Source organism: Phocoena sinus, chromosome 1, assembly GCF_008692025.1.
Source record: "Phocoena sinus isolate mPhoSin1 chromosome 1, mPhoSin1.pri, whole genome shotgun sequence".
Lineage (NCBI taxonomy): Eukaryota > Metazoa > Chordata > Mammalia > Artiodactyla > Phocoenidae > Phocoena > Phocoena sinus.
This window is the reverse complement of record NC_045763.1, coordinates 140,878,763-141,167,120: the sequence shown is the minus strand read 5'-3', so window position 1 is coordinate 141,167,120 and position 288,358 is coordinate 140,878,763. Positions and strand designations below refer to the sequence as shown.

The 288,358-nt window shown below is 37.8% G+C and overlaps 4 protein-coding genes and 1 pseudogene across 13 annotated transcripts; 4 read left to right on the top strand and 1 right to left on the bottom strand.

The window, feature by feature from the left end:
* The first annotated feature begins 23,085 nt into the window (after nt 1–23,085).
* Nucleotides 23,086–25,470, top strand: LOC116765081 (annotated as a pseudogene).
* A 20,956-nt stretch (nt 25,471–46,426) lies between these two features.
* On the top strand, nt 46,427–46,851 carry LOC116758526 (60S ribosomal protein L34). The gene has a single exon (XM_032641410.1). The coding sequence runs from the start codon at nt 46,456–46,458 to the stop codon at nt 46,807–46,809; it is 354 nt and encodes a 117-aa protein (XP_032497301.1). The 5' UTR covers nt 46,427–46,455; the 3' UTR covers nt 46,810–46,851.
* A 68,258-nt stretch (nt 46,852–115,109) lies between these two features.
* IVNS1ABP (influenza virus NS1A binding protein) lies at nt 115,110–137,130 on the top strand. 5 transcript variants are annotated; one of them, XM_032615697.1, is made up of 15 exons: nt 115,110–117,087; nt 123,345–123,565; nt 124,508–124,635; nt 124,857–125,026; nt 125,155–125,230; nt 126,410–126,583; nt 126,932–127,057; nt 128,411–128,518; nt 132,437–132,566; nt 132,803–133,027; nt 133,501–133,622; nt 133,718–133,844; nt 133,928–134,059; nt 134,181–134,354; nt 135,670–137,130. In XM_032615697.1, the coding sequence occupies exons 3-15, from the start codon at nt 124,525–124,527 to the stop codon at nt 135,921–135,923; spliced, it is 1,929 nt and encodes a 642-aa protein (XP_032471588.1). In that variant the 5' UTR covers nt 115,110–117,087; nt 123,345–123,565; nt 124,508–124,524; the 3' UTR covers nt 135,924–137,130. The 5 variants fall into 5 exon arrangements, with proteins under 5 accessions (XP_032471588.1, XP_032471429.1, XP_032471668.1 ...); XM_032615538.1 differs by having other exon boundaries at nt 117,011–117,411; XM_032615777.1 differs by having other exon boundaries at nt 117,011–117,411; nt 124,508–124,646.
* A 5,266-nt stretch (nt 137,131–142,396) lies between these two features.
* On the bottom strand, nt 142,397–233,688 carry SWT1 (SWT1 RNA endoribonuclease homolog). 6 transcript variants are annotated; one of them, XM_032610606.1, is made up of 20 exons: nt 232,978–233,570; nt 232,015–232,134; nt 230,689–230,778; nt 229,119–229,202; nt 227,540–227,598; nt 221,893–222,631; nt 218,042–218,101; nt 216,344–216,473; nt 215,286–215,387; nt 214,693–214,881; nt 208,286–208,379; nt 201,540–201,685; nt 199,803–199,966; nt 198,297–198,435; nt 193,219–193,367; nt 189,376–189,563; nt 186,580–186,711; nt 160,900–160,966; nt 156,853–156,917; nt 142,397–143,366 (listed from the first exon to the last, which is right to left on the bottom strand). In XM_032610606.1, the coding sequence occupies exons 3-20, from the start codon at nt 230,767–230,769 to the stop codon at nt 143,237–143,239; spliced, it is 2,718 nt and encodes a 905-aa protein (XP_032466497.1). In that variant the 5' UTR covers nt 230,770–230,778; nt 232,015–232,134; nt 232,978–233,570; the 3' UTR covers nt 142,397–143,236. The 6 variants fall into 6 exon arrangements, 5 of the variants coding, with proteins under 5 accessions (XP_032466497.1, XP_032466484.1, XP_032466489.1 ...); XM_032610593.1 differs by lacking the exons at nt 232,015–232,134; nt 232,978–233,570 and adding an exon at nt 233,635–233,688; XM_032610598.1 differs by lacking the exon at nt 232,015–232,134.
* Nucleotides 233,689–233,975: 287 nt separating this feature from the next.
* On the top strand, nt 233,976–269,713 carry TRMT1L (tRNA methyltransferase 1 like). The gene is given in 17 exon segments (XM_032643624.1): nt 233,976–234,455; nt 235,886–236,023; nt 238,820–238,930; nt 240,270–240,383; nt 243,501–243,565; nt 245,185–245,314; nt 246,772–246,895; nt 247,381–247,460; nt 251,988–252,237; nt 252,638–252,850; nt 253,778–253,968; nt 263,552–263,630; nt 265,566–265,687; nt 265,690–265,731; nt 266,400–266,462; nt 268,816–268,942; nt 269,045–269,713. Coding segments are annotated over 17 exon segments (2,346 nt in total). The 5' UTR covers nt 233,976–234,211; the 3' UTR covers nt 269,298–269,713.
* The last annotated feature ends 18,645 nt before the right edge of the window (nt 269,714–288,358 follow it).

Below are 288,358 nucleotides of genomic sequence, written 5' to 3'. Positions count from 1 at the left end.
CTACACTCTAGAAATTTGATGATTTGTTTTCAAACGCCTTGCATGTTTGTTTTTTGTTGCACATTTTTCTCCTCAGAGCAGACTGCAAATGAACTCTGGTTAATAAATTATGGCAAATCAAGATGTGTTTTTTTCCCTGTGATCTCAGCCTTTGAGGGCTACAGTGCACATCATTTGCTGACTCTACAGCTGATTATGATACACACCAAATAATTACAGAAATTCATCATCTTGTTTCTGAAATAAACATATTACTAACCTCAACCATGTTATTCAAAATATAGATCAAAACAGCCTCTTTTGTGATAAGCCTGTACTTTTATAATCTTCTCTGCTATTTTCTCTCCAGCAACATTTTTCTGGACTGGCAGGACTGCTAACCAGATTTTCAAACCAAGGGTTATATACATCTTCCAGTACATTTCAGTGAAATTAATTTGAATTGTCCTCCTTTTCACCAGCTTCTCAATAAATCTTGCTGGCAGTCTAAATAGAAATATCATCAAGTCAGTCTAGCTTGTGGCAAAAATCACCACTGTTAAATGTTCTGCCCAGAGCTTGCATGGTCAAAGAAAAAAATAAAAAGGAAAAAATGAGGAGAGAACTTTTCAATAAATATGAATACAACAGAAAACATAAAAATATGTGAAATTTCACAGTATATGGAAAAGAACAAAATCCCAAAGGAACGTTGAAAACACACCGTGATAGTTTTCTAGGGCTACAAGGAAGTATCAGAGATCGGGTGACTTAAGCAACACAAATTTACTTCTAATTGCTCTGGAGGCTAGGAATCTCAGATCAGGGTGCAGGTTTGATTTCTTCTGAGGCCTCTCTCCTTGGCTTGTAGAGGGCCATCTTCATGTTCACATGGCACTCTTCCTCTATGTGTATATGTGTCCTAATCTTCTCTTTTTATAAGGACACCAGTCATATTGGATTGGGGCCCACCCTAATGACCTCATTTTTATTTAATTAATTCTCTAAAGCCCATCTCTCCAAACACAGTCATAGTCTGAGATATTGAATGGATGGTGGGGGCTGGGGGGAAGGGTACATAATTCAACACATGACACACACTATTTAGGAAAAGTGCATGGTATAAATCTGCTGTAACCTATTAACTATTTAATGAACCATGATTTTTGATTCTTTGAATGTGTTAAGCCCAGAATACAGCATTTGACATCCTCACTCCACATATGGAAAATGACCACTAAGTCTCCGTGTGACGTGCAAACTCATGACAGAGAAAATACTCAGAGGCACTAGCCCACTATCTGTTCAGCATCGGGCTCTGCTTTCAAGGGACAGCCATTAGCCAGGCTCAGTACATGTCTTATGAAGACTCTTATGAAGACTCTTTCTTTGCCAGGTGTCCTAACATTTTGTATGATTCATGAAGCCAGATAAAAAGAATTGTTTTGTGTTTTCTGAAAGACACCACAGAAAAAGACATCCCTTTGCTCTGTATTTTTTCCAGCCATATTTGTAACACTGCAGCTTCCCACTTGGACCAGGGAGATGGAGTCTAACCCAAATCAAGGCTAGTATTGGGTAGGTATCCATAGCGGCCATCGCTTCTTGCCTCTCATAAACCTGGCTTCAGAACCCTTCTCAACATAATGACTACCATGACTGTGACTGAGGTTGACATTTGAAATGAAACTTACTTAGCATCCCTGGCCCAAACAAAATGGGCTGCCAGAAGTTCCAACTTACCTCTTCCCACTAAGCAGCCCCTTCAGCCAGGGTTTATAATTACCAATGCAGTCTTAATTCTCGACTAGTCAAGCTAGGATTGGTCTCTGTGTTAGCAAGAACCGTTCTAAAAGAGCAGGAATGAAACCAGGCTTTGTGGAGCCTGAAGTTTATACAATGTGAGGGAAGGGAATTTCCTTTTTAAAAAAAAGAAGCATAAAATTATAGACAAAAATTTATAGAATCTCTCCCAGGGCCTTGGAAGAGTCTCATGCAAGTGAGAGGCTTGAAGCTTAAGCTTCATTCACTTCAAATCTGTCCCTGTCACAAGGAAGAAGCTGCCTCAAAATCAAAACCCTTCTATATTAAAAATTCACTCCCTCACTTCCCTTCCCCCATCCATCACTCATGCACTTCCCTCCTTCAGTTCCTGTATGTCTGTGTCTTGTTCTAAATGGTCTTTCCTGCTATTGCCTTTCTTTGACCTCCAGTCAGCTTTGGTTCATGGATGGTAACAGAATGAGGAAGTTAGGCCATACAAAACTGGGGCTGAGCTTGAGAAGTACCAGGCCACAGAGAGTACTGTCATCTCATTTAGAAAGGAGCATGTATTTGGTTACTCTCCTTCTGAGATTAAACAGAAATCACATTTTGAGTGAACTAAAGACCAAGCTCCAATATTTAACAGATGAGGGCAAGCCACCCCTCTCTTATACCATTGAGAAGTGGGTATGGAGGTTTCTGGAAATTACGTGTACAATTTATATAAAAAACCCAAAGCCTCCTAAGGAAAAGGAACTAAAATTACTAAGTATTTCCACAGAGATTTAAAGTTATAAAAGCTAATGGGACAGACTGCATTGGCTTTGTCCAAGGTGGGATGCCAAAAAGGCAATGAGACCCTTGAAGGAATAAGACACCATAACAGTTGACTGAGACTGAATCAGATGACTGGTCCCTGCCCTAAGACAATCAGATGGGACATTGGTTCTGGATCTACAAGGTGAATGACACCACCTAGACTCTATAGAGGCAACACTGGTACTCTCCCCAAAAAGCTATGAACAGTAGGCAGGGTGAGAGACCAGTGGAACTACAGAGCCGTAACATTGGAAACACAGACCTTCTTTACGGCAGAGTGTTCATAGCTGAACATAAAACTGATGATAGAGGACCATCTTTTACACTAGCCATCTTCCTCTTCCTAGCCATCTTCACACACATCAGTCAGTTTCCACAGCATTTCCTGGAGCACCCACGAGCCCTTGATTCCAGTTCTTCCCACCAGGGCAGTGACAGTGGCTTTGGCGGCAGTGGCATGTCTGGGATTCTGTTGCATTCCCAAGTATCTGGGAACCCTTTACAAGCCCTATATTAGGGAAGCTTTTTAGCATAGTGCAAAAGGTATGGATTTGGGAGTGAGAGAGACCTAAGTTTGAATTCTAGCTCCAACATATACGAGTTGTATGATCTTAAGTAAGTAGACTTATCTATGTAAACCTCAGTTCCTTCCTTTGTAAACTGAAGTTATTGTGAGTAATAATTGAATGGATTTGTCTAAAATACATAGCACCATATCTAGCACAGCATGTCCTCAGTAAATATTGGTTCTTTGCCTTTGTACTACCAAAGATTTCCCTGGCAATGTTTGGCCAATAGGAAGTTTTAATTTGGAGTATGGAATCAAATCGTGCTCAAAACAAGCCCTCTTGTTGTCACCTGTACATCACTATTGTAATCCCACGGGAAGCTGCAGTCAGACCAATGTAAGAATATATGGAGAATAAAAAGACTGATCATAAATTGGCCTTAAGTTTCAACACTATAAAAACAGTAGGAAACAAGATAAGAACATTAGGCATCAGTCAGCTTGGGTTGGATGATAAGCCCCCCAAAATGTAGATATGCTGATGATGTGGATAAAGAACAAAATGCATATGGAATCAAATGACTAGAACCTGAAATAACTTGCTTTAGAGCAAGTAGGAAAGAAAGTAAGCAAACTGGCTTCAAGAAACTTTCCTGGCAAACCCCGCCTCAAATGGATCACTTACTGTGAATTCTCTCCACCTTTAAGAATATGGGTTGGGCTTCCTCACCCTACACTTATCTCTATCCACAAATCATTTTATGTTTCAGGTTTTTGCCTCCTTAAATTTATTTCAATTCCACCTGGGATGAAACCATAGTCTCTGTTTCTTTGGTATACTCCTCTTGGGAAGGAACACAAGAAATAAAGAAAAAATCAATGAAAAAGAAGGGAGGAAGGAGGCAGCAAGGAAGGAAGGAGTAGGAAGAAAGCAGAAAGGAAGGCCAGCTTTGAAAGGAAGGCTGAACTTTGTGGTGAAATATCCCCACGCCAGGAACGCTGGCCATCTGCAAACTGTTTTCTCTTGGCTGTCCTATTGAACTTGAGGCGTCCACCTTCCTGTGATAGATGCTTGTTGGAGAATTCAGCATAAGGAACCATCTGCCATGCTTGACCTGAATCATCAACAAAGGCAAAGAACTCATTTATAGCCCATATTGGTCATTAGTGACTAATTAAATGTGGGAAGCAAATGCAATACTTTCCAGGACAGCTGTTCCACATAGAGATAAGGCAACAAAAATATTTGCACAACTGCTTTTACAAAGAGTTCTGGGTTCTTTGAACCCAAATCCAGGTGTTTTCTATGATGACAGTATGTAAAACATGAAATAAGTAGCACTGGCAGAAGAACTTGAAAATGAGTAGTACTGGAGTCCTCTTCAACCCCACCCGCGATGATGGAGAGGGGATCATTACACTTGCCCAAACATGCTACCTTCTAAAAGACCCTTCCCACCTCTCTGAATTCCCTTAGTGCTTTACAGGGCTCATGAGGCTCTTATGATGCATTGCATTGGATTATCATCCTTTGGATTCCTGTCTTTTTATTTCTACCACCTGTAGATTCCTTAAGGCAGTAACTTTGCCACATTCAACTCAAACCTGACATAAGACTAAACTTAGAGCCTTTTACTGAGTCTACAATGAAGAAACATTGCTATAAGTTAATAAAATTCTCATTGTCTTTTTGTTTGAAATTTGTTATCTATTTCTTCATTGGGTCTTAAGCCCCCAAATCCCATCTATGGACTTTGTTAAACAAACACAAGGCAGCATGATCTAATAGCAGAAACATGACTAGGAGATCGGGAGCTAGAGTCTAATTCTGGTGCTTTTCCTAAATATAAAAGTGAACTTTGGTAAGTCACATATCTTTCTTTATACCTCAATTACTTCATCTATAAAACAAGGGAAAAGAATATCCACCCTGCAGAGAAATAGGGGAGGGAAGGGAAAGGAAGGGAAAGGAAGGGGAGGGAAGGAAGGGAAGGGGAGGGGAGGGGAGGGGAGGGGAGGGAGGGGAGGGGAGGGGAGGGGAGGGGAGGGGAGGGGGGAGGGGAGGGGAGGGGAGGGGAGGGGAGGGGAGGGGAGGGGAGGGGAGGGGAGGGGGGAGGGGGAGGGGAGGGGAGGGGGAGGGGAGGGGAGGGGAGGGGGGAGGGGAGGGGAGGGGAGGGAAGGGGGGAGGGGAGGGGAGGGAGGGGAGGGGAGGGGAGGGAAGGGAGGGGAGGGGAGGGGAGGGAGGGAAGGGGAGAGGAGGGGAGAGGAGGGGAGGGGGGAGGGGAGGGGAGGGGAGGGGAGAGGAGGGGGAGGGGAGGGGAGGGGAGGGGAGGGGAGGGAGGGGACATTTATTGGTGCCTATTGTATGTCAGACACTGGGTTAAGTGCACATACATGAATCTCTCTATGCAAGTCTCATAACAACTTTGCATCAGTTTCCCAGCTTTACAGATGAAGAAACTGAGACTCAAGGAAAATAATTAGCAAAAAGTCAGTCAACTAGCAATTAGCAAAGTGAAAACACAGACTCAGAGAATGTAACTCCAAAGTCGTCAGGTCAAGCTATTTGACACCGTGGGAGTCACTGACCTGGCCCATGATTGTTGTCAAGGATACGGAGGTGAGCTAAACAGAAGGCTAAGTGTCTGGGAGAGGATGAAAGCACCTAAACAAATAAGTGTTCCAGAGCGTGCATGTAGGATTCCTTCGACCCACCCTGCTCCTTTCAATGAGGCTGTGAAAAGTAAATTATGTAGAAATCAAAAGGTGTATTCTTTAAGTGCTTGTGCCTAATACTGTAGTTCTTACATTAGGAAATATACTTTAAATAAATAATTCTTGGTCTCTGTCCTCAAGGAGCTTATAATCTCATTAAAGAAAATATCAGTGCTTCACTTACATAGAAAATTCACTCACATGGAACCATATATTCCATTAGAATAGCAGACAAAATTGATATTGCTAATTTTGCTTTTGAGCTTGACAACTACTGCAATGAAGACCAGTGTCTTTGCAATACAATGAACACAATGGTGTCATACGTCAGGGGCTTCAACTTTCTGAATGTTATGTCAGCTAATCATAATTACTGTGCTTTTCCTGGTAGCCTTCCATAACTGACTCCCTACCCTCAACATCCTCTTATGTCTTTAGTTGAGGATGGTATTTCAGGTGAGGGCTTCTATTTAAGGTGAGGGCTTTTCTGGGGTCTCTCCCATGTATACATGTTATTAAACTTTTGTTCGATATTCTCCTGATTAATAAATAAATAAACAGCCTTAAAAAAAAGAAAGAATGAATAAACAGAACCTCAGTAACCTGTGGAAGAATATAGGGATATGTAAAATATATGTTAATTGGAGTCCTAGAATAGAAGTAGAGAAAAAAATAATAATCCCCAGGTTTCAGTAGGTTTGTAAAAGTAAATATTCTACCATCCATATTCTGGCTTTGACCATATATTCCTCTGTAATTAAAGGCACTTTTTGATTAAACAATATTGTAAAATTTTAACAGTTCTTCTCACTTGAAACAGTAGTATTAACTTTTATTCATAAAATCTCCTCCTCATATACCCAAGAATTATGAATAATACACATGAAATCAAAACATAAAAAATACATAAAGGAAATTTCAAAAGAAAGTCAATCCAAACCCATGCACCTATGGTCACCTAATCTATGACAAAGGAGGCAAGAATATACAATGGGGGCTTCCCTGGTGGCACAGTGGTTGAGAATCCGCCTGCCGATGCAGGGGACACGGGTTCGTGCCCCGGTCCGGGAAGATCCCACGTGCCGCAGAGCAGCTGGGCCTGTGAGCCATGGCCGCTGAGCCTGTGTGTCCGGAGCCTGTGCTCCGCAACGGGAGAGACCACAACAGTGAGAGGCCCACGTACCGCAAAAAAACAACAACAACAAGAATACACAATGGAGAAAAGACAGCCTCTTCAATAAGTGGAGATAGGAAAACTGGACAGCTACATGTAAAAGAATGATATTAGAACATTCCCTAACACCATACGCAAAAATAAACCCCAAATGGATTAAAGATCTAAATGTAAGACCAGACACTATAAAACTCTCAGAGGAAAACATAGGCCAATCACTCTTTGACATAAATCTCAGAAATATCTTTTTTGATTGACCTCCTAGAGTAATGAGAATTAAAATAAAAATAAACAAATGGGACCTAATAAAACTTAGAAGCTTTTGCACAACAAAGGAAACCATAAGCAAGACGAAAAGACAACCCTCAGAATGGGAGAAAATACTTGCAAACAAAGCAACTGACAAAGGACTAATCTCCAAAATATACAAGCAGCTCATACAGGTCAATATCTAAAAAACAAACAGCCCAATCAAAAAATGGGCAGAAGACCTAAATAGACATTTCTCCAAAGAAGACATACCGATGGCCAACGAACACATGAAAAGATGCTCAACATCACTAATTATTAGAGAAATGCAAATCAAAACTACAATGAGGTATCACCTCACCCAGTCCAAATGGCCATTATCAAAAAAATCTACAAACAATAAATGCTGGACAGGGTGTGAAGAAAAGGTAACGCTCATACACTGTTGGTGGGAATGTAAATTGATACAGCCACTATGGAGAACAATATGGAGGTGCCTTAAAAATCTAAAAATAGAACTACTGTATGACCCAACCATCCCACTACTGGGCATATACCCAGAGAATACCATAATTCAAAAAGAAACATGCACCGCCATATTCACAGCAGCACTATTTACAATAGCCAGGACAGGGAAGCAACCTAAAGGTCCATCAACAGAGTAATAGATAAAGAAGATGTGGTACATACATACAATGGAATATTACTCAGCCATTAAAAGGAACAAAATTAGGCCATTTGTAGAAATGTGTATGGACCTAGAGACTGTCATACAGAGTGAAGTAAATCAGAAAGAGAAAAGCAAATATCATATAATAACGCATATATGTGGAATCTAGAAAAATTGTATAGATTATCTTATTTGCAAAGGAGAAATAGAGACATAGAATATACCAAGGGATACAACGGGGGAAAGGGGTAGGGAGGGAGGAATTGGGAGACTGGGATTGACACATATACATTATTGATACTATGTATAATATAGACAACTGATGGGAACATACTTTATAGCACAGGGAACTCTACCTAATGCACTGTGGTAACCTAAATGGGAGGGAAGTCCAAAAGGGAGGGGATATCTGTTTGTGTATGGCTGATTCATTTTGTTGTGCATGGAGGCTAACACAACATTGTAAAGCAACCATACTACAATAAAAATTAATTAAAAAATAAATAAAATTTCTTTTAACTCCCCCCCGAAAAAAGAAAGTCAATCCAAGAAATATGGGATCATTAACTAATAATTACAAAGTAAATGAGTGTGAAAGGATGTTTTATATTATTTTTCCTTCAGCAGCCCTCACTTTTGTATTATTATGGGTCTTTTACAAACAGAATTTTCTTGAACTTCTTACTTTATTGTTGAAATAGTGTTTAATGCACACATAACCCATAGGCTTAAAATCAGGGAATCATTGTCATTATATATTCATTGTGTTATAGCTAAAATGCATTTTCAAAATACTTCTCCCTATTGCATATCACAAAGGATTGACTTTTTTATCCTTCTATACACAATAATAGCTACTGATTATTTCTTTGTTCAAGCAAGCATTTGGAGAGAAAAGTCTCAAAACCCAATAGGTGGAAACATACCACCACCACTTTTTTAAAAAAGTGACTGAAACATATATACCTCCCTCTTTTGAACAGACAGAATTCCTATTGCTAGCACAGTGAATTCATATTTAATATTTCACAATTATCCTGTAAAGCAAATACTCTCTCTAGGACTGCCTTAAAATCTACTCAGATATCAATAAACCCCTAAGTTAAGAAGAATTTACTGTGAGATGAATACCCTCCTATTTTGGTAATCGTTTAGGAAAGTTCACTGCTTAGTGGAAGGAATCACAAAAGAATGGGGCTAAGTTTCTCAGGGACTAAGACAGGAAAGGTCAAACATTAGAGGACGTGAAGGCTCTAAGGCTCTTCATCTTTCCCCAGTAGAGCCATTTGCATTTGGGCCTCAGATGCTACCAGGTAGAGTTAGGTGCAGTCTCTCCTCCCACTTAATCCATTTTGCTCTAAATTATTGAGAGATGAGAAGTCTCATGGGAGTAAAAAGCCTAGGACCCATATTCACTCCGTTGAAAGTCACAGGACTTACCCCCAGGGATGTTAGGACATCAGTGTGAAGACAGAAAAACAGACATCCCATGTGGAAATTCACCATGGTGGTTGAGGGTTTCATAGTCCTTGGGCATAGTGGCATGGACACAGTATGCATCAGCTACCAGAACTTGTCAAAAGTTGTCCTCTATATCTTATATAGAGGAGAAAAGTGTCTCTGTATAAACTGAAAGAGCTGTTGTATTAAAGTGCTCATTTGGGGCCCCAATACCCTTGTTTGGGGATTCTTCTGACTGGGCCTAATATTGAAGGGGAATATGACCTTTTTCTCACCATGGACACATTAGGGTCAGAGGGAACCATGGAAGCAAATGAGGTTTCACGACCTGCAGGTGTGTCAGTTCACTAAGAAACATTCACTAATTTCCTTTCCCAACCCCAGCGGCAAGGTGGTAGCCAAGAAGCATTAAAAGCATTAATTCCTGGCCACGCTGTGCATCAAAGGGAACCTTACAAGTACTTAGAGCAGGTAATCTTCAAAAAAGAGGAAACACTCCTGCAAATAAGAAGGATTGGAGCCATGCTAATCTGTATAATAAACAGCAGCTAAGTATTATTGATCCCTTTCCATAAAGCAAGCATTGTGCTCCACACATATCATTTAATCCTCAGACCAAGCCTATGAAGTAGGTACATAATTACCTCCATCCAACAGCTGAGAAAAATTAGGCTGACCCAAGATCACACAGCTGGCAACAATCAGATTGCAGAAACCATGCTTTCAGTTTGTGCTGTCCACTACAGTAACCACTAGTCACGTGCGACCACTTAAATCTTAATAAAATTAAACGAAGTTAAAATTTTATTTTCCCAGTTGCACTAGCTACAGTTCAAATGTTCATTAGTCACACATGGTTAGTGACTACCGTATCAGGCAGTGCCAGTTGTATAGAACATACCCATCACTGCAGAAACATCTGACAGTGCTGTTTTAACGATTACACAAGTCTCAGGAAGGTTAAAGAAACAAAGTAATTGTGAGTGCACACACACACACACACACACACACACACACGCACTTTCCCCTCATGGCTCTCTAGTGTTTTTAGTGAGATGAGCATCATCACAGCCAGGGATGACAAGAGAGAAACAGAACAGAACAAGAGTCAACAGTATCACCATTGGGGATCATGGAGGAACTTGGAATGGTGGGAAATCACATAAAGCATTGAAAAGACTTCTGTGCGGATAACTCAAGAAATATGTAAGATCAAGCCTCCTACTTACTTTCACATGTTAAAGGAGGAGCCCTCGCGCTTCCCTGGTGGCGCAGTGGTTGAGAGTCCGCCTCCCGATGCAGGGGACACGGGTTCGTGCCCCGGTCCGCGAAGATCCCACATACCGCGGAGCGGCTGGGCCCGTGAGCCATGGCCGCTGAGCCTGCGCGTCTGGAGCCTGTGCTCCGCAGCGGGAGGGGCCACAACAGTGAGAGGCCCACGTAGAGCAAAAAAAAAAAAAAAAAAAAAAAAAAAAGTAGGAGGAGCCCTCTGTTGAAGAGAGGCATAGACATCCATGTTACAAATATAAATGTGACCCATTTTGCTCACAAACTGGGAAGGCTGGTATTCCATCAGTTACACAAGTAGCATAGACATCGTGTATTTGACCAGCAAAGTTCAAGAAGAGTCAGTGTTTCTAAAATTTTCTGAATGGTTCCAAAACTTCTCTTAGAATAATGATTGTGATAAGAAATCATAGTTAATGTAAGACATGGAATTTTTAAAGCATTTTTTTCTTAGTTGTGAAAAGAAATATATCAGACCGTTACAAATAAAATTCTAATACGCTTGCTCAGCATGGCTTCTCTCAATAGTAGGAGTGCCATATTCTGTTGCTGAACTGATGTTTCTTTAGAATTAATATTTATACCAAAAGACGATTATACAATACAGACCTAGTTTAAAAATCTATCACAAGTTTCAATAAGTGAAATTTTAATGCTGTTTATATTTTAGGGATAAAATTTACCAGCTAGCTACAGTTCTGGATCACAAACCCAAGTAGTTATGATTTCAGATAATATTATGAAACAGTCTCTAATTTGTATTTAAGAAAATAGCAAAATCCTTTTTGTTAAGTAGAATTTCACTTCTCTTCTCTCCCAGTAATTTTTATCATAAATTAATTTGATAGCAAACAGTATTCTTGTGTCACTAGAAAAGATAATTTTACTTTTTAAATCAACAAATTTGATCCTACCACTATCCCTCCCCAAATCATAAGATATGAACCTGGTAAATTCACACTGCATAAAAGGTTACATGGTGAAACATCTCCCTGAGTTGGCTGTCTAGCTGCCCTCTTCCCCAAAGCTAATCACGTTTTGCAGTTTCTGATATATCGTTCCCAAGATATTTTATGTAGACACAGGCGTAGGTGTGTACGTCACTTTTAAAAACACAAATGGAAACATCATAGTAACAATTGTTTCAGGCAAAAATCATTAATGGCTGCGCAAATTAGTAGACAAAAAGTATGATAACAGGATATTCACACAGTCTCAAATTAACTCCCCATAAGATACTTATTAATAAAAGAGGAAAATATAATAATTTGACCATGGAGAACTCTGGAAGACACCACCTTAACCAAGTGATCAAGTTGACATCTCCAGCAATGAGAGGTGTCTCCAGATATGAACAGTGAAGTACACAACACCACTTCTACAATATTCTGGCCAAAAAAAAATTGTAACCTGAGTCAAATCACAAGAAAACATTAGAAAGACCCATCTGAGGAACACTACCAAATATGTGATGGATGCTCTTCAAAAGGATCAAGGTCATGAAAGGCAAAGACTGATGAACTGGAGATGCTGCCCCAGGTCAAAGTACCCTAAAGGACAGTAGTGGAAGAAATGAAAAAAATTGCAAAAAGTCTGCAGATTCGTTAATAGAATTGCATCAATGATCATTTCCTAGTTTCGATCATTGTACCACAGTCATGTAAGGTGTTAACTTTGGGGTAAACTAGGTGAAGGATAAAAAGGAATTCTCATGCCATTTTTGCAACTGTTTGTAAATATAAAATTATTTCAAAATGAAAAGTAAATTTTTAATTAAAAACACAAATAGCAGTGTTCTGTATAGACTTTTCTCTTTCATTTCTCACTTAAAAATATGTCTTGAGGATTACACCACCTATATGTATAATATATATATATACACAGATACATATATACATATATATAGCTACTGCATTTTTAATGGAATGTTCCATTTTATAGATTTATATTATATTAACCAGTTCCTTACTAATGAGCACTTGGGCAATTTCCTAGCATTTGCAGGAAATAAACATCCTTTATAAAGGACGTAAAACATCCTTTTACGTAAAACGTTCTGTACACGTAATAAAGCCACTCTAAATGTACAGTAAATCTGTGGCTCCCTTCCTATAAGACAGAATTCATGTTAGGGGTGCTCATGCAGAGTAACAGATGTGGCCAAGTCATCTATCAAATCCAGATTTGAGAAAAATAAAGTGTTATTTGCTGATACTATAAATTCTCAATGTTGCTGTTAAAATGAACTGATTTTTAATATTGTCTCATATATCGAACACATCTCTTTGACTTTTCCTTCTCTTGTACATTCTTTAATTTGGGAGTACAGAAAAGCCAAATTATCACAAATTTTACCAATTAAGACATTTTAAACAAAACAAGATGAAATTATATCCTAAATTGGAAATTCAAATGAACCTATCTTCTCTAGGAATTAAGACCCTAACCAAATCATTGGTATTCAGATTAGCTGTTCCAAAGATCTGTATCCTAAAGCACGTCTAAGAGTTTAAGATAAGCTGGATAATTAAAGGATCTAAGTACACTCTAAATGTTGTAATAAAATGCTAAAAACGCATTGATCTGCAAAAAAAGATTGTACGATAATCAGAAAACTCTGAATGTCATAGAATAACCTTGCTTACTTTACATTTGCCACTTTAACTTACTTTAGCAAGTGGACAAGCAGGCCATTCTAATCCGAAACCCATTCTAATGAAAGAGGAGAGTTGTCTTTTTATTTTTTAACTTTTTATTCTCATAATTCGTTTCTCTTAAAGTCTTCTGTATTTTTTTAATGTGGTTTTTCTCATCTTTCAAAGGAGGTGGTTGAACTAAATATTTTTAAGACCTCTTCTAGCTCTAAATTCAGCTGTACAATAATCCAAGTGGGATCATAATGTACACTGATACATGCAAATCCTCAGGGAAAGAGGCTTAAGCAGAGTTGAGAAAAGGAGGGTGAGGAGAGGACTGGACCAGTTGCCACAAATTATATCATATTCCCAAGACTCCCTAGACCTCATGCCTGGAACCTGATTTAGGTCTCAGAGATGGCTGTCCCAGCCTTTCTGGAAAGTGGGGAGTGGAAAGAGGGGCTGGGGGGACCATTTTCCAAGGTGGAGTGAGTTGAAGTACCTGAGCTGTATCTGGGATACTGATTTGTGATCATTATTGAATGAGATTGAACGATTTAAGATTAAAAAACTGCATCATGTCATTGTTAAGCATACAGCTCTGCCCTTTACTAGCTCTGACCTTGGATAAGTCACTTAAATGCTTTGAACCTCAGTTTTCTCATCTACTTCCTTTATAGGTTATTGTGGTAAGTGACATAAAATAGTATAAAGCCCACTTTTACATTATCATTGTTGTTGTTATTATTGTTATTACCATTGGGTCACTGGCCTAAAAACTGATTCAAGGCATTTAATACAGAGAATTGTAATACTAAGTAAGCCATTAAGCTAAAAGAGCTGTAATAATTGATGAACAATAGAAGCCTTTCCATCAGCATAAGTAACAGAGCCAGGAATCAGTAGCAACAATAAGAAAAGAAAGAGACAGATGGCCTTTTCCAGGTATTGATTTGAAGGCCAAACATCATTCTTCTCATAATTCTTTCTCTTTTAAAGTCTTCTACATGTTCTTATCATTAAAACAGTGTCTATAGAGTATTATGTTGGCTATTTCACAAAGTGAATGAAAAATTCCCTTCCATTCTTTAGCTTATAACAAACTAAGAATAAATACAATACAACAAACCAATAAACATTTGAGTTTTCTCCTGAAGATCAAGTAAATAGAGCACTGGATGAGGTGTAGAATCGCTATTAGGATTCTTTATTGTTTCACAGAGGACTTAATGGAGATGATGAGATATTAGGAGTCATCTGAAGGAAAAGTTAGGATGCTGAATTAGTTTCCTGTGGTTGCTGTAACAAAACCACAAGCTTGGCAGTTTAAAACAACAGAAACAGTCTCTCACAGTTCTGGAGGCCAGAAGTCCAAAATTAGTATCACTTGAGCACAATCTTCCCTAGAGCCCTCCAGAGATTCTAGAGGAGAATCCGCTCTTGCCTGTCCAGCTCCCCATGGCTGCTGGCATTACTTGGCTTGTGGCTGCATCACTCCTGTCCATTTCTGTGTTCACACTACCCTCTCCTTCTCTGTGCCACATCTCCATCTCTCTTATAAGGACACTTCTGATTGGAGTTAAGGCCCACCTAGATAATACAGAATAATCTCACATTTCAAGATCTTTTATTTAATCACATCTTCAAAGACCCTTTTTCCATCTATGGTAACGTTTACAGGTTCCAGAGGTTAGGATCTGCTATCTTTGGGGGTCAATATTCTGCCTACTCACATAGTTCTTCCCTTTTAGGAAGAGCAGTGTTCAAGAAAGCTTGCAATCAAAGTAAGGCATGCAGAGTCTGTCACAGACACAGGAGCAAAGTGTTTGTGTTTTTGTTGCCCTTGTTGTTTGTCAGAGCATCAAACTGAGACCTTGAAGGAGAATGCACTTCCTGAGAGGTAAAATCCAATCAGTAGGGGATCTGGAAGAGAGAAAAAGTGTGGTCACAGGAAAGCCCAGGGATCATAGATCCCAGCCTCAGCAGGACACTGGGCTGGAAACCAACAGTACTTTCCAAAACCTACCTATGGGTTTTGAAGGGTCCACCCTGACACCAGCCAATCTTAGCCTCTCCACCAGGACCCCCCAGAGGCTCAAGCAGAGACAGTCACCACAACATGCCGATCCACCCCCATCTACAGTTCAGTTACTGGATTGCCCTTTCTGTTCACAGTTCTGTTGCATTTCCATCTCGTTCTACTCTTTCTACCAGATGGTCTGCTCTTTCTTATTATAGCTAAGAAAGATTTAGATTAAAATAAACCCTCTATAGTCATCACCTAAATTTTAACTTAGGCTTGATACCCATCTCAATATCAATTTTTACATTCGTGGTCTTAGTAAAATGTATCGAGGGGCAAACAGGATGACAAAGACAAACTGCTTGGTTTCCCTTGTACCCTTTGAATGAAACTAAGGGAACGAAGCAATTTTCCAGGGAGCCAATGAGTTTAAGTTCCTTTTATCACTATAACTTGGGTGTTGAATAATATCCTCCATGTGACAGCCTGAGAGCAGTCACCAATCCTAGTTAAAAGGGATTGATTGTTCTCTAGGAAATACAAGGGGCCTGTCCCAAGAGATGCTTCAGAGGAGAAACTATGTATGGCTTTAGTTTCTCTCCTACAATGCACTCCAGCATGGTATATAATCCCCGGGCCCTACATCAATCCTTGGGTTCAAACCCTTGCTCCAAGATTTGTCATTCGTGTGAATTGCTTCAGAGGAATTCTTTTGAGGGTTAAATCAGATAATACATGTTTTATCTATCAATTTAGCTGGGCTACAGTGTCCAGTTATTCAAGCAAACATTAATCTAAATGTTACTCTGAAGGTCATTTTGTAGATGTGATGAAAGTCCATAACCAAGTAATTTTAAGAAAGGGAGATTATCCTCGATAATCTGAATGGGCTGGATTTAATCAGTTGAAAGGCCTTACCAGCAGACCTGAGTCACCCCAGAGAAGGAGGAAATTCTGTTTGTGGAATGCAGCTTCAGCTCACACCCAAGAGTTCCAGCTTGTCTGTCCTTCCTAACAACCCAGCCTATGGACCCCCCATGATCGCATATGGCAATTCCTCAAAATAAATCTCTTAATATATATTATATCTCCTACTAGTTCTGTGTCTCTGGTTGAACTGTAACTGGTACAACATGTAAAGAAGAATAGAGACTGACACACAGTAAGGGCTCAGAAAATTGTTGTTACTATTTTTGGTGGTGGTGGTGGTGGTGGTGGTAGTGATGGTGGTGGAATTGTTACACAACATAAACTTCTGGAATTTCCCAACATGTCCACTTTCCAACATTATGTCCCATTGGTCCCAATAAGTACATTCTTTTTTTTGTCAGATCATGTGACTCAACTCTGGATTCAAAAATTACAGCTACTAAAATAATCCATTTACACTATTTTGTAATAACTGTAAATGGAGTGTAACCTTTAAAAATTGTATAAAAAATTACATAGTCCCACCCTATTTTTGTCAGTATTAAGTCTAATGAATTCCACACCCAGCCCCCAAAAGCAGGATAGATTTGGCCTTGGTTCAAAGGTAGCCTGTATCAGTGGACATGTTATTAGCTTGATTACAGTGATTATTTAGCGATGTACATGCATATTAAATCATCAAACTGTATGCTTTAAACATATACTTTTTTTTTTTTTTTTTTTGCGGTACGCGGGCCTCTCACTGTTGTGGCCTCTCCCGTTGCGGAGCACAGGCTCCGGACGCGCAGGCTCAGCCGCCATGGTTCACGGGCCCAGCCGCTCAGCGGCATGTGGGATCTTCCCGGACCGGGGCACGAACCCGTGTCCCCTGCATCGGCAGGCAGACTCTCAACCACTGCGCCACCAGGGAAGCCCACATATACTATTTTTAACTGTCAATTATATTTCAATTTTTAAAATGTAGTCTGTAAATATTTTTTTTTAAAAATACTCTGCTTAACAGACAAAGCAACATCACATTCCAAATCATTTCATGCAATTTCACAGACCAATAACTAATACGCTTCCCAATACAGATACATTTTTAGGCAACCATTAGCCTAGAGAGATTCTTCACTAACTTGTATTAGTACAAATTCTACCTTGGCATTTTTTAAAGTCTAGGAATTATATTATTTCTTTCAGTTAGCTTTCCTTGTATTTCCAATAGTCTTTAAATATATGAATTTTCACCTCCTCCTTTCTTCCTCTGTTATTTTCCATTTAACATGACAGGATTCCTTAAGCCTCTATTAATAGCTTTACTGTATCTGTAATTGCTTCAGGTTTGTAGCAAGAGGCATACAAACAACTCTTAGACCTAGTAAATTTGCATTTTCTACTTACCGAAATGTCCCATGCAAATTTGAAGTATCATACAAGGTATTTTTCACTTTTTCTTTCTAATAGTCTCTGTTACTTCAATACTGTTGTGTCCTCCAGAAGTATGCTTTACTGACTCAGTAAGTGACTACATTCGAAAGTCACTTACTGAGCATCTACTTGAGCAAAAAGAATGTATTGCATTTCCTATCTCATGGAGTTTTTGACAAGGATGAGAGATAAACACAAATAACTGTATTATTTGGAAGACTGATATCTGCCATTGGGATGGTTCAGACAGTGTTACGGTGATTCTGAGAACATAAAGCTCACAACTGGTTGAAATGGGTGATGAAACTGAGAAAAGCCTAACGGTAGAGATGGCTTCTGAGAGGATTCTTAAAGAACGGTTAGGATTTCAACAGCCTGGCAACAAAGTAAGGGCCATTTCAGAAAATGAAAACAGCACATGAGTCCTGGGAAGTGACTCACTTTGTACATGAATAAAGTGAGAGCCAGACAAGAACTTGCCCATGCAAAACTAGAGCATGCAGCTAGTTAGTAGTAATAACCCCAAGAAAGTCCAGAAACCCAAGGAAGTCTGTACAGTATCTTTTGTCCACAGTTCCCTGTTCCTTATAGTTATATTATGAGACAGATCTGAACTGCTGGGCCTTCCATTAAGAGGCCATCAAGACTAAACTCTCATGCCTTATATCCCTTTCTGTTCAACCACTCTCAGAACTCTAATGTCTTATCATTCATCCACCCATTGCCCTCCAGTCTGGATCCCACAGTCCTATGTCCACCCTCTCCATTCTTCTCTACCCTCTTCTTCACTGGGCCATATGGAACCCCCTGTCTGTCTTCCCTTTCTCTGAATGGTTCCTTCACCTTCTTTCTCTAATTGAAATCTTATTCTTCCTAAGGACAAAAGCAGAGTTTGCTTTTTTCTTTACAGCCCATGAACTTCAGATGCTGGTTGGTGTCCTCCTAGCTCCCAGTGCTACTTTCAAAGCTTTCATTTGCCCTTTTTTTCTTTAAAATACCCAGCTTGTTTGAAGCCCATACCATAGGCCTACAATTCGCCCACTTCCACTTCCTTAGAGAGCACATATATCAATGTCCTGATCACTCCCCCACTTACCAATGACTTTTTCCTCAGCTCATCACCCTTCATGTCCTCATTATCTTCCATGCCCAGAAAATCACTCTCCCCCGTCTCCCTCCTTCCTACTTGCCTGGAACATCAAATCTGCTTCAACTCAACTCTGGCCATATTCTAGAAACTGAAGTTTGATAGAGAAAACCATTTATGTGTATGGTGTTAGGGAGCGTTCTAATTTCATTCTTTTACATGTAGCTGTCCAGTTTTCCCAGCACCACTTTTTGAAGAGGCTATCTTTTCTCCATTGTATATTCTTGCCTCCTTTATCAAAAATAAGGTGACCATATGTGCATGGGTTTATCTCTGGGCTTTCTATCCTGTTCCATTGATCTATATTTCTGTTTTTGTGCCAGTACCAGACTATCTAGATTACTGTAGCTTTGTAGTATAGTCAGGGAGCCTGATTCCTCCAGCTCCGTTTTTCTTTCTCAAGATTGCTTTGGCTCTTTGGGGTCTTTTGTGTTTCCATACAAATTGTGAAATTTTTTGTTCTAGTTCTGTGAAAAATGCCATTGGAGAGGGTGTGGAGAAAAGGGAACCCTCTTGCACTGTTGGAGGGAATGTAAATTGATACAGCCACTATGGAGAACAGTATGGAGGTTCCTTAAAAAACTAAAAATAGAACTACCATACCACCCAGCAATCCCACTACTGGGCATATACCCTGAGAAAACCAGAATTCAAAAACAGTCATGTACCCCAATATTCATTGCAGCTCTATTTACAATAGCCAGGACATGGAAGCAACCTAAGTGTCCATCGACAGATGAATGGATAAAGAAGATGTGGCACATATATACAATGGAATATTACTCAGCCATAAAAAGAAATGAAATTGAGTTATTTGTAGTGAGGTGGATGGACCTAGAGTCTGTCATACAGAGTGAAGTAAGTCAGAAAGAGAGAAACAAATACCATATGCTAACACATATATATGGAATCTGAAAAAGAAAAAAAGGTTATGAAGAACCTAGGGGCAGGACAGGAATAAAGATGCAGATCTACTAGAGAATGGACTTGAGGACAGGGGGAGGGGGAAGGGTAAGCTGGGACAAAGTGAGAGAGTGGCATGGACATGTATACACTACCAAATGTAAAATCAATAGCTAGTGGGAAGCAGCTGCATAGCACAGGGAGATCAGCTCCATGCTTTGTGATCATCTAGAGAGGTGGGATAGGGAGGGTGGGAGGGAGGGAGATGCAAGAGATATGGGGATATATGTATAGGTATAGCTGATTCACTTTGTTATAAAGCAGAAACTAAGACACACAAAAAAAAAAAAAGAAAAGAAAACTATTTAATACCTCTAATTAGTTCCACAATAAATTCATGACTCAGAGTCACAAACGGGTACCTGATACTTCCCGACATGTACTCTATTTACACTTCCCCAGTACATTGCTTTCCAACTCTCGTAGACAGCTATTACATACTTCCTCCTCTCTCTTCAAACATCACCTTAGCCCTTGACCCTACCTCATATTTTCCTGAGAAATAAGAAGCAATTTAAATGGTGTTCCCTTGACTTTCTGTTTATCTACTTTCTTCTGTACCTATTCTTTCTACCTTCCTTCCTGACATTACTTAGTTGTGTCTATTCTTCTAAAAAAAAAAAAAAGCCCACCTGCTCCACTGGGATCTCCTGATCCACATCCTCTCATTACCTTGAAGTTTTGCCTTCTCTCTCCTGCATCATCCATTTTTTCCACTCTTCTGAATCCATCTCATCTGATCTAGTTTACCTGGTCTTAAAAATCACCCTCCCTTGACCCAAAGTACCCTCTAATTTTCACCACATTTCTTTCTTTCTCTATACAGCAAAAACCTCAAAAGAGTAACTATACCTCCTGTCTCCACTTTCTTACCTCCCAATCTCAGCTTGATCACTCCAGTCAAGCTTCTGATTCTTCCATTTTCTAGTCAGGTCACCGATAACCTGATGCTGCCAAACCTAATGGTTAAGCCTAAGCCTCCATCTTACTGAGACTTTTAGCAATATGTAGCTTTATTGACCAACTCCTACTTCCTGAAACACTTTCCTCTCTTGGCCTTAGTGTCACCCACTCTCCTAATTTTCTTCTTACCTCACTGGACTTTTTTTTTTTTCACTCTTGATCTCCTCTGTTTCTACTCAATCTCTGAACTTTGGATTTCAGGAGAAAACTTGGATTTTCTCCTTTTCTCAACCTACATTTATTTCCCAGGTGATGTCACCTGAGTCTGGTTCCAGTCACTTCCACCAGCAGAGTATAGATCCCTGACTGGCCTCATAGTCTTTAAAGAGACAAGCAAGGATGATTCCAGGAAGAAATTAGGTTGCACTTAACCAAGCATACTCCCCACCAAAACCAGACAGGGTTCCAAGGTCACATCCTCAGGTTCATTCACATGCCCAGTTCTCCCCAAGTAATAGTCTTTCCACAGGACAGGACATCACACAGCCTTGTCCAGAGCTGTCTTTCTGTTTAATGTTCACGGTCCCACTCTGAAGTTCCGGAAGTCCCCCTTCCTTCCTCTCCCAAGTCCATTTCCTGTCACAGAATATTTCAAAGTGAAATCCAACACAACCACCTCTCATTTACACAGATCTCCTGACTCTGAATCCAGGATTTTTTCCATTATGTCAGGCTGCCCCTCAGACTCTTATTGATAAGTAAATTTCATTTTATGCTACCCTATATATGTCTTTTGCATGAGATTCTTATCCTCCACCCATCACCCCCCAAAATAACTGACCAGCCATACATGGCTCTATAAAATACTAGCAGGCAATGCACTGTGGCACAGAGTTTATTTTTCCAAACAAGTAAAACAAATGCTTGGCTTAAAAATAATAAACACATTATACTCAGGCATATAAGCAATGTTTTAAAACAATATTTGTTTTCTCCTGCTTTCCTTTGCAACAATCTATTAGTATGTCAGATTTCAAAACAAAAGCTAGTTTCCACAGGAAGGGAAAACAGATTAAGGCAGACAAGGAAGAAAGGAATAATGTTTGCAACATTTAGATTTGAAATCTTACATAGCCTTCTCAGAAACACTGATGTTTGTTGGCACTTTACTACTTTTAATTCTGAGCATGAAATTCAAACGTCTATGGAGACAAAACTATATAACTATGAACAAAACAAACAACACACTGGTCCCTTCCTGGTGTGAACTTTGGATAAATATGGCAACTCTTTCCAGTTGTGAGTATGTATCTCTCCTTCTCTAGCCACTTTAAAATAGGTTGGATTCTAAACTGTCAGGAAGGATTCAAGTGACGACTAAATTAAATTAAGGTATGAAGAAAGGTCTCATTTCATATTTCTCATAGCATGTTCGTTCTACTGACAATGCATTGGGTAATGATGTTTATGATAAAGTCTGTACTTTTGTTTGGGTTATGAATCATTTATTTTTCACTTTTAACAGGAACCAGACATTGCCTCATCACTGTCTTGTCTAAGAAGTATGTCTTGCAATGAATTTTGGTAAGGTCAATTTTTTTCCCCATTAGAGTAGTATGTGTGTTAAAAATTAAAAGATTACTAGATGATCTAAGTCAGTGGTTCTGGAACTATAAATCTGTGGCTAGTAAGTATTAACTCCTTTTTATCAGAAATTCTGAGACTACATAAGAAAGAAGTACGGGAGTAGTCAGATTCCTGAGACTTACTGACCATCATTGAACTAGGTACAGAGGAAGGGACCACAAAATAACTATGCTCTAACTTTGGGTACCTCAGAGGACATAGACGTAGATTATTCAATACCACATCTATTTGCTACTTGATCTTGGCATTTAAGGTATATGCTTGAGCCAAGAGTTAAGTTGATTACTGGACTATGATAAAGGCAGGCATGATCCTCAGTGGCCTAAATGTTTTAAGAGCTCTATTTCAATGTCAGCTCCACCTTGTACCAGCTACGTGACTCTAGGCAAATTGATTAATCCCTTAGCTTCAATTTTTTCTTCTGAAAATCAGATTGCTAATATGTAACCTCAGCGAAACTGTAGTTTGGACTTAATTATGTAAATGTACGTACAGTATCTGGTTCCCAATAAATGTTAGTTCCTTTCCCTTGCATAATTTTATATCAGGAATCAGTGGCAGATTCCATCATATCACAATTGCTTACGGATTCACTTGGGTATTCACAACAGTATTCACTTATATGTTGCCTCTTTAGAGACAAAAAGATTTCTGGGGCTTTGGAGCTAATGACGAGCTACCTCCATCTGATACCCATCATGGATAGAATGCACAGCTTACAAACGCCGTGGAGGCGGGTGGTGGCTGCAGGGTCTGGGGCGGGGGCGTGGAGCCAGGCCTGCAAGGGGCCGGGCAAGATGGCGGCCATGGAGACCAGTCAGCACCCCCGACCCTGGAATCACTGCCCACCGATCCCCTGCTCCTCATCTTATCCTTCTTGGACTACCGAGACCTAATCAATTGTTGCTATGTCAGTTAAAGACTTAGTCAGCTATCAAGTCATGATTCGCTGTGGAGAAGACATTGCAAAAACTACTGGCTGATACCTGAGGAAGAGAAAACACAGAAGAACCAGTGTTGGAAATCCCTCTTCACAGATACTTTTCTGATATAGGAAGATATATTGACCATTATGCTACTATTACAAAGGCCTGGGATGATCTCAAGAAATATTTGTAACCCAGATGGTTTTCTCTCTGAAAGAGAGTGCTTAAGAGGAAGACCTAGATGCTGCAGAAGCTCAGATGGGCTTCAAACTTCCAGATGATTATCGATGTTAACTATCATATCCACAATGGGCAGAAGTTAGTGGTTCCTGGGTTGTTGGGAAGCATGGTGCTGTCTAATCCTATCTTTCTGAGGATTTGTTAGACATCTATACAGCTGCTGGAGGCTTCCAGCAGAGACAGGGACTGAAATATTTTCTCCCTTTAACTTTTGGCATACATACTGGTTTGAGTCGGTACATAGCAGTGGAAGGGCTGAAACAAAAATGAAGTTTTCTACCGATCTTGGAGAGAGAGCAATGAGTGGTCCTGAAGAGAGATCTTAGTTCTCTGCCCAGGAATTGAACGTGGGTCGCCTGAGTTGAAAACCAGGAATCCTAGCCGCTAGACCACCAGGCACTAGAGGCTAGCAGCAAAGTGGCCCTGGCTCTTTCCCCTGTTTGAAAGCAAGAACATTTCAAGGAGGCAAAAATTGTAAAAACAGGTACAAAGTTTATTATTAGAGATACAGCATAACATGTGGGTGAGCACACAGAGAAGCAGTTTGCTTTTTTAAGTCAGAAGCAAGGCAGAAATACACACCCAGAGAGAAAGAGTATGGGCATCCTAAATGAGTAGCACAATAAAGAGGTGATTTAAATCACTTATATGGGACAGTCCTTCCGGGTTTTTGTTTACCTTTGGCCAATTTTCTTATTTCTCTCTTCACACCTGACCTGCCCTAGGACCCTCCCCAACATGCATGCACAACTTTTTGCTAAGATGGATCCCACCCCAGAGGCCTGTGGGGGATATGTCCACACTTATTATGGGGTGGCATCCCCTCCCTTTTTGACCCCCAAGGAGGCTTCCTGCTCACGTGCAGACAGGGAAGTTTTCCTTGATCCCAGGAGTGGTCATCTTATCTCTTTACTTCAGCAGAGCTCAGCTTCTGCCACTAGCTTTGTCCTTGGAGCGTCTTGCGTGAGAACAAAGCTTCAGTTTTACTCCACTTGACAAACACCAGCTGTCCAGCCCAAGGGCCCATCTATCTCCTACCTCACTACCAGATGTCTGACCAAATGGCTCAGAGTCCAGCTACTACTGACGTGTTTATCATAGGTGCTACTTTTACTGACTGGTTTACTTCTTATGTCAACAATGTCGTATCAGGTGGCTTCCCTATCATCAGAGACCAAATTTTCAGATATGTTTATGATCCGGAGTGTGTAGCAATGACTGAGGATATTACAGTTTCAGTTTCCACATCGTTTCTGCAGGAACTCGGCTCTGTATACCCACCCCACTATTTCTTCACATACCAAATCAGGACTGAAATGTCAAAAGACGCACTTCCTGAGAAGGCTTGTCAGTTAGACAGTCGCTACCGGAGAATAACAAATGCTAAAGGTGATGTGAAGGGACTTTCCTGGCGGTCCAGTGGTTAAGACTTCGCCTTCCAGTGCAGGGGGTGCAGGTTCGAACCCCGGTCAGGGAGCTAAGATCCCACATGCCTTGCAGCCAAAAAACCAAAAACATAAAACAGAAGCAGTAGTGTAACAAATTCAATAAAGACTTTTAAAATGGCCCACATCAAAAAAATCTTTAAAAAAATTAAAAAATAAAGGTAATGAGGAAGAAGTTCAAGGACCTGGAGTTGTTGGTAAATTTCCAATCATCAGTCCAGGCTGGGTATATGAATACACAAGTTGTATATTCATATATAACATCATGCTATATGAAAGGATATTATATCTTCCTTTTTTTTTTTTTTTTTACTTTAAAGACAAGATCTTTAATGTCACCTTTCCCTGATTCCATATGGCATGTCCGACACTCAGGGTGTCTATAGCTCGATTGGAAATGGGTCCTAATAAACATGAAGAGATGCAAGAGAAAGAAGAGGAGGAGGAGGAAGTAGACGATTATGACCATTTGGCAGATATGGATGAATCTGATGAAGAATACTAGGAGGAGAGATGGAGGAGAGTCTTTGATGCTCCCATTCAAAGATGCCACTGCTCTCGCCTTTTTTAAAGCAAGCCTCTGCTGATGGAAGCCCTGGGAGGAATCCAGCCTGTTGAACAAATTTCTCAATAATGTAAATCATCAAATTGTTCTCAGCTTATAGCAGGAAAACTAGCATGAAATATCGTGCCAGGCCCTGGGTTCTATGAGATACTACTTTAGGAATTGGATTGTTTGGGTTTGCTTTGTATTTTTGAGGTAGAGGAGGAAATGGGAATCTTTTTTTTCTCTAGGGGGAAAATAGTTCTCTAGAAATGTCTAGAACAGACACTTCTTTGTTTAAAAATATTTTATACTTATACAAATATGGAAATGGGAGAGAATTGTTTTGAATAAGGATTTAAAATGAGGCAGAAATACCTACACAAGGATAGAAAATATGTGACAATGATTCTGTGAAAAGACTTATAAGTTATTTAGAAATGAACAGAATTTGTAATTAGGCTAATCCATTTAGTGATCCCTATATATTTTGTACTCACAGGGAACTAATTGACTAAATAGCTTGAATGCTAGTTGTTTGTCCTTTCTTAGACAATCTGTCCTTGAATTAAGAGTTTTCATCACAACAACCTTGAATTTAAAGTCTGTTAGTATGACTTTGACCTTGAATTTAGTCTTCAACTCTACCAACCTTGAATTTAAAGTCTTCAACACTATGACCTTTATCATATTGTTCACAGATGCATCATTTTTGAAGTGTAGTGTGTAAAATTATGTATTGTGTTGTTGACTAACAAAAGAGTCTCCACAATGTCTCATGTAGTCTAAATTTGTAAACACTGCTTCTGTTTTGTTTCCCCTTGAAATACTTGACTGTCTAACTTTGTGATAATGTTAAAATTAAGTATGTTTTCCTGAAACATGAATTTTTTTGTAATTATATAAATGAGAGCTTCGAATGAAATCCTCCAAGTCTCAATACTCACATTTTGAAAACAAATTTTGGTTCCAATCCTGTATTTTGTGTAATTGCCTATTTCCCATAAACTAATATTAATAAGCAAAAAAAAATGCTATTGAGCTAAAATAATAAAAATATTAAGGCCTTTATAATAGAAAGGAATGCCTGTGGGCCCAGCTAGAATTTTTAACTAGATTTAGCCAGTTTATAGCACCCATTGAGCTCACTAAAAGTGAACTTCAGAAAAAAGGGAAGGAAGTGGTTATCTCAACTGAAAAAAAAAACAATGATGATGAAAATGCAGAAGAAAATAAGATGAGATCAGAGCAAACACAAATTCTATCAGAATGTTCCTCTGGCTTCACTGATATGTACGCTGTGGATGCCACACTAGTTAGAACAATGGTATTTCCAACTCAGCCTCCTGGCCCTGAGCGTGACTGCTCTCACTGACATGAATGTGGAAGGACGGGAATAAGAAACCAATCCAGTGAGGTCTTGGCTTCAGTAATACACAAAAAATCAGTTCTGGAAGGTTTAAATATTTAATTATATCAATACAAAATTACTGGAAGATAATACCAAAGACAATTTTTTCAAGTTGTAGCTAGATTTGGCTACATACAATTTTAAATTGTACTTATACCAACAAAATCAAAATTAAAGACAAATGGCAAACTGAACAAAAGCTTGGTAACATGCATGACAGTCAAGGAGTCACTGACACTAAAATATAAAGCACACGTACAAATAAATAGGAAAAACTGATTACAGTAATGGAAAAGCAGACAAAGGAAATAAGTAGGAAATTCACAAAAGAGAAAATTTAAAGGGCCAATATTTATTTTTTAAAAGTCAAACCTCATTATTACTCAAATAAGTGCAAATTAAAGCACTTAGATAACTTTGTACCTATCAAAATCACTAAATAAAATGTTAATGTTAATGCCCAGAACAGACAACAGTATGATACAAACAGCAACAATATTTTGGGAGGGAGAGGGGAGTTTAGCAAATTTATTAAAAAGCTAAAAATGATGAATCTTTTGACTCAACAAATCTACTTTTTGTAATATATTCTAATAAAATAATCATGATTGTACACAAAATTTTATCCATAAAAATGTTCAAAATGACAATATTTATAATATAAAATATTGAAAACAAGTGCCCCAAAATAGAGGATTGCTAATTAAATTATGTTACCTTCATACAACAAAGCTGTATGCAACCATCAAAAATGATGCTGTGGAAGAATATTTAATAACATAGGAATATGTTAATAATTGACTGTTAAGTGAAAAAAAAGCTAAGAAACAGTAGGGATAGCATTTTTCCATAAAAGGAGGAAGGGAAGGGAAGGGAAGGGAAGGGAAGGGAAGGGAAGGGAAGAGGAAACACCATTATATTAATAGCAGTTTACTCGGGATAGTAGAAATTTGGGTGATTTTTTTCCCTAGCTTTATTGAAATATATTTGACATAGAACATCATGTAAGTTTAAGGTATACAAGGTGATGATCTTATACAAATATACATTGTAAAACTATTATCACAAAAAGGTTAGTTAACATACCCATCACCTCACATAGTTACGTGTGTGTGTGTGTGTGTGTGTGTGTGTGTGTGTGTTTTGAGAACATTTAAGCTCTACTCTCTTAACAACTTTCAAGTACACAATACAGTATTATTAACTATAGTCACCATGCTGTACATTACATCCTCAGGACTTATTCATCTTATAACTAAAAGTTTGTACCCTTTGACAAACATCTCCCTTTATCCTCCACCCCCCAGTCCCTGGCAACCACCAATCTTCTGTTTCTATAAGTTTGGTTTTATTAGATTCTACATATAAGTGAGATCGTACAGTATTTTTCTTTCTCTGTCTAACTTACTTCACTTAGCATAATACCCTCAAGGTTCATCCCTGTTGTCACAAATGGCAGGATTTCCTTCTTTTAATGGCTGAATAATATTCAAATATATATATATAATATTATATATTATTATAAGTATTATATATAATAATATTCCATTATATATAGTGATTTTTTAAAGTTTTGTTTTCCCTCTTAATATTATCTGTATTTATTACAATGCGTATGTATAACTATAGTAATTTTGAAGCTATTTTAAAGGAAAAATATACTGTCCAAATATTCTAATCAATTAAAAAAGAATAACTAGAAGAAAAAGGTTAGAGTCTGTAAAATATAGACCACTCCCTGACAAACATGTAGAGAAAAATCTTAAGCATGTTTTTGTGAAAAATTGGACTGTGATTAATAATAATTAATAGAAAATTGCAATGTGACTTTGTACCTCTTCCTTCCTTTCCCATTCCCTCTCTGCCGCATCAAGCGATGGAATCTTCACCCCCCGAAATTTTGCTGGATTTTCTTTGGCCAGGAGAATGCAACCAAAGTAACATCATGCCAGCTCTGAACCAGGTCTCACAAGGCCTTGTGTGCTGCCATTCTCCTCATCTTGGAACCCTGCTAGTCACCATATGAGCAAGTGTAGACCAGCTTGCTAGAAAATAAGAGACCATTTAAGTCATCACAGCTGAAGTCATTCTAGATCAGTCAACCTACTGAGTCCAGATATATAAGAGAGTCAAGCCAAGTTCAACCAACTCTCCCATAGTCTCTTGAGAAATAATATGTGGTTATTGTTTTAGACATTAAGTTTTGAGTGGTTTGTTAACATGGCAATAGTCATATGATACAGTATTATTTTTTCTTTTATAAATGCAAAAATTGAGGCTCAAAGAAGTATTTTACCCAAAAGCATCAAGTTTGTAAGTCAAACTGGGAAGTCAAACCCAACCTATTTCATTTCAAAGCCCAGCCTCCTAACACTCTACCATACATATAACATTCAGATATTAGAATAATCTTCTCACTGACCTCTGCAATAAACCGGCTACATGTGAAGTACAGTATTTAATTCTACACATACTTAAAATAAATCCAGAAGAAAGTAAAAATAATTTTATAGTGTCTATAAGAAAAACATGAGAAAGAAGAGTTTGCTTAGGTTGGAAAAGATAAAACTCATGAAGGACATAAAGAGAAGGGTAAATTATTTTCTCTTGCTCCTGTCTCATCTACTCTTATTCCTTTAGGCAACAAGCTCCCCACCACCATCCATGGAAAGATACATCTAGCCCCTCACGCCTATCATTGGATTTAGATGCTGAACTCTCAGTCCTCATGGTGTTTATCACGAGAGGGTCTTCTTGACCTTCACAGGCTCATAGGCTCACTTTGAGCTTCTAGATAGCCCTTCTCAAGACCATCTCTGCCTCTGACCACACTGTCTTCAGCTGGATTTTTTTTCTTAAATCCCTTTCCAGTTAACATGCTTACCACCTAGACTTGGCCTCTGAAACTTGCCTCTTCCCTCTACAATGATGGAATAAGGAAGCCCCTTCATATCACAAACACATGCACATTTTCTTACCTGGCCTTGCTACAGAAATAATGGCTAAAAAGACAATTTAATCGGATTTTATCTTAATAAAAGGGAGCTATGTCTAACAATTAGATTTGTCAAATAAAATCATTGGCCCTCCATGATACGATGAAGACCCAATCCCAGGAATCGTGGTATGTTGCATAAGAGAACCCTTATTGTGATAACTTGGGTAATACAAGTTGCTGAAGCAAATAAATACCAAACTTTTAGTAGCCTTGAACAATATAATATTATGTCTCACTCCTGTATTAATCAATGACAGTGTTTCTAGTCAACTGGTAGCTTTCCTTGAAGTGGTGATTCAAGGACCAAGTCCTGTCTTGTGCCTCTACCAACACCATCCTCAGAAACATACAGGGTTTTTTGTTTTGTATGTTTTTTTGTTTTTTGTTTTTGTAAATCCAGCCAGAGATGAGGGAGGAAAGAGAAGATGGGAAAAGCACCTGCTTCTTAACCACCTCAGCCAACAAGTTATGTGCGCCAGATTCCAACAGTGAAAGCTAGTCATATGTCTCCACTGAAATGTAAGAAGAATTGGGAAATGCAGTCCTTGGTCACTTCCAAGAAGCCACCGCCCAGTAACTACTCCTCACTCTGAAAGGGGAATGAAAATGTTCAAAAGAGCCGGTCATCGCTACTGTCATAGGATAATAAAATAAATGGGCTTTAAGTTCTGTTTTAACTCCACTTTTCAAGGCTCTCAACTTTCATAAAGGTTTAGCCCAAGAAACATCCACTTGCATTTAACTGCAAACTCTTCAAATTTCTAGTTTGAACACACTGATCACAAGCTTTTATACTAGACTCTAAGGACTTGGAGGGGAAGAATGGAGTCCTCTAAAATTTGTATGCCCAGAGCACTCTCTCCTACATACTGTAGCTGCCCAACGAATATTTGTTGAGTAAATGAATATTAGGTTATCCAGGTTTACCTATACAAAATGAACCTGAATTCATCCTTGAATTCAATGTCAGTGATGTTTGTTTCTCAAGATAAATTTCTACACCTATCTGCCCGTACCACATTAAGCTAGTGACGGTTCTGTGAGCATGTATTATTATGGTCCTTCATACACTTTCAGATACAGCTTCCATTGCCTAGATTACTCTATCCCCATATTCATCTGGAAAATGCCTTCCCTCCCTCAAGAGTTGGCTCAAGAATGACCACCTGTCCTCCACATCTTACCCAATTCTTCCAGCAGACTTAAGTAGTTCATCCCCAGTGCTTCCATTATACCAATTATAATTCTTTCTAATTTATTAGAGTTATCTATTTTCTGTCTCTCCATTAGATTATAAACCATTTAAAGGTAGAAATCATGGCTTTTCATCTTTATGTTACAAACATCTTGACCACTGTCTATCAGAGATGCTCAATTAATATTTGTTAAACAAATTATCATTGCTTTGATTTATTCCATGCCAAAATAAAAACCATAATGGCATTTGAAGAATGATATGCCTTCCCCTCTCACTCCCTTTCCCCCAGACACAAAGCGGTCTGATTTGTGGAAAGAAAGCAGAGTAGACATTGAGAGGAGAAAATCTTCAATATGATATTTAAGTCGAAAGCTTCTAATTCCATTCATATTACGATATGTACATCTCTAAACACAAGAATACATTCTCTGTTGCATTACATTATAGTTTCATGCTGACTTGGATCCCTAACTGGGTATTAACCAGTATTTTGTCTGTGTGACAATCACTTCAGCAGAAGTATTTTTAGTATTTTGTACTTGTGCTACAATAATTATAAGGCTGAAAGACTCATTTGCCTTCAAACTGAAGTCTTTAATTTTTCAGATATTATAAGAGGAGACAGGAAAAAGAAAAACTAACATTAACCAGAAGCCTGTGGGGTCCTTGATGCTTTACTTACTTTACTCATCAAAATCTTACATCAACCTAGTAAGAGATGAGCATTATTATCACCATTTAGACATTAGCAATCTAAGCTTTAGAAAGTTTAACATTGTTCAAGCCAGGATTCAAATTCAGATGCATCAGGCTCCGTGGTAGGCTGACTGGTGCCCTCTCCTCCACCCACCCCCACCTCCACCAAGATGTCCACGTCCAATTCCCCAGAGCATTATATGGCAAAAGCAACTTTGCAGATGTGATTAAGGATCATGAGATGGGGAGATTATTCCGGATTACCAGTGGGCCCTAAATGTAATCAGAGTCCTTGTAGTAGGAAGGCAGCGAGAATTTGTCTACAGTAGAGGAAAAGGCAGGGTAACCCTGAAAGCAGAGTTTGAAGTGATGCATCCAGGGACTGCTTGGGTACTCTAGAAGTGGAAGTGATAAGGAACAGATCCTCCCTGAAGCCTCCAGAAAGAAACAGGACTGCTAACACCTAGATTTTAGCCTCTTAAGACTTCTTTTGATCTTCTGAACTCTAGAACACCAGAAAATAAATTTTCAGAGTTTTACCTTTGTGGAATTTGTTGCTGCAGCAACAGGAAACGAACACAGGCTCCAAACTTTGAGAAAGCCTACATAAATCAATTCAGTGCATCTGACAGTACATTCTTAAGATGGAGTACTTAAACACCTCCCCATCAGGAAAAGCCAACCACTGGAGAAGTGTCAGACCAGATAGGGGCCTTCCAGATATGAACACCCTCCAAGAACACTAGAGCCATCACCATGACTATTCCACAGCAAAATGTGGAAATCTTTAGACAAGTACTCCAGCAGATCTTCCCAGCTTGGAGGAAGGAATAGTGCGACAGCCAGCCACTCAGGTAGCCAAGCCATAAAATCTTGTAGAGCTAAATCGAAACTCTGAACTGAACCCACAAGCCTGAGGTGGCCACACAAACCTCAGAAGAACTACTTGTACTTTTAGTAACAAAATATTTTTAAACAAGGGCCATAGTACATTTCCAGCTCTTGGGGCAAAACCTTGCATATATCCTATAGTAGCCCAAGGCTGGAATTTACCAGAGAATAAGTCAGAAAAAAAAAGCTTGCAAACTCTGTACTTAGCCCAGATGGAAAAACAAGCTACTGGCCTTGAGGCAGTACAAACTCCAGACCTCATGCCAGCAGTAGTCTCCTCCAGGATTACATTTGGCATAAGAATGGGAATTGTAGTAGTTTGAATTATGCATATTTTCCAATGAAAAATAAGTACTACCATGAAGTGAAAGAGAGTTTGTTTATCTCTTCTCTTGTTCATTGAGACCATTCTCACTGACTCTCAAGGCTGCTGTCCAGCGTCACCCTCTCAGGGGAAGTGTCCTGAGCAGGAAACGATCGGCAAGGCCAAGAGGGAATAGAACCTTCTGAATAAAATTAGCTTTTGTTTTCCTGCCCTGCTTTGATCTTGATAGATATTTCAGCATGAAAAATTTTCAGTATTAGTTTTCTGAAATATTCAAAAAGGTAAGGCTCAGAGGTAAAACAATAATAATAAGGTTGCCTGTTTGGTAAGGGAAGTTTCCCGGGTGAAAGTGGACAATAATCTGATTGAGGACAAAATATGAATATAATGAAAACGCTGATCAAAATCTACAGGGATTTTAACAGCAAAGATTGAAAGTAGTGCAAATATTTTCTAGAAATCCTTAACAAAAAAGCTATTCTCAAATTTTAAAATTCCATTTATTCCCTCATCAATCTCCCTGAATCTCTGACATTGTGGGTGTAAGAATTGTCAGAAGTCCCGTGAACCACACCTTAATGCCTTAAATGATCTTGACAATGGCGTTTATTTCAGATCAGCTATATCAGGAAATGTCTCCCTACCATTCATTAAAATCAAATCAATAGGTAGTAACTGACCACCAATATTTGTAAAATGCTGTGGGAGATACAACAGTCAAATCAGTGTCCTCTCAGGGTTTACAATCTATGAGAGAGAAAGGACAAACATATATAAGATGTTAAATAAATAACAAAGTTTTAGATATGGGTCAAAATAGAAACCCATCACAAAGTAGCACATGATCAGTCAACAAATGATTCTATAGGAATGGCCACCATGGGGGTTTAAAGCAGAAGATCATATTAAAACTGCAAGCCTAGAAGGAGACTAGGGAATTCCGTTGTTTCTATCATGTTACAGAGTGGCTAGAACCCAGTAAGTAACTGGTATGAAGGAGAGGGACGCAGGTACTAGAGTCATACAATCCAAATGTCAAACCCCAGTTCCACCACTTGCCAGGCATCAGATCTTGGAAATTATTTAAACAGTCCGAGCCTGCTTATCTTCCTCTGTAAAATATCAAACCTACCTCCCAAGATTGCACTGCGGGTAAAGTAAGAAATGTATGTAAAGTTCTCGGCAGAAGGTAGATGCTCAATAAGTATGAAAACCTTTCCTGTGGTAGTGATTATTTAGTCTTCAATAAAGTTTTTTCTGAGATTGTCATGACAGCCTCTTATTCTCCACAAACCTAAACATTCCTTTTATTTCAGAGGTCCCCTGCCCTGGCAGTGTCATAGTTTTCCTGTGACTGCCCAATAAGCTATGGGTTTCCAGTTTGATCCTCATGGATGCCATAGAGAAAGTGTCTCTCCCCTCAGAAACATTTTTTTAACTCCTGCCATTGCCACAGAACACAGAGAACCTACACATTTCCTCAATTCTGTCATGTGCATTTTATACGTATTAATTCTTCTGAAATAGGAATGTGGTTTATAACTGACATTCAAGGAAACTTGCCAGGAATAACTTTTTAATGAAATGTTGCTATTACTATAGTGGCTTGTTTTACAGTTAATGGCATCTTGGCATAAAGGAAACATAGTCATGGCATTGGAGAGAATGAAGCTTCCATAGAAAGGAAAGGTGGGCTCAAGTTAAGAGGCAAAAAGCCATGGACTAAATGCCACAGAACTGTACACTTAGAAATTGTTAAAATGGTAAATGTTATGGTATATGTATTTTACTAAAATAAAAAATTTAAGCCACAGAATATGTAACCATCTCCTGGATTAACAAGTCAGTATTGTGCAAGGGAACCAGTATTGTACCAGGTGTATTAGAAAACAAGCAAAGCCTTCCATAGAAACCAACTGATTCTCTGTCCTCCAAGCCTGTTCTTTGAAGAAGAGCATATGCATACCCTAAGACATTATTACAGTAGTCACCCATGCTCTATAGCAAGACGTGGTCATTCCTACAAGGCTGGATCTAGATAAGAGTGAACACAAACCCACACGAAATGATGGTAAAAACTCATCTCTTAGTCCTACCAGTCAAAGGTTGTCACCAGTTCACTTAGCGCAGAATACCTACAGAATGGTGTTGGAACCCACCATGGATTCTTCAGAGTGCTCTAGTGCTTTGAGCATGGCTCTCTGGAGCAGAGTTAATCAGGACAACAGATAAATCCTTGTAGAAAGCCAAGCCACCCCATTCACTCAGCCCTGATATTGTTTCCAAAAAGTGATACAGGTCCTGGTAGTTCAGTATTCCACGACTGGTGCTGCTAGGTCAGAAATGACCCAAACAGGTGGTTAATCCCTCCATGCCTCACTTAGCATATGGCACCATATGAAATGTTCCAGATTAGACACTGCTTAGAAAACCTGACACTCAAAGGGGCCAATGACCAAGTCAGTCTTTGTAAGGCGAAATTTTGTTGTTGCAGGTATTCACAGCCTCCAGCTCTTACTCTGACCTTGTTCACAAAACACTGGGCAAGCACAGGTATAGCTGGAGACGAGGTTGAGTGACATCCATAGAGCAGCTCACCATGTCCACCCTTTTATGGAGAGTCGCCTTTGGAGTAGATGCTCTTTGGATAGCATTCATGTGGGGCACAAGTTCAAGAGCATCATCCACCTGACTCTTCCTAAACCTCCTTGCCATCAGTCCTCAGGTCTTCTCTCCTTCCAGGCAAAATGGATCACAAGGTGGACTGCTCAAAGTGCTGCCCGTGGGGAGGATTTCCCACATCCAACCTCCAGGGCATGTGGCTCTGCTGGCACCTCAGCAGTCCATGTCCAGCTGGCGTCAGCAGAGCCATCTGTAAACTAGACTCATGCTTTTCCCCTTTACCTGAATGAAGCTAACACCCCATGAAGTCACAGGTGTGGGTGCTACAAGCATAATGGCAAAGACAATGAGGGCAACTGAAATGTCCAGAAATGGGGGTTGGTTAAATAAAGTATGGTATATAAAATGAAATAATATACATCCATTTTAAATAATGCTATAAATACTCAATGAGATAATTTTCTTTCTAATAGGTACAGGATTGGTTTTTTGTTTTTTGTTTTTGCTATAAGGTTGAGTGTGAATATACATGTTAGGAAACTAATTATTCATGGTATACAATTTAAAATATGCAAAAAAAAGACAAGTAACAGCTCATAATTTTACATCTTACACACAAAACTCTCATTAAGTATAGAGACTAACCTACTGGAGACTTTGGAATGGTCTCCTGCCTCACAAAATCTGCCCTAGTGGTCAGAAATTATATACTTAGAAATTCATTTTGCAGAGTCTTAAAGGCTTTTCTCAGTCTTCAGCAGTCTCATTAAAAAAGTAAATCCTTTTCCTTTAAACCTGCTAACATCCCGAGGGTGTGAGGATGGGCTGCACTGTTGGGGGGAAGATTTCAGGGAAGGAAGGAGAGAGAGTGTGGGTAGGAGCAGAAATCTTATTGAAGGACAAATTTAATCAAACTTCAAACACAAAAGCGTTTCCACAAACTACTGTTTACTGCTGTTGAAGTCTTCTTTGTGTTCATGTTTAAGGCAAAATGATGACAAATAAAAATATCAAAGTTATGAACTATACCACACTAGAATCAGAAGTAAGAACAAAAAGGGAAAAGTTAAACACTTTGGTGGAGGGCAGGAGGCAGGAATGTGTTCTGCTTTACTGAACTGGGGCCAGAGTGTTTTGTTTTGATTGTTCTCCATACTTCCTTCCTCAATTGTACCACATCCCTTACACTTAAAGCAGAAATTTCTGATAAAAATGTTGCAGCATCTACAAGGTCAAAAGAAGGTTCTTGAAGGACAGCCATCTCAACCATTGACCATGAAGCAATCACCACAGCCTTGTGCCCCCAGCCCAGAGAGCCTCACTATCCTGGAATGAGGTACCAAGGAAGAAACAAAACTCCACCGTTCTTTCTGTAAACCCAGTCAGAAGGGTTAGCTCTGGGCAGAGCTGGGAGGGAAAGGACTTGATGATCTGTGCCTTTGCATCTTCTCCTTCACTACCCCTTTCCTGGAACCCTTCTCCAAAATCCACATCCCACATCCATAGTCTATCAATAGTATCCCAGTGATCTATTGCATTTTTATTTTATCATGAGCTTGTTGAACTAAAAAAAAAAGGCTTCAAGACTTGCCTGACCCTGGGACTTCCCTGGTGTTGCAGTGGTTAAGAATCTGCCTGCCAATGCAGGGGATACAGGTTTGAGCCCTGGTCCAGGAAGATCCCATAAGCTGCGGAGCAACTAAGCCCATGTGTCACAACTACTGAGCCTGTGGTCTAGAGCCTGCAAGCCACAAATACTGAGTCCACATGCCACAACTACTGAAGCCTGAGTGCTCTACGGCCCACATGCCGCAACTACTGAGCCCGTGTGCTGTAACTACTGAAGCCCATGCGCCTAGAGCCCGTGCTCTGCAACAAGAAAAGCCACCTCAATGAGAAGCCTGTGCACCACAACGAAGAGTAGCCCCCACTTGCCACAACTAGAGAAAGCCTGCGTGCAGCAACAAAGACCCAATGCAGCCAAAAAAAAAAAAGACTTGCCTGACGCTGGGACAAAGACGCCTGGCCCCAGGACTGCATGCCAGCCATGAGGCAATGCGAGTTTTTAGATCTGCTTGCCTTACTAGTTCTTTCCTTTTGTAAATGTAATTCTTTTTTCCCCCCAGATTTATTGAATTATAATTGACAAATAAAATTTTAAGATATTAAAAAAGAGACTTCCATACAAATTGTTAATGATATAAATTCAGACCTGTGGAGAAAGATATTTAAGATGGAAGACCCTCTCAAGAGGGTGACTTCAAAGTTCCCAGCACTCTTATCCCTCCACTGCCCCTCACAAACTGAGACCCTCAGTGACCTGTCAGTGAAGGCTCTTCCTCTAACTCAGGCTTCACCAGAGAGTACTTGAGGCAGTATATCCTGCTTCAGGACCACCTGAAGACCATCCTACCTGTATTCATCTGCCAGAGCCGTATTGCAGAACACCACAGCCTGGGTGACTTACACAGAAATTAATTCTCTCACAGTTCTGGGAGCTGGAAGTCCAACACTTGGCAGGTTTGTTTTCTTGAGATCTTGGCTTCCAGATAGTCACCTTCTCATTGTGTCCTCACATGGTCATCTCTCCATCCTAACTTCCTCTTATAAAAACACCAGTCATATTGCATTAGGGCTCACTCATATGACTTCATTTTGCCTTAATTACCTCTTTAAAGGCTCTTTATCCAAATACAGTTACATTTTGAGGTTAGGGCTTCAATATATGAATTTTGAAAGCACACAGTTCAACCCGTCACACTCTCCTCCCATCTTCAGAAAGAAATTTCAAAAAGCCACAGAATGTTCTTCGATTTAGCTAGGAATGTTAAATCAGGCTTCCTTTAAAGGGAAAAGCCCAGCAGCTCAGGGATGGAAGAGATGTTTCTAAAAGGAGAAACCTGTTGGAGAGTTCCCTGCTGGCTCAGCTCCAGGAGGAGGACCTGAGATAAAAAAGAAAAGAAAAAGAAACTATCCTGACCATGAACTTGCCATGCACTACCCAAAGGGAGCTGAGGCATCTCCTTCGTTGTCACCAGATGGTGCAGGATGGGAGCGAGCACCATCCAGTCAGATGCATTAGGGGACTTTGGACAGTAAACCATGAGTGAGACAGGCTGGGATCACCCAGGCTTGACGAGTCAACAGAGTGAGCTGTCTGCTGCTCTCCCACATCCAGCAAGAACATACGGCACTACTTTGGGGCTGTTTGTCATCAAAGGCAACCACACCATTCTTTTTTCCTTCTGTTTACTTTCAGTAACAGTAACAATACCCCATATTGAACTCTTACTGAATAGCAGGCATTGGGTTAATTGCTTTGTATACATTTTCCCACTTAACCCTTACGTTATTTTCTCTATTTTAAATAGGAAGAAACTATCCAAGGTCACACAGCTAGTAAGAGGAAGAGATGGTAGTTGAACTAAGAACTCTGACACCAGAGCCCTTAGCTACTTCTCTTCATCAAGCCACCTTCAGGAGGCAATAGGATTTGGGTAGAATAGCATAGTTGGAAGGAAACACAAGGAACAGTCACAAAAGCCAGTGTTCAAATCCTAGTTCAATGACCATCGGCAAGCTATTTAATCTCTCTATACTCAGTTGTCTCCTATACAACCTGGGGATAATTTACAAAAAAGTCCAATCAAAGTAACTCATAAGTAGCACCTATCATTATTATCATTATATTATTATTATTTTCTCCCTCAGCTCTATTGCTACATTGTTTTACATGATCAAACATGTAAAAATATGAACCAATGAAATTGCACTAGTACTTAAAAATAGTAATGACTTCCATTGCAAGTTTACATTAATCAGTACTACTAATTTGAAGTTATCCTTTTAGCTCATTTTTCAGCAAAGGTGAAATTTAGATGGACCCTTCTTTTTCAGCCCCTTTTAAAATCTACTTCTGATTGCTTATTAGCATTGCATTTTCATTATCCCTACAGCATCTCAATCCCTTAGGAAGACTCAGTGAATCATTTAAAATTCATGTTTAATTTATTATACATGCCTATAGCAACTTTTTCATGGAGTGATCCTTGTTAAAGTTCCCAAGGCCTAGAGGCACAGGTGACTCCATTAAAAATGTATTTCTCCATTTTCTTGAGGGATTCTTTTTAAAAGTGCTGGAATGGGCATATTCATAGTTAATTGACAGGAGATGACATGCTATTCTACTCACCACATTTGAAGAAACATTCCTTTTTATCTGATAATTAGCTGTGTGCCAATACTTTCCATTTCCTGCTTTTTGGATTGTAATTAAAGCATATGATATAAAACAGTGTAACTGATTCAACTATTTTCTGGGAAATGGTTTAAAGAAGCATTACAAAGGTGAATCAGGAGTGGGAGAAAGAGACGAGGAGTGGTGGATATATGCTTCCAAGTAGAGCCTCGGAAAGTTAAATGATAGTGAAATAGAGCGCAGAGGCCAGGATCTTTCTTGTTCCTTCTCTAGATGCTCTGAATGAAATAATCAGGATGATGTGGAACACTTTTCTCTGGCTGTGACCTCCAGTTTGGGACCAAGATCCATCCACAACTAGGTACTACGCCCTTTCCTGGAACAGAAATGAAGCCAGAACGTTGCCTATTTTTCTGCTGAACCTAGTTCCATAATCTATCAAATGGTTTATGTTTCACTGACATTAAGCTTGAGTTTGAAGTCTTCTAAAACCTCAGTTGAGCCCCTTTATATGTGACTATGATGCTTTCTATCTATTGAGTCAATAAGGTTATTCATTTGTAGATATGTGAAAAACATGAATACAACCAAGGATAAATTCCAAATAAAATGGTCTGGGAGGCATTAATTTGACTCAGATTAGTACAGATGATTTTTTTTAATGTACCTGTGGTTAAAGATCTCCCTTACTATATGTTGTACCACCAAAACTATGAGGGGTCCAACCAGCCTCTATTCCCTTCTAGAAGCTGTTCTCTCCCCATATGATGCCCTACAATAAGTTAAATATGGCCACAAATTCTTTACAGCAACTCCCATCAAAACTTAATAGTGGAAACTATTTCCCCACTGCCTTGAATCTGAGCTGACTTTGTGACTTGCTCTGACCAATAGTTTGCGGCACAAGTGAAATCCTATGACTTCCAAGCCTTGGCTTCTAGAAGCCCTGAAGCCTCTGCTTTCATGCTCTTTGGACACTGCTGCCATGTGAACAAGACCATCTGTGAGGATGAAAAAGACCACATGGGGAAAGAGGCCCAGCAGTCCAGCCATTACAGGATCATTTACCCAGGCCCCAGACTGTGAGCTGAGAATGAGGCTCTCCATGACCAACTAAACCACCAACAGGTGCCAACAGATAGAGCTGAGCGGTCCCAGCTGGGCTCTGCCCAGATTGCCAATCCAAAGAACAGTGATAAATAAATGGGTGTTGTTTTAGGCATTTAGGTTTTGGGGGAGTTGGTAATGCAGCAGTAGATCACTAACACATACCTTTATATTCCTTTCTTCCTAATATGTCCTCCATCTACTCGTAGAGTGAGCTCCAAAGTCACTCCTCCAAGAAGTTTCCCCTGGTGGAAACTTCCCCTGCAAAGCCAGCCTCACTCAGGTTCAAGTTAATGTCCTGCCTTGTGCAATTCTGAGGGCAGTGAGACCCATCTGCCTCCCCTAAATATCTTCCCCATCCACCGGCTGATGACTGGGATCTCACCATTAAAGTTTAACTACTTACATAAGAGCATAAATGCCTGTTAACTTTTACGAGTCCCTGGAAGGGATAACAAGTTTGTGCTCTTGATTTTTCTCTTATTAAAAAGTATATAGGAATAGAAAGTGACCCTAACATAAGGTCACTTTCCCAAAGAGAAAAAAAAATGTTTAATGGTTTTGACTAACTTGAATATAAGCCTTTAGGGATATAGATGAAATAGTTATATATCTAATTTCAATATTCAACTTATTAATATAATTAAGTGTACATATTTAAAATCATATTATATAAAATAACATTCAATTTAGAAGTATTTTTTCTCCTACTCTTTCATCCATTAAGGTATTTGATTCAAAGTTGCTATATGTGTCTTTAGAGGCAAGTGTCCTCCATATCATGAGAGACACTTGCGAGTCATCTGACAGTTTTCCAGACATAATCTTCTCTTTCATCTAATCTGTTGTGTGTGTGTGTGTGTATTTGTTTTGTTTTGTTTTGCGGTACGTGGGCCTCTCACTGTTGCGGCCTCTCCCGTTGCGGTGCACAGGCTCCGGACGCGCAGGCTCAGCGGCCATGGCTCATGGGCCCAGCCGCTCTGCGGCATGTGGGATCTTCCCGGACCGGGGCACAAACCCGCGTCCCCTGCATCGGCAGGCGTACTCTCAACCTCTGCTCCACCAGGGAAGCCCGTGTGTGTGTTTTTTAACTATGATACTGCCATTGGAATTTTTATATCAAGCCACAAGTACCTATTCACAAAATACTGACAGTTGTTTTTCCATTTATCCTTCAAGTGTATATTCATAATCTTAACAGTGTAATCACTTACATTATTGCTTTGTAAAGGGACCTCCAGAAAGCTGACTTACAGTGACATCTAAGGCTTGCAATTTAGGGATCTTATCCCTAGGGAAGAATTCATTAAATTCATGTTAAGTGTCTTTGCTCTCTTTTTTTTTATTTAGAAGGTCACCATAATCATCTAAAATTTTATGATTTCTTGAGGTCATTTAAAACTAATGTGTCTTCCCCAGATAGTACTTTGTGGGTCAAAAAATGTCAGAGAGAGCATTCCATAATGCAAAGGACACTGGAAGGACTAGAATGTAAGGAGACTCCCTGTTTCCTGAGAGATATTTGCAGGGGGAGACCAAATTTCCTTATCTCACATATATTAATACATACTTATTCTAGAAACTTCAGATAACACATAAAATTAGAGAGGTGAAAATAAAATCATAAACAATGCTACCCATTAGCGACTATGATTTCAACATTTTGGTTCATTTCCTTCCAGATCTTCCTCCTACGCATTATTTTACATGACATTCAATTCAATTGGCTCTATTATTACTGAATATTATAACATAAGCATTTCCCTTATTAGGGATTCTTTGTAAGAAAGATATGCCATCATTCAGCTCACCAGCCTCCTGTGGCAGTACACTGATACCGTCTGGGGGAAGGGGCAATGTCTCAAGCAGACACCAGCCCATGGCACCTTTGTGTGCATGGCTTTAGATTCCTTTTTCCCCTTTTCCTTTATTTACCCAAGTAAAATATACCGAAAGTGAATAAATGGCAGTCCCTGCCCTCAAAAGAGAGAGACCTGTAAACAATTAATTGCTTAAAATATGAGAAGGGCTTGAAAAGAGGCATATACAAAATGCTATGGCCACAAAAAGGAGAGAAGGTTGACCACTCAGGGGAGGTTTTACAGAAGAGCCAACATTTGAGGATTTGGAGGGTTTTTTGTTTATTACTTTGTTTGTTTGTTAATTGCTTGTTTCTAGGATATTAAGACTTAATTTTGAAAATATTTTCAGAGTCATGAGAAATCTTCAGAATCTTTCCCCCAGGAGATTCTGGGCACTCAGCATGTCTGCTGTGCAGAAACCTGCTGGACCACACCTGTATTATGTACCAGCTGAACATTTCCTGGACTAGGGAATTTTCCCTGAGAGCAGGTTTGGACAGGGGAGGAAAAGAACACGAGGGTACCTGGCCTGAAGGGATGGGACTAGTGCGAGCGCAAAAGGCTAGAATGAGCTCTGCACTCCCATACTCATCGCCTTGCCTTGCACTTCCATGTCCCACACACACTGCAATGACACCACCACCTGTACTCTCTGATCCTCTAAAATAGGCAAGTCTCACACCCCTCCATTAAGTTCCCAGAGTTTAGTGGAGACAGCAAGAATGTAATTGTATTGAGCCCATGGCCTGGGTTTGAGGCTCAACTCCACTACTTACTGTGGGCTCTGTGTGACCCTGGATGATTCGCAGCCTCCACTGTGCTCACATTTCTGCCCAGGCAACCTTGCTTACTATCTCTCAGTCTGTAGGTATGGCCTTAGGCAAGTGACAGATGTGCCCCTTCTGGCCACACTGACCCTACAGATTCTTCACCTCAGACCTGTTTCTTGCTTTTACATTGGAACCTTGCATTTGACATTTTCTGAATGTCCTAAGGCCCTACACCCAGAACTCTGAGGTCTGTCCACTTCTTTCCCATGCTGGGGGACTTGGGTCCATCCCAGTTTCAGACACAAGGCTGGGCCACTGAAGGCCAGACATGTAGACTTATAGTGTGCCCTGACCACCCAACCTAAAGTAACCCCCGTTCCATGCAACCCACATAGTTAAGTCTGCATTTATTTTCTTCATAGCATGGGTCACTTTCTGAAACTATCTTGTTTGTTTGTTTACTTATTTATTGTCTGTCTTCCTAGTAAAATATACCATAAGAACAGGAATCTTGTCCCAACGCCTAATACAGTATAGGGCACTGAAGATGGAACAGTTAGGAAAGAATAAATAAACAAACATAGAGTAAATGTGACTTCAGAAGATGAATAAGTATGACACAGTGCTAGATACTGGAGAAAGAAAGAAATAGGATAACATCCCTGACCTCCAAATCTCACTGTCCAATAAGAAAAGAGAATAAGAAACAAAATAATTGCAGTACAGTGTGAAAAGCATAATATCAGACATATACATAGGTACAGAGATAGTACAGAGGAAAAGGCCTAAATATTTTCAGAAGGAAGTAATTTCCAAATTTAGTTTTAAAGAATTATGGCAATTTGCCAGGTAGGTAAGAAGGGAAATCCTTTCAAGAGGGCCACTTGGATTGGATCTTTATTCTGACCTAAACATTTACCTCATTTCCCTTCCTCATGGAAACTTGGGGTTAAAAATACCCTTTAAGATCATCCAGTCCAGGGGTCCTTAAAGAGGACAGTTGTGGTTTTAAAATATGTCCACAAATTCTCTGATACTCATCCCATCCATGGAACCTAATGCACTTCCCCTTGGATGTGGGCTGTACTTAATCATTTCTAATGAAGAGGAGGTGGCAAATGATAAAGTTTGACTTCTGAGGCTGGCTCACAAAAGACACCGTGCCCTCCATTTTATTCTCTCCACCTTGGACCACTCATTCTGAGGAAGCCTCTATGATGTTGTGAGGATTCATAACAAAAGGCACTGAGGCCTCTTGCCCATGGCCAGTGAGTGAGCCTTCCTGGAAGCAGATTCTCCAGCCCCAGTTAAGCCTTCCAATGACGGCAGCTGTGGTCTTGCCTGCCAACTCGTGAGACAGAATTCCCCAGCTGAGCTGCTCCTGAATTCCAGACCAACAGAAACTGTGAGACAATAAATATTTGTTGTTTTTAAGCCATTGAGTTTGGGGATGATCTGTTACACGGCAACAGATAACAAATATGAGGATCTCAGACAACGGGTGTGTATATGAATTATAACTCTTTATATTTACCTTATTAGAAATAAAAAGTGAGAAGTGTTCAAAATAGTTGTGTATTAATTCATTAAAAATAACGTTAATAAATGTAATACATGTTAACATAAATAACATTTTTGTGAAAAATATCAATTTTCCCAAACTAAAATTGCTTACTTAGAAGAATGGCATCATTTTACAACTTTACAACTCTTTTTAATGTCTACTTTAATGGAAGATAGCTGGATTCTTATATCTACTTGTGCATTTAATCACTTGTGAAATCGCAGATCTTGTAGTTTCTGGAGAACTCCACTAAACCCTTGTAAGAGAGTAAGAATGAAAGTCGCTGGTCTCGTCAACATTCTCTGTAACACCCGTGACAAGTAGACACACGGGTCACACTTGAACATGCTCAGTGATTGCAAACTCACTAGTTCCCAAGAAAGCCCACGGCTCCCCCAAAACATCTCTGATAATTAGAGTTCCTCTCTCTGCCATGCTAGGCGTTCTCTCTCATTAGTTTTATGCACTCTCCTTAAGATTATTCAGAATAAGTTTAATCATTTATTTAAGGCTAAAAGACCCTCATATTGTTTATTATAAGAGTTATTCATAACTTTACAGTTTACAGAGTACTTTTGCCCATGTTCCTGTAAAAGAACAACTTTAAGATAATCAATACAATTCTGAACGAACATCTCAAAAGAATTTATCATGAGTTATGCCCTCCTGCCAATTAATCTCAAGATCTGCCTATGATCTTTTACCAGACACAAATATCCCTATAGCAACTCTTTTCAGGTATGAGACTGGCAGAGCTTACAGACTTTAAGTGTCTGGGATGGTAAAATTAAGAGAACACTGAAAACAAGTAGTGCAACTTTGAAGAGAGATTTCCCTTTTCTGCTTAAAGCACAGCCTTCTCATTGCATTAGACATTCAAGTCTTGTGTTTTAAGTACCTTCTGCAGCATCCTTAAAGCTTCATGCATATTTCCACATGCCTCATAAATAACCTGAGCTTAGCTGTTCATCAAAATTGTCCACCAGGTCCCTGTTTAGAGATGGCCTGGGAAATGATGTCTGCTGGTTTGTAAGGGTACAAAGACAACATTTGTGGCTGTCTCTGAAACACAGAAACAAGTCCTGGAAACATCTCCGAAAAAAAAAACTATCCAGAATAGAAAATATAGTTTCTCCTCATGTTAACCCTAAACTCTGGGAAGAAAGAGCAGCGCTCAGTCAGATTTAAAAACTGACTTTGAAATCCTCTTACGTTCACATGAAAATACTTGACACACACACCAAAAAATGGTACTCTGTTTATGAGAATGCAAATTGGTAAAGTCATTATGGAAAAGAGTAGGACAGTTCCTCAACAAATTAAAAATATAAAAACTGCTCTTTCGGGGACGGTATCTAGAGGCATTCAGGATGGTTCAGCGTTTGACGTACCGTCGTAGGCTGTCCTACAATACAGCCTCTAACAAAACCAGGCTGTCCCGAACCCCTGGTAATAGAATTGTTTACCTTTATACCAAGAAAGTTGGGAAAGCACCAAAATCCGCATGTGGCGTGTGCCCAGGCCGACTTCGAGGAGTCCGTGCTGTGAGACCTAAAGTTCTTATGAGGTTGTCTAAAACGAAAAAACATGTTAGCCGGGCCTACGGTGGTTCCATGTGTGCTAAATGTGTCCGTGACAGGATCAAGCGCGCTTTCCTCATTGAGGAGCAGAAAATCGTTGTGAAAGTGTTGAAAGCACAAGCGCAGAGTCAGAAAGCTAAATAGAAAAATAAAGCTTCTTTGAGTAATAAAAAAATCAAAAAGCAAAAAAAAAAAAAAAAAAAAAAAAAAAAAAAAAATATAAAAACTACCATATGATCCAGCAATTCCATCTCTGGTATACATCCAAAGGAAATAAAATCAGCATCTCAAAGAAATACCTGCACACAGACAGTCACTGCAGCACTATTCACAACAGACAACATACGGAAACAACCTAAGTGTCCATCAAAAGATGAACAGCTAAGGAAAATGTGATATACATGTATATAGAGAGATTTATCTATATATACAAATATATATACATAAGATGTAATATTACTCAGCCATAGAAAGTAAGAAATCTTGTCATTTGCAACAACATGGATACACCTAGGGGACATTATGCTAAGTGAAATAAGACAGAGAAAGTCAAATACTGTATGCTCTCACTTATATGTGGACTCTAAAAAAAAAAAAATTTTTGAACTCATAGAAACAGAGAGTAGAACATTAGTTACCAGAGGGGTGGGGAAAGTGGAAAGATGCTGTCAAAGGGTACAAGCCTTCAGTTATAAGATGAATAAATTCTGGGGATGTAACGTACAGCATGGTGACTATAGTTAATGATACTGTATTGTGTACTTGAAATTTGCTAAGAGAATAAATCTTAAGCATTCTCATCACACACACAAAAAAACGGTAACTATGTGACGTGACGAGGTGTTAATAAACCTGATTGTGGTAATTATGTCACAATGTATATCAGATAATCCTGATGTGCACTTCAAATATCTTACAATTTTATTTGTCAATTAAATCTTACTCTGAACAAAAAATAAAGTAATATACAGTTATAAAAAATCATGCTGTATACTTTAAATATATACTATTTTATTTGTCAATTATGCATCAATAAAACCGGGAAAAATAAATAGAAATAAAATTTAAAAGAAATTAGGGAAAACAAAATGAACTGAATCCATCTGAAAGCTGTTCACTAATATTTTCAATCTCCTAATTCAGAAGAATCCATTCAAAATGGATACTTCCTATTACATTATAGGATTTAGAGAACATAATATTGCCCCTGAAAAAAAATCTAAATTAATATTACACAATTCAGAGGATTCATTCAGCCATTTCTTGCCTTCTCTCACTGCATAATAAAGTATGAGACTAGTATTTTACTCTTAATAGTAACAGCTAACATTTATTGGGTGTTTATTACATCAAGGATTGTACTAGGCGCTTTTCAGCTTTGGCTCATTTAATCCTAATAACCACCTTAAGTACTCTTGTTATATCCCTTTTAAAGAGAGAAAAACTGAAATTTAGAAAGCATATAGCCAAGGCCACAGAACTAGAGAAATGGCAGAGAGAGAACTGCAAACAATGGCCTATGAAATGCCAAATCTCAACCTCTCAATCACTGCATCACTGCACTATAAAATTCTGGTAGCATGAAAAACTAATACATTTGGATTGAGATAATAGTTATCTACAGTTTGATCTTGGAAAAGATGAACTAGGAACTACCTGGCAACACCCAGGACCTCCCAAACAGAGACAGCCTTTGATGTCGTCATTACATGCATATCACTGGAAGATAGGAAATGACCTTCCAGGCATCTGGGAAAAGTGGTTGGAGATCTGTGAAAACTAGCAAAATGAGGAAAGAAACAGTAAAAAATTGATTTGACTGCATAAGAGTGATACTAATTAGAACCATTTGTGTGTGCTTCCATTTACATTTATACTGCAACGTATCAGGTTGCCCAGATTTTGTGTTTTTATTATATATGTTTTATTTTATAGCAACAAGTTCTTTCCAATGGACCTCTCACACCACCTTTGAATGCAGAGAAGTAGCACAATGTGGGCTTGGGTGTCATCCTGACCTGGGTTTGGAACTTGCTGCACTATTTATTGCCTGTGTAGGCTTGGGCAACCTGTAAAAACTCTAAACCTCAGTTTTTTCACCTGTAAAGTGAACGTAAAAAAAAAGGAAGAACATGTCTTAAATATCGTATAGGATTTAACACATGTAAAAGTACATGGCACTTTGTTAACTATTATTTGTGTTGTGATGATGACTAATAAGCACGGCCATATGATCACTGAGAACTTGAAACAGTTTTGTTTTCCTAATTAGAGAAAAGCATTGTCCTCATCTCCCTCCGTTTTGCAGCTGTGTTTCCCATTTACAGTCCCATCTCCTTCCCCTCACCCATCATGGGACTTCTATATCCTTCAGCAAATACAATAACTTGCTAAGAGAAGAAACAAGGATAAGAAGAGCAGAGGGGTGGAGTAACAGAAGAATGGGAAAAAACGGAAGAGGTTATTTTTAAGTTTGTAAAACCACCTCATGCCATGCAGCAGAAGTAGATCCAGTGTTGTGAACAGAGAAGGGAAATTTCTTTGTGATACTTCCTGGGGTGAAAGGAAGATGATTTACTGCAATGAACCATCCAGAGATGTTTGGAGAGAAGGCCTCATCCAATCCTTAGGCAACACTCCCATCTTGCCACACAAAAATACCCAGTGTCCAGATAGAACCACACTGATTTCACCATCAGAACAGTCAAGACATCTAAACTGGAAACACGTTAACTGAAAGACATATTCTATGAGATTCTGTATGTTTGAACAGGGAGAACCAAGAGATACAGTTCCAGGGATTGAATCAGACCTTAAATATATGGTATTAAACGTGTGTAAACTGGAGATAATAGCAGAGACCTTAAGCAAAGCATGTAGGAACAAATTACGTGCTCAGTAATCTTTGGGAAACTCTAACCTCTGATACTTGCTTTGTTAAAGGGGAGGAGAAGTAGGTCACAGGATCTCAGCTTAGAAGGAAGATTGGGCTGGATAGCAGTTGGGTTGAACATCTGAGCCGGTTGAGAAAAAAAGGGTGCTTCGGAGGACTAGAGGGCAGAGAAACAGGGAACCCTTCCAAGAGCCTGCATTTGGATCTTCACAAAGCTGTCATTTCTGTTTAGAAGAGTATTTATTATGTTTATATGAGATGTATTATGGAAGAAGAATATTGTCAATGGACCAACTTCTAATGGAGAGATAATTGGCAAAACATTTATCATTGACCCATTGTTTGTTACTGGGAAAGCTATTTAACCTTTATCACTTCAATTTATCTGTCAATAAAATATGAAAAAGACTGTGGCCTCACCCTGTCAGTAATAAGAGAAGTGCACAAGATGGCCACTGCCCCTCAGGAGAGCAGCCACTCAAGCACTGATGAAGTCTTCGAAGTCCATAATGGAGAGCTCTACTCTGGTATCACAACCACCTGTGGAGGAGGGAGAAGGAGTAGGGGGTGAAACGTCATTCGGTAATTCGAAAAGTACGTGAGTGAGGGTCCTGAATGGCTTGAGGTATCAAGGGGATTTGAGGCAAATCATGAAAAATAGGAGAGAAAATATAAAGCACAGATGGAAGCACAGTACAATATTCAAATAATAAAGAAGAAAACATCCCAATTGAGTTTTGCAGTCCAAAGGCATAAATAAAAATAGCAGTCAATTAAAATTGGGAAGGAAGTTTAAAAAGGGGGCGGATAGTTAAAGTAAAAAAGACGACGTTAAGAAAATCTTAGAAGTTTCAGAAATAAAAACATGTGGAATTAAATGAGGAACAAAAAGTAAGATCGTCATGAATATGGAGGATGTCCTTCTGGGGTCTTTCTCGTTCATTAACTTTTTATTCCTCTTCCTTAAATGATTTCAAGTCATGGCTCACTTTTGACTTTTTAAAACTGCCTGACAGAGCCATGAATAAGCCAAGTATTTGGTTGTTTTCATGGTAAATGTAAACTGGTTAACTGAAGGATGGTGGTTCGTGACGACTTAAAGAAGATGATAGCACAAGAATTAGAGCGTATCTGGGTTCACCCAGCCCTGTCTAGGGAGAGAGACACTGGGACTCATTTCTAGCTGGACTTTCATTTTTTCACTTGAAGGAAGCACTTTACAATTTCTCTTTGGCATATCCAAACTGTCAGCATCACTCCTTTTGTGCTTTGGGGCCATTGTTAAGTAAAATGAAGGTTACTTGAACACAAGCACTGCTATACCGAGACAGTCGATCTGAAAACAGAGACAGCTACTAGGTAACTAAACGGGTGGGATACGCTGGACAAAGGGACGATTCACATCCTGGGTGGGACGAAGAAAACGGTGAGAAAGTTCATTGCACTACTCACAACAGTGAGCAATTTACAACTTATGAATTGTTTATTTCTGGAATTTTCCACGTGATACTTTTGGGCCGAAGTTGACCGCGGGCAACTGAAAGTGCAGAAAGCAAAACCGTGGACAAGGTGGGACTGCTGCACTGTGTTAAGGGTTTTGGGCCTACAAATAAGCAGGTAACGGCTTTTTTTCTTTTTTTAACAGCCACTAGGCGGCACGGAAGGCAGCACTCCCTCCTCCCCCGTGCATGATGCATTTGTGCCTTAGCTTTGTTCTGAAGACCTTGTTTCACCCCCATCCCTGCCACCATCACCCCACTCCCACCCCGGCGCTCCTTCTGCTGCTCACCCAGGTGAGCTTCCACTCTCAGAAGTGGCCCTTCCGCTTGGCCTCCCGCTCCTTCAGGGCAGGCCTCACACCTCCTGGAAAACTGGGCAAGGCCGCAAGGCCATTTCGCTGCCCCCTTTCTCTTCCCTTTCATACTCCTGACCACCCTACTACCTCAGCTCCTGCCTCCCCACACCCCATCGTGCTCTCTCGCGGACTCCCGTGCCTTTTCTTTACAGTGTACTTAGCGCAGGTTCTAATTCTATACTAGTTTACTAAACTAACGGAGGCAGGATCCATGTCTACTTAGCTCATTATTATATTTTAGCACCTACTACCATACTACCATTCCTGGCACCTAGATGATGCTCGACGGAACTTTTTTTTTTTTTTTTTTTGCAGTACGCGGGCCTCTCACTGTTGTGGCCTCTCCCGTTGCGGAGCACAGGCTCCGGACGCGCGGGCTCAGCGGCCATGGCTCACGGGCCCAGCCGCTGTGCGGCATGTGGGATCCTCCCGGACCGGGGCACGAACCCGTGTCCCCTGCATCGGCAGGCGGACTCTCAACCACTGCGCCACCAGGGAAGCCCTGATTTTACATTTTAAATGGATGAGTGAGCAAATGGCTACCTGCATCCACCCGGCTACTCCATGCTGTCTGATCCCACTGACCGTCTCAGGCGACTCACCCGTGGTCAGGAGGCGCCCACTCAACAGGACAGTTTATTTATTGTCCCTACGGCTTGGCATAGAAGAGAAATTCACTTATGAGTCAAGTGCCACTAGAAGCACTGTTCCCTCAGGAAACAAAGCAGCCACTTCTCCCGGCGGCCACTCTGTTCCTTCTCCCATGGCGCAGGAACAGGAGTGCAATCACTATGCTTCAGAGGGAGCCCGCTCTCTTCAACTACCACCATTCTATCAGAAACGAGCATTTTAATCCCTCCAGCTCCTTTCTGCCCACCCCCCAGCCCTAGCAGACCCTGCCTGAGAGGCCAATGGACCAGCTTTCCTGCTCCTTCCGGGTGGCAGGTCCTCTTCACCAGTTAAAATGAAATGGCAATATGTTCAAATTGATTTTAAAAGGTTTCTGATTTGTGGATTAGCCACATCTAATAAACTGTTGTTTATTAGGGGAAAAAAATGGTTTCTTTCTAACCTAAATAATCCACTTATATTAGTCTTGAGCTTCTTGGATGAGATGTGCTAAAACAAATATTATCTCCCATGCTAATGGAGCAGCGAAAGTGAAATGCTCCATACTCCAATCTATCAAAATACAAGTATTTCACTCAAGGTCTTTAGCTCATTTATTTTCATCCTCAAGAAACATATTGATTCACATTATCTAGTAGAAGATATAAAAGGCTGGCATGCCGGAGATGGAAACAACCTAAGTGTCCATCATTGGATGAATGGATAAAGAAGATGTGGCACATATATACAATGGAATGTTACTCAACCATAAAAAGAAACGAAATTGAGCTATTTGTAATGAGGTGGATAGACCTAGAGTCTGTCTTACAGAGTGAAGTAAGTCAGAAAGAGAAAGACAAATACCGTATGCTAACACATATATATGGAATTTAAGGAAAAAAATTAAAATATGTGCTTGCTCACAAGTTATTCTTCTGATCCTCAGAACTGTATTTGCTTCTCTTTAATCCTCTCGTATTAAGTACACCTCCAAGAAGTGACTTCATGCATCTTGCAACACATCACACCCTTTAAATAAAGCAAAGTGTTCCATGGGATGATGACTAAACCCTACACTACTTTGCATAATGCTGCCGGAGCCCTTATATGAGAAGATAGGCATCTGCCAGTGTCTCTTACTCTATCAGTTCCCAAAGGCACAAAGCATGACCCACATGTCTTAGGCTTCATATAAAAGCAGGAAAAACCATTGCCACAGAATTTTCGACATTTGTTTAATGTCATTTTAACCTGTTATGAACTTTGCTTCTCTATTTACAAAGATGCCACCACCACTATGGAGGATGCCCAGGGCTCCAGGACTCCCATCCGGATGACCCCTTTCTCCACTGTTGTTTATACACCTGCAGAGCTCATCTAAGCAAAGATTCTTCTGTGTGAAGTCACCTTTTCCCCTTCTCATTACCCCTATTCTCCAATATTTATCAGTTCCTTTAGTCTGGGAGAATTCAAGCTGGCAGAACAGGGACGTGAACCTGGATTAATAATATATTAAGAATATATTCAAGCAAATGCAAGTAACACCACTTTCCACTTCTTTTATCCAACTTTAGCTGTGAAAAATACAGTAGAGAAATGATACAAGGAAGGACAAACAGAAAGAATGAAAGTCATACTGAGTTGTTTGCCAGAACCCCGTAATTTCCTGGCTTTTTTCCCTTAACATTGGCCACTCCTCAAATAGCCTTTACTAGTGCCTTCTCATCTCTTTGAGTTCTTTTTTTAAATGTATATGAATAAGGCTGTTAAACTGAGGCATAAGGAACATACCATAAACTTCATGTTTTAAGTGTACGGTTCAATGATTTTTAGTAAATTTACAAAGTCACGTGACCACACCATTGCAATACAGTTTTAGAACATTTCCATTTCCCCCAAAAGGTCCCTTGTATGTGTTTCCTTGACTTAGCAAGGAGCTCAGTCTTTGAACCACTTGTCTTTATACTCACTTCCTAGATAATCTCATCTGGTCTCCACATTTTAAATACCAGACATATACTAATTTTTCCCAAATCTATATCCCCACCCTGAACCTCTCCCCTGAACTCCAGACTCATCTCCTCCTAGACATCTGATAGACATCTCAAACTCAGCATGCTCCAAACCGATTTTTGATCTTCCCCTAAAATTGCGCCTCCCACAGTCTTCCCTGACCAGTTAATAGCAATTCTTTATTCCAGTTGCTCAAGCCAAAACCCTTGGAGTCATCCTTGACTCCTGTCTTTACACCCGAACACCCAATCCATCAAGAAATCCTGTTGACTCTACCTGTAAAATAGATCCAGAATCCAGCTATTTCTCATACCTATACTGCTACTACCTGGGTCCAAGCCACAACATCTCTCACCGGGATTACTGCAATAACCCCATTACTGGTCTCCCACTCTTTTTTATTTTTCTTAACATCTTTATTGGAGTATAATTGCTTTACAATGGTGTGTTAGTTTCTGCTTTATAAAAAACTGAATCAGCTATACATATACCTACATCCCCTTATCTCCTCCCTCTTGCGTCTCCCTCCGACCCTCCCTATCCCACCCCTCTAGGTGGTCACAAAGCACCGAGCTGATCTCCCTGTGCTATGTGGCTGCTTCCCACTAGCTATCGATTTTACATTTGGTAGTGTATATATGTTCATGCCACTCTCTAACTTGGTCCCAGCATCCCCTTCCCCTTCCCTGTGTCCTCAAGTCCATTCTCTACATCTGCGTCTTTATTCCTGTCCTGCCCTGAGGTTCTTCAGAACCACTTTTTTCTTTTTCAGATTCCATATATATGTGTTAGCATACGGTATTTGTCTTTCTCTTTCTGACTTACTTCACTCTGTATGACAGACTCTAGGTCCATCCACCTCACAACAAATAACTCAATTTCCTTTCTTTTTATGGCTGAGTAATATTCCATTGTATATATGTGCCACATCTTCTTTATCCATTCATCTGTCGATGGACACTTAGGTTGCTTCCATCTCCGGGCTATTGTAAATAGAGCTGCAGTGAACACTGTGGTGCATGATTTTTGAATTATGGTTTTCTCAGGGAATATGCCCAGTAGTGGGATTGCTGGGTCATATGGTAGTTCTATTTGTAGTTTTTTAAGGAACCTCCATACTGTTCTCCATAGTGGCTGTATCAATTTACATTCCCTCCAACAGTGCAAGAGGGTTCCCTTTTCTCCACACCCTCTCCAGCATTTATTGTTTCTAGGTTTTTTGATGACAACCATTCTGATGGGTGTGAGGTGATACCTCATTGTAGTTTTGATTTGCATTTCTCTAATGATAGTGATGTTGAGCATTCTTTCATGTGTTTGTTGGCAATCTGTATATCTTCTTTGGAGAAATGTCTATTGACGGCTTCTGCCCATTTATGGATTGGGTTGTTTGTTTTTTTGTTATTGAGCTGCATGAGCTGCTTGTAATTCTGGAGATTAATCCTTTGACAGTTGCTTCATTTGCAAATATTTTCTCCCATTCTGAGGCTTGTCTTTCCATCTTGTTTATGTTTCCTTTGCTGTTCAAAACCTTTTAAGTTGCATTAGGTGCCATTTACCTTTGTTTTTATTTCCAATTCTCTATGAGGTGGGTCAAAAAGGATCTTGCTGTGATTTATGTCATAGAGCGTTCTGCCTATGTTTTCCACTAAGAGTTTTATAGTGTCTGGCCTTACATTTAGGTCTTCAACCCATTTTAAGTTTATTTTTGTGTATGGTGTTAGGGAGTGTTCTAATTTCATTCTTTTACATGTAGCTGTCCAGTTTTCCCAGCACCACTTTTTGAAGAGGCTGTCTTTTCTCCATTGTATATTTTTGCCTCCTTTATCAAAAATAAGGTGACCATATGTGCATGGGTTTATCTCTGGGCTTTCTATCCTGTTCCATTGATCTATATTTCTGTTTCTGTGCCAGTACCAGACTGTCTTGATTACTGTAGCTTTGTAGTATAGTCTGAAGTCAGGGAGCCTGATTCCTCCAGCTCCATTTTTCTTTCTCAAGATTGCTTTGGCTATTCGGGGTCTTTTGTGTTTCCATACAAATTATGAAATTTTTTGTTCCAGTTCTGTGAAAAATGCCATTGGTAGTTTGATAGGGATTGTATTGAATCTGTAGATTGCTTTGGGTAGTATAGTCATTTTCAAAATGTTGATTCTTCCAATCCAAGAACATGGTAATCTCTCCAACTGTTTGTATCATCTTTAATTTCTTTCATCAGTGTCTGATAGTTTTCTGCATACAGGTCTTTTGTCTCCTTAGGTAAGTTTATTCCTACGTATTTTATTCATTTTGTTGCAATGGTAAATGGGAGGGTTGCATTAATTTTTCTTTCATATTTTTCATCATTAGCATATATGAATGCAAGAGATTTTGTGCATTAATTTTGTATCCTGCTACTTTACCAAATTGATTGATTAGCTCTAGTAGTTTTCTGGTAGCATCTTTAGGGTCCTCTATGTATAGTATCATGTCATCTGTAAACAGTGACAGCTTTACTTCTTTTCCGATTTGGATTCTTATTATTTCTTTTTCTTCTCTGATCGCTGTGGCTAAAACTTCCAAAACTATGTTGAATAATAGTGGTGAGAGTGGGCAACCTTGTCCTGTTCCTGATCTTAGTGGAAATGCTTTCAGTTTTTCACCACTGAGAACGATGTTGGCTGTGGGTTTGTCATATATGACCTTTATTATGTTGAGGTAAGTTCCCTCTATGCCTATTTTCTGGAGGGTTTTTATCCTAAATGGGTGTTGAATTTTGTCGAAAGCTTTTTCTGCATCTATTGAGATGATCATATGGTTTTTCTCCTTCAGTTTGTTAATATGGTGTATCACATTGATTGATTTGCATATACTGAATAATCCTTGCATTCCTGGGATAAACCCCACTTGATCATGGTGTATGATCCTTTTACCATGCTGTTGGATTCTGTTTGCTATTATTTTGTTGAGGATTTTTGCATCTATGTTCATCAGTGATATTGGCCTGTAGCTTTCTTTCTTTGTGAAAATGATGGCCTCATAGAATGAGTTTGGGAGTGTTCCTCCCTCTGCTATATTTTGGAAGAGTTTGAGAAGGATAGGTGTTAGCTCTTCTCTAAATGTTTGATAGAATTCGCCTGTGAAGCCATCTGGTCCTGGGATTTCATTTGTTGGAAGATTTTTAATCACAGTCTCAATTTCAGTGCTTGTGATTGGTCTGTTTATATTTTCTATTTCTTTCTGGTTCAGTCTCGGAAGGTTGTGCTTTTCTAAGAATTTGTCCATTTCTTCCATGTTGGCCATTTTATTGGCATAGAGTTGCTTGTAGTAGTCTCTCATGATCCTTTGTATTTCTGCAGTGTCAGTTGTTACTTCTCCCTTTTCATTTCTAACTCTATTGGAGTCTTCTCCCTTTTTTTCTTAAAGAGTCTGGCTAATGGTTTATCAATTTTGTTTAACTTCTCAAAGAACCAGCTTTTGGTTTATTGATCTTTGCTATTGTTTCATTTCTTTTTCATTTATTTCTGATTTGATCTTTATGATTTGTTTCCTTCTGCTAACTCTAGGGGTTTTTGGTTCTTCTTTCTGTAATTGCTTTAGGTGTAAAGTTAGGTTGTTTACTTGAGATGTTTCTTGTTTCTTGAGGTAGGATCATATTGCTATAAACTCCCCTATTAGAACTGCTTTTACTGCATCTAGGTTTTGGGTCATCGTGTTTTCACTGTCATTTGTTTCTAGGTATTTTTTGATTTCCTCTTTGATTTTTTCAGCGATCTCTTGGTTATTAAGTAGTGTATTATTTAGCTTCCATGTGTTTGTATTTTTCACAGACTTTTTCCTGTAATTGATACCTAATCTCATAGTGTTGTGGTCAGAAAATATACTTGATAATGATTTCAATTTTCTTAAATTTACCAAGGCTTGATTTGTGACCCAAGATATGATCTATCCTGGAGAATGTTCCATGGGCACTTGAGAAGAAAGTGTATTCTGTTGTTTTTGGATGGAGTGTCCTATAAATATCAATTAAGTCCATCTTGCTTAATGTATCATTTAAAGCTTGTGTTTCCTTATTTATTTTTATTTTGGATGATCAGTCCATTGGTGAAAGTGGGATGTTAAAGTCCCCTACTATGATTGTGTTACTGTTGATTTCCCCTTTTATGGCTGTTAGCATTTGCCTTATGTATGGAGGTGCTCCTGTGTTGGGTGCATAAATATTTACAATTGTTATATCTCCTTCTTGGATTGATCCCTTGATCATTATGCAGTGTCCTTCTTTGTCTCTTGTAGTAGTCTTTATTTTAAAGTCTATTTTGTCTGATACGAGAATTGCTACTCCAGCTTTCTTTTGATTTCCATTTGCATGGAATGTCTTTTTCCAAACCCTCACTTTCAGTCTGTATGTGTCCCTAGGTCTGAAGTGGGTCTCTTGTAGACAGCATATATACGTGATTTGTGTTTGTATCCATTCAGCCAGTCTGTGTCTTTTGGTTGGAGTATTTAATCCATTTAAGGTAATTATCAATATGTATGTTCCTATTATCATTTTCTTAATTGTTTTGGGTTTGTTACTGTAGGTCTTTTCCTTCTCTTGTGTTTTCTGCCTAGAGAAGGTCCTTTAGCATTTGTTGTAAAGCTGGTTTGGTGGTGTTGAATTCTCTTAGCTTTTGCTTCTCTGTAAAGGTTTTAATTTCTCTGTCAAATCTGAATGAAACCCTTGCTGAGTAGAGTAATCTTGGTTGTAGGTTTTTCCCTTTCATCACTTTAAATATGTCCTGCCACTCCCTTCTGCCTTGCTGAGTTACTGGTGAAAGATCAGTTGTTGTCTGATCTTTCAGCAGTAACTTATGGGGATTCCCTTGTACATTATTTGTTGTTTTTCTCTTGCTGCTTTTAATATTTTCTTTGTATTTAATTTCTGATAGTTTGATTAATATGGTCTTGGCATGTTTCTCCTTGGATTTATCCTGTATGGGACTCTCTGCACTTCCTGGACTTGATTAACTATTTCCTTTCCCATATTAGGGAAGCTTTCAACTATAATCTCTTCAAATATTTTCTCAGGCCCTTTCTTTTTCTCTTCATCTTCTGGGACCCATATTATTTGAATGTTGGTGCATTTAATGTTGTCCCAGAGGTCTCTGAGACTGTCCTCAATTCTTTTCATTCTTTTTTCTTTATTCTGCTCCACAGTAGTTATTTCCACTATTTTATCTTCCAGGTCACTTAACTGTTCTTCTGCCTCAGTTATTCTGCTATTGATTCTTTGTAAAGAGTTTTTAATTTCATTTATTGTGCTGTTCATCAGTTTGTTTGCTCTTTAGTTCTTCTAGGTCCTTGTTAAACGTTTAACGTTTGTATTTTCTCCATTCTGTTTCCAAGATTTTGGATCATCTTTACTATCATTACTCTGAATTCTTTTTCAGGTAGACTGCCTATTTCCTCTTCATTTGTTTGGTCTGGTGCGTTTTTACATTGCTCCTTCATCTGCTGTGTGTTTCTCTGTCCTCTCATTTTGCTTAACTTACTATGTTTGGGGTCTCCTTTTCACAGGCTGCACATCCATAGTTCCTGTTGTTTTTGGTGTCTGTCCACAGGGGTAAGGTTTGTTCAGTGGGTTGTGTAGACTTCCTGGTGGAGGGGACTGGTGCCTGTGTTCTGGTGGATGAGCCTGGATCTTGTCTTTCTGGTGGGCAGGGCCACGTCCAGTGGTGTGTTTTGGGGTGTCTCTGACCTTATTATGACTTTAGGCAGCCTCTCTTCTAATAGGTGGTGTTGTGTTCCTGTCTTGCTAGTTGTTTGGCACAGGGTGTCCAGCACTATAGTTTGCTGGTCATTGAGTGTAGCTGGGTCTTAGCATTGAGACAGACATCTCTGGAAGAGCTTTTGCCACTTAATATTACATGGAGCCAGGAGGTCTCTGGTGGATCAATGTCCTGAATTTGGCTCTCCCACCTCAGAGCCACAGGCCTGATCCCCGGCCAGAGCACCAAGATCATGTCAGCCACACGGCTCAGAAGAAAAGGGAGAAAAAAGAAAGAAAGAAAGAAAAAAATAAATGTTATTAAAATAAAAAATAATTATTAAAAATTAAAAAATTAAAAAGTAATTTAAAAAAAGAGAAAAAGAAAGAAAGTAGAGAGCAACCAAACCAAAAAACAAATCCACCAATGATAACAAGCACTATAAACTATACTAAAAAAAAAAAAGGACAGACAGAACCCTAGGACAAATGTTAAAAGCAAAGCTATACAGACAAAAATCACACAAAGAAGCATACACATACACACTCACAAAAAGAGAAAAAGGGAAAAAATATATATATCTATATATTTTTTAAAAAGGAGGAAGAGCTCAACCAAATCAATAAATAAATCTACCAATGATAATAAGATCTAAATACTAAACTAAGATAAACATAAAACCAGAAACAAATTAGATGCCGAAAGCAAACCCTAAGTCTACAGTTACTCCCAAAGTCCACCACCTCAATTTTGGGATGATTTGTTGTCTATTCAGGTATTCCACAGATGCAGGGTACATCAAGTTGATTGTGGAGATTTAATCCACTGCTCCTGAGGCTGCTGGGAGAGATTTCCCTTTCTCTTCTTTGTTCGCACAGCTCCTGAGGTTCAGCTTCGGATTTGGCCCCACCTCTGTGTGTAGGTTGCCTGAGGGCGTCTGTTCTTCGCTCAGACAGGACGGGGTTAAAGGGGCAGCTGATTCGGGGGCTCTGGCTCACTCAGGCCGCGGGGAGAGAGGGGTACGGATGTGGGGTGAGCCTGTGACGGCAGAGGCCAGTGTGATGTTGCACCAGCCTGAGGTGTGCCGTGCGTTCTCCCGGGGAAGTTGTCCCTGGATCCCGGGACCCTGGCAGTGGCGGGCTGCACAGGGTCCCGGGAGGGGAGGTGGGGATAGTGACCTGTGTTCGCACACAGGCTTCTGGGTGGCGGCAGCAGCAGACTTCACGTCTCATGCCCGTCTCTGGGGTCTGTGCCGATAGCTGCGTCTCTGGAGCTCCTTTAGGTGGTGCTCTGAGTCCCCTCTCCTAGTGCTCCCCAAAACAATGGTCTCTTGCCTCTTAGGCAGGTCCAGACTTTTTCCTGGACTCCCTCCCGGCTAGCCGTGGTGCATTAACCCCTTCAGGCTGTGTTCACGCCGCCAACTCCAGTCCTCTCCCTGCAATCCGACCGAAGCCTGAGCCTCAGCTCCCAGCCCCCGCCCGTACCGGCGGGTGAGCAGACAAGCCTCTCGGGCTGGTGAGTGCTGGTTGGCACCGATCCTCTGTGCGGGAATCTCACCGCTTTGCCCTCCGCACCCCTGTTGCTGCGCTCTCCTCAGCGGCTCCGAAGTTTCCCCCTCCGCCACCCACAGTCTCCGCCCGTGAAGGGGCTTCCTAGTGCGTGGAAACCTTTCCTCCTTCACAGCTCCCTCCCAGAGGTGCAAGTCCCGTCCCTATTCTTTTGTCTCTGTTTTTTCTTCTTTCTTTTGCGCTACCTAGGTATGTGGGGAGTTTCTTGCCTTTTGGGAAGTCTGAGGTCTTCTGCCAGCGTTCAGTAGGTGTTCTGTAGGAGTTGTTACACATGCAGATGTATTTCTGATGTATTTGTGGGGAGGAAGGGGATCTCCACATCTTATTCCTCCACCATCTTTAAGCAGGCTGGTCTCCTACTCTTATACTTACTCTCTGCATTCTATTCTCAACACAGGAGCCAGAGTGATTCTTTTAAAATTTAAGTCAGACTATGTCACAACTCTACTCAAAACCCTGCAATGACTTCCCATCACACACAAAACAAAAGCCAATATCTTTACAGTGGCTTACTGGCCCCCATAAGCACTCTGGCCTTAACTCTACTACTTTCCCCCTTGTTCACTCTGCTTCAGTCTCACTGGCCTCCTTCCTCTTTCTCAGACATATTTGGCTCAGAACCTTAGCAATGACTGTTCCTTCTGCCTGCAAGACTCTTCCCCCAGAAAACTTTATCTCCTATATGTCTTCCCTCAAATTCTACTTCTTTCTCAATGAGGCCTATCTTCATCACCCTAATTAACAGTATAAATTTCCCCCTGCACTGTCAATCTCCCTTACCTTGTTCTGTTTTTTTGGTTGCATGGAATTTTCCACCTTTAACTTGATAAGCTGCTCCTAAACTTAATATGAAAGAGCAAAGGGCCATGAAGAGCCAAACAGTTTTGAAGGAGAATGAGAAAGGATATCACCCCTACCAAATATGAAACTTACTGTAAAGCTACAGTCATTAAAAGGGCATATCAGTGGTACAGAGATGGAAAAATAAGACCAACCGAAAAGAAAAAAGGGCCCAGAAATAAATCTATGTCTGCACAGGAACTTGAGATTGACACATTAGCAACACAAATCATTGAGAAAGAAAAGACTTTGTATTTAATAACTTGTGCCAGGACAACTGGTTTTCTATTTGGAAAAAGATAAAATTAAATCCCTATTTTACATCATGCATAAAGTAGATTCCAGAGGGATTAAGAAACTAAACAAAAAGAAAAACTTTTAAACCTTAAAAGAAAATACAGAAAAATATACTTATGACATCCTGGTAGGAAAAGTTTTTATAAACAAGATTAAAAAAACCATAAACCATGAAAATATTGAAATATTTGACTATACTACTATTCCAAAGCATCTGTATAATAGAAGACACAATAAACCAAGTTAAAGTAAGTGCCACAAACTAAAAGATGATACATACAATTGAAAAAGGACTGGTTTCCAGTATTAATATGCATTTTAACTGTAAATAATAAAAAAAGACAAATAACTCAATGGAAATACTTTTAGTATTTAAAATAAAATTTAAATGTTGGAATATATGAGCAGACAATTAATTCACAGAAGAGGACATTTATCTGGCCAGTATACATATGAAATATGTTCAACCTTGCTAACTGAATATGCAACTTATATGATAATACTCTCCAACTGGCTCCACAAAATATAAAAATAAGTCTAATAACACAAATTGTAATTCATAAGAATGTAGGAGAAATGAAACTACTCCCTGATGATGGGCTGTGTAAACAGGTCTAACTACTTTGGACAAGAGTTTGACAATATCTAGTAAAGTTGAAAATGTATGTATTGCACAACCCAATCCATCCATTTTTCAGAAATGAACCTAGAGAAACTCTCATATATGCACACTAAATTGTGTACAAGCATGTTCATGGCAGCTTTGCTTGTGATTACAAAAAATAACGGGAAATAATTTGTGTCCATCCACAAGAGAAGGTATAGATAAGTTGTGATGCATTAAATTCATCGATACAGTAAATTTCAAAAACATATAATAATTATGAATTTTTAAAAACTGTGTAAAGCCATATATTGAATAGGATATTAATTATGCTAATTTTATAACAATAGGAAATATTATTTATAAATAGAAACACATTTACATACATAGAAAAAATACATATGATTTGCAGTGGATCACAAAAATGGCCATAATTTCCCACCCCTCCTAGAAATCCACTCTTTTACAATGTGACTTTACCACTCCTTCCACCAAGAAGTGAAGTCTATTTGCCCACCCCTTGAACCTCATGTCTTTGTGACGCTCATTTTCACCCGCAGAATACACTGAAAGCAATGTTTTGCCAGAGGCCGAACACACTTCCATTCTCCTCTCCCTCTCAGAACCCTGCTAGTGTCCAGTGAACAAGCCTGGGCTAGTCTGCTGAGTGATGAACACCACATGGCCCAGTCAACCCCATCACCCCAGCCTACAATCAGCTAACCACTAGACAGATGAGTAAGGCTGTAGTAAGACAAACCAGAACCCAGTTGACCTGCCAATTGACCATAGACACATGAGCAATCCTAGGTCGGATCAGCCCAGCCTACCTCATAACAGCAGAACTATTCAGCTGACCTGCAGACTCACGAGCAATAATAAGGGGTTGTTGTTTTACATCACTAAGTCTTAGGGGTAATTTTTTTACACAGCATTAAATAAGGGATGCATACGCCATCTTCAGTACAATGACCTCTAAGGAGAGAGGGAAAGGAAGAGTATGAAGGGGAGGGAGATACCTTCACCTTCTACACTTACTTTTTTTGAGGACTTAGAAGTCCTCAATGGACAGCCGTAACCCAGGGGTCTGTTATATTATTTTCAGAATTAATCTGAATACTTGAAATGTTGCCCAATTGGTTTGAAGAAGTATGCTACCATTCTTTCCTTTCTTGTCATATTCATATGAATATGGTAGCACTAGACATGACTAAAAGATCTGGTTCATCATGTAGACTGGCTACACAGAAACTTGGAAATATTAGACCTGGACTCATGTAACTGACGTCATGAGCCTCAGTAACTCAGACTGACCAAATATTATGGTCACACCTCATTCTATGGTAGCATATAAACAAGAGCTAAGAGAAAAATATCAAACCCTCAATTAATCAGAACTCAAGAAACAAACTTTCTTTCATGGAAAAACATCTATTTTTAGAAGAAAACAAAAACAAACTATTATCAAAGGTATGCTTTGATTTTCAGATTAAGTCCTAGGGTCAGCGCCAAGTCAAGCTAATCTTTGCATGTTCAATATTAAGGTTGGAGAGAAAGATGGAGATAAAATGGGTTTCTAGCTGATCTTCACTTTATCAGAAAATTAATTTAACTGTGCATCCCATCCAGTGATGCTGCTTTTATTGAACATAATTGTTTATTTCCATTTTGCTACAATATAATTCCAAGATTTGAAAAACTCATACTGTAAGAGGACATGGTGGTAGGAATTGTAAAGAAGCTATACAAAACTAGGCCTATCTATACCTGAGTCCCAGTGCAACCAGTTGAAAAAGTTCCATTAATTTTTATAAGTTAAGAGATTTCTAAGGAACCAGTAACCTGGATTTGGATAGAATCCTTTCACCCTAAACCCCACATTCAAATTAAATGAAGGACAAAGTCTGTACCTAAAACTCTGGGTGAAAACATAAGCAAGCAATAACCAATGTCTCTGCCATTTAGAGCCAGGAGTACAAAAGATTCCTTTACAGGGGAAATAATGGAAAGAGTGGAACCAACATCATTCCAGGTGGCAGGAGATAAGAAAAGGCATTTGTGGCCGAAAGATAAGGTCAGGAAAAGGGATTTGGAAGAGGCTTGCTTTGAGACAAACAGACAAAACAAAGTAGAAAGTGTATGCTCTGAAGTGAGTCAAGTCATATATGAGCCAGGCTGGCAGAATAAATCAAGTCTACACGAAGCTGAAAATGAATCAATTTCATTTGTAAACAGAGCTGCAAGGCTAACTCTTTCCTATTTACTTATTTATTAAGCATATTAAATGCCCCCTTTTCTTTCTTCTTCTACTGTCCATAAGTGATTATAATAGAGTTTGTTGTAAGTTTTTAGGTTGAATTTCTAATAAAGAATGACTATAGAGCTTCAAAAATAGTACAGCTGAAGGTCAATATGGCAGAATGAACCAAATAGCAAAATCACCTATCCCAATATCTGAGAAATCAAAAACATATATCAATAATATTTACAATCTGAATAGTACTTAATATGTGCCAGGCATTATTCTTAGAACTTTATACATAATACCTCATTCAATAGTATAATGCATTTATGAAAAAATACTATTATTATCCCATTTTACAGATGTAGAAACTGAAGAAGAGCTTTTAACTAGTAATTGGTAGGCCTCAGATATGATCCCAAGCAGTCTAAACTCAGAGCTTGTATCTTTAACCACCATACTATTCTGCTCACAGACAAAATAGGCAAACAAGCAATGTGAATAGGATGAAGAAAAAAAAGTCCTTAGTTACCATTCAAGGAAAGAGTCTAGTCTAAGCTTAATGCCATAAACTTTGAAAAGAGGCATCTAAAAAAATAAGAAATAAATAAAAGGGATTGAGACTATCAATTAATCCTATTCCCACTTATCAGAAACAATATTGAATTAACATTTTGAGTCAAACAAATCCAGAAAATTACTGCTAACACCACCTTCCCCCCACAAAAAATTGGAGATAAGTGAAATAAAGGAGTGCATTGGCAATGTCAGGAGGAGTTAATACTCCAGACTTTACCATTTTCCAGGGCTTCATGAAGAATGGAAAAATGAACAAAAGCCTGAGAGAATCTGTCCAAAAATAAAATATACTCCCAACTAGTTTGATTGCTCTTTGTTATAGAATATTTAACGTAATCTCAGATCAAAGTACAGAGCTCAGGTCTTCCAATAAAGACTGCATGTAGCTCCCATCTCAATATGTAGCCTATACTACATACTGAATGGAAGAGAAACAAATCTCAGATAAAGGTGGAAAGTGTCCAGAAGAATTTACCTGCATCAGAGCAAACTGAAGTTCAGTCCACATTAAAAATGAGCGACATAAAAATGAAACACGTAGCAATGGCAAACACACACACACAAACACACACATGCACACACACACAGAGGATGAAACAATGAAAAAAGAATTTGCAGAGTTAAGAAAACTAATTGAGCACGAAAACCACACCACTGGCGTAGGGGGTCTACAAACTATGATCCCTGGGACCAATCCAGCACACCACTTTTTAAAAAAAATTTTACTGGCACACAGTTACATCCACTCATTCATGTATTATCTGTGGTTGCTTTTGCATTGCAACAGCAAAGTCGAGCAGTTGCAACAAAAACCATATGGCCAAAAAGCCCCAAATGTTTACCAAAGGGCCTGTTACAGAAAAAGTTTGCCAATACCTGCATGAGAAAATTGATACATTATAAACAAGCTGGCCCTCCTGTCCTGGGCTCTACACCACCTCTGTCCTGCTGTTTTCTGGTTACACCCTGAAATTGAATGTGCACTAGTGTAAATGCTATATGAGCTGATAGGTCACACTTTGAACCACATTATTACATGCCTTGAAAAATGTACACTTCTCACCCTCAACATAAGCCAAGCATCTTTGATAATATACAATTATAACTGCTAACATTTATTTAGCACTACATGCTAGGTACTATTGTGCTTTTATAAGAATACAGAAAAAATGGCAAAAGTGGTATATAAATAAATAAATTTTAGGCAATATTACCTCAGTCGAAAATACTTCCCTGTTGTATAATAATTCTCCTTTGTAGATCAATCTAAACATGAAACAATGAGGAAGGAGAAAAATCAGGCTCAAAGTTTACAACACTTTATTCTACTTCTATAAACATGTTTTATTGGAAGCACCTTTGTAGTAAACATTTTAGAGATTTATTTACTTTATTAATTTTCGGAAAAAATATCAGGTTGCAACCCTGATTACTGAGGATGTATAATTCTTTCAAAAGGTGACAAAGTACAGTGCAGGATTATATGCTACCACTTTAACCTTGGCTAGGAATAAATAGAAAACGCATTTTATTCTCACTGCCCGTTGAATTGCACTTTATAATCTTGAGGAAAATATCCCACTGAATTAGCTTGCTACCAACTCCTCAAACCCTAAATGAAACTTCCACAGTTCCCTTGGGTGTTTCTTATTATTGAGAAGATGTTAAATTTACTTATTTGAAAATAATTATAAAGTCTTATATAAAAAGTAAGTTTTGGGGCTTCCCTGGTGGCGCAGTGGTTGAGAGTCTGCCTGCCGATGCTGGGGACACGGGTTCGTACCCCGGTCTGGGAAGATCCCACATGCCGCGGAGCGGCTGGGCCCGTGAGCCATGGCCGCTGAGCCTGCGCGTCCGGAGCCTGTGCTCCGCAACGGGAGAGGCCACAACAGTGAGAGGCCCGCGTACCGAAAGTCAGTTTTGTCCAGACATAAAATTTCTCAAAATGTACATACCTCGGGGCTTCCCTGGTGGCGCGGTGGTTGAGAATTTGCCTGCTAATTCAGGGGACACGGGTTCGAGCCCTGGTGTGGGAGGACGCCACATGCCGCGGAGCAAGTAGGCCCGTGAGCCCCAACTACTGCGCCTGCGCGTCTGGAGCCTGTGCTCCGCAACAAGAAAGGCCGCGATAGTGAGGAGCCCGCGCACCGCGATGAAGAGTGGCCCCCGCTCGCCGCAACTAGAGAAAGCCCTCGCACAGAAACGAAGACCCAACGCAGCCAAAAATAAATAATTTTTTTAAAAAATGTACATACCTCATGGTAATATTGTCACTATGTTGTATATACTCTAGGACCATTACATTTCAATTTTAATTATATTCAAGCACCCAAGACATGTCAGGACACACTTAGGTATCGTTAGTTCATCAAACATTTTAACATCTGTGCTTCAAATATTTATCCAACCTAAACCATGCTCTGCAGGCACTATGCAAGGTTCTGAAAACACTAATGAATAAGCCCCAGGATTTTTGGAATTTAAAGTCATGATTACAGATGAGCTCTTCCAAGATGGGTATGTAAAACAGGTGTGGGAAAAAAGTTTCTTCTCATCTGCAAACTCTGATCATTTGATTGTTGCCTGAAGCATTTTTGAGAATTCTAAGAGAGCATCGGGGATCAGAGAAAACTGCCCAAATCAAATAGCAATGTCTGCTATGGGCAGGCATGATTTGGTTCCTATTTATAACGAAACCATAATTTCTTATAGTACTAGAAGGAAAAAGGACTAAGAATGGAATGTTGGATATCAATATTTAAGGAACAGGTGAAGAAAGGGGAGGAGCAGCAGAAAACTTTTCAATGGCAACATCATGGAAGCTAAAAAGAAGAGAAGGTCCAGGAGGAAGTAGACAATAGTGTCAAATATCATATTCCTTGAGAAAGGAAATGTAGCAAATTGTAATTCATTGGAGACTTTCCTGAAAGCAGTGTCAGCAGAATGGTGGAGAAGAAACTTAAGCACAGAGACTATGGAAATAAGGAAGTGGATACAATCTACATTTTTCTAGAAATCTAAGACTCCTCACACTTCACACTGCTCCCTAATATATAATAATGCATATTTGGTTCTGGGATTATTTCTTTGTATATTTATAAACACACTTATAAAAGGAAAACTAGTGAAGTAGTGAAGACCTGGAGCTTCACTGCTTGGGTTCAAATCCCAGCTCTCTGTTGCTCTCTATATGCATAACTTTGAGCAAGTTACACAACTTCTCTGAGATTCTTTCCTTATCTGCCAAGTGGAGAATGCTAACGTGACTAAACACACGTGATCTTAGAACAGTGTCCAGCACCTCATAAACGTCCAGCAACTACTAGCAATTTTAATTTTCATTGTAAAGACTACAGAGGAAAAAGCAAACGGTCATTTCCCCATGGTGTTCACTACTAACTGCTTGGGGTATGTCCTCCTAGGGCATCAAATGTGTAGTTTTAACCAAGAGAGCAGTACTGCAACAGAAATGTGAATGCTACATTAGCAATGACTTGGTTCAACAAAACCTAAGTGTACACTCCACCAATAGTTTTTCTAAGGAAATCTGCTTCAAAACTCTAGTTTCTATATTACTTGCTGGTTTTTCAGTAATGAGGAAGACACAAGATGATACAGTTACTTTAGAATTCATGGATCAAATGTATTCAGAATTCACACACTGTCATTATTAATTCAATACTCATGACAAGCATTCTGGGTGAACAGCCAGACTGTGGGGCTGGGTTTCTCTTTAATTTTATATATTACATATGTATATAATACGTTATAAATTAGCCTTATATATATATTCTATTTCTGGTTGTTGAGAGGAAAGCTGTTGCTTAGCCACCAGTCTTTTCTGCTTGTCTAATGCTTAAAATGGAAAGTTGTGCAAAGCAGAGGCAAATAATTGCGTCCATTAGGAGTGATGAGTTACTTGTTTTAACAACTAAGTTGGCTACCAAGTTAGTTTATGGTCCTCTGTGTGGAACAGATAAAATATGAGACAGAAGCTGTATCATGGTATTTACTAATTACTTTTAAGGAACCGATTAATTCACAAGATGTAAATTAGTATATAAAAAAGGAATAATTCAAGGATATTAAAAAATTACCTAAGTTTTGAAGTATATGGTTAAATTTTCAGATAGAAAATATTTACATCTTAGAATGAAAAGGGAGAACGCTAAAACCCATATGCTGAATTCTCAAGTTGTAGCCAACAAAAAACTATGTTTGTACCCTGTAAAACTTTGAAACATGATTTTACATAGATTTGCTCTGTCCATTTAGGTTTTAAACAAAGATTATTCACTAGGGAAAGAGAGGTTAGGTCCTATGGTGGTAAGAGATTCTGTGGCAGTGAGAGTCCCTTGGATGCTGCTAACAAAAAGTGACCTGGCCAAGTGAAGCTAAAGCATATTTATTGGAGCAAAGGGTTTGGTGGTGCTGATGGTGTGCTCAGACTGATGTGGTATTGCAGAGCAGGGCTTGGAAACAGGCTGGAAAACTTCCTGTGGTCAGAGCCATTGCTGTTTCCTTGTGTCACTGAAGTTTCAAAAACCCATGGGAAAGCAACTGTCTGGCTGATTCTTCATGTGCCTGCCCCTTGGCTGGGGTGAGTGGAGGGGCCGGGAAGGATCTGGTCTTCTCAACTTCCACGGAGGCACGCATCCGGATTTATAGGATGGTCACTGCTCAGTGAGCTTTTGCACAAGAGGAAATCTGGGTGCTACTCGGAAGAAAGAAATGGGTACTGGAGATGTATATATGGATACACACACACACACACACACACACACACACACACAGTATAAGACTTACAGTAAGTCTCTTGGGTCTTCACGAAACTCATCTGTGACATAATTGCTTCTTTCTTCTCATGTTCCTTACCTCTAAAGTGGATATAGAAATAATCAACTTCATGTATTTACTAGGTAGTGTAAAATTTATTGTTTAGTTGGTGATATCTAGATCATTTTAGAAAGGTAATATGTAAGTACAGTTATAATTTATAAACCAGTGGTGTTTGCATATATTTATATGCAATTTACATGGAGTTAATTTTTATAATTTGAAGCTTTATTCATCTTTTTTTCATCTTTATAAAATCCCTGAACATCAAGGAAGAAATCTATATAATCACAAAGATTAAAAAAAAATAAAATTAAAGCAAAGTCATTGAGTCTAACTTTTTATATAGTGTGGAAACAAGACCAAAAGACAATAAGCCTAATCATTCCTTTTATGTAACTGGATTTTGTTTTGTTTTGTTTTGTTTTTAGCGGTACGCGGGCCTCTCACTGTTGGGGCCTCTCCCGTTGAGGAGCACAGGCTCTGGACGCGCAGGCTCAGCGGCCGTGGCTCACGGGCCCAGCCGCTCCGCGGCAAGTGGGATCCTCCCAGACCGGGACACGAACCCGTGTCTCCTGCATCGGCAGGCAGACTCCCAACCACTGCGCCACCAGGAAAGCCCTACATAACTGGACTTTTGACTCAAAGAAAAAGCTCATTAGATGTTTAAAGAGTTTGCACATACTTCTATGGTAACATATCTTGGCTTCGATTTACTTGACTGTCAACATATTCTTTGTCCTTTAACCTAAAAAAGCCTCTGTTACAATTTTAATCTGCCACTGGGACTATTTTATTAGTGGCCAGTGAAAATAAATGGCCAAGGTCCCCAAATCTTCCCTCTGTGTTAGCTCCTGAAACAAAGGTCAAAATAACAGTCTTAAACGAGATAGAAGTTTCTTTCTTTCTCACAGAATAGTCAAGCTTAAGTAGACTGCGGCAGACTTAGCAGTTTCACGCTGCAAGGGACTAGGTTTTTCTAACTAGCTGCTCCACCACCCTCAACGTATAGTTTCCATCTAGTGGTCTAATATGACTGCTCCTGCAGCAGCTACTGCCATGTCTGCATTCCAGCCAGTGGGAAGTTGAGGAGGGTAGAGGCGAGGGCATACACCCCTTCAGCTTACTTATCATTGGCCAGAAACTTGTCACATGGCCACACCTAGCTGCAAGAAAAGTGGGAAACATAGCTCTTAGGTGGGTGGCTGAGTTCTATTGTTATAGAAGGGTAGAGTGGAAGTTTTCTGTCATGCCATCTCATTAACAAACTCATTACTGTCTTGTGCTAAAACAGAAAATGTCTATGTTGAAAAATAACAATAGCAACCCAAATGTCTATCCAAAGAAACAAACCCTGGAGCAAATTAAATAATACTATAAAATGATGAATAAATTCTTATAATGTACATTATCTACATATAAATTAAACTGTTGTCTTTCAAACTATCAGGTTAATATATATTGTACTAAAAAAGTAATTAACCTACTAGCACCCCAGAGTTCTAATATCCTCAGAAGGTAGGTGATTAAGGGCAACTTTAAGTGTAGTTCTGCCACATTTAGACTCATACCATTGGCATGTTGCTGAAATCCTATACAAGTTTTCCAAATGATCCTCAGAAAAATATATGGTCTTATATCAAAACCCTTAAAAATATACATTCCCTTTGACTCAGGGATTTTACTTTTGGGAGTTTGTTCTAAAGAGAACAATGAGGATGCAGAAAAAGATTCATCTATAAGGATACTTATTGCAAATTTTTTTGTTGTAGAGAAAGATTAGAAATAACCTAAATGTCCCAAGAAAGGGAAGCGTGTACATAAATTGTTATATCCATACAAGAGAATAGTGTACTGCCTTCAAAAATGATAGATGCAGAAATTTATTTATTGACATGGAAAGTTGCTCACAATATATTGTTAAATGAAATATGAAGATTAGAAAACAGTATGTACAGTGTTATCCAAAGTTTATAAATTAAAACTAAAATATTCTTTAAGAAGGCACACCAAAATATGAAAAGTGGTTAGGTGTTTCTGGGTGGTGGTATTAGAGGTCATTGTTATTTTATTCTTTTTGCTTCTCTGTAGTTTTGAAATTAGAAAAAAAAAGAACACATATCATTTGTATAATCACAGGTTTTTGTTTGTTTTGTTTTGTTTTTTTAACATAGGAAGAAACTAAAAGCTGTGCTCTCTTAACTCCCAGCCAGATTCAGAATGGCGCTGGAAGGGGCTTCCTTGGTGGCGCAGTGGTTAAGAACCCGCCTGCCAATGCAGGGGACATGGGTTTGAGCCCTGGGCCGGGAAGTTCCCACATGCCGTGGAGCACCTAAGACCGTGAGCCACAACTACTGAAGCCCACATACCACAACTACTGAAGCCTGCACATCTAGAGCCCGTGCTCCGCAACAAGAGAAGCCACCGCAATGAGAAGCCCGTGCACCACAGTGAACCCCCACTTGCCACAACTAGACAAAGCCCGTGCGCAGCAATGAAGACCCAACGCAACCAAAAATATAAATAAATAAATTATTTTAAAAAAGAAAAAAGAAAGAAAGGCACGGGAAGACAGAGCTTCTCCTAGCCTGACTTCTGACTTCTAAGGAGGCTCTTACTCTGGAAACAGTCCTTCCCCAAAGCCTCTTTGAAAGTTTCATCACCCCAGCAGCAGTCACATCTCCCACACACAGGGCCAGATTTTAGATGACCTTAAAGACTAACAGCATGGGTTTTATTCTGTAAGTAATGGGATAGGCTGTAAGTTTTTAAGCAATGATAAAGGATAAGGATGTATTTCTTCCTTCAATCCATCTCAAGATTTTCTACATTAAAAGATGCTTGGAAAACCATTGTGGAATGAATACAAGAATGACCAGATGGATAAGATAATAAAGAGAAGAGAAACTTTTGTGATGCCCTAGAATGCAGATCTGTGGAAGTAAATTGACAGGATATGGCGAAAGATTGGGTGGAAGAGAGGTGGTGTCCAAGATAACCCTGGATTTTGGGCTCAGGGACGAGGAATGAATGACCAAGAGAAATTGGAAGTTGGAAGGATTAGCTTTTAGTTTTGAAAAGTAACGTTACTGTTTAGATGTTGGTTGTCCATGAATAAGGAGACATCTAACATGTAGGTGGAAACAAGAGTTTGGAAATCCAGAAACAGGACAGATATATTTATAGAGAATTAAGAATTATGGGGCTTCCCTTGTGGTGCAGTGGTTGAGAGTCCACCTGCCCATGCAGGGGACACGGGTTCGTGCCCCGGTCCAGGAGGATCCCACATGCCGCGGAGCGGCTGGGCCCGTGAGTCATGGCCGCTGAGCCTGCTCGTCCGGAGCCTGTGCTCCGCAATGGGAGAGGCCACAACAGTGAGAGGCCCGCGTACTGAAAAAAATAAACAAAAAGAAGGATTATGCCATAGCCTGGTTGAAATTTGGGGGCGGATGCTTAGGAAGAAGGATTAAGAGGATTAAAGTGACCTGCATTTAGGAGGAAGGAGCACAAAATGGAGGTGGGGAAGCAAAGGGAGAGATTGGCTGTGAGGAGGAAACTTCTGCTCCTCCCTCATATGCTGGAGATGGCTCCCCTCAGGTGATTCCATAGCATCTTATACAGACTCTATTGCCAAACTCTTCCATAGTGAATTTAAAATAAAGTACTAATGGGAAAAATTTCAAACATATCCAAAAAATGGAAAATAATATAAAGAGTACAATGTACCCATCACCCACTGTGTCAGTCAGTGTTCAAAAAGTTAAGTGGAACTACTAGGACATGTGTGAATATATGTGTGTGTGTCTAAATATACATATATGTGTGTATGCTTGTACATATACAATTGTGCCTTTGTGGAACTTGGTTTAACAGTCGCTGTAAGGCTGTTGCCCTTGAATCGACTGATGGAATTTGAAGTGCACAGGGCAGGCAGTCAGGAGGGGAAGACGAGTATAAAGTGGGAGACAGGAAGAACATGCTGGAGTTGGCAACTTCGAGGACAGACTCAAACTCATCTTGCCTTAGACCCTGGTTTGTGGCTGTCTTACAGAAGTCAGGGCCCTTCATCACAGAGCTAAGCACACGTACCTTGCTGTGGAGTTGGAGAGGCTGAAGCAAGTTCCAGAAGTAGGTGGAGAAGTTTCAGGCCTGTCTCATGCCAATCTGGTGAACCAACAGATAAAGACAATATGCATGGTTATAAAAATGGCTGCAGGGCTTCCCTGGTGGCGCAGTGGTTGAGAGTCCGCTTGCCGATGCGGGGGACATGGGTTCGTGCCCCGGTCTGGGAAGATCCCACATGCCGCGGAGCGGCTGGGCCCGTGAGCCATGGCCCGTGAGCCATGGCCGCTGAGCCTGCGCTTCGGGAACCTGTGCTCCGCAGCGGGAGGGGCCACAACAGCGAGAGGCCCGCGTACCGCAAAACAAAAACAAACAAACAAAAAAAAAAATGGCTGCAGCTTTACTTCCAGTCCCCAAATTCCAAACAAGAAGGTCTCTTATGGCCCACCCTAACCGGAAATATAGAGGGAATAGAATTCTGGGAAATGTAGCTCAGCCTAGCCAAGTCATCACATTGCAAAGCAATCATACCTAATTTCAACCATTTCTATCCCATGGCAAGCCTTGTTTCATCTATTCCTCCACCCACTTCCTGTCCCCTCCCTTTTTTTTTTTGGAAAAATATCCTAAGCAGCATATCATTTTATCTTCTAACCATGTCGTACTTTAAAAGTGGAGGAGATTTTTGTGTCGTTCTGTGAGCTTCTTGAGAAAAGAATCCCTACCTTATTTAACTTGCACCTCATATATATAGGTATCTTACAAATCCTTGTTGACCTAATGATGTATGATTTTTATGCGAATGAATAGAAGACTAGAAACAGCTGACATTGTAAGGCACTCTTTGTCCCAGGGAACTGGGTTCAAGAGTTGCCACCTCCCTAAAGTCATTTTCGAGTCCTTTCTCTCTCTTGCTTCTAGGTAAAAATACCCACTCCTTCTTTGTGCCCCACTGGCATATTGTGTGTATACTTCTACCACTGTACCCATACATTTTATTTTTAATTTATTTACATGTCTTTCCCCTTCCATTAGCTATTTTTAGTGAGAGAAGTGAGCTATTTGACCTTTCTGGGCTTTACCTTTTTGAACTATCAAAAGTAAAACTAAGAAGATTGGACTCCCATACCAAGATTCCTGTGAAAATTCCTCCTGAAGAGAAAGAGTTGGATTCTTCTGTTTTTCTTTTTCTACTGCCTTGGGTTCATAACAATGAGTTATATATAATTTTCCATTATACCCAGTGTCTTCAAGGACAGTGCATGGTCTAATATACACAGGGGGTTAGAAATTCTCATCAGGACAATGGAGGTGCCACTTTTCTTACAAGAGTTACTAAAGGATTATGAGTCATACCCTTCACGTAGGTTATTAGTCGGGACTCTTGACTACAGGACACAGAATCTGACTTGAAGCAGAGTAGGCAAAAATGGCAACCATATAAGCTCATATAATGAAACTGCCAGAAAGGCAGGAACCACAGAGTGTGGAAGTCTCCTACCTGGGACAAATGTTCAGAGGGTGTTTGGGGAGCTGCAAAGAATCTGGCTGTGGACTGTAGGCATAATTTAAAGTCATATTTTGGAGGCCCTTGAATGCCAGGCTAAAATAAACCCTATACTTTCTCTTGCTGAAACCAACGGGAGCATCAAGTGAGTCCATAGAAGAAACAGTTTGATCTCTAGAAATGTCTAACTGCAGAGCTCTAATACAGAGAAGAAAGCACGGCAGAATCTACAGGAGAAAAAAGTGTCAGTTGCACTGTTTCTGTCAACATGCACAAAAGACATATAAAAAGTTGATAAAGGGGCTTCCCTGGTGGCGCAGTGGTTGAGAGTCCGCCTGCCGATGCAGGGGACACGGGTTCGTGCCCGGGTATGGGAGGATCCCACATGCCGCGGAGCGGCTGGGCCCGTGAGCCATGGCCGCTGAGCCTGCGCGTCCGAAGCCTGTGCTCCGCAACGGGAGAGGCCACAACAGTGAGAGGCCCGCGTACAGAAAAAAAAAAGTTGATAAAAACATTGAGGTGGGAAAATTGACATGAATGTAATTTTTAAAGCATTGGATAACGTAAGTTAGTGGTTCTTAAAGTGTGAGCTTGGGACCAACAGCACCAGCATCACCTGGGCATTTGCTAATAGTTCAAAATCTTGGACCCCACTCCAAACTTACTGAATCAGAAACTTTGGGAGTGGGGGCCAGCACTCTGTGTTTTAACAAACCTCCCAGGTGATTCTGATAAATGATTGAGAACTACCACATGGTAGGCCAGAAATATCACCCAAAGATATTCTTGTTCTAATCCCTGGAACCCAGAAGAGCAGGAGAAGCATGACCACGAGGCAGAGGTTCAAGTGATGCAGCCTTGAGCCAGGGAGTGCTGACAACTACACAGAAGCTGGAAGAGGCAAGGAATGGATTCTCCCTCAGAACCGGTGGAAGGAGCACAGGGTGGCCTGGCTGATACCTTGATTTCAGCCCAATGAAACTGATTTCAAACATCTGTTCTCTGCAACTGTTGTTTTAAGTCAAGTTTGTGGTAATTTGTTAGAGCAGCCACAGGAAACTAATATACACTGAAATAAAGAAGAATTATAGGCTAAAGTACCTAAAAATTCATTAGATTCTTATAATAAAAAATATGCTTGCTATTATTTAACAACTCTAAAAATAGTCTTTTGTGTTAAGTAAAATTCGCCACATCTAAAAGCATTTTCCTAACATAGTTTACCATTGAGTGTTAAACTGTAATCATTTTCATAATATTAGCATCAAAGATGGCTTTTATATACCTTGATTTTCCTATGATAGCTAATCCTGCAGGAAATGAAACAAATTATCTAGGGTAGAAGAGAAAAAATGAGAGACATTTTGCTTATAGCTAAGATTTGCATAGGTTAGAGAGCTGTCATACATCTTCCTTTATGGATAAGAAAATGTTCTTGGAAAATAATAGTGGCGTTTATTATAGGAAAATGCTTCATAATAAATATGAGAAGACCTTTAATCGATAATCTATGCTACTTGCTAAAATATTCAAGCTCTTTTTAAGCTAAAATATTCAAGCTCTTTTTAAGATATCTGGGACATCTTAATAGTCATATAATTTATGTGTCTTGTGCTGAGAAGCACAGTGCTTCTCAGATCACTTTCATATGTATATATTCCCATTTAATCCTTACAACTGCTATGTGAGCTGAGCAGGGTAGGTGTTTTTATTTTTCTTATTTTACAGATTTAAAAAATGATGCTTAGAAAAGTTAAATGACTGGTCCAAGGTTACAAAAAAGGTAGATATTGGATTTGAGATTAGAAACTACCCAAATCTGCTGTACGGCATCATTTCCAGGGATCCAAGTTTTCTTAGCTGCCCTCAAGAAAGTGTATTAGTGTGTGTGGTTAATTATGCTATGGATAATTACACTGGGGTTCAGAGGTCCTGTGATCTGTTTAATTCAACCCAGTAGGCAGTTGCTGAGCATCTATCGCATGTCTTGAACTGTGCTAGTCAATGTGGGGAACACAAAGAAAGGGCCAGACACAGTCCTTGCACTCAAGAGAGTTTACGTCTCTATTAGGGAGGAAATGTCTACGTAAATGAAATGAGTAAGGAGAATAAAAGAATAAAGTCAAATGCCACAATCTGGGTGACTTCATACAAAAAAAACTTGGAAGAATAGATCTGGTTCAGAGCATTCTAGGTGGCAAAGGGTGTGTGTGGTGGTGTGCCGTGCAGAGAGAATGAACCAGAGAGTAGAGGCTGAAGCAGCCTGTGAAACCCACGGGGAGAAAGGGATCACCTGAGCTACCAGAAGCACCATGGATGTGTCCTGAGGAATAGAAGCTGGGGCTTCTTGGTGCCACCTGGTTTCAGACAGTTAAACAGCAGTGAGAATCTTTAATATTTCTAGTGAACACTGTACCCTAGAAAAGTAAGGGAGAAGCAGTACTCATATGTTAAAAAAAAAAAACAAAAAACCCACAACTTGAAAATCCTCCCATTCTCTCCAATTTTTCTGTTCCAGTCCTGTGGACACAGCTCCTGACAACTTACAGCTCTGTCTGTGCAAGTGTTTTCTGACAGTCATAAGTGTGTGTGTGTGCGCACGCATGTGCTCATCTATGAGTGTAGGTGTGTGTAAATGTACTATATGAACACCTGGCATAAAGTTCCTCTTAGGAAAAGGGGTGTGTTTGTTCAGGAAAATATTTTGAGAGTATAAGGTGAGGATACTGTTTGCAAGGAAACAGAGAATCAAAGCAACATTTACATGATAAAGTGGCAGGAAGTGGGGAGAGGGGCTTAGCTGGAGAAATAGGAGAGGGCATAGCCAGAGGAGGCCAGTGCTTGAGGAAAGGACAATGGGTAAGAAATTTCTGGGGCCAGGATGGAAGAAGGGCTTTTAAGAACAGGGATATTTAATTTTTCCTTTTTTTTTTTTTTTTGTAAATAAGTTCATTTGTTTTATTATTTATTTATTTATTATTTTATTTTATTTTTTTGGTCTCCTGGACCAGAGATCAAACCTGTGCCCCCTGCAGTGGAAGTGTGAAGTATGAACCACTGGACCACCGGGGAAGTCCTTGTATCATTTTTTTAGATTCCACATATAAGTGATATCATATGATATTTGTCTTTCTCTGTCTGACTTACTTCACTTAGTATGATCATCTCCGAGTCCATCCACATTGCTGCAAATGTCATTATTTCACCCTTTTTAATGGTTGAGTAACATTCTATTGTATATATGTACCACATCTTCTTATATTTGGTGCTTCCAGGTAAATTTTCTCCATTGCCTTGACTCTTCCATAAAAGTAGTTAACACCCAGTCTTGAGTCAGGGGTATTTGGGGAAGTACATAAAATGAGTGCAGAGAGCAGGGCTATGTCCAACAAGGGGCAACAGCAAGGGTAGCTTTCATGCACTGGCAAGATGATCACAGACCAAACTAAGAGCCATAGGTGACAAAGAAAAATCTAGGTACATTGTCTTCCTTCCCCCCAATCCCTGGAGAAATTGCGAAGGATATTGAGTTTTCCATTTCATGTAGCCTGGGGGTCTAGCCAATTTCATTTGAATAATCTAGGACACGGTAACCCCTGCATGTATCTGGGTTACACCAGCTTGTGGTCAGTCACTTACAGTGACGTTTTAGTCTCGGCTTCCCTGGGCTCCTCTGTCACCACAGAAAGGCCTTTCTGTTTGCTGAAAATCGCCAGCTCCTGGAGGAGGAGGTGGTAGAGTTAGATTGGCTGAGGGTAGAGTCTCCAGAGAGTGACTCAGGTTTGGCTTCTCCTGGCTCCAGAGCTTATTTTCTGTTTACCAGGGGATTAATCATGGTTTCCAAATTGGTCTGCCAAGACTCCAGCAGGACTGATTTAAAAAAAAGAAAAAGCAGAGGTGCTGGGTTTGGGATTTTTCCATGCCCTGGTCAGTGATTTTCAGCAGGAAAAGGAAGGGATATGATTCCTTGTTTATAGCCTCACAATAAATTATGGCGCTCCCTGTAACTAATCTGATTCTGAACACTTGTCCCTGTATAAACACACCAGATTTATAGCAGCTGGGGTGAGATGCCTCAATTCTTTCTTTTCTGGTCAGCAGAAGAGTGAATTCAGTGTTTGATTAACCAGATTTGGTGGGCATTTGATTTAATTCAATCTAACAACTAGTTAATGTGTAACCGACACGCGCTAGGCTACAGAAACCTAAATGTGATATTTTCAAGGAAATCAGGAAGGGTTTGGAAATATGTAGTAAACAAACAAATAAATAAATATTTTTAGTCCTTAAAACAGAGGTTTGAGCCTTTTTACTGGATTCATTACAACACTGTTAGGATATACATTATCCAATATATTCATATACAAGCAATGAATCAACACACTGTCTTCCTGAGCCTGACAGTGATACCATGGAGAAGTCTTTTTAGAAGCTGAAGCAGTAATGGTTTTGCTGTCATTTGTTGGGTTGTTTACCATAGGAGGTGGTTTGATTATTTTGCATTGTAAATATTGATACTTCCACAGATCCCCAGACAGCTCATATTTCCTTAGGGAGGGCAAAGAAGCTCTTGAAAACATCACAGATCATTTTTAAATGGAGAACTTGTTTTTCAATCAGGTGGAATTACTTTAAGTAATTTGTGATACTTTAGAGTTTAATATATGGGTATTTACCCTTATATTGATAAGAATAGTCTCTAGCTTGGGAAAGTTGTATTAATCGCACAAAAAGATTTATTTTGTGAAGCAGATTGGTAAAAAAGAAACATGTGACAGGTCTGTTATGGTATTTTTTGCTTTATCAATCTTTCTTTTAAAGTATCGATAGTAGAACAATTAGAATAGAGAAACAGCTTACCGTATTATAACATAGCTGTCTCTAGGTCCTGGTTAATTTTCATCCCTTCAACTGTTTGCTCTACATAAATCTGCATTTACAACACATAGGAACTAGCATTATTATGGTATATTTTGTGATTAGAAGATAGATACATGATAGATACATACATACATACATAGGCAGGCAGAGAGACGGACAGACAACAATGAAACATTCTTCCTAACTTAGTCTCCACACCCAGTGGTGCCTGAAATCCCACTTCCTTTTTACAGAGTTAGGCATAGTCTGCTTCAGCAGTGTTTTGTTCCTGTGCTTCAGGGAGCGATGATGCTACCTCAAGGAACATCAATGATCAGGAAGTATGGCATGTTCAAGGGGCATGTTTTCAACTTTTCTGACACTTCCTTTTTTTTTTTCTGTGGCATTAATCTGGCACTTAAAATTATTGGGAAAGAATGGCAGTACCCCAAAGCCCATTCAGTGTTCCCCACTGATGACACAGAGAAGAGCAACAATGATGACTATTCGAATAATCATTCTCAGACTCTCTTCTGGATCTGGGTTAGGCTTGGAGACGTCAAACACACAGAACAAGTGAGTACAAAATGGGCACTTAAACTTGAACTTCTGAATCTGGGGTTGAGAGTTAAGAGTCCAGGTTCTAACTACTCTGTGGACTTCCCGAACCATGGGCCTCCATGATACCTAAGTAAGGTGAAGGTGGGATTACATCAAGGTTAGGAGGCTTCTATGATGCATTCCTTAGAAGCTGTAAACTGAGATGTTTTAATCAGGTGGTTTGGAAAAAAAGCTTCTAGAGTTGCCTGCTATAGGGGCAGTGTCCTTGGGGGCAATAGTGCAACAAAATTATTCACCTAAGGCAAAACCTTCTAAAAAGTCATTTTGAAATTTACAGTTGGAAAAAGCTTTAGAGGTCACCTGATTTACCTCCTTACCTGCTATATAAATTCCTCTACAGCATCTCTTAAGTTTTATTATTCACTTTCTGCCTACACACCTGCAATGACATGGAATGCACTTAAATACACATTTACGTAGTAACCTTTCTAGGACTTTTTACATAGCCCCGCACTTATCTATAATCTTCTAGCAACATTCCCTTCAGCGTGGTAGCCAAGTAACCGTTTATTTCTAGCTATAATTATTTGAGATTCCCCTATAGAAAGAGTATAGGATTGAGTGATACAGACTAGAATCCTGGGTTAGCTTTTTTTTTTTTTTTGCTGTATGCGGACCTCTCACTGTTGTGGCCTCTCCCGTTGCGGAGCACAGGCTCCGGACGCGCAGGCTCAGCGGCCATGGCTCACGGGCCCAGCCACTCCGTGGCATGTGGGATCTTCCCAGACCGGGGCATGAACCTGTGTCCCCTGCATCGGCAGGTGGACTCTCAACCACTGTACCACCAGGGAAGCCCCTGGGTTAGACTTAAGTACATTTCAGTCTAATGGAGGAATGTAAACACAACACACACACACACACACACACACACACACACACACACACTGCCTGGGAGGAATAATCAGGGAACTTTCAGCGAAGAGATGTTTGTGAGCTTGGCCTTAAGTTGTGAGTAGAATTTGGAAAGACTTTTCCAGAATGGCCTAGAATATATGCAAAGTTCTATCACATGGGAAAATAATTCAATAGGATTCAGGTCTCTTGCTTAAGGACCCTACTTCCCAGAAGGCAACAGTGGGGAACGTTCCATTAAAGGACTTGCTTTGGGAATTTAGATTATTGTACTCTTTGATTTTTCAGAGATGATTGTTAGTAGTTCTCTGTTTCAACAGAACATTCCTATTAACCATATTTCCTGTCCCTGGAGTAATCTTATACTGAACAGAAGAAAGGAAGTAAATAGAGTTCCAGAAAGCAATCTTAAACCATACCCACTTTGAAAAAAATATCCAAAGGAGATATTGTTAAAGGTACTTTTATTCAGAACATTTTAAAAAGGAATGAGCAAAAAGGCAAGCAACCCAGATTTTGTCATATAGAACACAAATACTCTCTAAGAGGGAAAACCTTGGCATACGGGAACAGCAGAGGTCTGAGGTCTGAGATTTTTTGATTTGCATTTCCTGGTTGTGCCATACGTGTCACTCCCTGCCTGAATGTAAGCTCTCTTGTTCCTCTCCCCCTACCCTGGGCTCGACCAGACCCAGATCTGCTCTGTCTCTCCAGGTTTGCTCACCAGGCACAGAGGAGGCATATAGTTCAGTGGCTAAACCACAGGATAGAATGCAGCCTCTTCCACCACTGACTCACAAGATGACAGGGCCAGCTCACTTCCCCTTCTGATGTTTCTGTTCCTTTGTGTATAGTGGAGCCCTAGCAATCCTCAGCACCTTTCTTCATTCCACAGAAATAAACAAGTATATTTGCGAGTGTGCTTTGAGACAGGGATCAAAAGAGATTAGTTCTTGTTCCCTGCAGGCAAAGCACAGAATCACTTTCCCTCCTATTACCGTTGCACCAACAATACCCATGGGATATTTCATCAGGGATAAATAGCGGCTTTTTTCAATGTTGGCTTGTTTATTACAGGGTAAGAACAAAATCTTGGGCTAACCAAGTTACATCACCATGTTGACTCACTTCCTTACCTTCCTCCTAGCGGCTAGAGCACCAGGGTCAGTTGCTTATTTTACCTTCCCTTGGTGTTTCATCCTTGCATTTAGTGCACAGGATTGATTCTTATTCTTCTGCAGATACAGAGGTGCATTGCTTTATGCTACGGGCTGTCTACAGGATGAGTTTTGTGGATATCAAATATTTGTAAACAAATCAAAATTCTCCCCCAACTGAAATCATTATCTCAGAAGAGTTTTTTGTTTTGAGTTGACTTTTCAGCATGATAAAATGGAAAGACCATCAAAATAAGAAATTGAAGATTAAGCTTCCTATTCTGGCTTTGCCCCTAATTTGCCATGTGACTTTGGGCAAATGACACTCTGAAGTCCCAGTAGTCTATGCCCTGGCCATGTGGGGCCTCAATTTTGTCATCTCTAATATTTTGGATTCAGATTAGATGATGTTTATGGTCCAATTATGGAATTCTTTAAACAATCCCAGTAATCCTTGATACCATTACTTTAAATACCTTATTTTTAGCCTTTCCTTAAGGAATTTGTAGTAATAATTATCAACTCTTGAGAATTAATGTGAAAGATGAACATATGAAGGTTAAACAGCAGTAATACATTTTATAAGCAGGTTTCCAATTTATAATTATAACTGGTCTTTTCTAGCAAAGTATTTGACTATATATTTTCAGCAGTTTGATAAATATTCTACACATTCTGGACCTACCCTGCTTAGCTTTCGAGTCCTGAGACATACTTCTTAGTGAGTTTTACACCTGTGGCTTTAGATATCATCTGTTGTTTTTTTTTAATTTTCAGATTTTTAAAAAATTTTTATTTATTTTTTGTCTGCATTGGGTCTTCATTGCTGTGCACAGGCTTTCTCTAGTTGCAGTGAGCGGGGGCTACTCTTCGTTGCGGTGCACGGGCTTCTCATAGCGGTGGCTTCTCTTGTTGCGGAGCACAGGCTCCAGGCACTCAGGCTTCAGTAGTTGCAGCACATGGGCTCAGTAGCTGCGGTACGCGGGCCCTAGAGTGCGCAGGCTTCAGTAGTTGTGGCACACGGGCTTAGTTGCTCCGTGGCCTGTGGGATCTTCCCAGGCCAGAGTTCGAACCCGTGTTCCCTGCATTGGCAGGTGGATTCTTAACCACTGCGCCACCAGGGAAGTCCTAATACCACCTACTGTTGACTTTAATGAATTTATATATTTAGCCCAGACTTCTCTCCTAAACCCCAGACTCATATTCTGCAGTCTGTGACATCTCCATTTGGATTTCTAGTAGATGTCTCAACCTCAGCAGGTCCAACATGGAATGCCTGATCTCCACTGCCTCCCAAACTGCTTCCCCCATTGTTCTCCCCATCTCCGTGCAGCGCAACTCAGACCTTCCACTTGCTCACGCCAGAAGCTTGGTTGTCATCCTCACTGCCTCTCTTGCTCTCACCATCCACTTAATGCCACCTAATTGGTCTCCCTGCTTTCTGTCCTCATTCTTTAATGACTCATTTCCCAAACAACAGCCAGAGTGATCCCTTTAAAAATGAAGTCAGGGCTTCCCTGGTGGCGCTAGTGGTTGAGAGTCCGCCTGCCGATGCAGGGGACACGGGTTCGTGCCCCGGTCCGGGAAGATCCCACATGCCACGGAGCGGCTGGGCCCGTGAGCCGTGGCCGCTGAGCCTGCGCGTCCGGAGCCTGTGCTCCGCAACGGGAGAGGCCACAACGGTGAGCGGCCCACGTACCGCAAAAAAAAAAAAAAAAAATGAAGTCAGAAATTATGTCTGACCAAACCTCCTTAATTGATCTGAGTTAGTAATTGATTCCTGATCACTCAGAGTGCAAGCCAAAACTCAGGGCCCTTGTAACCTTGTCATTTTTATCTCTGCTCCTCTCCCTTTTGCTCACACTGCCCTTGCCACATTGATCTCCTTGCTCTCCTGGGTCTTGCCAAACATGGTCATTCTGAGGCCTTTGCATTTGCTATTCCCTGTCCTACAATGTTCTTCCGGTAGATATCCACATGACTCATTCCCTTGCCTCCTTCTGGTTTTTGTTCAAATGTCGTATTCCTACTGCGTTCTTCCCTGAACAGCTTCCTGCCCTCCTATGCCCCGCCCCTGGGATTCCCTATCATCTTTCTCTTTTTTTTCTCTATAACTTTTATCATCTAATACAGGGTTTCTTGACTTTGGCATGATTGACATTTGGGGATAATTCTTTGTTTGGGGGGATGGCCCTGGGCAGTGCAGGATGTTTAGCAACGTAGGGATGTTGCTACATTCTACCCTCTAAATACTAAAAACCCACCTCCTCCTCCCCAGTGTGACAACCAGAAATAGCTCCAGACACTGCCAAATGTCCCCTGAGGGCCAAAGTCATCCCCTAGAACCATGATCTAATATGTGTTTTACCTATTTGTTTATTGTTCCTCTCTTCCCCACCACCAGAACATAACCTCCAGGAGAACAGGAATTTTTTTGTCTCTATCATTCACTGCTGTAGTGCAATCACCCAGAACAGAGCCTGGTGCATAGTAAGTGCTCAAGAAATAGTTAATGAGTGAATAAATGAAATGGACTCCTACCTTTGTTCCTCTGAGCTCATTACGCTCTAGTCACACAAGCCTTTTTTCTGCCTCTTGTACATCCTGAGCTCATTCTCACTTTTCTGCCTCTTTCTTTTAGCCCCCGCTCCTGTAAAGTTCTAACCACTGGTCATCACATGGCGGATCCCAGCTTTTTACACAGGTCACTACTTAAATGTCACTTGTTCGAAGAGGCCTTCCTCCCTGATCACACTATCCAATATGGCCCTCCCTGCCTGCCAGAGTTACTCTCTATCATTTACTCTGATTTCATTTCTTCATTACATCCATCTCTGACATGAGCTTATTTGTTCACATGGTGAGTTTCTGTCTTGCCCTCTTAAATGAATGTTCTCTGAGCACTTGACATTATATGTTTATTTATCATGGCAACCCCACAGTCTAGAACAGTTCCAGGCCCAAGTTTGTGTACTGATTGAACAAATAAGCCTACCTTCTAGTCGATTTCAGAGTGGAAGAGATTTCAATGGTTAGGAATGAAAGGTTGTGTCTGTCAAGGTTCAGTTGCAAAGAAGAGAATCCACTTTAGCTAGTTTAAGCTGAAAGGGCTTAATTACAGCATTCATTCTGTGGCTCACAGAATCATTGAGAAGGCTGAAGAAACAGCCTCCACGCTGAGCTCTCACGGACCACTTTGAAAGCCACACATTGACTGTCCCACCAAGGGAGAGAATGCTCTTCAATCAGGATACCTCTAGCTGAACTGGAAGCTGAGGTTCCAGCTGCTGGCTCTGAGACCAGACCACTGCCGTCAGGACCAGGCAGCTAGCATGAGAAGGAGGCCAGCACTCTTCAGGAGCTGTCAAGACCAGAAAACCACCCCCAGGAAAACCAGATACCACCATGCCAGTGTTGGCCGGCAGGAAGAGCAAAACAGCGAAGCTTGCCCTCCAGCGAGCTTGATCTTCCAGCTCTCGTGGCAGTACTTCTGATTAATGGAACAAATTCAAATGAAAACCATGGGGGCTTCCCTGGGCTTCCCTGGTGGCGCAGTGGTTGAGAGTCCGCCTGCCGATGCAGGGGACACGGGTTCGTGCCCCGGTCTGGGAAAATCCCACATGCCACGGAGCGGCTGGGCCCGTGAGCTATGGCTGCTGAGCCTGCGCGTCCGCAGCCTGTGCTCCGCAATGGGAGAGGCCACAACAGTGAGAGGCCCGTGTACCGTAAAAAAAAAAAAAAAAAAAAAACCCATGGCTTCTGGGAAGCCTGGGAAAATGTGGCTTTTAGCTTTCCAGTCTCTGCAGCACAGGCAGGCACAATGGAAGGAGATTAGAATGAATGTGGAGGGCCAGTTTACCATATGCAAGTGTGGTGGTAAGACAGGATGGAGAGATAAGAGATAAAAAGAAAAAAAAAAAATCAATGTTCAACTTCATATCTGCAAGGCAAAAGGTTTGCCCCAAATACAAGTCAAGTAGTCAAGAGTCTCTTATACACAGTACTGATGGGTAGCATTCATACAATTTCAGGATATGATTACTTTTTCTCAGAGACGCAACAGCATATGATGAACAGTTGTCACCATTCCTAAGGATCAGTCCCAGCAAACCAAGCTCAATAAAGCCATGATCTGAGCTCTCCTACACAGTGGAACTGTTTATACCCTATAGCCCTACAAGAAAAGTGTAAGATCCGTCAGCCTGAGCACCGTTTTTCATAGCTGGCCATGTACATTTATTTCCAACTTAGGGCAGTGTTCAAACTCAAGTCTTTGGAAAGGCTTAAATTGGACAGAATCTCAGGTTTGTACTGGTAAGAAAGAAATTCATTACTAGATTTCATTTTTATTATTTGAAATCTATGAAAGGTTATTTATTTGAATGAATCTATTTTCATAAAATATACTGCCTACACTTACATCAGGTCACATAATGCAGTGTGTATATGTATTTTACTTAATTCATTTTTTGCAAGGATAAAATTCAGTCTTTTTATTTTTAACCTTATATTTGCATGCTTTTCAATATTTAAAAAGTTCATTGCAATTATAGATGCTGTTGGTTTATCTGTTTTACACACTTAAAATCTAACTTTAAATAGAATCAATATGAAATGATAATTGGGGAGCCCCTGCTCAACTAAAAATATAGAGATAGAGAAAAACCTAACAAAATTTTAGAATGTACTTTAAAGAATGAGATTTTATCAAATTTAGGAAATGCAAAACTCTCTAAAACTTTTAAATTCTTCCTTTTAAGTACTTCATGCTTAAAATAGCTTAAGGATTTCTTCCATTCTTTCTCTCCAATATCCTTTGCAAAGGACTTTTTAAATAGCTACTCTTTTTTGAGTACCTTCTGTGTGCTAGTCCTGGAATATTCTCTCTTTTAAGCCTCATAGCTTCCCTATGAGGTATAGGTATTATTTCTGCTACGCCGATGCAGACACTGAAGCTTAGAGAAATTGCTCGTAAGAGGCAGAGCTGGGGTTAGAAATTGGGATTTGACCTCAAGTCCTCTCAACTTCAGAGCTTACTCTTTCTCCTATAACATTTAGTATTCACTCACTCATTCATTCATTTATTCAGTTAACGCTACTCAAGGACTCCCTATGGGCTAGGCGTGTACTGTTTTCTGGAATTAAAATAATGAGTCCAAAAAGGGCACCATCCCTGCCTGTATGGAGCTGAGAATCTCTACATCCTCCAGCTGGTTGGGATTTATAGATGAGGATTAACTTCCTGCAAACACAGACAAGAATGTGAAGATTGCCATTTTTTTTTAAATGTTGGAGATGGCCATTTTATAAATATTCCCATATGAGAGAATATTAAAATTGACTACCTGCCCTAGGTTACATGTGTTTGCTTAGCGTCCTTGATGACTTCAAGATTAATGAAGCCCAGAAGTTAATTAGAGAGGCTGAAACCCAAGAAATCCCTGGGGAGGAAAATAAGGGTTATCTGATTTTTACATAAGGCAGAAGTAATGACAGAAATTGAGCTCCTGTCAGGAAGGATCAAGCATTTAAGACATAGTTTAATAATGTTTTGGGATGCTAGTAGTTTTGGCACATTGGCCAACACTGCCAAATTCCTGAGTCAAGGTACTAACCAGCCATCCACTATAAATGACAGAACCCGTTATGTGTACCAGGACTTCAATGCCTGGAGGGGCCAGTAGGCTGTGTACCAGGTGTGGAGGGTCAGGTCTATTAACAGATAGGAATATTCTTCACTTCCACACCCAAAAATATGTTTTCTCCTATTGGTAGATCTTTCATTTTTTGCCCCTTCTGATAGAGATATAGATATAGGAACTATTTCACTTTCCACTTTACCATAGGAAAAACAACAGCCTGAGGGCATTGATGAGTATCTGGTGTTCAGCCTCGCTCTGGGGGAGTCCTATGGAGTGGCAGGGCCTGTGGGACCCTGGAAATAACATGCCTTGTCTATTGGGGCAGTAGTTATTCCGCTCCTGCTGATTGTTGCTGTGAAAGAGGGCCCAGTAGTGCCAGATGTTTCATTTTTTAAAGAGAAGCCAGAAATCAGGATTTTTCTGTGAAGTCATCTGATATTTAAATCTTGACAACTAATTCAAAAAATTTAAAAAAAGAACAAAAGGGCTTCCCTGGTGGCGCAGTGGTTGGGAGTCCGCCTGCTGACGCAGGGGGTGTGGGTTCGTGCCCCGGTGCGGGAGGATCCCGCGTGCCGCGGAGCGGCTGGGCCCGTGAGCCATGGCCGCTGAGCCTGCGCGTCCGGAGCCTGTGCTCGGCGGCCACGGCGGTGAGAGGCCCGTGTGCCGCAAAAACAAAATAAAACAAAACAAACAAACAAAAAACCCCCAAAAGAACAAAAAACTCTTGCACCAACATTTTTAATAGGGTGATCAATCATCCTTGGTTGGCCCAGGACCAAGATATTTCCTAGGGCATGGGTCTTTCAGTGCTAAAACAGAGAGAGTCCCAGGAAAACTGAGATGGTTGGCCCTTCTAGAATGTGGAGGATAAGGGAAATATCTCTATAAGCCACAGAAAGTCTGTAGGTGGTCAGTTTGTAACCGCTGATGATTAGGACAGCAAACTAGAATAGGATTCACAATGTCACATTTTCAAAGGAGGGGGAAGATATTTGATGAACAGAGAATGACTATGTATATCCAATTACTCACTTCTGCTCTCCCTCCCCACAGTCCACATCTCATGGCCACAGTCAGGTTAGAAACTACTGTAGTAAACTGATTGCAGTGCTATAGTGTTCTTTTTTTTCAACTGCTTATCCAAAATTTGTTCAACCAAGGAACATACTTAGAGAGAGGGAGATCCAGAGGGTAAAAGAAAAGGCTGAGTTCTCTGAAAAGATACAAATCATCAAAGAAAATGTTGGAAGTGTATTGGGAAGTATCTTGGGCCAGACTACTTTTATTCTACCTAAATTTTATAACTAAAAATAAAGGTTAATTTGTCACAAGTTTTTCTTAAAAAATTTTTTTTTTGATTTACAGAACATTATCATGGGAAAGCAACTTTAACACCATGTAGTCCAGGGCTTCCAATATAAAGTGGGGGAAATTGAGGCCCAGCATCCCATAGCTAGTTAGTGGCAGAATGGTTCAACCTGTACCTGTTTGGAATGGTGTAGATGGGTGTCAATGACGTGATAAGGGAAGGCAGCACGGCTCCTCTAAGATCCAGTTCTAGCAATTAAGAAAGTTTTATGGCAAAAAGAAAAATAACCATTAAAATCTAAAAACAACAGAAGTTATTTCAAACTCTGACTTTTGTTTATGAAATTAAAAGATAATGAATCACTAAATGCTCATATTGTTGAAACTCAATGCAAATTGCATAAAATGAAGGACAGTAAAATGGAAAAAGAATTCTCTATCAAAAAGACTACTATATTGTACCTGGGCCATTTCATGTGCACAGTACATGTTTCAAACTAAAAACCTATGATTTGCAAAACAGACAAGGAAGTTTTTAAAAAGTCTTTCCAACCATCCTTATATACTGGCATAGTTTAGTTTCATTAAGTTCTAAATGCATCACTTCCTCACAAAAGAATTCTCTTTGAAGTCAGAGAATGAACTCTGTGGTGAGGATTTGCCCCCAGGCCCATATGAGCAAGTAGAAACAAGGCTGATCTTTATCTTATTACATTGGCATGCTGCCCCAGCCAAAGAACTTACTGGTCTTATTTACAGTCACAAAGAGGTATCATTAGGGTCCAAAGATTCACAAATTCCTTGCTTGAATAAGTAGAATCCCCCTCGTTTCTTTTTGAGACAATATGAAATACACAGTTCATCTCTGACACTTGTTTGTATTAATTCCTAGGAATCTCACAGAGTAGAATACAGACAATGGCCCAGTAGCTTGAATGTCACACCAAAAGACCACAAGGCCAGTGTTTCTTGCAGACTCTAAGAAGCTCCTACAGCCCGGAGGTCAGTGGTCACAATGTCTTTATTGTGGGTAGAGTGCATGTAGCTGTAGCCCACTTAAGCATAAGCTTGGTGAATAGTTCAAGGTCAGAATGATCCTGGTCAGAGTGACAGGCCAACACTTGATGAGTTTATGGTTAATGACCAGACCCACAGCTGGCCCAACACTTACCATTCCCCTCCTGATTAGATCCAGGAATGCAGTGAGAAGGGAGGGGTATGTTAATTCTTGATAACCATTTGGAGGTTGACAATATAGGAAGAGGAATCAACAAAACACAATTATAAAACATTGTTTTGGTGTTCAGGCCAGACACTCTTCCAGGATAAATCTCTAAGGGGGTGATCTAGGCACTCTATTTCAGAGGCACGTCCTAGGAGTGTTGCTGCTGTGTGTGTGTGTGTGTGTGTGTGTGTTTAAGCTTAAAAAAACAAATATTTATTATCATACATAATTTCTGAGGGTCAGGAATCTGGAAGTGGCTTAGCTGGGTGGTTTTCTCTATGGTCTCTCATGAGCTTGCAGTCAAAGTGTCTGCCAGGACTGCAGTCACCTGAAGGCTTGACTGGGGCTCAAGGGTCTACTTCCAAGATGGTGCACCATTGGCTCAAGATGGCTCATTCACATGGCAACTGGCAGGAGGCCTCAGTTCCTTCCATTTTGCCTTCAACCTGTCTGTGGGCCTGCTTGAGTGACATGACAAGACAGATAGCTTCTCTCAAAGTAAGTGGTCTAAGAGAGGAAGTAGGACTGTAATTAACGTAGCTTTTGGAAATGGGTTTTTGAGTTTATACAGTCTTGGTACTACTAAATTGCTTCGTTTCTTCATGCCTGTAACAGCCACTATAGTTGGCAGTAGTGTGGACTTCACAAGAGTGACTAACTTGCTTTAACGTGGGAAGCAGATGAGTCCATGTCGGAAGATGTGGAAGGTGGGAGATAGCTCTGGCACTGAAACCAGGAGAAGTCTTAAATAAATGACTGTTACACATTGCTGAAAGCAGTGGTAAATTATCCTTTTTTAACATTTGGGATAGAAGGATTTGAGCATGTGTTTGGCCCAAACCTTCCATTTCAAAGATGGCAGTTGAGGGCACGAGAAGGGTAATTTTACGTAAATATTTCAGAGTATTTGTATTTAAAAGAGTCGTCTATCTTTAATTAACCTTTGTTTGTGGGTAGATTATTACAGTAGAGTTTAGATAAGCCACCTCTGGACTTTCCAAGTTCATTGTGAACAAAGACAAGGTAGTGGCTGGCAACAAGGAAACCAGAAATATGATTCTTAGCAGCCTTTGCGTCCTGTGAATCTGAATGCAGAGAGAGATCAAGATTATAAACCTAATCCTCCCACACATGAGTGGGACAATGGATTGTTGGGAAATTATACAGAAAGTTTCTTCTTCTGAGCCTCAGAAAAATTAATGGAAAATCTTGGGTAACTTACTTAACCTTGCTAAGACCCATTTCCTCTTCTATCATGAGGCTGATGATAGCAACCCTGTAGGACTATTGTGATAATTAGAAATAATCTATACTAAGTGGGTGTTCAGTAAATGGTAGCTGATTTTAAAATTATTATTATTACCATCATATTTTTTCTTCAAGGCATTAAGCTCATAACCAATAGGCTAGGAGAACCTAGGAGAACCTTTATGCCTTTGGTTCTCAAAACTGCATCAAGGTATCTGAAAAGTGATGGTGGAAGAAGGGGGAGATGCTCCAGTTTACTGCAGCCTTGTGAGGTAGTGTTTCCCCTGAGACCACTTGCAGCAGAATTACCTGGTTGTTTGTAAAAAATTCAGATTCTTGGATCCTGCCACAGATCTACTGAGTCAGTATATCGGGGTTTGGAACCATGTAGTGTGCTTTTTAAACAAGCAACCCAAATGATTCCTATGCCCACTAAAATTTGAGAACCACAGCAAAAGATGTTTTGAAACCCTTATGGAGCTCACAGAAGGCAAAGCAGCTGAATTGATCTTAACCAGAAGTTTCCAACTTTTAAAAAATTATGTACCCCATCAATAAAACCATTTGTATAATGTAATCCTAATGTTTGTATCTTTATATTTATATTTTTATTCATAAATTATTTACATGTACCACTATGCTAAATATCCTATACATTATAAAACAAAACAGAAAAATTTTAAAAGATGATATAAAAACTTTTTGTATAAATTTTAATATTTTCATCCCATATCCTAGTGGATCATATGGTATATCCTTTGGGATTCATACTCCCTAACCTGGAGACCAGCAGCTAAACCAGCAGTGGTCCCTATGGTTGTGTTTATTCAATCACTTATTAAGCAAACATTTACAGTGTTCTTTCCAAATGCCAAGCCTGTTCTAGGCTCAAGGGCTCACTGTGAGCGATCATTTCCTTCTGTCATATTGAAGCACTAATAACATCACTACCTCACCGTGTCTAAACACTTTGTTATTTCCAGGTTCTGTGGGTCAGAGCGTTCAGCTCATCTCCTCCAGGCAGTAGAGTGGTGCTGCATCTAGTTCAAGGCTATATTCAAGGTCACAAATATATAACTTAACAGAATATTTGGGATTGGGGGAAAGTCCAAGACAGTCGTGGTAAGCCACAAGTAAAGGGGGTAAAGCCCTCCCTGAATTAAACAGAGCACCATCTTTGGGAAGGTTGTGTGGCACTGTGGAAAGAATACTGCATTTAGTTCTGGAAGAGCTATATGTCTGGGCTTCATTCCTTACTGGCTGCATGACCTTCTGTAAATTATTTACCCATTGAGCTTCTGTTTGCTCCTTTGTAAAACAAGGATAATAACACTTTTTCTGCTTACTTAACACAATTGCTATCACAACCAAACTCTTCCCATCTTTGATAATAATCCTGTTGAATGCCAGGCTTGATCAATCAGTTGTCGAACACTATGTTTTACTGAGTGCCTGATGGATATTCCAAAGCGTCACCAAGTAAGTAGAATTTCACTTTTCTTGATTTTACTAGAACAAGCAAGTTCTTATTCTTCTGAATTTAATAACTACTCACCTCCCATCTGTCACCCTTCCACTTCCAGAGAGGTTAAGAGAAGTGACTTCAAAGCCTGGCTGTGCCACTTTGACATCCAATTTCCTTAAACATAGTTCCCTCATCTGTAAAATGAGGATAATGATATTTACCCCCTAAATTATTGTGAGGGTTAAATAGGATAATTTATGTAAATGTTTGGTACAATTGGAACATAGTACAAATTGAATAAATGATTGAAGAGGTACTCTTCAATATGAAGAGGTACTCTTTCAACAAATATGAAGAGGTACTCTTTCAACATTTCGGTAAATGCAAACTACAACTTGATGCATCCATTCAAGGATGGATTTCACTTGGCGATTCTGAAAAAACAAGTGATTTGACCTTACATCTTTTATATGATTAACCTTCTTACCCTGGTTACTGAGGATGAAGTTAAAAGATAGATTTCTTTTAAGATTCAGTTGGAGAATGAATAATGACTAGCTTGACAGAATGGAACTTTTTACTATGTTTTAGACGGGTCTAGATTTCAGAACTGCCCCAAACATGAAGACTTAATATTTACTAGAAATATAGGCTCTTAAAGATTTCAATGAGCTTAAAATAATTAGTACTATTGTCGCTTCTCTACTTTAGGTACAGAAAACCTAGGGGAAAAGAAATGTAAAGCCAGGGCTTCCCTGGTGGCGCAGTGGTTAAGAATCCACCTGCCAATGCAGGAGATACGGGTTTGAGCCCTGGTCAGGGAAGGTCCCACATAAGCCCATGCGCCACGACTACTGAGTCTGTGCTCTAGAGCCCTCGAGCCACAACTACTGAAGCCCACGCACCTAGAGCCCGTGCTCCGCAACAAGAGGAGACACCGCAATGAGAAGCCCGCGCACCGCAACAAAGAGTAGCCCCCGCTCGCCGCACCTAGACAAAGCCTGCATGCAGCAACAAAAACCCAACCCAGTCAAAAATAAAATAAATAATAAAAATAAATTTTTTTAAAAAGAAATGTAAAGCCTTTAATCATAAGTTAATTGAGAAAAGACTATTAGTCATACCATAGGTACTAAATTAACAACTTAATTGTTTTCTATTTCTTCACCACTTTTCATGAATATTACGGAAGGTTCAAACCTTATTAAAACTGTCTTAATGGCTTAGGATAGAAAAAATGTCAGAAAGGTTTTAACTTTCTCTTAGAAACGAAATCTTTGTGACAAAAATTCAAGCTAATTTTTTAGAAGCCACATTTTAAAAAAATCAACAACCACCTGCTAGAAGATTATGCTACAAAGAGTCAGTATCCCTAAAAAAGGAAAAGGTCGTGGCATCCATCTTTCCTCAGACAAAAAGAATGGCATCAATTGCACTATATTGCAAAGCCAGATTTTAAATATTCCTCATGGTAAGATCATCTACAAAAAAAATCAAGGCATAACCAATAGGCCTTTCTTCTTCTCATGCAAAAAATTATATATATTTATGAGGCCATATTCTGTAATACTTAAGTGTATAAGGTTGACTCTATAAGATCTGGGTTAGAAGCTCAGCTCTGACACTAACTGGGTGACCTTGGAGAAGTCATTTGCTCTAAGCCTTGGTTTCTTAATAATACTTGTTTCACAGGGTTGTGGTGAGGATTACCCTGAAGAACTGATGTAAAGTGCTTTAATACAGTGGATAGCACAATGTTAGCTATTCTAAGTAGTATTTTATTTATTTAACAGAAATATTCCCTATTTTTAAAAGTACCCTTTAACAGAAATATCCCAGGCTGGCAGTTAACTTTGAATAAGTGAAAAATCAGAATTTTGTTTAGTTAGTTGCTATGGATCCAACAAGGGATACCTAAACAGTGTCTAGAGAAGGACATCTAGAACCCAGGAGGCAGGCTATGACATCACCCAGCCCCTCGCTGACGGCACGGTCTTTATCGGGGCCATCTCCTTCTGGAGGTGAACCTCTTCCCAGGAGTGCCTTTTCATTAAGAAGCTGTTTTCTGACAGCAAGAAATGATTTGGTTGTCATCCATTAGAGTGAAAAGAGTGGTTATGTGATCAAGGGTAACTCCTACAAAATATAAATCCAAATGCCAAATGCCAACAAGATTTTTCTTTGACGGCTTTATCCTAACATGTTGACAATTCCAGGGTCAGGCCGTTTTCTCTGGGCAGAAAATGGAGGTGGTGGGGCAGAGGAGGTATGGGAAATAACACACTCACATGCAGACAAGACATGCAATGTGCAAAGTCGAAAATATCTGCTATCTGTCCCTTTAGCAGGAAAAAGTTTGCCGACCCCTGCTGTAGAGTCTAAACACTTAAACTTTGAGAAACTCTGCCTTCAGGACTTCAAACTAGAAGCAATAAATGAAAACGCTGATTTCTGCACAACTAATGATGTGACCATGTTCTTTTAGTCATGGTTCTGGGATATTGAATAGAAAAGGACATTTTCCTTCTTGCATCTATTTGCTTGAATTATTTATATTTATAGATTAAACCATTCAAAATTAAATGATCGATTTATTGGGTGACGCTGAGTTGTCATTCAATCAGAATCATGTATCATTTGTTCTGTCATTGGGGTTGGAACTCCGGACAGGAACAGGAACTTTCCTGAAATCAAAAGCCTTCTGGGTCATGCAACACTTAAGTGTTACCACCCAGCAACAATAACACCCCCAGGCGAGGAGAACAACTCAAAATCTCTGAAAACCAACTTTTCCCATGCTTTTGGCGTCAAACTTATTATGGTGGAAAAACCTGAATGGAACCTATGTGGGCTGTTAATGGTCCATATCCTACCCAGCGTGACTATTCAGACTTCTCTCTGCAGAACTATTGACATGGTTGGTCAAGTCTGCTCGAGACTGCTGACTATGTAATGAATAAGGAAGCACATTCTACCTTCTAAAACCTGGGGTGAAAAGTCTGAATCCTGAACCCAGCTTCCTAAAGGTTTTCAATAAAGAACTGTGGACCTATATTCTATTTGATTATGATTAAAGCAAAAATGGGAACTGTGTGCAGGAAAGTGTCACTACTTTGAAACCAACAAAATTCTTTTCCCACAATGCTCCCATATAATATGTCTCTCCAATTTTTTAGTGTTTACAAACAGTGTAAGCCAAACATTCGTTCCAGTAAACAAGCGAATACAATGACTGGTAGTTTTCTCTTTTAAGGATTGTGTACAGAGTAGTAATGTCAGGGTTATAAACACGAAGAATAAAAACATAAGTATTCTTAAAGTGACACACACTATTCCCTCTCCATTGTTACCACTCCCAACTTAAATGAACTTAATTTTAAAAAATCACTTTTTGAATCTCTACTATGTGCCATGCAATAAGGTGGGTACACCAATGCACAGAACAGGCATCTTCTCCTGTAAGAAGACAATGAGATTTGAAAGTAGATATATAGATGTATGTATTGACTTATTCATTTATTTAGCAAATAAATTTATTGAGCACCTGCTACAAACCAAGCACTATTGCAGGTGCTGGGAATTTAGCAGTGAAAAAAATCCCTATCATAAAAAGCTTACCTCCTAGTAGAGAGAGATAGATAATAAGGAATATAAATAAGCAAAATTAATTAATATAAAGCAGAGAAGAAAATAAGGATTGTCAGGGTTGGGGACGCAATTTTAAATAAGGTGATCAGAGAAGGTCTCACTGATAAGGTGTCATTTGATAAAACTGGTAGAAATGAGAGTGCCATGTAAATATTGGAGGTGGGAGGTGTTCCAGGTACAGAAACTAGCAAGTGCAAATGTCCTGAGATAGGAGGGAACTTGGCCAACCTAGAGGAGTAACCAGGAGCCCGTGTGACTGGAGAAAAGGGAATGGTCCGGGGCAGTTCAGGAGTTGAATGGATGGTGGCAACACTGTTGAAATTGAGAACATGGATAGGGAAGATAATGAGTTTAGATTTCAACTGGTCTGCAAGCCATCACAATGAACATGCTCAGTTTAGAGCAGGGGTCCCCAACCCCCAGGCCACGGACCGGTACAAGTCCCCGGCTGGTTAGGAGCCAGGCTGCACTGCAGGAGGTGAGCAGCGGGCGAGCGAAGCTTCATCTGCCATTCCCCCATCGCTCGCATTACTGCCTGAACCATGCCCCACCCACCATCCATGGAAAAACTGTCTTCCACGAAACCGGTCCCTGGGTCCGAAAAGGTTGGGAACTGCTGGTTTAGAGCACATGATGAGGCTGGGTACTGAGATTTGGAAGTGGTCAGCACTGATAGGTGGAAAGAATTTTTTAAAGATTGCAATAAGTCATTCCATCATATATTACAGTCATCCTATGTAATATTTGGGGGCAAAATATACTAAATATTTTGGGACAAATTTATACTAACAATTTCTTTTGTTTTTCTGGAATTTACATTTAATTTGGCATTCTGTATTTTATCTGGCAATTCTAATCAGTATTCAACTGCCCTGAGAAAAGAGGCAGATACACCAGTTAGGACACAATGACAACAATCCAGGCAAGAGGTGAGGAAGCCCTAAAATTAGTATTTCATAAAGGATCCTTTGCTTGACTAGTATAAACGCAAATTTTAAAGTGTAAAATTGAATCGATTAATTTGAATTGATTAGAAGCATAATGATCTCCTATAGAGGTACTGCTCCCTCAGGGTCAGGATTATACCTGTGTGCTTTGATTCATGAGGGGCCCCAACATCTGCTGTGGCTCAGCTGGGGGCTGCAGTAGCTCACAGAGCACTTACCCCTGGAGAGGGAGTGAAGAGCTAACACCCTGCTAGGCTGTTCTAAAGGGACTTATCTGTAAGAGGAAAGTTCTAGGTGCATCTTCGCTTCAGTAGAACTTGTTTACTGTGTTGAACTTGACATGAATAAGAAAACTGAAAGTCCCTATTGATAGTTGATACAGCTTTCCTTCAGGAAACGCTTTTTAAACCACACAAATTTTCAATATAGACTCATGATTTGGCTTTAAAAGTAAGCTGATGAAAACAAACAAACAAAAATAAATCCAACGGGGACTTCCATGGTGACACAGTGGTTAAGAATCTGCCTGCCGGGGCTTCCCTGGTGGCTCAGTGGTTGGGAGTCCGCCTGCCGATGTAGGGGACACGGGTTCGTGCCCCGGTCCGGGAGGATCCCACATGCTGTGGAGTGGCTGGGCCCGTGAGCCATGTCTGCTGAGCCTGCGCGTCCGCAGCCTGTGCTCCGCAAGGGGAGAGGCCACAACAGTGAGAGGCCCGCATACCACAAAAAAAAAAAAAGAAGAAGAAGAAGAATCTGCCTACCAATACCGGGGACACGGGTTGGAGCCCTGATCTGGGAAGATCCCACATGCCGTGGAGCAACTAAGCCCGCGAGCCACAACTACTGAGCCCACATTCCACAAAACTACTGAAGCCCGCGAGCTTAGAGCCCGTGCTCTGCAACAAGAGAAGCCACCGCAATGAGAAGCCTGCGTACCACAATGAAGAGTAGCCCCAGCTCGCCGCAACTAGAGAAAGCCCGTGTGCCGCAGCGAAGACCCAATGCAGCCATAAATAAATAAATAAATCCAACATATCAAAACTATTTCAAAATACAAAATATTTTCTTCTTTCAGGGCAGCTGTATTCCTCATGCATTATACACTATAAACTGAATTCCAGAGGCCTTGCTCTATCTTCAGCAAACCCTGAAGACCCCATTGTCCCAGGGCTCTGTCTCAAGAGGGCTCCCGGGAGAGGAAGAAGCTAGCAACTGCATATGCACATATACATTCTGAAAGTGGATTGGCAGACCCTACGCTGAAAGTTGCTTGGTTTTTCTTCAGGCTCAAGTTCCACGATCAGATATATCTTTAATGGCAAATAAATTCTTTAAAGCCTGTAAAGAGATGTATAATAGAAATATGACTAAAGAAACATGAGTGACATCCGTGCCATTTAACTATAGAACATTTTCAACACCCAGATTTGAATGTAACTTGAGTGAGGGTAGTAATCTTAGTCTGTGCTCTGTTTGCCAGTGTGGTTCGCAAAAAGGGGGCAAGATGAAGAATCCGCAGCAGCCAATCATGATGTTCAAGGGGATGTTGAAATCCTTCAAAGCTTTTCATTTCTAAGCTTGTTCAAGGGCAGCTCAGTAACCAAAGGCAGACATTTCAATTCTTTCATTCACTCCGTAAATGTCTGTTGAGGACCAATAAATTGCCAGGCACTGTGCTGGGCTCTGTGCTTCAAGAACAGAAAAGCCATTCATTTGTAAACTGGAAGAACTGCAGTGTAGAAATCTGCCCTTTAAAAAGGTGACCCTAGATGCTATCTAAAAAGAAAGTTAGTACACTAAAAACTACTGAATTGTACACTTTAAAAGGGTTAAGCCTATGTGAGTTATAGCTCAATTTTTGAGTGGAAAAAATAAACAATTAAAAGTTTAAAAATGTGGGAAATTAGAGTATAATTAGATACCATTTCTTTTATACCCAACAGGAGAGAGGCAGTAAATCTAATAATTTTTCATTAATAAAACTCTAGAAATTGCCAAGTTAGCCTAAGACATTATCAAAAAAATAAGCAATATAGTTAAAAAAATTTAAAGACAAAAGCGAGGGTCTTTAATTTCAAAGTAAAAACTGATTTCTTACTGTCCACGATAAACAAATAAAATGACTGATATAAGAGAAAAGAAAAGCAAAAGGTAGGGAGAGTCTCTAAAATGAAGAGTTTTTCTGGATTCTTGGCCAGTTATTTTTAAAGGGAAATGATTTTTATAATATTTAGGAGTAATTCGGATACAATTTACCTTTTTTTCAATAAAAGCTATTTAAGAGCTGTCGAATCTTTTATTCTACTACATAGTAAATTTCAAAAAGACATTAGAAAATTGTTCTATGAATTAACAAGTCACTGTTTTATGAGTTATATCTAATTAATATAATATTATGAAGATTTCTCTAAGTAAATCAAATTGCTTCACAAGATTATCTAAAGCCCTACTGGAATCTTAAAAAATTATTCATGATACTTGTTAAAGACAGTAAGGAAGACTTTATTCAAGGTGGGCTAGTACAATGGGGTTTTTTTTAGTAGGGAAGAGACATGGGCTCCCAACACAAGGAAAAGCCAAGGAGCAGAGAAGGGGGTGGGAGTAGAGAGCAGGGGAGGATTGGTGAATGGAAAGGTACTAAGAGGAAACATGAAGGGTTCAGGATTCTTGCTGAAGGCAGGCCAAAGTGATGAGATATTATGTGGGGTTGACGGAAGATGAGGAAAATAATCAGAAATAGTTTATAAAGGCTGAGGTTTCCTTTTTAAGCCTTCCCTTAATTCACATACTCAGCTGACCAAGTCTTGTACAACTAAGAATGCCTTTGTGGTAGGGGGGAAAAAAAAACACTAAGAGAACTTCACTCTGGTTCCTGAGTCTTTTGCTACCTGACTTTGGATGGCACAGTTAATTATCTGTAACAAGATCTTCAGGAAGATAAACTTAGGTAGCTAAGTTGACTGGTACACTGCAAATATTCAAATTTCAAGGCCTAAGTTAAAAAGAGCAATCAAACCTACCAGCTGGGGTGAATAAGGGGGTGTAAGGCAGTGGTCTTCAAACGGGGGTGCCCATAACTTAACTGGGGTATGTGTGGATACATAGACATAGACACACACACACACACACACACACACACACACACACATACTTTGGAGGGTTTCACAGGCAGGGATTGTTTGAACAGAATCAGTGTTCAAATCTTGAACTCCCATGTGTCCTCTCATAACACTGGTTTACTGAAGAGAACACTGCGGTGGCATGGCCCATGTTTCCTTTATCCACATCCCCTTTCCCAACCATAGGCCCTGCAACCACTTTACAAAAGAAAGTGAAAGCAAAGCCCCACTGGGCATATAACCTTTGCGTGTTTGCTCCAGGGGTAAACAACTCCAGGCCACAAACCGAGGGACCATGAGGGAATGGAGATTTCCTGAGGAGATTTCTGGAGAGAAAGAGCAAAGCAAAGAAAGACACCAGAAAGCTCCAAACCTTCTCTCTCTCAACTTAATCTCAACTTGAATTAAGGAGTAACATTGCACAGACATGCATTTAACCACACTTACTTGCAATAAAAAAGATAAAAATGAAGTCAGCCTTCTCCTGACCAAAAAAAGAATCATTCTACTTTGGCCAGATATTTTGCTCTCTCATTTTACAATGAATAACATCTGACCTGAATGAGGCAAACCTGCAACTCCAAGACTTTCAGGAAAAGTATTTAAAGAATGAAGATGTTATAAAATAGATTCTTTGTACAACATGTTCAGATGTTGATTTGATAATGCATAAAGAGATACAGAGTTTTACAAAAAGTCTTTTAAAGCTTTGGAGAGCAGAAAGTTTGAAGGCCAGTGGTCCAAGGAACTTAAGGAAAGAAGTTCTATGCCAGTCTATACCCATGCTTAGAAACAGGTCTTCTGACAGAAAAGGTGATTTTGAATGCCGTTGGATTGTTTCCAGCCGGCTCCTCAGAAGCTTTTGTCCATCCTCGGGAAAGGACACCTGCAGTAGTACCGGTAAACAATAACATGGGGCCACATTACCCAGACCTCTGTGGGCACTGTTGTAAGGCACACTATGACACAGTGAGGAGTGAGGTACTACGCTCATGACGGTGTGCATCTCAGGAGTCTCAGGGCACTGGCAATATCTGAAACCACGAGGCAGCCAGAGAGACCACAGAAATTCCAAATCACTTGTTTGACAAAACTTGGGGACTTCCTGCAGCAGTTGTGAGGGGATTCGGGGGGGGGGTGTCTCTCTATTTCATCCAGTTTGTGGGATGATCATCTCACTGCTGGTCTCATGAGCCCATTGGGTGTTGTCTGGGGAAAGCAGGGAATTTTTTAGATAAATTATCTAGAATTTATGAAATATGAAATCCCTTTCTTCACTGTCACCAACCCCAGCCTTCCTCTCATCCCAATTAAAAATATGAGGACACTGGGCTTCCCTGGTGGTGCAGTGGTTGAGAATCTGCCTGCCAATGCAGGGGACACGGGTTTGAGCCCTGGTCTGGGAAGATCCCACATGCCGCGGAGCAACTAGGCCCGTGAGCCATGGCCGCTGAGCCTGCGCGTCTGGAGCCTGTGCTCCGCAACAAGAAAGGCCGCAATAGTGAGAGGCCCGCTCACCGCGATGAAGAGTGGCCCCCTTGGGCTTCCCTGGTGGCGCAGTGGTTGAGAGTCTGCCTGCCGATTCAGGGGACACGCGTTCGTGCCCCGGTCCGGGAGGATCCCATGTGCCGCGGAGCGGCTGGGCCCGTGAGCCATGGCCGCTGAGCCTGCGCGTTCGGAGCCTGTGCTCCGCAACGGGAGAGGCCACAACAGTGAGAGGCCCGCGTACCGCAAAAAAAAAAAAAAAAAAAAAAAAAAAAAAAGAGTGGCCCCCGCTTGCCGCAACTAGAGAAAAACCTCGCATAGAAACGAAGACCCAACGCAGCCAAAAATAAAAATAAATAAAATTAAAAAAAAAAAAAGAAAAATATGAGGACACTGAGACCCAGGGAAGGTGAATTGTCAAAGTTTCTGAAGTAGTGCTTGTTCAAGCTGGGAAAGGCACAGAGAACTTTCCATTTCTGTCTTTGCCTAGTCTGTAGTCAGCTCTCCTAATTTCAAGTCCAGAATTTTAGCCACAGGCTAGACACTACTGGAAATAAACTGTCTCAAAAGGGCATAACTTTCTTTATATTTTCCTCAAGTTGTTTTTTATGTCATTTGGCTAAGAAACAGAATTGACTCCGATTTGGGCAGAAAGCTGGGTATGAAGTTGTAAGGGGTCCTGACTCACCAGGTGCATCACTCCACTTGGGTAGCAGCTTGTCTACCAACAGAGCAAGCCCCCCGCCCCTGCAGGAGATGGTGGCCAGGATTTGTCTGGACTGTGTAATCAACAAGGACATACTACTGTTTTCCTTCTTTATTCCCAGTGAAATATCCTTCCCTTTGACAGTGTCACCCATTGCAGGGACTGTGGGTTACCTGTGGGTAACAGAGGCCCCATTTGCTAAAGGAAAGAAAATCCTTTACTCCTTATATTGAGAATTTCATTAAGGATTTACAGTCCTGCTTGGCAAAACACAATAATGAACACAAACTTGATGTACTCACAGAAAAGACCAACCATACAGAAATTTGCATATCGATACTAGATTAAATTTGAAGACTTACACATCATGTGGTAAAAGAGATTTGTAAACTTCCTTGTCAAGGACCCCTTTCTATGGGGTCCATTGTTGTACCACATTTCTGCAAAGTTCACATTTTTAACTTGCATCAATGTAATATGGTTCTCTTGGACACCAGCTTCTTCCAGACCTCTGGGGTTACATACATTGAATGACCTGATAAGATCGTCTTTTTTTTTTTTTTTTTTTTGCTAATTAAAAAATATCTTTTATAAAAATGAATAGTTTTCCTACATACAAGTGATATTGAGAGAAAAAATAATTAAACAGTATCTCAAAAGAGCAAAACAAATAATTAGGAATCATCTTAAGAGTGAATGATAAGATCTTCTGAATCATTTTTAAATAGCCTATATTTCTCAAATAGTTTTTTCTCATCCAATCCAGCTTACCAGCACACTTTATGACCTAACATACCTCCAAGTATGACTTCAAAAGTGGATGGAGACTCTCAACTCTTCACAACCTAATACTTCAAGCAACACTGCCGACTAATTGGAATTGACATCTAAACTGAAGTCTATTTGCAATTCGAGGGTTAGATTAAATCACTAGAAAATCTATTTTTGAGAGTTTTTTTTGAATGTCCCAAGTCTTATGCCCGGCAACCTAATGTCACATTCCCAAAGGTGACGTTCTTTAGATGACTCCAAAATTCCATCTCTCTGTTAAAACTACGCATTAGAATTCTAATTCCCTCTCTGAGTTTTGAATTGCTGTCAGGAAATATCTTTATGTGGAGGGATGAGGGACAGCTTATCTATTCCCTGTTTTCTTTTAATTTTTTGAAATGAGTATACCTTTGGTTTCCTGAATTGTCTACTAAGTTGGCCCTTAGGAGGGGACTTCCCTGGCGGTCCAGTGGTTAAGACTCTGTGCTTCCACTGCAGGGGCACGGGTTCTATTCCTGGTCGGGGAACTAAGATCCCGCATTCTGCGCAGTCAAAAAAAAAAAAAGTTGGCCCTTAGGATTCTAGTTTGATTTGAGTTTAAGGCCAGCACATATGTTCATATTTTATCTGATTCTATCCTAAAAATAAGGGATCTAAAAAGTAGTCATTGCCTAGTTTTTATTAAATTTTGACAGGCTTGCTTGAGAACTGTAAGATCATGGACTTGTAATGGATAAGCACTCTGGAAAAGTAATTCCAAGTCTTAAATACTTTTTAGGATTTCAGAACCTAAGGGGAAAGTCTTAGAGTTGGTAAAAGAATCAAATATACCTGGTTCATTATTTTACCAAGTGTTCTCTATAGGACAGAAGACCATAGGGGTCCTGTGATAAATTAAGTTTGGAAACCCTGAATCCAATGTCCCACTCAAAGATTCACAAGGCACATTAGCATGTTAAAGGCTATAAAAAGTCCTACAGCAAATAGATAGGCCTCTCCAGTGCACCCAAGCCAAACTTTTGGAGAGCAGTAAAATTTTGTTTTTTATTCAAGGAACATTAACAACTCTTCTAAAGAACATACTTTAGGAAATCTCAGCATATGTAACCTCTTGCCTCAAACCAGACACATATTTTAAAATGTGAAAGATGACCATCATTTATAAAACATCTTCAGGTCTTCACAACCTGTCTTGACCACAGGGTCAAGTTCTTTGTCTTATCATACTCTCTCTTGCAATGATCCAATCCTTTTATCTCATCTTTTTCCATCTTATTCTCTCTCTTGTGGATATGGGGAGCTCATTAGCTTTCTCCTTATGAAAACACTCCACAAAGCTTTTTTTTAATGCAAACATGATAATGTTCCTCCCTAGATTAATATCCTTCAGCCACTCCCCATTGCCTTTAAGACAAATCCAAACTCTAAAGAATAAGGAGTAAGGTAACTGCTTCTCTTCCCACCTTCATTTCATTGTCCAGTCTTCTCCAGTCTTACTCCCTCCCTATCATAATCTACCCGGGAATCCTCACACACTTTTTATTTTGCATATGCTTTTTAAAATGCCCTTCCCTATCCACCAGGAAAACTCATACCCATCCTTCAAGTCTCAGGTCAAACCACACCTCATGAGGTTTCTCTGGTCACTGCCTTCACAGGCTCACCTGCTCTTCTTCCAGACTCCCAGAGGGCCTGGACCCTCCCTCACTCCCTCAGCATTATTACAGTGATTATAGTCACTTATTTCATTGTCTGTCTCCTACTCTACAGGATGAAAACTCACCATAGTGCCTGGTATACAGTAAACATGTAATAAACATTTGTTTAATGAATTAATTTATAAACAAGCAGACATAAGAATTTGAGATCAGCTTTTCTTTTCCAGTAAAGAACCACTGGATCTTACTTTACCAATCCTACCCCACAATCTTTTCCTGTTTTTCTTAGGAACCTCTCTATTATCTCCACATCCCTATCAGAAGGGGGAATCCAAAACTAGACCCTGTGTAGTATTTTATGTTATCTGGAGCTCAAAGTTCTTTCTTTGGTGTGAATCTATAATGAATCTGATTTCAAATTTCCTCTCAAGTTTTGGTACTTCTTCCCATAAACATTTTCTTTGCAGAGTAAAAACAGGAAATTAAAGTTAGAACTTTGTTGGGTGTATAATATCACACCTGGTTTTTATCACACTCTGAATTGTGGCTAAAATCTGAAATTAGCAATAATTTCCAATTTCTTCCAGAAAATTATTTCTCCCAACAGTAACATTGCTAAAAATTCTCAAAGATGTAAACCACATTGACTGGGTTATATATTACTTTATAAATCTCTTTATTAGAGGAATATGTCGCAGGCACTAGGGAGAATGAATGAATGTTAGAGGACTTTAAGTTCCTTAAAGGATTATAGTACCTTTGGAGTTAGGTATATAACTCATATTTGAATATAAAAGATTAATAACCTAAAGATATTTGTATGCTTATCTAAAGACTAACTCATGCAAATGATGATTACCAAGAATATGAGCCTACTTTGTTGGATTATTATGGAAAATGAATAAGAAAATATTTTCTTCAGCCATATGTAGAGCAATATAATTCAGAACCGCAAACACAACTATGCATCCAAACATAGCATTACTGAATTTGTCAAAACAATTACTGACAATATTTCTTCTATTGTGCTCTGTGGCCAGAAGAATTCGAGAGTGGGACATTAATAAATCCTTTCAATTATCAGCACTCTCTGGGAAAAGTCCAACTTGAGAAAATATGCCAGGAATGTAGCAACTGTGATGACAATACACAGGCAGCAGTTTAAGTCAAGAAATGGCATGGGGACAGCCAGGGCTGTTGGGTGGCAAGTGATGAAAAGCCAAGTCACCTGGCTTAAGAAAAAAAGAGAAATTAATTGATTCATATAAAAAGTCCAGGCATTGACTTCAGCATGGCTGGATCTAGTGGCAATATCACTGTGGCAGACTTAGTAAAAGACAGATCAGTCCAGTATCTACAAAACTCTCACTTCCAGCTTCTCTATACAACAAGGCTGAATTGTGAAATTTGGTTGAAGAAAGTCAAGGAGAACAGGAATTCAAAGCAGCAGAGAGCATTTTGGCTTTTCTTCCACTTCTTCTCACAAAGAGAAAGCTACTACCTCCTGACCTGCCTCATAAAGACAGCAGGAGGGGAGACGCCAGCAGAAGTGTAATTTATCAGATGGTGAGATGAGAAACTTAAAGCAGAGTAAGGAAGTGATGGGTGTGGGTGTGTGTCACTTGAGATAGAGTAGTCAGGGAAGCCTCACTGATAAGGGGACATTTGAGCAGAGACTTAAAACTGAGGGAGCAAGCCATGCAGATGGCTGGGGGAAGAGAGAAGAAGAGAAACAGGAAACTCAAGGGCCCTTGGCAGAAACATGTTTAATATGTTCTGGGATGCAAAGGAGGCCAATGGGACTGGAGAGAATTGAGCAAGGGGGCACACGACAGGAAAAAAGGACAGAGATTAGAATGGGCAGAGATTACTCTCTATGCAATGGGTAGAGAGTAAAGGCAGAGTGAGAAAAAGATCACACCCCCTCCTCATGCCCACTGTGGGTGCCTGAGCCTTGGATCAGGCCTGGGCTGGGGGTGGGGAAGGCCAGGGGAAACTCTGGACTACATGTGAGATTAGATGTAATTGGATTAGAGAATTCAATGTAAGGTTTTGATTTAGACTGAAATGTATTTGTCTTTAATACCTGAAAGTAAGCCTTAAATACTAAAAAGTGACTAAAAAACTATAGGATGTATCTGAAGGGTTACCTATAATGAGAGAATCCATGTTTGAAGGTTAGGGAAAAATAAACCCGTTCCCTATTTATAACCCCACGGAGTTTACCCCCATTCAGTAAACTGATTATTAAAGAATCAAAACCTTTCCAATCCATCTGTGAACTCACTGTATACAGCACATGTTTTACACTTTATTATGTGTAAACTCAGTAAACATTTGCAGTTAACCATCAGGTGGGCTAATATGCCATTTGGGAGAATAAAAATGATGCGGCATTAGATCAATGGTCAGATAAGAGAAAGCTGAGGTAGGGCCTAAACTTCTAAATTGTATAATTCAAAACTTGAGGTTATCTGTAGAGTTTACATGTGGCCTCCTGACCTTTAATCAGAGTCACCTCCAAAGGACTTACTGTGAACTTGTTAGATAGGATCAATAACCAGTCTGTGATATAGAAATGATGTTTGCTGCTTGCTAGTTTCATATGTGCAGTGTAGGTTCCAGGAAATATAAACATCTGCAGTATTGTAAAATGAAATAAATTGGACAGAAACAGAATAACACGCAGGAGGGACACTGTTGCAAATGATGGAAATCACTAAACTGGCTATTTCCACTTCCACCTTTGGCTCAAACAAGGTGAAAGTTTGTTATTCTTTCACACAGAGCAATTCTAGAGTTTGGCAGACCAGAGCAGGATGGCAGCTCAAAGTCTAGCTCAAAGAAGCTAGACTCTTCCGATGGCACACTGCTCTGGTCATCCTCGACTGATCCAAAATGGCTACTTGACTTCAACCCATCACATCTGCATCCCAGCCAGCAGGAAGAGGAAAGGCAGAAAGGTACTCCTTTTTCCTTTGAAGAGCACTTTTATGAAGTCCTCACATTTCAGTGTACCATAACTAGCTGCAAGGGAGACTAGGAACTGTGGCCTTTAGTACCGTGTTTCTAAGGAGGAAAAGGAGAATGGCTGGACAACATAGGCAACCAGCCACGTTTGCCTCCCCTTGTTTCTCTTAGAAACCTGTTCACGGATGCTGTTTATCAAGAAGTGTTACTCAATTTCTTAGGTCTGCCTGCCAAATTGGTGTGTTTGCAGCTCTATGTACTGGTTACATTATGCTTCTGATTATTCTTAGTGGCTCATTCCGCTAGCACCAAAGACAAAAGTTCAGTTATATAACCTATCAATATCCTCTCTGTTGACCCTTCCCCTAGATGAATTAGTTGTGCTAGCTGATTCATTTGTCTCCTATGGAAATTAGTAAGAAATCAATTTAGTAAACATGTACTGAAAGGCAGGGTGTGGTGGTAGAACAGGGGTGGGCTTCAGATCAGACTCTCCTGGATTGAACTCTTGGCACCAACATTCAAGTAACATGACTTCAGGCAAGCATCCCAATATCTCTAAGTTCCCATTTCCTTACCCATAAGATAAGAATGATAATATATCTTCTTGAGGCTGTTGTGAGAAGTGAATAAAATAACATCAGAAGTGACAATATGCCCCTATAACAGTCAAAATTGCTATTCTGTAATTCCCTCAAGCATCTGCTATGTGCCCGGCATCATGCTTGGCACTGTGGCTGTTAAAATCTGGAGAAGACATGCAAGAAGCTTGTGATATAATGGAGGAGCTTAAGAAACCCAGAAACAGGCTCTGCAGAGTAGGAGAGGCTTCTCGTATGTGCAACATTAGAATAATGAGACCTCCCTCGACTGATATCAAAACTGTGGATACATTACCTTCCAGAAAATGAAATGACTCAAACTGTTAAGAATTTGTGTGCTTGACTTGCTGTTTGGTGACTAATGTTGACATGTGGGCCATAACATGTAGGTAAACAGAGTCACATCAAACGCTTGCAGTGGCCCCACTGATGCATTTTTCCGAAAAGTGACAGAGAATTACCTACATGGTACTTTCTTGACTACAAGCTTTGTGAACATCGCGTATTATTTTAGGTTAGAATTTTAAAGCTAAAACGAATTGATCATCACACTACAAAAATTCAGGCAAAAGTCACTTCTTGTCTTGTACATTTTCATGTCTTCAAAGCTCAAGAGAATAACAATAATGCATACCATTCCCTTCTTCGTTTGTTGTAGTGATGTGTTTTGAGGATCTCTACATGCCTGGTCCAGGGTAGGTACTGAAGATGTGACGATGAACAGGATGGCATCTGTCCTCCCAAAGCATAGTATACAGATGGGGTGCCTACAAGTGGTACTTTCATTACTGTGTGATTAACGCTACAAAGAGGAGAGATGTCCCAGGATATCGTGTGAGTTCATAGTTGGGACAGTGGCCCAGCCTAGGCCCATCCAGGAAGGCTGCGTGGAAGAACTGAGTTTTCTACAGTTCTACACTGAGGTTTGGAGGATGAGTAGAAATTAACCAGGTAAAGGGTGCTTCAATTAGTGCCATGGCACACCCAAAGGCATGGTGTATTAAGGAAGGGAGAGGTTCAGTGTGGCTGAAAAGGAACTTGAACATTGAGATTTGCTAGGGCCAGATCTTGCGTCCTGGCATAGATGCACACAGGGAAGAACCTTGACCCCCACCGTGTTTCAGATCATAGGCCTCTCCTAATTTTCTAGGAAATACGGAGCAAAAAAATCAGGATTTATTTTGTTATGGCAAAGAATAATTTTATGTAAAAAATCTGAGAAACAGCTACATAATGACACTTTTCCACTTGGAAGAGACACAGGAAGCAGTATTTAGGATGTTTGTATACACACTTCCCTAGGTGAAGGGAAGATGGAGTTGAGAATCCTACATCCCCTTCAGCACATTGGAGACCACTTTGAGAGAGAAAGGAAATCAGCCAAGGAGATCCGACGTCCTTGTTCTGCCATTTGAGGTGCCTTTATTCCCTCTGGTTTGTGATATGCCTCAACAACCACTTCCGTCCTTATTTCCCTAGTCCTCTATCATTCCAGCTTCCTCTAGCACTTATCTTCACTATTTGGAAACATCAGTCTGACAGAAAGAGGCACGACAGGCACATGTGGTTTAGACATTCATTCATCCAACACTTCAAGGTGTCTGAGGGCAGAGGAACAAGCTGCTTAAGAGCCTGGGTTGCTGCTATGCTTCAAACCACTCATCTCTTAACTCTGCGAGCATAAAGGTACCCCAAGGTAGATTAAGAGACAAATGAATTTTGTAAGTGATGTGCCAGGGTTCAGGGAGATGGGAGAAAAGTCATGTATGCTGGAGTAATTGGAGGAGGCTTTTAAGTAAAGAAATATCTACTCATTGCCCACCATATGCCAAGTATAGTATTCTGTGAGGCAAGTATTATTGTTCCCACCTTGAACATTAGAAAACGGAGTCACCAAGAAGACAAGAGATTTTCCTTAAATAGTTAAGTAACAAAGCCAAGATTTGGGCCTAGACCTGCAAGTGCAGCACTCTTCCCATTTATCTGAGCCCACTTCTTAGAAGTGGCAAAGTGCTGATTGGGTCTTGAAGGATTGGTGGGTACTGAGAGGGAGGGTATCTCGCGCATAGTCACCTTTAAGGGCACTGGTAGAATATGTCACCACCAAAGTTTCTCTTTCACATTTTTCTCTCGAGTAAGACATTAGAGATGACTGGGAAAGATAACATTTCACTTGATAATTCTGTTCCCTAGGGTACCAATTTTGGAGAATTGTGGCCAGGAGGGATTACTCTCAGGGTAGGAATTCTTACATAACAATTTTATGACTTTCCGTCTTCAGTAGTTTCGAAAGCCCAGTTCACAAGAATCTCGTAAAATTTCATCATTTTCTCATTGTACTTCACTCTGGTCTCCTTCAGACAGTAGAAAGCATTATAGAAGAAGGGAGAACTGATGTTACAACCCCACTGCTTTATCCTTTCTGATTTTTTTGAAGTAGTCTCTTGACCTCATATGTTAAGTGATCAGTTTACACTAGCAACAGTTGGCTGGCTAGTCCGGCTGAACTGTATTGTGTAACTTTCCTCCATCAGGTGTCAAATTTTGGATGCAAATACCACAAAAGATCTCTTTCTGGATCGAACTGTACAGACTGTGCTATATGTTACCACACTTTTGTTTATACGTTTGATTTTAATATTTATATTAAAAACTCAGCTTAGTATAAAGGCTGCTTATTCCGTGCCTTGCTTATTCTCAGCAATCGATTTAAAAAAAAAAAAAAAGAAAAGAAAAGGCTTTTTGGATGAAGGCTCTTGGAAAGGTTAGGTTGCATTTTAGAATTCAAGAGCTGAATATATGATTGCTGGCCACAAAGGGGTAGCTGGCTTAAAGGTCAATAACGTCACAGAAAGTATGTTTGAATGACATGAGAAGTTTTAATTCCTAAGAAATTGTTGAAAGAGAAAGAAACTATTAGGGGATTCTGGTTGTTGGAACAGGAGGCTAGAGTTGTTCTCAAAATTTTAGCAGTGATGACTTTAGAAAACTAGCAAAAAGTCATTAGTAAAATAGTCAGCTTGGATAATGTAATAGTCAGTAAGGATAATGCAGGACCAAAAGAATTTGATTTTATAATCTCTGGATTAAATATATATATATATATATTTCTGAACAGCTTGCCTGTTCTCTATGGAAGTTTTATCAGGAAAATGGAAGATTCTCTCTAAAAGGGAATATTTAAAACAATTTTTTAGAGAGGCATCAAGTTCTCAATTTGTCATACATTGAAATACATAACAGTGTCCAATGACCTATTTTAATGGAAGTTTTAAGATTTTTTCCCTGTGCTTCTTGAGTCTTCTATGACTCTACCATTTTCTTGTTTCTGCTTTTAAGGCACCACTAATGTACCCTAAAAATATTTTCAAATGTCAGAAGTAAAGAAGAGAAAGAAATTGAGAGAATAGCAGCATGACTGCAAGGGATGAGAGAAATATATGAAACAGACAAGGCAGGCACTCTGAGTACAGGAGAAACTGGTGGACTGGAGGAGGTGCAGCATTGCTTTGCCAAAGCCAGAGATTGGCAACAATTTTCATCAGACAAAGGGCATGCAGAGGATGTAGACAGTTGACCCAAAATAATGTAATATGGTATCGAAATTTTAAAATAGAAACAAGTTTCCAGTACAGGAAGACATATAAATTGTGTGAATTGCTAAATTGTAATACTTAATTAGATTATCTTATTATAATTAGCATGGCTAATAAATAAGAGAGGTAACTGATATCTGGAACAAAATGGAGCATGCACATATGCCTAGAAAAGGTTTTTGTATGTGCAGTGTTTCTCAATCTTTAGTGTGGGTAAAAGTAGTTGAGATGCTTGTCAAAATGTACGTTTCAAGGCCCCAGAGATTCTGATTTAGCAGTTCTAGGGTACAGTTTCTTAATCTTGGCCCTGTTGACATTGGAGGTGGGATCATTTTCTTGTTGTCGAGGACTGTCCTGTGCATTGTAGGGTGTTTAGCAGCAATACCAGTAGCACCTCTCCCCAGTCCTGTTTCCAGACATTGCCAAATGTCCCCTGGGGGCAAAAAAAATCACTCCCCTCATCTGAGAATCACTTGTTTAGGGTGAAGCCTGGGAACCTTCATTTCTAATAAGAACATCCACATTATTTTGATAAATGTGGTCCGTGGACCAAATGTGGAGAAACACTGAACTAAAGTGGTATGAGTTGAATTATGTCCCCTCCAAAATTCATGTTAAAGTCGTAACCCTCAGTACCTCAAAATGTGACCTTATTTGGAAATGGAGCTTTGGTTAAGATGAGGTCATACTGGGTTAGGGTGGGCCTCAAACCCAGTACGACTGATGTCCTTATAAAAAGGGAACATTTGGACACACAGACAGGCACATAGGGAAAATGCCATGCAAAAACTGGAGCTACGGTGCCACAAACCAAGGAACTACCAGAAGCCAGAAGGGGAAAGGCTTGGAACAGATCCTTCTCAAGTGCCTACAGGGGAATCAGGACCCTACAGACGTCTTGATTTTAGAAGTACAAACTGTGAGACCATAAATTTCTGTTGTTTAAGCCACTCAGTTTGTGGTACTTTATTACAGCAGCCCTAGCAAACTAATACATAAAGAATAAAACACAAGCCAGAGTTTAGGACTGGGACAACATTTAAAGCAGGATCAGAGAGGAAAACAGGCAGATTGCAGGTTGGCATCAATCCCTAATTTATCTTTCTCAGTGCCTGACATAAAATAGCAGTTGATAGTTTTTATTTTTATTAAACACTGTCCAAATATACGTTGTGTAATTAAAATATTGAGTGAAATCTTATAATTTATTACTTTACTGGGTTGAAATTTTCCACAATGTTCCACTGTTAAATTTTCATCTGGATTATATAGTAATTGGAAAGATAGGCTTAAATCTGGAGTTGCCTGGAAGACAAATGGAATGCATAAATTGTAATTATTCATAGAGAAGGTAATATGCAAATGTGAAATTCCATACAAGGCAAAAATGCATTGACTGATCACACTGTACCTTTAAGAAAGTGGTGACTGTTTCAGGTCACAGAGGCACTATTTAGAGTACAGCGAGTGGGACCATGTGTCCAGCAGGCCACAAAGTCATGTGCCTACCTGAAGTGGGAAGTTCATACTCTCTCTCTGGAAAGATGAAGTCTATGGTATTAAAGGAATGTAAAAGGTATGTACTTGAATAGTTTCATTTGCAATAAAAGTGAACACTGCTGTCAATTATTATCAGAAGACAAAAACAAGAGGCCAGTGGCAAATGTCAGTCTTTTTCTCCTTAAGAAAGGTATAAGAATTATAGATATCTTAGATCCTGTTTCCTTCCACAATTGAATTGGAAACAAAACAAAAATCTCCTTGCCTCAATATTTTAGAATAAAAAGTTGTAAAGCTTCCATTGCAGATGAAGGGCCTCAACATTTTTCCTGCTCCCAGAAGCATATACAAAATAGTTAATGATAAAGAATGGTAGGGAGTGATGACAAAGAGCTCCTAGAAAATGTCTACTAATTAAGCAGAGGGATCAGATACAAACAAGGTCAGGTGTAGATGGCTTAAGCGCCCTCACCGAATCAGGATAGGCTTAACAGGACAGTAACCTGGAAGCTTTTGCCAAACTCTCAACAAGTTTACCTCACGAAATCCCCTCACCTTCAATCTAGGAAGCTTTCCAGTGTGCCCTTCAGAGTCCCATGAAGTTGCTGTCAGCCTGCTATACCCCATGCTCCCCCTGAACAGGTTTGTCTTCTGGGGACAAGGTGGGTGAGTGCATGGGGATAATTAAGGTTGCTATCTGGTCTCAAGGTTATTTTCTTTTTCCAAGAGGGCAAGTCCAGCAAAGAGCTGACTCAGTGTCGCCGAGAGGAGAGCTGCACCCAGACAAAACAAATCCCGGGGACGAAAAGTAGAAGTAAACAGTTTTTCAGAGCAACACTGATATAATATTAGGCCTTCTCTGACCTCTCCAATTGTTTTCTCTAAGTTACTGAATCCTCTCACCCCTTTTCGTCGGCGTGCCTCTGCTCTTCCTCACAATCACCACGCTTCCTCCTCGCACCACCCTCCTACAAAGGTAAGGGCAGACGGGCAGCTACAGACTCTTAGGTCCACTGCGGCCAGCTCCAGTCCTAGGGCTGTTGCCTAGATGTACGTCTGACACCGAAAAATCTAATCTCTCACGTCTAATCTGTCTGGCTATATTGTGCCTCCAGGGGATGGCAGAACAGGTGAGGGCGGCTGGAGGGAACCAGTTCCCGCCCTGAAAGGGCGAAGGCCGACGGCGCGACAAGTGGCGGGCCCCGAGCACCCGCTGTTCCAAAGATCACCTTGCTTTGACCTAGTTGAGCTGCGCAGGACGGAACCAAACAGGGCGGGGCTAGCGGTGGGCGGGGCCTCGAGCGCTATATTGCTGTGCTCGCCAGTCATTTGCCGACGCTTTCCAGCCGGAAGCGTCGGGGGGGCGTTGGCGGCGGCTACGGCAGCGGCGCACGTGGTGACGTGCGAGTGGGTGAGGCGCTAGCGGGCGGCTGCGGCGGGGGCAGTGTCTCCGGGACGCGCGTGGAGGTCGGTCTCTCGGATCTGCTGGCCACAGTTTCGCCGCCTGCGGCTTCAGCGCCGCTGTGCCAGCGAGCCAGCGAGCGAGTCCCTGCGAATTTCCGGTGCGCTCCCCTTCCTCGCAGCCTCTGCGGGCTGTTCGCTCGTCTCCCAGCTCGGTCGCTCCCTTCTCGGTGGCCTCGAGACGCTTTCCGTTGGGCCGATTACCGCCCGCTTCCTTCTGCTCCCCTTTGAAGCTCCAGAGATGAGTTTTTCCATCTCTTCAGAGATGAACCAGGTAATACGCGCTGGTCCCGTCGACGGTGGAGGAGCAAGAGGGCGCAGGCAGACTGCGAACTGGGGAATGGCGCGGAGCGGTGCCGGGTGCCGGGAGGAGGACGCCCCAAGCCGCGGCCGCTGCCGCCGTCGCTCTCTGGGGGCGAGGAGCCGCAGCCGAGCGGCCCTCGCGCTCCCGGTGCTGCTGTGGTTGCCGGATCGCGTTAGCGGCCAAGGGCGGGCTCGGGCCGCCTCCGAGAGCGCTGGAGTCGAGGAAGCAGGGCGTGAGGAACGAGAAGTTTTTGCATGAGGGGTCCTCGGGGGCCTGGGTCAAGACGCCGCGCGCGGGCCAGGGATGACCTCCCAGAAGGAGGGCGCGGGAATCTCCGTTCCTGCTGTCAAGAATCGATGCCCAGTGTTGGGATCGGCCCGGGGTCTGGACTCTCTTCCGTGAGCCTCCCCAGGACCCGGCGAGTGTGGGCGGGGAGCTGGTCCAGGGCCCCATCGGTACCCCGGGCCTGGGGTACGGTGGCACCGCGCCCCTGATCGCCGTGGGCCGCGGGGTCCTTTGTTCCCGCTCCACGTTGCCCGCTTTTCTTGCCAAGCGCGGGGAGAAGGGGGGCGGGAGGAGGGAGGAAGGGAGCGGCTGCCCTGACGTGTCGCGCTGAATGACTGCGGGGCTGGCCAATCCCGGGCGGGGGTGTGCAGACGCTGGGCGCTCTGCCTCCCAGCCTTCGGAGTGGGCTCCCGCCCCGCCGCGCGGGGATGATGGCCTGGGACTGCAGGACTCTCCAGTCACTCTGGGGCGCTCGCCACTTTGTTTTTGCCAAAGAAAATCGGCAGAGAGGTTTGCTCTTTTTCCGTCCTTATGCGCATCTTGCAAAGGGACTCTGGTTGTAAGCTCATGATGGTAGGAAGGTAGTAGGCAGTATCAGATTGAGGATTGACCGTAGGGAAACTTGAACCACAAATACTTTAGAAATAGATTTACTTTTCCCCCAATACAAAGTAGACAGATCTATTGTTTGAGGGCGCTGACGTTTCAAAAACTAGATAAGTAGAAATCAGAGGCCTAAAGGGTTTATTTTTGTTTCCTTAATGTCTGTTGTCAGTCATGGAGGATTAGAACACCCTGGCATCAAGCTGTTCTTTGAGAGCTTGCGTGTGGTGATCTTCTGTCTAGTAGTAAATAACAACCCTGTAAGCATAGTACTACTCTAAACAGTTCAACAATTACAGCATGGACTAGACTACCAGAGACATATTTTTTTAAATAATTCTAGCACTGGTGGTTATTTAAGGATAACAGTATACTGATGAGTAGCTTTAGGCATAATCATGCCAAAACTTCTGTCTGAAAGATGCTGAAGGAGCAGTTATTCTTTGTATATCTGGAGATGAGGTGTACACTGTTTAGAATTGGATTGAGAATACTATAATTTAATACCAGCTGGCAGGCTACTTGTCAAATGTCTATAATTTGGTAGTGAGAGGTAAAAACTGGACTAGCATCACTGACCAAAAGGAGACCCAGAATGGTTTTTCCTGTTTTCCCTAATAGATGAAATCTCTATCATTAGTTAATATTAATTTCTTAATTGTCTTAATTTGCAGATCTGTTTTTCTGACTTTTCCCCCCAAAACATAGTGTTCCAGGTTTTGGTTTTAGTTTTAAATTAGTGTCTTTTTGGCTACTTATTGGGTTGGCCAAGAAGTTCGTAACGGGTTTTTCCTGTAAGAAGTTACAGAAAAATCCGAACGAACTTTTTGGCCGCCCCAATACTTTGGAGTGGGGTTTTGTTTTTTCTTGATTGAAGGATATTTTAGGTGGCAATTGAATGTGTTTCGCAAATAAGTGTTGTTGTTGTTTTTTTTAATGCAAAATGTTTTCCTGTTGGGGAACTGTCTTAATCATTGATATTAAGATGAAGTACCTCTAAAAATAATTTCATTGACTTTTCAACAGTATGATTGTATAGTCAAATCTACAAGAGGGTTGGGGAGCCTCCTACCTTGTGCTAGAGAGTGTAAATGGAGGAATTAATGAATAAGGGAGTATTTCTGAGTTTTTGTTAGAACCACAGAAAGTACATGATTATATTTACTTGTAAACTTCAATTACCGCCTTGTAAATGATTTATAAACTGATACATCGCTCACTATCCTTACACTTTTGGTATCAACCTGGATGCCCAACAGGTACCTCAGCCTTATAATGTCCCAAAGCAAACTCCTCTTTTCCTTCCTGACTTTAAGCATGCAGCAAACTAAAAATGTCTCTATTATGCTTTTTGGAATTCTAATTTTGATACTGATGCCACATATCTACTCTAAAATATCCTTATTACCTTAGTTAGGATAAGCAAGGGTTTATAAATAATTTCCCTGCATCCATGTTTTACCCATTCCTCCAGACCATCCCCTATATTTCTGCTAGTGTCCTATGCCTCTGTGCTAAAAATTCTGCTCTGTTTAAACCTTAATGTTGATCTCTTTTACTTCCTCTCCTACTGTTTACCATATGCATCCTGCAAACTACAGTCTATCTAAACAGAGATCGCTGCAGTTTCTGGAATATGTGTGCTTTCATACCTTTTCCCCCTTTTGTTTGAGCTGTTTTCGCTGCTTGGTTTGTCTTTCTGATTGGTCTGTGGAGTGTTCAAGGCTGGGGAATGGAGTTAACTTCATTGTGTTATGAGCATCCCATTCCAGACTGTGCCTGCCATATGTTTGGAGCCATAAATGTTTGTGGGATATAAGAATTACAGAACAATGAGGTTAAAAGCATGGAGTGAGTGAGTGAGTTTGGTGAGTTTTGATATAGATGGATCGTTTCAGACATTGGGAATCTATAACTTCTGGTTTTTAAAAAATTCATTGACTTACTTTGTATTATAACGTCTGTCCTTTAAAAATGGAGTAGGTTACTATTTTGGAAGTTGGCTACCATCAAAAGATTGCCTTGAAACTTAAATAATACTTGTAATTTGCCTTGAGGTTTTAAGGATTCTTTGAAAGTTTGATAACATTTTATCTTGCTCTTACTGAAGGCCCAAGAAGAATTTGGGGGCAGGTCATATTGTACCTACATTTTTTACAGCTCCTTGATAAGGCTTACTGAATTGTATTTGGGTTCAGCTGATCTTTTGGGGGGCTGTGGTAACATGTGAACTTCTGGGTTTTACTAAAGCAGTTTAATTACTCATTTATAAGTCATCTGTATCCCTTTTCTTGCACTGGCCATATGAAGAAACTGAAGACTGTTTACCAGAATATATTGCATTTGATCTCGGTTTTAATTTTAAAAGTGGATTAGTTGAATGTGTTTTTTAAATATCAAATAAAATTCTAAATTTTATAATTTTATGTAAGCCTGGGATGTTGGGGCTTTTGGTTTGGCTTTTCAAAGATAAAAAATTCTCCGCACATTTTTATTCCATCAGTTTTTGAGCTTGAGTTTCATAGACCAAACTGAGATCTATGACTCTGTGGAATGGCTTAAAACTCAATTTGTCCACACTAACTTTACTGAAAGCGAATGTAAACTTTGAAAGACATGGTTTTGCAGGCAGAAGCTGAGGTGACCTCCTCCAACTTGGGGGTGGGTGAGAGTAGGGGCATATAGTATATAAGGACGGTAATTAGATAAAGTTTGTTGCATTAACTTAAATGTTGAGTGGACTTGGGCTAGCTTTTAAAATCAGGTAGGGTTATACGGATCAGCAGATGTTAAAGAGATGAGGTTCATGTTAAGACCTTGCTGTACGAGAAAATCATCGAGTACTAATGTAGTAGTACTCACTCTATTGCAGAACTAATAATACTGTACAAATTTGTATGGCAAGAGTTGCTCCAAAAATTCTCCAGTATTTTCTCCCAAAGGACTGAAGTGGTTTTAACCATCCAGGTTTTTGTTGTTCTTGTTGTTTTCCAAAATAAATTTAAGGTAGAACTTTCAATTTATCAAATACACCCACAGAGATACTGTGAGTTTGGTTCTGGGCCACTGTGGTAAAGCGAGTCACGCCAATTTTTTGGTTTCTCAGTGCACATAAAAGTTATGTTTACACTCTGGAGTCTGTTAAGTGTCCAAAACATTATGTCTTTAAAAATAACATACATACCTTAATTTCAAAATACTTCATTGTTAAAAAATGTTGACCATCAGCTGGCAACTCGGGGTTGCCACAGACCTTCAATTTGCAAAAAAAAAAAAAGGTAGTATTTGTGAAGCAGAAAAAGTGAAGTGCAGTAAAACGAGGTATGTCTATATAGATGCCATTTTTATTCTTGGTAAGATCAAGGCTAGTTTACAAATAAATACTGAATAAAACTGGTCAAAGTTTAAAATACTTATAAATCTCCCTTTGTTTTTGGTTTTTCAGAGGGCATACATTTTAATAATATCCAACATAACTTGCATGGAGGGATCCCCCCCTTTCACCCTTGCATAGATTTTCCCAACTTGAGCTAGGTCTTGGCTGAAAATGTTTGAAGGTTTCTTTTGGATAGTGTGTTCTCTCTGTACATAGAATTGTGTGTTACTTGGAAAACATTTGTTTTGTTAGAACTGGTTTCTTAAGAAAAGCTGAATTAACTAATCTGGATGCAAGTGTAGAGCAGAGGAAATCAATATTACATAAAGGTATGAAATACTTTCATTGCAGGAGTAAGCATTGACAACAGTCCTAACCTGAGTCAGAATACTCAGGTTTCCTTGAAATAAAACCTAAGCTATGGAGAAACCAGTGAAGGCGTACAGGATACAGATTGCGCATGTGTTGCACTTAATACAATAGTTTGTTGAAATGGAACTGGACTAGCCTTCAAGTGGGTTCTGGGGTAAGGGACCATTCACATTAACATAATTGTTAGATTTAGAATTGTGGGCTTGATTGATATATAAGGAAAATACAGGTAATTTGAAGATGTCCATTTTAAAAAGTATGCACATCTTTCACATAATTTATTTAGTTCTGGTTTGTTGAATTAGTGGTGTAATAGCAGTTCAGATGATTAAAAAATAAGTACCATCTGACTTTGACACTTTTAGTTAATGACATGTGAAAATGGGGAGAGGACTGAATGTGATTTCCCTGAAGATTTGATTTGAACCAGAATTGTTCCATTGGTAGTTTATTACTGTATATGAGAAAAATGATCATACAAAGCACAGACATTAATATTTTCCTTTTTGTTTATTTAGTTCATTTCAACAAATTACTCATCTTTATATTCAGGTTTCTAGGCTAGTTGTTTTGGTGGGGGGAGATGGGAAGGCTACAAAGATAAAGAAAACAGAGGCTCTGCCTTCAAGAGGCCTTGAATCAAGGAAGATAAGCCAGTACAGACCAGCTGGAAGATCACACATACACACTTTCAGAGAGGGTTCAGTATGTGGAGGATGGGGAGGAACTACTCAGCAGAAGGGATTTGGCAGGGGCTCTGGAGGTAAGATTTCAGCGGGCAGAAGTTGGGTTAAGGGTATTCCAAGAAAAGGAAACTTGAAGTTACAGAGGTGGGCACCTACAGAGCGCATTTTGGGAAACAGTATATCTGGTTTGATTGTAACATTGTATACATGTCGGGGAATAATGATGGTTGCTTGCTGGCTGGTAACAGACAGAACACATGTTTGTATATTAGTTGGAATCTAATAGTAAAGAATATTAGAATTAACCAATATTTATATTTTCCTCTAATTTTGTGCTTGTGTATCTCACTTAAATGGTAAAAGTTACTAGCTCCTTCTGGGGAGGGATTTTATTTTTTTTAATCACCTGAGTGGTTGCAGGTTAAATGAAAATGCTTATGTATAGTTGCATTCGTGTTATTTTCTGTATTGTGCCATTTACCTCAATATGTCTTCAAGATCAGACTTTGCATGATCTGATCTACCTAGATCATTGGCAGTCTTTGATCATTCTGAATATCCAACAATTATCATTATTACAGATTATGATGCATGATTATCACAGAAGAAGTTCGTGTCTATAGCTTTAAAGGACTTGATTACATCATTTTCAAGCCTGATAGTTTTGGAATCACCATTAGAGCTTCAGACACCTCTGCCTTCACTTCAGCCACTCGTCTTCATACCTCAACAAAGCGCTGAGTTTCCTTTGTCCTTGATTATTTAAAACACCCCGGAAATACATTTCTCACCAGTATAGTAGGTAAGTGGATAGTCAGTGCCCAGTGCACACATTTTTTTTTCTGAAGACTGTGCCAAGTACACTAACAGCCTTTCATAATTTTTTTAAAAGGCGAAGTCAGTAATATTCATAGAAAACATTTTTTTCCTATATTTTCCTTTCTATAAACTATTTTGAATTTAAATAAATCTGTTACTTCAAACTGAAATCTTCTATTACCACTTTTTAATGATGCATTTTGTGTAGCCATTAGTCACTTGTTCACAAGAAACGGTGAAATGGAAAATTTTTTAAAGAACATACATTTCTATCTTGTATGTTTATGAGATAAGTAATTTAAAATATATGAAACCTGCAAAGGGAACAGAATTTTAAAATATTTTTATTTTATTGGCGTATAGTTGATTTACAATGTTGTGTTAGTTTCAGGTGTACAGCAAAGTGATTCAGTTATATATATACATATACAGTTATACATATATTGATTCTTTTTTAGCTTCTTTTCTCACATAGGTTATCACAGAATATTGAGTAGAGCAAAGGGAACAGAATGTAAGTTAGTCGTGTATATCAGTGAGTAAAGGAATGACTGCAGCCCCAACCAAGGAATCTATATGTGATGACCACTTCACATCCTTCCAGGCTTTTCAGTTGCTTGTTATATGGGTTTGGGCAGGGCTGGGTTTACATTTTTTTTCTCCTTCACAATGAATGTACTAATAGGAATAGAAACCTGGCCAAAATTGCTGGGACACCATAACACTACTGTATGAATCCTTGAAAAGACTTAGGACCAAAGTATAGGGGTACAAAGGCTTAGACGTTCAGTGCCAGTGGTGTTTTAGCAATGTTTTTGTATGATAACATTTTTATGTGTTGACAGGATGAAATTTGAAAATTAAAAATACTGCATTACTCTTTAAAATGTTATAAAAATCACCATTCTTTCTTTCTGCCCTTTAGCCAAATTATAAGGAAAAATGATTCCCAATGGATATTTAATGTTTGAAGACGAAAATTTCATTGAGTCTTCTGTTGCCAAATTAAATGCCCTGAGGAAAAGTGGCCAGTTCTGTGATGTTCGACTTCAGGTATTTAAAACGTAATTGGAAACTTACAGAATTGATCTTTCATTACTAAAAACGATATGTTCTTGGATTGGCTTGTTTTGTTTTTCACAGGAGGCATTTAATGAAATAAGTTTAAAAAAGAATGATTTACCCAGAAATGTAAGATGAAGGATACGATGTAGTAATTAGCTAGATAAATACATAGTCCACAATGCTTCTAATGTTAATTCCTCACTTTGCAGGTCTGTGGCCATGAGATGTTAGCACACAGAGCAGTCCTGGCTTGCTGCAGCCCCTATTTATTTGAAATCTTTAATAATGATAGTGATCCTCACCGAGTTTCTCATGTTAAGTTTGATGATCTCAATCCGGAAGCTGTTGAAGTCTTGTTGAATTATGCCTACACTGCTCAGTAAGTTCTCTGAAGTACATCATATAACTAGGGAATGAAATTCCAAGTCCCTCTAAATTTATTTAAATTAAGTATCTGTGTTTCAAGGCCTTGGTATGATAAATGATAAAGAACCTTTTTTCTAATAGGTTGAAAGCCGATAAGGAATTAGTCAAAGACGTTTATTCTGCAGCAAAAAAGCTGAAGATGGACCGAGTAAAGCAGGTAGAGTAACAGAAGTAATATACAAGGAGTACTGTTACTAGGGGGTCTTATTTTATATGATTAGTGTGTACAGTTTGTTATAAGACATCTGTTGGACTCAAGAACTTGAAAATGTCCCTTTTTTTCCCCTAGAGAACTGAATATGTATGTAATTTTAACTGTTTAGCCAATGTAACACAGCAGGGTCACACTTCCTCTCAGATAATTCAAACTACAATCTTGCTCTTTCAGTAATCTTCTCTGGCAGGGTAAGTCTGTGCTTCAGCAGGGTCACACTTCCTCTCAGATAATTCAAACTACAATCTTGCTCTTTCAGTAATCTTCTCTGGCAGGGTAAGTCTTGATTTTCTCAGTTAATCATATAACTCATATCCTTAATTCTCCGTTCTTCTACACTTCTCGGTTGTTCTTTAGAAGTATTCTTTCTAGAACTTAATGCCACTGAGAAGTGCTTAATAATTTACAGGAAAAAAGGCATTTAATCCTCTAATGTGGGAGTCAGAAAACTGCAGGCCTGAGGCCAGCTGCCTGCTTTTATAACATCTTATTGTAACATAGCCTTCATTTACATACGGTCTATGGCTGCTTTCCACCTGCTGTGAGAGAGTTGAGTAGTTGTGAGAAAGTACGGCCCACAAGCCTAAAAACTTACTTTCTGGCCCTTTGAGAAGTTTGCTAAGCCCTTCACTCTGCTTAAAAATCCTTTTGTGGTCATAGCACACGTCGCTCAGGTTAGAATTCCAGGCTCTCCTTAATTATAGTTGCTATTCTTCCAAAACTGTTTTCTGAGTGTCTTATGTTTTGTTCTGGCCAAACTAAATTGTTGCAGCATCTTCCCTAGTTTCTGTGTGCATTCAGCGTCATCTCCCCTGTAGAGCCCCATTCAGATTACTGCCTTTATGAAGTCTTATCTATTATTCTAGTTGGAAATACTTGTCCGAACATTTCATGTGCATTTTCATAGCATTTCAGTTTGTTGCACTTTTTCTTATATATTTGAATGGCATTCTTTGATGTTTATCGTTTGTATACATGTATTCTTCCTACTGTTAAACTTGTTCTAAGGCAGTGATTTTTGGTTAATCTTTATATATCCACATAGTACTTACACACTGAGTATTAAATATTTGTTAAATAAAATGTATGTAAATGTTGGCACTCGTGTATTTCTTTTCCAAGGTTTGTGGTGATTATTTACTATCTAGAATGGATATTACCAGCTGCATCTCTTACCGAAATTTTGCAAGTTGTATGGGAGACTCCCGTTTGTTGAATAAGGTTGATGCTTATATTCAGGAGCATTTGTTACAAATTTCAGAAGAGGAAGAGTTTCTTAAACTTCCACGGCTAAAGGTAAAATCTATAAAGATGAAAGATGTAAAGGTTAAATAAAGACATACATACTACTTAGTTCCAGGAATGTAATCTTTCTCCATGTTTCAAGCAAGTGAGTAATGGTTATGAAAAAGACAATACATTGAAACCATACGGTTATTTTTAGCAGTGTAATGGTTTTCTGCCTACCAGTTTGTTTACTTTCTTTTCTTTGTCTTCTCTCTCTTTTTTTTTTGGCTACTGGTTTCCTTAAAAATTAGAGTAAGCGTATGGAGTGCAGTTGGGCATCTATGACCTCTTTATTATGAAATTGAGAATTAGAGGCTCAACACTAATCCATGTGTCTTTGTTTTTTCCCAACTCTAGTTGGAGGTAATGCTTGAAGATAATGTTTGCTTGCCCAGCAATGGCAAATTGTACACAAAGGTAATCAACTGGGTGCAGCGTAGCATCTGGGAGAATGGAGACAGTCTGGAAGAGCTGATGGAAGAGGTTAGTTTTAAAGTAAATGGGATTCAACAATTATTAAAAATTATTTTGCTATAACATGAAGGATTCCCTTTCACTTTTATTTTATAACCATGACCCTAAAGAATTTAAATTTTGCTATAGGTACCCCTAAGCTGAGAAACAGGGGGGGTGTCCAGGTGAGCTGAATGAACTGTTCAGTTTGGTCTTCTGCTTTTCTTTTTTTATTTCTTTGCTTATTATGTGCTGTTAACTTTCTTTAAAGTAGCATGTAATTTGCTTTAGAAATGGGAGGTGGTACTGAAATTTTCTGTAGATTCTTAATTTTTCTTCACAGGTTTTTGCTTTAAATTGACAAGTAGGTAAAAGCTTCTAATGGTTGTTCCTCCCCATTGATTTATCTCCCCATAGGTTTATTAACAAAACTAGGATACCCAAGACTGAAGAAACAAGAAGAATCCTCAAGTGTATTGACACGTAAAGAAGCAGCAGTCCTGCCCCAGTTCTCCTAAGAAAAATCCGCTGTGGGCAGAGAACGATGATGATTTAATGGTGTTTACTCCTTTACAGGATTCTTATCTTTAAAGCTTTGTGTTTTTCAATGGTGTTGTTCATACATATAGTCACTCACTTAACTTGGGCTACTTTTTGAAAAATACACAAGAAAAAATTGACGGAGAAATGGTGGGAATTAAACATGCAGATGGAACAGTGGAGTGACCTTGAGTTTATCCCTCCACTTAAGCCTTTCGGATTCACTAAAGGCTTACCAAACCTGTTAGGCCTTTAAAAATACAGTTATCATTATGCTCTAAAAAGGCTAACAGGTGATTTTTAAATTCTATATGGTTTCCCACTTGGAAATCAGATGCATTAGCCGTATGTTTGCATCTGTTAAGGGAGGTGTCTCTGTAGCTTGCTTGGACTTTTGCACTTGTTTTTTATGTTTTTCTTGACATTGCTTGCGCAGGACGGGAATATGTTTATGCACATTAGACCACTTACTCTTCAAAGGTGTAAACCATAGTCAGTATTTTATTATAAATATGTATATTCTTTAAGAGCCTATATATTGTACTAGTGCCTTTTTTTCTTAATGCTGTATCATAGAAGCTATGAAAAAACGAAGATTTCTTTCAAGCCAACCAAGCCAAGGACTCTTCAGCCAGTATTAGAAGATTATGTATCTTATTTTTGTTTTTTAAATTTTTACCACCATGACATGTATTTTCTTTACTTTGGGATCCTGCCAGAGTAAGATGTCAAGAAGCTCAAGAAGCACACTGGAGGTTACCTTGAGGCGTTTGTGTGATCTGCATACTAGTGGAGTAGCCATGGAGACAGTAGCCACATGGGTGTTCTGTTGCTGTTTTGCAGGTTCAGACCTTGTACTACTCAGCCGATCACAAGCTGCTTGATGGGAACCTACTAGCTGGACAGGCTGAGGTGTTTGGCAGTGATGATGACCACATTCAGTTTGTGCAGGTACACATTGCACATCTGAGGTAACCTCAGGTTAAAATTCGATTAGAGCATTTTATAGTATACTGAAATTTTCCTTTAATAAAGGAAAGTGGAAGACCTTCATTGGTATGACTGCACAGAAACACTTGTGGGAGAAAACAAGCATACCTTTCATACCATTACTACCATTTTTGCCACATAAAAAGAAACTAACAGAACAAAGTAGGGAACCCCACTTAAGATTTTTTTCTCAATCAAATAGGATTTATAAGCAGTAAGAAAAAGGGCCAATAAGATGAAGCAAAATAGAAATTATTTGTTATTTTGGTCAGATTATAAAAAATAGTTGTTTGTAATGGGAATGACCGTTAGACCCAATTTTTTTAAAAAAATCTCAGGTATAAACTTTTTCAGTTTATGGATAAATAACATAGAGAAAAGAATACAAATCATAAATGTCACATAGTGAACCCACTGGTTTAAACACTACCTGGGTCAAGAAGAGACTTCTAGCATTCTGGAAGCCTTCCTCTTGCCCCCTTCCCAGTCACTGCCCTACACTACCCCAAAGGAAGCCATTATATCCCAACTTCTGAAGCATTAGATTAGTTTGCCTGTGTTTGAAATTTCTGTAAATGGTTATACAATATGTATTCTTTTTGTTTGGCCTTTAGCTCAACATTGTATTTGTGAGGGATAACTATAAAGTAGGCTGAGTCGACCCAAGTTAATGGGTGTTTTCCTTTAATAATTAGAAGGTAGATGATAGACTCAGAAATAACGTGTATGGTGATACTATCAGGTGTTCTGTGTCAATAGTGGCTGAATATTTTTATTTTCACAAAAAGCTTTTGGGGCTGAGTTAGTTGAGAATTTTGTTCATGTTTGTGCATTTTGAACATTGAGGATATTTTCTCTCTCATCTCTAAACATCTCTAAACTGTAATTTAATGGTTTTTTAAAGTACTCTTTCAACAAGCAGTGGTTGAGTGCCTGATAAGTGGCAGGCCGTGATGTTAGGTAAGAGGGCCCAGAAATGTGTAAGAGACAGTTTCTGCTTCCGGGACCTTACAGGAGTAGGTAAAACAGAACAGATTTATACGAATTACCTACGGAAGACATTAAGGGGAGGGTGGAACCAAAAGGAGAAAAACTAGGGAAATTTCACAAAGGAGGCGACATTTGAGCCATCTGGGGATGTGGAAGAGTTTGCATAGCAGATAGAGGTGTGTCAGATAGCAAAGGATACCTGTGAAAGGAGGATACTGTTGGAATTGCAGGTAACATGACTGGGAGAGTAGGTAAATAACACCTGATCGAGGATTATACTTTATTCTACAAGTAGTGTGGGACTTTCAAAGAATTTTAGACAAGGGAGTAGAGTGATCTGAACAGATATATTTCACAACTTTAATAATAGTGAAAAACTGGACAAGAGTCTAGCAATAGGGGGATTGGTTAAATTATGGTATTTCCATACAGCAGAGATCTATATGTTCATTATCATATTTTAGACAGATAGTTAACTATCAGGTGGCAGTCTCTGGGTCGTGGGATTCTAGCTCATTTGAGGGTTTTGTTTGTTTTACTTTACTAAATGCATCGAACCCTTCTATTTTTATGGCCAGGTACAGAGGGTAGATTAAAGCTTGTGAGACCAATTTGTAGACTATTACAAGCAGTAGTTCAGGTGAAAAGATGAGGGCTTGATCTAAGGACGAGAAGGGGAAAGGGTGGACTCTAGACATTTATAGTTACAAAGGTCTTTAGTGATTGTTTAGATTAGGAAAATTAAGGAAACGAAGAATTTGAGGGTGAGTAGGACTCTGACCTGTGTGACTTATTCCAGGGAAGTGCCATGAATAGAGATGATGAAGTAAAAAGGATGAGGAAACACACCAAGCTTCAGGAAGAGAAAAAGTTGAGAAGCCGCCATTGGAATCAAATTGTGTTGTACAAGCTAGCTAACATAGGAGAAGAAAGTTTGAAGGAGGACTGGATTGTTAACTGTGTCAAATCATCCTCTGGGAGGTCATGTAAAAGAAGATTAGGGATATCTCTTCTACACTGGTTTTAGGAAGCCACTTTGTAACCTTTAGTGGGTATAATTTCCAGAGAGTATTAAGGTTAAGAAACGCTTAGCTTCAGAAGTGATGGTGGCTGAAAAAGAGCGAGCTACCAGGGACCACCCCTTGGGGAGGTCAGAGGCAAAGAAAGTGTGGGCCAGTGGGTGGGCTGAGTGGGAGGAGTTGATAGGGTAAAGTTTGAAAATAAAGGAGAGTAAAGAATTAGGTTTGAAAGTGTTCTGGAAGGAACATAAAAGAGTTAACCAGCATTTCTATATAAGGCTGGTTAGTTACATAACACCAAGTAGTCTTCATCGTTACTGTGGTTTTTTTTCACATTTGATTTTCTCTCAATTAAAGCCATACATTAGAACAGGTTTCTTACTACAGTGAAAGCTCTTAATCAAGCATCATCATCAACTTGTGTTACTTTGGATCCCTTCTTCCCACAGATTGGGATAGGGTTTTATGTACCTTGTACTTCCTAGTAGCACAGGACACACCAGACTATCATAGTATAAAAGAGTGGCTTTATACTCAGATTTCCTAATCCTTATTTTTCTTGCATTGCCTTAGGCAATGCATGTTTTCTCTCTTATTTTCAGTATTTTTACCTATAAAATGGAGAGATATATTGCCCTTACTGGATTAAAAGTGTGAATAAAGTGCCTAATAACACCTAGGTACATAATAAATGTCTAAATGGAATGTAATTATAACCATTAGCATGGTACATTCTCCGCCTTTTCTCAAAATAGCCTACTTAAGCTGTAACCACATTTGATGAATTGCTTACACCAAACTTGATAGTTTTTTCACCGCTCCAAGTAGCTATCAAAATCTTTTTCTCTGTTGTTTCATGGCCTTTTTCTTCCACTTGAAACAAATTTCCGTTAGAGATTCTGTCTACCCATGAGGCTGTGGCCCTGGGGATCAAAATAAGTGGATGAGCAGACTTGGCCAGGTACTGAAGGTGGTACCTATTCATTCAGCAGGCAGTTCCTACCAGGGTAATCTTGACTCTTCTAATGACATGTGATCATATCCTTTGGAAGTGTCAAGAGCTAAAGTAATTGGAAGAAAACCATCAAAGAGAACTCATACACGAGGGTACAATGTAATCTTCTTACAGTCATTTGAAAATTTGCAGCTTTGCCCATTTCTCCCTCTTTTATGTTCTCATGTATTCCTTTAGAAATGTTTGGTTCTTTTAGTATTATTGCTTCCTTAATTTCTGATTACCATTTTTACTTCTGTGTTTTGCTGTAGTTTTACTTGTCTAGAAAACCACTCTATAATACCTTTAAGGTAATCCTAAAGAAATATACTTGTAAATATTTCTTGTAATTGCCACTTTTTTTTCCTGTAAAATAACTTTCAGAGAGATTGGATGGATATATGCCTGCTAATATGAAGGATACCAGTACATATGATTTAGTTAAGTTTGACAGTTTCATGGAGATAGTGGGTTAAATGTATTCTCTCAGTTAATTCATGCTGTTTTAGATTTATAACATTTTGGAAGATTCTATACTTAATATAAAGACTATGTGGATTATGAAGGAGGAGGTTCCGTTTTTTCCTCTCTTGAGTATTCTGATACTTGACCCACAACATGTTTAATTGTTGAACTTGAACTTTTTCTTGACCAGGGTAGGTGTAGTTGTTTCCTTATTAAGTGGAGATGGAAGAATGCCAGTAATGTGTGTCAGTCAGAAAGTGTTGTTTTGTGTTAAACCTAGGTGTGCTATAAATGTCATGCATAAGTGGAGGGTACTAAGGGTTTTCTCAGTGTTGTGGAATAGCTCAGGAGCAAAGGTACACCAGGTATGGTCTTTGGCTAGGTTTCTGTAGCTGCCTTTTGATTTTGCAGAAAAAGCCACCACGTGAGAATGGCCATAAGCAGATAAGTAGCAGTTCCATTGGATGTCTGTCTTCTCCAAATGCTACAATACAAAGCCCTAAGCACGAGTGGAAAATCGTTGCTTCGGAAAAGACTTCAAGTAAGTGTATTACACTTGTCAGATTGCCTTCAATTTATTTCTTTTTTTAAGAAGGAGTTTTAAGTGGAACCATATAATACTTCTAAAGTGATTGAGGAAAAAACTCAGAAGCAACTAAATTTGGAAAAGAGTAGCAGGTCATCCCCTGTCTGGAATCTGGAGTCCAATTCAGGATCACACAGCAACCAAAAGTAATAAAAATTGCATCTTTAAACATGGAACTCTTGTGCTTACAGATAACACTTACTTGTGCCTGGCTGTGCTGGATGGTATTTTCTGTGTCATTTTCCTTCATGGGCGAAACAGCCCACAGAGCTCACCAACAAGTACTCCAAAACTCATTAAAAGTTTAAGCTTTGAGATGCAACCAGATGAGTTAATAGAAAAGCCCATGTCTCCTATGCAGTACGCACGATCTGGTCTGGGGACAGCAGAGATGAATGGCAAACTCATAGCTGCAGGTAAGAATAGAAGGATGAGTGACTTATCAGAAACCTTCAGCTGGCTAAGCCTCTGTAAGTGGACGTTTATGCTTGCTTGTGACATGCAAACTTTGGAAGACAGGGTTTATTTAATATGCCTTCTTCTGTGACATTCCACTTTACCACATTCTAAGAAGACAGAAATAAAAAGTCAATACTATAGTATTGCCTAGCCTTCAAGTTAATGTCTGTCTCTAATTCTTAAAAAACGATGAAGTGGGTAATTGTTCCCTCCTAATTTTCAAGTCAAGACTAAGCAATTTACTTACACTCATAATTTTGTCATTTAGCTGTTACAGGCACTTAGTTAAAACATTAACTAATGTGGCCTTATTAAGTGTGTGGACAAAGATTCTTTTTCTCATTTGTACAGATTACTTAAACCATTCTAGACCAGAAAGGCTGGTCCAGTTTAATACTTTAAACATAACTCTTTGTGGTTCTTGTACCAGGTGGCTATAACAGAGAGGAGTGTCTTCGAACAGTTGAATGCTATGATCCACATACAGATCATTGGTCCTTTCTTGCTCCCATGAGGACACCAAGAGCCCGATTTCAAATGGCCGTACTCATGGTAAGTGCACTATACTGTAGGAAGAAGCAGCCCACATTTAGCTTTTTCTAAGAACTTGAGAATGGCGGAAATATTAATCTCTCGCTTTGGCATAGGGCCAGCTCTATGTGGTGGGTGGATCAAATGGCCACTCAGATGACCTGAGATGTGGAGAGATGTATGATCCAAACATAGATGACTGGACTCCTATTCCAGAATTGAGAACTAATCGTTGTAATGCAGGTAATACTTTTCTGCTGAGATCATCAGTATTTAAGTATGATAATTAAGTTATCAATTTATAACCTTATTTTATACTCACATAGGAGTGTGTGCTCTGAATGGGAAATTATACATCGTTGGTGGCTCAGATCCATATGGTCAAAAAGGACTGAAAAATTGTGATGTATTTGATCCTATAACAAAGTCATGGACAAGCTGTGCTCCTCTTAACATTCGTAAGTTGATTTTTTTTTTAAGTTTTTTTTTTTTAAAGACCTCTGAATCAATGGTATGTGTAGTGCACACTTACAGTTTGGGGAGATAGAATAATAATTTTGGTTTGACTTGATTTTATAGGTAGACACCAGTCTGCAGTCTGTGAGCTTGGTGGTTATTTGTACATAATTGGAGGCGCAGAGTCTTGGAATTGTCTGAACACAGTAGAACGTTATAATCCTGAAAATAACACCTGGACTTTAATTGCATCCATGAATGTGGCTAGGCGAGGAGCTGGAGTGGCTGTTCTCGGCGGTGAGTGTTGGGATTTGGAGGGCTGAGGAGTAGCTAGTAGCAAGAGTTTGTTCTAAAATTCCAAGAGAATGTCAGTGATAACTATCCACTTGTATAATTAAGAATTCAGAACTAGCCGCCTTTTCTGACGCAGTGGGGATTGGTGGTTTGTCTTTTAGAAATGTCTTTTCTAATCACTCAGTACTGGATATATAACATATTAATTCATCTTCTTCCATAAATCATACTAGTAATGCATCATCTTGGAATTTGAGTCTGTTTCTTTAGAGCAAGAATTTTTAAAAATTTGATTTGTAAAACAAAAGAAATGGAAATCATCTAAATCTAGTCTTTTCTAATTGACTACTCCATGCCTAATTGGAAGCGATATTTTTAGATTATTTTTAACAAGTGTTTGCAAATCATCATATGTAGACACAGTTTTCACATCCATTTTATGGATTTACATAATGTTTAATTACATAATTACAATAATGAATTCAGTTAGAATTGTTTTTAGAACAAAGCTTGTGGCTCAACTGGTAAGAGCCTAAGTGTGTAGGCACACCAGTAAGTAGCCTACTGGCCTGCAACCCCTGGCCTACTATGAGCCTTGTCGGTTCTTTTATGGGTAAGTACATGGATGCAAGTGGGCTAAGTGACAATCAGATGAGAAAATAATGAATTCGAGAATCACTAATAGGGTTTTTCCTTAAGCTCCAGAGAATATTTAATGCTAACATTTTGTCTGAAAATAATTTAACTATTAACTGCCCTGCATGTATATTTGAAAATAGTCATAGTTCAGTCTGTTTCCAAGAAGAAATTTCCATGCCAAAATCATTTTATATAGTTGGAGAGCTCTAGAAAATGTTCAGTTATCTGAAACCGGCTTTCCTATAACTTACTTTGAATCTTAGTTCTTACGCACTGGAATAATAACAAAACTTCCAGTGCACAGAACTACTCTGGTTTGCCATGTACTAGTTGCATCTCTAGGCAAGGTGTCCAACTTCTTTGTTCATTATATCTTCATCTGTGAAATGGCAGTAATAGAAACAACCACAAAGAATTGTTGTGAGAATTGCACTGTAGTTAGATGGTGCCTCCCCTTCCTTAAATTGCCTGACTTACACATACAAATGGGTTCTTTTCAACTCTATTCCATTTGTATCCCCAGCTTCTGGGGAGTGCTTGCTACATTAGTAGGCATTCAATAAATACTTTCTGATAGAATGAATAGGCTTTTCTACCAAGAACCACTGTTTTAGCAAAAGATCAATTTAAGGGTTTCTTTCTTAGCCTCTCTAGATTAACCTTGTCTCTTTTCTTTTAGGAAAACTGTTTGTAGGTGGTGGCTTTGATGGTTCTCATGCCATCAGTTGTGTGGAGATGTATGATCCAACTAGAAATGAATGGAAGATGATGGGAAACATGACTTCACCAAGGAGCAATGCTGGGATTGCAACTGTAGGGAACACTATTTATGCAGTGGGAGGATTTGATGGCAATGAGTTTCTGAATACGGTGGAAGTCTATAACCTTGAGTCAAATGAGTGGAGCCCCTATACCAAGATTTTCCAGTTTTAACAAATTGAAGACCCTTTCAAACTAACAGGCTTAGTGATGTAATTGTGTTAGGTAGAGGTACACTTGTGAATAAGGAGGGTGGGTGGGTATAGATGTTGCTAACAGCAACACAAAGCTTTTGCATATTGCATATTATTAAACATGCTGTACATACTTTTTGTGTTTATTGGGAAAAGAATGCAAAGATGAAGGTCTGTTTTGTGTATTTTTAGGGCTACTTTGGTTATTTTAGTTTTTTGGAAGTTGATATTGTAAAAGAATAAACCAAGAATTGATTGGGCACGTCATTTCAAGAAGTCCCCTCTCCTCCACATTTGTTTGCCAATTTGCACATTAAATGACTTCCCTCAAATGTGTGTATTATGGGGCAAGAGAGGTAGGGTTTTAAGATACAGGCAGTTGGGTTTTTTAAGGTCCCTTTTTCAATAACTGGAACATTCTATAACAAAGAGACTTATTTAACTAGATGACAATGACTATTTTTGTTTTTATTAAAAGAAAGCTTACATGCCTACCAAGGTTTAATCTTTTATGATGGCCTTTTTATAAATTTTTGTATTCTCAGCAGAGTGCTTTACTTGTTGAAGTAAAATGTGGCAGGTTCAAATTACTGAAGCAGAGTGACAGTCTTAAAAGTATGCAGTGAGGTGTTTTACACGCCCAGAATGCAAGCTTCAGAGAGCTCTTGCCTCAGCTGCAATTTTTTTTTTTTTTTTTTTTGAGAATGCAATACCAATGTTTATTGGAATGGAGTTGCTGAACAGTAACATGGCTGTGATTTTTATTTGATACACTGTTTTTTAAATACTTTGACTTCTTGGGAGTATATTTTATATAGCAAAACACTCAATATTATATTAATAACAGTAAAGAACAGTGAAGTATTTTATCTTCTAAATAATTCCTATTTTTTATTTATCATTAAAAAAAAAATCCTAAATGGCAGCCCTTGATTGTAAAAAAAAAAAAAAAAAACCTTAAACTGTATTGGGTTTATGAATGCAGCCTTTATCAGAACTATGTTTTTGTTCAGTTTTCCTATTCGTATGGATAAATACTGGTTGGGGTGGTGACTTGGTATCTAATGTGTAATGCTACACATATAACTTACGGTGCCAAAATTAGAACATCCTAATGCTTGCTGCTGATGCAAACATATTAAAGGTACTTTGCAGGAAATCCTTGCACCATGGGATTACTATCCAAATGTTGTTGTGTACTCATTCATTACTAAAAGTTTTGGGGGGAAATTTTTTTTTTCCAGTAAAAATGAGCTTAAGGTATTTGTGGGAAAATAGTTAACTGGCATCTTATATCTGAAATAAGGACTGATGTAAAGGGGGTTTTTTAGTTTTGTTTTCTCTGGGAAGACAAAGAGGCACACAGGAATCTAATGAGCCAACTTGGACGACATGACTATCCACTGGCTAACCTGGGTGAGAAGAAAATTAGGTATTTTTTTTTTACAAATGTTCCGCTGGGACTTCTTTGACACCTTAATTTCACTCATCTATCCCCACAGAGAACCAACGAGAAAGGAAATCAGTTTGCCTGGTGGCTGTGTAGTTCCTGACTATCACTGGTTTGGTTCTGGGCTAAAACTGGGTTGGCAGATTTGAATTTGCCTAGTATGATGAATATTTTTAAAATAGATCTGTGTATGTTCTATTTATTTAGCACAAGGAAATAAAATTTTAGTGGGGGGAGTCAGTGTAAAATCCTTGAAATCACTTCTCAATTCCTATGTAACATGCTTAATGCAATAATATGTGGAATACTTTGGGTCAAAGTTTACCTATATTACCATTGATGCCAAACAGGTAGTTTGGTAGCCAAAATTATGTTCTTTAAGTATGTTTTGAATATAAGAAGGTTTCATAAAGAAAAAAAATAGTGCTCAGTGACCAGTTCTGTTTATCCACATTTAAAAGGTAATTTTTTTTTTTTTTTTTGAGGGAAGGACAAAATGGCATAGCCTCAGCATAAATTATTTTCTTTTTAAACCAGTATGGGTTTTGGAATAGTTTAGAAATGATATTGGTAATAACCACTCTTGCAATCAATAGTAATAATGCACAAAACATACTAGACTAAATCCCTAAAAGAGTAGCAAAACTATAAAATACCTGTTTGAATTAACAAAACAATTGATTATACTCAAGCATAAATCACAATAAATTCTTTTACTGTGATTTTCAAGGATAGGGTTTTGATTTTTGGCTTCTAGTATGTCTTAAATACTTTACCATTTTCAATGTTTTAGAATTCCTTACATAATCATATTTTAGGAAAAGACCTGGATTTGGGAATATCATTAGTGCTTAATATATTAGGTGTACGCCCTATAGTCTCTCCAGATCTCAGAATTCTTAAAACTGAAGTAGGCAAAGGAGAAAGTCCCTCTAGGACATTACTGTAATTCCAGAGTTGCCTTTAGAAGACTATGAGTCACAGAAAACACGGTCTCTATAGGATTTATTAGTCAATTTTTTGTACCCTACTTTGTTTCAAAAAAGGATTTGAAGAGTCTCTCATTGAGACTTAAGATACAGGGTAAACTGAGTGAAAAAAGAGGAGAAAATGCCAACATATGAATCAAATATATCAATCTCAAATAGTAAGGCCAAGCCACAAATTTGGTCCTGTTAACAGGAGATCTATTAAATCAATTATCTGAAGGTTAAAAAGCAATTACTGTGAAGCATCAGTTTTCTTAATAAGACCAGAAGTTTCTTAAGAGTCTTAAAAATGATAATGATACATTGAGCAATAAGTAGAGTACATAAAGAGAGGGATGTACTCAAGTGCATATCATGGGTTCTTTAACTTACCGTTACTAGCACAATGGCCAATAAAGTACTTAGGCTTCACTGTTAGGAGCTCAATTCTCTATTGGGGGTTTGAATAAGGGTGAGAAGCAAAAGCTCAGTTATTAAGCTGAGTATATACAGAGTTTCCACATCTTGTGGAAGTACAAGATATCTGCTCAGAGAGAACAACAGGACTAATACAATTTTAGCCTGGAGAAAGGCACACAGAATACCAAACTTCAGTGAGCGAGAGACTGAAACTTCTTAAGAGATGAACTGAACTGTCCTGCAAGTTAAGAATAAGAGTTGCCAAGTTTGAAGGCATCTATCAAATGTAATGGTGGTCATCCAATCAATAATTAACAGGGCCAGCTATCCATTAAGGCTACTCTCAAATCATGATAGTAAGATCTACCTTCTGCATTATGCAAGTGTTCTGTCTCTATCTTAACCAAAAGTGATGCCAAATCCTTACAAGGTACAGGCTTGAAAGAAAACATCTGATAAGGGATTTGCATCCAGAGCTCTCTAAGCTCAATAAAACCATCCAGTTTTCAAATGGGCAAAAGGTTTAGAACAAGACACTCCACCAAAGAAGATAAATGGAGTCTAATAATAACATGAAAACATGCGTACTGTCATAGATCATTAGGAAAACGTAAAAAGCAAAATGACAACTGGAGCTCTCAAATTGCTGGAGGAATTACAAAATTGTAAGGTCAGTTTGGAAAAAGTTTGACACTTTTTTATAAAGTTAAGTATCCTATGACACAGTAATCCCATTCCTAGGTATTTACCCAAGTGAAATGAAAACCTGTTCTTACAGAAACCTGTGTGTGAATATAGCAGCTTTACTCATAATCACCAAAAACTGAAAATTCAAATATCCTTCCAACTGGTGAATGAATGGAAGGGCACATGAATAAAATGGAATACTACTCAGGAATAAAAACAGTGAAGTATTTATTGATAAAACAGCATGGATGGATCCTCAGAAGCATCATGCTAAGTGAAAAGCCAGCTTCAAAAGCCTCCATTTGCATAGCATTCTGGAAAAGAGAGCTACATGGATAGCAGACACATCAGTGGCTTCCTGAGATGGGGATGGGAGTTGGCTACAAAGGGGCGGGCACAAGGGAATTTCGAGGAGCAATGGAACTCATTACTTGAGTGTGCTGGTGATTATGTGATTGTGTTTGACAAAACTCAAAACTACAGTTTTACACTTTTGTCTTTCTAGCTTAACCAAACCTTTAAAGGGAAAAGCCTTTTTTAAAAAGTCTAGGACATGTCAATATTTTACCTGACTGGAAATCGCATCAGGGAACCGTTCATCCCCACTGGCCATGCAAGCGTTATGTACTGAGTTAATGTAGTTCAGCAATAACCATTAGTCTACAATAAAGAGTTGCGAAGGCTAGGATATTGAATTTGGTTTGTAGTTAGGAGCAGCGAGCCATGTTGGTAACTGAGATTTGAGTGTCTTACTGCCTTACCTTATAGGTTCATAGCTGTAAATTCTGCTCAAGCTCATGGAGTTGCTTATTTTCACTGGAGTGGGGTTTTCTGTTGTTTGTTGGCAAAATAGCTTAAAGAGCCACCAACTGGGAGGGAGACTGGACTGCCAGTCCAATCTAAATCAGAAAAGGAGTATGGGTGGCAGCACTTCCTAAGTGGAGGATGCATTTCATTATTCAGTAGTGAGGTATATTCCCTCTGATAAGATAAAGGTAACTTCATCCCATCTCACACGGTAGGGAGCTAAAAGGCTCCAATAGATAGGTGGGCGTGGGGAGATGTCACATCAGGAGTATGAACAATAAAAGCTAGGTTCTTAAGGGAGACCACAATACTAAATAATTGTGGATCAACCCTGAAAGGATGAAAGGACTTGTGTTTTAAGATGATGTCTAAAAGATCAAGGAAATAAAGTTTCAGGTTTGTCTTGTGTCCCCTGTCTTTCATGACAGGCAAAGACAATGATAGGAGAGTGAAATCAACCCATCTATGAAGTTCCAATCTGTGCAGTCCCAAGTGCCCACTGCAGGTCCTAACAGGAGGACCCAGTAGGGTACAACAGACTCTAAGTCTTTAGCCAGCTTTTCTTTGGCTTAGAATGCTGGAAGAGCTGTGGCCTGGCCAAGCCAGAGGACCCTCCCTGGTCCTTTCCAGAAGGAAATGGACTATCTTGTGGAAGTAAGCTGGAAAAGGCTACAGTAAAATGGTTCCAGGAACTTTGCTGTCAAAATCCTCAGGGATGCTTCTCAGGAAGTTATCACCAGCTCCTCACTAAGGCAAGACTTTATGTAGAGAGCCCTTGCCCTCATGTGACTTTTCCCATCAGTCCCTTCTGGTTCATGGCATGCTTATGAAGCTTCTGCCCCAAATATAATAGCTATGTTTACTGAATGGAGATTTTAAAACCTGGAGTTCTAAAGATATGATAATTTCCCATGAAAACAAACTTACCAAGGTGGGGCTTAGGATCCTTATGTCAAACTGAGTTACTCCAATCCAGAGAGGAGACCCAGAAAAGAGCGAGCAGGGGATGGGAGGAAAGGGATTCCTCAACTCCCACACTGTACTGTTAGAAAAAAAGTATAAAGTTTAAGATAAGAAAAGAAGGCAACAAAAAGAAGAAAAAAAAACCCCAAAACCCTTACATTTCAAAGAAACAAACACTAAAAAAATTTTAAAGAATGTCTTCTAAAGATAAAAATAAGACTAGAAAGTTAAAACATTTTCACATATCAAAATAAATATTTAGTGCTTCCCTGGTGGCGCAGTGGTTGAGAGTCTGCCTGCCGATGCAGGGGACATGGGTTCGTGCCCCGGTCTGGGAGGATCCCACATGCTGCAGAGCGGCTGGGCCCGTGAGCCATGGCCGCTGAGCCTGCGCATCTGGAGCCTGTGCTCCGCAACAGGAGAGGCCACAACAGTGAGAGGCCCGTGTACCGCAAAAAAAAAAAATTTTAAAAAGGTTGAAAATTGACAAATTAACGTACAAAGTGAAAGACACATAGATTAGGATAAAATTAAAATCCACATGCATAGGGTGAAACACGTAGAAGTATTCAGATGATAGGAGTGAAAAGAAATTTCCTAAAAAGTATAACATATTAAAAAGATAAGAGAGAAAAAGGGAGGTAATGAAGCGCAGCAAGGAGTTCCCTGGCGGCCCAGGGGTTAGGACTCTGCGCTTTCACTGCAGTGGCCCACGGTTCAATCCCTAGTCAGGGAACTAAGATCCTGCAAGCTGCGACCAAAACAACAACAACAGCAACAAAAACAAAGCAGGGCAAAACTCAATAACAACTAGAAGCAGCTGAGGGATAAAAGTCTGAAGAAATCTTTGGTAGGGGGAGGGGATGGAAAAGGAAAGAGGCAGACAGCAGAGGTGCTCTGGAAGCTTCTCCTTCTACCCAGGCTCATATCCCTGAGGGCACTTTGAGCGCCAGGAGGAGGTGTGGCTTTCTAAGCAAACAAAGCTCATCAGATCCTTCTTCCTGCTAGTGGGCATCCTGCATAGTTCTCTTTCATTGGAGGTTCACTTTTATAATCATACCTGTATGCAGTTCAGAAAAAAAATTGGAAGTAAAATGAAAAGCAAAATCACTAAAAATAATTCATTGCTTTTTTAAAAAAATAAATTAACATTTATAATAGAGTACCAAATTAGATTTAATCTAATGTATTAACAAAAGCATAATATACTTTAGTAAACAAGGATTTCCATAGATGGTATTTATAACTAAAGAAGAAGTCAGTTAAACACTTGGTTTAGCCAGGGGCAAACATCAGCCACTGCTACCTGATAAATCCATGCTGTTTCACATTTAAGAGGACACTGAGCAGAGGGGTCTCCCTGTTTATCCCATGAGAAATGCACTGAGAAGTGACAAGGCCAGGGAAGAAAAGAGGCTACTGCAGCAAGTTGGAGCCCAAGTCAAAATTCTACTTCCCTTACCTTGGGGGAAGTAGAAGGGATACGTATTATGTATTGTGTCTACATGGAAGACAGTTTGATCATAAAACAGCCCAGGGTAAGATTTCTCTTGTGGAATATGGTGAGCATGGTCATGTCCTAATTCTTTCTTGAGGTCTGGAAACGTCTCTGGTCACATACCCATATTTATTGTTGAGAGAGATGCTAACACTGTGTCCTGGGCCTTCCTCAGATGCCGCAGTGGCTCTTGCCCTAAGATGACCAAAAAGATGGCTCTCCTTTCCTTAGACACACTGGCTCAGTATTAGGAGTAGAGGTAGGGAGGTAAAGTCAACTTCAGACAAGTTGAGTTCACAGTTTATCCCACAATGGACACATTAGAACCTCAATGAGATTGTCAGTAATAGGCAATTATCTTTTTGTACTTATGAGACATTGACATTTGAGACATTTCTTAAGACATTTCTTGCAAGTCTCCCGGGTTTGGCACAAAAGGTTGAAAGCTACTCTTGTTCCTGAAGATAGATGCAGTTCCTTCTAAGTTACAAAATCAGCACTTAGGTTCTATAGTTGAGCATGTCTTCACACCATCCCCTCTTTTTGGCCTCCATATAGACGGAGGCATTGCACTGTTGCATGGTATGTTCCATCTCAACCAGTTGGCGGCATCCGATGGTTAACTTTTCCCTAGGGGATAAAGAAATTTTATATCACTACAAGAGAGCTAGTCAGATAAATGAAAAAAATCTTAATACAACAGGAGAACACTGGGATTTGAAATACATTATTTGATATCTGAGAGCGAAAATGCCAAAGTTATGGATCCTTAGCCCAAACCAAACAACATGGGAGGATAAGCACTTAGCAGCACGGGTTCGCAGACAGTCAACATGGAGATGATTTTGGTGCAATTCCTTCATTCAGGAATAAAGCTTCCCATGGCAGACCTGCTGTCAACAAGAACACTGTGGAGTAGATCACATATTTTTGTTTTATTTTGCTTGGGAGTTAGAGAACAGGTAAACTGGAGGATACTAAGAGGGTGTACCTCCAGACCGGAACAGACACTGGCGAGGGGATAGGAAGTTGACAGAGCTTCAACTCTTAAAGAGAACTGTCAAGATAGGTAACCTAGTCATTAACAAATGAATACTAGATAATTACTCTAAACCAGAGGTGGGGAAGCAGGGAGTAAAGGCCTGATATGTGCCATGACTACTCACAATTTTATCTAAGATGAAGCCTGGCTGGACTCTCAAAAGCTGACAGGAGGCCTACAAGCTGTGAGGTCTTTAAGTTATCGGTTAGAGCACCAATCATTATACATGGTGTCTATAGAGTTCAAATCTCATGGAAACCTATTTAAATCTATTGAGAGATGGTCTACATAAGTTCACGAAGAATACCCAGTACCCAGTACAGCATCTGGTATATAAAGGTGTTCAAGAAATGGCAGTTATGAAAATTACACTGTTATGACTTCTTTGGCTTCTAAGATTGCTCTGAACCATGTCCAGAGTGTCGGGGAGGACTTCCAGCTACCTTTGCACACTGCCCCTCCTCTGCCCCTCCACCCTCACGGATCCCTTGATGCAGGGTACGAAGAAAAAAGAAGTCAATCAGAGCTCAAGGACTAGGATGAGAGCTAGGAGCCGCAGCAAAGTAAATACACTGTATTTTGAGCAGCCTCACTTCCTGAAGACGTGTGGCTTCCCTGGGGCTGGCTGAAACCTGACTTTTGGCTTTGTGTTACTCTAGTCCTGTTTCCTGCATTTGGAGTGCTTAAAATCAGTGTTATGTCATTGCCAGTTCTTTATAACTGCTCAGAAAATGATCTTCCGAAGACCCTAAGAGGTCCAAAATTGGAGAGATGTAAAATGTCTTCTTATAAACTTGAAAATGAAATAAAAAGGGGAGGCCCCTATTCCTGTTCTTGGTTACTTATTCCACATGTGGAAGAAAATTCCTTAGTAACTAGACTTTTAATCTATTTCGATGTCTTTTCTTTTTCTTCTCCTCTTTTTTCCTCCTCTCATAGTTAAGAGGAGAGCCCTATCCCCTCTTTTCATCCTAATGGCATTTGGTTTTATTTGTGGGAGTCAGCATTCTGACAATGGATTATCACCTACAGATTTTGTTTCCTGCATCAAGTTGTCATTGCTGGCTGAGGAAAGTACCAGGTGTTTTTCATCACATGTGTTGGGTCTATACTAGACTATGAAGATAGTCTAGATTATATGTAGAATGGCAGAATATTAGATATGGCAGAATATTAACACTTTTGTCTACCATTCTGTAGCATCCCCGATGAATCATCTCACCTTGGCTTTCACCTCTTGGTGATGAGATATTTACAACTGAGAGAAAGGCCATTACATATTTTGATATCTCTTAATTGCTAGAAAGTTCTTCCTTTACATTGGGCCTTAAAAAATTACCTATCTGACCTGTCTGCCTAAATTAAAACAAAACAAAAAGTTGCTATTCTTATTTCTTCTAATAGTACAAATATTTTATGTCCCTTACAGTGACACTATTTCTCTTTTCCAAACTAAACAATCCCAACTCCTAATCCTTTCTGGAACAAAGCTCGAGACTGGAGGTTGCTTCTAGTTCTGCAATTCTATATTGCTCATGAAACTTCTAGAGAACTGCCGCTGTCTTTCTAAATTGTCCTATTATGAGTATCAAACTTAATTTGACCAAATCTCAGATGGGTCAAAATAACTGGAAATTTGATCAGATCAATTAAAAAATAATTCCAGTGGTTATCTGACTCATTTCCATAGCTAGTTTTGTCAAAGTGGCATGGCAGTAGTGTATTTAAGTGCCCTAACTCCAATATTTGATGCAGTTTTTCCAAAATCCTTTTTAGGTACAAGAAAAACGTCTACAATGGATATGTTTTACAACTCTCTCAATGTTTCTATACATTTGCAATGTGTATCTCAAATAAAGGAAAAATGGAATACAGTGTAGTGCATATAAAAACAGTATATAAACAGTTTCTGATTCAGAAGGTCTGGGCTGGAGCCTTAGAGTTTGCATTCCTTGCAAGTTCCCAGGTGGTGCTGACACTCAGGTCCAGGAACCGCAGCTCTAATGTAATCTAGAAGATACTACCATGGAGCCAATTCCTGGAGTCAGAAAGCAGTAATCCCTGAAAGCAGCCGCTAGAAGGAAAACAAAGCTGCTCCTGATACACAGGCCTCAGGCGGCATATTATGTGGATACGCCAGGTACTTTATGGAGCTGATGTCACAAACTAATGTGCATTTCACATAGAAAAAATGACCTTAGAGACTTGTCTTGCAAACATGTCAGAACATTCTGTCAAACAAAGTGAATTAAATACTGTTCCTAACTTATTTCTCATATACGTAGAAGATATCACACATAAGATATTTGTTTGATAATCTTGTTATAATTTACCATCCTGGATTTTCTGAGCAAACTCCTCATCTGCTCAGGGTAAGCAGTGCTCAGACCCCACTGGCAAGAGCGAAAGCTATAACAAAGAACCTACAAATTGCAGAAGACAGAAAACACTGATTTATACATATAAACACCAAGGTTCTACTGTGTCATGGAATTCAACTTTTGATCAAAGCTACTTTCAATCTGAAACCTTAATTACTTGCTTTATCAGAACCTACAAAATAGTTTTCTGTTCTTGAGCTACTTAATTTCCTCCCTAGTGCAATAAATATGGTGTTGGGCACATCATAGCCTCTTCCTTCACAAGGAACACTTTACAAATCAAAAACAAAGATTAGCAAATTCAGACAATCTAAGTAACTGTCTTTGCCAAGTTAAATCATTCTTCTGTTTTCACCTCTGAGTCACAGGGAAACTCTGCTACCTCGTATCTATTGTGTTTGGCTCTGTGTCTAGTATAGACTACTGAAACGAAAAGAACCTCTGTCTTCTGGCAGCTTACATGAGCAGTGGAGTACACCAGAGGCTAATATGGGAGGGACCATTCACTGAAAATATGGCAAATAATTTCAAAACAAACAACAGAGTAACAAATCTAAAAGCTAATAACCAAAAGCCCATTGAACAGCAATCCCCATTTTCCAATGCATTCAAGATATTAGATGTATTTGAATTCTCTTAAAACTCACACTTTTAGGATATAAGAGGGAGCTTATTAATTAATATCATAATTCAAATCCCTGGCATAGTAAGTGGAAGGAAAACAAAGAAGAGAAAAATGGGTACTACCACTTTAACTTTGAACATTCAAGCTTGACCCTTGCACCCTCCCCCCTGCAAAAAACAAACAAACAAAAATCCAAAACCTCCAAAGTATTTAAACAGTAAGCTGAAGTCAAAATAATTTTAGACATTTGATTGAAACCATCCTGCAAGGGACTCTGCCCTCCAAGTTATATATGGTGACCTTTCTACACCTTCAAAAGTATCACTAAGGTTGGAAGACATTATATTTTTGATACAAATCTCATGTACACAAACCTTTACATGTAGAGTAGTTGTAAAGATATATAAATAAGAGTACAACTGATTAATTGAGAGTCTGAATATCAGGGTAAAAAACCATTTTCACCCCCAGCTACAACAGATAATGCATGCCCCACTGGCTTCAGATTTTCTTAGAAAACTTACTTTAATCTAGTGAGTGAGTGAATTTTCATAGTTATGCTGCCTAGTAACATTTGTGTATGATTATCAATCCTAGTGCCTTGATATCACCAAATATATTTATCAATCTAGAGTTTTACCAGTAGAAGCACCTTGATAATTAACTCTGTCACCATGTCTTCTCATACAATTTTATAGCTACACAAATATATCTGCAAATTACAAATGGCAAATAAACTGTGGTTTAGTGATACAGTGGCACATTACATAGCAGTAAAAATACCATCAGTTCTGTTACAGTTCTTGTTTACAACACAAGAATTTGTTGCAGCACCATCAATACATTAAGGAACAATTTGAGCACAACAAAAATTTTGCATTTTCTTAAACAGGATTTCAACAGTGAAAAATGCTAGATGAACAGAGAAAACTGCACCACAGCTGAACCAAACTGCTTAGGAATATACACAATACACACATGCATGTACTTCAAATATGTACCAGCTACCTCAGCTTTCCTCCTGTTATGAGCCACAACTATTCATATCTGGTGCTACACCCTTATATCCAATTTCAGATTCTACCACATCACACTAATCCACAGGCTACAACCTTTCCTATGATCAGGTCCATAGCAAACTTCACTTTCTTTTAAAGGTAAAGTGTTAGATTTATTTTAGGACTTATGTGTTTTTTAACCATTTTTTAACCATTTTAGGACAATTTGTCCTAAAATGTGTAAAACTGTGATACTATTTAGATTAGGTTCCTATCTTTTTTTCAATGTCCTTTATTAAGTTTGTTTTTTTTTTTCGGTACGTGGGCCTCTCACTGCTGTGACCTCTCCTGTTGCAGAACACAGGCTCTGGACGCGCAGGCCCAGCGGCCATAGTGCGCAGGCCCAGTGGCCATGGCTCACGGGCCCAGCCGCTCCGCGGCATGTGGGATCTTTCCGGACCGGGGCACGAACCCGTGTCCCTTGCATCAGCAGGCGGACTCTCAACCACTGTGCCACCAGGGAAGTCCACTTATTAAGTTTGTGAGTGACGTACCCCAACTCCACCTTTTCTATGAGACCTGTGGCTTTTATTGCATGAATTTTCATAGTTCAGTATGCAGTATGCAATCTGCATAACAGTGATACTTAGGAACACATATGTCATGTTATAATAGAACTGAGTGTAAACTGACTATTGCTCCATGCCTCAATGTGGATGAATCTCAATGTTGAAATAAGGAACAATACGAAGAGGGAAGACAGCAGAAGCAAGAAGAACAATTCTGCAGCCTGTGGAAGGAAAACCACATTCGCAGAAAGACAGACAAAATGAAAAGGCAGAGAACTTTGTACCAGATGAAGTAACAAGCTAAAACCCCAGAAAAACAACTAAATGAAGTGGAGATAGCAACCCTCCAGAAAAAGAATTCAGAATAATAATAGTGAAGATGATCCAGGACCTTGGAAAAAGAATGGAGGCAAAGATTGAGAAGATGCAAGAAATGTTTAACAAAGACCTAGAAGAATTAAAGAACAAACAAACAGAGATGAACAATACAATAACGGAAATGAAAACTACACTAGAAGGAATCAATAGCAGAATAACTGAGGCAAAAGAACGGATAAGTGACCTGGAAGACAGAACGGTGGAATTCACTGCTGCAGAACGGAATAAATAAAAAACAATGAAAAGAAATGAAGACAGCCTAAGAGACCTTTGGGACAACATTAAGTGCAACAACATTCGCATTTATAGGAGTCCCAGAAGGAGAAGAAAGAGAGAAAGGACCTGAGAAAATATGTGAAGAGATTACAGTCGAAAACGTCCCTAACATGGTTAGGAAATAGCCACCCAAGTCCAGGAAGCGCAGAGAGTCCCAGGCAGGATAAACCCAAGCAGAAACAGGCCGAGACACATAGTAATCAAATTGACAAACATTAAAGACAAAGAAAAATTATTGAAAGCAACAAGGGAAAACGACAAATAACATACAAGGGAACTCCCATAAGGTTAACAGCTGATTTCTCAACAGAAACTCTACAAGCCAGAAGGGAGCGGCACGATATATTTAAAGTGATGAAAGGGAAGAACCTACAACCAAGATTACTCTACCCAGCAAGGATCTCATTCAGATTCGACAGAGAAATCAAAAGCTTTACAGACAAGCAAAAGTTAAGAGAATTCAGCACCACCGAATCAGCTCTACAACAAATGCTAAAGGAAATTCTCTAAGGGGGAGACACAAAAGAAGAAAAGGACCAACAAACACAAACCCATAACAATTAAGAAATGGTAACAGGAACTTACACATCGATAATTACCTTAAATGTGAATGGATTAAATGCTCCAACCAAAAGACACAGGCTCGCTGAATGGATACAAAAACAAGACCCATACATATGCTGTCTACAAGTGACCCACATCAGACCTAGGACACATACAGACTGAAAGTGAGGGGATGGAAAAAGATATTACATGCAAGTGGAAATCAAAAGAAAGCTGGAGTAGCAATACTCATATCAGATAAAATAGACTTAAAAATAAAGAATGTTACAAGAGACAAGGAAGGACACTACATAATGATCAAGAGATCAATCCAAGAAGAAGATATAACAGTTATAAATATATATGCACCCAACACAGAAGCAACTCAATACATAAGGCAACTGCTAACAGCTATAAAAGAGGAAATTGACAGTAACACAACAATAGCAGGGGATGTTAACACCTCCCTTACTCCAATGGACAGATCATCCAGACAGAAAATTAATAAAGAAACACAAGCTTTAAATGACATAATAGACCAGACAGATTTAATTGATATTTATAGGACATTCCATCCAAACACAGCAGATTACACCTTCTTCGCAAGTGCACATGGAACATCCTCCAGGATAGATCACATCTTGGGTCACAAATCAAGCCTTGGTAAATTTAAGAAAACAGAAATCATATCAAGCATCTTTTCCGACCACAACGCTATAAGATTAGAAATCAATTACAGGGAAAAAACCGTAAAAAACACAAACACATAGAGGTTAAACAATATGTTACTAAATAACCAAGAGATCAAAGGAGAAATCGAGGAGGAAACAAAAAAATACCTAGAGAAAAAAGACAACGAAAACACGACGATCCAAAACCTATGGGATGCAGAAAAAGCAGTTCTAAGAGAGAAGATTGTAGCAATACAAGCCTACCTCAAGAAACAAGAGAAATCTCAAAAAAACAATCTAACCTTACACCCAAAGGAACTAGAGAAAGAAGAACAAACAAAACCCAAAGTTAGTTGAAGGAAAGAAATCATAAAGATCAGAGCAGAAATAGATGAAATAGAAACAAAGAAAACAATAGCAAAGATCAAGAAAACTAAAAGCTGGTTCTTTGAGAAGGTAAACAAAATTGATAAACCTTTAGCCAGACTCAACAAGAAAAAGAGAGGACTCAAATCAATAAAATTAGAAATGAAAAAGGAGAAGTTACAACAGACACCGCAGAAATACAAAGTATCATAAGAGACTACTACAAGCAATTCTATGCCAAGAAAATGGACAATCTGGAAGAAATGGACAAATTCTTAGAAAGGTAAAACCTTCCAAGACTGAAACAGGAAGAAACAGAAAATATGAACAGACCAATCTCAAGTAATGAAATTGAAACTGTGATTAAAAATCCTTCAACGAACAAAAGTCTAGGACCAGATGGCTTCTATGAGGGCACCATCACTCTGATACCAAAACCAGATAAGGATACTACTAAAAAAGAGAATTACAGACCAATATCACTGATGAATATAGATGCAAAAATCCTCAACAAAATACTAGCAAACAGAATCCAACAACACACTGAAAGGATCATACACCATGAACAAGGGATGCAAGGATTCTTCAATATACGCAAATCGATCAATGTGATACACCACATTAACAAATTGAAGAAGAAAAACCATATGATCATCTCAATATATGCAGAAGAAGCTTCTGACAAAATTCAACACCCACTTATGATAAAAACTCTCCAGAAAGCAGCATAGAGGGAACCTACCTCAACATAATAAAGGCCATATACAACAACCCACAGCAAACATCATTCTCAATGGTGAAAAACTGAAAGCATTTCCTCTAATATCAGGAACAAGAAAAGGATATCCATTCTAGCCACTATTATTCAACACAGTTTTGGAAGTCCTAGCCACTGCAATCAAAGAAGTAAAAGAAATAAAAGGAATACAATGGAAAAGAAGAAGTAAAGCTGGCACTGTTTGTAGATGATGTGATACTATACATAGAGGACCCTAAAGATGCCACCAGAAAACTACTAGAGCTAATCAATGAATATGGTAAAGTTGCAGAATACTAAATTAATGCACAGAAATCTCTCACATTCCTATACACTAACAACAAAAGATCAGAAAGAGAAATTAAGGAAACAATCCCATTCACTACTGCAACAAAAATAATTAAATACCTAGGAATAAACCTACCTAAGGAGGTAAAAGACCAGTACTCAGAAAACTATAAGACACTGATGAAAGAAATCAAGATGACATAAACAGATGGAGAGATATACCATGTTCTTGGATTGGAAGAATCAATATTGTGAAAATGACTATTCTACCCAAAGCAATCTACAGATTCAATGCAATCCCTATCAAATTACCAATGGCATTTTTTTACAGAACTGTAACAAAAAATCTTAAAATTTGTATGGAGACACAAAAGACCCCGAATAGACAAAGCAGTCTTGTGGGAAGAAAACAGAGGTGGAGGAATCAAGACTCCCTGACTTCAGACTATACTACAAAGCTACATTAATCAAGACAATATGGTATTGGCACAAAAATAGAAATATAGATCAATGGAAACAGGAGAGAAAGCCTAGAGAGGAACCCATGCACCTATGGTCAACTAATCTATGACAAAGGAGGCAAGGATATACCATGGAGAAAAGACAGTCTCTTCAATAAGTGGTGCTGGGAAAACTGGACAGCTACATGCATGTAAAAGAATGAAATTAGAACACTCCCTAACACCATACACAAAAATAAACTCAAAATGGATTAAAGACCTAAATGTAAGGCCGGACACTATAAAACACTTAGAGGAAAATATAGGAAGAACACTCTTTGACATAAATCACAGCAAGATCTCTTTTGATCCACCTCCTAGAGTAATGGAAGTATAAACAAATGGGACCTAATGAAACTTAAAAGCTTTTGCAAAGCAAAGGAAACTACAAACAAGACAAAAAGACAACCCTCAGAATGGGAGAAAATATTTGCAAATGAATCAACAGACAAAGGATTAATCTCCAAAATTATAAACAGCTCATGCAGCTCAATATTAAAAAAACAAACAACCCAATCCAAAAATGGGCAGAAGACCTAAATAGACATTTCTCCAAAGAAGACATACAGATGGCCAAGAAGCACATGAAAAGCTGCTCAACATGACTAATTATTAGAGAAATGCAAATCAAAACTACAATGAGGTATCACCTCACACCAGTTAGAATGGGCATCATCAGAAAATATACAAACAACAAATGCCGGAGAGGGTGTGGAGAAAAGGCAACCCTCTTGCACTGTTGGTGGGAATGTAAATTGATACAGCCACTATGGAGAACAGTATGGAGGTTCCTTAAAAAACCAAAAATAGAATTACCATAGGACCCAGCAATCCCACTACTGGGCATATACCCAGAGAAAACCATAATTCAAAAATACACATGCACCCCAATGTTCATTGCAGCACTATTTACAATAGACAGGTCATGAAAGCAACCTAAATGCCTATCGACAGATGAATGGATAAAGAAGATGTGGTACATATATACAACGGAATATTACTCAGCCATAAGAAGGAACGAAATTGGGTCATTTGTAGAGATGTGGATGGATCTAGAGACTGTCATACAGAGTGAAGTCAGTCAGAAAGAGAAAAACAAATATTGTATATTAACGCATATATGTGGAACCTAGAAAAATGGTACAGATGAACCAGTCTGCAGGGCAGAAATGGAGACACAGATGTAGAGAACAAACGTATGGACACGAAGGGGGGAAGTGGCGGGGGTGGTGGTGGTGGTAGGAGGAACTGGGAGATTGGGATTGACATATATACTCTAATATGTATAAAATAGATAACTAATAAGAACCTGTTGTATAAAAAAAAATAAAATAAAATTCAAAAGAAATAAAAACAAAATAAGCCTGGATTCCCCATTCATATCATCTGAGAGGTTCCCTTTAAAGATGGAGGCTGATGGAAAATTTGAAAATGGCTATCACTTGTAGAATGTATGACCACCATTATTGTATGTAATTTTTGTTTGTTTTTTGGCTGTCTTTCCTCCCCATCCAACAGCCCCCTTCCCCTCCTTTAACATGAGCTAAAGGGCAGAATGGTGTGATGGGAAAAAGAAAAGAAAAATTTTGGTAAAGCTAGTATTTTGATAAGAACCCTAAATACTTCTTTATACATTACTAGTTTCGAAAATAAACTACGAGAATCTTTGGGGAGAAGAACAACAGATTATCAAGATATTTTAAGATGTTCATAGTCTAAAGAAATAGAAACATGGTCAAAGATTTCTGCAGATACTGAACACAGTATTACATAAAGTGGTTTAAAAATGGAAATATGGTCAATGTCCAACATTTAAGGAAATACTTAACTGAATCATGGTACATTTAGACAATGTAAGTATATATAGACATTAAAAATGATGCTTGTTGAGATTCTGGTTACAGAGGTGTGGGTTATTGAGGTTTGTTAAGTTGGAAAATAAATAGCATACACAACCATATATATACAGTATAATCTGTGTAAAAGTATATTAAAAAATGAAATTTATCTGCAATTTCTGCATTTTTATAAGCATGTATTATATTGATTACATAATAAATAAAAATTTTAAGTAAAAACAAACAAACAAAACAATATGGATCAATGGAACAGAACAGAGAGCCCAGAAATAAATCCACACACCAATGGACAATTAATCTTCTACAAAGGAGGCAAGAATATACAGTGGGGTAAAGACAGTCTCTTCAGCAAGTGGGGTTGGGAAAGTTGGACAGCCGTATGTAAACCAATGAAGCTAGAACACACCCTCATACCATACACAAAAATAAACTCAACATGGCTTAAAGACTTAAATATAAGACAAGACACCATAAAACTCCTAGAAGAAAACATAGGCAAAACATTCTCTGACATAAATCGTAGCAATGTTTTCTTTGGTCAGTCTCTCAAGGCAACAGAAATAAAAGCAAATATAAACAAATGGGACCTAATCAAACTTATAAGCTTTTGCACAGCAAAGGAAACCATAAACAAAATGAAAAGACAACCTACAGAATGGGAGAAAATATTGGCAAATGATGCGACTGGCAACAGCTTACTTTCCAAAGTATACAAACAGCTCATACAACTCAACAACAAAAACAAACAACCCAATCGAAAAATGAGCAGAAGACCTAAATAGACATTTCTCCAAAGAAGACATACAGACGGCCAGTAGGCACATGAAAAGATGCTCATCATCCCCAATTATTAGAGAAATGCAAATCAAAATTACAATGAGGTACCATCTCACACCAGTCAGAATGGAAATGGGTGTGAGAAAAAGGGAACCCTTTTACACTGTTGGTGGGAATGTAAATTGGTGCAGCCACCGTGGAAAACAGTATGGAGGTTCTTCAAAAAACTAAAAATAGAGTTGCCATATGATCCAGCAATCCCACTCCTGGGCATACACCCAGACAAAGCTATAATTTGAAAAGATACATGCAGCCCCGTGTTCACAGCAGTACTATTTACAATAGCCAAGACATGGATACAACCTAAATGTCCACTGACAGATGAATGGAGAAAGATGTGGTATACACACACACACACAGACATACACACACACACACACGATGGAATATTACTCAGCCATAAAAAAGAATGAAATAATGCCATTTGCAGCAACAGGGATGGACCTTTTAAGTGAAGTAAGTCAGAAAGACAAATACTGTATGATATCACTTACACGTGGAATCTAAAATATGACACAAATGAACATATCTTTGAAACAAAAACAGACTCACAGATACAGAGAACAGACTTGTGTTTGCCAAGGGGGAGGTGGGGTTGGGGAGAGAAGGATTGGGAGTTGGGGGTTAGCAGATGCAAACTATTACATTTAGAATGGATAAACAACAAGGTCCTACCATATAACACAGAGAACTATATTTGATATCCTGTGATAAACCATAATGGAAAAGAATATGAAAAAGAATATAAATATATATGTATAACTGAGTCACTTTGCTGTACAGCAGAAATTAACACAACACTGTAAATCAACTGTACTTCAATAAAATTATTTTAAAAAACCAATATGGGTTGGGGGTTGGGGGCAGGGGGTATGGGACTGGAGGGCAACCCTGGAAGGGTTAAATAGGTATTTAATCCTCATGAATTTGTCTGCCTTGGCCCAGGATGGCAGGCATATGAGTATTCTTTATACGAGCTGTTCTTCAAAACATAGACTGGGGAATGTAGACTCTTTCAAAGGGTCTGTGAGGTCAAAGGTATTTCCGTAAGACTAAGACGTGATTTGCCTTTTGAATTCTCGTCCTTATGAGAGTGTACAACAGTTTTCCATAGATATGTAACATGGGATTACTGAGACTAAATGCAAAAGAAGCAATGAGAATCTACCTGTCTTCTATTAAGTCAGACATTAAGAGATTTGCAGAAATCTCTTACAAGGCCATGCTTGTAAGTAATATTTTGTGTTTGGAAAAAATTATTTTCATAATTATGTTACTTATCATAACATGTAATTAGCTGTTATTTTTAATTGAATATTTTTAAATTTCTCAGTTCTAATTTCTAATACAGTAAATATAGATAGATAAGACCCACATAAACAAAAGCTCTTAGGGGTGTCCAGTATTTTTAAAAAATATAAAAGAACCTTGATGCCCCAAAGCTTGAGAACCACTTTCAAACTTAAACTTGCTATGTGCATACATACATACACATACAACTCTTATGTATGTATGAGATATTTCATATTTAGAAAGGTTAGGGGCTTCCCTGGTGGCACAGTGGTTAAGAATCCACCTGCCAACGCAGGGGACACGGGTTCGAGCCCTGGTCTGGGAAGATCCCATATGCCGTGGAGCAGCTAAGCCCGTGCGCCACAACTACTGAGCCTGTGCTCTAGAGCCCGCGGGCCACAACTACTGAGCCCACGTGCCGCAACTACTGAAGCCCGCCTGCCTAGAGCCCGTGATCCACAACAAGAGAAGCCACTGCAATGAGAAGCACCGCAATGAAGAGTAGCCCCTGCTCCCCGAAACTAGGGAAAGCCCACACGCAGCAATGAAGACCCAACACAGCCATAAATAAATAAATAAATAAATAAAAATAAAAAAATAAAAAAAAGAAAGGTTAAAAAAATGTCATAGTTTAGTGAAGACGTAAAAAGAACCCTTCAGCACCACCACCAAGTGGTGCTATACATGGTAAAAGAGTGTTACACTGATATATCTACACACAGATATGACTTACCGATACTCAGCCTGTGAAACACAATCATAAAGTTCCTGGGCAGTAAATTTGACATTTTTATTTACCTGAAAAGAACAAAGATATAGCTATTTAAAATGCATATTAAGTCAAATGAGTGGTGAGAGCACAAATAGAATGGCCCATATTCTGAGGAAGCAGAATGTCAAGTTTCTAGTTTTTGCATAAAAAGGACTAAATAATAACAATTAGAAGATCAGTGACCATAATACTAACACTGAACTATGTGTAAAAATATTAGTCCTATTGTTACAACTTAATCTGTTCACAGAACCAGAAGAAGTGAGATGGTCCTGGGGTTAGTGGGAATCTCAAAAGCAGATGATCATTTTATACATCAAACGGACAGAAAAAAAATGTGTAGTACATGAAACACTAAATTCTACCACTACTGGCTCTTATCAACAGATTCATGCATCAATTAGCCTAGCCCTAATGTATTTATTCAATATTTATTTTCTGGGAAAAGTAAATAAATTGTTAAAAAAAATTTTTAACAGCTGTACTTAAAAGACTAGAGTAGATCTGGGGTTCCATATGTAGACTACTGTAAGCACAATCAGCCAACTCTTATTTCATGAATAGAAATAATTCAAGCTGAAAGAAAAATATTCAACTCTAACAACATTTGAATACTATGATTGACACTTCTGAAAGTTATTACTGAATAACTTTCATTTAAACACTAAGGTTATAAACTGTGTGGAAAGATCTACCTGTTTAGGAAAAAGCCTGATTTATAGACATTTTCTGAAGAAATGTGTTTTTCAGACTACTGAGGTCTAAGTATTTAAACTAATATGTTTAAGTTTATAAATATTATAATTCAGAGACAATTTACAACACTATAAAAATATAAAAGTCCTTCATCATACAAGAACTTGTTGTGGCACACGTGGAGAACACACTGAAGGAATCCTGTATTTCTTGCGACTTACCACTGATTTAGACAGTATTGTACTTAAGTTGCAAGGAACAATCTGGAAATTTGTAGAAGGAAATTCTTTTTATCAGATTACCCAAGATATAACCCAGTCTCTAAGTTTTTAGAAATTCTGTATTAGTGAAGGGAAACTAAATGAGACCTGGCTATCTTCTATTCAATTTACTTTTAAAAATACTCAAGCTATTATTAGCCGTATGCAGTTTTTTTTTTTTTTTTCTTTTTGTGCTGTATGCAGGCCTCTCACTGTTGTGGCCTCTCCCATTGCGGAGCACAGGTTCTGGACGCACAGGCTCAGCGGCCATGGCTCATGGGCCTAGCCACTCCGCGGCATGTGGGATCTTCCCGGACCGGGGCACGAACCCGTGTCCCCTGCATCGGCAGGCGGACTCTCAACCACTGCGCCACCAAGGAAGCCCCGTATGCAGTTTTTTGATGAGGAAAAATGCTCCTACCCAGATTTAATTAACACTACTTTAAAGATTTATATCATGAAAGTTTTCTATGGATTTTAGGGTTTTGCTTATTTGCAAAAGTTCTACGAGCTTCCTCAGTATTTTCATAAGGTCACCGTATTTGTATAGAAAATGTTCCATTCACTGAAGGTTAAAAACTCATAGTTTTTAAATATAACAGTTGAAATGTATATAATCCTAAATTTTCACTTAAAATTAGGATTATATATTTATATACAATTAATGTTATTTAATTATACATAATATTTACTATTATATTTAATGATTTATGAAATTGGTGTATAATTGATCATGATTAAGTACTTTATAATTTTTATTAAAATAATCTTCCAAAAATGTTCTAAAATATACATTTAGAGTTAACTTATCAACCAGTCCAATTCCTATTTCTTTACATGTTCTGCCCTGGTCTCAAGGGCCTTTGATATTTTCACTATTGCCCCAACATGCTAGGACCTATAATGTATCCAAACTTAGGCCAGCAAATTTCAACAATCAACACTGCAGATCTTTGATCAGAAGATGAATGGAATAATCTATTCTCTATCAACTGCTAAGAAAAATCAGCTGAAGAACTGATTTTGAACCTGATATAATATGAATACAAAATAGTTTTTGAAGCCATTAGTAGATTTTTAGCAAAAAGTATTTAGATTTATCTTTACTTTAAAAAACAATCATCTATGTACATTTAGACACTTATCCCAGAACGTGGCTGGAGTGTAAGTGTGATGTGGCTCCAGGTTACAGCAGATGACTTATAAAGTAGGCAGTTAATCTACTACTAATAAAGGAAAACTGAAACACAAATTCATGACATACATCACAGGTTCTAGGCTGAAATATACCATTTCATTCTATTCATTAATTCTGATACACGACATTTTAAATTACTCATATTGGGACATTTTAAATTATGCTATTAAATATCATTTAATAATTCCCAGAAAACAAAGAGCTAAAAGATGCCTCCCCATCAGTAAACGTTAGAGTTGTGATTGTAAATGGATTATGGAATTGGTGTCGTTAATTCTTAGCTGTACTATTTACAGTGAATGCCAAATATCAGAAATGACTATATTATTTTTAATTCTTAAAAAATCAAGATTAGAAGGCAAAGGTTAAGTATAAAAATAGCCAAACATCTTAAAAAATTTAAATGGTTGTATCACTGTTTATGATGTGAGACAAATATATCCAATGTAGTAACCGGTACTGGGGAGGAAGTTCTGCTAAGAGAAATACTTTCAAAATCTGGGACTCAGATCCACATATTCTTATAGATAGCAAGTTGGGTATTTTCTCCTAATGCTCTCAGCAACAGAAAGCACTAAATCCAAAGAAGACCTATATATCAGATTTTTCAAGGATATGTGATTTTAAAATTGTCCCCATTGTTTCCACAAATATATTTTTATTGAATTTGAAATTCAGAAAGTATAATGAAATAATTATTTCACTGAATCATCTCAAAAGAGATGATTTAAAAAGTACATGTAACTTTTAAAAAGTACATGTAAACAACCACTCTTTCCTTAAATAAAATAAGTAACACTTATTGAACACTTACTCTGTGCTTGGTACTGTTTGGAGCACTTTATATATATTAAGTTATTTAGTCTTTAAAGAATAGCTGTAATTTATCTACTTATGTTACTCCCATTTTATAGATGAGGCAACTGAGGCAAAGAGAATTAAATAACTCGTCTAAGATCATACAGTTAATAGGCAGCAGAACCAACATTTGAACATGAGTAGTTTGACTTCAGAGTCTGTGTTCTTAGTCACTAGGTTCTTAATGTAAGATGTGGCATAAAAAAGTTAAATAAAGAGCTAACCAGGAATAAAAGTGAAGAAATATATTTAAAGAAGTTTGACTCCATAAGAAAAGTGACACCTGAAAATATGTCATATTCCTTTATTTAGAGTATTTTAAAAATTAAATACACACACACTTAAAAAGAAGAATGTATGGGCACATGGGTAAAGAACTTTAGGCAAACAAAAACTGAAGATCAACAGAATACTTTCCTTGGATCAAACAAGGATAAGAAAAGCATGCAGATTAATTTACAAAATACACTGGAGCCTCACCAGAACTTTAATTCCAGGGTCTATACTGCTGCTATGGAGGAAACTAAATTATAGCTTTCTTTTTCAGTAATCAGTAGTTCTCAACCGGAGGTGGTTCTTCCTCCCTAGGGGCCATCTGGGTATGTGAGTGGGGTGCGGTGGAAGATATTTTTGCTCGTCACACTGACTGGGGGAGCTACTGGCATTTAGTATCTGAGGAGCAGAGATGTTAAAGCATCCTGCAACATTCCACACAATGAAGAAATGACCTGTCCAAAATGCCAACAGTACCCCTGATGAGAAACAATTCTGTGTTGGATAAAGTGTACTATTATAGGTCTCTACTGTATGTTTTTACTTAGAGAATGAAAAAAAGAAAAAAACTGACTGGCACTGGCAAACTTCTGTGGCATTCAAGAATTTAAAGCAAATATCAATTAAATAGCATTTGATTACATTTTAGAACACCTATGTTTGTTTATATTAAAGCTTGATTATAATGGAAATATGATAAACATTTAAAACTATTTCTCCTACCTCATACTTGATTAGGAAGTTATAGAGGGTCTCAACATCTTGATAATTACTATTGGGTGCCAAAATCCTAAAAAATAAAATAAAAACAAAGGAGGAAGAATGAATGATTTAAGAAAAGACAATACCTTGAACTTTTCTCCCAGCACATATTCATACTGTGAGAGATACCTTATTGTATAACAAGCTTATTAAAATGCTTACAATCTTTTGGGGGCTTTATTTATCAATTACAGTTATAAAACCATGAGCTTACTTCAACAAATATCGATTATCAATTGATATCAAATTATTAAAAGATTTTTGTTTACTTATATTAATATTTACATCATCAGTTAATCAACACCATTAGCATTCTAACATGAAATTATAGTTCACATTTTGAGTTACAATGATACAGATTTTTCAAAAGGTAGGTAGAAATGTGAAGTACCTTTTCACTCCTTATCTTTTAAGCTGCAGATAAAGCTTAAAGATTTTCCACAAAAATGTGCAACCAATCCAAGTGGACAACTGATATAAACTATCAAACACATAAAAAAAATCCTAATAAAGATTTTGTGACTAAATTCAAATAATACTGTTTGAACTAACATCGTAGCAGTTGATGAAAAAACATTAGTAATCAGACTATGTCAGTTGTTAGAAGTAACACTGACTCATAAAAATAACATAAAAACAGGGCTTCCCTGGTGGCGCAGTAGTTGAGAGTCCACCTGACAATGCAGGGGACACGGGTTCGTGCCCCAGTCCGGGAAGATCCCACATGCTGCGGAGCGGCTGGGCCCGTGAGCCATGGCTGCTGAGCCTGCGCGTCCGGAGCCTGTGCTCCGCACCGGGAGAGGCCACAACAGTGAGAGGCCCGGCCCGAGTACCGCGAAAGAAAAAAAAAAGTAACATAAAAACATAAAATGGAAACAAGAAATAAAAAGAAGGAAATGGAAGACCATGTTTCTCCCTCTAGCGGTAAAGTATTAATTCTCATTTTCTTATACTAAGTATTTTTTTAATTCTTTCAAGATGATTTTTTTCTTTTGAAAAAGGGAAAGAAAAGGAAAGCAGTCCTTTCATTATGGTAAAGTGGTTAAGAGCAATGTCTGCCTGGGTTCTGTGTTCTTGAGTGAGTTCTGTGCGACTTATTTTCCTTATCTGCTAAATGAGGATGGTGACAGTCTTTACTTCATAGGATTATAGTGACAATTAAACAAGTTACTGTAAAGTCTTTATAACAGTGTCTGATATACAGCAAGTACTATATATATGTATATATAAAATAGTAACAATAACAATTATTACCATCTAATGCCTAATAGTTTCAAGCCACAGAATAAGTTCATGATGATTTAACTTATGAGAAATCAATCCACCCCAATTAATTCTTAAATTCCAAGTGCCTTTTAATTACAACAGTGTCTCTAGGTTCTCACATCCTTGCCAATGCTTGATGCTGTCAGACATTAGAGTTAACTGATCTCAATAAACTTAATTAGATCTTTAAACAAGTTGGCCCTCATCAGACTTGTGGGAGAGCTTTTATAAATAATTTCTCAGGATATAGTCAAATTTTTAAATGGGTCATACTCTTTTGGAGGAGACACATACAGAATATCTTTAAGAACAAACAAATATCTGCCTATGGGTCTTCCCTGGAGGTCCAGTGGTTAAGACTCTGTGCTCCCAATGCAAGGGGCACAGGTTTGATCCCTGGTTGGGGAGCTGAGATCCTGCATGCTTCACGGTGCAGCCAAAAAAAAATCTGCCTAAAAATGTTTTATAGAAAAAATTATTCTCCCAACAAGTAATTTTAAGACACAATCTCAATACCGAAAAAAAGAATGAAAAAACGAGGATAAATACATTGGAGAGAGTCCATAAATAATTTGTTTTCAAATATGAGAACAAAGCTATATAGATAAGCTAAACTAATCTTCTAGCTAGAAAAGCAATGGAAAAATAGTGTGTTCCAACTTTGTAACCTAGTGTAAACAAACTATAAGCAATGTAGAATAATTTACACCCATTCTTTTTTATAGCTTTGGAAATAATCCAAACTGTCCATAAAGAGGGTAAAAAAAAATAGATAAAACAAGATGTTTTTTATAAGACAGACTTATAAATTTCAAGCAAAGTACGCTCTTTGCCAGAGAATAAAGTTAACATTTCTCTGTACTGAAATACTTTGCAGAAAAAACTAGTTTTAGGTAAAATAGTCATTTATCTATAGCAACAAGTCATAGCCATAGTACGAAATAAAGAAAACAATTACATCATCCTAGTTTTCCAATTAGCAAAAACTGAAAAAATTTTAAACTCCCAGCATGGTTTTATTTATTTATTTATTTTTTTGCGGTACACAGGCCTCTCACTGTTGTGGCCTCTCCCATTGCAGAGCACAGGGTCCGGACGTGCAGGCCCAGCGGCCATGGCTCACGGGCCCAGCCGCTCCGCGGCATGTGGGATCTTCCCGGACCGGGGCACGAACCCCTGTCCCCTGCATCGGCAGGCGGACTCTCAACCACTGCGCCACCAGGGAAGCCCCTTACTGTTTATTTTTTAACAGTCTTACTATTCACTCATTTTAACAATTCAGTGATTTTTATAAATAAATTTACTGAGATGTACAATGATGTACATTGTACAAACTTAAATACTTGATTATTTGACAAAATTACCACAGAATTATATTCTAATGAAAAAAGGCTTATTGGGATGTCAGCATCATTCACAAATATATTACTATTATAATCAGAATAAAATTGTACATGTTATTTTTTAAAACAAGGATACACATTATAGGATTTGTTATAAAATTTGCTACTCTTAAAAATGTTTTGATTCACTGTACAGTAGAAACACAGCACTAGAAAACAACTATACCCCAATTAAAAAAATGTTTTGAGGTAAATTGAGCCCCAAAGAGAATAGACAATATTTATTAAAATACACTCAATTTAGGGTTGAATTTAGACTTCATTATGTCCAATGAAGTTTGAGTTTATGAGAATGGAATTTGGCCTGGTATAAACAAAAACTACCAACTTTTACTAACTAGAAGTACAGCTTGTTGAAAATACACAAAAAATGAAATGGAGAAAAATGGTTTATGGACTTTCATGCCTTAGTAACTCCCCACACAAAAATTCTTGAGAGGTCAGCCTTCTCTATAGCTTTCTCATTTCTTTTTAAAATACCAGCACAAAGACAAAAGACTGTTAGAATGAAAGTCCTAAAATTACCCTTCAATGGCAACTTTTAAAAAGAATAATAGAAAGAATTAGCCCTTAGAGAAAATGGCCATTTTTTAATTTATAAATATATCCACATCTGTTTTTCAAGAGAAATTCATAACAATCAATAAGTATATATCAAATGCATACTATTCTCTCAAATGTATATGATACTAAGAGCTATGGAATATAAAAGAAAAAAGACATGGTTGCCTATCTTCAAGTTGTTATAATCTTGAAATTTCACTTTAGAATTTTGGAATCAGAATTAGGAAATAGACTGAAGTAGGATTTAATCTGCTGCTCGCAGATTATTTACAAACCAAGTTGATCAAGTTACCTACTTTTCTGTACCCCAGCTCCTCCCCTGTGAAATGAGGAGAAAGTAGTATTTACTGAATAAGGTTATTATATTAAGTAAATAAAATAATGTATCTAAAATACCAAAATGTTTATTAGCACAATGCCTGGCACATGTCAATAAATATTAGGTGCTATGAAAACCAGTTTTCAGATGTAGAAACCAAGGCTCAAGGTTGTAAAAAACTTGCCCAAGATTACAGAGTGGTGGTAGGTACCTAAATCTCTATTGGTTTGACTCTGGAGTCCATGCTTTTTCCACTAATAAAAAAGGATAACCCGCACGCACATCTTCTTGCCTTAAATGATTTTATGAAATCAAATGAAATAAAGTTCTTTAAAATCTTTTAAGAATTTCATATGTAAGCAAAAACAACCTCGTTAATTTGCCTTGTATCAAATGCTTTTGGCAAACTATTCCATGTATGTTCAAACACTAAATCTTTGTAGTTGTTATATCTTTTTCAAAACCACAAAGGAAGTCAGTAGCAGAATCAACAAGTCCTGACTCTTAACCACATAAGCACTTTGAGTTTTCTATTTATTTATGAGCAATTAACATTAAGTAAGCAACATGTTAATCTGAATTAAACAAATTTCATTTCCATCTTATCAATATTAGATAAATATCATGTATCTCATCAAGAAAAAAAGACTATGCTACTCAAAAATTTTAAAAAGAAATGAAAGTTAATCTGACTAAAATTTAAAAATCAAATAATGCATTAAAATGGACTAATTTTTAAATAAGGATTTTAAAAATTCAAATAAAACTTTTCTCCTATATAGGAGAAATAAAGCATCAGACTCAGGAGTGGGGAAATAAGTCTAGAATATTCAAGTTTAATATCTAATTCTAGAAATTCAAAAGAAGAGAGAGCATATTCTTGGATATTTATAAATCTTAACTTACAACCCACAGAACTGAATAAATTATGTTCCCTGCTGGCAAGGCAGTTTCACATTAATATAATATTTTAAATAGTTTTTCATGCTTGAAGAAAATTAAAAATAAGTTTAAGAACTAATTATATGACTTATTTTACTTAGCATACTGTCCTCAGGGTTCATCCATGTTGTAGCATATGTCAGAATTTCCTTCCTTTTTAAGGCTGAATAATATTCCATTGTTATCCATATACCGCATTTTGCTTATCTATTCATCTGCTGACAGACACGAGTTACTTTCATGTTTTACTTACTGTGAATAATGCTGCTATGAACATGTAAATATCTCTTTGACACCATAATTGCAGAACCAGCCCAAACTGGCCCTGTCCTGTATCTAACAAGATACTGAGTTGTTTTTCAGAGACAACAAAACAAAACCACAAGTCATGCAGCCGAAGCACACGCAGAAGAGAAAATTTTGACCTCAAATAACACCTGGAACCAAAGTTTCTCTCCTCCACAGAACCTAAGGACCAGGTGTGACCAGAACCCTTTCAGAAGTGACGGGTCCATTGTTCAGGAAGATCCAGTGCTGAAGCCCCTTTACCTAACCTTACCGTAAATGGCCAAGTTCCAAAGCCCTCCAATGGAAACCTGCCCCACCAGGGCTCAAACCAACCCTCTTCCTCTAACTCATGAAAGTTTGACCAAACCCCAGACTGGTGAGACAGATTTGAGAGCTGTGCCTCCTTGTTTCCTTGCCAGTCAACCTCACAATAAAGTCTTTCCTCTTCTCAAAAGCTGGTGTCATAGTACTGGCTTGTATGCGAATTGGGCAGCAAGCCCTTTGCACAGAAACAAGACTTTATTTTCAATTCTTTTGTGTATATACCTGGAGTAGTCAAAATTATAGATAGGCAGAATGGTGGCTACCAGGGGCTGGGGAGGAAGCGGAAATGAGGAGTTACTATTTAATGGGAATAGAGTTTCAGTTATACAAGATGAAAAGAGTTAAGGATATGGATGGCAGTGACAGTTACACAACATTATAACTAATACATTATGAATGTATTTAATACCCTATTAATACATTTTTAAGAACACCTAAAAATGGTAACAACAGTAAATTTATTTTACTACAGTAAAGAAGTTAGATTAAAAATACGTAATTAGGGCTTCCCTGGTGGCACAGTGGTTAAGAATCCGCCTGCCAAGGCAGGGGACACAGGTTTGAGCCCTGGTCCGGGAAAATCCCACATGCCGTGCAGCAGCTAAGGCCGTGCGCCACAACTACTGAGCCTGTGCTCTGGAGCCCACGAGCCACAACTACTGAAGCCTGTGTGCCTAGAGCCTGTGCTCCGCAACAAGAGAAGCCACCTCAATGTGAAGCCCGCGCGCCGCAACCAGAGAAAGCCCGCACGCAGCAACGAAGACCCAACGCAGCCAAAAATAAAATAAATGAAATAAATTTGTTTTAAAAAAATACATAATTACATGAGGTAAAAATGTTTGTTTACAACATTATTTTAAAAACTCATTGTACATTCTCCAAAGCTAAGAACTGACTCAGAGCTTAAATTTTACTATGAATCAATTATTACATCTTTATTGAGGACAATATTTATTCAGCATCTACCAAGTGCCAGGGATGGAACAAATGCTGTCTCCTTTAATTTCTGCAATTTAATAAAGCAATTATTATAAACTCCATTTTATAGATTAGGAAACAAATACAAAAAAGGTTAATTAACGTATCTAGGTGACAGAGATAGTAAGTGGATGGAACTAGGATTCAACTTTAGATCATTCTGACCCTAGAGTTCTGTCCTTTTTCTTCTTCTTCCTTTTTTTAAAAATAGTAGTTTGTATCTGTTACCCCCAAACTCCTAACTTATCCCTCTCCCACCCCTTTTCCCCTTTAATAACCATAAGTTTGTTTTTTATGTCTGTGAGTCTGTTTCTGTTTTGTAAATAAGTTCATTTGTATCATACTTTAGATTCCACATATAAGTGATATCATATGGTATTCGTCTTTCTCTGTCTGACTTACTTCACTTATTATGATAATCTCTAGCTCCATCCATGTTCCTCTTATTTTAATACAGTGACATGCAAACTGAATTTTGCTGCTGATGAATTTAAGTTGTATTACTGATAAACTGGGTGAAAATTTATCAAATTAACAATAGGATATACTCATCAGGAAAAAGGTATTGGATCTTAGAGTACATTTTTGAGGGTCCTTTATTACAAGTAAAATTAAAATCATATGCTTTCTATAGTTAATTTGGTGAAATCAGCTATGCAAGTGGAAGATATCCATCAGCCCCAGATTTTAAAAGAACACCATAGGCAATTAAAAATGGTAAAAAGCAAAAAATAAAGTTAAACAACTTAAACAAAATAAATTATTTTATGTTCCTGTTTTCCCTTTAGAGCAAAGAATTTTGTAGATATAGGTATTAAATGTAGGAACTTTGGATTAGTTTGGATACAATTAATAATTAAAATTTGATCTATTCAGAACACTGGAGATTTTTTTTTAAAGTTGGTGGTAGGAACAAGGAGAGTTTATAGGTAATTTTAATGACTACATTTGAGATTTAATTATAAAAGCAAATTCTACAGAAAGAAAATACCATTTAGATTAAGGAAAAGATTATACGGCTTACATGTGTGCTACACATAAACATACATACAATTAGAACATACTGGCAAATACTACAGCTTTCTGTTAATTTTGCAGAAAGGTTAAAACACCATATATCCATACATTTTCCACTAATTCTCTTATATGGGTCACCAGCCTCTTCTGCCAATGTATTTTCTACATTGGCATTTAAGCATAATGATATAATGATTATGATCATGGTCTCTGGACTCAGTCTGCCTGAGTTCAAATCATAGTTCTACCACTTTCCAGCTGAGTGGCATCAGGTATATTACTTTACTTCTCTGCACCTATGTTTCTCATGTATAACATGGATAATAACAGTACTTATCTCCCAGGACTGTTAAGAGGATTAAATGAGTTAATATGTATAACATACTTGGAACAGTTCTTGGCTCAACAAAATGTTAGCTATTATTATTCTTCTACCTCTTATCTTAAAAAACACCCCCAATTATCACTGTAGCTTATCAATTGAGAACTAAATAAATATTTAGTTCAAACCGTTTGGGGACTTGTTATCTCCTTGTAAAGTCTGTCCAGCAGTGAACTTTTATGTGATCCATATGAACGGTGACAATCTTCTCTCTTTAGTCTTGGATGTTGATGTAAACATCAATAAGGGAATTCCAGAAAAATGAAAGGCAGAGAAGATGGCCAATATGTAACCAATAACATTTTCAATCCCTAATTATTGCAATTAAGGTAAAGGTGGAGCCAAACTCTAACAAAACATGATTATTATCAATACAGAACATAATCTATAAAATATGATCTGAACATGGAGAAACACAGGAACTATGCCCTACCCATTGGCTACCAACCAGATGAGAGCATACTGTTTCACATCACCAGGATCCAGGAGCACCCCTAGAAATAAAAGCTGTTACTATGATAATCAGCTACAGCCATATTACTGAACTTTGCTTAGCTGTGTTGGCCAAACACAGACAGAACATGCATATTCCTAGTCTCAGTTTTATCTTTATGTGACTTCATAGGAATTATGGGAACTGACATCAGTACTACAATTTATTCCCAGAAAGGTCATGGAAATGACCTTCTAAAATATTTAGAATCTCTGACTGACAAAAAGACATCTTGTGGTGATATCAAAAATCCATCTCACTAGGTTTAGTGTTCAATTAAAAGCCACCTTCAGAAAAATCTTAACTATGTTCACAAAGCAGCATATTCTTACCTTAGCTAATGAGTCTATATAATAAGGTACAATCCAAGCCTCTGTCACATCTTCTTCTGTGATACACTGGTCAAGTACTGGATGGATGGCTCTTTATTCATAACTAAAGAGACATTTTTTAGCAAAGGGATCTGGATTGGTCTAGTGAGGCTAGGTCAGAAGACCCTAGGATCCTATACCATTATTCAGGAAATTCTGAAAAATGCCAGTCATCATGTGTCCCAAGAGTTTTATCACAACACTCCCAGTTTCCTCAAATCCAGCACTTATTTTTGTTATTGGGCCTTGGCTACTGTTATGGGCTGACCTGTGTTCCCCCAAAATTCATATGTCAAAGCCCTAATCCCCAGTACCTCAGAATGTGACCATATTTGGAGCTGCCTATAAAGAGGTGATTAAGTTAAAATGAGGCCATCAGGATGAGCCCTAATCCAACCTGACTGTCCTTATAAGAGGTGTCCTTATAAGAGGAACTCTGATACACAGAGACACCAGGGATGCATGTGCACAAAAGGATGTTTATACGAAGAGGCAGCAAGAGGGCAGCCATCTGCAAGCCAAGGAGAGAGGCCTCAGAGGAAGCTAACCCAGCCAGCACATTGATCTTGGACTTCAGCCTCCAGAACTGTGAGAAAGCAAAGTTCAGTTGTTTATGCCACCCAAGTCTGTGGTATTTCCTTATGGCAGCCCTAGCAAATGAATACAACTGACATTCCTAAATACTGGGGGCTCAGCTTTTGAGGAGCCATGGACCTCAAGGTTAGAAGCAAGATGGACCACTTCCCATAACGTGAGACCGCTGTGGAATTCACTGAGTAGTTAGCTGCCAAATAACTACTTTGCTTTGCTTCATAGCATTATGCTTCTTGCTAAAAGATAACCTTACTACTCGAGACGGTGCTGCTGGAGGCCAGTTCCAGGCGTAGTACTAACAATGTACTCGAAGGGGCCAGAAGTATGAAAAACCAACTCATTTCTCTTCTACTTAGTGTTGAGGCCCCTATTGGGCTCAACGACGTCTTCACAATCTAGAGCTTCATAACCAGGTCTTCAGTGAGTCCTATGCCCACTATATGCCAGCTAAATCTGCATAATACTCAATCACAGTTCCTCCTAAAATTTTATGAATGTTATTTCCTAGCTGATTAATCACACCTCACTACCAGGTACCTACTATCTTTCCATTGTAACATGGCAAATAAGACCTCTCTAGATCACAAGGGGCAGAGCCAAGATATGAGCTCATAGTGAAAGAAACAGAAGACTGAGTTATCTTGTGCTCCCACCATTTAGTGCTGTAAGATCTCAATATATCCAGCTGGGGTTGAGACACAATTTTATTACTGCCTTATTAGAAACACACCTCACTATATATAGACATTGATAATAGATCAAAAACATTAATGTTCTATTTAGAATAAACCCGAGGAAAAAAAAATTGAACATAAAATACCTCTTTTGTAATACAAATACATTTAACTAATCAACACTGAAAGAGCTTTTAAAATGCATTAGACTTTTTATAAAAAGAAGGCAAACCAAATCAGGAGATACCACCTCACACCCATTAGGATGGTTATTTTTAAAAACACGGACAATAACAGGTACTGATGAGGATGTGGAGAAAATGGAAGCCTAGTGCACTGTTGGTGAGAATGTAAGATGGTACAACTGCTATGGAAAACAGTATGTGGTTCCTCAAAAAAATTAAAAAATAGAATTACCACATAATCCACCAGTTCAACTTCTGGGTATGTACCCAAAAGAACTGAAAGCAAGGACTCAAAGAGATATCGGTACATCTTTGTTCACAGCAGCGTTACTCATAATGGCCAAGGAGTAGAAGCAACCTAAGTGTCCACCAACAGATGAATGGATAAACAAAATGTGGCATATATGTGGAACATTACTGAGCTTTAAAAAGGAAATTCTGGCTACAACAGGCTATAACATGGATGAACTTTGAAAACATTGTATTAAGTGAAATAAGCCTGTCACAAAAGGACAAATGCTGTATGATTCCATTTATAAGAGGGCAAATCCTAGCAGAAAGGCCTTTTTGAGGAAACAGAAGACTTTAGAATTATTGCAGTGAAGGGGTCAAGAATAACTTCATGTACTGTTATTACAAAATCACTGTCTTTGCTGTAACTCTGATGTTTATTATAAATGGTTTTATCTTTTCATATATTATCTAAGAAACATTTACACTGACTTGACTGTTTTCTCAAGGAAATCTGGAACACAGTCTCTTCCCCTGGCCTCATGACCTCCCGCAGTTTCACAACATCCTTCTGCCACCCCCGCTCGGCCTACTGATGTTTAACGTCTGCCCCCACACTCTCATGAAACTGCCACCAACATATTCACCAACGACTTCTATGTTGCTCAATCTAACAGCCTTTTTTTTTTTTTGGCCTCAGTAGTAACAAGACACTGTTAAAGATTCCTTCTTTTTTGGAACTCCTTCCTTCCTTGATTTTTTTTTTTTTTTTTTTTTAACTTGGCCGAACCACGAGACTGGCAGGATCTTAGTTCCCCGACCGGGGATGGAACCCAGGCCCCAGCAGGGGAAGTGCCAAGTCCTAACCACTGGACCGCCAGGGAATTTCCAGATATTTGTGTTGCCAGTCTCTGGAACTTTTCAGTCTATCTTTCTGCTAAATCAACTTCAGTCTGCTTTTACAGATCTGTAATAATAAATTGGGCTAATCCACCCTTGCTACATAGGCATGGCCAATTTAAAAAGGCACGAGCACTCCAGCGCTGTTCAAACAAGAATGTTTTGGATCTTTTCATCCTGTTTCCTCCCTTGTCCTTTGTTCTCTACTCATTTCCAATGTGTTCCAGGCTTCTTTCTTATGCGTTTTTACCTCAAATTTCTAGCATCACATTTGCCCCTTGGGCTTAAGGATAGTTTCACATATCTTTATTATCCCTCTGGTACTACCTAAGATACCATGTGCACTCTTCCTCTAAAATAAATAACCATTGTTTTCCTTTCTCTTCTCAATCTTAGAAATACTGTTTCCAATCCAACTATGCATCGTAAATTCTAAGGCATTTCTAAAATACGTATCTAATCCGTTACAAAGTAAAAAATGTAAGCAAATGACACATTTTAAAATGCATGAAAACAACAAATTTACCTATTTTTTTTCTATGAATAACCCACTGTGTTGGTACATGGATGCTAACTTAATCTTGACCTAGTTTGACCATTCCACAGGATGGAACTTTTTATTCCAGCTTTAAGATAGGTCTTAACCGCTCTTCCAAATTGCATGGGGCTGACTGTCAGCAATATCACCTAGATATAGTTTTCTTTCATGCTTTTGTTACCCCAGTTGTTTCATTTGTTAACATCTGTCTCTTGAGACAAGACCATCTACCAATGGAAACCTTTTTTGGGATATTCATTTCAACCAAGGTAACTGGACTCATTCTCCCCCCAGAAAAATGAAAGGTAGAAAAGACAAATTTGGAAAAACAAAGAAGGAAAATTTCCCTCTAAGGCAAAGATATTTTGTATTTTTTTGATCAGTCATTTAATATTCTTTTAAATTAAACTTAGAAGTTTTCTAAAGTTTTCTAAAAAATACCTCTGGAATATAACTAACTTTAAAGTAATTTTTTCAGTCAGAAAGTTTAGTGTATTTAAAAAGTGAGCCCTCTAGAATCAGACCAATTTCAATAAGTCATTCTGCCAAGTATAAACTGTGTGACCTTGGGGAATGATATAATGCCTGTGATCCTACTTCCCCATGTGTAAAATGGGTGTGATAGTGAAAGCCTGCCCCCCACAGGCTTAAAAAACCCTTCCTGAAACCATGCCCCATAGGTTTAATAGAAACTGGTGACTAACAGAAGTTCTTGAGCTTGTCTTACAGAAGAGCAGATAAGGGAACAGCTTGTTAAAAACCCCTCTGCTCATAAGACAACAAAACTGGCTGAAACTGTGTGGAACCAATGGGGCCAATCAGAGTCTGCGCAGAAGAGACTTGTTTGTCCAGGGGATGACCTTTCCACGTCAGAGGGTCAAAAACTCTATCTTCAGAGCATGCTAAGCTGCCATTTTCTGAACGTGCATCCCATGAAGAAGCACGTAATTCAGATAAGGCTGAGCAAAGCAGCAGTTACCGCACCTTTTTCCTACCTCCAGTCACCTTCCCCTGTACTTCTGACCACCCTATACGCTTTGCCCATAAATATCCCAAGCCCCCCAGCCTTCAGGGAGGTGGATCTGAAATCTGTTCTCCCGTCTCCTCACTTGGCTGCCTCGTAAATAAATTCTTTCTCTGTTGCAAACCTTGACATCTCAGCATTTGGCTCGTTATGAGAAAGGCAAATGAGCCTGGTTCGGTAACAATAGCATCTCGAGAGGGTTATTGTATGAATTAAATAAGATCACATAGGTAAAGAGCTTTACGAAAACATAAGGCCTGCCTTGAAAACCACAAAAAATTAATTTGGCTTAACTACAAAAGTAGTCTAGAGGACTATAAGACTAAAAAGGTAGGTTAGGACCAAGCAGTCAAAAGCCTTGTCTGACAAATTGGAAAGGCTGTATTTGAACCAGAGGGGAATAAGAGAAAATAAATGTTTTTGAACAAAGGAAAGAAATGAAACCATAAAATATGATTTAAGGAGTTTAAGGAACTGTCAAAGGAGCCTAAAGGCAAGGAGACCTGTTTAGAAGATTATCACAATAGTCCAGGCATTAAGGAGTTAATGCTGGAACAGAAGTTCTGTTAACAGTAGGAAAAAAGGGTACTAATATGGAAATGTAGTAGAGGGATTATCAACAGGATCAGTTATGGAATACACAGTAATCTAAGGTAATGCTGCATCTGAACAAGAGCAGTATAAGAATGATCCTATAGTTAGTCCACACAGAGAGTATGGTTTCCAAAGAGTGTAAACCTCCACAATTTAGAACCAAGGCAAAAAAAATTTTTTTTTCTGAAATATAAATCAGTAAGAATAATAACAACAAAACAACAGCAATAGTAATAATTTATATACTGTTTGTCAGGTACTGTTCTAAATTGTCCTAAATCCTTTACATATAGTAATTCACTTCCTCATTAATCCTGTGAGAAGATACTTTTACTTCTCCATTTTTGAGAAAATGGAGGACAAAGGTTTAAGTAACTTGCTCCAGGTCAAAAACCTAGGAAGTAATAGAGCAGTGATATGAACCCAGGGAAGATGGCTTTACAACCACTTTCCTACCCAGTATACAAAGTGCCTCTAGATATGTAACACATGAGATTAATACCAACCCTAAGAGATGGTGTGCAAACATGCTGCTGATAGACCTTAGTAATCAGCCAATTCTAATCAAAGTCATAAAGATAGCACCTTAGGGAAACAGGAATGTAATTTAAGCAATGTAAATAACACTGAAATCTGACCAGTTGTGTTTTGACATTTTCAGATAACTATTAGTTGACACAATTGACAAAAAGTAGTAGTTTGCACAGAGCTTAGAAAAGGGGATTAAAGAAAAAGAACATCCCTGCATAGGGTAAAGGCTGACCTGACTATCTGGCAAATAAAATTCCAGAGAAGAAGAGAGATTACTTTAGCTTGAGGTCAACATCCCCAGCAGTCAGCAAGAAAACTTGGTAGTAATCTAGTTTGCAGCGTAAACTTTCCTCTAGGAGTCACTTCATTTATAAATATTTCAGTTCAGCTGGCAGTTACTGATTTCAATGTAAATAAATAAATGGGCATTCTGATATATCAGCTTGCTTCTAAATTTGGTTACTGCTGAGTCTGGTAAGTTTTCAGTAAACTGGTAAAATAAAATTCCTAAACTTACAAATTTGAGGATGAACTCTTCCAAAACTATGAAATCATGGTGTTAAGATCCAGGTGACCAGGCAGTTTCTTTCTCTTTATTTCTGTACTAATTGATTACTCATTATACATTAACTCCTGGGTGAGGTGGGGATATATCAAAAACCAAAACAAAGAGTTCTTGTCCTTATAAAGCTTACAGGCTAGTCTCACTTTAAAACAGGTAGCATAAGCAAAAGTAGACAAGAGAGAGTCTACACTAATTAATTTTGATTGTCCTTGAAGATAATGAGCTAACTGAGGTAAAAGACATGGAAAGAAGAATTTTCACTCACTGTATATTCTTTTTCACCTAATGAATTATTTTTAAGCAATGTGAAGGCATTATATATTTTTAATGATTAAATAAAATTATTAAAAATTGGTAAAAATAATTAATGAATCAGAAAATAAATTTGAAGAATTATTCAGAATACAGCACAGAGGGATAAAAGAGATGGAAAAAAGGAGTCAAGAGATACGGCTGACAGAATGAGGAGAGTCAGCAATAGGAGTTCCAAAACAAGAGAATTATGGAGAATGAGGGGGAGAATAATTGAAGAGATAATAATTGAGAATTTCCAGAGTTAAAGATATGAGTCTTCAGATTGAAGAAAACACACCACATCTCAAGAAAGATAAATAAAACAAAACCTATACTAGACATCTTGTGATAAAATTACCAAACATAAACGTTACAGAAGAAAATCTTGAAAGCATTCCAGGGTGGGACGGGGGGTGGGAGGAGAGACAGATTACCAGCTAAGAAAAAAGCAGTATGCTGACAGCTGACTACTCATTTCCAAGAAGATATAAGATAATGAAATTACATCTTCAAAGTGTCTAGGGAGGGACTTCCCTGGTGTCCAATGGCTAAGACTCCACATTCCCAATGCAGGGGGCCCGGGTTCGATCCCTGGTCAGGGAACTAGACCCTGTATGCCGCAACTAAAATGATCCCGCGTGCCACAACTAAGACCCAGCATAGCCAAATAAATAAATAAATATTTTTTAAAAAGTGCCTAGGGAAAATAACTGTCAACCTACAATCTACACACAGTTAAGTATCAATCAAGAATGAAAGCAAAATAACACTTTCAGTCAGAAAGGCAATGTCATTACAGGCAATAGAGCTTCCACCTGTTACTTTGGGATGATCTTAGAAACCAGCCTTCAGTCTATGAGGAAGCCCAGGCTACATGGAGATGCTACATGTTTGTGTTCTAGCCGACAGCCAGCACCAGCCAGCCTTTGAGATGACTCCAGACACCATCTGACCACAACCACACAAGAGTAGTTCTCAAGTGAGAACTACCCACGTGTCCAGTCAAGCCCTGGAACCATTAGAGAAAATAAATAATTGCTATTGTTTTAAGCTAGTTAAGTTCTGGGATTTAGCAATAGGTGACCCAGAACATGAGGACTGAGGAAGGGAAAAAACCATCAACTACATAAACTGCAAAGTATGAAATTACTTTTGCAGCTAATCTTTTGATTGGTTCAGCATGAGGAATTGTTAAACTCCTTTTGTCTATTTTTTTTCCTTTTGCTTAGTCATATATTCATTAGCCTTTTAGTGAAGGTTCCTTCTATAAAGTCCTATGGTATCTTAGTTGAACTAAGAGAGAATATTTTCCATATCTCAGCATGAGAAGAGAAATTAGTACCTCTGTTGGTGGTAGGCAGATATGATCATGGCAGCAGGAGCCAATCACCCCTGAGCCCAGGTAAGACATAGACCTGAGATGGAGTGTAGAAATCCATAAGGAGTAGGTGTATAAACAATGGCCCCTTCCTACATCAGTCATTCTGTCACAGAGGTATCTAAGTTGAAGAACTGGCTGTTAAATTTCTGAACATGGAGTTCTATTTTAAGTGACTTTTCAACGGAAAGTTGAAAACACATAGGTATGAAAAATGCATTGGCTCAGGTTATAATAAAATTTCTGTACCTTCTTTGAAAATTTACACATTTATGAAAGAAAATTAATTCCTGATTAAAGGTTCTGAAAATAAGTTGGATTTTCTTTGTTTTGTTTGAGAACAGATGGTTGCTTGTACATTAGGTCCTAAGCCTATATATGTAAAGGAAGCATAACAATTACACCTTAATTGAATGGAACACTAGACTGAAGAATGTTTCTACTTCTATACACAAAATATTTTATAGGATCACATCCACTTCTTGTAATTGTTTACAACTATTTCCAAGCAATCTAGAGGAACTGTTGACTTTTTAAAAATAAGTACAGTAATCATGTAATATTGTGCTCCTATGGTACAGAGGGCACAAGATACAGAAAATTTCAAAATTCATTAAAAACCCTCCTCTTCTTTGCCCCTCCAGATATTACCACTTTCTCCCCTTTGCTCTTCCAGTCCTTCCAATAGCACTGAAATTAAGTTTGTATATTAAATTTTGTTTGAAATACCTAGAGTGGCTTCTGTTTTCCTGACTCAGCAATGACTGAAACAGTACTTGTTAACAGAAGTTATTTGGTTTAATTGTGGAGAAACCACTACCACTTCCCTTGATTCTTGGATCTACATTCTGACTAAGGGAGAAACAGCATCATATACAGCATTATCTAGGACAGCACCCTAACTTCATAGGTTTACAGCTGGTATGGAAAATAAGTCTTTTACAGTGTTTTACCAAGCCAGTTCCTTAGATTAGTATATGATAAAGCCAGCGAATTCCACGTAACCATGTTGTACTTCTTTTGCTATAAAATTAGTTTTTTAGCTGTATGGGTTATAAAGACAGTAACCAACAAATCCCTTAAATCAACAGATGGAGTTGCTGATAGAAGCACTGCAGTAAGAGAAGTTAATTCCATATTTAAAAGAGGTGTCTATTCCAGTGAGGACAAATCACTGCCTCCTTCATGATGGAAGGGGTCTGAATCACTGCCACTAGTGGCTTGATGGTACCCTAGGGAATGGTGCCTTATAGACTGCTTAGCATTTGCCTCAGCTGTTGGCAGTTTGGGCTCTCAGCAGTGGTAGCATCCGGAGCAGCCTTCTAAGGGGAAGTCCCACGTTTGAGCTCATGTTATCCAGGCTGCTATTTATTGTCCCTTTGCATGTGAGATCACTGACCAAACACTGGGGTGGCTAGGGGAAGAGGGTGACTGACATCCACAGGACAGCTGATCTTGTCCATTTGACTACTGAGAGTCTCCACTGCAGTGGGTAGTCTTTGATGAGTATTCACATGGGACACATGTGCCCATTACAAGATGCCCATCCACACATCTCTCCTCTAGACTTTCCTGTCACCAATCCTCAAATTCTGTTTTTTCCAAGTTTCTAAACAAACCAGTAGTCACTGCTTATTAATCAAAGTAGATCTGTTTCCCTGATCATTTCTCCAACTACAGTGAAATTTTAGGTCCCCGGAGATTAGTATTCACTCAGTCAGTATCTAGTAACCCCCCAAAAGGTCTGAGTATTTCACTTTTTCTAGGATAGAGTCACCCTACTAAGTGGATACAAATCCTTTTAAAGAAGACTGATACATTCTTTATACTACCTTACACTCCAATGCTGTACAAAAGTACTCACACTTTTTCATCTACGTTATCAAGAGTTTAAATAAAATCTGCATAAATTACTATCTTTAATATAAAAATATACTTTTGATTTTACTTATTTGCCTTAGCTCAACAATCAAGTTGGGGAAAATATATAGCTATGTGCTGTCAAAACATAATCTATCTTAATGTTAGCAAAAAAGAAACATTAATTGGAAAATCTACAACTTATAGTTCCAGTTACATTATTACTAATGGTTAAGTATATGTTGATTCTTGAAGGTTTATTATGCCTTATTGACAAGGATTGGACCATCAAAATGTAACATAATTCCAGGGGTTTCTGATGTATAATAAATGTTTACTGAGTTATCTTCTAGGGAGAAAACATTGTCCTGAGTTGGACTCAACCTTTTATATTACTAGAAACAGCCTTGAGAACATTGACTGCATCACTTCTCACTATGGGCAGATGGTTGGTCTACTACAGTGTTTAAAGTTCTTTAGAGGCACAAGAAGATATTTCTCAAAATAGATGAGACTAATCCTAGAGTCTAGGGTACACTCTAATGTTAAACCTTTTGTACAACTACTCTGTAAGAAGGAATTAGAACTGATCATCTGGCTTTATCCATGTATTTATTATATACTTATTATTTAAGTTAAAATTATTATGATAGAGCCCTTGTTGAGCACCTTTGATCCCCCCACCCCATTTCATTTATTTTACTGATGTCTAACCCCAATGATTTAGTCAGTCATTCATCCCATCTGCTTCTCTGAAAAATGTAGTGTTTGGTAGTTTTAGAATTTCTTAGGGTGACTTCATAGCAGGGATAGCAGGGAATTTTAGTTAAATTATCAGATCAATAAATCATTAGGCAGAAATAATCAGCTACAAAAGAAAAAATTTTAAGTATTGATTTTAAATAAAAACAATTCTATAAACAAAGTAAAATATTTGTTATCTTCAAGAAGTAATCTTCATTTATATTTGATTATTTGATTCTGGTGTGATCAAGAAGTTTATGATGGGAAATATTTAACTCCATCACCAAAACTGGATTTTACTGACTAAAACAAAAGAACACCAACACTTAGAAATGCTTTAGGGGTAGCAGGAATAACTAGCATCAGAACGCAGATATTTAGGATAAAAATAAAGGTCCTCACAACGCTGACATTTAGGATAAAAATAAAGGTCCTTATTTCCTATTCTTGAATTACAAATGCTAGGAAGCATAGATAAGAGCTTCAAATGTATAAAATGAAATCTAGTTATTCCAAAACGTAAGTCATGTGTGATCTATTACCTTCAGTAGCATTAAAGAGGAATGTTAAAAAAATATCAGCTGTGTTGGATAATTCAGTCAGATTAATATGGGGATGCCTAATATTTTGTCAGCTAATTTAATATAAATATTATTATGTATTACATACATTTGATATAAATGTTACGTTAAAGCTGTGTTTATCAAACTGTAATATAGATACCATAAAAAGCTTTTATTGTCTATATTTTATATACATTTTATGTCTTATATAAGAAACACCTGCTTATATTCCTTAAGTCTCAATCACTTCCATTACATCTCATCTTTCCTTCTACTAACCCTAATTTAGATAGTTGATATAGAGAGATCAGAATTAAGCAATTAAGGATAACATGGGACCACAAGAGCCAGTTGGGCAAATTACTGGAGGCTCCATCATCTGTTCTAGACACAAATACCTTTTTTATCTCCTCAATCTCTTTGTTCCAGTCTTTCTTCTTCCTCTCCCATTGCGGAGCACAGGCTCCGGATGCGCAGGCTCAGCGGCCATGGCTCATGGGCCCAGCTGCTCCGCGGCATGTGGGATCTTCCCGGACCGGGGCACGATCCCGTGTCCCCTGCATTGGCAGGTGGACTCTCAACCACTGCGCCACCAGGGAAGCGCCCTCCTAATTTTCTTATTCTTTACCCTTTCATAGCTTGCGCTTCTCTCTTCTGTATCTTTTTTGGAACCTCTATATTACCTATTGATCTAATGTCATAATGTAGTACTATTAGCAGCATTCAGCCCTATAAGAAGTTACCCTCCACCAGATAGACTATAAAAGACTCATTCAACCATTCAACACACCTCCCCTGCTTTTTTTTTTTTTAAACCATCTACCTATGCGTCATACAGGTATAAATCTAGGTATAGAAAAGTAAAATGAAGAAAAGTAAGCAAAGTTCCTGCCCTAAAAGTGGTCAAAGTCTTAGGGAGCTGATTATGAAATAAATTATGAAAAAGGTCTAAAATGATGGCATGGAGGGTGAAGCAACTAAACCTTTTCATTTTAAAATAAAAGGTTGTATTATTTTCTCTTACTCAACATAGTGACTGATATACAGGACATGGGGTATATGAAAAATCTGATAAAGAGATGCAGTGATATCTGTGGAAACCCTAATGGGGGAGGGAAGGTGAAGTCTAATTATCTAAGGGTAGAAAGGCCAAGCCTCAAAGAAAGTAGGTCAGACCTAAACATGGATAAACCTCTCTAACCTAGACAAGGAAAATTTTTTATCAACGGCGGAACATCCTGCACACTGCAATGAGTCAAGATGCTAAAAAGCCACTAATTTTAACGTCTTTATTTTCTACATCTTTCATAAAAACTTTTGTTTCAACAATTAACTTCATCTATAAAACAGCCTAAAGAGTGTTATCTTTGTGTCAACCGAAGGATGACCTTCCCTAAATAACCTTTCTAAAATCTCAAGAGGTCAGCTATCAAAACATACAATATTAAGTTAATATTCTCTCAAATGCAAACTCCACACTCTTTGAAGCTACTAATTCATTAGTAGATATAAAAAACTGCTGTGATTATAGGATTCCTTTTCCCAGGAATTATGTATGGTTATACCAGTATATGTTTCGTTCTTATGTTAAAATGGGGTAAGAGAGTAATAGGGAAATTCTTTCTTGTGAGACTTAATAAGAATTTATATATGTAAATAACACACACACGTAAAAATCCCCAGTTTCGTGATTATAATTGTTTTGTTTTAGAAAACCAGCTCTATAAGGTATTTCAAACCAAAGCCACAGAAATGTAACAGAGGTTACAAAGGTTTTGAAGATTACTAAAAGCATTTGAAGATGACAAAAATTAATCATCTTCCTTTCCTAAATTCAAGCAGAAGTCTCATTTTCCAAAATCATGTACTATGATCACAAATCAACGTCCACTCAGAATCTGTGTCCAAGGCACCATTTAGCACTCAGTCTATATTTAAAAATAATCAAACCAAATATGACAGCTAGAGAAAAAAAATCATCTAAGCTTAAGAGATAAAAATTAATTAATTAATTAAACTTGAGATATCCCCTCATATAAAAAAAGCTCCCTCCCCCCAAAAATGTGCCAAGTTATTGATAACTCCCCATAAGATTAAAAATATGAAATTGAGAAATATTATTTTAACCACTTCATCCAAGGCTACTTGAGCTGGAAATCTAGAGTTCATGAAATTGACACAGAAATACAAAGTTTTACATTTTAAACCAAGTGATAAAATGAATATACACACTTAAGCATGGTCTAGTTATAGTTTTGGATTCAAATGCTACAATTTGCGTTTTTTTTTTCTTTTTAATAATTTCAATCTTATTTTATAAAGGTGAAACACACAAACATGATTATAAAATGTAGGCAGACTGCAATTTCCTACCCTCACTCTTCCCCTTTCCTCTCCTCTGCTTCTAAACCAGGCAGCTCAATCTACTTCACAGACACAAAAACATACATTCATGGTTGTTGTGAGTATTATCTTTCAGGTTGAAGCTGCACACATTTATAGTATGCCTCAGATTTGGATTACATGACCTGTTAACTTTGTAGATATGTCAATCTAAGCACAAGACATTTAATGATTTTTGATTAATGTACAAGTAGAAGTTTTCTTAGTTTTAGAATTTGCCATAGGACTCTCCGATTAATTTTTCACTCCAAATGAAGCTTTATAATCTTTATATACTAAACAAAAGGTTTTTGTGATCTTGAGAGTAACTTGATCAATCTAGACATAAGTTCACTGAAGTATAATATGAGACTAGATTGTACTGCCCTAAAAAATAAATCTTAAAGCACTTTTGTTTACATGGAAAGAGTACTGACTAGTTCACTAGTGTTTAGATAAGAAAACCATTAACAAAAGTGTTCAAATTAATCCTGTATATGTATAAAAGGAAAGATAAGAGAGAAGCAATCTCTAAACCAATAGCAAATAAGTTCACTCTCCTACCCAAGAAGAAAGTGTGCAGAAAGTATAGAAATCAGCAATATTCCCATCCCATTTTCAACTTTTACCAAATTAGGTATTCTGTTCCTAATTGTATAACTGTGTGAACAACTGTTACATCAATATTTTCAGTCTTAACTTATGACAATCATGTTTAGACCCCTATTAAAATTGAAATAACACACTTTTAAACATTTCAAATTTAACATATCAGCTTTAAAGAGAAAATAAAGACTAACGCTTGTAAATATGTTACAGTTTAAAAAGTATCTTCATACACATCATGTGAAGAAGAGATGAGTATTCTCACTTACTAAGGAAAGAAACTGTAGCTTAGAGAGGGTAGATGACATGCCTGAAGTCAGCTACAATGGGAAAGATCTGAACTAGAAGCCCAAACTCTTAGGTCAACAAACACATTTTCATTCACTTCTTTAACTGAAGGACCCAGTTAACAGGTCATCTATTATTGATTCCTAATGTAACACTATAAATCATCTGCTATAATAAAAAGAAATAGAGTTGACATATATTCACTGAGTATGCATCTCAAAACTATATAAAACTATTTCATTTTAGTAAGCGTCCAAAATACTAATGAATTTGTAGTCACTACAAATTTGAGTGTATTTTTCAATGTTTAAAAATCGACTCATAGTTAGCCAATCTCTTTTTAACTGAACTTACTTTAACATGACTAGTTTTTTTTTGCGGTACGTGGGCCTCTCACTGTTGTGGCCTCTCCCGTTGCGGAGCACAGGCTCCGGACCCGCAGGCTCAGCGGCCATGGCTCACGGGCCCAGCCACTCCGCAGCATGTGGGATCCTCCCGGACCGGGGCACGAACCTGTGTCCCCTGCATCGGCAGGCAGACTCTCAACCACTGCACCACCAGGGAAGCCCCAACATGACTGTTTTTTAAAGGATTTTAAGACCACATATTCACTTGACAAAACAATATATATTAACTTTTACTATATTTTTTTAAATGTCCACTGTTTGAAGGTTTAAAAAAAACTTGCAATTTTAGTAGTTTCCATTGATTAATGAATGCTTAAACGGGCAAACTTTTTAATCATAATGCCCTCTGCTGGTAACTCAAGAGGTTCTACTATATTTATTACAGGAGGTTGGATTAATTTCTTTAACTGTGGTCCCCCACCAACTGCATATAAATCTCTTGGAAAGCCTGTTAAAAATACAGCTTCCCTCCTCTACAAAATACCTACAGATACTGTGATTTCAGTAAATCTGGGATAAGATCTAGAACTCATCTTCCCCAACAAATAAGCAGAGAATCGCTGGTTTGATTAGTTATACCAACACCCGACTTTCAAAGCACAATAACTTTATGAAAAGCTCTGGGAAGGCATTATTATGCCTCTTTTGTAGATGAAGACTGAGGCTCAAGACAATTTACTCCAGGTCACATTATAAAAAGTAGCAGAACAACTAACATTTTCTTATTCCTGGAGGTATGTACACTTACAGGAAAGATTAACAAAACTGAATCAGCCTTAAAATTCAAGTATTTACTTCCTTAGATACAGTTTATGAAAGCTGTACATGCTATACTTTCTCAACCATGACTCCACATGAGACTCACCAAAGGAGTTTATAAAAATGCATACACCCAGGTCCCACCCCCAGAGAATCAGACTGAATAGGTTTAAGGCAGCACCCAGCCATTGTTCTCTCTCTTTTTTTTTTTAAGCTCCCAGATGATTAGAATTGGCCACCAGGGCTGAGCACCACTTAGGCCCATGGTGCTCAGCCTTTAGCCTGCACAGAATCACCTGGAGGACACAGACTGCAAGGCCCTACCCTGAGTTTCTGATTCAGGAGGTCTGGTAGAGTTTGAGAATTTGCATTTTTAACAAGTTCCAGGTGGTGATGATGATGCTAGTTCTGTGCCCACACTCTGAGAACACCTGGTTAAGAATAATGGCTAGTGGTTCTCAACACTGCCTACACATTAGAATCACCTGGAGAAATTTTTAAAATCCTGACAGCTAGGCACACCCTCAGACCAATTCCATCAGAATCTCTGGGGTGGGGTCGAGGGAACAATATGTTTGAAGCTTCTAAAATTAAGAAGCTTTCTCTACAGCAAAGTCTATAAAAGCTATTAATGGATGTAAAGTGATTTTCTGAGTGGTAATATAATATGCAACATTTCTGAAGTTTTTGGACCAGAAACACTTCTGTCAAGGCACATAACTGACGGCTCTGGATGTGTGAAATACTAGCCTACAGGATAAAGTAGAAACTGCTTTATGCAGCCTATAAGTCATTCCCCTCCAACCTCAATCCAGTCTCATCTTTTCCCAGACTCTCCCTGGCTCCACTGCCTGTAATCCTATTAAAATATCAATAACTCTTTATTGCAATTATCTGTTTCAATGTGACTGCACTATTTCTACAAGCTCATTGGTGTCAGAGTTTGCATCTCACTTATCTTTGATTCCCCAGAGCCAGCATGATGCCAAGCACAGGCAGTGCTCAATAAACATGTGTTGAGTAATTGAATTCAGACTAATATCCCTACTTTCTATAAAAAAGGTAATGTGTCAAGCATGGCTTTTATGCTATGTAGCATGTGCAACAGCTTTTACATAGCTAACATCAGAACTGAATATTTCTTCTTCATAGAGCTACTCTTGTTTAATATTGCCTTAAATAAAAAAAGAGACTACATGCACTTAGAGATGATACTTAACTTGTCTTGGGATCTGTTACATCTTCAATTCATTAGTAACTTAGGAGTGGCAAAAAGCTTTGGTAATATTTTATTCTAAGAATCATATTAACCAAGTGATCCAAAAAGAGGTACAAATGCTTTGTGCATTAACAACGAGACGAAGTTTCCAAAAACCCGTAAAGAGAAATGAAAACAAAACCAAAAGCTGCTATTGTTTCAAAAATCCAAGTTTTTAAAACTTGGACATGCTAAAATCAAATCAGGTTTGACTTTGTTTTTTTTAATTTATAAAGAACAGTATTCTTCTGTCAGCAAGCTGCATGCCAATTCAGGTCAAGCAACTTTGGTATATAAAGAAAAAAATTGCAAGATTAAGTTTAGTATTCTTCTTCGGTGCCACAAAAGAAAACATCTGACTTCACACTACACAGGTGGTATGGTCCATTCTATACCTTTCTGGAACTATGTTTTCTATATACGTCACAAATATTTAAAATAATCACATATGTATTAAGTCTCAAAGCATCATAAAACTAGGTTGCTTCTCAAACTTTTTCAGTTTGTGGTACTGTGAGACTGGATTGGATGAAATCAATCATGTTCACAAACATTAACATATATTTGTTTTTAAAGGGCAGTGATAATTACCTTAACACATATTTTTCATTCAACAAGTAATTACTGAGTGCCCATTATGTGTCAGGCATTGTTCTTGTAGCTATAGTTATGCAATAGAGAAAATAAAGTTCCTTATGAAGCTTATAATCTGGTCTATTTTTTCCTAGAAAGGAAAAAAGTGGAAACATTCGTGTGGTCTAAATTAGAAACAGGGATTCTTTGCAAGGGAGGGAAAGAAGTTAAATCTAAAAACCATTAGTTTATAAAACTTGCTGGAAGACTCCCAGCAACTCTGAAAAAGCTGATAAACCTAAAAGAAAGATGAAAGTAATAAACTTTAAATTTAGTTAGTATTTACCTCTGAATTCCTTCAAGAATAACCTTAACAGCTTCCATTAACTTTTGAAGATATACAAATGCTTCTTCAAATGATGCTATTTTTGAAGACATCAGAGCTGAATTTGAGCCCAATCTTTGAAACACATCCATGCTAAAACAGAGAAAAAAATGCTCGTAGGTACACATGCATATTTAGTGTAATTCAAGTATTTCGATTTCTAGTGTATAAAATTAGGTAATATTTAAAACTCCTCTCTCATAATGCTAATCTATTTAAATTAGAAATAAAAGACTAACTTGTGAATGTCCAGGCTACCATTCATGCAAAAGATATGGATCAACAACTATACAGGTCTAATCTAAAGTAATACTGTAAAAGCTATGTGAATAATGTTTCACTCTAAGAGACCATAAGAGATGGAAGGGAAGTAATAATATCAATTTATATTCAAGTCAGTACGTAAGTACTGACAGTACTCCTGTACATAAGGATGAAGAAAAAAAATCAGACATCAGATTTAGAGTTTGCTGAAACTGGATGTTATAAGTGTTCATACACTTTACTCTGGTAATTCCAATTTTAGAAATCTATCACATATTAATAATTATTCATAACTGGGTAACAATTAGTAATCACCTAAATGTTCAACAATTAAAAAAAAGTGTTAATAAATAGTAAATTAGCCACCTGATGAAAGACCAAACAACTATTAAAATGATGCTTATGCCATCTATGAAACAGAAAAATTAAGGTATACAAAATGTACTCAAATAATAACAACCATGTAAAAAATCAAAACATATACTGTATGGGCTGAACAGTGTCCCCCCAAAATTCATGTTCACCCACAACCTCAGAATGTGGCCTTATTTAAAATAGGATCTTTGTAATTAGTTAAGTTAAAATGAGGTCATTCTGGATTAAGGTGGGCACTACCCTATGTGAAGACAAAGGCAGAGAGTGGGATGATATATCCACAAATACTGCTGGCAGCTACTAGAAGCTAGGAGACAGTCATGGAATAGATTCTCCCTCAGAACCTCCTAAAAGAACCAACTCTGCAGACACTTGGATTTTAGACTTTCTAGCCTCCAGAACTGAGTGAATAGATTTCTGTTATTTTATTTTATTTTTCAATATTTTTTATTGAAGTATAGTTGATTTACAATGTTGTGTTAATTTCTGCTGTACAGCAGTGATTCAGTTATACATATATGTACATTCATTTTTATATTCTTTTCCATTATGGTTTTTCATAGGATATTGAATATAGATCTCTGCTATATCACAGGACTGTTTATCCATTCTATATATAAAAGCTTACATCTGCTAACCCCAACCTCTTTAAGGTTGTGCATAGGTGCTCTAATAAGTTTTATAAAAATTATTTTTTTTATTTTATAAAAATTGTGCATAGGGCCTACCAGATCTTCACATGAGCATCTCTATGTGAAAGGCTCAAACATGAATATGTTGAGAAGTTCTACAGTGACTCTGGTACACAACCAGGCATGGGAAACAATAAAGTAGGCTTTAAAAACTATATACCGATAAAATAATATAAGCATTTTCCACTTACTGAAGTACTATAATGTAAGTCTATTATCCAGAAATTACCAAGAACTCTGTAACATCCAACACAAATGTATGTATATTATAGGTCAGTTCTAAGGTACATAAAGTACTCAAATGTTTTCTAAATGAAAGGAACATTAAAATATCTTAGATATTGTTTTAAACTACTTTATTTTTAAAGTGATCATTTCTGGCATATACAACTTTCTGCTAACAAAAATATCTGATAAGCCACAACATTAAAAATACATTAAGACTGGACAAAACAAACAAAACCTTTGCTTTATATGAAAATACAAAATTTTAAATGTTTTCTTTACCTCACATGTCAGATATTGTTATTTCTTTAGGATAACAGACTATATATTTGTTTGAAAAAGATTTTTAATTGTTGTCAAGGACTAAAAATGGGTCCCAAATCTATGACTGATTGAGAATAGATGTTTAAGTGGAGTGCTAATATTACTTTGCTGCTCTTGTAGACAACTAGAACAGATAAATGATCTTAATCCAAAACAACAAACTGGGCCCTTGAGACAAAATCATACCACAAAGCACGTAGTAAGATTAACATATTAATTATATAAAGACTATAGGCTTGGGGAAAAGTATGGAAGGGAGCGTCGGCCTACTTTAAAACCAGTTGTTTTCAATAATTTTTTAAGTTACTCTAGCAGCAGCCTATTTAAAGACTACTCACAAATGGTCTCTATCTTTTCATTTTACCAAGACCATAATACTTCATGTGTATGAAATAAAAGTATTTCTCCGTTTTAAGTAAAAGTATTTATCTTTCTTTTAAAAAAATTTTACATGAATTTTCCCTTATCCAGACTGATGTTTTCTTTACATTATTTTAAATCTGATTAAGGCTTTGTATCCTGCTAATTCGTTTAGCTAATCTTGGTGACTATTCATTGGTTTTGACATATATAGGCAATGATTCTCATCAAGGTTTCACATCTGAATCACCTGGAGAGAAGCACTAGTTCAGCTTCACTTAAGTCCTACTGAATCAGCACTTCTTAGAACCTAGGCATATATATAAACTCTCCAGATAATTGTCATGCGCACCCCTAGTTAAGCATCACTGTTTCTAAGGGTACAAATTTGACAAAAGGCCCCCTTAAGATAATCTAGTACAAATTATATTGTTAAACTCACAACCCAAACACTATTTAATGAATAAGAGTAATGATGGAAAACCCTAAAACTCAAAAATTCTTGGAAATTTAGTACCTGTTTTGATATATTGTAATCCAAACATTCTCTAGGATAGACCACATCTCTTGATGCCTGTTGGGTTGGGGAAGATGAGAACCTGAGGAAATGGTGATTTCTTGGTTATTAGATTTCATCAAAGAATTATCTTCTTGCCTTTTACCCGCTGTATTTTTTGAAGGATTTTGCTTAAGTTTTGCCTTGACCTGGGGAAATAAGAATTACATAATATGCAGCTAATCCTTCACTAGCAAGTGAGAGAAAAAGAATGCTAATTGTTGCTTACAAATGTTCTAGCTTTCTGGGAAGTGCTGATTATTCTTTGTCCTTGATTATGTATAGAATATTCCCAGAATAGCATCAGAGCTAAAAAAAATTTCCTTTTCCATTTATATCAAACAATATTTCCAATCTGTTTATTACAGAGTGGAGAACTAGAATTCTACTTGTAAGGGATGAAGAAATAAGTGAGCAAAGAAATGGGAACAACTGTTATAGACTGCTCTTTTAAGAAGTTTGGTAGTTGATGGAAGGAGATGGTACAGTAAGTAGCATGACCAATTAAAAGTATTTAAGAATAGATCTGAGCATATTTTTAAGCAGGGTAAAAGAGTGATACTACTGGTTCAAGTGATTTTTTAAAAAAATCACCTTGGGGGAAAATATTAACTTAGGTGAAAAATATATCTGATAGAATGGAAAAAAAGTTTTAACTATGATTTTAACTTGGGTTTTTTGACTTGGCACTACTATAACTTCTTTGTGAACTTAAATAAAATCTCTAGGTTTCCTTTGTTGAATAAAGTATGATTTCAAAGGTTAGCTTCGTGGATTATTCATGGTTTATTAGTTTCATGTTTATCAAATTAAAAAGAAAGGAAATTTCCAAAACTGTAACAGTTAATATTTATTTAGCATTTCTCATGTACAAGAATTTTCTAAGAACTTTACTTATAATTTTCTTAGAACTTTATATACAGATAGAAAGTTAACCATCACAATTACATCTGTGATTATCTATATTTTGTAACTGAGGCACGGAAAGGATAAGTAACTCATGCAAGGTCACACAGATGCTAAGAGGCGTGAACAGAATTTGACCTTCAGGAGTCTATGAATGGGGTTATAATCTCTCTCCAACTATAAAGAGAATATTTCCCTTTTATTTCTTTCGAGGCAGGAAGAAAATTGCCTGTTTATATTAATTATGAACTTAATAAATACACATGAATGGAAAGATGTATTTTGTTGTGAAATAAATGTGTTTACTCGCCACATAGTGCTTTTCCTCAGCTGTCAAACAGTAGTGTATACAACTATGCAAATGGATTGCTTTTTCAAACACTTATATAGCACTTACTATGTGCTAGGCACTAAGTGCTCTACAAATATTAATTTATTTGTCATGAAAGGTCTGAAGCAGAGATTATTATACTCTTTTTACAAAAGAAAGGATTAAGGCTCAGAGAGGTTAAATAACCAGAAGGTAAAAACACAACTAGTAGCATGGGAAGTCTGAGGCACACAAGCCTAAAGTTTATTAACAAGACTTATTTTAATTATTCTATCTCCTGGAAGAGCAAGTCTTTTTTTTTTATGGTGGTTAAAAGGCTTATAAAAGAAAAAAATATATATCCTTTTCTCCACCCCATCTATACAAAAATCTGGAAAATGATGCTACTTAACTTTCCGTTTTTGTTTCTCAGAAGCAAACAAATAATGAATATTTCTCTTTTCCAGATTTTCTACACTTGGTAAATTCAGATACAGAGGAATTTTTTTTTATAGTTACTATATTTAGATACCCTATTCCTGGAGGTAATCTACTTGTTGTTGCTCATGTTAGTGACACATGACTAAGTATTCAGGTCATATATCAAATCTAATGTATTCTACAAAACAAAACCCTATTGAAAGTGTATTTTAAGAGCCCAAGCTAAATCACAATGTTCCTGGCTGACTTGGGACAATGAATTGTTTCAAACATGAAAATAAAGCAACACTTGAGAGCTCTAACTGTGGAAACAACACAGGTTGTTTCAAGCAATCAGACTAATGCCTAGTGTTGAGGGAAATGCACTAATGAGGATACTAGATTCTTTGCCACTTGCCTTCTTGAATCTTACCAATGTGACAACTGGAAAATCAGGATCCAAGAAGAAATAACTTACTAAGTAATAATTCAATATTTTTAAAAGGAGGCAATATAATATATCTTAGGCATACCATTACGTGATAAACAACACTAAATTTTAACATCACATTTTCATAGTAACTCCCATTGCTAGGTTTCCAATTGATGAAAGAATCTTGATATTCATTAACATTTTTATCTCAGTCAATCCTAATTTTTTTTATTCTCAATAATTTTAATTCAAAAACTGCTAAGCCTGTGAGTATCATGAACTTTTCATCTTGTTCACCATGTCTGTTTCAGTAAAGATGGGGTTCAGGGCTCAGTTCTGTGAGGGAAAAGGATAAGGTATTTTCCCCTACACAGTTCAAGTACAGTACTCAAGCTGCAACTCCTACATTTCCAGGTCCATTCTTCCCTACTAAAGGTTCTAAAAGTCACACTTGCCATAGAAAAATATAACTACCGATGTTTTGGTCATCTTAAACCAAAAGATCATTCACCCCTTAAATCAATTATTTCCTCAAGAATTATCATATATTTCCTATGAGTTTATCAAAAATATTCTTTTTCACTCTGTAAGATACTCTCTTAAGCAAGTAAGTTCTTTCCTCACCAACTATGACTAAGTTTAATATCATCTAGTCCTTTCATTACTTCATAAGTAGTGGGACCTATGTTACCAGAAAAAATCATTGAGAAAAACCTGGCCAATAACTAAAAGAAAAAAAGAATATGATATATACATATTAGATGAAAGTACCATTAATAGCTTACCTAGTAATTGTGATGCTGAGTTTTTTGAGCTATTTCGGGCATATAAGCTATCCAGACTTTTCTAGATTTGAAATTACAAGACTGTAGAAATACAGTATTACCAGGGACAAAACTCCCATAGTTATTTTAAAGGGGCAAAAAGGCCATCAGTGCTAGGTGGACTGTGTAAGACTCACATGAGGAGACTTGTTAAAAAATTGGTAGGTCGATTGGCAAGTTTGAATAGGGCCTGCAGGTTAGATAATTATGTCAATATTAATTTTCTAATTATACTAGTTACATAACATACCCTTATTCTCTAGCATATAAATATATGGAAATATTTAGGGGTAAAGGAGAATGATATCTGCAACATACTCTTAAACAGATCAGAAAAAATATTTTGGTTAGATAAGTAGCCAGGTAGAAGACAGGAAAAACAATAAACCAAATGTGATAAAATATTAACATTGGGAAATCGGGGTAAAGGATATATATGAGAATTCTTTATATTACTCTTGTAATTTTTTTGTAAGTTTGAAACTATTTCAAAATAAAACATGAAACAAGAACAAAAACATTACTGGGTACCACTGCCAGAAGTTTTATTCAGTAAAATTTGAGAGGGCCTTGGCATCTGAATGTTTAAAAAAATTCCAAAGTATCTTGATGCATGTTGTGATCCACTGGTCAGGAGCACTGAAAAATGAGTAGTCAGCAACAATGCATAGCTTTCTTCTATTCATAAATGAAATAATATAAAATCCCAACAACTGCTGTGACACTGCTTCCACAAGAGGATGTGTTTTATAACTTGTAATAAGGATTGCTTACTTGCCATTCAATTCACTTAATATTTACTTTTAGTATGTCAGAATAAGTTAAAATCTTTTACCTACTGTTGTCTGCCCAATACATTTTTAGAATGCATGTGATTAGCTACTCTAAGTGGCACTCCAAAGGTATCTTACCTCTATAAATGTTTGGAGTAGTTTGTTTACTTGAGCAAAGGCCTGTGGAAGAATACCATCATAATTTGACCTTGTACTGAAAGCATGTAGCAAACTTTTAGAATCCTGAAGCAGCAATTTCACTGTTGTAAAATCCACTGCGCTGTTAGCTGGTAACAGAAAATTAAGAAGGAAAAAATATGTAAGAATGAGTATACAACACAAAAATGTTTTTGGAAAGCCAATATAATAATAATTATGAAATTTAAGAAGCGTATGCATTTACACCTATAGGCTACTCCTAATTTATCTCTCTTGTGTAAAAAGCAACAATTAGACTTAGTTTTAGACAAAGTTCTTGTGGTTCATTCTGGTATTCTGTACAGCCTTCCCTCCATATCCACCAGTTCCACATCTATAGATTCAATCAACCATGGATCGAAAATATTTGGCAACAAAGTTCCATCAAGTTCCAAAAAGTGAAACCTGAATTTGCTGTGCACTGGCACCTATTTACATAGCATTTACATTGTATTAGGTATTACAAATAATCTAGAGATGATTTAAAGTATACAGGAGAATGTGTGTCGGTTATACACAAATACTATACCATTTTATATAAGGGACTTGAGCATTGAGAATTTTGCTATCCTTGTGGGTCCTGGATACCGAGACTATATTCAGATCCCAGAATGTCCCTCAACAAGGTCAACTTCAAAGTAAAAGTAAAATGTGCAACATACTATATATAAAATAGACAAAGAACAAGGTCCTACTGTATAGCACAGGGAACTATATTCAATACCCTTTAATAAACCATAATGGAAAAGAATATGAAAAAGAATATGCATATATATATATATATATATATATATATATATAACTGAATCACTCGGCTATACACCAGAAACTAACACAACATTGTAAATCAACTATACTTCAATTTAAAAAAAGTAAAAGAGGGCTTCCCTGGTGGCGCAGTGGTTGAGAGTCCGCCTGCCGATGCAGGGGACACGGGTTCGTGCCCCGGTCCAGGAAGATCCCACATGCCGCGGAGCGGCTGGGCCCGTGAGCCATGGCCGCTGAGCCTGCGCGTCCGGAGCCTGTGCTCCGCAACGGGAGAGGCCACAACAATGAGAGGCCCGCGTACCGCAAAAAAAAAAAAAAAAAGTAAAAGAAAATGAAAGAACATTAAACTCTTCAGAAAAGAGATAACCACCAAACGAGTTAAACTACAGATTTTTTTAAAACTGAGGTTGTTTGTATACATATTACTGTTGAGGTATCAGAGAGTCACATTTTGGCAGTAAGCACTTAAATTATATGCAGAACCTTTCATAATCAACTCAGTTATCATGTAGTGATTTACCTTCAAACTTCATTACATGAAAGGTAATACTAGATTTATTGAAAATGTGTTCTCTCTGGACACAATATAACCTCAGCAAAAAGTAAGCAATTCGGGTAACAGTGAGCTGTGGGCAAGAGACGCTAGTAGAATTTTTTTCCCCCATAAATTAGTAAAGTGAGTTAATCTACAAGTAATAATTTAAAGATATAACAATTTTCTCTCAAGGAACTAAAATCACCTACATTAAGTTCTCAAACCAATTGGGAGAAGTGGTGTCAATAATTTCAGATTCAAAAAGTTATGAACAATGAAGTTGAATAACTTTCTAATGTCACCAAAATTCAGAACAGAAAAAAAACTATTTCTATTATTAAGACAGAATACTACATAATAGATTTTGAAGGCATTTAAAATAACCATGCTACAATGTGTTTGTTTTGTTTTCTTTTAATGCTCACAGCTTCAGAAATTCTGTTATAGTCTGAAACACTGGCATGGTTTTTCACTGGCACTGTGAGTTAAAAAAAATAGTTTCTCTGTATAACTTACACAACAAGTATTTGCTTGTGAAATATTGAAAGGTTAAGTGAAAATAAAAAATAGATTTTCATAATTAATTACACAAATTCAGAAATTCTAATCTAATGTGATGGTTATAGCCAAGCTTCTGGCTTCCCTTTTATCAAGCAAACAACCAGTCTATCTTCTTACAAAACACTTCTAGTTATTGTATTTTATTTTATTTTTGTGGTACGCGGGCCTCTCACTGTTGTGGCCCCTCCTGCTGCGGAGCACAGGTTCCGGACGCGCAGGCTCAGCGGCCATGGCTCACGGGCCCAGCCGCTCTGCGGCTTGTGAGATCCTCCCGGACTGGGGCACGAACCCGTGTCCCCTGCATCGGCAGGCGGACTCTCAACCGCTGCGCCACCAGGGAAGCCCCTAGTTATTTTTTAAATCAATGACTAGTTTAAATTCCTGTGGGAAAAGAAGAGATGAGAGATGCTACAGAAGACAGAATGTAGGTAAATCTCCTCAGAAAAAGAAATTGGGCACAACTTCTCTTAAGGGTGCTTCTCCAGTGTAGGCTATGTTTGGTAAGGCTTATATCCTTGAATTAATCATTTCATTTCTGTCTTACAAGAATCCTTTACTAAGATTATGGGCAAAAGTATAATAACAATGATCAATTCAGTACCTAGACACAACATAAAATCTATATAGTTGAAATAACTTAATGCTTATATAAGATCAATAATTATTTAGGTTAAAGTTAATAGGGACTACAAAGTCAGAAAAAGCTACTACTCATCTTCTACACAATTTTCTACAAATTGATCTAAAGATACATGCTTGGTATACTGTAGTTAAATACATGTATAATTCAACAGCTGAGGATACTATTAAAAGATTATAAACAAAATCATAAACTGTGAGTTTTTCTAATTCAAAATTATTTTAGAGCAGAAGGCATTTTTATAATTCTATTATGTGTTCTTCACAAGTCAGTAAATATTAGGCATCAGATTCTTTCAGATCAAGGATCAATAAATTATGCACACAATAATCCTCAAAATGAGTTTTTAGCAAAAGGAGCAGTCACTGTCTCTTCATTTTTCTTGTTACTAGAAAGAAATAGTTAGAGCTGCTGACTGCTACCTCTAAGCTGTGTGTAAGAGCAAAACAGTGCCCAGCCCTGGAAAAACGGACAAATGGAAGATGGCAACTAGATAATCCATTTTTGAAAATCTTGTTCAAGATCCCATTTTTGAAAATCTTGTTCAAGATGATTTATGGACTTTTTTTTTTTTTTCGGTATGCGGGCCTTTCACTGTTGTGGCCTCTCCCATTGTGGAGCACAGGCTCCAGACGCGCAGGCCCAGCGGCCACGGATCACAGGCCCAGCTGCTCCATGGCATGCGGGATCTTCCCGACCGGGGCACGAACCCGTGTCCCCTGCATCGGCAGGCGGACTCTCAACCACTGCGCCACCAGGGAAGCCCTATGGACTTTCTCTTTTGATAGAACCAACTAAATTATGCCCCTAGTAAAAGATATGGACAATGTCTCTATATATCTTGTAAAACTGCTTTGGAGACATGTCCAGTATGTCATTCCATATATATATTCCTTATATAATAATACCCCAATAAATATTTTCCATAGTTAAAGATCAATGCCTGGAAAGTGTCTTTTTTAAAAAAATCAGTAGTTTTTAAAAATAGATATTCATATATAAGTCATAAGGTATTGACTTACACCTTATGACTTATTCCATATATGTCATAAGGTATTGACTAGGCACTTTAAATTTCCTGGGGAAGTTTTTAAAGATATAAAATGTTTTCAAAGAGTTTATACTTGAGGAGAGAGAGAGAACTGGCATACCCCTCCATAGAATGTTTTTGTTTTATCTTAGTTTCCAGGAAGCTTAGTGTCAAAATCTGTGTTCAAGGGTGTTCAATTATTTTCACATGTTTTATAGTAAAACTATCTTTCTTATTCTTCATTACTTGGCTCTTGTACCTTAGAGCCTAACTTAAAACCTCCTGTACTCAGGTGGTCATGTAAAGGCTCACATATACCCAGTTATTTTTTTTAAAGTAGACAGGATATAACTAATACATATAATAATAAACAGAATAGATCACTTCATGTTAGAAGTTTAAGAAAAGTCAAGAACCAACTGAACATCCTAACAATGGTTATACTTTGCTTTTTAAAGGTACAGCAAGACAAATCTAGTTGTTCACTTTGGACAAATCATTTACCCTCTCAAGTCTTGTTTCCTTAATCATATCAATAAAACACAGACTTTAATAACATTAGACCAGGGCTTTTTGCATCTTTTGCTTCTTAGCAGAAAATCTTTTTTAATCATACATGGAATCTCTATATATAAACAAACAAAAGAAAGATGAATGGCTAAAGTTGGGGTTGAGGGCCAAAGGCCTGCTATTATCAGGCTCCCCATCAACCTTTCCACCTCCAATCTGTGGCAACTCCAGAGGCACTTCAAGAAGGTTCTGTGCAACATAGTTTAAAAACTACCAACTAAGTGGTTGATTTTAGTCTTGTCTTGGTTCTAAAATTCACTCTGCACCAAAGCCAAACGTTTCCTATTCCTTATCCATGTATTTTAAATAGAAACCTTGATAAACTATTTTTTAAATTAGTACATGAAATGTAGTCAAAGTTTGTGTGTTGGGTTTCCCTGGTGGCGCAGTGGTTGAGAGTCCGCCTGCCGATACAGGGGACAAGGGTTCGTGCCCCAGTCCAGGAAGATCCCACATGCCGCGGAGCGGCTAGGCCCATGAGCCATGGCCGCTGAGCCTGCGCGTCCGGAGCCTGTGCACTGCAATGGGAGAGGCCACAGCAGTGACAGGCCCGCGTACTGCAAAAAAAAAAAAAAAGAAAAAAAGTTTGTGTGTTAAACACGATGAGAAATGAAAAACAATCCACATAATTCTATTTGCATACCTAAATAAACTTTTAAAAGTTTTCAAACATTATTAAAAATTATATATTCACAATATCCAGGAACATCAACAATGATACAATTAACAGTTACAAGCTCTAGGAACTGCATCCATTCATCCAGCTGCCATAAATTTCCTTAAGAAATCAGAAGTATAAATGGTTAAGAACTAATTGACAAATCTCTTATTAATTCATTTTCACATTCCATGGAGTATATCTATTAGTCTGACTTTAATACAACACTTCCAAAGACAAGATAAAAGATTCAAACCTTTAGAGAGATTTTCATATAGGCTCTCAACAGTTAAAAGCAAGTTCTTTTCCACAACTAATCCAAATACAGCCAACCAATGCTTTCTAAAGCACTGTAATAAATGTATTAGAGTCCATGGTGGTTTCAAGTACAGCACCTAGAAAAAAAGAGCATCATTGATTTACTTATTATTCCTATTATTTAAAAGTTCCTATTTAGGAATTCCTACATATATTTCCAGGCAAAACATAGTTGAATTCTTTTAAAACTAAAAGATGTTTTATTAAACGCCATTTACAATCTTAAAATGCTAATTCCACTGCAAATTGCTTTTGTAAAATTCATATTCGTATTAATCCTTATAGCTTCAGAAACTATGTGTGCAAAAACACAGTTCTAATCAGAAGCATAGTTCTAATCAGCAAAAGCTGTCGATCTACTTTTCAACATGGTCACTTCTATGAGGTAATCAATCTATTTCATAAAACTAGAGAAAATAATCTATATAGAAAAAAACTGTCAACTATAATTGACACTTGCTACACTCTTGTAAAGACATGTTTACAAAGAAGATTGATCATTTAGTACTACAAGATGTCAGCACATCCTTTTTTGAATCGTTCATATGCAATGACTTTCCTAGACTCTATTATGAAATCTAATTTACGTCAACCTCCTAGAAGAATCTGATCATTCTTCATCATCTTGGTTCAAGACTTGATAATATAATCAAGCCACATTGGCAAATATTAGAAGCTCACTGAATATCTGGAAGAGATACAACTGATGGGAAACAAAGTTTCTCCTAATGATAAATGTGAATAGCAAACAAACATTAAACTAAAAAGGCCACTATTGCCAAATGTGGTGTTTTACTGATTGCAGAAAAGATGTGAATCTAAAGAAAATTCAAAATATTTTACTAATATCAAATTTATACTCTGATTCTCATATTTACATGACATAAGCTAACATTTAACTTCTCTTTCTGAAAACATATTGCTAAGGTAATTCCCTATACTAGACATTTTGACTCAAATAAACTTAAAATGAGAGGTTTTCTGAATTCAATTTAAGCCCCATAGAGGCAATGTGTCTGATACACTGTAGACACACAACAAATATTTGTTCACTGAAGAAAATGAATGATAAGATGTAGAGAACAAACATATGGACACCAAGGGGGGAAGGGGGGGTGGGGGTGATGGTGGTAGTATGAATTGGGAGATTGGGATTGACATGTATACACTAATATGTATAAAATAGGTAACTAATAAGAACCTGCTCTATAAAAATAAAATAAAATTCAAAAATATGAATGATAAAATAGAGTCCTAATCTTTAGGAAATGCCCAACACTTAGCATTCAAAGAGTTATTCCAAAAACTTCAAGAAAAAAATATAATGTGATGTAGATTATTACAATAAAGCTTACACATCTTATATAAGTAATATTTCTTAAAATAAGGTAATAAATCTTTAGCAATAAAAAGGAAATTTTCAACTAAGAGTTGAAATAATCACCTCCATCCAAAGGTTTCCAAACGCAATTTTCATTTCTGTTTCTAATATTGAAGATAAAGCTGTGCCAAGAGATTTTTCGAGATCAGATACAATGCTTTCAAGTGGAATGCACAGTCCAGAGTTTGTAGATTCCTCCTCACAGCTCTTCTCTAAAGGTGTTGCTTCTTTAAAACAAATAGTTACAGGCTTTATTTAGGACTGTAAATATTTTACATATATAATTAGTATTTGGCCATAAATAATAAACATTTAATGGATATAATTAGTATTTGATCCTAAAAACAAATGAATATTTTTGAAACAGTATTCATGGGAGTTCCCTGGTGGCCTAGCAGTTAGTATTCCAGGCTTTCACTTGCCGTGGCCGTGGTTGAGGAACTCCCGCAAGCCATGCGGCACAGCCAAAAATAAATAAATAAATAATTTAAAAAATAAAACAGTATTTAGAAACATTTATTTCTAGTATAGTTGTTTTAGACTCAACATAAATATATCACATTAGCAAAAGCTTTACCTTTTGACAAAAGGAGACAAAATGTTTTTACTAAAATAGAAATTTGAGAAATGTGTGTGATATTTTAACCAAAGTTTAAATTTTATTATTGTCAAAAAAAGTAAAAATTAAAATAATGCTTTGCATCTATTTATAATAGAAAACCAAGAACTATGGATCAAAATGTGTTTTCTTCCAAAGATAATATATTCTTCCAATCGCAACTCACATTTAATAAATTGCTTTGAAAAGACTAAAAGCTCTGACTTAACCACTTTTATTCCTTCCCCTTCTAAAATAAGTTTTGATTCTTTTAATTGATATTGTTTCAATATAATTACTACTTTGACACCTGCAAACAACTGCAATTTCTTTATGGCAAAATTCAGTGTATTAAGGGGCATATCTCTACAAATACAAACCAAGGATTTAAAATGACAGTAATATAATGGGCAAACCAAACGCATGTTTCCCTTGAAAAACCATATACCAGAATATTCTGTTACTCCCTCTAAATGCCATTTTGAATATTATGACAAAAGAAATTTTATTACCAAACAGGTCAAATAAGTAGCATGTGATATATGAATACATGAAGCATATACATATGCTTTTAGAGACTTCAATAATTATTTTTCCCAGAGGGAAATGGAGGGATGTATTTTTAAATTATGTAAGATTTAATATATTTCAACAAATATCAAGCGATAGAACAGATTATTCTGGTGGAAAAAAAGAGATAAAACAGCAGTATTGCCTTTAGCTTTCTTAAATATTCAAATTAAAAAAAAATTATTACCAGAGTCCTTCAAGTTTCTCTATTACTGAGTTTTTACTGTATTAATAGAAAGTTATGAATATGGAACTAATTTTTAAAATAAACTAAAAATTTCTCTCTACCTCAAATGAATTATTTCCTGTGGCTACTATTAATTTAAAAGGTATACTCTGAGGTAAAAAATAGGATGCACACAGTGATTATAAATATATAAAAATGTATGTGAGTATACAGACAAAAATTCAAATTAATTTGTAAAAGTATATGTAGAAGGCAACAATGTTATATTTTCTCTTGGATTACCATTATAATATTCATTCATCTCTACCATTTATGCCAGAAAATACTCCAAACAATGTTACTTTCAATGTACAAAATAAAAATTTACTATTAATTCCAACTGTTATCAATATTCTTAGTACATAAAATATGATATATTTCTAATTATTTGTAGTAAGAATACTACCTGCTTTCAATTGTTGTTTAGATATACAAGGCTGATGACATACAACTGTGTTCAGAGATAAGTTTAATAATTCTGCACTCAATTCTTCTTTACTGAGTGACTTCACACCACTTATTAGGCCTTTGTTTCTTAAATTTCTATCATCCCTAAGGTTGGGTTAGGAGGAAAAAATATTTTATTTTTTATAAGATAAATCACATGGCAACTAAAAACACATGGAATCTAATCAGAGGTTGGTGATTCTCAGCATATATATTAAGAAACGATAACAATTTTTTTAATATAGAAGATAAATAAATATACACTAGAATCAAATCATCTGAGCTTTTGAGAATAATTATTATTATTATATATTGAATGTTTCCCAGGTACCAGGCACTCACTGTTCTAAGCACTTTATATATATATCAATCCATTTAATTCTCACAAGAAACCTATTAGGTAGGAGTGGTACTAATTTTTATCCCCATTTCACACTGGTCGGGGAACCAAGATCCCATAAACCATGCGGCATGGCCAAAAAAAAAAAAGAAAGAAAGAAAGAAAGAAACCGAAGTATAAAAAGGTTAAGTAACTTGTCCAAAGTTATACCCGGTAAGTGGGAGATGGACTTGAACACAAGAATATGATCATCCCAAGATAAACACAGAGAGCCATAATAAGATAAATAATTTACACAGGGTAAGCAATTATAAATTTCCTTAGAGTGAGCATAAGACAAATGATGTGAATTTGCGATTTGCTGAAAGAGCCAGTATGATTAGAGCATAGTGCATGAGATCAGTTTACGTGCTACACAGAAAGGCAAGAACATTAATAAATGGAAAGAGATTTAAGGGCTTCAATGGGGAAATGACATGATCAGATCTGTGTTTACCAAACTGTTGTTCTTGCAACTAGTAGGCTTCCAGCTTTTGTTAATGGCAGAGTAGTTCGGTCAGACTAACCAACCCTCCCACAACAAGAATTAGAAAATCTGGACCAAAAGCAACAAAAAAAGACAACCCCAAAAAACCCTATTTGAAGGCACTAGAAGGCAATCATATGTAGGCAGAAGGTGGAGGGGAATCTACATTCAAGAAGCAGATGCTGCACTGGTAAGAGCTACAATTTTCTATCTTTTTGCCTGAGGGTATTTCCTAACTCATCACTGCCTTACAACAGAAAGCCACAGCCTTTATGGCTTGAAATGTCAGAGGGCACTGTTCAGGACTGGCCAGAGCATATAGAAAGTTAAGGCGGAACCTGAAGAAGGGAGGAAACCACAGAGAAGGTGAGTCCTAAAATCTGCATATAAATTCTGCCCAGAAAAAAAAGCAACATACTGCCAAAAGACAAAGCAATCAACAGAACCAGACTCAGACATGACACAGATGTTGAAGCTATCTGATAGGAAATTTTAAATAATTTTGATTAATCTGTTAGAGGCTCTAATGAAAAAGGTGAATAGCATGTAAAACCAGATGGAAATGAAGAATGCCTTCAGCAGGCTCCTCAACAGACTCAACACAAGTGAGGAAAGAAACAACATACATTAAGACAGGTCAAAAGAAATTATCCAAACTGAAACAAAAAGAGAATAAAAGGTTAAAAAAATACATAAGAGCTGTTGGACAATATCAAATGGTCCAATATACATGCATGTATTAGTTGTCTACTGCTGTGTAACAATTAATCCCCAAAATTTAGCAGCTTGAAAAAAATTTATTATCTCACACAGCTTCTAAGAGTCAGGGATCTGAGAGTAGCTTGACTGAATGGTTCTGGCTCACGGTATCTCACAAAGGTGAAGCGTGCTATTGCCTGGGGTTGCAGTCATCTCAAGATTTAATTGCTGCTCATTCATGTGGCTATAGGCAGGGAGTAGCCCTTCACTGGTTTTTGTCTGGAGGCTTCAGTTTCTCAGCATGTGGGCCTCTCCACAGGGCTCCTCACAGCATGGAACTTGCTTCCCCACAACAAGTGATCCAAGAGAGATGGAAGAAACAAGAGTGCCCAAGAAGGAATTCCCAGTCTTTTATAACCTAATCTAAGAAGTGACATACCATCGCTTCTGATGCATGCTATCTGTCACACAGACAACCAATCCTGGTACAATGTAGGAAAGGACTACACAAGGGCATTAATACTAAGAGGCACAGGGAATTCCCTGGAAGTCCAGTGGTTAGGACTCTGCACTTCCACTGTAGGGGGCCTGGGTTCCATCCCTGATCAGGGAACTAAGTAAGATCTCACAACGCAGCGCAGCCAAAAAAAAAAAAAGAAAAAACAAACAAACAAAAAATACTAAGAGGCAGGGATCACTGGAGTCATCATGGATGCTGACTACTACAATGTAATTCTGTAATACCAGAAGGAGAAAAGAAGGAATGGGGCAGAAGAAATATCTGAAGAAATATTTGGCTGAGAATTTTCCAAAACTAAAAATGAACACCAAACCACAGATCCAAGAAGCTCAGAGAATATCAAGCAGGATAATTTCCTCTCCTCTACCACAGACATACACACAAACAACTGGCCATAACTGCTAAAGATTGCTAAAAGAAACTGCTAAAAAAACAAAAGACAAAGTCTTGAAAGCAATGAGAGGGAAAAAAAGACACATTACACACAGAGGAAAAAGACAACATTTACAGCAGACTTCTCATCAGAAACCAAACAAGCTAGAAGAAAATGGAGTGACACCTTTAAAATACCAGAAGAAAAAAAAAAAAATTCAACCCAGAATTGTACATCTAGTAAAAATATCTTTCAAAAATAAATAAATAAATACACTATCAGACAAATAAAACCAGAAAATTCTCTGCCAACAGATTTAACATGTCAAAGAAAGTTGTTTGGGCAAAATGAATATGACCAGAAATCTGACACCAGACAGAAACTTGGATCCAAAAAAAGAAATGAAGAGTGCTAAAAATGGAATGCAAGATTAAAATATTCACTTTATTTTTAATTGCTTTAGATGGTAAATGGCTGAAGCAAAAATATTAGCAAAGTATTGTGTTTATTGTTTCTGTAAAGGTTATATATGACAATGATAGCAAAAACAGACAGGGGGAGAAATATGAAGCATATTAAAATCCTTACAATATACATGAAGCAATATAATATTATTTAAAGGTAGACTTTGATCAAGTAAAGCTGTATATTATAAACACTGAAGTAACCATTAGAAAGTTTTTTCAAAAAGGTATAAAGTCAATAATGGAGATAAAATGGCACCACAATTAATCCAAGCAAAAAAAAAGGAAAAGGAAGAAAAGAATAGCTGAACAAATAGAAAATAATTAGCAAAATGGTAGATTCTGATCCAACCAATTAACTGTGAATAGTAGAAACTCATCAATTAAAAAGACAGAAATTGTCAGAATGGAAAAAAAGAAAAGTACCAACTACATGCTATCCACAAAATAATATAAAGATACATAGGTTAAAAGTAAATGGATGAAAAAGATATACAATATAAGTATTAAGCAAACAAAACTGTAGTAATATTAATACTAAACAAAGGAAACTTCAGAACCAGGAATATTATCAGTAACAAAGTGAGACATTGTATAATGAGAAAGGTGTCAATTCACCAAGAAGACAATCCTAAATGTGTATGCCTCTGACTACAGAGCTTCATAATACATGAAATAAAACAAAGAGAACAGAAAGGAGAAGTAAACAAATCCACAATTACAGTTGGGAATTTCAATACTCCTCTCTCAGTAATCATAGAACAAGTAGACAGATAATTAGTAATGTTATAGAAGACATGAACAACACTATCAATAAAATTGACCTATTTAAAATTTATGGAATACTCTATCCACAAGAGCTGAATACATTCTTCTTAAGTGCACATAAAATATTCACCAAGTTAGACCTTATTCTTGGTCATAAAACAAAGTTTAACAAATTTAAAAGAATAGAAATCATATAGATTATGTTCTCAAGTCATAACAGAATTAAAGAGCAAATCAATTACAAAAGATAACTGGAAATTTTGAAAATATTTGGAATTAATTGTAACAAATATCTAAATAACTTATGGGTCAGAAGGAAATTATAAGGAAAATTATAATTTTTTTTTTGGCCATGCCATATGGCTCCAGGATCTTAGTTCCCCGACCAGAGATCGAATCCAAACCAGGGCCCCGGCAGTGAAAGCATTGAGTCCTAACCACTGGACTGCCAGGAAATTCCTGAAAATTATAAAATATATTAAATTGAATGAAAATAAAAACACAACATATCAAAATTTGTGGAATGCAGCTAAAGCAGTGCTTAAAGAGAAATTTACAGCAGTCTCAAAAAATGATCTAAGCGTCCACCTTAAGAAACTAGGAAAAGAGCACAAAAGGGGCTTGAGAGTATTTTTTGGGGTAATGGAAATATTCTATGTATCAAGAGAGATGTGGGCTACACCAGGGTATCCACTGTCAACACTGTATAGTTAAGATTTGGGCATTTTAATATTATACATTTTCCCTTAAAATAAAAAGAACTGTATAAAAATAATCATATAGGGGGACAGAAATATAGATAATAGACGAATGGTAGAATCTTGATAATTGTTGTAACTGAGTATTTAGGAGTTTATTAACTCTTCTTCATTTTGAAAGTTGTTGAAATTCTTAACGAAACTTTTTAAAAATTAAAAATACCATTATTACTTTTTGAAAAATAAATGGAAAATAAGTATTGAAGTAGAGAGCATAATGGGCCTTAGAGCAGAAAAGGAACAGGAAAAATAACATCACCTGACATCAGATGGTGGCAGAGTACACAAAGAAAAGAAGACCATACAAGACCTGCTATTTAACTGGATATAGATTACGAAGGAAAGGCAGGAATCAAAAATGACTCCTAAGGGGCTTCCCTGGTGGCGCAGTGGTTGAGAGTCCGCCTGCCGATGCAGGGGACGCGGGTTCGTGCCCCGGTCCGGGAAGATCCCACATGCCGCGTAGTGGCTGGGCCCGTGAGCCATGGCCACTGAGCGCGTCCTGAGCCTGTGCTCCGCAACGGGAGAGGCCACAACAGTGAGAGGCCCGTGTACCGCAAAAAAAAAAAAAAAAAAAATGACTCCTAGGTTTCTGGCTTTAGCAAATGGGTGGAAGATGGCACTTTTTATTCAGATGGAGAACAGTTTAGAAAGAAAGATCAGGAGTTCATTTTTGGAGATGGTAGGTCCCAGGTGTCTATGAGACATCCAAACAGAGATATCAAATAAGTAAATGAATATACTAGTTGAGACTTTAGAAGAGAGATGTGGACTGGAGATATTAACTGGGGGTTCCTGGCCCATATTTAGGATTGTAAATATGAGTAAAGCACTTAGAATGAGGTATAGTATATAGTGTTTATAGAAGGGTTCCCCTAATCACTGTTGTTATTAATATTAATTATTATAATCATCATCCATTTAAGTAATATAAATGTATCCTCACATTAAGTATGTGTGACTTAACGCAGTACGATTATCACACTTTATAGGAAAAAATAAAAATAAAAAACAGGCTTGCCTGATGATGTCAGTTAAAAGTAAAGTCTGACTACAAATTTTCATTTCACTAAAAACTGTTACATCTGTTAATTCCAAAACAGTGACTGCAGAAATAATGGAGAACTGATAAAATCTCACCAATTTAATTTTCATTCTAAGTTGAACTAAAAAAATAACAAATATATAAAAATTATCTCTCAATTTTAGTTTATCACAAATTCAAAATGATTAACATATTACTAATTCTATTTCAGCCTTCAACAAACTCCAACATGATATATTATGTCCTAGATTAAAAATAATTTGAAACTAGAGATAGAAATCTCTAATATTTCCTTTAATATAAAAAAATAACATTATCTTTGAACACAGCTAAAATGATAATTGACCAAGCCCCCTTACAAGAAAAATCTTATGGCTATTCATTTCTATAATCACTCCATTTCAGAGAACTTAGGCATGATCATTAAACTGTAAAAAGCCCATTTTTCAGTGAATACAATTCAGACTAAAACTGCAAATTAAAATTGCTCTTATCAGTTCCTTTAAAGCCTTTTCTCATACATGATGAATACAATTTTGCTTAACATTATGATACTTTTACCTTAGAACTAAGTTATGAATACATTAGTTGGGAATGGAGGAATGGAATCAGGAAGGAGGAGGAGGAAAAAACTCTTATTGAGATAATTTTATGTGCTAGGCACTCTTCTAAGTAATATATATATTTTTTCTGACTAAATACTCACAATAACCTTATAAAGGCAGGTATTATTATCCTCCCTATATTTTACACATGAAGAAACATTAAGCAACTTTCCAAGGTCACAAAGCTGATTAAGTGGTAGATCCAAAATTCCAACTCTATCACAGGCATCAAGGATATAACTGCAACAAAACTTAGCCCTTCTCCACAAATTAATTAATTAGTTAATTAACTCTCCTGCCTCATGACCAAAAATGTCAGATTTTTATTTCTATTTTTTGGGGATGTTAAATTGTCTTTCCCTGCTTTTTCAAAAGTTTTCTAAATATCAAATAACTTAAGTTGAAATGAAACCATGAGATTCAAATCTCATTCTTCTATAGCTTGCACATTATAAGAATGTGAGATGTAACTGAATATACTTACTGGCAGATTTAGAAAAGTATGTATGTTTTTCATCTTGGTATGGGGGACACAGTATGATTTTTAAAAATTCTTTAATATAAGTCACTATTTTTTTAAAAAGAGTAAAATGATAATGAAACTCACGTGCACAAAATAACAAGAGAACAAGGGAATAATTCTTGGTACTGAAGACAGCATTTTAATACACGGTCATCATTGTTCTCATCGCTCAATCCATCTGCAAATTTATTAAAGGCAACAATCAATAAGCACACTAAAAATCTGGGAACTGTATGAATAATCTAGGCCATATTTACAAATCAAATCATCTAAAAGAAAGAAAACTTTTTAAATAAGAAGAGGAAGATAAGACACAACAAAAACAATGCCTTGAAAATTCTGGATCTAGAATTCAGGCAGCATATAGTTGTGGGTTTAATAAACTGATTAGTTTGCTACTATCAGTAAAATGGAATAGGATATGCCTATTAATAAACCCAACGGAAAAAATCTGATCAGTAGGTTAAATGCCGTATTAGAAACCAAAAGCTACGAATCTAGTCTCAGTTCAGTCACTTAGTGACTTAACATAAGTAAATTATATGATTACATCATGCTTAAAATTAACAACTTAAAAGAGGTCTGTAAAATTATAAGCAACTGTTCTGCCAACAACAGAACCACTTTCATGTGTCTGCTTTTTCTTAAACTCTAAGCAATAACGTTTAGAGAGAGATGTACAGGAGAAGGCAACACAGGCGCTAGGCAGAGAATACGAAAAGTAATTTCTAACAAATGCTAATATGTGGCTGACAGAGTGTCCTCCAGCATTCTCCAAGCCTTAAAGCATGTAGTAAGTTTGTTTTTTTGTGAAAATAATGTAATGTGTAGGAATAGGACCAAAGACAGCATTTCTTATAAGTCCTTACACTACTTGCCTCAGAACTCCCTGGGGTACTTACCCAGACCCATTTCTGGAAAAGAATCTTTGGAGCCTGGACCCAAAGATTGATTTAAGCCTTTGGCAACTCTCTTACACACTGAAATTCAAGATGTACTGGACAGTGAGACTCAACTTTGTTCCCAGATTATAACCTTTTTTCCCCTCAACTTTTAGCCTACAGTTACTTAGTCCTCTAAACTTTCAAATTAGAAAATTCATTCATGCATTCAATAAATATTTATATAGGGTCTAATTTGCACCAGGTGCCTATGCTAGGTAATTGGACATTCAAAAGACAAGCTCTTTGGGGTCTCACAATCTCGTGGTGAAATCTAGACAGAACTCAACTGATCTCACAGCATGAGCCTTAGGGAGACATGATTCAGTTCTTTAATCAGACAACCAGCCAGCCAGCCAGACATGTATTATAGCAGTCAATTTTCCTTCTTTTAGCTCACAGAGTAAATACCACAATAATGCAAAATGGGCAGCTCAAAATCACTGGTTAACTTTAGTAACTCAATTTGACCAAAAGAAGGATGTTTAAAGGCTACAGTACATGCTCTAAAGGTATCAAAGTTCAAGATTACCTGTTCTGTCATTTTTTCTAGGACACATGGGCCTGGAAGATATACCTAAAACTACAAGAATATTCATGAAATATTTTATCAACAAATATTTTTGAGCACCTGCTCAGGTACTATTCAAAAGTGAACAAAACAGACTCTGAAAACAGACTGATCTGGGTTTGAATCCCTGCTTTCCCACATACTGGACACGTAATAATGGACAAACTGCTTAACAGGATGATTAAATGAGAAAATTTATATGAAACACTTGGCCCAATATATGCTTATATCATGTGTTCCTTAAGTAGCATATATTTATTACTTAAGACTCAGCTTAAATGGCACTTCAACAGCAACAACCTCTACTCACATTCAACACCAAAATAAATTCTGTATAAATTATAGTTAATATGATTTTTAACATTTAATAGAATTAAAGCTTCTCAACAGCAGGCCTTGTATGTCTCATTCACTGCCGCAGCCTCAACACTTAGAAGTGTCTGGTACAAATATTTGGCAGATAAATGATTCAACAAAAATATAATAAAAGAAAATATAAAAATGATGGAATAAATGTCTCATGTGGGAGGTGTCAGATAACTTTATTTTTGCTTCTAATTATTTTTACCTAATTATAAAAATAATTATAGAAAATCTGGAAAATTCAGTAAATATTAAGAAAATTAAAATAACTCATAATTCCATCAGCTCAATATTACCAATATCCACCATCTATAAGTATACATGCATAATCTAAGAAATTTGGGATTGTACTTCATATTCTTTTAAATCTCATTTTTGTTTTTTATTCTTTTTGCAAGTTAAAGTGAGTCTATTGGTGTCAGCCCTAATCCAATAGGACTTTGTATTCTTATTAAAAAGGGGAAAATTGGAGACAGACGTGCACAGAGGGAAGACGATGTGAAGAGACATAGGGAGAAGATGGCCATCTATAAGACAAGAAGAGCAGTTTGGAACAGATCTTTCTCTCAAAGCCCTCAGAAGGAAACAACCCTGCTGACACACTGATTTTAGACTCCTAGCCTTCAGAACTGAGACAAATTTCTAAGTGTTTTTTTGTATTAATTTTTTTATAGATTCCATACATAAGTGATGTCATATGATACTTGTTTTTCTCTAACTTAATCTAAGAAATTTGGGATTGCACTTTATATTCTTTTAAATCTTATTTTAATATCACACATCATTAACATTTTTCAAAATACAATATTCTCTCATATGACTACATCATTATACGTAACTTCTCCAACTGTTAGACAGATGGTTTCCAATTTTTTTGCTGCATAAATCATGCTGTGATGAACATTATTTATATAAACCACTGTGAGCATCTCTGATTATTTCTTTAAAATAATTTCTAGAAAGAGAACCATCTCTTTTGGCTTCTTAATACACACTAATAAATTGCTCTCCTGAAAAGTTACTAATTTATATTCCCAATGCACTGAGCACTGTGTTCCTATCAAGTGCTGGGAAGGAGTAGCTTTCTAAACATAGAAGCAATAAAAAAAAAACAACAAAGGAAAAAGTGAAAGATATAAACTAAAACTTTATACATAAGAAATTAACAATATTAAAAATAGCAATCAGGAAAATATTTGCCTTGAACAAAGGACTGACTAGTTGTACTTCTTCTTTTGTGAATGTCCATTTAGGGGAAAGGGATTTTTAGTTTTTCTAATCAATCTGTATAACCTTCTCATGTAAAAGGACACAAAAGAATTATCGCCTATTCCAGACCATAAATCATTAAGTAATATATTAGCTCAACCAATCTTCACAACCATTTTTTTCAGGGGGAGGTCATTTCCCCCCATTTCATTTACTGTTTCCTCACCTTCAACTTTCCCCAGGTCAGCTTATAAACCCAGGTCAATCACATTTCAAATCCTATTCTCTTCTCACCATAATGCATACTACATCAAATAAACACAATTTTGAAAAGAGTAAGGACAACACTAAAATTATGGTCAACTAAGGCTATTTTAACATGGACTATCTGCATTCAATTTGTGGCATTTTTCTTTTTTTTAATGGAAAATGCTTGTCTAAAAAAATACGTTGTTATAATACTGTGATTACATAAAAGAAAATAATACAGCAAGATAAGCAATTATTAGAGTTAGTGGCAAATGTGCTTGACAGATGTAAAGTGTACAGACTGTTTTGTTCTTGCTTTTCTCCAAGCAAGTACTTTAATTTCACTCAATAATCCTGAATTAAGTTTTTACATAAGAATTTCAATTTACCATTAGAATATAAAATATAATTTTATTATGATAAAAGTGACTAAGGATATTTCTAAAGGATATCATAAAATCACTATCAATAGAATAAATGTATTGAGTACACTGAATTTTATATAAAGAATGTTCTAAATAATCAGTTTGACAGATAACAATGATACAGTGAAACACATAAAGGATTTATCTGACACAGACAATTACACAAATAATCTATCTACAACCTTATAACTAAAAGTGCAATTTAACAAAACAAAGATCAAATAATACCAATTTAAGCTTTAAAGTGAAATATGGATATCAAGGAAGACCCAGAAATTGAAGCAGCACAGAAGTTTGAGACCACTACTATGATTTATCCTCCTTAATAACCCAAAAAGCATAGACTGAAGAAGTCAAAGTATCAAAAAAGCACATAAAAATGGAAAAATCAAAAGAAACATAACAAGCATCTATAAATAATAAATGTGGCCAAAATATCTATTCTAAAATCAGCTCTTCTAAAATAAGTCTCAAAGTCAATCTATTGAAGGGACAGATATTCCATTTAGGACAAGTTCTTAACATCTCTATGTCTCAATTTCCTCATCAATAAAATGGATCTAATAAGAATTTATCTTCCACAAGTACTATAAGGTTTGAATGAGATATTAGCTGTAAAGCACTTAGAAAAAGGTCTGGAGAGTAATGGCCATGTTGTCTATTATTATCATCATCTATATAATTATATAATAAAACACAATTTGTATCAACTAACAAAGAAAAACAATAAAAGGTTAAGAGTAAAAAAAAATTCCCACGTCTTCTTAAGGATCGGGGTTTTACCGAAATGATGGTTTAGATCAGAGGTTTTGTTAACTGGATGGCTGTTTTTTTAAAAAGTCCTATCTGTTAGCAATACATACCAAAGTACTACAGGAGTTCCAGGAGTTGGGGGAGAAGGGGAAAAGGAAATGAGAGAATAAACAAGAATGACAAAATGTTGAGAATCACTGAAAATGAGTGAGAGGTATATAGGGATTCATTATTATATTATATTATATTATATTATACTGCATTTGAAAGTTCTCATAACGGAAAGTAAAAAAAAAAGACCATCTAAGGTGTTCAATTTAATATAATATTTTTAATTTTAATATTTTTAATATTTTCTTAACTCTAAGAAGTGATTTTTTTTAGTGGTTTCCTTTAAAAGCTCTTAAACAGCACATGATGTTCCTACTCAAAATGCATAAGCATTGTATTTGGAATATACTAAGAGCTAATAAATATTTGTAAAGAGAATAAATAAAGAAATTAATGGGAGAGGCCCTTTTTCTTCAAAGATTTAAGACTAAACAGCTGTTCCAAAAGCCTTCTCAGGGTTAATTTCATGATTAGATTCATCTAAAGATGAATTATTTCATATCCTATAGTAAATATGGATACAGTAGACAACATAAATCCCTATTTAAAATAAGATAAATCTACATATACAAATATTTCTGAGTTGGAATGAAACCAATTTTTAAAGAATGAAATATATACTCTAAATGTATGTATAAACTCTGCAGAGGCAACAGTGTTGCTTTACACACAGATCTTTTTCCAAATAGTTATATAAAACATGAAGAACAAGGGATGGGATAGGGAGGGTGGGAGGGAGACACAAGTGGGAGGAGATATGGGGATATATGTATACATATAGCTGATTCACTTTGTTAGAAAGCAGAAACTAGCACACCATTGTAAAGCAATTATACTCCAATAAAGATGTTAAAAAAAAAATTAAAAAATCAGATAAAAACATGGGGGCTTCCCTGGTGGCGCAGTGGTTGAGAGTCCGCCTGCCGATGCAGGGGACGCGGGTTCGGGCCCTGGTCTGGGAGGATCCCACATGCCGTGGAGCAACTGGGCCTGTGAGCCAGAATTACTGAGCCTGCGTGTGCGATGAAGAGTGACCCCCGCTTGCCACAACTAGAGAAAGCCCTTGCACAGAAACGAAGACCCAACACAGCTATAAATAAATGAATTTAATTTTAAAAAATTGTATAAAAAATATAAAAACATGAAGAACATACTTAGGTTCTAAGATTTTTAAATGACTAAAAAAAAACTAATATGGAAAAAAATCAGGAGAAAATCTATAGACCTCTATAATAAAAATACCTCCTTATTACAGGTTCTGACAAACCAGAGGAAAACAATGCCTGCCTCTGCATTATATTAACTGCATGCAGTGATGATTAGAAACATAGATCACTTAGTGGCCTCATCACTCAACATGGTATTTTAAAAAAAGAATCCAAAGTACTGTAATATAGACAACTATGCATACAGAACTATACAGTCAGTCTCTGTGAAATATGGACATAACCTAAGAAGGTCTAGGAGAAGCATAAAAATAAAAATCAGGGCTTCCCTGGTGGCGCAGTGGTTGAGAGTCCGCCTGCCGATGCAGGGGACATGGGTTCGTGCCCCGGTCCGGGAAGATCCCACATGCTGCAGAGCGGCTGGGCCTGTGAGCCATGGCCGCTGAGCCTGCGCTCTGCAACGGGAGAGGCCACAACAGTGAGAGGCCCGTGTACCGCAAAAAAATAAATAAATAAAAAATAAATAAAAATCAAAGGCCTCCAAACCAAGCCTAACAGAATATGCCAAAGCATCACTATGCCCTGCCATTTCACACTGTAATACTGTTAATTTTTTTTAAAGTTCTGCACCATTTCCCTTCATTAATGAGTCAGCGTCCAAACAAATCTTAATCAAGAAGCACCCTGAGAGAACAATACTTACAAAGTTTTTGAGATGCAAGTTGTATTGACTGACCCCATAGCTTTCTATCTTGATTTTTGAGACTGTCATGGATGAAATGAACGGCAGGTACAGCTTTGTGCTGGGCATGTTTCAGTAATTTTCCTGCCTTCATACGATCCAGCTCTTGCACAACAACCCAGGGAATTATTAACACAAGCCTGTCAAAGCCTAAAAAATAAAAAGATTTCTTAGATGTCAACAAATATGTATTGAGCTACTAAATCAAACTGCTATAGGAGAATTAAAAGTTTTAAAGGAATTCACAATCTGAATGAAGAGATAATAGATAAAAATAGGAACTAAAATCAGATATAAGTGTCAAGAGAATGTTACAAAAATAACTACTACTGGAAATCACAAAAGAGTAAGTTTTAGAAGCTAGGTTAACGTGTAAAGGCTTTTTTTTTTTAACTTAAGTTGATTATGCTTCATATATATATATACACACACATACTTAATAACATATCCAAATGGAAATAACTTTGCGGGGGGAGGAAAACCCACATCACTGTTCATATAAAGTATCAACTCAAATAAGAAAATCAGAATTGGTAAATATGTTCTATAAATACCTGAGATTTCTGTTGTCTTCAAAATTCTAACAAATTTGAGATGATTCATCAGTATATTTGTGTCAACAACAATTAAAAGCTTTTTGTCTGAAGCAGTATTTGCTAGAGAAAAAGAGCAAAGTGAGGATTTCATGACATTTGATAACAGACTTGTATAATAACTACAATTTTGATATAACAGAACTTTGATAGCATTATTAAGGCAGTACTTTAGACAATAAAAACAAAAATGCATTTACTCCAATTCTTAAGAGAAAGAACAGTAATCAGTGTTTAATTATCCACCAATAGAATATTGTATATTGCTTACGGGTGGATTTTAAATCATAAATTAACTTGCACCAGCAGTAACTATGTTGCCAAACCCTGTACTCTATCACTGGTAGTTACGTACTTAGGAATCATAAGCTAATTTTAACGTACTCTGAAATATAACTGAAAAAACAAATATGTGTAAATGGAAGAAAAAAGATAATACTAGCACTGTTATTTCATAGGGTCATGTGAGGAACAGATAAGTTGATGCATAGGAAAACACTTAATAAATTGAAAAATGCAATGTGAATGTAACATAGCATTACTATTTTTACAAATACAATTCAAAGCAGTATATTAACATATTTTGGGTAATATCTATCATTATCTTCTCCAAGGAGTGAGAATAATCACAATTTTACTATATAAATAAGAAATCCATGAATATAATACCTTTGAGCAATTTGCATTATTTCTGATCAGTGCTTTACAAAGCTGAAATTGTTAAAAGTTATGATTAAGAGCAAAAATAAAAGACAGCTCATAACTCTGATTACTGCCCCTTGGCAAAAGGAGAAAGAGAAAATATGTCTAACTGCCTAATAATGTGAGATATATAAAGCAAATGATGATAAGACAAACCTTAGACCTGATTCCTGTAGCTAAAAGAAATATACTTTATTATTTCAAATAAGCACATTTTAACATTTTTCCTCTAAATATTATAAAAGTTGAATGTTGGCACATTAATTCTTAAGAAAACATAGGAGATCATAAAATTGTCGTATGCATATAGGATATACCAGAAGAGGAATGTACATCATCTTCCACCAAGTCAATCTCCATACTTGTTAACTCTCCAGAAGGTGGAACCACAGGTAAATCCACACTTTTTCCCACACGTGCAGCGTGAAGCTCTTCTACAATCTGCATCTAAATTGCAAAAGACCCGCAGCAAAATATTTTGAATTAGTTTCTCTGCAGATTAGTAAGAGAAAAAAGCAATTAATTCTTAATTAATTCACTTAATATGAGATAGTTTGTAGAAAGAAAAATATTTACAAAAGTATGAAAGCCACATGATAAAAGAATACAGATTTATAAACATACACAAGGTTTCTAATTTAGCTCTTCTCTTCTTACTTTATTATTTCTGCAACCTTAGGCAAACATATTATTTAACAACCATGGGTCTCAGTTTATCTACACAACAGGAATATTAAATATCTGTATCCTTTTAGTATTTTTCATAAGGATTAAATGAAATAATGTGAAGAACCTCACACAGAGCCTAGTACAAAACAGACTTCCAAAACAAGTTAATTCTCATTCCCATTCTCACTTTAAAGTATTTTAGGAGCCAAATATGTTTTTATCTGGATGATGAGCGCTTTTCCTAAGATTTCTAAGATTGTTTATGAACCATCAAAAACTGAAATCCAGATCTTAATACCCTTCTCACTTCAGGGAAGTAGTTCCCTGATGTATTCTGATGCAAAGAAATTAAAGTATAATCTAACTTTAGAGCAGAGGTGAGAAATCTTTCTTCTCTCAAGGGGCATTGACCCAAAAGACATAAAAGTATAACTGACTGTCACAAATAAAAAGCAATCAGTATGGTTTTAAAGTCTCCTTTAAATAGAAAAACACAAAGTGTTCTATGAATCTAATTTTAATTTAGAAGCAGGGAAGATAAAATTGTATACAATAATTCTATGAGGTTCAACCAGGAGATTCTAGTTGAGAAATGAAGCAACAGGTAAAAAATAAATGTATGTGCCCTCATTTTCATTGAAGAAATGTCCATCTTGTTGCTAATTAGAAAAATGAGGCAAAACATGCTAATATCATACTGCATTTTGGCAAGCCAAGGCATAAGCATGCAAAAACATAACACTAATTTAAAATTCACGTAACTTGTGGGCCACAGGCTCCATGCTCTTTATTCAAAACAGATTAGAGGGGCTTCCCTGGTGGCACAGTGGTTGAGAATCTGCCTGCCAATGCAGGGGACACGGGTTCAAGCCCTGGTCTGGGAAGATCCCACATGCCGTGGAGCAAGTGGGCCCATGAGCCGCAACTACTGAGCCTGCGCATCTGGAGCCTGTGCTCCGCAACAAAAGAGGCCACGACAGCAAGAGGCCCGCGCACCACAATGAAGAGTGGCCCCCGCTCGCTGCAACTAGAGAAAGCCCTCGCACAGAAACGAAGACCCAACACAGCCAAAAATAAATGAATAAATTAATTAAAAAAAAAAGATACTCTGTCAAAACAGATTAGAGGTTATTAGAAAAAAAGCCCAAAAGGTGATAAAGTAAATGTAAATACTTCTCCAAACAGTTTTTCATGGCTTCATAAAAACTTACGTATTGAATTAGGCAGTGATATCACTGTTATTTTCATACTATCAAGGTTTTTATACTCATTATATTTTATTGAAATAGGAACCCTTCGACTTAATTTCATTAAAAATATTCAAAGTAAATAAATATATCAGTAACCTCTTGATCTGTATCTTGAATACTTTCAAGTGACACTGAAGAACATGGTGCTTCAAAACTCTGAAATGAAAAGTAATTTTATTAGTTACGAAGCATATACCTAGAGTAAGGTTTTTCAACCTTGGCACTACTGACATTTGGGATCAGGTAATTCTTTGTTTTGGGGGCTATCCTATGCGTTGTAGGATGTTTAGAAGTATCTCTTCCCTCTACCCACTAGATATCTACCCACTCCCAACCTTGACAATCAAAAATGTCTCCATTCCTTTGCCCAAGCAATTTCAGTGGAGTAATAGAGATAAAATCTGATTGTAAATGGAGTTGAAGAGAAAAGGATTTATACTTCAGTTTAAAGACAAGTAAACTATGTTGTTTGGGAGTACATACTTAAACAGTCACAATAAAAAGAAAAACAATGAACTGAAAAAAAAAAAAATGTCTCCATCAAGTCAGTTGCCAAATGCCCTCCTAAGAGGCAAAACTGCCCCCAGATGAACAATTGCCCCTAGAATAGAAAAGCCTCATTCTATTAAGTTATGAAACATAGTAGAAATTCTTTAGGGTTTACTCATCTATATATATACATTCCTAAAAATACTCGTATTCTAGGATAAAACATGTCACCCTAAGAAACACAACAACCATGGCAAAGGTAAAAAGAGCTGGCCTTCGGTGGTGGGAAATTTTTATCCAGGAGTAAGTAAGCCATTTATAAAAGTGACATGACAAAACAAAGGGAACTTGAAGATTATTATATGGCTGAGGGAGGAAAAGCTGAAAAATGTTATCATTTATGGGTGTTTTATTTTTTGTCTCCTAGCAAAGATTGAAAATCTCAATTTTTCACTGGCACTTTTGGTGAGTGGATGAGACTTACTCAACCCTACATACAGGTGACAAGGAACTCAGCAAAAGCCACTACTAAACGAAATCATCTTCTAAGAATTCTCCAAGCACCAAACTCACATGCATTTTACAAGACACTGTATAAAAATTACAGACCCTCTTTAAACAAGTGTATCATATGTTGCTTTATTGGGAATTCAGCTTCTACCCAAACTACCTAACATCAATCTTCACCTGATACAACAACACCACATACATCACACACATAGGCCCATTATAGCTTTACTATTCCATGACCCTGGGTTTTATAATGCCTTTTCCACCTGACTTTAAATCTCACTAGAGCTTTAGGTTCTTTTCAGCTAAGGAGTGCCAACCAAGCTAGAGATTATTATAGAACTTCCTGAAACTCATGACATTTGAAGTCTTTTCATTCTTTTACTACTACCCTTCACTCTCGTTGATCACAGGTCACTTTCAGTGATTTCAATAAACTTTCTGTTACCTCCAAATCCAGAAAAGTTCGTGTCAGTTGTCCTGGAAAACCTCCTCCTTATTATAAAAGAAAGTCTTAGTGGGTGTTAAATGTTTGCCTTCCCCTACCATGCTTTATTAAATATATGGACCTGGATAAAGCCTTCCCTAGAGATGACAAAAGGGAATAACAATAATGATGGTATAAATGGTTTTATCTGCTAGAGTGATTCCGAACTAAAAACCTGATTATACTGCTTCCCTGACTACATTTCAATGGCTCTGTACTATCTACAAGATAAAAAACCAACTTTCCCATGAGAGATAAAGAAATCCATTTTCTGGACCCTCACTTCCTCCCCAACTCCCTCTCCTATAGATTCTTTACACAACTCAAGTCAAAATGAACAACTTAAGTGCCCACGTAGGCTCTTGCCATGCAATTTCATAACTCTGAGCCATTACACAACTGGTCCTCTCCCCTGACAGGACGACACTTCTATTCTTTGCTCTACACATTTTTCAATACCAAGCTTAAGAACCTCCACCTTAATAAGCCCTTCCTTAACTCACTCCCAAATTTATACTAATACCAGCCAAATTCCTAGGGCTCTAGTATTTACTTCACTGTATTTGCAATTGTATTTGTTTACTAATCTACCTCCCTGGGAACTTCTTGAGGGTAAAAAGCATCTTATTCATCTCTAAATGCCTAGAACCTAACACATAATAGGTATCTTTAATTAATGTTTGATAAACTGATGAATCTCTACCCCACAGACTCATAAGAATTAAGTGGGATACCACTTATAAAAGTGGCCTATAAACCACAAATCTCTAGAACGTTAGTTAGCAATGGTGAGGGGATGATGCAAACTGAGAAGGGTCTGTATCAAAGGACTATAAAACCTAAGAAACAAAATAAGTCACTTTCTCCTAGGAAAGCATAACAGGATTACTAAATCCAGAAAATACAGTTATTTCTTTGTAAAGTACACTCATTATTTTAGGAAGATAATTATCTACTAAGGAATATATGAGGAAAACAAAACAACAAATATAATATTAAGATGATTAGCTACTGTCAATAATATGCTAAAGATAATATATTCAAGATAAGAACAATATTTACTTGCTGCTCCTGTGTCTACATGACTTTGAGTCAGATAAGACTGCTATCAAGGGAATATAAAGAGTTTTAATTCCAATAACTGAAAAGTAATCATGCAAAAATTGCTTCCCCTACAACTTAATATTCATGCTATGTACCTCTTTTGGTTTGTGTAGCAATTCTACACAGAGAGCAAAAAAACCTGTAAGATGCAGTGCAGGGATTTCTCATACTGTTCCTCCGATGTACAGCACGAGGGGAACACCAAACAATGATACAAAGATGTTTGGTAAACATACTGGAAAATTCAGATTCCTTGCTTGCATGCTACTCTACAGAACTGGTTATAGAGCACAAGAAGAAAACTGTAGCTTTCCTTTAAGAAAGCAATAAAAAGAACAAACTCAATTCTTTCCTTCTTTGGACTCCTTCAAGTTCAGTGAACAAAGAGTACTCTCTCTCAAGCTCTTCTGGCCTCCCTAGTTACAATCCCTACATTTTTCAAAGGAAGTATCTTATACTACACTCTGTAGTCTTGATTCCTAAAAGTAGGTAGGCTCCACCACCACCTGTTTTTAAGCAGTCTCTAAATTTCAGAACTTCTGAAGTTCCAAAGTTCTAAAAGTTGTCTTAAAGGTATCAATAAATAATTTTATTTGCCATAGAAACAAGGCTGTAGCAATTAGGTTCTCAAATTAGTCCACAAATGCTGACTTATTACATAATTTAGAAGCAAAACAAGATATGCCAAGCTTTCTAGCCTGGATCTCTGTACACATAGTTCCCTTTGCCTGGAATATCCCTGCTTCTCCCATCTCACTCCATCTTGTCTGCACGTGAATAACTCCTATTCAATCCTCAGTTCTCAGTTTACTTGTTATCCCCTCCAGTAAACCTTCCTGAATTAATCCCTCCACGGTGCACCAAGGCCATGTTAATCCCCTGCTGTGTATTCCCATATTAGGTGATAAGTACTGATCAGACCTGAGGTGGCTGTTTCTGTGTCTCCTCATATTAAGTCAGTCTCTGAAAACAAAGACAGTGATTGTGGTGCCTGGCATACAGGGCATTCAAAAAAAAATTTGTTAAACGAATAGCTATTTGGAATAATAACCCCTGGATGTTCTATAGTTCCTGGAGTTAGAGAAGAGCCTAAGACTGTCACAGTGCTTTTCTGATAGAACGATCTATAATGGCTTCTTTCTATATTTTTACACATTCCCTCTTATTTTGGATCCTTGATACTTGCCAGGATGGCCTCCTAAGGAAGTTGGAATTATCGTGGTAAAATAAAAGAATCAACATTATCTTGACTAAATAGAATCAGCTCTCTATGATCATTATCTATAATAGACACAACACAAACCTAAGTACATTAAAACTCTTTGCTAAAGTCTATATTCATTTTGCACTACCTTACCTTGGTTAGGTTTTCACTAGAACTTGAATCATTACTTCTTTGATGCTCATGATATTTTCCTTCCCACTCACGAACAGTCTGCTTATACGTGGAATCTGAAAATAAATGTTCACTTTTGTGCCTTGTCAAATTTAACGAAAACTGGGAGCCTTCCAGGCATTCTTTTTTCTCCTGCTTGGTCTTCAACGTGTTAGAATCTAAACTGAAGACATCTTCTTCTACAAGCTTCTGAAGGGTTTCACGGGATTCTCCTAGGATTTTGAAATTGATCATTCTTCTTCTAGATTCGAGGGGTTCCTTAATTATCTTGTTGGACTTATAATCCTGAGAAAATTGGATTCTCTTGCATTTCTCCAAAACATATTTTTCAGAACTGTCTCTAAATTTATTGTACCTTTCTTTCTTGAGTTCCTTCATCTTCTCCCTCTGAGCAAGTAGATGAGGCCATTTTTTTTCACTTGCCTGACCTTCAGCTTTAGGTCTCACATCTTTGGCAATCTTAGGACTGCTAAAGTTTTTAATTCCACGGTCCAGCTCACTCTTAACATTTGTCAATTTAATATCTTTAACTTTAAAATCTACACATTTACTTATACCTTTTTTAGTTCCATTTGAAGAAGGACTCTGAGAAATAATATGATTATCATTTGAGTATGATGTTTCTTGGAGTTTAACAAGTCCTTGGCATGAAGAACTAATTTTTGGTCTCTTTCTTGGAGTGTCAGTTTCTACATTCAGTCTGTAAAGCAGCACAGAAAACTAGGTTACATTACAATTGTACCTGATAATATGTAATATTGCACTGTATCATTTTAGTGAGGAAGTGAAAGAACTGGCCTGATAAGAACTTCATAAAAAGTAAGAAATGGCTACATTAAGAATGAAGTGGAAAGGATTACTCAACAAACGGTTATTGGAAGAACTGGTTTGCTATTTGGAAAAAAACCCACAAACGTACAGCTTTATATAATACCAGATGGTATAATTTCAAACAGATTAAACAATTAAGTGCAAAATAATTATTATTTCCATAACTGCTCTACTTCATATTAAATACTTAAAAACCATAGAGGAAAAAGGGAATATTTATCTGATTTCTTAATAGAGAACTTCCTAAACTTAATAGCAGTGGGAAAAATCACAAAGGAAAACAGTAAACATAAATGACTATTTACTTTAAAACTTTAGCATATTAAAAAATAATAAAATTAAAAGAACTTGGAAATGGTATTTACTACATATGTGACAGCTTATTAGCCTTAGTAAATAAAAAGCTCATCAAAACGTACTAAGGGCTTCCCTGGTGGCGCAGTGGTTGAGAGTCCGCCTACCGATGCAGGGGGGACATGGGTTCGTGCCCCGGTCTGGGAAGATCCCACATGCTGCGGAGCGTCTAGGACCGTGAGCCATGGCTGCTGAGCCTGCGCGTCCGGTACCTGTGCTCCGCAACGGGAGAGGCCACAACAGTGAGAGGCCCACGTACCGCAAAAATAAAAAAAAAGTACTAAGACTCTAAACAAACATATGGACACCAAGGGGGGAAAGTGGCGGGGCAGGGGTAGTGGTGGGATGAATTGGGAGACTGGGATTGACATATATACATTAATATGTATAAAATGGATAACTAATAAGAACCTGCTGTATAAAAAAATAAAATTCAAAAAATAAAGTACTAAGACTCTAGAATAAGGCATAAACAGAAAATTAATGAAAGAGAAAAAGGGAATAGCTAATAAACACTTTGGGGAAAAAAGTCTGACTTCCCTAGAAGTCACAGACATGCTAATTACAACATACCATTTTCTTCTATCAAATTAGCAAAGATTTTTAAATAACATTAAACACCAGCAAGAAATTGTAAAATGGACCCTCTCATATGTTGCAAGTGGAAATGCAAAATGATTTAACAGTTACACAAAGGAATCTGACAATAATTAAGAATTCTAAAAATGTTCTTATCCTTTGACTTCTTAGTAATTCGCACTTTAGAAATTCTATACCAAGGAGGAAAAAAAGCAGAAATGGACTAAAAAATAATAACAGCAAGATATTCAATTCAGGGCTATTTATAAGAGGAAAAAATCAGGTACGAGATAAATGCTAAAATTTTTGAAATGACTAAAAAACATGTCATTCTAGCGAATATGATAGAGTGTCACAGTCATTTCAAATGATGTTTATGAAAAGTTTTCAATGACATAATGAAACATACTGATATAATATTAAGCAGAGAACAAGTAGGGTACAAATCTCTATACATAATGCGGTCTCAACAGTTTTCTAGCATAGTAAAAAAGCTAGAAAGAAATGTGCTAAAAAGTTTTAGAAGCAGCAATAGCTAGAAGTGATAACATTTTCCTGCTTAATAAAACTAGATATTACTTTGTAGTCAGAAAGAAAGGGGGAAAAAATTCGACGAACCACAATCCATTAATTTATATCAGTAAATCCTTAAGTGCCTTTTAGGTACCTGTCACTCTGCCGGGCACTGGGAGGAAGCGGAGGACATAACAAATACAGTCCGTACCCGCAATTAATTTACCGTCCAGCAGGGGAGAAAGAGATGGTAAATAAGTGACTTTTCAAATAATTAATTATGCAAGAGCAAACTATAAACATCTCAGAATTTCTATAGGAGTTTCACCTGAGTCTTCATCTGGTTTTACTTTCTTTACTATCTCTTTCTACAAAAAGACTGCCTATCATTATTTATCTGTTAATAAGTAGCAATAAAACAAAACTTTAATAGGACCCTAGCTTGACACTTAATAGTATATAAGACATCAACGGCATTAAAGAAAAATCAGAAAAACAACAAACAAAAGAAAAATTTTAACAGGACCCTGTAGTTTTCTGAGCAGTTTAAAATTCCTATTTTATTTTTTTCTTCACAATGGCCCTGTACTGCATATTTCACAGCAATCTATGCACCATGGTCCATATGGTCATAATTAATAAAAACTCAGCATTATAATACCTTTTAAAAGACCAACAAAATTAAATCTTAGAAGTTACCTCTCATCAACTAGTTTTGCAAAATGCTATATTGTGATAATGTAGTTGTGTATTTGCAACCCAAAATACTAAAGTTCTGAGATCTTTTTAGACATGTTAGACATATAGCAAATACTTATTTTTTATGAATGACTTAAGCATAAACTCAGTATCAGCTGAAGCTAAATATCACCATCCTAGATTGAACTCTTGTGATACAAAAATAAATGTGAAATCTTGTCAAAAATTTAATTGTTATAATTAGATTATTTTAAAATTTAGTAACCAATGTTTTATTTTAATTTTTTTGGCTATGCCACACAGCATGTGGGGTCTTAGTTCCCCGACCAGGGATCGAACCCATGTCCCCTGCAGTGGAAGCACGGAGCACGGAGTTTTAGCCACTGGACCACCAGGGAAGTCCTAAAATTTAGTAACCAATGTTTTAAAACATGATACACAGCAAGAAAAATAATTGCTCAACATTACCAGTGGCTAGATTACTCCATTAGCCATCATAATGCACATTTAGGATATTAAATCACATACTTACTTTCAACTTAGGTCAAATGAAGAATAAAGTACTTTTTGGTTAATTCTGCCAATAATGGGTACTGCTGATGGCAACAGTACCATCTCTCTAATACTAACTGAGATAAAACTTATCTCCTTTTCAACTCCTAGACTTGGCCAATGGTTATGATGCAATTTTTATTGAAGAAATCCCACAAACTGTGTGCAAGCTGACGAAATGCTTTCTGAATACTTTCAAGAGACTGCTGCCTTTGCTTATATTTTTATTGCTAATAAGTTCAACCAAGGATCTGGAATTGTGGTAACAATACAATGTAACTGGCTTTCAGCATGACAAAATTCTCTCTGATTTTCCACCTACATCTCAGCTTTCAACGTTTGCACATCAATTTCGGGACCTTTCCTGTAGTTGAATAGGGAGATCTTTTCGGAAGATGCCATGTATCATAAAGAAATATTTATAACCTTAAGGCAAATAAGTTTGTTTACTACTCCAGGAAGTAAACAACAATCTCAAATGAATCATTTTCTCTGCAAGCAACCAATGGTCATGAGAAATCCCGCATTACTGATATTGATATCTACTAAGCACGGTATTACAGCTTTCTTTTGTCCAATCAACGTTTCAAATATATATCACATTGTTTAAATGCACGACAAGGTCATTCTGAAGTATATTGTATGCCGTACACTTTTGTCTTTGACAAAAGAAAATTTCACTACGAGTTACATCTAAACTACTCACCAACATCTGAAAGTAAATAATCAGAGATTAACAATAAATCTAGATGCTTTGCACTGTTCATGTTACTGATATTGTTACCCTGATTAGATACGGTAATAACTCACACAATAGCATGGTCATTGATCACACTTGGGTTCAGAGATACAGAAATGTCATTGAATAAGACATTCAACTATTCAGTGATGGAAGGGCTGAAGCCAAGTAGCAGATTTTGAGTAAATACTGACGCCAAGTTGAACTTCATTGCATCCTTAGAATAATTTTGATCCTATTCTCAAAATAATTCAACATTATTTTTTCCTCTTCCCAGAGACTATATGAATAAGTCCAAGGGGGTTGAGTATACAGATCAGAACTCCATTTACACTCTTATACATGGATATAAAATCAAGGCTAGAAAATGTGTTCTTAAGCAAAAGGTAACTAGTGAAAAATCAGGCAGTGTTTTCAAACTTAAAGTTTTTTTAAAAAGCCAGATACTAGTACAAAAGGCATTAAAAATCTGAAAAATTTAGAAAGTGATAGTCAATATAACATGAAATTTCTGACAGAGTATACTTCAACAGATAATAATATAGAGACAAAGATTCACAAAAAAAAGAAGATGATTCAAAAGAAAAACTGAAAGAGAGTCAGAGGCAAGCTGGATTTTTTGATTTTAGCAAACATTAACTGAGCTTGTCAGGGAAGCAGAAGTTTTATTCATAGATTTAAGCCACTTTAATTGTTTTCCTGTAACTCTTTATTTTCAGAGAAACTTTGATCTTACCAACTTTTATCATGCATTATACTTTTTATACTTATTTACCCCATTAGTGGCAAGAATTCCTTCACCACAAAATTCTCTAAATTTTTTATCCAAAGAACACAGAAAACTAAGGAGAAATAATCTCCATTATTTCTAACACTATTCCCCAAGTTCTCTAGTTGTAGCCATAACCTGTTTTTAATTAACGTGGTTTTAGACCCTTACCAATTCAATAAGTTACATATTCTCTTAATGGGTAATATGCAAAGATAATTTATCCAAAATTATTAAATCAGCCTCATAACCTCTTCCATTACTATATATAATGAAGTTATATATCTTATAAGGGTGCGTCAAAATCAAATTATTTGAGATAAAAATTTACATTTTATTTGAAAGTAGTATTTACATAGCATAGAATTCTGATAGACTTTTCATTTCACTCAACTTTTTCTTAAATTTATACAACTATTAAGAAAATTAACCATAATCTGTGATTTAGCTATAAATATTTGCATGCAAAGCAGTACTAAACAAAATAAAGGATTTTGCGAATCTAAGTATTTACTCTCACAATTCAAAGCTAAAAAAAAGTGAAAATATATCAAGAAAAAGAGAAAACTTACCTTTTCAGTTCTTGTCTTCTTTTTACATTACAGTACAGAATATCTGTATCATCTGATTTCTGAAAGAAAAAAAGATATCATTTAGGAAATATAAATTGTGCACCGGGGAAGGAGATTGGGAGACGGTATTTTTTCCATACCTATGTGTTACTGAATAGGTTGACACAATAATTTAATAAATCTTTCCAATAATCTTGTGAGACAGCTATTATTATCATCTCCATTTTACAGATAAAGTACCCAAGGCTCAAACAGAGCAAAAATATCCTCAACATCACAGAGCAAGTTAGTAGCAGAGCCGTGATCTGAAACCAGATCTGTCTACCCTCTCTATTCTACCACCCTGTCTCTCTATATATTCTGGGGACAAGAGCTAGGCACAAGAAAAATAATAGAGAAAGAGGGTATAGTCCCTGTCCTAAAGAGTTCAGAGTACAGTAAAAGGGTAAAGTAGAAAGAAGTAGAAGGATATGTACAAATAACCTAATATAAAGGACATAAGTATCAAAGCAGGACAATAAACAGTAAGTTGTAAAAAGAGTTCAAAACCTCAAACACCAAAAGTTGGAATGTACCTAGGAAAAAAAGGTAGACAAAAAATATGCTAAATATTGAACATATATTGAATAAAGATTAATGGGTAAAAGAAAAAGGCACTCTCAGTTAAAAATGCTTAGGCATTCTAAGAAGCTGGAGGTTACTGGTGTAAATTCAGCAGAGAGAAAATAAACTTGCCTCGCTAGAAGCAGGACTGTTTTGAGGAAGAAGAAAAATGAAAACTGGATAGTTAAGGTGTGACCAAATTTAAGAGGGTCCTAAATGATAAACTAAAAAAGTAAATGAAGATTTTTCAACAGAGGAGAAATATGATGAAATCAGTGTTTTAAGAAGTTTAATAAAGCAAGAATAAATTGCAACAGCAGTTTCATTATGTGAAAACAAATTCTTAAAAACCCAATTCTGCATTCATGGAACTTTCACAACTACCTTCTCTTATTACCTACAAAAATTGTGTAGCTATCCTGATATACACCTACCTCCCACTTGAATATGATGAGTACTTCACAACCACCCATGTACTAGGTTAATGTGTTTGGTCTGCTGTCACTGTTTCAAATTACTTGTGAGACAGTGGAAAGAAATCTGGACTTGGCTCTGTTGCTGCAAATAATTTTGTGTCCTTTGACAAATCACTTAACTTTCTGGATCTCTATTTCTGAATCTGAAAATGGAAACACTGTATGTGCCTTGGCTATCTCAAAATGAAATTGTAAAGATAAATATAACCATATATGGGGAAAGACCTAAAAACTGTCTAAATTTATATTCATGCTGTCTAATCCTGCATAATAGGGTCTATTAGCACAAAGAAACAAAGAACTTGATAAATGCTTTTTAGTGAGCAGCAGAAAGAAAAAACTCGTTTTCTGTCTATCAGCTACCAAAAAGTAAGAATAATATAAAGAAAAAAAATTAATGGAAAAGTAGTGGGTGAATTTATATCATAAACCTTCTAACTGCACATTAAAACTTAAATATAAATAATTTTTAGAGTTAGTTACAGTAGCTAAACACTCACCAGTTTTCTCTTCTCTGTTGAAACTGATATTACAGAACAAGGTGAACTAGTAGAATTTGCTGAGGTTTTTTTCTCTTTCTTATCCTAAGAATGCCATTTGGAAAAAAGGGAAGAAAAGCACAAAATAAAGCACAGCATAAGAGAGCATTATTTCATCACTTACTATAAATCAAGATTCTTTCTACATTAATAATAAATTTCAGAGAACAATGTTTAAGGGCATACAAACATTGGGAAGAGGAAGAAAGACCCAACTAGAAATCAGAAGATGTAGGTGCTATTGAACTAGGGATGAGATGGGATACAGGCGCTACAGCAGAAGGCTGCAGACGACTCAGACAAGGACATTGAGAAGTGGCACTGCCATGGTGGAATTCCATCTTCTACAAAGCAAAACCATATATCCAGTTATTTTTCAGTGGATCCTGAATTCAATAGACCCAGGACAAACATATTTTGAGTACCTACCATGTATCAAAGACATTCTTCTAGACAGTGAGGACAGATTAATGAAAAAACAATAAAAGTCCCTGCCCTCATGGAGGTTAAAAACTAGTGCAGGTATTTACAAATAAGCAAATAATATATTTAGTGTGTCAGATGATGCTATGGAAAAAAAAATAAAGCAGAGAAAGGGGTCAGGAAGGGCTGACAAGGCAAGGGTGAGGCAGTTGCAATTTTAAACAGAGTAGTCAAAAAAGGCCCCACTGGTAAGTTGACTTCTGAATAGAGACCTAAAGAAATGAAGGAACAAACTCTGTGGATATCTAGGGAAAATTTTTCAATTCAAAGGGAGTAACAGCAAGCACAAAGTCCCTGAGGCAGGAATGTGCCTGGCTTATTGGAACAACAACAAGGAAGCCAAGAAGTGGAGAAAGCAAAGAGAGAATGTAATGGAGATGAGATGGGGAGAGTAGTTCACTTTGTCAGCCCCAGCAAGGACTTCAGCTTTTTCTCTGAAGCGGAAAACCATGAGAGAATATTGAGCAGAGGAGTGACATGATCTTACAGTTTAATAGGATCACTCTGCTGTTATGTCAAGAACACAAGAAGGCAAAGGTGGAAGCAGGGAGATCAATTTAGAAACTACTGAAATAACCTAGGAAAGCAAGTTGATTGCCTGGATCACGGTGATAGAAGTAGAGGCGAGAGTCAGACTCTGCTGTTAGAATTTGCTGATAGATGGGATGCAGGTAGAGCATGATGACCAGGGTTCCGGCCCAAGCAACTGAAAGAATGTTACTGAAGTTTACTATGCTGCGAGAACTGAGGCTGGGCACTTGAAAGATTATAGTTTAAGAAGATGAGAAGGAAGCACAAAGGACACCGCCAAGCCTCAGTTTCTTCATCTGTATAATTGGGATAAAAACAGTACCTACCTCATAGAGCTGTGAGGAATAAATAAAATAATGCAAGTAAAGAATGAGAATAACAAGTGACTTTTTCTGGGTCAGAAGGGAAGAACAAAATATTTACATATCTCATTTTAAAACTGAGGTGTATTTTTTTCATTACACAAAAATAAACTGTAAAAAAGGGTATCTTTAGGGCAACAAACCAGAATTCTTACTTCTTCATCAACATTGGGTGATGGGGCAGTGCCTTTTCTCAGAGATTTCTCTTTTTTTCCATAAGATTCTTTGCTGGACATTTTGAAAAGCTAAAATAAATATCAAAAGCACATTATGTTTTACCACTGCCACAACAAAAACATTAGAAACTATTTTTTTCAGTTCCTTAAAGACTGGAGTTTTACAAAATAATTTCCATATTTTACCCATTCTCAAGGTGACAGGATTCTCTCATTGTTCCACTTTATTTTACTTATATTCTCCCTCATAATGATCTGTTCCTCTCCTTCAGCTTCATCTATTACCTTTTTAGGAATGACTCTCAAAACTATGCCTTTAGCCCTGACTTCTCTCTCAAGCATCACAACACCATTTCCAACTGCCTGCCAGACTGCTGTATTTTGCCCCACCTATATATACCTCAAAACCAACTAGACAAAAGTCTTCATTTTCCCAACACACCCTCCATCACTCACTGAGTGCGACTTCAGGCAAAATACATACGTTTTTTGAGCCCTAGTTTCATTATATGTAAAACAGAGATAACTCATCCGAGAAGGTTTTTGAAGAACTCAGATGAAACTATGGATGTAAAGATACCTTGTACAGGATAGTACATAGTAGGGTCTTAACAAATACTGGCTTACGTGGTTGTCTTTCTTCTAGACCCTGAGCTTCTTGAAGAATATGCTGTATTGAAAACTGAGGTGTTCACAAATGCCTGCTGAGTGAATGAATGAGTGAATTTTTCTTCCCCAGAATATTCATTGTTCATTCTGAGTCACTTCCAACTCTTGCTGATCCAGTCCCTCTGTCCACTTCCCATCCCAGTCTCACTTTTCCAGCCCTGTTCTGGATCAAGTCTATACTGTTAGTTACTGATAGGAAAACAAACAAACAAACACACAAACATAGTCATTCCTTATGGTCATAAACACTCTCAAGATAGTGTATACAACCATCCTGTACTGGAACGTAGAGGCCAGAGACTGGGAATATCACCAGGTTTGTTGGGGCAAGAGGATGTAAAAGGGGTCCAGAAGCAAAGTCCAAAGGAGAGTTTATTGCTGGCAGTGATATGTATTGACACTATGAACATAACAAAGACTAGAAACCAAGCAATTGCAACTACTCCTGGTCAGTCACGATCACACTAAGTGAAGTTCTATAAAAGAATGATCAATCACGCTAAATCAAACTTTTAGAATGTTTTGATGATTACGGAAGGAAGAATAAAAATGCTTATAGCTAACAAAAATCTAATAATAATAAAAATTAATAAAAGAGTAGCCAACATAAACTTCTAAGAACAAATTCTAAATTACCCAGAAATTCTGCTTTGTAAGATAATTTATGGCAGTAATTGATTTCACAGTTGAGCTTTCAGATTAGAAGAATAATCTTCATTTCTCTTTCTTGTTCCAAGGATCCCATTCCATGGGGGACTTGGTGGGGGGTGAAGCGGGGAAAGGCATAATGAAAAATAATAACTTCCATGAGATAAACTGCTTAGAGGCAATGGACTGGTTATGTTACCTTTTACAATTTAAACCCATTCACATTGTGCTGTGAATACAAAAAAAACACAATTGAACCTGTTACCCATAAGACAAATTGAAAAAAAACACTGCAGATAGTGGACTATCAAAGGAAAAACACCCATATGTGTACTATGACAAATGATTTATACTCATATTAGTGTGAAATTCATATTGATTCTATGGAAATCAGAATACAAACTAAATGAGGGGAGACTTCCTGTGCCGGCCAGTCTCCAAAATGGCTCCTGATGATCTCTGCTACCTGGTAATTACAGTTTTATGTAGCCCCCTCTCACAATAAATAGAGACAACCCACGTAACCAACAGGATATTGCTATATGGTAGTATGTGGCTAGATCTAATGACATTGTGGCTTCTGCCTTACTCTCTATCTTGAATTGTTCACTCTAGGGAAAGCCAACCACCATATCATGAGGACATTCAAGTAACCCAAAAAGAAGGCCACCAAGGAAGAACTGAGACCTCTTGCCAAAAATGAATTGACTGCCAGGCATGTGAATGAGCCACCTTTGAAGCTGATCCTGCAGCCCTAAGCAAGCCTTCACATGGCAGCATCCCTGGTCGGTATCTTCACTGCAGTCTCATGAGACCCAGTGCCAGATACACCCAGAAAGCCATTTCTGAATTCCTGACCCATACAAACTGTGAGGTAATAAATGTTTTTGTTGTTTCATGCCACTAAGTTTTGAGATAACTTAGGCAGCAACAGATAAGTAATATACTCACTTAATATGATTCTTCCAAACTCTGAAGATACCTTCTTCAGGATGTCTCAGAGAGTAAAGGCAAGAGAAGGACGGGGGCCGGGGAACTCACTTGCATACGACTTGAGGAACGTGAATCGCATCAGTCAAGTGCCCCGAAGCTCAACATATTAACGAGCTTTGGGTATTAACAGCCTAAATATAAGCACAGGGCACTCCCCCCGCCCCCATCCCGCCAAATTCCCTATCCGTAGGAATCTTACAGCCACGGCGCAGCGCTGATACTGGGAATACGTAGGTTAGGGCAAAAATAAAAACAAAAGGAAAAGTGTTCGGGTCACGGTGTGCGTGAAGGTGCGAAATAAGGAGCAGACACCCGACTGACAGGCGAGCCTGTCAGCGTCCTGTAAACCGCCTAGGCCCACGGGTTCGCGTACTAACAGACTTCACCCTAGCCGGGGCGAGGGGCAGCCCCAGAGGAAGGGCCGGGCCAGAACCCCACCCTCCATAGAGCAGGCTCAACCCCGGGCCCGCCCCCAGAGTCGCCCAGCCCAGGCTCGAAGGGACAGGGAATCCCCCGTCCGTCCCGCCGGCCGCCCGCTACGGTACCGGAGTGAGGCGCGGAGCCTGCCCAGCGTAACGTCAACCATTCCCCCCACACCCCGCCCCGGCTCCCTACCTTATTCACCAGCGCTCCCGCCGGTGGCGACTCGGGACGCCCGGGCCAAGGGAAAGGGACCCCGAGCCCCGATGCCCGCTGGGAAATGTAGTTCTGCGCCCAGAGGCAGGGTACTGCTCGAACGCTCCCGAGCGTTCGTTTAGCTTTGCGTTCACTTCCTCTGAGAACTTGGAACTCCGGCCCCGCCCCCCCCGTGCGGCGCGGTGCACCCTGGGTATTGTAGTTTTGGCTGGATTCCGTGGTTGACGCCTGGGACGGAGACGCACCGCGGAAACGGAACTCTCTGACCTCATTGGACGCCGTCCCCAGCCCGCTCCTGCGCAGTCTGGGTTGGCGTCGTAACGCCTCGGGGAAAAGGAAGCGGATGGGACCGAGAATCGCTGTCTGTTGCTTTTTATTTTTCTGCTGATTGGATTTGGTCACTGGTTCTTCGTCTTTTGTCTGTTGCACGCATCCCGCCCTCCCCATTTGCTTCCCCACTCCTCGGATCCGGCCCTCTGGGCTTTCACGCCAGTTGTCTCACCCCGCCGTGAGCCCCTCCTGGTCCCCGGTCGGGCCTGGCACGGAGGCGGTAACTATGGAGAATATGGCGGAGGAGGAGCTGCTGCCCCAGGAGAAGGAGGAGGAGGAGGAGGTGGAAGTGGCCCAGGTCCAGGTCCCGACCCCGGCCCCGGACTCGGCTCGGGTCCCAGCTCCGGCCCCGGATTCGGCTCCGGCCTCGGCCCCGACTCCGGCCTCGGCTCCAGTCCCAGCCCCTGCCCTGGCCCAGGCTCCGACCCTGTCCCCGTCCCTAGCCTCTGTCCCTGATGAGGCTGAAAGCAGTAAGTGCAGGAGGCCCAGATCTGTCTGCCGCAGGAGAAGCGAGAAAGTGCGCCTTGCTGGGGAGTAGGGGAGGCCCTTCTCCCCTGGGATGGTTTTTATTGGGAAAGGCAGTTTTAGAGAAATGGGGGGAGGAAGGAGGAACCCGTATAGCGGGTAAAACGGGTGTAGGATGGGGGAAGGCATCTCCACAAACCTTGGGGACCTCACAGTGAAGGATCTGTGGAGGCCAGGTGTGCTGCAGATAGAAGGAAATAATGAGGTTGTGGGCTTCTTCGTTAAAGGGAGTCTTTTTGGTACAAAAATTAGAAGTTACACCTAATTTGGTAGTTTCCCTCTCAGCCCCGTCTGCCATGGTTCACTAAGTCCTTTAAAATATGATAGAGTAACCGAGGCAACCTGTTTACTGTAGTAGATGCTAACTGCCAAGATTTAGCAACCGTTGCTGTCAATTAGCTTTTGTGCCTCGACAGAGACAAGAGATGGGTTTTTCTCATTATTTCATTTTCTTTAGCAGCTTGCTTCCAAAAAGAATTTGAGGGTGATCAACAGTTTAAGAAAGAGTCGGCTAAATTACAGATGTCTTCCCTCAGACATAAATACCAATTGAATTTTGTACGTTTTTCCGTCAGAAGTCAGCTGTTGAAAATTAATAGCCCGTATTATTGTGCTTCTGAATATGCTTGCATGTTTTCTAAGTGATGATTTATTGGACCATAAAGGAATTTAAAAGATTGATAAGTAACACTTTCTTAGGAATTTTCTGAACATTTTGAAATGTTAGGTCTAAGAAAGTTTTCTTTAAAAATTTAGTCCCAAAATTGACCTTTATGCTCTTTCTGAATCATAACAAAATATCTTAAATTAATTCGTTGTCTTTCGTACTTCTAAGCCACTTGTGAGATTAATGTTTATAAAACATTTGGACAGTTATAATCTAATAGAATTATTTTACAATTTTTAAACAACATATAAATTGTTATAGTAGATTTAAGAGTAGGGCAGATCACAGAAAAGACAAAGTCAGCAGACCTCTGGTAGGCCCTTCCTTATCACAGAAGATCAGAGCTAGTAGGTGCAAAATAAGGCCAGTTGTTTCTTCATCCACAACTACAATGGGGGAGGAGGAGGAACACTCTCCTGAGTAAGGTATCCTCCCTAACTCATCTCTAGATGGGATATTTTTATGTTTATTAGAGGTGGTTGAACAGCTTTAGGGAATGCATGCTTTCTCCACCTCCCCACCATCAAGAATATGTTGAATATAGTTTGGAAAGATTTCTTCCTATATTCCAAAATTTACAAGTGTGTAATTTGAAGAATGCATGATGTTTGAGAAAACTGAAAATGCATTGCTGGGACAAGTAGGTAATGACTGAGAATCTGAAATGCATTAGAAACATATTAATCACATTTTAAAAATTATTTTTAGATGGTCTGGTTAGCCCTCTGAAATCAGTCTTAACTGGGCAAAATGAAGATGGCATATCTGAAATAGAATTGAAAATTGAGGAAAAAGAAGTTTTAAAAGAACCTCCTAGCATCTTGGACTCATCTGATTTAACAAGAGGTTTGCCTATTGACTTCTGGATTAGTGTGTTACAAAAAGATTGAGTGATTTTAAGTACAGATTGACTGATAACTGCTGTGTTGAGCCAGAAAGTGATTTCAGAGACGTACATAGGCATATCAGGACTCTCTAGACAGATCTTTTAGAGTTTACTTCACTAGCGGACCACAGGATTTTCAGTTTTCTAGCTTACCAGGCCCCTTTTGCTTACTTTGTACTACTTAGTAGTTGGAATGATTTAAATAAGCACATCGTTATATAGCACTATATATCTTGTTTCACGCACACAGATCTTTGAACTATGGAAGCCAAAAGCTTTTATGATTTCAAATTAAATAGGTTGGTTTGTACACGTGGATTCATTGCCTGAATCTTACTAGACAGTAAGGTCAGACACCGAGCAATTAAAGGTTTTTGTAATGTGGGAAAAAATTTTACCTGTTTATAGAAATCATATCTCATTGTAAGTCATTTGAACAATACCTGGTATAAGAAGTTAAACAATAGCATTTGTTGCTCCTTGTTTTTCTCATTTTAGAATTAAGTAAAAATTGTTTTTTAATAAATTTTAGCAGGAATGTCTGACAGTGCTGAATTGAATTCCAAAATTATTGACGCAGTGTGCTGCTGCATCCAAAAAGACTAATGATTTTTTTTTTAAATTAGTTTAAAACTTTAGTGCCTGTGGTGTGCAAGTTACTGTACTAGGCACTTAACTGTTACAAAGATGAATAAGACATAGCCCTTGCCTACTTACTGCTTATTTGTAGGGGAGACAAACAAGAACACAAATTATACAGAAGGAAAACAAAGCAACTGGGCATGAAACTTGGAGAGGGATAGGCAGGAAGACAGCAGTGCCGAGAAATTGTATAATCTAATTATATAATTAATATTAGAGAGCCTTGTGGTTTACCTCCATTGACTCCTATCTCACTGGGATCCTTTCCTGTCAGTTACATCTCCTAGTCTTGCATATTCAGGATTCCACTTTGTAAGTGTTTCTTTCCTTGGGGCTACACATATTCAGGTCTCTCTATCCTTAAAAAGAAAGAAAAAACAAGTTACAATCCCATCCAGCTCCTTTTTTATACTACCAAACTTCTTGAAAAAAATAATCTATGCTGATTTTCTATACTTGGTTTCTCCTTCCAGTCCCATTTGTACTCTGACACCTCACTGAACCTTCTTTCTTAAAGGTCACTAGAGACTTGCTAAATACTAAATCCAGTGGTCTTTTCTTGATCTCTGCAACTATTTGTGATACTTACTGTTGAGCATTTCTCCTTTACAGTCTCTTCTCTCTTGGCTTCTGCATTATCTTGATTCTCCAAACCATTTTTCCTTTTTGAATGTACCCTCTTGATTTTCCTCAACGTCTCTTACAAATATCTACATACCTCACAAATTGTATCCATTTATATTAATCAGTAGTGGGTTCAGCAGCATTGGGGAATGCATCCCACACACGACTTACTCAAGAATGTTAAATATATTTTGGAAAGATTTATTCATATATTCCAAAATTTACAGGTATGTAATTTGAAGAATGTATAATATTTGAGTAACCCAAAAATGTGTTACTGGGACTGAGTTTTGGCTTTTTTCTTCTCTGTTCCAGAAAATTTTTCCCTTACGCTTTCTTATTCATGCTCATAGTTTCATCTAATGTGTATTTTTGAGTTATATCTATTCAGAATCCCTCCTGAGCTCCAAAAACGATTCAACTGCCTACTGGACTTGAGTACCTAATACCAGTAGTAATCAAACACACTGTGTAAAAAACTAAATTCCCTTGTCTCCTCTTTCCTCTTCCTTTCTGCCAAAAGTGTTTTCTGCTTCCTTTATTGGTTAACAGTATTATTAAATCTCAGGATCGTCCTTTAATCTTCACCTTTACTTTCACATCCCAAGTTCTTTGCTTCTTTTTTTACCTTCTCTTCTCCAGTACTTTTCTGTTACTAATTTCTCACCTCAGTTATTGATCCTTGGTACTACAGCCAGAGATACCCTCCTGAAATGCATTCAAATCATGTCTTTGATTTCCTCAGAAACCTGAATTAACATTGCCTGAAGAGTAAAGTCCAAACTAACTTGCATAAAATTTATGTCTTCCATGATACATTTTTGGCTGCATATCTTTCTACCAACTCTATCCCCCATACTACTTTCCAGCCAGGAGTGGTATACAGGTGGCTGTGTATTTTTACACCACATGCCTTCATTTATTAGGTTACTTCAGTTTATAAGGCCTGACACGAAATCTCTACTTATTGAAATTCTCTTCCTACCTTATGAAATTCTATTCATACCCTAAATTTCAGTCAAATGCCACTTCTTCAGTGAAGACATTCCCAGGGGCACTTGTTGGAATGAATTACTTCTTCCTCTGTAGGCCACCATTATATTACCTTTACCCCTAGTGTTCATTTCATCCTGCCTTGTGTTCTAGTTAGTAGTTAACGTTTTAATCTCTCTCACGTGGTTGAAAGTTCTTTGAAAACAGGAAACATGGCTTCAGTGTTTTGTACAGACTAGAACCTTTCTTTTGTAGAATTATATTGAATAATAAGATAGAATTTGAAAGCTGTGAGGTTACACAGCAGAGTTTTTTCCCCAACTCTGCCTTCTTAGGCACACTTGTCATTTTATAAACTGAGTTTCCCATCTTGGTACTAGGGCACTGTGCTATAGGAAATAAAAGTGTAAAATTCCATGTGACATGATCAAATAAAAATGAAGTTGGAATACAGATTGTTAAAGCATAATTTTCTAACTCTTAAAATTTCCTTTCAGAGAGACACATCTCAATTCAAAGGCAGCTTGCTGATCTAGAGAAGTTAGCTTTCGTAACTGAAGGGGATTTTGACTCTGCCAGTTCACTGAACTCAGATAATCTTGATGCAGGTATTTCCATGATTTGAAAATGTGTTTTTTCTCAGTTTCTAATGATTTGTCATCTTTCAACACATGAAACTTTTTCTAAGTATAGACTTGTTTATTTTCACTGAACTAGAGCAGAAGTAAAATAATGGTTTTTTACTTAGGAAATTATAGCCTTCTATATGCAAAGGTGCTATGAGATAAGTTATTTCACAACTTCTCAAGGAAATTACAGTCTCATGGATATATAAGGGCTTTGTATGCTAAAAGTTAGGAATTACATTTTACTATGAGTAACAGAAATCCAGAAAGTAGTATCAAGGCTTATATTCTCTCATGTAAAAGAAGTCCCAAGGCTGGCAGTTTAGGGCTGGTACAGAGTTTCACAATGTTGTCAGTGCCCCAAGCTCTTCTCTTTCTACTTTGCCATCCTTAGTGCTTGGATTCCATCCTCAAGATCTCCTCACAGTGTTTTGAAGTAGGCAGAGTATATATATATATATATATATATATATATATATATATATATATATAAATAAAAGAAATAAAATTGTGCTTATACTTGCCATGTGCTATGTGTGAAAGATATTTGTTGGATTAAAAATTGAGTTATTATTTCTGTATATTTTATTGCTTTAAACCTGGATTTGAGATTTTAATTCTCTTGTATACTATCAAAGTTTTTATTAAGATACATTACATTTCTAATTAAATAAAACTTATTTAATACATAATCTTTCCAAGAATATGTTAATAAAGAAGGAAGAACTTACAAATTTAGTAATAGGATACAGTGGTTGTAACCATGACCCCAGTCTCAGAATAGCAATTATATAGGATCCAAGGTACTCCTTCCACTTCCTTCTTCCATTTTTCTAACTCCGCACATTAACTATTTTTGTCGCTGCTAGAGTAGAAGAGTATCAGAGCAGATACTTATGCTCTCTGCTCAGCTCCTAGCCCTCTGGGAGTGTGACAACTGCTGCCTTTTCTCCTGCCCAAAGTACAGAATGACATTCTCTCTGGCAGGCACTTTGGCTGGAGGGATATCATGTAGTTTATCACTTCTAATCCTCTCTGTTCCCAGTGGCAACAAGGATATCTGCTAGCCACAGAGAGGAGAGTTTTAGGTAAAAAAATAAGTCACTGACCATATGCTAAAACAACTATTGTTAAGTACCTGCTGAGGCAGGAATGACTTCTCCCTAATGTTAAGAAAGATATCATCTAAGGTGTGTGAGTATGTGTTTTGGGCGGTAAAGGGCAGAGGCAAGAGAGGTTCCCCGTTACTTCTTTTGTAGCTAAATTTAAGCATTAATAGCTAGTATATTCTCTGCTTTATTAGTTCCTTTTCCTTTAACAGGAAACAAACAGGCTTGTCCATTGTGCCCCAAGGAAAAATTCAGAGCTTGTAATAGTCATAAGCTTCATCGTCACCTTCAAAATTTACACTGGAAAGTCTCAGTTGAATTTGAAGGTTAGTATTTTTGTGCTTGCTAAAAGTGATGTAAACGAAATTAAAGATTTGGTACCAGTTTTGGAATTTTAATGAAAACATAATCAAATATTTTCAGTTTAAAATTATGAAGGATTAATGCCCCTCTTTTAATGTATTTATTAATAAAAGGCCATATAGCTCTCTAAGCAATAGATAGATGTGACACCAATAGTTTAGTGTGGCAAACATTTATTAAGCATCTCTTCTGTACGGGGTACCTGCTTGGTGCTGAAGGTCCACATTACTTATTGAACCATGTTTTAATAAGTTATACTTTTCCTTTTATATTAAACAACTACAATTTTACACATACTTTTGAAGATATAATAAATGTAGTAAAACAGAAAATAATTGGTATGAACATTGGAAAAAAGAAGAAACATCTTTTTTTTCCTGCTGATGGCTTAAAAAAGCCAGTTGATGAGAGTATTTGGAACAGTGGTGAGATACAAGATTGATCAGAGTCTCTCTACTCTAGATAAGTGGAAATTAGAAAAAAACAATTATAATAGTGACAAAAATGACACAATTTGAGGGAGTAAGTTTAACGAGAGGACTCATATAAAGAAATGAATAAAGTTGAAGAACAAAAAACAACATCTTACCAAGTTAAAATACTTCTTAGAGACAGTGAATTATTAGATTCTGAGTTAGTGAATTATATATTACAGCATTTTTGGAAAGAGACCTGGCAACATTTAAAACATTTAAAATATTCATCCACCAGGCACTCTTTCCTAGGAGTAAAAGCAGCAATACACAAGGATAGGTATACAAGAATATTCATTGCAGCATGTGCTTAGTGACAAAAACTTGGAACTAAAATAAGAGATTGAATAAATTATGGTACATACATACCATGAAATATTATGCAGCCATTGAAAAGAGTATATTACATCTATACCAGTTTACTTGGAAGGATTTCCATGGTAAACTACTAATGAAAATAGCAATATATGGGATAAAAACAAAAAGTACCCCCCCAAAAAAGCCCTAAATATCAATCTTAAACACGTATATACTTATATTTATATATGATTATATAAGTATAGTCATTGTTAAATGTGCTTACCTGGGGTTTCAACCAGACTGAATGAAATAGCCATTATAAGACACCCCAAAAAAGAAGCCAGAACTATACCAGAATTATTTTCTTAGATTATCACTAATTACTAAGAGAAAAGGGAATTAGAGACTAATTCAGAAGCCATATGTCTTATGTTTAATTATTTATAAGAATGTATAGTAAACCATATTGACTTCTTATCAAAAAAGAAAGATCTCATTTTAATTACAAAGGTCTCTTTCGTTTGCTTTATTAAAGCCATTGTTTAATCTTTAGGTTTTGTCTCCCTCGTCCAAGTTATTCTTTTCTCTTTGATGGCTCATAGTATTGCTTTACTCTGTCATGTACATTAGGTTGTTGGGTTCTTTCACATGGTGGTCATCTGGTAGATGGTGAACATGATTTTGTCTTTGTGAGCAGGCTTCAAAGTAGTTGGCAAATATGTTGAATAAGATCTGCTGAAGGAATAGAAGGGAGATGAGGGAGAAAAAGCCAAGAATGCTTGTGTTTGAGACTTGAGCAACTAGAAAAATGTTGTCCTTTACTGGGATGGAGAAGACTGCATTAGGTATGAGAAAGGAGGACAGGTCCTCAGATTTAGGCATGCAAATGTTGAGATGCATCTAGTGGAGGTATCAAGTAGCCTGGAGGCTACATGAATCTAGACTTTGGGGAAAAGGTTTGGGCTAGAGATACATATTTGGGAGTTGTCAGAATATAGATGGTATTTAAAGCCGTAAGACTGGGTGGGATAACCTTAAGATTACATATAGGTGGAAAAAAGTTGTTGTCCAAGGTCTGAGTCCTGAGACACTCCAACATATACAAATAAATGATTGGATGTAAAGTATGAGAAGAAAGGAGTTAAAGATAACTTAGTTTTTTTTTTTTTTTTTTTTTTGCGGTACGCGGGCCTCTCACTGTTGTGGCCTCTCCTGTTGCGGAGCACAGGCTCCAGACGCGCAAGCTCAGCGGCCATGGCTCACGGGCCCAGCCGCTCCGCGGCATGTGGGATCTTCCCGGACCGGGGCACGAACCCGCGTCCCCTGCATCAGCAGGCAGATTCTCAACCACTGAGCCACCAGGGAAGCCCGATAACTTAGTTTTTGAATTGGGAGTAACTGGAAAGCATTATCATTCATTAAAAAGGCGAAAAAGAGACCTGGTTCAAGAGGAAGTGAAAATTTTAGTCCTTGACAGTAGGTTTTTTGGAGTTCTGTTGTTGTTGGGTTTTTATTTTTTATTTTTTTTCTTGGCTGCGTCACACGGCTTGTGGGATCTTAGTTCCCCGAACAGGGACCAGGGATCAAACCCATGTGCCCTGCAGTGGAAGCGTGGAGTCCTATTCACTGGACCACCAGGGAATTCTCGACAGTAGGTTTTGAAATAACCAGTCATATGTCTTCAATAGGCAATTGAAAGTAGAGATCTGGCCCTCAGGAATGAGTTGGTAAGAGAGCTATAATTTGGGATTCCTTCTCACAGGGGAGATAGTTGCAATCATGAAAGGTACTACAGTTACCAAGGAAATGAGAAAAAATTTTTGTAGCACATCAAGCATACAGAAAATCTACATTTTCGAGTATGAGAGAGGGAAAAGAATCTGTAAAGAAGATTAAGTAGGAAAGATGGGAAGAGAACTAAGATAGTGCCGTATCATAAATGAAGAAGAGGCTGTATAATGGTAAATGCAGCATAAGGCAGAGAAGATGAAGCCTAAGAAAAAGTCAAGATGGCAGAAAGACGATAAAACTGAGTCCCAAAGAAGTTAAATGACTAAACCAAGGTAACACAGATATTTTTGGCAGAACCAGGTTTTGACCCTAGATCCTCCTGTATTTGTTTTTATACTATGTAATATACAGCAAGTACATAAAACTAAGGCAATCTCATTCAAATAAACTATGACATTACAAATATAAGAATAATCTCAATTCTTATAAAATAAAATTTGCTAGTAATTTTTAATAATAACTGAATACTTAATGAACAGTGATAGACAAGCAGCAATTCTTCATTCTTCATTCTAGGTTACAGGATGTGCATCTGTCACTTACCTTGTCGACCAGTGAAACCAAACATTATTGGAGAACAGGTAATCACATGGTAGATTTGTTTTCTTTTAGACTTAGCTGTCCGTAAAGAAAGTGCAATTTTGAGTTGCTTTACAACTAAAATGTGCATATTCAGCAATGAGTTTAAGATTTTGTTTACAAGGGCTTTCAGATTACCATAGTAGGAAAAATATGAAATGTATGAAAGAAGTTGCTGTATTGAACTTTTCATTTTAAAGTTCTTAATTTCAGTCAGATCACCTGCTCTCTTGTGTTCAAAAGGAAAATTAACCCACTTACTAATTTTGGAATGGAGATATTTAAATAGTAATTTTTTTCTTTCAAAATAAATTTTGCTCATGGAATAAGAGCCTTTAATTTCCATGGGTTAGTAAATATCTTAATATGTGTCGATTCATACTCATCCTCCATGTGTTCTTCCTCTTACTTTGTCAAAGGATAGAAGGAAGAAACTTTCTGAAATCTCACTAACTTTTTTTTTAAAGTACGTGTGTTTACTTTTAGGATAGATTTGACCTTTGGGGAATACAAATTATAAAATATTTTATAGTGACACTATACTGAATGCATATTAGTTTAATGGGTCCTCATTATTAATTTTCCTTTCAAGTCACTAAAAAAAGTAAAGAACTGGGGGGGGGGGAACAAACATTTCTTAAGTAGTTAGGATAATGCTTAGTCCATTAACCCTATCTATTTTGAATATGATAACCACAATGCCATAAGGAACCTTGTGCAATGTTCTTGACTATTCTCTCCTTGCTCTATGATCCCGAGTAAACAGGACGTAAGAGTAAAAAGGCATCAAAAGCAGAAAGAGCTGTTGGAGTGGTGTTTTTGTTCTTAGCTAAATAAGGAACTATAAAGTCTATTGGAAAAATAGACCTTTTATCCTGTCTCTAACATTTAGTAGTGTGCTAGAACTAGCTCAATTTTCCAGAAATCTTGAAAGCTCGTTGTTAAATGTGGCCATCATCAAAAATTAAATTATATAAACTTAAAAGTAAATAAATTATATTAAAAACAAAGTTAATGAATACTCACAACTCACTACTTCCCATTTATTTTACTACATTTTACTTTTACCTGTGCTCTTAACGTTATTTATGTATTCTATATCTGCACGGTGGCAGTGTTCTCTGGTATGATATTGCACATCTCTTCCCAAATTCACGTTCAGTGATGTCCCATTGGTAGCTTCAGATGTCATGGTTGTAGCTTGACATCGGCCATGGTAGAGTACATAAACCACAGACAGCTGCAGACACTACAAATCAGGGCTTTATTTTCCTGGAGAGCCAGTTGCTATACATCTACCAGCACATTGCTGCTAGTGTCATACCGTTTGTTAAGTGCTGCTTATAGAAGATAGAGTACAGTTATTTGCTGATTAGAATGAATGGAAAAAACTAAGAAATTAAACTTGTGGCCTGTCGTAAAGTAAGATTAAAAAGCATATGTAAATATAGGTAAGGAAGTAAAAAATCCTTTCAAAGTCACATTGGCAAAATGAATACTATCTTCTATACATTAAACCCTAAATACACTAACATACATAAATTTACAACGTTAAATAAACTTTTATTTCATTGTCTTAGTAACTTATTTATGTATTTAAATTAAATACTCTGTTTGATAGATATCCAGTAAAATGGGAGCCCATTATCATTGTATTATTTGTTCAGCAACAATCACCAGAAGGACAGATATGCTAGGACATGTTAGGCGCCATGTGAATAAAGGAGAGACTAAATCTACGTATATTGCTGGTAAGTTGAGCAATCTCATTAACATGTTAATAAGTAAATTCTTAAACAATGGTCTAATTATTCTTTTCAGATATCAAGCAGACAAAATACAGTGACTTAACCAAATCATTTAGTTAACTACTAATCTGTCAGGTTTTGTTTTGTTTCTGTGAGACTCCCAACAATATTCAACTGTTCTCAATTTAACAGATATATTTAATATCTGGGATAGATATTAAATATGGGTAGAAAAAAGCAACCGATGTTCAAGTAAATATAGGTATCTTAATGAAAGACTATAGAATTTTATTACGAATGACGGCTCCTGTACCAATAACTGTGTTATACTATATTATCGAAAAACACTGGAAAAAGGAGGTACAGTGATATATAAAGACTCTTTATTATCCTGAGTGATATCGAGTTATTAGTAGCTTGTTAATACTGAAACAGTTCCTTCTCAAGAATTAAGAATTAAGCCCTCCTGCCCTAAGGCATCCATTATATGTAATGAATTAACTTCTCTCTTATACATCTAGAATGGTACTCTGGACCTTCCCTTTAAGAATTGAAAAAAAAAAAGTCACTGAAATAATTATTTGAAGGGCTTAATTTGCTCACAGAACCTGGTTTGAGAAAGGCTGATCTTGTGAGATATGTGACTTGACACTTTGTTGAGTATAGAAAGATATATAACACAACACTAGGAAAGATTACTTTTATTTGGCATTGTAGAAAGGGAAATATGGTTCCCATTTAGCTAACATTCTGATAGTAATGTTATCAAGAAATCCAAACATAGAGAATCTCATTATATTTCCCCCACACATATTACATATGTTTCCTTTCTTAAATATTTAAAATATATTCACACAAACACATCACTGTTTCATTTGGGTTTATAGCTAAATGATTCTAATGTATATTAAATGTAGAATAATTTTTTTACATTAGCTTATAGCTGTTTGAATATAATTTGTGATTTAAAATCATAATTATGAGAAAGTGTTCTGAAGTCAAGCACATTCAGGAAATATAGTGACTCTTAGTCACCCATGCCGGCTAATGGAATGTAACTACACAGAAAGGTTAATTTTCTAATGTTTAAACCACAATAAAATATATTTAGCAACCAACCTATATAAACACAATGTAGTGTTTGATGAGTAATAAATGTATTTTAGGATTTTGTACTATCTTAGGTTGATTATTCTTAACTAGGTATACAGATATATTGATGTGCTAGACAGTTAAGATTTTAAGCTGACAAACTTTAATTCACCAAATGCTTAACTGAATACTACTCTTTTCCAGAGACAGTGCTAGGTAGGTCAGTTTGGGGGAACTTTTTTGCATCCACTCAACTGATTTCATTAACATGAAATATTATAAAGGAAGGTTTTTTTTAATGTATATTGTTTTTGATATTTAGAATTATTTTGTATTTCACTGGAAATCTTTTTTTTTTGTAATTTTAGCTTCTGCTGCCAAACCACCTAATGAAATTTTGAAAGAGGCAGACACAGATGTACAAGTTTGTCCCAACTATTCTGTACCTCAGAAAACAGATTCCTATTTTAATCCCAAAATGAAACTAAATCGGTAAGATAAATTGAAAACAGGGTTATGGGATGTTTCAAATAATTACAGATGTACCTTTTCTTAATCTTTTTGTTTTAATATATTGAAACAAAACTAGGTATAGATTGAAAATCATTTATTTTAGCATTTTCTCAGAATGATTGTTTTCTCTCTTTTATTTTTCTGCCAAACCAATTTCTTTCTCAGAGAGTAAAACAGGTCTAACTTTATATAATTAAATGAACATGTTGGGCAAGTTTGTGGGCAAGTTTTATTTATAAAATCATTATTCATCGTGAATACTTGTTAATAAAACCCAATTCGATTTGTAGTTTAATTTCACAGATTTTTAGTTCTTGTACTGTTAAGTAAGGAATATAATATTAGGTCTCTTTCCAAAATAGTTTGCATAGTAAATAGGAGCCCCATTTGTATTCTTAAAATAAAATCTACAATGATGAAATCATGGTGTCATAAAATTATTTGATTGTTATACTTTCTTCTAGGCAGCTAATATTCTGTACACTGGCTGCTTTGGCTAAGGAACGAAAACCTTTGGAATGTCTAGATGCCTTTGGAGCTACTGGTAAGTAATGAAGCCTTTTTGGAACCCCACTTTATCAGATCTGTACAGTATCTTTTCTTTCCCTTTTTTTTTTCTTGTTGTTTAGCCACTTTGAAAACTAAGGGTTTGTTTATATCATGTGAACCTGAAGAGATTTTTTTCCCAGTTTTTTTGAGAAATAATTGGCATACATCACTGTACAGGTGTACACGTTTGAGGTGTACAGCATGATGATTTGCTTTACGTATATTGTGAAATGATTACCACAATAGGTTCAGCTAACATCCATCATCTCATGTAGATACAATACCATAAGAAGAAAAGAAAGAAGAAAAAATATTTCTCCTTGTGATGAGAACTCTTAGCATTTACCCTCTTAACGTTCCTGTATACCAGTGTTACCTATACATAGTCATCATGTTGTACATTTCATCCCTAGTACTTATTTATATTATAATTGGAAATTTGTGCCTTTTGCCCACCTTCTGGTACAGTATCGTTTCTTAAGAAATTTATATGGATATCATATGTAGCAAAATAGTTTGATATAAAAAAAAAGATCCAAGGTAAATTTTTTTATTATGGAAAATTTTCAAATATATACAGAAGTAGAGCATATAATAAATGAATCCCTTTATATCCATCACTCACTTCAGAAATTACCAATTCATACTCAGTCTTGTATATGTATTCCCATGCACTTTCCCTCATACCTCATTCCTCCATTCTGTATCCCCATTATTTTGAAACAAATCACAGATCATTTCATCCATAAATATTTCAATGGGATATGTAAAAGACAAGGACTTTTTACAATTAAAACCCATATACCATATCACACCTAAAAAATTAAGAATAATTCTTTAATATCATCAAATGTTTAGATATGCCTATTTCATAATTTTTTTAATTCAAATCTGAATCCAAACAAAGACTATATATTTCAGTTGTTTAGTATGTCTCTTAAATCTCTTTTTAATCTATATTACCTTCCATCATTTTGTGTGTATGTGTGATAATTATTTGTTGATATAACAGGTCATTTGCCCTGTAGAGTTTCCCACGGTCTAGATTTTTGCTGATTGCATCACCATGGTTCATATAAGATGAACCATCACATGGTTCCTCTATCTCTCGTATTTCTGTAAATTGGTAGTTGGATCTTCAGGTTTGATCAGATTCAGATAGGATTTTTTTTTTTTGCAAGAACACACATTTACTGCAATCAGTTATCAGTTGGTATATGGTTGTCTCTTTTTTGTGATGCAGTAAATATTGCTTAGTCATTAGGCAGTGGGGTAAGGTGAAATTTTAAAGATTGAGAACATTTTTCCCAAAAGGACTTAACAGTAGAGAAAAGATAATGGAAAAAGTAGAAAATTTCTAAGAAGCCACTTGTACCTAATCCACATCTTACTTCTTAAAGGTTATAGGAGTGTATTCTTGGGAAGTTTGTACCAACAGGATGAAAGCATGACTTAGCTCTCAAGTTCCTCTCCTCAGGGAGAACTAGTGGTTAAAAACATGGACTGTGGAATCAAACTGGCTGCATTCAAATCCCAGCTTTATAACATGGTAGCTGTCTAACCACAGGAAATTTATGCTTCACTTTCCTCATCTATCTAAAGGAGGGTACCCACCATAAAATAATGTGAAGATTAGGTAAATTAATACATGTAAAGAAATTGGAACAGTGTCTGGTATATAGCAAATGCTATAAAAGTACTCAGTATCATCATTATTGTATTATTACCACTTCTACTACCATCATCATCATCATTAGTAATGTCTCTGTAAATATGGTAAAAGTGATGAAGTAGTGATTTTAAGCTGATCACATCCTCTGAGCCAGTTGGATTTTTTTTTTTAATATTTGTTTGTTTATTTGGCTGGGTTGGGTCTTTGTTGCAGCATGCAGCATATTCATTGCGGCATGTGGGATCTTTTGTTGCGGAACTCGTGGTGCGCAGGCTCTTCGTAGTGGCACGCAGACTTCTCTATAGTTGTGACATGCGGGTTTTCTCTTCTCTAGTTGTGGCATGGGCTCCAAAGCACATAGGCTCTGTAGTTTGCGGAACGCAGGCTCTCTAGTAGAGGTGGGTGAGCTCAGTAGTTGTGGTGTGCAGGCTTAGTTGCCCCGCGGCATGTGGGATCTTAGTTCCCCGACCAGGGATCGAACCCACGTCCGCTGCATTGGAAGGCAGATTCTTTACCACTGGACCACCAGGGAAGTCCCACCAGTCGTATTTTAAATTTGAATCAATTTTTACTCCTTTTTCTGCCACTGTCCCCACATACACTCAACCACCGATCTGTTCTAATTTTTCTTTTTTATTATGACTCATACTCCTTTTCCATTCCATATCCACCAATGTAATGATTTTTGGCAATGATATCTCTCCCACCCTGTCTGTCTTGTATGCTATTGCAAACAGCCCTTCCTCTGAAACACTGAATTGATAATGTTACTTCTCAGTCAAAAAAATCATGCATCTTTATTGTCTAAATAGAGTTCAGCTTCTCAGATTGCAATTTAATATCCTCTATAATCTGACCCAATCTACTTTTCCAGATTTATTTCCCAGCATTTTCCCTGACACAACTTCTCTCTCTCTCTCTTTTTACATTCAATAAAATTTATTAAATGTCTATCCTAGACTGGGTACTATATACGTTTCTTGATAGTGGAGTCATTTTTTTTCTTTCTTTTCCTCCAGTTTTATTGAGATATAATCAACATATAACACTGTATAAGTTTTAGATATACAACATAATGATATGTATATATTGTAAAATAATCACCAAAAAAGGTTAACATCCATCACCTCACATAGTTACAGATTTTTTTTTCCATTTTTATGAGAACTTTTACATTCTGCTTTCTTAGTCACTTTCCAATAAACAGTACAGTATCATTAACTATAATCACCCTGCTATACATTATATTCCCAGAACATATTTATCTTATAACTGCAAGTCTGTACCCGTCCATATCCACCCAGTTCTCCCACCCTTCCAGTCTCCACCTCTGGCAGCCACAAATCCGATCTCCATTTCTGTGAGTTTGGTTTTTTTAGATTCCACATGTAAGTTAGATCATACAGTATTTGTCTTTCTCTGATTTATTTCACTTAGCATACTGCCTTCAGGGTCCATCCACATTGTCTGAAATGGCAGGATTGCCTTCTGTTTTATGGCTGAATGGTATTCCACTGGGTGTATATATATATATATATATATATATATACCACATATTCTTTATTCATTCATCCATCTGTGGACACTTAGATTGTGTCCATGTCTTGGCTACTGTAAATAATGATGCAATGAACTACTCTTTTTTTTTACCTGAAATCCCTAAAACTATCATTTAAGTAAGATCTTCTCAGCCTTTTCTTTTTAATGTGCCTTGGTAAACTAAGCTCATAGCAGTCATTTTGCATGTTTCCCCATCTCTGAAACGTGGATAGGGACTTCCCTGGTGGTGCAGTGGTTAAGACTCCACGCTCTCAATGCAGGGGGCCCAGGTTTGACCCCTCGTCCAGGAACTAGATCCCACATGCATGATGCAGCTAAGAGTTCACATGCCACAACTAAGGAGCCCGTGAGCCGTAACTAAGGAGCCTGCCTGCTGCAACTAAGGAGCCTACATGCCACAACTAAGAAGCTGGTGAGCCACAACTAAGGAGCCCACCTGCCACAACTAAGACCCAACGCAACCAAATAAATAAATATAAAATGTGAATATTGGAACTTACTTCACAAACTTGTTATAAGAATAGGAAAATATATGTAAAGACCATGGCACATAGTAAATGCTAACTTTTTACATTTATGAAGCACATGTAGGGAGAAGATGGTTAATACTTCCCGTAAAAAGGGGGTTTTCTACTCCATATTGGCTAGGCTTGTGTCACCATCTCCCACTGTGTAGTAAATGTCCTTTATGACTCAAGTCCAATAGGAATAGAAAGCCTGTGAGAAGGGCCCTCTTGGTCTCAATTCCTCTTGGCCATTTGCTTACACATACAAAGTTGTTCTTTTTCATTCACAATGATGCTGTTGTGCAGTATTTGAAAAGCACTGATCCAGGAAAGTTGTTTTCATATTTTGGTGCATTAGGGTAAACTTCAGCAGGAGGAGTTCCAACTACCCATCTTCCCTTCAAGTACAGTAACTGCACTCTTACTCATATTGTATATTGGGTTTCTCTGTAAGATTTTGTTTCAAAAAAGTATTCCATTGTAAAAAGAAAGAAAAAAAAATCCTACCGAAGCCCAAATAAAGAACATACATGGATATTTTATTTGAACATGGATTATAGAAAAGTTTTTTACAAACTATTAATGGAAATCTGTTGGACACATTTTCTTGTGGTAAATTTTCTTCAGAGGCATTTTAGTGAGAAAGTAGAATAAGAATTACTTATGAAAGTATTAAGATTTTGAAAGAATTGTTTTTGTTATTTATAAAATTATATTCTTTATTATACTACTTTTATTCTTTATTACAATTTAAAAACACATTTTTCCTCCAATTTCTCCCAAGGGATAATGGGATTACAATGGGCAAAACACCTTGGGAATGCAGTCAAGGTTACAATTAATGATTTGAATGAAAACTCTGTGACGTTGATTCAGGAGAACTGCCATTTAAACAAATTGAAAGTGGTAGTGGACAGTAAGGAAAAGGAAGAGAGTGATGATATTCCTGAAGAAGGAGAGGAAAACTTTGGTAATATTAAGGTGACCAAAATGGATGCCAATGTACTGATGCATTTGAGATCTTTTGATTTCATGTAAGTGAAAAAAATTGTGTCACTTTCTAAACTGACTTGGATTTGGCGGGAGAAGGGGTAGGAAGGGGGCCGTTAAAAATTAACATAGTTTGTCACTATTTGTTTATTTAAATTAATAAAGTTTTTTGGCATTGGCCTAAGGAAAGCAGTAAGAACATTTTCTAGCATTTGAAATAAAATGCCTGGGCATGACAATTTCCTCTAAGCCTGATTTATTTTTACATGTCTAACATATCATATGGTCATTTTATTGCTTACTTTAAAAACATAATTATGTATTTAAAATAGATTTATGAAGTCCTTTTGAATCCATGGAATTTTGTCATTAGAAATAATGACAATGGTATTATTTTGGATACTAGTATGATTTTAAATATGTCTGTATTCTTTGTGATTTTAGACACCTAGACCCTTTTGGAACATCTGTGAACTATCTTGATTCTGCATTCAGAAATATAAGAAACCTTGGCATAGTGTCAGTGACTTCTACAGATATCAGTTCTTTATATGCCAAGGCACAACATGTTGCCCGGCGTCACTACGGCTGTAACATTGTCCGAACTGAATATTACAAGGAGCTAGCAGCCAGAATTGTTGTAGCTGCAGTGGCAAGGTACCAAATGGCCAACAGTGTACCTTGTCTGGGTATATGATAAAAAGAAATAATATTACAAGAAGTGTTTATTTCATTCTTTAAAATATGCACGAAATACAAATTCCGTATTCCATATATGTAATCTTGATTTGTTTGGTAATCTTATGTTAGAATTTGATTTAAAAGCTTGTGCCTAAAATAGTTTACTCTTCAATTTAAAATGTTATTAAAATAATTAAAGTACTAAGAAAGAAAATATTGAAAGTTAATTTCAAATCAGTTTATTTCAACAATGTAGGGGACAGCACCATGAAAAGGGAAAGCAAAGCCGGTTTTTAGATTTAGAAACAATCATTTTTTAATGTCCATTTCATCTTTTATTTATGTAGTTTAAAAAAATGATAGCTTATAAACTTGATTCAAATCAATACATACAAAGTTTAAGTTAGTTTAGAACTGTAGAGGGAAAACTAAGTACATAAATGGTGTATCACGTAGAATTTAATCCAAAAGTATATAAAAGTAATAATGGCAAGGACTTTGCTTATTCATTTTTCACTGACTGTTCAGTTCCTGCATGTAGTTAGTACTCAAAAACATATATTGTTTAAAGGAAGCTTTTATAGAAAAAAGTAGATAAAAAGAAAGAAAGATGGTTGTGATGACAAGAAACAAAGTGACACTGAAAACCAGAGAATATTGAGAAGATTTCATAAGGGAAAATGTGTAGTTACTAAAATCCTGCCAAGCATCCTATATATCCTGTGTTTCAATTTGTGTAGAAGTTATAGTAATGATCTTTTAAAATCACTGCTACTAAGAATTGAATTTTCCTTATTTTCCCATAACCCATCCATAGTTTAGTGTCCAAGTTAGTATTGCCAGTATAATGCCAAACAAAGGAAAATGATAAGCTCCCAAAATAACTTTAATAAATTTTTCCAGAGCTGCAGCCCGATGTAACAAAGGCATAGAAGTACTGTTTGCAGTGGCTCTGGAACATTTTGTATTGGTTGTTGTGAGAGTTTTGAGGGGGCCTACTTCTGCAGATGAAACAGCCAAGAAGATTCAGTACCTAATCCATTGTCAGTGGTGTGAAGAGAGAATTTTTCAGAAGGATGGTAATATGGTAGAAGGTAAATTCAAGTTTCTTTTGACTGTATATTCGGTTTAATTTATGTATAAGCCTCCAATGAATAAGCCTTTATCACATCCCTAATTATACATATTGTTGTCCTTTGATTTTAAAGATTACAGTGCTAACTTTATTTCCTATACTGGATTTCCTTTCATCAACAGACAAGACATTCGTGTGAGTTCATTAAAATCATTTACTCATCATAATTTATGCTCTCTAGCCCTGCCCTCTGTTGAAACATCTAGAAATAACTTAGTTTCCACTGTCACTAATTTTAGGAACATTAAGTCAGATTACCTCTTTATCTAGGATGTTTCAAATCATTAATTCTATAAAAATAATTTTCATGTTTCTGACTGAATATAAAAGCCATCAGTTATAAAATTCATTCAGTAAACATTTATTGAGCCTCTACTATATGCCAGGCCTGGGGAATCAAGGAAAAAGATGTGGCTTGTAACCTCATCAAGCTTGTTTCTGTTTTTGTTTTCTGGGACATAGAGTTGCCCATTGTTTTCTGTTAGGTTCTTGGCATTTTTTAAATATGGATTTTTAAGAACTCCTTTATATACTAGAGTTTAACCCTTGTGATATGATACGATAGTTGCAGATATTTTTACTTATTTTGTCACTTGTGTTTGCATCTTTTTTTTTTTTACCTTTTCATGCAGAAATTTTTCATTGTTGCTGTTGTTAAGTTAATCAAACTTTTAATGTACTCTGGATTTTGTCTGTAGTTGGAAAGAGCTTTCCTATCCTATATTATTCAAGGAAGGTTATGTTTCATTGAATAGTTCACCTCTTCACTGATTTGAGACTACCATATTTATCTTATACTAAAATCCCACACGTATTTGAGTTTGTTTCTGGATTTTCTATTCTTTTCCGGTGATTGGATGTTCATATACCTCTATCCCACTGTTTTGATTACAGAAGACTTTTAGTGTTGTTTAATATCTGTTAAGACAATCCCTTCTCATAGCTCTATTTTCAGTGTTCTGACATTGGATCCTTTGTTTTTGCTTAACAAAAAATAAATAAATAAGCCAGTTGGTGGTTTATCTTGATCACATTAAGGAGGATAGAGATATTGTTACAGCTCTGAAGCTTCCTAAGAACCCAGTATGCTTTTCTTTTGTCCAAGAGTTAATACTTTTGCTACAGTGTTAATTGATAGTAGGAATGGAGGGCATCCTGTCATGTTCCTTGTTTTAGTTCCCTCTGGTGCTTTCTGATTCATACTTGAATCTGAGATACCTATCATTTATCATGTTGAGAAAGTAACCTTCATTTACAATTTTACTATGTTTTATCACGATGTTGAATTTTGTCACGTTTTTTCAGCATTTGTGGAGGTGATTATATGGTATTTCCCCTTAGATCTATTAATTTGATTCATTGTAATAAAATTTCCCAATATCAAATCATTCTGACTTTCTAGAATAAACTACTCTGTCAGGAAGTATTCTTTTATTATGGATTCTGTTTACTAACTTTTTAAAGGAGTTCTGTTTCAATATCATAAGTAAGATGGTATATAGTTTTCCTTTTTAGAATAATTTTGGTTGGGCTTTAGAATTAGTTTAAATTCCCTTCAAAAAGAATTTGGAACTTTTACATTTTTTTCAATGCTTGGGAACAGTTTAGCTAGCATCAGAATTATTTGTTCACTAAAGGGTTAATAATATTCACTCAGCTTTTCTAATTTATTTGCATAGAGTTGAGCCAAGTGTTGTCTAATGATTCTCATTTCTTTGATTTCTATGGTTATATTCTCCTTATTTTTTTAAAGTTTTAGTATTTGTCCTTTCTGCCCTTTTCTCTTAACTATATTAGATACTGACTTATCTAGTCTGTTGTTTATTTTCTTAATGTTTACTTTTGTAGTAGCAAATATGTGTATGTTTCTGTAATTTGGATTTATCGGTTTTAAGTAATATACTTTGGCTTTTTGCTAACATAAATGAGGTAATAGCCTGCCATTTTCCATTTTCCCTTCCTAATTTTTGTCCATTATACCATTTTTATATTATTTGTAACATTTATATTCTATTTTGCCAGTATAATTCACACATTAAATATATTCAGTGCTCATCATCAGTGTTCTTGCCATAATTTCTTGAATTATGTGTTGGTTGGTTAAATTTAACTGAGTTTATAGTCAAGAGGGTTCATGGGGAAAATACTCTTTGATTTCTTGCATGTTTAAAGCTCCCTGTTTATAGCTTTATACTTAAAAAGTTTAGAGTTTGAGTGCCTTGTCAAAATTCTTTTATTGTCTTCTATTACTGAATATTATTGTAACTTTTCCTTCTTTTATATGACATAATTATTTTGCCTGGCTTCCCAAAGGAATATTTACTTTTGAAATACTATGTTCTAACCTTATTTTTAGGATATTTCCTAATCATGGCATCCCCTTTCATCATGTAGCTTCAAATATCCTTTCAAGAAAGCTTTCTTAAATATTTTTTAATTCTAAAATTTGTCTTACGTTGTACTATTATGCGTGTGCTCTCTTCAACCTGTTTTCTTTAACTATCATTTTATCTAAAAATATTCATATATATTTATAATTGTTGTATCATCTCTGGCTCTTTTGTCATTATGAAATGTCTGTCTTTATCCCTGATATTTATCTGAAAGCCTATAGTCTGATATTAATACAAATACCACTCTCATAGTTACTATTTGCATAATATATTTTTTATCCTTTTAGTTTTAATCTGTAAGTGTCTTATTAGATCTTGCTTTTTTAATCCAATCTGATTGTTTCTGCCTTTTGATGAGTGTTTAGACCATTCATATTGAATGTAGTTATTAAAATGTTTGGCTTTTCAGCACTTTTACTATTTGTTTTATATGTATCTCATGTTTTCTGTGTTCCTCCTTTGCTGCCTTCATAGTGTTAAATATTTTTTTACTGTGTCATTTAAGTTAATTCCTCTGTTGGTTTCTTAGCTATGTTTTTTCCAGTTATCTTCTTAATGGTTTCTCCAGGGATTATAATATATACCTTTAACTTATCTTGATCTACCTCAGGTTAATACTGACTTAAGACTGGCAAAATGTGGCAACTTTGCTCTAATATAATTCTATTTTTCTCTCACCTCCTGTGCTATTTTTGTCATATGTTAATTACATCTACAGACCCAATCCAATAATACAGTATTATTTTTTAAATCTTACGAGTTTAAAAGAAAATTAAGAAAAGAGACACACACACACATATCTTTCATTGTTACCCACATAATTACCTTTCCAGTACTCTTTATTCCTTCCTTTGGATTCAAATTACTCTGTAAAATTTCCTTTCAACCTGAAAAAACCCCTTTAGTATTTCTTATAGGGTGAGTCTGCTACAACAAATTCTCCTACTTTTTGTTTACCTGAGAATGTCTTTATTTCACCTTCTTTTTTGAAGGATAGTTTTGCTGGATGTAGAATTATTGGTTAATAGTTCTTTTTTTTTCCTCTCAGCATTTCAACTATGTCATTCCAGTGCCTTCTGGCCTCTATTATTTCTGATTAAAAGTCAGCCATTAATTGGGTTTTTTTGTTTTTAATTAATTTATTTATCTATGGCTGCATTGGGTCTTCGTTGCTGTGCATGGGCTTTCTCTAGTTGCAGCGAGCGGGGTTTACTCTTCGTTGTGGTGCGCGGGCTTCTCATTGCAGTGGCTTCTCTTGTTGCGGAGCACGGGCTCTAGACACGCAGGCTTCAGTAGTTGTGGTACGTCGGCTTCAGTAGTTGTGACTCGTGGGCTCTAGAGTGCAGGTTCAGTAGTTGTGGCGCACGGGCTTAGTTGTTCCGTGGCATGTGGGATCTTCCCAGACCAGGGCTCAAACCTACGTCCCCTGCTTTGGCAGGCGGATTCTTAACCACTGCACCACCAGGGAAGTCCCCATTAATTGTATTGTTGTTCCCTCATACTTGATAAGTTATTTTTCTCTTACTGCTTTCAAGATTTTCTGTGTAGCTTTCAGCAGTTTGATTATGATGTGTCTGAGTGAGTCTCTCTGTATTTACCCTACTTGGAATTCAGAGCTTCTTAGGGCCCTAGATAATTGTTTTTTATCAAGTTTGGGGCACTATCTTGCTTCTCCAACCTAAACCTTTATCACTTCAAACTGAAGACAAATATCTTCCGTAATTACTAATCATGGATTAGAGGAGTTATATAATCGTAAGCTGCTTCAAGTAGTTTTCTAACCAATCCCTTTAACAGTTGTCCTAGAGCTACTCTAGTGCCATTCATCCTTGCTTTTTAGGTTCATATAGCCCCTAGGCTATTTCTGCCTTTAATAGCTATTCTCCCCAGTGTGGTTTTTCTTCCAGTAGTATGATCTCACAGCTTGTAGGCTTTCAGAAAGCACTGAATGATTTGGGATGTGTGATGGCTCATCTTATTTTCCAGCGCTATTTAGGAATCTTTCATAAAAATATATTTTCTATCATTTCTAGAGATTTGGAATAAGAAGAGAAGACAGGTTTAAATGCTCAGTCCACCATCCTAATCTTGGTTTCAATGCAACACAATCAGAGGAGTTACAGAATCCACTCTGGCTTTTTAAAATATAGATTTCATAAATATCTTTGATGAAACTTTGATGAAACCCCTGGATAATTGGTTTAGTGCCCTATGGTTTCTTTTCTGTTTTTTCCTAATTCAGTTTTCCTTTATGTAAGAAATAACAGACCTCTTCAGTGTTTAAAAGGGTATCAGTAATGTGAGTTCCCTCAATAAAAAAGAATCTGTGTTTTTTACCTCATACCCCGGTGTTACTGACAGTGTTCCTGCCCTTAAAATTATGAATCAATTCTTTCTTACGTGGAGTTTATTATCCTTTCATATCTCACCATGTGTGTTTTACAGTATCGACAAGTAACTAAACTCAAATACACTCTGTTCAGATTTGATCCTGAATCCATAAAAACCTAACATCTTTCCCTCTCCATCAGAAGTGCTTCATGTTGCTGTATAATTTTGGACTGTTACTACAATGGTTTTTCTTTTTTTTAATATTTTTTTAATTGACATATAGTTGATTTACAGTGTTATGTTTATTTTTGCTGTACAGCAAAGTGACTCAGTTATACACATATATACATTCTTTTTTATATTCTTTTCCATTATGGTCTATCCCAGGGGATTGAATATAGTTCCCTGTGCTATACAGTAGGACCTTGTTGTTTATCCATTCTAAATGTAATAGTTTGCAACTACTAACGCCAAACTCCCAATCCATCCCTCCCCCTCCCCCTAATTAAACATTTTAAAGGATTTTTTACTTAATAAATTGCTATAAAGCAATATGATTTGTTGTCTGCATTTTGTTTGTAATCATACAGGACTCGCAGAGTGTAAATGATTACGTCTTTCAAAAAAGTCAGGTCACTTAGAATTTTTTATGTTTATCAATTTGTAATACATAATTTAAAAAGTCAAGTCATTCCATAAGTCTTATTAATAAAATAATGATATCTGCCCCACTCCCTAAAGTCAACAGCTAAAACCTCATAGCTGTTTCTTCTAATATTTAAAGTCTTTAATGCTTAGTGTCTTCCCTATTTCTAAGTAGCATGCTTATACTGCCTGTAACTTCCTTTCATGGAAGAAGAGTATTCAGCATCTCAAGCCAGCCCAGTCACATGCATGTAGTTCTCCTCTCCAGGGTTGCTTAATCAATATTCAGTGTTTATATTTTTATAAATATAAAAATATTGTTCACAAGTCATATTGGTTATGTATTACTGTGTAACAAATTACTCCAAAACTTAGTGGCTTGAAACAACTTTGTATTATCTCATAGTTTCTCTGAGTCAAGAATCTGGGTATGGTTCAGTTGGGTCCAGTAGCTGAGGGTCTCTCACAAGGACACAGTCAAGGTGTTGGCCAGGGCTGCAATCATCAAGGCCTGACTGAGGAAGGATCTGCTTACAAGCTCATTCACGTGGTTACTGCTTGTCATGCAGTCCTCTTCATACTCACAGCATAGCAGCTCACTTCGTCGGAAGGATTAAGCAAGAACCAGAGAGAGAAAGGAAGAGAAGGAAAGAGAAAAAGAGAGAATATTGCCATATTCTAGTCACTAGAAATGAGTCTCTAGATCCAGTGATCTCACATTCAAGAGGAAGGGATTATAGAAGGGTATGAATGCCAGAGACAGGAATCATTGCTGCCTATCTATCTTAGAAGGCTGCTACAACACAGATGAACCAGTTAATATGCTGTAATAGCATTTCTTTTTTTATACAACTCTTTGCTTACTCTGGAATTAATAATTACTATGTATTTGTCACCTTTTGTGTATATATATTTTTCATAATCCATAATCCAATTTTAGTGTTCCTATGATTTTGGTTAAGAACATCAAGTAATCTTTGGGTTTCATTTCATTCCCTTGGAGACAGTCCTCCTGCTCTAGTTTGGGTTGTTTTCTAGGTCTTCTGAGAGCTGTTGCCCTAGGGCTTCCTTTTAGACCATCATACTGGAAATTTTCTTTGGCTTTCTCCTTCTGACGAATTTCCTATATCTTAAATCTTACGTATTTTCCACTTTTCCTTCTTTACTTTCGCCTTTTGAAACTACACTTTTTCCCATAGCTTCCTGAGAAGGATTGCATGGCCAAGTATAGAAGCCTAGGTTGGAAATCGTTTTTCCTCAGAATGTTTAAGATATTATTCCATTGTCTCTTAGCCTCCAATATTGACAAGTCTGCTATTGTTCTTATATATATGGTCCTTTGTGTTTTTGTCTCTGAGCGCTCCTAAAACATCTCTTCTTAACCCAGTATTCTAAAATAACTTCATTTTGTGTGTGAATTCATCTTTTTAAATTCAATGTGCTGGACAATCTGTGAGCCCTTAAACTTGAGTTCTTCAGTTCTGGTAAATTTTTTTCTATTATTTCTTTGATAATTTTCTTCTCTCTTCCTGGAACTCATTTTAGTTATATGATGGAACTTCTAGATTAATTCTCTAATTTTTTTGTATCTCTACTATTAATTTATTTGGCATTTAGTTCTACTTTATTCCTTGAGTTTTATTTTCCAACTTTCCTGCTTAAATTTCTGTCATACTTGGTTTATTTCCAAGAGTTATTTCATATTTTTTCATTGCCCCCTTTTTAGTAGTATCCTATTCTTGTTTCAGAGATGTAAAATCTAATCTTACCTAAGACTATTGATTATAGTTGGGTATATTTTATGGGAGGATAGGATTTTTGTTTTGCTCATTTTTGTATTGTTGCCATTATTTTGTTTTAGTTCTCTTTCCTATTTCTCTCTTTTGTAATTTTGTTCTCTGTCATAGTATATCTCAAATGTCTAGTGGTCTTTAGTTTTCCATGCTGAAAAGTTATGTGGAAGTTCTTGCGGCAGGGCTTATAAACAGATAGACTTTACTGTAATGAGAATGCAGTCTGCCTTTTCACTACAAGAACCCCCAAATGCCAGTCAGTAAGTGTGTGTGTGTGTGTGTGTGTGTGTGTGTGTGTGTGTGTGTGTATCTCTTTTCTCTTGGATTGGTAAGTATTTCTACAGAGGAATCTTGCAGTCTTCTATCAGCTTTCTAGGAACCATGTTGAAGAAGGAGACCGGAAGGTCTTAACATTTGTACAGACTTTCACTTAGTTCCTTTCTTTTCATATGTCTCCTCACTCTTTAACTGTGACTAATGTCCCTGGTCCCAGATTCTCTGTGGTTCAGCCTCACCCAAGATTAACTTCCTCTTTTGGGATGGGGAAGATGCAGAAGCCTAACTGTTGGTATTAGAGAAGATCCACAAGTCTTAAAATTTTAAACAAGGCCTTTTTTTTTTGTGGTACCACCCTATTCCCATCTTCAGAGACCATCAATACCTTCAATTCTCAAGCCTTTCCAGGTCCCCCACACCAGTGGGCTTGCTGTTTATTGGTAGCCCTTCTACCCATTTCAGGCTTAGGCTTTAGCTTTCTCTGACCTGCTAAATCCCCTTGTGTATGTCCTTCCCACTTCTAAAATTTTATTGACATCTCTCATCATCTTTTGTCATCTCCTTTACCATTTTATTTATCTTTGGGGTTTGAATTTTATTCCTTTGTTCTCATTTTAATAATGCTTTAAGAAACAGCAGAGATAAAGTATGTGTTCAGTCCATTGCATTTAAATAAAAGTCTCTAAATATGTTTGAATTCCTTATCTGGAATTACCTTCGTAGCCTGTTTTACCAGTGACATAGAAATACTAGTTTTCTTTTTTTACCCCTTCATTTTTTGCTACTGGTAACTTGAAATGATAGCCCTGATCCCTCAAGATGCTGATGCTGACCAGGCACTGAGAAATCCTAGGTGAGGGGCTTGAAAAAAGATATAGGTTTATATGATGGGAGCATTTTGCAAAATGCATCAGGAAACAAACTGACTAATACAAATTTATGTCTGTGCTGTCGGCGGTAAGTTGGTGTGACTGACAGAACCGTAACTATAAATCGATCGCCCTAATTTCAGTAACCCTGCCTGTAGTATTTGTAGTTTAGTTATTTAATGGTTTCAGGGAGAACTTCTTGAATATATTAATATAATAACTGAGGAACAGCATTCTCAACAAAGCTAAGGTCAATGATAACCACACCTTCTTTTAAGGCTGAAAGGTAGACCTAGGAACGAACAATGAAGGAAGCCTTTAAGTAAATACAAGATTTTACAACTGTGCATTTTGCCATTTAATTGCATTGAATGACAGAGTGATGTCAGATAGCAAGAGGTTATAGACCCATGTCCCTACCACCATAATCCTGGGTTCTGGATATATCTAGGACCCACTGATCAGATCAGGCCATTCCAAGAAAGTGAATGATCAACCCAGGATTGGCCTGGGGGAACTCAGAGAGAGTCTGATTTAAAATGACTATTCTGGGTCTGAAGTGAACTGAAAAGTCCATGGTAGAATATCACCCTTTTTTGGAAACTAAGAATAGCTCTCGTACCTCCCCAGTCACCTTGTGATTACATCAGGCCCCTCATTGCTCTTTAAACTGAATTAGTTTCTTCTAGCCTAGATTTTTGGGGCTGAATATGCATCGAGCCTAGGGAATAGAGTAATTCATTTTCTTCCCAGTTACAGAAGAGTTAACTTATAAGAAATGTCTTTATTTTGATGGGATGTTAGTTACCAGGGTATATACATTTGTTAAAGCTCATCAACCTTTTCACATAAAATGTATACATTTTACTGTGTGTAAATTATACCCCAATCAGTTGATTTAATATGGATATCTTGTGGAATTTACAAGACTTGCTCCTACTTAAATTATTTCAGGTAGTATACTGACTAAAAGCTATGCCTCTAATAAGTCGTTTGATGTGGATTTCTACATCTTTCTTAAGCTTTAATCCTCTGATCTATACAACTGAGATCTTAACAGTACCTACTTCAGAGAGTTGTAAGGATTAAACTTTTTAATGCATATAAAATACTTAGCACAATACCTGGCACATAGTAGATCCTCAGTATATTGTAGCTGCAAATTATTGTTAATACTTACTACTGTTTACATTGTCATTTCCCCTTTGACTTCTCTTTTTATTATCTTTTCACAGAAAACCCATATAGACAGCTACCCTGTAACTGTCATGGAAGCATGCCTGGAAAGACAGCAATAGAACTTGGACCTCTATGGTATGTGCCTAAGCATAATATATTCAAAATTGATACATGTATTGATTGTTTACTTTTGATTATGTGTGGTAAAAGACAGGCAAATTAAGGTTCAATTTTTTTTTAAGTATAGGAAAATAATTATGATTCTTTTCCCCCTATGAACCTGAGGTGTTTTGTTTTCATTTTTCTATACCATTATTCTTCCAAGTTCGTGACAGGGCTAAGATGCAGTAGGATCAAAGAGAAGGCTAGCTGATCTGCAAATAATTTATTTCTGCATAGTAAGAATGAGGTTTTTTTCCGTTAATAACTATAGAACTAGGGTGTGATTGTAAAGTGTCACTTTTATAGACCAGTCAACTAATATATTAATAAAAGATCTTTGAGGAATTGGTTTTAAGTAATAAGGGCATGTGAAAGTAAACGTCTGCTTTTGTGTTAGGTAAAGCTGTTTAGACAGGATGCAGCTGCAGATATTTAATCTATGTGTGCTTTTGCATCCTTAGTAACTAGTTATTGTGTTTTTAATGCCTTAAAGTTGAATTGCTTTTACTCAGAAACCTTCCCATAAGTGTCTGTTACTAGAGATTCTTGTAGAAATTTGAGATTCCTGACAGCATTGTGACAAGAATCACTGCAAACTTCAACCTCATTACTTTACCAGGCCAAGGTTTGGCCATCTACTAAGCCTAAAAATTAACCTAATAGTAAACATATTTGTGCTGTTACCCATTATTTTATCTTCATTTCAGTTAAATACTTGTAGATTAAGAATGACCTGGCCAGCCTTACCTTCTAGTACTCTCTTACTTACATCACACATTGATCCTACTCACTGATCTTGGAACTAGGGAAATTAAGAACAACAGGTTGCTGGATCCAGAAAGATCTCCTAGCCCAACTCCTCCCTCATTTTACAGATGAGAAAATTATGGCACAGTGTATTTAAGTGCTGGCTAAAACTGACCCCCTAAAATTTAGTTAGTAGCACAGGCAGAGCCAGAACTCAGGTTTTCTGACCTCCAAAACTGAGGTCTAAACCGTGACTTAAGATTTTCTCACTTAAAGCCATTGTTCATGTCTTTACACTCATCCAGGCTCTTACCCCTTCCCCACCTCCAGTTTAAATTATACATCTTCTTTGAAGTTTCTCCTTAAGTGTTTAAACCCAAAATAATCTTTAAATTGTCTTTTAGTAAATCTTATATTGATCACTCATTTGACACTTAAAATCACGTATCCTTTCATAATTTGTTAACCTTAATAGCTTCTCTTCCTTGAGGGTATACTTTGTTCTAGGGATTGTAAGTGTACTACTATCTCATTTAATTCCCATAACAAGTCTGTCAGAGGCTTTATTTTCCATATTATGATGAGGAATGTGAGACTCAAAAGCAGTAGTTATTCAAGATTTCATAGCTAGTGAGTGGTGGAGCGAGGACAGGAATTCAAGTTTATCTGACTTGGAACTGATATTCTGTCCATTATACCTGTGACTCTCAAGTTAAATGGGAAGCATATCAGACTCAGCCCTGGGCCATTTCTTAACTACATCACCACCGGCATACGTAATTCTCATGTATCTCACCCTGTCCCACCATATATACACTGGAATTAAGGTCTACTATTACTGGAATATGCATTGTGAAAACCTCTGCCTTACACTATGTCCCTGTCTAGATTCTGTCTAGGTTTATAAGCTTTCATAAGGTAAACACTGAATTTTATACTTTGGTGTATCTTACACCTCTATGTACCACAAGACATACACCTTATGAGGGCTCAGTAAATTCTTGTTGACATATGTGAATAAAATATCCTTGACTAATCCCACTAGCTTAGAGAACTGACATGATAAAAGGTGTGGGCAAATTATCTCACTTGTTAAATTATGAAGACTTACTTTTTTTAAAGAAAACATTTCTCAAACCCAATTCTATGTTCTTTTTTCAGGTCAAGTTCCCTTTTCAATACTGGATTCCTCAAAAGAATGCTATTTGAATCTCTTCACCATGGTTTAGATGACATTCAGACCCTAATAAAGACATTAATCTTTGAGTCAGAGTGTACTCCTCAAGTCAGTTTTCAGTTCATGCACCTTCAAACCTCAACAAGCAAGGTGACTGACTGAACGCTAATTTACTAGCTTACAAATGGGTTTATCAGAAATATTCCATCTTTTTATCTTTATTTGATGTTATAATCAAAAAGCAGTATAATTATAAGTTGTGGGCTTTAAGTAAATCCTAATGAGTCTAATCATAATCCGGTTAACTTTTTCTTTTAATTGCATAGTCTTCTTCAGGTTTATATTAGGGGCATGAAATAAATAATGATTTTGTTAAGACAGATGTATTTTTAAAATTTTAGTAGATTAAAAGAACTAAAAGGCTGTTGTGATTTTATTACCCTACATCCGCTTTCTAGAAAGAATTCTGAGATCACTCTGAGAATAGTGTGGCCAAAAATTTTGTAATATCCATTAAGACATGGACGCTAGCTTTACATTTATCACTCAGTAAAGCTAAGTTTTTTCTCCTTTGTTTTATCTGGCTATTGATATAAGGGTGGGCTTGTTAGACATCCTAGCATTGTCATGAGTCATTACAAGAAGCAGCTCTTATTAAAGGGTTAAAAAATGAATTCTTGTAGCCTGTTTTGGTCACAGAATCTCATACTCATAAAAGCAGTGTGCACAGAATTAAGTAAGCTTTTATTTAAACTTCGAATTGTTGCTTACTGTTATTCTGTAAAATATTTTATCATTTCCATTTGTTTTTATTTAAGAAGAATATGGTGTATTTATTAAAACTACAGATGATACCACAACAGATAGTTACAATGCACAAGGTATGTATGTATATGTGGGCATATATATGTATGTATGTGTCTGTGCAAAAGGGCACATAGCAGAAGGATAATTGGAAAGGAAGAGATTGCTTTGGTAGCGTACTTCAAAATGCATTTTCATATTACACCAACAACAAAATTATAATAAACCTTGTTTATCTGGCATTTGCACAGTTCAAGGTTTCTATTAATGTGTACTTTGTTCACATCTCTAATATATGGTGATCCCCTTGCAAGAGCTATAAGATCTTAAAGAACCATATGAACCAAAATTAGATCAAATTATATTTGATAAAGGTTATAGAGTTAAGATTAAATTTTATTCTAATTCTTATAAACTTTCTCATCAACATATGATTTATAGGAATTCCACTGATTAACCAGAAGACCCTATACTCTGGCCATAAGAATTTCTTACGTGGCCTTTCTTACAATTTGGGGTGTGTGCATACTTTAAAATTTACTTATATTAGACACTGCAAATTCATATCAAAGGGGTGTTAAGATTTATAATGTCAGTGCCTTAATGTCTAAAGTTTTTAAAAGACAGTGTTAGATTCTAAATGTGTTTTGTATACAGGTAAAAAGAAAACACAGTGTTAAGACTGAAAGAACAGAGGACTATAATTACAAGCTATAATTTTGTGTTAGTTGCTCAACATTTTAGTGTTGATCTTCAAAGACAAGAAAATTTCAACTCCTGCTAATAGCTTAGTTTAGTAATTACTGCATACTCTTGCCAACACTCATGTTCATTTGGCATCTTCAACTAATTTGCGAAGATTCTAATCACTTAAATGATTTATTCTCCTTCATTTCTCTGCTGGAGGAAGAAAAAGGCATTATGGTGTACTGTGAAGCACATTAGATTTAAGAGCATCATTCTACTTCTTTGTGTCTTTTGTTGTATAACCTCAGCCAGGTCCCCCACCTTCAAAAGAGTTGTCATAAAACCTTTTTAGAATAAGGTAAAACATAAGTTTTAAAAATATTTTAAATCTCTGAACCTTTCTCATGTATAAATTAAGGGAATTAGACTAATATCTTTAGGTTCTTTTATAGCTCTGAAATTATATGATTATTCTAAACTAGTATATCAACATACAGAATCTTCATGATAGAAAATATCAGGCAAAAAAAAAATCCATGTACTGCTGATGATAGTAATTATTAAGGTTTGGTATCGGATTTTTAGTCTCAGATTTTCCTAAATCTTCTTAGATTTAATGTGAGGAGTATAATCAAGTTTTAATTATTTGATTTAATGGAGGAGTTATGAGGCAACAGTTCAACAATAATTTATATTTATCTTTGAATGCAGTTTATCATTTCACGCATCAAATTTTGCTTCTGAATACTTTTGCTTAAGTGAATTGTTAGTTTTCATAAAAATTTAAAATTTGGCCATAATAACATCCTTGTAGAAATAATTGAGTTGAACCTTCAGAAAAAATCTCATAGTAACGTGGATATCTTCAATTGTCTTCCTTTTGTGATTTTCGGAAGGATTACATTGCTAGAACTTAACTTGCTAGCTGCCTTTCACTTAAAATGTAAAGGCTAAGTACTGTGGTAAGAAGTAGGCAATGAGATCATACATTATACCTTTTTAAATTCCTGTATCCAAGCCCTTGAGACTGATTTTGTGTTGGTTTTGTTTTGTGTTCATTGAAGACCTACTGTATATCAAATACAGTTGACCCTTGGAACAACCCCAGGGTTAATCCATGTATAACTCAGAGTCAGCCCTTCATCCACAGATTCAACCAACCATGGACAATGTAGTACTGTGGTTTTTACTATTAAAAAATATCCATGTTGAAGTGGACCCACACAATTCAAACCTGCATTGTTCAAGGATCAACTGTATTGGCATTCAGTAGAGAATACAAGTATAGAAATAGGACATTATTCCTAGGAACTTAGAATATAATTTGGGAAGAAAGGATATATACACATAAAAGACCTAAATATGTGAAACAAGGAAAACAAAAAGTGACAGAACTTAAACTCTGAGTAGTGTAGTATGGGATGGACTGGCCCAGAATTCATAAATGGCTTTCTACAGAAGGTGGGAAATAGACTTGAGGCTTAAAATTGAAGAAGGTAGAAAAGAAGTTCTGATTCAGCAACAGTTAAATATTAAAATTACATGGGTGAAGGATAGTGAAAAGTATCAAGAATATATATCTTCTTCTTACAATAAAGCTATCTAGAATTAAGATTAGATAGATAGGTTGAAATGGTGTGTGTCAGAGGATTTATACTCGGAGACAGTAATGTAGTTATAAAAGTATTCGCTGTAATTTTTAAAAGAATGCTACTTTTCTGTGTTTATATATGTATTGTTCAGGAAAGAGAAGAAATAACGACAAACCACCAAATTTAGCCAAGAGGCTAAAGACTGATGTGATACTGAACATCCTCCCTTTTTATTACAACATCCATAGACACAGCATTAAAGGAATGAATATGCCAAAGTAAGACAGTCAGTGAATGACAGTGTATATATTTAATATTTTAATGACATTGTGATTTAAATAAAAGTACAGAACCTCATTTTTTTCCTTTCCTTGTTCCAGGTTAAAAAAGTTTTTGTGCTGTCTTTCTCAAGCAGGCTTTCGAGTAAGCCGAACTCATTTTGACCCGATGGGTGTCCGTACAGATGCACCTCTAATACAGTTTAAATCTATCCTTTTAAAGTACAGCACCCCCACCTACACTGGAGGACAGTCAGAGGGCCACGTCCAACCAGCGTCCGAAGATACAGTAGCTGACACGGTTGAAATGTCAGTGAATGACAAAGCAGAAGCAAGTGGCTGCAGAAGACGGTAAATGTAAAAGAAGTTTGTTGCCAGATGTCTGTGTTGATGGCCTAATAGTTCTCTATATCAACTGTAGTGCTTTTTCTATTCTTTCAATTCAGTTGTGTAAAAATAAAAAAAAACAGTGCTGTTTTCATTCAGAAAATTAGCAGTTTCTAACTTAGCTGGTTTGGGAGCTATGCTTTCCAAGTTTTTCTTATTTTAAAGAAAACTTAAAATTTTAATGAAAACATTTCATGTGAAGGCCAAGTTTGTGACTGAGATCACCCTACTGTTTAACACTCAGAAATTTTTCACATGCAAAGTGTTCGGAATTTTATTTATGTTATGGAAGCCATCCTTTACTATACTTAATCACGTCTCTACTTAAACTGATTCACGATGTTTATGTTTTTCTGTTTGTAGTGTATAAGATGAAGCCAGAGCCTTTTTTTTTTTTTTTTTTTTTTTTTTTGCGGTACGCGGGCCTCTCACTGTTGTGGCCTCTCCCATTGCGGAGCACAGACTCCGGACGCGCAGGCTCAACAGCCATGGCTCACGGGCCCAGCCGCTCCGCGGCATGCGGGATCCTCCCAGACCGGGGCACGAACCCGTGTCCCCTGCATCGGCAGGCAGACTCTCAACCACTGCGCCACCAGGGAAGCCCCAGAGCCTTTTTTAAAATGACCCTAAATAGAATAGGAGGAACAATGTCCTTTCAGGTCACTAATATATTTTTTCACAAATACAAGCTAAAATATATTCCCAATTTCAAGAAATCATATCTCTACCCACACTGATCTTCCATTACTAGCTTTTGAGAAATTAAATAATTGCCTGAGATAGAAATACATTTTCTTATAAGTTTAAGGTCTACATGACTAAACTTCAGAGTAAGATTTTGTTAAAGTAAATTGAGACCACTGTTCTTATATAGAGATTGTTCACAGGCACTAAATTCTGAAGAGAGATTTTGTTATGAATTAAATAAACTGGGTGATCTCAAGTGCCTCAGTTAATGCACGTACAATATTCATTTGCTTGGTTGTCTACCTCTCAGGAGTAAAACTTGTCACCTTATGACTTTCTGAAGTGAGGATTTTCTTGTTTTTTGGGGGGTGGTTTGATTTTTTTGTTGTTTTGCTTGTTTTTTGGTGTGTGTATGTGCTAATATTTTGTACAAGTAGCCCAGGCTAACATGACTATGAAAATTAGTTGGAAAAAAATCTCATTTCCATTAATAAATATTGTTCTTGCTTCATTTGAATGTAAGACTTTGGATGAAAAGATATACCAAAAATTTAGATTTCTGTCTCAAGGATTTAATACATATTTACCTTGTTAGAGGAAGTAACTTTTTACAAGCAGTAAGCTTGAGAATTGAGGGAGAGTAACAACTGAAAGGTTTAAATACACCATGTAAGCATTCCCATGACATATATAGAAATTCAGGTAGTCTAGGTTGCATCAACATAGAATATTAACTTAGAGGAAATAAAAGAAAATCTCTTTGTGTTATTACAGCATAGTCCTAGAAGGATGCTTTTTCTTGTCTCCAATTAATAGAATTTTAGTAAAATAAAGGAACAGGTGAAGTGCAAATTAGTCTCTATAATGACCATTAAAAAAACCTTTATTATTCCTGCCAGTTAAAATTATAACTCACAAAAGAGCACAAAAAGAAATAAAAGTTATTACTATTTTTTGTATACTTAAGAAAAATTACTATAAATCCGTAAGACAAACCATCTGATTATTTACAATATATGTGTATGGGGAGAGGAATCGAGGTGAAGGAGGAGGAGGATGTGGAACTCACCTCCCCCTACAAACACTTCAAAAATACATCTACATGTGCAACAATTCTCACTGAAAACTAACTGGAAACTGTCAGAAAGACTCCTGTACAACCAAAGCTGTAAGAAAGATTCACACAGAAATGGGTAAGAAGGGAAAACAAGCAATCAGGTTGGGACCTGTGACCCTGGGAGGGGACTTAGAGGAAAAGGGAGATTACGTGGGCAAAGGCCCTCCCCGCAGGGTGAGTGGTTCAAGCCACATATTGGATGCCTCAGCCCTGGGGTCCAACAAAGGGAAGATGAGCCCCCTTGGCTGGTTGGAGGGCCAGTGAAACTAACAGGTGGGCTGTGGGAAGGCTGCAGTCCACTCATGAGCACGTGGATACTCACCTGCTCTCAAAGCTGGGTGGAAAGGGAGATTGACACTGAAACCTCTCGAGTGGCTGACTCCTTTCCTGTGAACGCTCTGGTATACCCCCCAACCTGAGCTGAGCAGATACTCCAGCACTGCTTGCCTCACATCTTCACATTGGAACAAGGGTTGCCACAACCAAGGAAAAAGCTCAGCTGGCCATAAGATGCCAAGGCAGCTCGAACCCTAAGGGCTGTCTTAACAGGGAGGGGGGCAGCCATTACTGGCAATTGCACAGGCGGTGCAGCAGAGGCACTCAGGATCTCTGACAGGCCAGACTGCCATAGCCAGCACATCAACCCTTGACCCTCGCTGAATACCCATTTCTGCACCTCTTGCTCCAGCACTGCTCCCCTCTGGTGTGAGGGTGACAGTGCTGGGAGGGGCAAAAGCACACACTTAAAGGTAACCAAGTCAGCTTAGACCTGACCCTCAGGGCTTCTGCTCCAGCAACTTGGGACCTGACCCCACCCCTGATAGGCCACTGAGAACATGGGAAGCCCTGCCTCACACCTGACTCCAGCCCTAGCCCCTCCATCTCCAGCCCCACCTCCCACCAAGGTGATAGCTGCCAGCATACACTGAAGAAGAAAGATGTGACCTGTGTTTATGTCAGATACAGCTCTCCCACCAAAGAACATGCAGACTACATAGAGGCACTCCCACATAAGGACCCCTTCAAGAATGCCATAGGTAACTGTCACACCTAATTTCATAGGGACAGAGAAAGATAAGCCAAATAAGGAGAGAGGAATCTGTCTCAATTGAAAGAGCAAGAGAAAATGGCTGGGGGTGGGGGGTGGACTAATGAAACAGAAATAAACAATTTACCAGATAAAGAATTCAAAGCATTAGTAATAAGCATGCTAACTGAATTAGGGAAAGGAATAGATGAATACAGTGAGAATTTTTAAAAGGAACTAGAAAATATAAAAAAGAACCAGTCAGAATTGAAGAACACAATAACTGAAATGAAAAACAAACTAAAAGGAATGAACAGCAGACTAGGTGATACAGAACACATAAGTGATCTGGGAAGATAGATTAATGAAAATTACCCAATGAGAAGAGCAAAAAGAAAAACTAAAAAAAAAAACAAACAAAAAAAACATTTTAAGGAATCTCTGGGGTAACATCATGTGTACCAACATTCACATTATAGGGGTCCCAGAAGGAGAAAGAGAGACAGGGGTCAAAAATGTACTAATGAAATTATGGCTGAAAGCTTCCAAAGCCTGAAGGAAACAGATACCCAGATACAGGAAGCACAAAGAGTTCCAAACAAGATGAATCCAAAGAGACCCACAACAAGATATATCAAAATTAAAAATGGCAAAAGTTAAAAGAATTCTAAAGGCAGCAAGAGAAAAACAGTCATACACCAGGGAACCCCCATAAAGCTATCAGCTGATTTTCCTTCAGAAACCACAGGCCAGAAGGGAGTGGCATGATATATTTAAAGCGATGAAAGGGAAAAACCCGCAACCTAGGATACTCTACCCAGCAAGATTATCATTTAGAATTGAAGGCGAGATAAAGACTTTCTCAGACAAGCAAAAGCTGAAAGAATTCATCAATACTAAGTCAACCCTAAAATAAAATGTTAAAGGGTCTTCTCTAAGTGGAAAAGAAAAGGCTATAACAAGAAGGAATTATCTATAGGAAAGGAAAATCCCACTAGTAGTAAAAGCTGAGTATCAACCACTTAAATAAGCTAGTACAAAGACTAAAAAACAAAAAAATTATAAAATCAAGTATAACTTGATACTGGGATACTTAATATCCCAGTAAAGGGATAAACATGAAGATGTAAAATATAAGAAATACAAAGTGTAGGGGAAGGTAGTTAAAAAAAAAAGATCTTTTCAGAATGTGTTTGAACTTAAAGGACTACTATTTAAAACAAATAGATATAGGTCAACATATCTGAACCCCATGGTAACCACAAATCAAAAACCTACAATAGATACACAAAAACAAGAGAAAAAGGAACACAAACATACCACTAAAGAAAATCATCAAACCGCAAGAGAAGAAACTAAAGAACAGGGAAGAAAATAACAAAAATAACCAGAAAACAAGTAATAAAATGGCAATAAGTATATACCTAACAATAATTACTTTAATGTCAATGGACTAAATGCTCCAATCAAAAGACACAGGGTGGCTGATATGCTGCCTACAAGAGACTCACTTCAGAGCTAAAGACACACAAAGACTGAAAGTGAGGGTATGAAAAAATATTTCATGAAAGTGGAAACGACAAGAAAGTGGCGGTAGCAATACTCATACCAGACAAAACAGAATTTAAAGCAAAGGCTGTAACAGAAAACAAAGAAGGGCATTATATAATGATAAAGGGACCGATACAAAAAGAGGATATTACACTGGTTAACATACGCTCCCAAAACAGGAGCAGCTAAATCTATAAAGCAAATACTAACAGACACAAAGGAAGAAACTGACAATACTACAGTAATAGTAGGGGACTTCAACACCCCACTTACATCAATGGAAAGATCATCCAGACAGAAAAACAATAAGGCAACAGTGGTCTTAAATGACCGAACAGACCAGTTGGACTTAACAGATATCTACAGTACATTCCATCCCAAAAGAGTAGAATATATTCTTTTCATGTGTAATGGAACATTCTCCAGGACAGGTCACATGCTAGGCCACAAAACAAGTCCCAACAACTTTAAGAAGACAGAAAGTATATATCAAGCATTTTTCCCAACCATATGGAACTAGAAATCAATTGCAGGAAGAAAAATGGGAAAAACACAAACATATGGAGACTAAACAACATGCTACTGGGAGTGGGGGAGCTCAATGAAGAAATCAAAGAGGAAATCAGAAAATCCCTTAGACAAAATCTATGGGATACAGCAAAAGCAGTTCTAATATGAAGTTTATAGCAATACAGACCTACCTCAGGAAACAAGAAAAATCACAAAGAAAGAGCATAACCTTCCACCTAAAGGAATTAGAAAAAGAAGAACAAAAAAGTCCAAAGTCAGCAGAGAAGGAAGGAAATAAAGATCAGAAAGGAAATAAAATGGAGACCAAAAAAAACAAAAACAACAGAAAAGATCAGTGAAACCAAGAGCTGGTTCTTTGAAAACATAAACAAAACTGATAAACCTTTAGCCAGGCTCATCAAGAAAAAGAGAGGACCCAAATAAACAAAATAAGAAATGAAACAAAAAATAACAGCCGATACCACAGAGATACAAAAAAATCATAAAAGAATACTATAAACAGCAATATGCCAACAAACTGGACAATCTAGAAGAAATGGACAAATTTCTAGAAACATACTACGTTCCAACACTGAATCAGGAAGAAATAGACAATCTGAGCAGACTAATCACTATTAGTGAAACTGAATTTTCAATTTAAAAATACTCCCAGCAAACAGAAGTCCTGGACTGGACCGCTTCACAGGAGAATCTACCAAACATATAAAGAGGAGCTAATACCTATCCTTCACAAACTACTCCAAAAAACTGAACATTCCCAAGTTCATTCTACAAGGACACCATGACCCTGAAACCCAAACCAGAAAAGGACACTGCCAAAAAAGGAAATTACAGGCAGGCCATAACTTTGATGAATACAGATGCAAAAATCCTCAATAAAATATTAGCAAACTGAATTCAATAATATATAAAAAGGAAGGCTTCCCTGGTGGCGCAGTGATTGAGAGTCTGCCTGCCGATGCAGAGGACACGGGTTCGTGCCCCGGTCCAGGAAGATCCCACATGCCGCCAAGTGGCTGGGCCCATGAGCCATGGCCACTGAGCCTGCGCATCCGGAGCCTCTGCTCCGCAACGGGAGAGGCCACAACAGTGAGAGGCCCGCGTACCGCAAAAAAAAAAAAAAAAAAAAAAATACAATCTATTAAGTATAAAGACCTAAATGTAAGACCAGACACTATAAAACTTAGAGGAAAACAGAGGAAAAACATTCTTTGACATAAACCACAGCAAGACCTTTTTGACCCACCTCCTAGAGTAATGAAAATAAAAACAAAAGAAAACAAATGGGACCTAACTAAACTTAAAAGCTTTTGCACAGCAAAGGAAACCATAAACAAGATGAAAAGACAAACCTCAGAATGGGAGAAAATATTTGCAAACGAAGCAACTGACAAAGGATTAATCTCCAAAATATACAAAGGGCTCATGGAGCTCAGTATCAAGAAAACAAACAACCCAATCAAAAAATGGGCCGAAGACCTAAATAGACATTTCATCAAAGACATACAGATGGCCAAGAGGCATGTGAAAAGATGCTCAACATCACTAATTATTAGAGAAATGCAAATCAAAACTACAATGAGGTATCACCTCACACTGGTCAGAATGGCCATCATCAAAAAATCTACAAACAATAAATACTGGAGAAAAGGGAACTTTTTTGCACTATCAGTGGGAATGTAAATTGATACAGCCACTGTGGAGAACAGTATGGAGGCTCCTTAAAAAACTAAAAATTGAACTACCACATGACCCAGCAATCCCACTACTGGGCAGATACACTGAGAAAACCGTAATTCAAAAGGACACATGTACCCCAATGTTCACTGCAGCACTACTTACAATAGCCAGGACACGGAAACAACCTAAATGTCCAACGACAGAGGAATGGATAAAGAAGATGTGGTACATATATATCATGGACTATTACTCAACCATTAAAACGAACAAAATTGGGTCATTTGTAGAGATGTGGATGGACCTAGAGTCTGTCATACAGAGGGAAGTAAGCCCGAAAGAGATAAACAAATGTCATATATTAACACATATATATGGAACCTAGAAAAATAGTACAGATGAACCTATTTGCAGAGCAGGAATAGAGACTTAGACATAGAGAACAGACATGTGGACATCTGAGGGGGGAAGGGGGGGTGGGACAAACCGGGAGACTAGGGTTTTTTAATTATTTTACTTTTGGCTGCGTTGGGTCTTCGTTGCTGTGCGTGGGCTTTCTCTAGTTGTGGCGAGTGGGTGCTACTCCTTGCTGTAGTACGCAGGTTTCTCATTGTGGTGGCTTCTCTTGTTGTGGAGCACGGGCTCTAGGCACATGGCCTTCAGTAGTTGCAGTGCACAGGCTCCATTACTTGAGGCATGCGGGCTCAGTAGTTGTGGCTCACTGGCTTAGTTGCTCCACAGCACATGGGATCTTCCCAAACCAGGGCTCGAACCCGTGTCCCCTGCATTGGCAGGAAGATTCTTAACCACTGCACCACCAGGGAAGCCCAGAAGATGATTAGGTTTGACATAAATACACTACCGTGTGTAAAATAAATAGCTAGTGGGAACCTGCTATATATAGCACAGGGAGCTCAGCTCAGTGCTCTGTGATGACCTAGATGGGTGGGATGGGGCAGGGGGGTGGAAGAGAGGTCCAAGAGGGAGGGGATATAGGTATACATATAGCTGACTCACTTCATTGTACAGCAGAAACACAACATTGTAAAGCAATTATACTCCAATTTTTTTAAAAAAGGAAAAGAAAAAAAAAAGAAATAAGCAACAAGGATATATTGTACAGCACAGGGAAATATAGGCATTTGGAATAACTTTATTTTTTCAATTTATTTATTTAGTTTTGGCTGCATTGGGTCTTTGTTGCTGCGCACGGGCTTTCTCTAGTTGTGGCGAGCAGAGGCTACTCTTCGTTGCAGTGCACAGGCTTCTCATCGCGGTGGCTTGTTGCAGAGCATGGGCTCTAGGCATGCGGGCTTCAGAAGTTGCAGCGCGTGGGCTCAGCAGTTGTGGCACACGGGCTTAGTTGCTCCGCAGGATGTGGGATCTTCCCGGACCAGGGATCGCACCCTTGCCCCCTGCACTGGCAGGCAGATTCTTAACCTCTGCGCCACCAGGGAAGCCCCATTTGGAATAACTTTAAATGGAGTATAATCTGTAAAAATACTGAATCACTTACATATCTATATGTATTAATATCACATATACAGGCAGATTTTCCAAAGAAAGTTTGGTAGGAAGTAGTTTGGAACTCTGTTAAGGTACTTTACCAACCTAAAGAGGAAATACCTTTTAAATTCCATCTAATTCTACATTAGCACCTTGTTACTATAACAGTAGTAGCAATTTAGGACACTGTAAATGTTGATCACATTGTAAAGTAGTATCAGTTGTATCCCTCCATTAAAATTTGGTAAACACAAGAAACCAGTTCCTATTCCACCATGAGGAAACCAGTGTGTTGACTCTGCTAGTTGCTATTGTTAATACTCTAACCATACACTCATGAAATGAATGGGAAGTAACCAAGAGATGGGTTTAGGGGCCACTGTAGCAGATACGGGTTAAAACTCCATTTTATCACCTGACTTTCATAAGCCTCCACGCTGAATAAATGCATGATGTTCTGGTTCCCACAAATTAGAACTAACTCAAGACCAGTTCAGTAATCCCAAAATGTCTAGGAATTTATTTCCTTGTTGCATAATTGCTCTGGTAAACGGCCACAGGTTACTTTGGAGAAGATTAAGAGGAACATACATATTATACTTGCGATGTTAAGGCTCTGGGAATAGGCATTAAATCGGGCCTGTGGGGCTTCCCTGGTGGCGCAGTGGTTGAGAGTCCGCCTGCCGATGCAGGGGACACGGGTTCGTGCCCCGGTCTGGGAAGATCCCACGTGCCGCGGAGTGGCTGGGCCCGTGAGCCATGGCCACTGAGTCTGCGCGTCCGGAGCCTGTGCTCCGCAACGGGAGAGGCCACAACAGTGAGGCCCGCGTACCGCAAAAAAAAATATCGGGCCTGGGAATTGGGTAAGAGATGGTGACTACAATATTGGCTCAAGTCAGATCCATAGTTTTCAGTTATATAAATCAAATAGAACCACTTTTGTCCTTTGGATCACACAATCAATTAGCCAAACCCCAAAAAAAACAGACTGTACTGACCACCCTGTGAGTCCTACTGCCTATTATAGTAACTACACCACCTTTCTAGTCTAGCATTAAGGGAACTACTTGGTTTCTGACACACTGGAGTTTTGGCAATGGCCACTGCATCAAGGAGTCCATTTCAATGCGCACACCTCCCACTGGCATTCGTGGCCTACAGACGTACTATGAAGCTTCTCAAGGGTGTACTTCTCAATGCCTTGGTAAACAGAGGGAATCAGGCCCTCAGGAGGGATACAGCAGATCATATTATAAATCCTCCCCAACATTCCCCCTCCTAAGTCTTTGATTTTCCTTCTCTACATTGTATCAAGGAATTTCTAGCATCCTACTTCCAATTTAGATAAGCCATTGCTGAGTCAAAAAAACAAGTGAACAGAACTATCCCCAGCTGTTCAAGCTGACAAACTGAGCCTTAACCTTGGGTATAAGTATACCCATATTGATAATTTGACCCAATTTAAAATTACATTCCTCCCTTCAGGAGCCAACATACTCAAAATCTATTTCCCTGGTATTCTCCGCATATCAGTATATATGATTAAAAAAAAAACAACATTCCTTCAGGTCACACTTTGTTTCTGTATGTCCTGGAGACAATGGGGGATTTTAAGGATAACAGAACATATACACTGCTTTTTCCCAGGTAACTAACCACCTGAAGTGAGGTTATTAAGCAGTCATACACCAAGGCAGCAAATATCTAAGGAGTTTCTTTCATTTTAAGTTAGGCTCAGTGGAGTTAAGGATTTAAGATACTCATTCATCCAAATCTTTCTGAAACTCTTATTCCAATTCTGAGAATGCCAATCTTTCCTGCCCAGTGTCTCTACTCTCACTGAAGAGACCCAGGAAGACAGCAAATTCACGCAATTTGTAGGATCAAACCGTCTTTTATAACAATCTCAGCCTTAAAGTTACAAAGGAGGCTGGAAAAGTGGGCATCTCACAATGCTAGTCTCCATATGGAGATGGACTCCCACACTCTTTAGGAAAGGGAAATCACAAGGCCCAGGAAGAGTTTACAAAAGCTGAACATCTAGAAAGAAAGACTGTCTACACTTGCCCACGCTGCTTTACAATCATAGCCATGTTCCCTTTCTCTGTTGCCTCTCTTTCCCCACTCTGCAAAGAAATGCCTCTTCTAGCTCAAGGATTCTTTTCTGGCTCTTGGGGGTGGGGGTGGGGGGGATGATAAGACTATTAACTTTAAAATGTGAGTAAATTGTAAGTGTGAGTTATCCCAAAACTGTAAACTTCTTCAACCTATTTTATGCAATTGAAGTTGACTGTGAGGAGAGAATTTTTTTATTATTATTGCTTTTTAATGTGCTGGGGTAGATTACTATATAATGGCCCCCAGTGAATCACTTTTTTTTTTAAAGAGGTCTAGGGGGCTTGCCTCCATCCCAGCCCTTTTTTTAAAAATTTATTTTAATTTTGGCCTGCATCGGGTCTTAGTTGCAGTATGCGGGATCTTTGTTGCAGCACGCAGGATTTTTCATCGTGGCCTGTGGGCTTCTCTCTAGTTGTGGTGTGCAGGCTCCAGAGCATACAGGCTCTTTGTTGTGGCACACGGGCTTCTCTCTAGTTGCAGCGCATGTGCTCTCTAGCTGTGGCATGTGGGCTCCAGAGCACATGGGCTCTGTAGTCGTGGTGCGGGTTCCAGAGCACGTGAGTTCTGCAGTTTGCAGCACACGCGCTCTCTAGTTGAGGCGTGCGGGCTTAGTGTGCCCCATGGCACGTGGGATCTTAGTTGCCCGACCAGGGATCAAACCCATGTCCCCTGTGTTGGAAGGCGGATTCTCAACCACTGGACCACCAGGGAAGCCCCTATGAAGAGAGAATTTTAGATCATATAGACCAGCCGTCCCCCACCTTTTTGGCACCAGGGGCCAGCTTCGTGGAAAACCATTTTTCCACAGACTGGGGTCAGGGGGAGGGGGGATGGTTTCGGGATGATTCAAGCACATGACATTTATTGTGCACTTTATTTCTATTTTGTAATATAAAATGAAATAATTATATAACTCACCATAATGCAGACTCAGTGGGAGCCCTGAGCTTGTTTTCACTTGCCACCCATTGATAGGGTTTTGATATGAGTCTGCAAGCAGTTGATTTATTATGGTCTCTGCAGTCAAACCTCTCTGCTAATGATAATCTGTACTTGCAGCCACTGCCCAGCGCTAGCATCACCGCCTCAGCTCCACCTCCGATCATCAGGCATTAGATTCTCATAAGGAGCGCGCAACCTAGATCCCTCGCGTGTGTAGTTCACAGTAGGATTCACGCTCCTATGAGAATCTAATGCCGCCGCTGAACTGACAGGAGGCGGAGCTCAGGCAGTGATGCAAGTGATGGGGAGCGGCTGTAAATACAGACGAAGCTTCGCTTGCTTGCCCGTCGCTCACCTCCTGCTGTGCAGCCTGGTTTCTAACTGGTCCATGGCCCAGGGGCTGGGGACCCCAGATAGAGACCTGAGAATAAAATTTGCCAAGTAAAAACATTTCCTAGGAAGTGGCATGTTAATTTTAATAGCTTATATTTATGTGAGATTTAGCACTACACATTGTTGTCTTTACACAGATTATATAATATAAGCTTACAGCAAAGCTCAATGAGATTTATCCAATTCCACTCTAAAACTGGCAAATGAAAGAGCCAGGATCCAATCCCAGGCTGACTTCAGTACTCATGCTTTTAGCCACTTGGTGATCTACCCTTATTAAAGGAAATATAGACATACGTAAAGTTTAATTGTCAACTTTTGACTAAAGGCAGTTCCATAGAAACTTCAGGAACAGAATTATTACAAAACTATGGTTAACCACTGGCCTACTGAGCATCTTCCATATCTGAAACCGTCAACCATTCATTATACTTTGGACTCAATTGATAGCAAAATCATTGCAAGCAACATTTTGAAGATAACAGGTAAACTTGCATTAAATTCCAGAGCTCTCTCAGTAATCTGTCACAACTTGAAAATCTCAATACATTTGATAAGAATCTATTAAGTGTATGCTCAACCCTGTAAAGATTTTATTCCATACTTTCAAAGATAAAAGTTCATGTTTTAGCGATAGAAAGGACCATAGGCAACATCAACCCCTTCATATTACAGAAGACACTGCTAATGGGGTAGAGGAACTAAGACACTTGGCCACAGTTACATCAGATTCACATACAGAAATGAGAACAGAAGGCAAATTTTGTTTGTTTTTGTTTTTTTACCGAAGTAGTACACATACATCATTTCACAAGTTAATTCTTAGAGGTGGAAGGAGTGGGCCAAAGATCCACTCCTTATTTCTACATAATATACTAACAGTCCTCTTATTTTCAATTTTGAATTTTCAATTCAGTCAATTTTAGGCACCACCTATTAAATTCCTATATACTAAATACTGTAGAAGATGAGGATATAATTTTCTTATACTATTTTTGAGATGCCTGGTACTATGGTTTTTTAACTCTTTGAACATGTGCATGTGTTTTCTCCTTTCTGGATCTTTCAGAATCCTTTTATCACATGCTCCTGTCCTTGATATGCAGCTTCTTACTATTCTTTGTGCTAGGCACTCTTGGGGTCTTTTCAATCTGGAAACCCAGGTCCTTCACTTCTGAATCATTTTATTACGTTGTTTCTTCAATAATTTCCTCTCCGTTTAACCTTTCCTCTCTTCCTAAAACTTTTTACAGTTAAATTTTGGGCCTTCTAGATAGATTTTTTAACTTTTTTCTCTATTTTCCACCTTTTTGTTTACCACTTTCTGTGAGATGCATCTGACTTGCATTCCAATACTTCTGTTGGTCTTAAACATTTTTCCTATTGCATTTTATAATCTCCAAGTTCTTTTATTCTCGCATATTTCCTTTCAAAGATATGACTTTTAATTTGTGAATGTAAGAGTTTGAGGTGTTTTTTTTTTTTTAATAAATTTATTTATTTATTTTTGGCTGCGTTGGGTCTTCGTTGCTGTGCGCAGGCTTTCTCTAGTTGCAGTGAGTGGGGGCTACTCTTCGTTGTGGTGCGCAGGCTTCTCACTGCGGTGGCTTCTCTTGTTGTGGAGAACGGACTCCAGGCACGCGATCTTCAGGAGTTGTGGCACGCGGGCTCTAGAGCGCAGGCTCAGTGGTTGTGGCACACAGGCCTAGTTGCTCCGCGGCATGTGGGATCTTCCTGGACCAGGGCTCGAAACCGTGTCCCCCGCATTGGCAGGTGGATTCTTAAACACTGCACCACCAGGGAAGCCCCGAGTTTCTGAGATTTTAAAGTTGGGTTTTTTTCTGCTTCCTGCATTATCTTTTTCATTTTTTCATCTTTTCATCTTTCATCAGTCTTGATCTGTTATAGTTTCAGCCTGTCTTTCATGTCAGAGGCTTTCCTCAAATGCCTGGTGACTTGGGCTAGCTTCTTGTATTTCAGTGTGCAAAGGTCTATTCAAGTCTATTTACTGGTGCACCATACTGCAAGGCGACTGAGAAAGTGCAACTTTTTTGTTTGGGTTACCCTCAAATGTCATTGTGGGTTTCTCCAAGAGGAATCCTCCAGTCTTCTTACCTAGTGGTCATCAGAATGCCAGCATTCTGGGGACTTTGTATGGGAAGGGAACAGGGTCATCTCAACATTCAGGATGGGGCCCCCTCTGCTATGCCTAGTGTTCCAAGTCTCACACAGCTCTGGCTCACATTTTATAGAGAACCAATCACCCTTCTCCTGATGGGACAATGGAAAGGCAGTCTTCTAGTGGTGAGGATGGTTTCTGTGGATCCAAATACTCCTTATACACACATTCAACCAATCCAATTTTCATGCTAATTTTGTACCCTTATCTTTTCCAGCAGTCCAAGGGCTCCAATTTTTAAGGTTTCTGTGGACATTCCTGATCTTTCTTCATGCTGCTCTATCAGTTACCGCTGACCATTCACCATCCATGTGAAAACATTCATATTCCCAATGTGCTGACAGCTAACATCTGTCTCCAGAATCCTTATCTTTGACCTGTTGAGTTTATTCATTTTTTAAAAATGTATTCCTTTGGTACCATCTTAATGGACTTTGGTTTAAACCAGGCAGTTTAAAATTTAATCCATTGACTAAACAGAAAAAGTACACTTTTAGAAAATAACTTTTACTTGCCAACTGAGCAGTACTTTCAATATATTTTTATTACTGGTCACCAAATGAATAAAATTTAGTCTAAGACTCCGGCCATCTTATGTTTTGCTAAAAGATTAATTTAGCATAATTTAGTAGTATGCTTTCATCTTTACCTTAGGAATTGCCTGCTAAATTGTATCTAGGCCAATAACAAGCATTAGCCAGTGTTATGGGCTGAACTGTGCCCCCCCCACCCTCCCCAATTCATATTGAAGTCCTAACACCCTGAGTACTTCAGAATGACTATATTTGGAGATAGCGTCTTTTTTTTTTTTTTTTTTTTTTGCAGTACGTGGGCCCCTCACTGTTGTGGCCTCTCCCGTTGCGGAGCAACAGGCTCCGGACACGCAACCTCAGCGGCCATGGCTCACGGGCCCAGCTGCTCCACGGCATGTGGGATCTTCCCGGACCGGGGCACGAACCCGTGTCCCCTGCATCAGCAGGCGGACTCTCAACCACTGCGCCACCAGGGAAGCCCGGAGATAGCGTCTTTTAAGGGGTATAATTTAGATTCAATGAGGTCACTGGGGATGGGCCCTAATCTGGTATGACTGGTGTCTTTATAAGAAATTAGGACACACATGCACAGAGGAAATACCATGTGACGACAAAAGGAGAAGATGTCATCTACAAACCAAGGAGAAAGGCCTCAGAAGAAACAATTCTGCCAACACCTTGATCTTGGAATTCTAACCTCCAGAACTGTGAGAAAATAAATTTCTGTTGTTTAAGCCATCTGTCTGTTCGTTATGGCAGACCTAGCAAACTAAAACAGCCACCTGAAGTGGAGACTGGTATTAAGGGCTATACACAATGAAAGAATATCACTTAAGATTTTGAGGAGCTCATTTGAAAGAAATTTGGTATAACTTAAGAACACTGAAGAGAGCTCTTCAATTACATTCTGCTAAAATAATCACAGATTAGCTACACAACTCATTTATTAAATCAATTCCTAATTAAATAAAATTACAAAAGGAAGCTTGTGGTTTCTAGCTGTAAACTTTCAAACGCATAGCAGCTACAGGAGAATTTCTGTAACAGTAATAAAATATATAGCCATATTCAAAAAGGTCACAGTTTTATACCAAATAAATCATCTGTGATAAGAAAACATGCTGTTTGTAAGCATGAGAATACATCATTAAATGTTTAAGCTGGAAGCAACCTTAGACACCATCTAAGATACATCTCTAATTTTAACTGGGCCCAAAAGGCAAGTAGAGTTAGACTAAGAGTATGCTGAATGGCACTGAAAGTTGTATCTGTAACTGAAGACCCATTTGTCTTCTATAAAGGGAGTCATTTAAAAAAATAACAACCTGGGCTTCCCTGGTGGCACAGTGGTTGAGAGTCTGCCTGCCGATGCAGGGGACACGGGTTCGTGCCCCGGTCCGGGAAGATCCCACATGCCGCGGAGCGGCTGGGCCCGTGAGCCATGGCTGCTGAGCCTGCGCGTCCGGAGCCAGTTGCTCCGCAACGGGAGAGGCCACAATGGTGAGAGGCCCGCATACCACAAAAATAAATAAATAAATAACAACATTATTGAGATATAAGACACTTACCATAAGATGCACCCTTTTAAAATATTATTTAAGGAATTGTTTCGGGGGGGTTAAATATTCAGAGTTGTACAAGCATCACCAACTTTAGAATTACTAATTTTCATTCCCCCAAGAAGAAACCCCATAGCCATACTTTTCAACCCTTCTCCAGCCCTTAGCAATGACTAATCGATTTTCTGTCTGCCTATTCTGGGAAAATACTACTCCATCTTCCTAGAATCAGATGTCCTATATTAATCATTTTATATGTTGTTGGATTTAGCATGCTAGTAGGGCTTTTTGTTGTTGTTGTTTGAGATTCATGTCTGTATTCATAAGAAACACTGATCTGTAGTTTTCCTTTCTTGTGATGCCTTTGGTTTTGGTACCAGAGTAAATACTAGCCTCACAGAATGAGTTAAAAAGTATACTCTATATTTTGCGAGAATTTACAAAGGACTGGTTTTAGTTCTGTAAACATTTGGTAGAATTCACCAGTGTAGTCATTTGGGTCTGGCCATTTTTCTCTGTGGGAAGTTGTTATTTTTTTGTTTGTTTTTTTGTAATTAATTCAATCTATTATAAATCTATTCAGGTTTTTGATTTGTTCTTGAGCCAGTTTCAGAGTTTGTGTCTTTATAGGAATTTGTCCATTTGATCTAGGTTACCTAATTTGTTGGCATACAACTGTTCATATTATTCCCTTATAATCATTTTTCTTTCTGTAACGTCAGTAGTTGATATCCTTCATTGCTGATTTTAGTAATCTTGAGTCTTCTCAACAGGTTTGTCAATTTTGTTGTTTTCAAAGAACTATCTTTTATTTTTTTGTTTTCCTATGACCTATTTCAGTTATTTCTGCTTCAATGTCCCCCCCCCACCCTTATGCTTGTTTTGTGGTTAGTTTGCTCTTTACAGTCTTAAGGTGGAAGGTTAGGTTATTAGTTTGAGATTTCCTTTGTTAATATCTACACCTGTAATTTTCCCTCCTATAAGTTCTACTATGTTGTGTCTTCATTTTCATTCACTTCAAAATATTTTCCAATTTGCTTTTTGATATTTCCTCCGACCTTTTTTTAAGTATTGGTTAATTTCCACATATTTACGAATTAACGAAATTTCCTTCTGCTATTGAATTCTAATTTCATTTCATTGTAGCCAAAGTCCATAAAATGAATAATTTTTTCTTTTAATTTACTGAGACTTGTTTTATGATCTAGCCTATCACCGACCCTGGAGAAAATTCTATGTCCACTTGAGAACACGTATTCTACTATTGTTGGGTAAAGTTTTCTCTTGCTGTTAGGTCTAGTTGGTTTACTGTGCTGTTCAAGTCTATTTCCTTGTTGATCTTCTACCAAGTTAAACTGTCCACTATGAAAACAGCGTGTTGACTTCAACTATTATTGTTGAATTGTCTATTTCTCCCTTCAATTATGCTGCTTTCTGCCTCATCTGGGAATGTATTTTAGGGTCCTTTTGTTTGGTGGACACGTATTTACAATTGTTACATTTTCCTGAAGACTGGCTCTTTTATCATTATAAATGATTATGTCTCTACTAACAATTTTTGTCTTAAGGTCTCTTTTTTTAAATAAATTTCTTTATTTTTGGCTGTGTTGGGTCTTCGTTGCTGCGCTTTCTCTAGTTGGGGAGCGGGGGCTGCTCTTTGTTGTGGTGCGTGGGCTTCTCATTGGGTGGCTTCTCTTGCTGCAGAGCATGGGCTCTAGGTGCGGGCTTCAGTAGTTGTGGCACATGGGCTCAGGAGTTGTGTCTTGTGGGCTCCAAAGCACAGGCTCAGTAGCTGTGGTGCACAGGCTTTCTTGCTCCATGGCATGTAGGATCTTCCCAGACCAGGGCTCGAACCCATGTCCCCTGCATTGGCAGGCAGATTCTTAACCACTGCGCCACCAGGGAAGCCCAAGGTCTCTTTTGTCTAAGATTAGTATAGCTATTTAGGTTCTTTTGGTTACTGTTGAGGTTTTCCACCCTTTTACTTTCAACCAATCTGTTTCTTTGAAACTAAACATGTCTCTTGTGGACAGCAATATAGTTGCATGTTTTTAATCCATTCTGCCAACTGCCTTTTATTGGACTGTTTTGTCCATTCACATCCAATGTAATTCACAGTAACAGGATTTGTATCTGCCAGTTTGCTTTTCGTCTTCTCTGTTATGTCTTATTTCTCTATTCCTCTATTACAGCCTTCTTTTGTGTTAAATGTTAATTTCTTATATACCATTTTAATTCCTTTTACTGATTTTGGAGTTATTGTTTTAGTGGTGGTGCTAGGGATGATAACATCTTAATTTAAAATAATCTGACTGCAGATTAACACCAATTTAATTTCCATAGTCTATAAAACCTTTGCTCCAATATAGCTCTTCCCTCCGTGATGTTTTATGCTATTGCCATACAAATTACATCTATACACATTATAACCCATTCAAAAGTCTCGTATTTATTACTGTATGTGATTTTCTTTTAAATCAGAAGACTTACAAATAAGAAGTACTACTGCAGACTGAATGTCTCTTCCCCGAACCCATTATGTAATGGTAGCTGGAGGTTGAGCCTATGGGAGGTACTTAGGTTCAGATGAGGTCATGAGAGTGGGGCCCCCATTATGGGACTAGTGTCCTTATAAGAAGAGAAAGAAACCAGAGCTCTCTCTACCATGCAGGGAAACAGTGATAAAGCAGCTGTCTACAAGCCAGGAGGCGGGCCCTCACCAGGAACTGAAGCTACCCACACCTTGATCTTGGACTTCCCAGCCTCCAAAGCTATGAGAAACAAATGTATGCTGTTTAAGCCATCCAGTCTATGGTATTTTGTTATAGCAGCCCAAGCTAATACAAATACACCGTCCTTTATGTTTAATTATGTAGTTAACTTTACCAGTGCTACTTATTTGTGTGGATTCAACTTACTATCTAATGACCTTTCGATTCTGCCTAAAGGATTCTTTAGTATTTCTTGTAAGGCAGGCAGGTCTGCTAGTGACAAATTTGTTCTGTTTTTATGTGTGAACATCTTAATTTCTTTCATTTTGAGGAATAATTTTGTGGCATACAGAATTCTAGGTGGACTGTCTTTTTCTTTCAGTGCTTTTTATGTCATTCACTACTCTCCCAGCCACCATGATTTCCCATGAGAAGTGAGTTGTTAATCTTACTAAAGATACCTTGTATGCGATCACTTTTCTCTTGCTGCTTCTGAAA

Bases quoted from the DNA above. Each gene is read 5' to 3' on its own strand.
- SWT1 (XM_032610593.1), bottom strand. From the start codon at position 230,769: ATGTCCAGCAAAGAATCTTATGGAAAAAAAGAGAAATCTCTGAGAAAA. The intron at 218,102-221,892 runs GTAAGGTAGTGC...TTTTCATTTCAG, and splicing joins CTAGTGAAAACCTAACCAAG to AGTTTTGAAGCACCATGTTC. The intron at 216,474-218,041 runs GTTACTGATATA...TTTGCAATTTAG, and splicing joins TTCAAGATACAGATCAAGAG to ATGCAGATTGTAGAAGAGCT.
- LOC116758526 (XM_032641410.1), top strand. From the start codon at position 46,456: ATGGTTCAGCGTTTGACGTACCGTCGTAGGCTGTCCTACAATACAGCC.
- IVNS1ABP (XM_032615697.1), top strand. From the start codon at position 124,525: ATGATTCCCAATGGATATTTAATGTTTGAAGACGAAAATTTCATTGAG. The intron at 128,519-132,436 runs GTACACATTGCA...TTGATTTTGCAG, and splicing joins ACCACATTCAGTTTGTGCAG to AAAAAGCCACCACGTGAGAA. The intron at 134,355-135,669 runs GTGAGTGTTGGG...CTTTTCTTTTAG, and splicing joins TGGAGTGGCTGTTCTCGGCG to GAAAACTGTTTGTAGGTGGT.